Source organism: Pezoporus flaviventris, unplaced genomic scaffold, assembly GCF_033815535.1.
Source record: "Pezoporus flaviventris isolate CSIRO_AGI_PZ_B2104156 unplaced genomic scaffold, CSIRO_AGI_Pfla_v1 ptg000091l, whole genome shotgun sequence".
NCBI classification, from domain to species: domain Eukaryota; kingdom Metazoa; phylum Chordata; class Aves; order Psittaciformes; family Psittacidae; genus Pezoporus; species Pezoporus flaviventris.
In genome coordinates, this window is record NW_026892639.1 from 787,491 (window position 1) to 1,062,324 (window position 274,834).

General features: G+C 50.1%; 23 protein-coding genes and 6 pseudogenes across 29 annotated transcripts in view; 13 read left to right on the plus strand and 16 right to left on the minus strand.

The window, feature by feature from the left end:
• Positions 1-666: 666 nt before the first annotated feature.
• Positions 667-15,685, plus strand: SMARCD2 (SWI/SNF related, matrix associated, actin dependent regulator of chromatin, subfamily d, member 2). 2 transcript variants are annotated; one of them, XM_061475915.1, is made up of 13 exons: positions 667-814; positions 7,525-7,709; positions 10,262-10,304; positions 10,849-10,971; positions 11,086-11,205; positions 11,343-11,438; positions 12,738-12,839; positions 13,731-13,892; positions 14,126-14,223; positions 14,467-14,602; positions 14,723-14,845; positions 14,932-15,033; positions 15,137-15,685. In XM_061475915.1, exons 1-13 carry the CDS (start codon positions 788-790, stop codon positions 15,188-15,190), a joined length of 1,371 nt encoding a protein of 456 aa, XP_061331899.1. In that variant the 5' UTR covers positions 667-787; the 3' UTR covers positions 15,191-15,685. The 2 variants fall into 2 exon arrangements, with proteins under 2 accessions (XP_061331899.1, XP_061331900.1); XM_061475916.1 differs by lacking the exon at positions 667-814 and adding an exon at positions 927-1,046.
• Positions 15,686-16,233: 548 nt separating this feature from the next.
• PSMC5 (proteasome 26S subunit, ATPase 5) lies at positions 16,234-20,390 on the minus strand. Its single transcript, XM_061475917.1, has 12 exons — positions 20,298-20,390; positions 19,674-19,745; positions 19,260-19,329; positions 19,008-19,105; positions 18,600-18,656; positions 18,272-18,502; positions 18,021-18,147; positions 17,706-17,896; positions 17,517-17,615; positions 17,311-17,421; positions 17,148-17,234; positions 16,234-16,347 (listed from the first exon to the last, which is right to left on the minus strand). Exons 1-12 carry the CDS (start codon positions 20,334-20,336, stop codon positions 16,294-16,296), a joined length of 1,236 nt encoding a protein of 411 aa, XP_061331901.1. The 5' UTR covers positions 20,337-20,390; the 3' UTR covers positions 16,234-16,293.
• A 592-nt stretch (positions 20,391-20,982) lies between these two features.
• Positions 20,983-26,877, plus strand: FTSJ3 (FtsJ RNA 2'-O-methyltransferase 3). The gene is made up of 21 exons (XM_061475920.1): positions 20,983-21,133; positions 21,221-21,326; positions 21,519-21,565; positions 21,738-21,817; positions 22,006-22,105; positions 22,262-22,456; positions 22,537-22,652; positions 23,168-23,272; positions 23,432-23,532; positions 23,606-23,686; positions 23,777-23,935; positions 24,269-24,404; positions 24,514-24,719; positions 24,795-24,915; positions 24,997-25,090; positions 25,303-25,450; positions 25,559-25,635; positions 25,778-25,880; positions 25,963-26,146; positions 26,250-26,344; positions 26,586-26,877. Exons 1-21 carry the CDS (start codon positions 21,067-21,069, stop codon positions 26,773-26,775), a joined length of 2,511 nt encoding a protein of 836 aa, XP_061331904.1. The 5' UTR covers positions 20,983-21,066; the 3' UTR covers positions 26,776-26,877.
• A 3,708-nt stretch (positions 26,878-30,585) lies between these two features.
• LOC133280911 (alpha-2-macroglobulin-like) lies at positions 30,586-38,608 on the minus strand. Its single transcript, XM_061475968.1, has 17 exons — positions 38,418-38,608; positions 38,222-38,306; positions 38,015-38,129; positions 37,100-37,214; positions 35,889-35,998; positions 35,614-35,775; positions 34,777-35,004; positions 34,441-34,498; positions 34,216-34,361; positions 33,835-33,984; positions 33,067-33,291; positions 32,536-32,542; positions 32,260-32,467; positions 31,705-31,930; positions 31,508-31,634; positions 31,118-31,239; positions 30,586-30,671 (listed from the first exon to the last, which is right to left on the minus strand). The coding sequence occupies exons 1-17, from the start codon at positions 38,455-38,457 to the stop codon at positions 30,654-30,656; spliced, it is 2,142 nt and encodes a 713-aa protein (XP_061331952.1). The 5' UTR covers positions 38,458-38,608; the 3' UTR covers positions 30,586-30,653.
• Positions 38,609-39,685: 1,077 nt separating this feature from the next.
• On the minus strand, positions 39,686-41,289 carry LOC133280878 (murinoglobulin-1-like). Its single transcript, XM_061475919.1, has 4 exons — positions 41,063-41,289; positions 40,436-40,625; positions 40,017-40,179; positions 39,686-39,907 (listed from the first exon to the last, which is right to left on the minus strand). Exons 1-4 carry the CDS (start codon positions 41,173-41,175, stop codon positions 39,795-39,797), a joined length of 579 nt encoding a protein of 192 aa, XP_061331903.1. The 5' UTR covers positions 41,176-41,289; the 3' UTR covers positions 39,686-39,794.
• A 1,113-nt stretch (positions 41,290-42,402) lies between these two features.
• On the minus strand, positions 42,403-49,403 carry LOC133280902 (1-acyl-sn-glycerol-3-phosphate acyltransferase alpha-like). 2 transcript variants are annotated; one of them, XM_061475959.1, is made up of 7 exons: positions 49,315-49,403; positions 48,973-49,061; positions 44,349-44,482; positions 43,875-44,050; positions 43,682-43,777; positions 43,397-43,469; positions 42,403-43,230 (listed from the first exon to the last, which is right to left on the minus strand). In XM_061475959.1, exons 1-7 carry the CDS (start codon positions 49,360-49,362, stop codon positions 42,983-42,985), a joined length of 864 nt encoding a protein of 287 aa, XP_061331943.1. In that variant the 5' UTR covers positions 49,363-49,403; the 3' UTR covers positions 42,403-42,982. The 2 variants fall into 2 exon arrangements, with proteins under 2 accessions (XP_061331943.1, XP_061331942.1); XM_061475958.1 differs by lacking the exons at positions 48,973-49,061; positions 49,315-49,403 and adding an exon at positions 47,125-47,683.
• Positions 49,404-52,899: 3,496 nt separating this feature from the next.
• Positions 52,900-53,269, minus strand: LOC133280882 (feather beta keratin-like). Its single transcript, XM_061475921.1, has one exon. The coding sequence runs from the start codon at positions 53,267-53,269 to the stop codon at positions 52,949-52,951; it is 321 nt and encodes a 106-aa protein (XP_061331905.1). The 3' UTR covers positions 52,900-52,948.
• A 2,164-nt stretch (positions 53,270-55,433) lies between these two features.
• On the plus strand, positions 55,434-56,898 carry LOC133280883 (feather beta keratin-like). Its single transcript, XM_061475922.1, has 2 exons — positions 55,434-55,746; positions 56,436-56,898. Exons 1-2 carry the CDS (start codon positions 55,552-55,554, stop codon positions 56,775-56,777), a joined length of 537 nt encoding a protein of 178 aa, XP_061331906.1. The 5' UTR covers positions 55,434-55,551; the 3' UTR covers positions 56,778-56,898.
• Positions 56,899-60,835: 3,937 nt separating this feature from the next.
• LOC133280886 (feather beta keratin-like) lies at positions 60,836-61,971 on the minus strand (annotated as a pseudogene).
• Positions 61,972-62,157: 186 nt separating this feature from the next.
• LOC133280896 (feather beta keratin-like) lies at positions 62,158-74,351 on the plus strand. The gene is made up of 2 exons (XM_061475947.1): positions 62,158-62,265; positions 73,965-74,351. The coding sequence occupies exon 2, from the start codon at positions 73,986-73,988 to the stop codon at positions 74,304-74,306; it is 321 nt and encodes a 106-aa protein (XP_061331931.1). The 5' UTR covers positions 62,158-62,265; positions 73,965-73,985; the 3' UTR covers positions 74,307-74,351.
• LOC133280895 (feather beta keratin-like) lies at positions 62,435-63,053 on the plus strand. Its single transcript, XM_061475946.1, has one exon. The coding sequence runs from the start codon at positions 62,602-62,604 to the stop codon at positions 62,977-62,979; it is 378 nt and encodes a 125-aa protein (XP_061331930.1). The 5' UTR covers positions 62,435-62,601; the 3' UTR covers positions 62,980-63,053.
• LOC133280912 (feather beta keratin-like) lies at positions 64,521-65,904 on the minus strand (annotated as a pseudogene).
• LOC133280888 (feather beta keratin-like) lies at positions 67,113-68,052 on the plus strand. Its single transcript, XM_061475925.1, has 2 exons — positions 67,113-67,172; positions 67,669-68,052. The coding sequence occupies exon 2, from the start codon at positions 67,690-67,692 to the stop codon at positions 68,008-68,010; it is 321 nt and encodes a 106-aa protein (XP_061331909.1). The 5' UTR covers positions 67,113-67,172; positions 67,669-67,689; the 3' UTR covers positions 68,011-68,052.
• Positions 71,191-72,201, minus strand: LOC133280890 (feather beta keratin-like). The gene is made up of 2 exons (XM_061475927.1): positions 72,111-72,201; positions 71,191-71,632 (listed from the first exon to the last, which is right to left on the minus strand). Exons 1-2 carry the CDS (start codon positions 72,171-72,173, stop codon positions 71,291-71,293), a joined length of 405 nt encoding a protein of 134 aa, XP_061331911.1. The 5' UTR covers positions 72,174-72,201; the 3' UTR covers positions 71,191-71,290.
• A 2,096-nt stretch (positions 74,352-76,447) lies between the features above and the next one.
• Positions 76,448-77,751, minus strand: LOC133280913 (feather beta keratin-like; annotated as a pseudogene).
• A 151-nt stretch (positions 77,752-77,902) lies between these two features.
• On the plus strand, positions 77,903-78,670 carry LOC133280887 (feather beta keratin-like). Its single transcript, XM_061475924.1, has 2 exons — positions 77,903-77,975; positions 78,348-78,670. The coding sequence occupies exon 2, from the start codon at positions 78,350-78,352 to the stop codon at positions 78,668-78,670; it is 321 nt and encodes a 106-aa protein (XP_061331908.1). The 5' UTR covers positions 77,903-77,975; positions 78,348-78,349.
• A 3,977-nt stretch (positions 78,671-82,647) lies between these two features.
• LOC133280889 (feather beta keratin-like) lies at positions 82,648-83,078 on the minus strand. Its single transcript, XM_061475926.1, has one exon. The coding sequence runs from the start codon at positions 83,054-83,056 to the stop codon at positions 82,736-82,738; it is 321 nt and encodes a 106-aa protein (XP_061331910.1). The 5' UTR covers positions 83,057-83,078; the 3' UTR covers positions 82,648-82,735.
• A 1,140-nt stretch (positions 83,079-84,218) lies between these two features.
• LOC133280915 (uncharacterized) lies at positions 84,219-86,800 on the plus strand. Its single transcript, XM_061475970.1, is given in 4 exon segments — positions 84,219-84,326; positions 84,876-84,975; positions 84,978-85,036; positions 85,421-86,800. Coding segments are annotated over 4 exon segments (609 nt in total). The 3' UTR covers positions 85,763-86,800.
• A 1,064-nt stretch (positions 86,801-87,864) lies between these two features.
• LOC133280916 (feather beta keratin-like) lies at positions 87,865-88,881 on the minus strand. The gene is made up of 2 exons (XM_061475971.1): positions 88,699-88,881; positions 87,865-88,326 (listed from the first exon to the last, which is right to left on the minus strand). Exons 1-2 carry the CDS (start codon positions 88,879-88,881, stop codon positions 87,985-87,987), a joined length of 525 nt encoding a protein of 174 aa, XP_061331955.1. The 3' UTR covers positions 87,865-87,984.
• Positions 88,882-89,174: 293 nt separating this feature from the next.
• LOC133280884 (feather beta keratin-like) lies at positions 89,175-90,123 on the plus strand (annotated as a pseudogene).
• A 3,894-nt stretch (positions 90,124-94,017) lies between these two features.
• LOC133280917 (feather beta keratin-like) lies at positions 94,018-95,968 on the minus strand (annotated as a pseudogene).
• Positions 95,969-96,216: 248 nt separating this feature from the next.
• Positions 96,217-96,886, plus strand: LOC133280885 (feather keratin Cos1-2-like; annotated as a pseudogene).
• Positions 96,887-101,492: 4,606 nt separating this feature from the next.
• On the minus strand, positions 101,493-101,953 carry LOC133280897 (feather keratin Cos1-2-like). The gene has a single exon (XM_061475948.1). It carries the CDS (start codon positions 101,934-101,936, stop codon positions 101,616-101,618), a length of 321 nt encoding a protein of 106 aa, XP_061331932.1. The 5' UTR covers positions 101,937-101,953; the 3' UTR covers positions 101,493-101,615.
• Positions 101,954-105,146: 3,193 nt separating this feature from the next.
• LOC133280898 (feather beta keratin-like) lies at positions 105,147-105,584 on the plus strand. Its single transcript, XM_061475949.1, has one exon. The coding sequence runs from the start codon at positions 105,164-105,166 to the stop codon at positions 105,482-105,484; it is 321 nt and encodes a 106-aa protein (XP_061331933.1). The 5' UTR covers positions 105,147-105,163; the 3' UTR covers positions 105,485-105,584.
• A 3,093-nt stretch (positions 105,585-108,677) lies between these two features.
• On the plus strand, positions 108,678-116,522 carry GTSF1 (gametocyte specific factor 1). Of its 2 annotated transcripts, none has more exons than XM_061475950.1 (7): positions 108,678-108,792; positions 110,903-111,000; positions 112,939-113,065; positions 113,314-113,400; positions 113,855-113,915; positions 114,355-114,443; positions 115,928-116,522. In XM_061475950.1, coding segments are annotated over exons 1-7 (486 nt in total). In that variant the 5' UTR covers positions 108,678-108,770; the 3' UTR covers positions 115,930-116,522. The 2 variants fall into 2 exon arrangements, with proteins under 2 accessions (XP_061331934.1, XP_061331936.1); XM_061475952.1 differs by having other exon boundaries at positions 114,361-114,443.
• A 5,061-nt stretch (positions 116,523-121,583) lies between these two features.
• Positions 121,584-131,841, minus strand: GOSR2 (golgi SNAP receptor complex member 2). Of its 2 annotated transcripts, XM_061475982.1 has the most exons (6): positions 131,752-131,837; positions 130,747-130,811; positions 128,258-128,366; positions 127,086-127,218; positions 124,175-124,315; positions 121,584-122,254 (listed from the first exon to the last, which is right to left on the minus strand). In XM_061475982.1, exons 1-6 carry the CDS (start codon positions 131,778-131,780, stop codon positions 122,093-122,095), a joined length of 639 nt encoding a protein of 212 aa, XP_061331966.1. In that variant the 5' UTR covers positions 131,781-131,837; the 3' UTR covers positions 121,584-122,092. The 2 variants fall into 2 exon arrangements, with proteins under 2 accessions (XP_061331966.1, XP_061331967.1); XM_061475983.1 differs by lacking the exon at positions 124,175-124,315 and having other exon boundaries at positions 131,752-131,841.
• A 21,541-nt stretch (positions 131,842-153,382) lies between these two features.
• WNT9B (Wnt family member 9B) lies at positions 153,383-169,873 on the minus strand. The gene is made up of 4 exons (XM_061475918.1): positions 169,825-169,873; positions 162,193-162,449; positions 156,631-156,896; positions 153,383-156,088 (listed from the first exon to the last, which is right to left on the minus strand). Exons 2-4 carry the CDS (start codon positions 162,371-162,373, stop codon positions 155,612-155,614), a joined length of 924 nt encoding a protein of 307 aa, XP_061331902.1. The 5' UTR covers positions 162,374-162,449; positions 169,825-169,873; the 3' UTR covers positions 153,383-155,611.
• A 17,123-nt stretch (positions 169,874-186,996) lies between these two features.
• WNT3 (Wnt family member 3) lies at positions 186,997-217,174 on the plus strand. Of its 2 annotated transcripts, XM_061475931.1 has the most exons (4): positions 186,997-187,336; positions 207,955-208,196; positions 215,429-215,694; positions 216,285-217,174. In XM_061475931.1, the coding sequence occupies exons 1-4, from the start codon at positions 187,257-187,259 to the stop codon at positions 216,762-216,764; spliced, it is 1,068 nt and encodes a 355-aa protein (XP_061331915.1). In that variant the 5' UTR covers positions 186,997-187,256; the 3' UTR covers positions 216,765-217,174. The 2 variants fall into 2 exon arrangements, with proteins under 2 accessions (XP_061331915.1, XP_061331914.1); XM_061475930.1 differs by lacking the exon at positions 186,997-187,336 and having other exon boundaries at positions 207,831-208,196.
• Positions 217,175-220,500: 3,326 nt separating this feature from the next.
• NSF (N-ethylmaleimide sensitive factor, vesicle fusing ATPase) overlaps positions 220,501-274,834 on the minus strand; it is a 62,028-nt gene continuing 7,694 nt past the window's right edge. The window contains exons 2-21 of one of the 2 annotated variants that reach the window (XM_061475909.1): positions 271,263-271,348; positions 265,056-265,155; positions 263,077-263,116; positions 260,596-260,762; positions 259,922-260,029; positions 259,506-259,581; positions 254,728-254,883; positions 244,174-244,373; positions 242,198-242,363; positions 241,578-241,652; positions 240,214-240,401; positions 236,864-236,959; positions 236,087-236,243; positions 235,259-235,392; positions 234,031-234,097; positions 233,803-233,882; positions 225,523-225,657; positions 224,276-224,389; positions 222,605-222,660; positions 220,501-222,001 (exon numbers count right to left, since the gene is read on the minus strand). In XM_061475909.1, the coding sequence (XP_061331893.1) occupies positions 221,983-222,001; positions 222,605-222,660; positions 224,276-224,389; positions 225,523-225,657; positions 233,803-233,882; positions 234,031-234,097; positions 235,259-235,392; positions 236,087-236,243; positions 236,864-236,959; positions 240,214-240,401; positions 241,578-241,652; positions 242,198-242,363; positions 244,174-244,373; positions 254,728-254,883; positions 259,506-259,581; positions 259,922-260,029; positions 260,596-260,762; positions 263,077-263,116; positions 265,056-265,155; positions 271,263-271,348 (2,220 nt within the window). In that variant the 3' untranslated portion in view covers positions 220,501-221,982. Of the gene's footprint in view, positions 222,195-222,604; positions 222,661-224,275; positions 224,390-225,522; positions 225,658-233,802; positions 233,883-234,030; positions 234,098-235,258; positions 235,393-236,086; positions 236,244-236,863; positions 236,960-240,213; positions 240,402-241,577; positions 241,653-242,197; positions 242,364-244,173; positions 244,374-254,727; positions 254,884-259,505; positions 259,582-259,921; positions 260,030-260,595; positions 260,763-263,076; positions 263,117-265,055; positions 265,156-271,262; positions 271,349-274,834 lie in introns of both variants that reach the window. The other variant, XM_061475910.1, reaches the window with a different exon arrangement.

Here is a 274,834-nt window from a genome sequence, read left to right on the forward strand (position 1 = left end):
GGGGGAAAGGATGCAAAGGGCAAGAAACGGGACTGGGTCAGCAGCAGCCGGGGGTGGTGGAGCCGGAGCTGGGAGCGAAGGAAGGGGGAGGAAAGGAGAGGGGCTGAGCCCCTGCCCCATAGTGCAGCACGGAACCAGGCTCTCCGCCAGGTCCTGCCCCACACCAAGCTCTCCGATGGGGCCCCAGCCCCACACGGGGCTCCGCACGCAGCGGGGCCCGGCCCTGCGGCGCCCCCTGGCGGCCAGCGCAGAGAGCTCCCAAAGGAGCCTCAAGGAGCGCGGGACCTGGGTGGGCGGGGCCTCGGCGCGGGGGGGTCTGGGGCGGAGACTGAGCGCTGGTGGGCGGAGGGGCGGGGGCGTGGCCTCAGCACGGGGGTGTGGCCTCAGCATGGGGGTGTGGCCTCATCGCGGGGGGGGGTGGCCTCATCGCGGGGGGTGTGGCCTCAGCACGGGGGTGTGGCCTCAGCACGGGAGGTGTGGCCTCAGCGCGGGGGGGGGGGTGTCTCATCGCGGGGGGCGTGGCCTCACCGCGGGGGTGTGGCCTCATCGCGGGGGGCGTGGCAAGCGGGAGGCGCGCGCTGACTCGGCCCGCGGTCGCCGCCGCTGCCGTGTGACCCGCGCGGCCGGGGCCGCCCCCCCCCGTCCCGCCATGGCCGGCCGCGGCTCCTTCCCGCTCAGCCCGCTGCCCCCCGCCGCCGCCCCGCCACCCCCGGGGCCCGGCCCCGCCATCCTGCGCGGCCCCAGCCCGGTTCCTCCCGCCGCCGCCGCCGCCCCGGGGTACCGGCCCATGGGCCCGGCCGCCGCGCAGTACCAGGTGAGGCGGCCTCGGGGGAGTGTGTGGGGGGCGATGGGCGGGGGGGGGCGCGGAGCACCCTGAGGGCCCCGGCGGGGTGTGGGGGGGCGCTGGGCCGGCCTTTGGGGCCTTCCCCGCGGCTGCCGGCACAGGCCCGGCCGCGGCTCCGCAGCCATTTCCCGTAGCGCGGCCCTGCTCGGAACCTGTTTATCCGCCTGTGCAGGCAAGGCGGGGGAGCCGCTCGGTGCAGCGGGTGCGTGTCCTCAGGGAGGAGCTGAGGAGATGGGGAAGTGGTGGCTGAGGAGGGAAGGCGCCTGCCGGAGAGGGGAAAGTAAACCCGAGCGGGAGTGAAGTGGGAGGAAACCCCTCGTTTTCCATCCCCATCGTAGAATCCTGGGAGTCGGCCGGGTTGGAAAACACCTTTAAGCTCACCCAGTCCAACCGTTCCCAGCACTGCCAAGGCCACCCCTAACCCATGGCACTGAGGCCTCGTCTCCACGAGCTGTGAACTCTTGCAGGGATGGTGACTGCAGCCCTGCCCTGGGCAGCCTGTTCCAATGCCTGAGCACCCTTTGGGGAGGGAATTGTTCCTCAGCTCCATCTAAACCTGCCCTGGTGCAGCTTGAGGCCGTTTCCTCTCGTCCCATCCCTTGTTCCTTGGGAGCAGAGCCCAGCCCCTCCTGGCTCCATCCTCCTCTCAGGCACTTGTAGGCAGCGATCAGGTCCCCATCTCCTATTAGACCATCCCCTATCAGAAGCATATTCTGACCTACACTCCAGTTTCACCTCCGTCTCGCACTCATGGGTTCACTCCTGAGCACACGGCATTAGGTTTGTGGTGTACAGCAGGCTTGGAATGGAGGAGCCCGGTTGTGCAACATGTTCTTGCTGGTTGCTTCCTCCAGAGCTCCCACCTCATTCCCGTGAGTTAGAATTTAAGGAATAAATCCAGCTGGGGCAATTTCCAGCTTGTGAAGCTTGGTTAACACGGGATGAGGAAACAGCTTCCTCCCGTAGCCTTAAAACCAGGGAGAAGCCTGGTGCTGGAGACCAGAGGTGGCACAGCCAAGGCTGGTCTGAACATGAATCGACGGCATTCCATTTGTCCTGACCTTCCGTGTGTTGCAAAATCCAGCTGGGAAAACGGTGCCCGACGGAGCAGCCGGGAGCTGCTCGCTGCTGGGAGTGAACAGAACACATGCTCGCCTTTCCCCCTTCCCCGTTGCTGCCCATAACACCGCCTTGGGAGCACACAGCCAGCGGAGGGTGATGTGGCCAGCACCGTGGTGTCCGGCACTGCTATACGGGTGCAGTGGGTATGGTGGATGGGCACCACAATGAGCTGGTAGTGAGCACAGTGCTGAGGGATCCAGAGGGGCTGCCTTTTGTTTTGCAATTCCCAGGCTGGGGAAGGCAGCCCCTCCCAGGCCAGCGGCCATCCCGGCGGTACCCAGAGGACTTCGTGCTCCGTTACGCCCTGGTTTGATGAAGAAACTTCATTATTTGGGCACTAGGAGACACAAGAGGCCTCATGCACGCCAGCGAGTGCTTCGGGGCTCTTTAAGCACTGGGTCTTCCAACATATGCTCGTCCTTCTGACATCCGTGCGTGCCTGCTGCTGATTTCCTGGCGGCTCCAGCAGGGAATTCATGAGGATGGCTCTCTTTGGGAGTTCCTTCTGGGAGCCGATGTTTCCAGAGCTTCCCGGTGCTGGTGCCGTGCCTGCAATGGGAAGGAGAGGGTGTTTGTCCAGGAGAAGAGTGATCAGCAGAGTTGTTGGGCTGCTTGGTGCTGGGTCTGTGGGCAGAGCCCCCATCCTGGTCCCTGTTGCTGGCTTCACAGTTACCTTGTGCTGGTGCTTCAGTGGTGCACAGAGGTGGCAAAAGGATTTTATTGGCACTCACTGGTGGGAAGGAGCCTGGTTTCCATGGGACAGGAGCGCTGCTGTGCCAGCCCTCAGTGATCCCATCCCTGGGTAGGCAGCAGTGTGAAGGGGAGTTGTGCTTTGTGGACAGTGGAGCTGGAGAAGTTGCTGATGTGGAGCCAGCTGGAAGATGAGGTGGCCTGAACATGCTGGAGAGGGTGTAGTGATCCCGATCCACCCCGTCTGCTTGGGAGCAGGGAGAAACTGTTCCTGCTCATCGGGTGATGGGGATTGGCTTGGAGGGGACCTGGGAATAACAGCCAGGGCTGGAGCTGTACCAGAGTGATGCTGCTTGGGCCAGGTGACCCCACCCTTCCCAAGGGAGAGGGTTTCCAAGGCAGGTTTCATCATAGGCTGAGCCTCCAGTTAACTGAGTAATGATACAAAGCAGATGAACGCCGTCCTCTTGGAGCAGGAGGGAGGAAGGCAGTAACAGAGCGTTGTGGTCTCTGAAACACCCTTAGTTTCTCCTGAGGGAACGTGAATGGGTGGACAGCATCTCCAGAAGTTGCTGTTGAAGGCCCTCACTTCATCTTCCCCATTCTCAGGAGCTGTGGGAGCTGTTCCCTGGGCAGTTGGGCACTGCAGCAGCACAAAGGCAGTGGTTTATACCAGGCCCTCCTCTCTGCTCTTCCCGTCTGTGCCTCCAAGCTGCCAGTTTCTCTTTCAAGCAGGAACCCAGCACCTTTGTTCCTTGTTCCTGCATGCGTTCGTGCCTGTGTTAGGACTTGAATCCTTGTGACCTTCCCTTTCCCTGGCCTGGCAGCATCTGCAGCTCCAGACGTGAGGCAGGTTTGTCTGGACCCAACATCTCCTCTGGTGCCTGAAACGTTGCCAGCACGTGGTCTAAACCTGCTCCGTGTCTCTGCCTGTTGCTTTGTCCTTCTCCCTTTGATTTACTACTTCCTCATCTACTGCCTCCTGCAGTTCCTCCTGGCTCAGAACACAGGAGCTCTTCCGAGTGTGACAAACTGTGCCAGGGCAGTTTGGGGGCTTGCTGGGAGCAAGATGCTGCCTGCAGCGGCATCGTGAGAACAACCACCTCCCGGATGAAGATCTCCACCAGCACAAAGCCAGGCTCCTCCTGGCATTCTCCCAAGAGGGCTCTGCTCACAGATCACAAAGAGGGGGAAAGCACCCTTTTGGGGTGTGCTGGAGGGGCTCCCTTGGTCCCAAGCCATGCAAAGCCCTGGGTTGAGTGGTGGCTCCTTGAGACCAGCCTGGCAATGGAGCTCAAATCCCATTTGTTTCTCCATCTCTCCTAATGGGGTGTGCTGCCGTGCGGGGAGGGACTTGCAGGAAGAGCTGTTTTTGCCTGGCATCTCTCCAGGGCTCTGCTCCCAAAGCCCCGGGTGAGGATGCACGTGAGCTCTCGCTGTTAGTGTGTACAAAGTTGGATTGTGCCTTTCTGGCCAGAGCACAACGGGATGTGCATTGGGAAGAGCCTTTTCCCCTTGCTGGGGAGATGTGCAGGGGAGAGCTGCAGCCTTGGAAGGAAGATGGGAGCTGTGTCCCTAGTTGCTGCTTCTCTTCAAGCTCGCTCTGCATCTTCTTGCAGATCCATCCAGTGATTTATTGCTCCCCTCGTTTTTCCTTTCTGCTACCAGCCTGCAATTTCTGGGCTGCCCTTCCTCGAGAAGGGGCCTTTGGCAGGCAGGAAGGCTTCTGTCATGCCAGCAAACATCCATTGGGAAACCTTCCAGCCTCCCATTGGATTCAGCTAAAGCTGACTCTGAGCAAAGCTCCCCAAACACAAATGGCCTGTGCATTGACCTGGGATGAACCGCTAAACCACAGCCAGCCCCATCCGCTCCTTTGGCTCTGGCAGGGAGCAGAAACAAGCTGTTTTCTGTCCCATTTCCAAAGGGCTCTCTGCAGGGGAAGGCTGGATGAGATCCAGCTTGTTCCTCAGAGCTGAGCTTGCTGGGTTTGCCCTTTGTCCACCCCACCGGCGGCGGCGGTGGGGCAGGCAGGGGAGGACGAGGACCCAGAGGAATGGGACAGCAGCACAGCTCTGGGTGAAGAGGGGTGGACAGAGAGACAAAGAGTGTTAGACAGGAATGAGCTAAGGAAGGGCTCCTTGCCTTGAGCTGGTTGAATAAAATATGCTGAATTTAAGCCCTCTTGCATCCTGCTCATTTCCAGGGCTTCCCAAAGGGGATGGAGGCAGTTTTCACCCACCAGGGCTGTAATGCTGCTTTGGAGGCTGCCCCGTGCCTGGGTGGGTTGTGTCCTAGGAGGGGCTGAGGCTCCCTGGGCTGTTGAACACAAGGCAGAGGCTGGTCCTGTTTTGCTGAGAGGTTTTAATTTGCAAATCTTGAGGGAAAACTACATCCATCTGTGTGGAGGGTTCTGCATTCCCTTGTTTTCCTCGTCCAAGCAATTCAACACAGGTCCCTGGAAGGCTGAACTCACCCCCTCCAGCAGCTCAGCTGTGGCTGATGGTTCTCAGATGTTTGCGGAGGTGATGTTAAGGACTGAAGTGTGACAGATCCATTCATCCTTGTACTGCATCTCTCACTGCTGACAGAGTCGTCTTCTCTTCTTGCAGCCCCTTGTCCCTCCAAAGAGCAGATGGACACACAGGATGCCTTGCACAAGGTGCTGTCGCTGTTGTGGAGCTGGCAAAGATATCCAGCCAGCCTCCAAATCTGGGATAGATGAGGAATATGACCCGTGGAGTGGCAGAGGGAGGCAGGAGAGGCCTCAGGGCATGGTGGTGATGATGAGAGCTGCCCTGGCTGAAGAACAGGAGCTGGCCATGGCCACATCACCCTAGTCCAAGCAAGCTGCTGACAGTGTTCCCTTGTCGGTGCGTGTGTCCTTTGTCATGTAGGGAACCTCTCGGAGCTTCACGAGGTTCCCTGTGGCACCGGTCACTGTCTCTTATGGGGGCTTGAGGAGCACCCAGGGGCAGGGATTTGCTCCTGGAGGCTCTGGGGTGTTGCAGGTGACCTCTTGCACTGTGCAGCTTTCCTTGGGGCTCCGGAATGTCCGCTTGGAAATTCCACAGCTTCTCATGGCTTATCTGTTCCCCAGAAGCTCTGGTAGGTGAATCAGCCGGGCTATGGAGCACGCTGCTCCTGTAACCACACTGCAAACAGTATTTACGCAGTACCTCTGTGTTTTAGCGCTGCCAAGGGTGTGGAACTTGGTGCTGCCTCTCCTCCCAGCCCTGCCCTGAGGAGCTCTTGATAAACCCAGAGAAACTGGGTTCTGGCCTTGTGGCTTTTGGCATAAGAGGAGGTGCTGCTGGCTGCGGGCGGCTCTTGGCTGGGCTGGAGCAGTCCTGCTTGTCACGAGGAGCTGTGCGAGTGTGGCTCATCCAAAGGAGAGGAACATCTGTGAGGAGGAGCAAACACACTCCTGCCTCGTAGCAAGAGCAGGTTTGTGAGGCCAGGCTCCAGAGTTGCTGCTTCAGAGGAAAGCAGAGCCAGTACTGGGTTGTGTAATGGGCTCAGCACTTTGTGTGCGTGGTTTTGAACTGCCACGTGCAGCACTCGCCCCGTGACTCGCTGCTGCAGGACACTTCTTGATGCAGCACTTGGTATGTTTTGGGGCTCTCCAGCTTCCAGAGACACCAGTAGCTTCCGGAGACACCAGTGGCCTCCAGAGCAACTCGAGCTCTTGGGTTTGCACTCAGCAGCTTTGCAGGGAGGAGGTGAGCATGGTTTGGCTCCAGCTGCCATCAAACGAGCCCTCCTGCCACACATCTGAGCCTAAAATCTCATCTCAGTCTCCCTTCTGTCAGGTTAAAGCCATTTCCCCTTGTTCAAACCCCTTCCCCAGCTTTCTTGCTGGCCTCCTTTAGGTATCGTAGGGCTGCCTTAAGATGCTGTGGTGAGGTGGCTTCGTGAGCAGGGAGGTGCGGTGGGAGGGGAGCCGCGGGGGATGTCCTGGCGCGCTGCGGAGCCTGCGGCACAGCAATGTTGCTCTGCTGGCTCCGTGGCTCTCCCAGCCTCGTGTCTTGGCAGCAGGGAGCCGAGGATCAAAGGATCCCGGGAAGCTGTTGGCTCGGGCCGCCGGTGCAGCAGGCTGGAGCGTGTAGGGGCAGCCAATGGGTGCTGGGACTGATTGCTGGGGGTCCCGGGGGGTGTAGGCGCTGGCACTTGTGAGCCGGCAGTGTGGGTGCTGTATTGCCAAGCTGCTCTGTGCCAGGGGATGCACATGGGCTGTGAGTGCTGCCCTGGGTCGGGACCCTTTGCAGGGAGGGGTGGATGTTGTGTTGTGGCTCCTAAATGCCCTTTCCAGGTCCCTGGAGGGGGAAGGACCGGAGCTGGGGTGCTGGCAGGGGGTGAGCTCTCACCTCCATCCCTGCACTCAGGAGCTCAGCTTCCTTCCTCATTCCCAGAGCTGTTAAGAAGTGGGATTGCTCCACTCCCCTCCCAGGCATCCCTTCCAGCAGTGCTGCTCTCTGGAGGGGAACCCTCTGCACAGCACCCGATGTCCCCGGGCTTTGCAGGCAATAGTGACCCTCACGATGCTCCAGGTCCCACGTCTCCTGCTGTGGTGGTGGCTCAGGGCCATGCATGGTTTCAGAGCTGTACTTGCTGCCAGGCTGGGCTTCCCCTGTGCTCAGTGCCTTCTGCTCGTCCCATCACTCTTCCTGCAGTGGGAAGGCTGCAGCTCCAGATGTCCTTCCCACTTCCTTTCCCTGTCCCTGGCTCACACCTTGGAGCAGGATACAGCTGCAGCAGTCTCATTGGGAAGAAGCAAGAGGGCTGATGGCATCAGCTGGTCCCTTGCAAAGCTCAGCTCCCCTTGCGGGGCAGCGTTTAACACATTCCTCTCTTCTCCTCCCCCCCAGCGCCCCGGGATGCCGCCCGGCAGCAGGATGCCCATGGCAGGCCTGCAGGTGGGACCACCAGGAGCACCCCCATACGGAGCAGCCTCCCCGATGAGACCCGGCCTGCCACAGTCCATGATGGATCCCTTCAGGAAGCGCCTGCTGACCCCCCAGGCACAGCCCCCGCTGGCCACCCAGAGGAGAGGGTAAGGGGATGGCACCGGGAGCCCGGGTGTTCTATGGGGATGGGGCAGAGAACGCTCAGTTTGCTGCTTCCCTGCACTCTCATCTCTGTGCCAGTAACCAGGCAGCCTCACTACAAGCACTTGTGATTGCCAGAAGCCCCAGCACCAGCTCCTTGGGGTCTTTCCCCCTATACTCTGTTCTTGTGAGACGCCACTTGGAGCACTGTGTGCAGTTCTGGTGTCCCCAACATTAGAATGACATGGAGCTGTTGGAGCAAGTCCAGAGGAGGCCATGAGGATGAGCAGGTGCTGGAGCAGCTCCTGTATGGAGACAGGCTGAGAACATTGGGGCTGTTCAGCCTGGAGAAGAGAAGCTGCGTGGAGACCTCAGAGCAGCTTCCAGTGTGTGAAAAGGGGCTACAGGGATGCTGGGGAGGGACTCTTCATTAGGGACTGGAGCGATAGGACAAGGATTGATTGAGATGAGCTCTCAGGCCCAAGCTCTTCCCTGTGAGGGTGCTGAGGCGCTGGCACAGGGTGCCCAGAGAAGCTGTGGCTGCCCCATCCCTGGCAGTGTTCAAGGCCAGGTTGGACACAGGGGCTTGGAGCAAGCTGCTCCAGTGGAAGGGGTCCCTGCCCGTGGCAGGGGTTGGAGCTGGATGGGCTTTAAGGTCCCTTCCAACACAAACCAGGCTGGGATTCTAGGATTCCCAGGGCAGGGTCTCTTCGTCCTAACGGATACTCAGGCCCTGTTCCCTGCCCTGAGCTCAGTTGGCTCCATGATCCCTCCACAGGCTATTGCAGCCTCTGCACAGCGACTGCGCATCCCAAGCAAGCAGGGGATTAGGGACAAGGGGCAGCTCACCACGGAGCAGACGTCAGCAGCCAGATAAGGCTGCAGCTCATTCCCAAGGGCAGGCTGCATGGATCAGCCGGGCTAGCATCCTTGCTCCCAGATGGCTGTGGATCAAGGGATTAGGAATTGCCAGCTGCTGATGGGGTGGCCAAAGCCTGCAGGGCAGGAAGCATTTGTAATGCATCAGGAGGAGCTCAAAGCAGTGCCCTGGCCCCCTCTTTAGCTGGGGGGTGTGTCCATAGGGTAACCACTGTACCTTGTACATCACCACTGCCCTGCTGCTTCCCTGCTGCCAAAAGAAAGGGACTTCCCTCTGCCTGCTGGACTCTGCCCCATGCACCCTCACGCATGCAGCAGAATGGGAGGAGAGTGTTTCCCTCTGTATCCAGGCATTGAGTAGGATGGGGATGTGGAATCGGGGTGGGCTCAGGCTCACAGGGTGCTGCAGAGCATGGGGTGGGAAGAGAGAACAGGGCTCTGTGGTCCTACAGGAGAGAGCTAAACTGGCTCTGGGCAGGGCTGCAGCCATTCTGTGGCCTCTGTTTCCTTTTTACCCATGAGGATTTCAGACCCGCCATGGTTGGTTTGGTTTTAGGTGGTTTTAAGTGGGTTCCTGGAAATGGGCTTTGGTTTGTACCAAATGTGATGGCCATTTCTAGAGAGGGAATACAGGAACAGACAGGAGCATGCTGCAGCCCCAGCTTTTCCTTATACCACCTTCTCCTTGCTCCTGCCTTGCAGCACCTTTAGCAAGAGGTAGCAGCAAAGCAAACTGACCTCAGGGGATGGATTTCCTTCCCTGTGAAAGGCTTGAGACACCCAACATCTTCCCCCGGAGTCATCTTGGCTGGAGTGCAGGGACCTCCCTGGGGCAGCAGCACAAGAGGGACGTGGAGCTGTTGGAGTGAGTCCAGGGGAGGGCACGGAGATGCTGCAAGGGCTGGAGCAGCTCTGCTCTGGAGCCAGGCTGAGAGAGCTGGGCTGGGGCAGCCTGGAGAAGAGAAGGCTCCTGAAGGGGAGACCTGAGAGCAGCTCCAGTGCCTAAAGGGGCTGCAGGAAACCTGGAGAGGGGCTTGGGACAAGGGATGTAGGGACAGGCCAAGGGGAATGGCTTTAACCTGCCAGAGGGGACTGAGATGAGCTCTTAGGCAGAAGCTCTTCCCTGTGAGGGTGCTGAGGCGCTGGCACAGGGTGCCCAGAGAAGCTGTGGCTGCCCCATCCCTGGCAGTGTTCAAGGCCAGGTTGGACACAGGGGCTTGGAGCAAGCTGCTCCAGTGGAAGGGGTCCCTGCCCATGGCAGGGGTTGGAGCTGGATGAGCTTTGAGGTCCCTTCCAACCCAAACCAGATTGTGATTCTGTGATGATTCTGATACTTTCTCTTACTCATTTGCTTTCTGGCACTAGCTGAGGTTTCATGGCCTGGATGCTCTCACAGCATCTGTTTGCTCTCCTCCTGCAAGTCCAAAGTCCCTGTCACACAGAGCAGCCCCAAAAGGAGACCTCGTCTCCCCCAGGCCTGTTCACTGCTGCCAGACAGAGCCATCCAGAGCTGGCACTCCCACTGTGACTGCCCTCTCTGGAGCCTGGCCTGGATGGGGCCAAAGTGCCACCAAGCTTCTAGCGTACAAGCAGGGCTCAGCAGTGTCCCCATCACCCACCGGGCAGGCAGCAGGATGTCCTGTGAGGTGTTTTGTGCCTGTCTCTGTGCTCTTTGCAGGGTGAAGAGGAGGAAGATGGCTGACAAGGTGCTGCCACAGAGGGTGAGTGCATGGGGAAGGCACTGAGCTGCTATAGGGACCTGTGCTGCCTTCCCAGTGGAGCCAAGGTGATGAGGTCACCAGGAGGAGAAGGATCTCACTGAGCTGCCTCCTGCCCACTGGGCATTGCAGCTCAGTCCCAAACCTACCCAGAAGATGTCTTATCTCTTCCTCTGGGCTGGCAGGAGAAGGTTTGGGGTGTGCATAAGTTGGACCAGCAGGACTTTGAGCAAGCCAGGAGCAGCGATGGCTTGGGGTAGGGACCCCAGGAGCACCCTGAGCCTCTCCTGGGGGTCCCTCTTGATAATCCAGGGTGACATTACCTGCCTGTGACACTGGGCACAGGGACAGGCTCCAAAACGAGGTCTGCAGCACAGCTCTGGGATGTAGTCTTGCATTTCAGATGAGAAATCAATGCTGTCATGCTGGACCCATCACTCGGTGACTCCTTGGTGGGTCAGCCCAGCACCAGTAGCGTTGCTGGGGCTGGTGCAGGGGATGCAGCCCCATCCCAGCACGCAAGGAATTGACCATTCCTGCTTGGCAGATCCGGGAACTGGTCCCAGAATCCCAGGCCTACATGGACCTCCTCGCCTTCGAGCGCAAGCTGGACCAAACCATCGCTCGGAAGAGGATGGAGATTCAAGAGGCCATTAAGAAGCCACTGACGGTGTGTTGGCCACACTGGCTGGACGGGATGGGGGGTATGAAATAGGTGCTGCTCTGGGTTCTGGCAGCCCCCCTCTCGCTCCAAGCATCCCCCCCCCTTCTCTCTTTTTCACAGCAAAAGCGGAAGCTGAGGATTTACATCTCCAACACTTTCACCCCGGCCAAAGAAGAAGGGGAGGGTGGGGAGCGTGTGGCCTCCTGGGAGCTGCGTGTCGAGGGCAAACTGCTGGAGGATGTAAGGATATAGGCAGGGACAGACTGGTTCTGGGAGGACCATTGGTGCCCTGGGCTGGGCTGGTTTGAATGGAGGTGGGGTTTGGGTTGAAGCCCTCCCATGGCAGCGTCAGGCCAAGTCTCTGCTCCCTTTTGCAGCCAAGCAAGCAGAAGAGGAAGTTCTCCTCCTTTTTCAAGAGCCTCGTCATAGAGCTGGACAAAGAGCTGTATGGGCCAGACAACCATCTGGTGGAGGTGAGATGGAAGGCTCATGGTGCCTGGGGGTCTTGAGCAAGAAGCTTTTGGGTGCTGGGGATGGTGCTGAGCCCTCCATGGGGGAGCAGGCTCAAGTGTTCTTGCCTGCTACTGGCTGGTGGCTGGTGTGGTGGGTCCTGGCAGCAAGTGCTGCCCACTCAGCTCTTAACCCCCTTCTCCCTGCAAGTAGAAGGACAATGGGGCTGGTGCAGGGCCTGGAACACAAGTGTGATGGGGAACGGCTGAGGGACCTGGGGGGTTCAGGCTGGAGAAGAGAAGGCTCAGGGGGGACCTGATCGCTGCCTACAAGTGCCTGACAGGAGGATGGAGCCAGGAGGGGCTGGGCTCTGCTCCCAAGGAACAAGGGATGGGACAAGAGGAAACGGCCTCAAGCTGCACCAGGGCAGGTTTAGATGGAGCTGAGGAACAATTCCTGCCCCAGAGGGTGCTCAGGCATTGGAACAGGCTGCCCAGGGCAGGGCTGCAGTCACCGGCCCTGCAAGTGTTCACACAGCGTGGAGACGAGGCCTCAGTGCCATGGGCTAGGGGTGGCCTTGGCAGTGCTGGGAACGGTTGGACTTGATGAGCTTAAAGGGCTTTTCCAACTGAGTTGATTCCGTGATTCCAAGTACGGAGTCAGAGCTGAGCTGTGGGGCTGCAGCCAGGGGGTGGCTCTGGGGGGCAGCTTGGGCAGCCCCAGGTCCCTCAGGTTTGCACAAGTGGGCCCAACACAGGAGCTGATGCTGCAGGAAAGCTCATTGTGCATCCCAGAGCCAGGAGGGAAGAGGGATCTGCCCCGTTACCTGCCAGCCTGCTGCAGAGGTGGGAGGTGAAGCACTGCCTGTGGGTGGGAGCAGCCCTTTGTTGGGTGCTCCTGCCTGGAACAGGTTTTCCCTGTACCCAGATCATGCTTTTTACCCCAGGAAGTGCTTGTTTCTGTGCTGGTTTGTGAACAGCTCTGATGAGCATCCCCTGCAGTGCCCGAGGCAGGGTTGATCCTGTGTGGATTCCAGGAGCTGTTTGAGTCCCTGGCATTAAGTGTTCAGGGCTGTAACTCCCCAGTGCACCCAAACTCCCATCCAGCTCTGTGCTGGAGCACACTAAGCTGTATCATTTGGACTGGGCGGGCTCTTGGCTGAAGGCCCCTGGGGTCAGCCTGCCCGGGGTGGGCTCCAGGCTGGCTGGCCCTGCTGGAGCCCTGCACGGAGCCCAGGGCCCTGCTCTCTGCAGACAGGAGGCCTGGTTGCAGGTGCCTTGTCACGCTCCTGGAGTTTCCAGTGTCCCCTTGCTCTCTCGTAGTGGCACCGGCTGCCCACAACCCAGGAGACCGACGGCTTCCAAGTGAAGCGTCCTGGCGATGTCAATGTGAAATGCACTCTGCTGCTCATGCTGGATCACCAGGTATGGCCCTGGGGACACAGGTGCTGCTGCCTGGCCTCCCGCATGGCTCAGCTGTGTGAGGCAGCTTGAGGGGGTGGCAAGGGGGGCCTGGGCTGGGGCAGCACCTTGTATGAGGCTGTCGTGAGGCTGTGAGGGAGCACAGAGGTGTTCCAGGCATGGACCACACAGCCAGTGGTGGCACAAGGGGTGTGCAGGGCACCACAGTTAGGGGAGGGTCGCTTCCAAGCACCATGGAGAGCCCTGCAGCCTTTGTTGGTCAATGAGAAACTGAACATGACTGGGCTGTGAGTGCTTGAGCACAGAGCCTCCATGGGTCCTGGAGTGCAACCCCAGAGCATGAGCAGCAGGTCAAAGGCGGTGACCCTGCCCCTCTGCTCTGCTCTTGTGAGACTCCATTTGCAGCACTGTGTGCAGTTCTGGTGTCCTCAGCATCAGAAGGACATGGAGCTGTTGGAGCAAGTCCAGAGGAGACCACGAGCAGCTCCTGTGTGGAGCCAGGCTGAGAACATTGGGGCTGTTCAGCCTGGAGAAGAGAAACTGCAGGGAGACTTCAGGGCAGCTTCCAGAAGGATGCTGGAGATGGTCTCAATGAGGGTCTGTAGTGACAGGACAAGGGGTAACAGGTTCAAACTGAAACGGGGGATTCAGGTTAGATCTAAGGCAGAAGCTCTTCCCTATGAGGGTGCTGAGGTGCTGGCACAGGGTGCCCAGAGAAGCTGTGGCTGCCCCATCCCTGGCAGTGTTCAAGGCCAGGTTGGACACAGGGGCTTGGAGCAAGCTGCTCTAGTGGAAGGGGTCCCTGCCTGTGGCAGGGCTTGGAGCTGGGGGAGCTTTAAGGTCCTTTCCAGCCCCAGCCATTGTGTGATTCCATGCTCCTGCGTGCCCGTGCAGCCTCCGCAGTACAAACTGGACCCTCGCCTGGCTCGCCTGCTTGGGGTGCACACCCAGACCCGCGCCAGCATCATGCAGGCGCTCTGGCTCTACATCAAGCACAACAAGCTGCAGGACAGCCACGAGAAGGAGTACATCAACTGCAACCGCTACTTCCGCCAGGTCAGCCCTCGCCCTGCGGCCCCAGCTCGCTCTGCTGGGAGAACCCCCTTCCCACCCCCAGTACGGCCACAAACGGCAGCTGCTTTGGCTGGCAGCAAGCTCCAGTCTCGGTTTATACCTCATCCATCAGCTTGCCATGCACAAACCAGGGCTGGGTGAGCCTCTCCTCGTGCCTGGCCCTCTCAGAGGTGGAGGGGGGCCCTGCCAACGCAGACTCTGCTTTGTCCCTCCAGATCTTCAACTGCATCCGCATGCGCTTCTCTGAGATCCCCATGAAGCTGGCAGGGCTCCTGCAGCACCCAGATCCCATCATCATCAACCACACCATCAGGTAGGGGTGGAGAGTGTGATGAGCAGTGCTCCCCAAGGCTCTCTGGGGCGCAGAGTGGTACCTCCAGGGGGGCTGAGGTCTGCAGCCCAAAGCAGAAGTCTCCCAGAAGAAGAATGATCCAACCCCATGTGGGGGTTTGTTGGGGCAGGCACTGGGGTACTGGGGTTGTGCTGGGGGAGTCGATCCAGCCCTGCAGCAGGGTGGGGGTGATGAAGCGTCCCCCACCACCCCTTTTCCTTCCAGCGTGGACCCCAATGACCAGAAGAAGACCGCGTGCTACGACATCGATGTGGAGGTGGACGATCCCCTGAAGGCTCAGATGAGCAACTTCCTGGCTTCCACCACCAACCAGCAGGAGATCGCCTCGCTGGATGCCAAGGTGTGGGGGCTCTGGGCTGGCACTTGGAGGCCGCACTGCAGTGCTGGGGGGGCAGCGTGGTGGCAGCAATGCCCTGCTGGGGGGGGGACACAGCTGCCTCTCACCCCATCCTCTCCCTAGATCCATGAGACCATCGAGTCCATCAATCAGCTGAAGACGCAGCGCGATTTCATGCTGAGCTTCAGCAACAACCCCCAGGATTTCATCCAGGAATGGATCAAATCCCAGAGGAGGGATCTCAAGGTAAAACCCTGCGGCTGGGTAGAGCAAAGGGCTGTGGGGTGATCCTGGGCTTCACCCCGTGTTCCCCCATCCCGTGTTTTGCTCAGATCATAACGGATGTAATCGGGAACCCCGAGGAGGAGCGGCGAGCAGAGTTCTACCAGCAGCCCTGGGCGCAGGAGGCTGTGGGCAGACACATCTTTGCCAAGGTGGGCTCTGTGCTGTGCCAGAGGGGAGCTGCAAGGTTGGGATGGTGGGAGGGGAGCACGGGGCAGCCGCTGGCCCTACCTGACCCCCATCCATCTCCTGCAGGTCCAGCAGCGTCGGCAGGAACTGGAACAAGTGCTCGGGATCCGCCTCACCTAAAGGGGCCGGCAGGGGCTCGGGAGCTCCTTCTCCTCTCGCTGCTGCCTGAGCCTGATGGTACTTACTGGAATCAAACAGCACTTGCACAAACCCGACGTGCCTGGAGGGACACGGAGCCACCCCTGGGCTCCCCTCGAGAAGCTCTGGCCCCAGGCAGAGCACAGCAGAGGCTCCCCCGGTTCCCCCCCTCGAAGTCCCACTGCAGCCCTCGCGCTGCGCTAACGCTTCTCCGCATCCCTCCTGCGCTCCTCGCTCCCCTCCGCCAGCCTAAATCCCTCCTGGAGCTGCTGCCCAGCAGTGCCAAGCTGCCTGCGTGCACCAGGAGCTGCCTCCTGCTCTCCCTGAGCCCAGCTGCCAGCACGGCAGGCCCGGCCCTGCCCCTCTGCAACCAAAGTTGTGTCATTCCAAACGCCAGCCCCCCTTCTCCTGACGTTTTGCACTATTTTTGTGAGCAGGTTTTATAAAACAATAGATAAAAAAGCGTTTTGTACAGTGGGTTTGTATTTGATTAATATATTGAGTTCCTCTTCCTGCACCCATGGCCTCAATCTATGCAGTGGGGGGGGAAGCTCAGGGCTGGCTCGGCCCGAACTGCTCTTTTTTTAGACAGAACCAAGGGTTTTTTAGAGGAAGTTTTTGACAATCAATCAGTTGATTTATAGGATGAGTGACTCAGGTGGGGGCAGAGGGGGTGGCTCTGCCCCCAGCAGCCTGCAGACAGTGGGACCACCAGGGCTATGGAGGGAACTGAAGATGCTGGGGAGTGAGGGGACCAAGTGGGGTGGAGAGGACAGTGCCACCGACGTGCCTTAACTCCCCCCCAGCCCAGGCTGGAGCGGCTCTGCCTCCTCCAGGGGTGCAGGCAGAGGGGAGGTGGGTTTACACGGCTCAGGGGTGCCTGTTCTGCCTCTTGTGTAACCAGTTTTTGTCTATTTTGGATGTTTTCTAATAAAAGCAGTTAGCAGCAGCTCGTGTGGGTTTGTGCTGAGTCCCAACACCCCCCGCCCCCTCCCACCCCCCAACCCCACAGCAGGGCACAGGCCTGGCCGTAGCAGCACTTTATTAGAGGTGGTGCAGCCAAAGGAGCAGCCCTGGCCTCGCCGTTACTTCCACAGCTTCTTGATGGACATGTTCTTCTCGCTGTCCTTCTGCATCACCTGGGCACAAAGGAGACAACAGTCGGGTCCATCCCAGTATGCACCTCCCATTTGGGCGCTACTAACGCCCAAACCTGGTGCCAGCCCTGCACAGGAGCTGTCAGCTCCCTGCTGTCATCCTTTGTCACTCACATGGGGACAACCCCCTTAAATTCTAGGCTGACTTGGTTGGGTCTTAAAGCTCCTCCAGCTCCAACCCCTGCCACGGGCAGGGACCCCTTCCACTGGAGCAGCTTGCTCCAAGCCCCTGTGTCCAACCTGGCCTTGAACATTGCCAGGGATGGGGCAGCCACAGCTTCTCTGGGCACCCTGTGCCAGCGCCTCAGCACCCTCATAGGGAAGAGCTTCTGCCTAAGAGCTCATCTCAGTCCCCCCTCTGGCAGCTTAAGGCCATTCCCCTTGTGCTGCCCCTACTTCCTTTGTCCAAAGTCTTGTTTCCAGGTTTCCTGCAGCCCCTTCAGGCACTGGAGCTGCTCTCAGGTCTCTCCTTCGGGAGCCTTCTCTTGTCCAGGCTGCCCCAGCCCAGCTCTCTCAGCCTGGCTCCAGAGCAGAGCTGCTCCAGCCCTCGCAGCAGTTCCGTGGCCTCCTCTGGACTCACCCCAAGAGCTCCAAGTCCCTCTTGTGCTACTGCCCCAGAGCTGGATCAGGACTGCAGGGCAGGGGTCTTAACCCTGCTGTCTGTCCCCAGAACTGACCCCAGTCAAGTTTCTCACCTCCCAGGCCCATTTATGCCTCCCCAACAGGGAGCTGTTGCTGCAGGAAGCCCCCCACACCTCTTTTGCCTCCTCCACAGCACTTACCTTGGCAACAGCCATTTCAAAGTCTTCTTGTGTGACGTGCACCCGCCTCTCCCTCAGCGCGTACATGCCAGCCTCCGTGCACACCCCCTGCGAGGGACAGGGACGTCACCACCGGCCACTGCCCCCTCTGCCAGCCCCAGTGCCACCACGGGCCCTGGCTCACCTTCACCTCCGCACCCGATGCCCCCGGCATCAGCTCCGCGATCTTCCGCAGGTTGATGCCTCGCGTCAGGTTCATCTTCCGGGAGTGGATCTTGAGGATGTCCAGGCGGGCCTGGGGGAGAACGGCAGCAAAGCAGGGGCTGGAGCAGCAGGAATCGCTTCCAGGCAGGTTGGGGACAGGACCAGGGCCGCAGGGACCCCCCCTACCTCCTCGTTGGGAGGAGGGAACTCGATCTTCCTGTCGATGCGGCCGGGGCGCAGCAGAGCCGAGTCCAGGATGTCGATGCGGTTTGTGGCCATGATCACCTGCACGGGACAGCAACCATCACCACTGTGGCCACCACAAGACCAGCAGGACACGGCCCCGGCCCCAAGGCAAGGATGGTACCCTCTGACCTTGATGTTCTTGGTGGCCTCGAAGCCATCGAGCTGGTTGAGGAGCTCCAGCATCGTGCGCTGCACCTCGCTGTCCCCACCAGAGCCGCCCTCCAGGCGGGAAGAGCCGATGGAGTCAATCTCATCCATGAAGATGATGGAGGGAGCGTGTTCCCGGGCCATCACAAACAGCTCCCGCACCATGCGGGCACCTGCAGGATGCAGAGAGGGCTGAGCCCGGGCACACCGAGCTCCATCTGCCCCAGAGCCTGTGCGAGAGGCTGGACCTGAGGCCACCCAGCACCACGGGAGCCACCTCCCCCTGCACCCTGTTACCTTCCCCAATGAATTTCTGCACCAGCTCCGAGCCCGAGACACGGATGAAGGTGCAGTCGGTGTGGTGGGCAACAGCCCTGGCCAGCAAGGTCTTGCCTGTGCCGGGGGGTCCATAGAGCAGCACACCCTGCAATGAGCATATAGACACCTCAGCACCCCATCCATGCTGCACAGGCAGCAGGGAAGACCTCCAGAGGTGACACCAAAGAGCCCCCAGATGCTGGCCCCCACCACAGATCCCCAGCACTTGCCTTGGGCTGGGCAATCCCCAGAGCCTCAAAGAGCTCAGGGTGCTTGACTGGCAGCTCGATCACCTCCTTGATCTCCTTAATCTGCTTGTCCAAGCCCCCTATCATCTCGTAAGTAGAATCTGGAACCTTCTCCACCATCATGAGGGACACGAGCGGGTCCACTTTGTTGGGCAGGATCTTGTGCAGGGTGTAGCTGTCGTTGCGCAGGGCCACACGGCAGTTCGGGGTCACCTGAAGCAAGCAGAGGGGACCTCAGCACCCCTGGGCAGGGCCAGGGCAGGCAGCTCCAGGCTTCCCATGTCCTCTCCTACATTCCCCAAACACTCACGTCATTGATGTCGATGTTCTTGTCCACATCCACCACGAACTTCCCCTCCGGGTGCACCTGGAAAGTGACAGTTGCCACCAGGAGTTATCTCCCTATCACGTGCCCAATAGCCACAATGGGTGCCTGGAGCAGCAGGAAGGAGGCAGGGAGCTCAGCCAACACCAAACACCCTGCAGCCCCTCCTGTCCCCAGGAAGCCTATGCCAGCTGCCTCCCACCAGCAGTGTGGCCCAGGAGGATGGCCACAATGTGCTCCTCTGGAGCAAAAAGGCCTCATTTCCCATCTTTTAGCTGTTACATCCCCTCAGAGCTCCTGTTTGCGCTCACTCCAAGCCTTGGGGGATCAAAGGCAGTGTCTGTCAGACCCCACCCCACTGTGCCCCAGAGCCGGTCACCCTCAGCCCCATACCTTGACAAGCACTTTCTTCTTGTCCATGGCTCTCACCACCTCCCCCACATAGGAGCCCTGCTCCTGCAGGAGCTGCAGCTCCTCCCGCAGCAGGCGCACTGCAGAGAGGGAGACGTCAGCACCAGCCACAAGCAATTGTGCCCATCCCTGCCCATGATAGAGGGGCAGCGCTTGCCACCATGGCTGGCAACTGGGCCAGGAGCCACCAGCCCCAGAGCCCCAGTGAGGAAGACGAGGGGAGCTGAGCCATACCTTTAGCATTCAACTCGTTCCTCTGTGCTTGCAGGCGCCGCAGGTTCTGGCTCTTCTCGTTCACGATGAGCTGTTGGGAGAACAGCTTTGCTGTGCCCTCAATATCCCATGCACTGCTCACAGCAACCCAGCGCGGGCACCAACACAACGGCCTTTGTCTGAGACAGGGGCGTGCGGGGGACAGCCCATCCCAGCAGGGCACAGCTACACCCCACGGTCAAGTGGTGGGACTCATCTCATGCTCCCCCACCACCCAAAGGTTGCTGAGAGCACCTCGGGGCAGCGTTTCCTCCTCCCACCCCAGCGCAGGACACCCACAGCACAGCACAGGCTGTGGGGGCTCCCAGTGCAAGTGTAGGGATGGGGTCACACAGCCCTGGGCGGGCACCTCGTGTACCTCCAGGCCTGGCTCACCTGCAGCTCCTCGATCTTGGACAGGTAGTACTGCCGGAGCCCCGTGCCGCCCTTCCCGTCATCCATCTCCATCTGCGGGACAGCAGAGCTCAGCCCCACAGCCCTTGGCCCCAGGGCCTGGCCATTCCACCCACTTGAGCAGCTTGCTCCAAGCCCCTGTGTCCAGCCTGGCCTTGAACACTGCCAGGGATGGGGCAGCCACAGCTTCTCTGGGCACCCTGTGCCAGCGCCTCAGCACCCTCACAGGGAAGAGCTTCTGCCTTGTATCCAACCCGAATCCCCCGTTTCAGTTTAAACCTCTCACCCCTTTCTTATCACTACATCCCCACAGAAGTCTCTCTCCAGCACCCGCAGTCCCACCATTCCCACCCGCAGCTCCCCCTTCTCCCACAGCCTCCTCCCGCACCCCCAGCCCCGCTCACCCCCTGTTCCCTCAGGGAGGCTGAGGCGAGACCCGCCGAGTCATGGCTCCCGCCAGGCCCCGATCACATGCGGTGGCAGCAGAGCCCCGCGGCAGCACGGCGCGGCCCGAGCACCCCGCGACCGTCCCCGCTTCGCTCCATCCCATCCCATCCCATCCCATCCCATCCCATCCCATCCCATCCCGGCCCGGCCCGGCCGCACCTGCTCGGGCCCGTCCACCGCCATCTTCTCCGCCGGCATCGGGACCCGGCGCAGCCCCTGCCGACAACAAAGATGGCCGCCGCCCCCTTCCTTCTGAGCGCGCCAGGCGCGATAACGTCACTTCCGCTCCCCGCATGGCCGCCGCGGGGGTGAAGTGCACTCCGGTTGCGACGTTGCCGCCATTTTGGTAGGGTCAAAGCTGATTTCCCCCGCACCGAGGGGGGAGCAAGGACGGCTCCTGGCCTCCGAGCCTCCAGCGGAGGAGGGAGCCTCCGACGATACCGGTTACTGCCGCCCGGCCGCGGAAGGGGAGGGCGCGCCACACTCAACATGGTGGCCAGGGCGAGGAGGAGCGGAAGTCGGGCAGCTGGCGCGGGGCACGACGGGAAGGTTGTGAGGGCACGCGGTGGCGGCGGGACCGGGACCGGGACCGGGACCGGGACCGGGATCGGGATCGGGATCGGGATCGGGATCGGGATCGGGATCGGGATCAGGATCAGGTTCGGGACCGGGACCGGGATCGGGATCGGGTATATGTCGCGAGGTGTCTGCGCCCTGGGCTGGGGAAGGGGGCTCCGGGCTGAGGGGACCCCGGGACAGGCCTCGGAGGGCCCCGGGGAGGCACCGGGGGGACGCTGGGGTTGGGCTGTGGAGGTCCCTGGGGACACCGGCCCGGCCCGGGCCTAGCTCACCCGCTCTGATCCTGCAGGTCCCAGCCGGCAGCTGACGGAGGGTCCGGGCCCCGCGGAGGGCCCTGTGCCGGGCCACCATGGGCAAGAAGAGCAAGCTGGGCAAGAGCCGGCGGGATAGGTTCTACCACCTGGCCAAGGAGACGGGTGAGGGGTGCGGGACCGGGCTGGGGGGTCCGCGGTAACCCCGAGCCCTGCTAACCCGTGCCACCCCCCGCCTTCTCCATCCTGCAGGCTTTCGGTCCCGCTCCTCCTTCAAGCTTCTCCAGCTCAATAGGAAGTTCCAGTTCCTGCAGAAGGCCCGGGTGCTGCTGGACCTGTGCGCGGCCCCCGGCGGGTGGTGAGTGGTGTCCGGCCCCGGTTACAGCCCAGTGCTGCCCTGGGCCATTGTAACAAAGCAGCTGGTGTGTTTTCTGTTGTTGTGGCTCTGCCCTTGATACCAAAGCTGATTCCGGTCCCCCGGCAGAGCAGCTCAATGCTGGGGGCTCTGCTGCCATCCTGCTGTAGCTCTGTGCCTCTCTGTTCTCTCCAGGCTGCAGGTGGCTTCCAAATTCATGCCAGTTTCCAGCTTGATCATTGGTGAGTGTTGGGACCCAGCAGGAGCAGACTTGGGCAGGAGCCTCCACCACAGTGCTTGGATGTAGCCAAAGAAGGGGATGCTGGATTTGGGATCCTGGTGGACAGAGAGGATGGGTGGGGAAGCCAAGCTCCATTTTGAGAGGTTGCAGTCAGTGTTCACATCTTTTCCCAGGGGTGGACTTGGTCCCCATCAAGCCCATTCCCAACGTGGTGACGCTGCAGGAGGACATTACCACTGAGAAGTGCCGCCAGGTATGAACCTGTCTCCCCTGCCCTGAGCCTCACGTGCCAGTCTGGTCTGCAGTGGGAGTGGGCATCACCCTGCCTGCTCGGCTGGGGCTCCATGGGGTCGGACGGAGGCAGGGAACTGAGCTGACATGGACAGGGGGTGCTGCCTTGCAGGGGGGTTAGTGGGCCAAACACATGTCCCTGCCCCTCAGGCCCTGCGCAAGGAGCTGCAGACATGGAAGGTGGATGTGGTGCTGAACGATGGAGCACCCAACGTGGGAGCCAGCTGGGTGCATGATGCCTATTCCCAAGGTGGGGTTTGCCTGGCTCTGGTACGTTCTAGGGGCTACAAGGGTGGGCACATCCCATAGCCCAGCAAGGCAGGGTGGCAGTGGGGTGTGCAGTGGGACAGGGAGCTGGGCATCAGGGACAGTGATGACCACTGACTGCTCTTCTCCCCTGCTCCAGCCAACCTGACCCTCATGGCCCTGCGACTGGCCTGTGATTTCCTCTGCAAGGGTGGCTGGTTCATCACCAAGGTTTTCCGTTCCCGGGACTACCAGCCCCTCCTCTGGATCTTCCAGCAGTTCTTCAGCAAGGTCCAGGCCACCAAGCCCCAAGCATCCCGTAATGAGTCTGCTGAGATCTTCGTGGTGTGCCAGGGTGAGTGGCCAGGGGGCACCTGCAGCTGCTGGAATGGGGCTGGGAAAAGCCTGCTGCTAGCTCTGATTTCTCCGTCCCAGGTTATCAGGCTCCAGACAAAATCGACAGCAAGTTCTTTGACCCAAAATATGCTTTCAAGGAGGTGGAGGTTCAGACTAAGTCTGTTAGTGAGTTGGTCAGCAAGAAGAAGCCAAAGGTATGAGTAAGGCCAAAGACACAAATGGGGCTGGGGCCTGGGGCCAAAGATGCTGTAATAAGCAAAGTCGCACAGGAAGATGAAAGGTCTGGGGATGCAAAGTGGTGGAAGAGCCAGTTTGGGGGAGGTTTGCAGCCTCAGAAGGTGGTGCAGTGATGGGGAAATGGTGATACAAGTTGTGAAGGTGGGGATGGACAGTAAAACCTTCCCTGCAGTGGTTGGCCACTGGGTTTGTATCTCCATGAGGTGTCTTTAGGACACAGGACAGCAAAGACACTGTCAAGTGGCCTCAGCTGGGCATGTACCTGACACAGACCTCTATCACCTCTAACTCTGAGGTGGACTGGAAGACACTGTGGAGCTGGCAGGTTGGGGCTGGAGACTTGCCTCATCCCTTGGTCATGCAGGCATGTTTAGGTGGACACTTGCAGCAAGACATGAGTTATTTGCCATCGTTCAGCCTTTAGGGGTTATTGAAGCTGCACCTTGGCTCATAGCACTCCCTCCTCCTGTAGGCAGAAGGCTATGCAGATGGTGACATGACCCTCTACCACCGCTTCACCCTCATGGACTTCCTCAAGGCTCCCAACCCCGTAGACTTCCTCTCCAAGGCCAATGAGGTGAGGACCCAAAGTGAGGGGCACCTTGGTGGCCCCGGAGGCCTCCCGAGGAGCACAGAGCGATGCAAAGAAGGAGCCAGGTGCCCCAGCTATGGCTCTGTCTGTAGCAGCAGGAGCTGAAGCTCAGGGGGATCAGCTCTTTCCCTGTGCTCTGCCCAGATCACACTGGGGGATGGTGAGCTGGAGAATCACAGCTCCACCACGGAGGAGCTGCGGCAGTGCTGCAAGGACATCCGTGTGCTGGGAAGGAAAGAGCTCAGGTACTGGGGGTGACTGGGACAGGCTGGCTGCTGGCCCTGGTGGCTGTCTCTGACTCTCTGCCTCCCCACACAGAGCTCTGCTGAACTGGAGGACAAAGTTGCGGAGGTTTTTGGCCAAAAAGCTGAAGGAGCAGGCGAAGGAGCTGGATATCAAGTAGGGACAGCAAGGGTTGCCCCAGAGCTCCAGCGTGGTGGAATAGGTCTGCCACCAGGAGAGGTGGTCTGAGCTCCTTCCTTTTGGCAGCCTGAGCTCTGGGGAAGAGGAGGAAAGCAAAGAGGAGGAGAGGAAGGAGAAGAAGACATCGCCAGGAGCTGCAGCTGATGAGGTGGCAAAAGAGGAAGAGGAGGAGGTAGAGCTGGCGTTGGCAGAGATGAAGGCGAAGGAGCTGGCAGAGTTAAAGAGGTAAAGGGATCTCACATGAGGAGAGATGGGGGAGCACGGGAGCCTCCAGCCGTGGGCACAGAGGGTGGCAGTGTCAGACCCCGACCCTCTGCTGACAGGAGGTGGGGTCTATGGGTCTGGGGTCCTCAGGGTTGTCTGCTCTTCCAAGCAGGTGAAGCAGTTGTTCCAAGCTGGAACAGGCCCCTTATGTCCCCACTGGGGACCCCTGACAGAGGGAGATCGCAGTGGTGTGAGGGAGATCTATCACTGATGTGGCAGTGGATGTGGATTGGAGATGTGGACGGGGGTGGCAGGGGTAGGCAGAGTGTAGCCTCATTCCTTTGCTTCTTCCAGAAAGAAGAAGAAGATCCTGAAGGAACAGCGGAAGCAGCGTGAGCGTGTGGAGCTGAAGATGGACCTCCCTGGTGTCTCCATTGCTGATGATGGGGACACCAGCATGTTCTCCCTCCGCACTATCCACAGGACCCCGGTGTGTGGGGCAGGAGGAGGCCAGGCTCCCACAACTATTGGGGCTGGGACAGTGGTGGGCACGTGGCTGATGGGCTGGGACTTAACGACTTGTTTTACTTGTGTTGTAGCTGCTGAACGAGGTGACCCGGGGGGACATGGCATCAGCGGATGCCCTCCTGGAGATAGGACCTGGGGACGATGACATTTATGTCTCGGATCAAGAAGGAGAGGACGATGTGTCCCTGGCCAGCGACCTGGACCCGGAGGAGCTGGTTGAGATAGAGGCTCGGCAGCGCCGGCTGGAGCGGGAGAGGCGAGAGCAGGGTGCAAAGAGGTGAGAGCAGGAGAGACCTCCCTGGGCAGAGAATCCAGCAGTGGGGTGGTCTGATCCTGGTGCTGCTTGTAACAGGGTGAAGTTTAGGCAGAAGGACGATGAGGAGGAAGAGGAGGAACAGGAGAATCCCCTGCTGGTACCCCTGGAGGAGAAGTCGGTGCTGGAGGAACGGCAGACCAGCCTGTGGTTTGGGAAGGTGAGTTCTGCTGGGCCCACAGCAGCAGCCTCAGCCCAGCAGCTTCCCTGTGTCCCCTGACCTGCTGCTCCCCATCCCCAGGATGCCTTTGCTGGCATTGAAGATGATGCAGATGAGGAGCTGGAGCTCGGGCAGTCGCAGATGTTGGCTGAGAAACAGCGCGAGTCTCAGAAAGGTTTGTGGGGGTCACAGAGGGACAGCCCCAAAGTCCAGGCTGGGCACTGGCTCACACCATGGTTGGAGATATGGCTCTGAGCATGCCTGGAGATCTCCAGAGGTTGTTTCCAACCTGAGTCATGACACAGTTAGCGAGCTGGGTATCTGGAGGAATGATCTGCAGTGGGGTTTGTCTCAACCCTTTCTTACTCAGTGGTTCCTGTTCCCCAGACAAACCAACAAGGAAGGAGCAGAAGAAGGTGCCCCAGGAGGAAGTTCCAGCTGAGCCCCCGCCTGCAACAGACACAGGACCTGACACTGGTAAAGTGCAGGATGAGCAGAGCAGTGATGATGACAGCAGCAGCAGCGATGAGGAGAGGTGAGGCCTGGGAGAGGGATGGTCTGGGTGTTCTCCCACAGCTCCACAGTCCTGGAGAGCTGGGAGGTGAGGTGAGCACCCCAGCCCTGACCACTCTCCTCTCTGCAGGCCACCAACACCAGTGGGGAGGAAACGGGGCCGTGTTGAGCCATGTGGCTTTGAGGTGGTGCCCATCGAGAACCCATGTGAGTGCTGGGGGCTCCTGGACCCACGTGTGCCCAGTGATACTGTGCGAGTCCCTTTTTAGGGACTGGAGGCAGGGTCACACCAGGCTTTCCCAGGGCTGCTTCTAGACAGGGCACGCTTTAACCCGTCTGTATGTTGCAGTGAAAAGAGCCCGTGTCCTGGATGCAGAGGGCTTGGCCCTTGGCTCTGTCATCGCCACCTCCAAGAAGGCCAAGCGGGATTTGATTGATGATTCCTTCAACAGGTACTCGCTCTGCCAACAGGGCACAGGCAGGTGGATTGGTGAGGAGACCCCACATCCTGCTTACCTGAGTCCCTCCCGCCAGGTATTCCTTCAACGAGGATGAGGGCGAGCTGCCGGCCTGGTTCACGGAGGAGGAGCAGCAGCACCGGCGCCGGCAGATCCCGGTGGACCGGCAGACGGTCGAGGCCTATCGGCAGCGCTGGCGCGAGATCAACGCCCGCCCCATCAAGAAGGTGGCAGAGGCCAAAGCCCGCAAGAAGCGGCGGGTGAGTGGGGCTGTGGACCTGTGTGTGGCTCCGTTCCCCCCCTTCCCGGGTGCTCCATCCCTCCTCAAATCCTCCTTGTCCCCATCTCTCGCTGCCGCCACAGATGCTGAAGAAGATGGAGCAGATGAAGAAGAAAGCAGAGGCTGTGGTGAGCACAGTGGATATCTCGGAGCGGGAGAAGGTGGCCCAGCTGCGGCGGTGAGTGGTGAAGCTGAGGTCCAGATCCTGCCTGTTGTGCTGGGCTGGTTCATGATGCCTTGTCCCTGCAGCCGCCACACAGGAACAGCTCCTGGGTGTAACCCAGCAGGGTTGGCAGAGGCTGGGCTGGATCTGGGTGCACGTTGAGGGCTGGCAGAGGAAGCACAGGAGCCCCGTCTTGGGGCCAAACTGATCTAGCTGGGCCAGGGTCTCGGTCTCACCTTTTGCCATTCTCTCCTAGCATCTACAAGAAGGCTGGGCTGGCCAAGGAGAAGCGGCAGGTCACCTACCTGGTGGCTAAGAAAGGTGTGGGACCCCGCGTGCGCCGTCCTCCTGGGGTCAAGGGCCAGTTCAAGGTTGTTGACAGCCGCCTGAAGAAGGACGTGAGGGCTCAGAAGCGCAAAGAGCAGAAGAAGAAACGCCATAAATGACGTGGGACCAGCTCCATCCACAGGGAGGGACTCGGCTTGGGAGCAACCGGCTCATCCTGGCCCTCTGCCCCATCCTGGGGACAGGACTGTGACAGCCACACATTGCTATTGGTGCCTTGATGTGACATTGCCTCCTGTCCTCTGGTGGGGCAGGGAGGGTTTATTTGGCCTCAGCGCTGCAGCACTGACCCCCTTTGAGCTCTGTTGCCATTACTGACTCTTGTGGAGATGGCATCAGCATCCACACCAGCCCTCACTGTCCGCAGGGAGGTCGTGGCTCAAGGGGATAGCTCCCTGGGCCATGCTTGTCACCGAGCCCTCGGGCAGGTGCCTATCCACGGGTATGCACAGAGCAGCTCTGGTTACGGCAGAATTAAACCCTGGTCTGAGGTTGCACCAGGATGTGTCCTGCTTCCCTTCATCACATTTGACTGGCAGAGGGCCCAGCCAGCAGCGGGGCCAGACCTGCACCCACCCTGCCCCAGCCAATGCAGTCCAGGGCAGCCCCCCCATCCCTGCACCCCTCATCACTGCCACCCTCCCTGTATGGGACGCTGCAAGTTTAGGAAAGAGACCAAGAGGAAAGCTGTGCTTGAGCCAGTGTGTTCATTTAGAGCCAGGCAGGGTCTGGGGACTGTGGCTTCTCCCTGTCAGCAGTGCCTGAATCCGGTTGCAGAGGTGGTCCCTGCAGCCCTCATGGTGGCAGTGGTACCATGTTGGTGCCAGGGATGGGAAGCACGGGGTCCTGGTGGGGTGGGAGCTGCTAAAGGGGGATGTGACAAAATCCAGAGGGAGCTGCAAGCACCTCAGCCATGTTCTGCCCTCGTGGAGGGCCAGGGCTGGGGTCAGAGTGGGAGCAGAGGCCATCGCCTGTCCTGGTTCTCAGTGACTGAGGGAGCTGGGATGAGCGGAGGGTTCCAGCTGCCAGGCTTCAGGCTGTGCTGGAAGCTTCCCTACTGACCATCAACATCTTCAACAGGAGATAGGGGTGTGCTGAGAGGAGAGGGCCCCTGTCCCTCCAGCTGAGCCCCATCCCTTGGAGCTCAATGTCTCATCCCCTGTATGAGCCCAAATCCATGGGTGGGGAGCTCCATAAGGAGCACAGGAGGACTGGGGAGGGTCTGAGCCCCCTCAAAGAGGCCCAGCTCTTCTCTGCATCCCACAGCCTGGGTCCTCCCTGACCTCAGCTTCCCAAGCTCTGCCCAGCAAGACCCCATCCATTAATCCAGGGCTCCAGGCCCTCTCTCCACCTCCATCCTGACTCATGGCCCATCTTTCCCTGGCTCCAGGGACTCAGCACAGGCCACAGACCCCTTCAGGGTCAGTGGGTCCCCATCAGGGTCCCGCTGGTGGGGTGACCCTTCTGCCCTGTCAGGCTCAGCCCCTCCCTGAGCTGCAGGGTGCACTGTAGGCAGCACCCTTGCTATCGCCTGCAATGGGAAGGATGAGCTCAGGGTGAGCTGCTCCTGTTGGTGAGCCCAAGCTCATTAATGGGAATTGAAGCCCAGCCAGGCCCCCTCTGGGCCACTATGGTGGCCACCAAGGCCACGCTCCCAGCAGGGCTCACCTATCTCATAGCAGTCACACAACACCACGGTGCCTGGCTTGGGGGTTCCTCACTGGGAAGTCCTGAGGGGTGAAGGTGAAGGTGTCCTCCTCCTGTCTCAGCTGTGGAGACATCCCAAGGATGAGGTGCGACCATCCATGATGGGGAAGCATCCCCACACCCCAGCACGGGGGGTCCTGCTCCTGTCCCCGTACACAGGGGGGACACAACCACAACTCCAGGCAAGGAGAAGCGGTGACATGAGAGGTGTAGGGATGAGCTACACCACGGAACTGACCCCACTGAGGCCTTGAAGAGGTCCTGGCTGCACAGAAACCTGGGCTGGGGTGCAGGGCCAGCATCCCTGCTCTGCTTCTGGGTTCCCCTTGACTCCTCAGCTCAGCAAAGCAAAGGCTCTGCTCGCACATCAGCTGCACGTGAGGCAGCACCTACAATAAACCATCCCAGAGGCACCAGCCATGGGCAGGGACAGCCCACCGGCCTGGCCAGCAATCACAGGCATGGGATGAGCTCCCACCTCCCGCCAGCCACGGACGGATAGACAGACACAGAGAGGGCTCACAGAGCTGCAGACACCCCAGGTGCTAGATGCAGGATGAGGACAGGCAGGGTCCTCACGTCTCCACATACCAGAGGACGATGGGGATGGCCACAGCCTCCTCCTCCAGGCGCTGGAACGCTGTAGACCTGCATCTGCTCTGCAGCGAGATCTTTGCTCTCCATGCAGTGAGCAAACAAGGGCTGGCAGAGGGACCTGCAGGTGCAGCCAGGGCACTGTTTGCCCACAGCCTCCTGGGTTCAAGGCTCTGGTGGCCTTTGGAGATGGGAAGAAAGGTTCCCATAGGCTGTAGAGGTTGAAAACCAGGAGCAGGAGCCTCATACACACGGGTTTGCTGGGAAACCACAGCAGGAGGGAGCAGGAATGAATCCCCACACCGAAAGCAGGCAGCACATCCTGGGTACAGTGTGTGAGCTGCTGTCTCACAAGGGCTTGTTTCCAGGTACTTCAGATCTAGCCCAAAAGCAGCTGTTTGGGCTGGGTGCAGGGCTCAGGCTGTCTTTTTGCCCGGTTTCCTCCAACTGCATCAGCTCAGTTACGGGCACAGGTACAGAATGGTGCTGGGCTGGGAGCCGGACACCAGCCTGGGCACAGGCTCCTTATTTCCTAGTGGGAATTTAGGGAAGTTGAGGCGGCCCCATGACTGCCATACAGTGCTCTGGGCACAGCCCGCTTCCCTTTGGGGTATGGGGGGGGGGGCAGAGGCTGCAGGAAGCCATGGATGGGGTGGATCTCTTTCCCATGGGCTGTCCCCATGGATACAGCCCTGCCCTTCAGGAGCAGCCCCACACAGTCTCAGTGTGTGGAGGATGCTGGTCCCTGCCAGGCCATGGAGACAAGGTGGGAGCACGGCCCTGAGCCCATTCTGCTGCTCCAGGGTGTGGGCATGGGTCAGTGCCCCGCAGGCATCCCGGGGATGGTTCCATGTGAAGAGGAGCTCAGGGCCATCAGCGCAGGAGGCAGTGGGGGCTGTGAGCACTGAGGCCGAAGGGAGATGGAATCGGGAGCAGGGGGAGCTCTGCCTCTGCTGTGGGGATGCTGAGGGGAAACAGCACATGGAGGATGCGTCATTGGGTGCCTGAAGCAGGAGCCAGTGTCCCCCAGCCCCTCCTGACCAGGCACCACTGACCCCACGCTGTGCTGCTGCTTCTCTGCCTTGTTGCCAGCGCAATGAATGCTCCCTCTGGTTTGGTCTCAGCTCTCTATTCAGCAAAGCAAAGTGAAGGTGCAGCCCCAGTGACACATCACGGAGGCGGAGGGGAGCGTTGTGCTCCCCGCACAAAGTGTGGTTTGGGGTTGGCTTTGAGCAGGGATGGTGGAAAGAGCCTGAAGCAAGGGAGCTTCCCTGCAGGGCCGACATTTCGCTGCTCATCTTCCTCTTCGCTTATTCCCAGTTCCGTTTTTCCTCATTGTTTCAGCCTGGCAGAGCAGGGACAGGGTCAGGGCAGCCCTGAGCATCCTCTCCGTGCCCAGCCATCAGGCTCGCACTGCTGTCCCAAGGTGTTTTGCCAGCCCTGGATCAGCTCAACTGCCCTGATCCCCTCTCCAAGGGATTGCCTAAGGGAAACCACAACTTCACGGTGGGCACCAGGGCTGGGTTTTGGAGTCCTCATCTTAACCACGCTGCTTCAGGCTCCTACTGGGTCTGGTGAAGGGGATGAAGGGATGGGAGAAAGCTGCCAGCCCTCGGCTGTCAGGTGGGATAGGATGGAGTCAGGAGCAGGGGGAGAGCCACACAGCTGCAGTTTTCCTTCACATCAGTCTTGGAGGCTTTAAACGCAGGAATACAGCAGGTATGAGACTGGCGTCAGTCAGCCTGCCCTTCTCTGTCCCAGAAAGGCCTTCCTACCTCCAACAAATACCCTACCTGGAACCCGACCAGCGGCCCATCGGCTCTGATGGCCCATGAGAGCTTAGGGCCACCTGGGCTGTCCTTGGAGCAGGCACATGCACGGTGTGATGAGAACATCACACACCCAGCAGCCTCAAATGTACCAGTCTCACCCCAACAGGGAAGGCAAGGCACCATCCCACTGATGGTGGGTGACGGTCCTACTAAGCATGGATGCACTTGGTGCACCCTGCAGCACCCACAAGCTCCATTCAGCCTGGCTGAGGGATGGGGAGATGCTCTGCTCCGCTCTGCTCCATGGGTGACTGCTTTGGGTGCAGCTCTGCTCCTGGCAAGAGGGTGGCACAAGCACCTCCGTGCTCACCTGCACCATAAGAAGCTTTGTCTCGGTGTCTATGTGCCCATGGGCTGGCACCACGGGCACCTCGGTGCCGCAGAGCTCCTCAGATTGCAGGGCCCTGGCGATGACGGTGGTGTTCACCTCCCCTGTGAAGGGAGATGGGGACATGGCGGTGATACTGCCTTAGGGGCTGGCTGCAGCTCAGAGCCACCCTGGGGACATGGGGAAGGAGGAGCGTGCAATGGATGTAACGGGACCGGGAAATAGAGGGAAGAGATTGGAGAGTGGAGAAGGGAAAGGGAAAAGGGGAGAGGAAGCTTGGAGGGGGAGGAAAGGATCAGAAAAGCAGTGACAAAGAGGAGGGTTTCAAGCAGTGTCTGGGCTTTCCTACCCCATCTCCAGCCCTTTTCATACCCATGCTGGTGGCTCTCACATCCCACTGGAAGGTCCTTGTTTCATCTGCACACACACAACCACCGTTCACCTCATCCGAGCCAGCCAGCACCTCCAGCTCCACTGACTCCATCAGCACCACCTGGACCTGCCAGACCACAGCTCCCTCAGCCACCACCGGGCCCCCAACCCAGAGCCCCTTGCCTGGCCCCTCTCACCCTCAGGCAGTGATGCAGGAGGTTGAAGACAGTGGCCACGAGGGTGAAGGCTTCGTGCTGGACCACGGCGTAGGGCAGCGCCAGCTCCACGAAGAAGGGCTTGAAGGTTGTGATGGTGGTGGCAGGGGCCAGCCCCAAGCCCAGAGGGGATGTACAGAGCATCCCCACTTCCCACTCAGTGGTGATATTGGGCACCGGCACCGTCACCTCCGCAGAGCCATGGTCCCTGCAGGGAGGTGGGAGATGGATAGGTTTTACACAGTGGGTCTGATGGGCAGAGCCAGCAGAACCCCCTTCCTCTGGGTCTTGGGGACCATTGGTGGCCATCATACACGTGGAGGTGGGCAGAGGCACCATCAGTGTCTTAGGGCACCCCCTGCCTATAGGACAGACTGCCCGATCTCTCCTAGGCTCAGTGCTGAGGTCCAAGGGAAGGGGCTGAACGTGTCTCAGTGTCACTCCTGATTATGTGGACACTGAACCGGAGGTCTGGGCACTGCACCCAGCGCTGAAGCTGGTGCAGTTACCTGAGGTCTGCTGGGGCTCCTTACTCACCCCACAGGCACCAGCTCCCACAGCCACGTTTCCAGGAAACCCATCTGCATCCCCGGGTCCTTCAGGACATCTGCCAGAGGATCAGCCTCCAGCTCTGGACCTGCAAACAGGCGTGACTTGAACGTGCTGCCAGGAAGGATGGGAAGAGGCAGGATGCCTCCGGCCATTATTCTGCAGCCAGCACTGAGGCTGTTACAGATCCTCCCCACTCACTCTGGGGGTACCGATGGCTGCTCGATGGGCAGCCCAGCTCTATGTTGGTGGCAGTCTTCAAACTTGCACCCTGAAACAGAGCACATGAGAGAGAACAGCAACCACGCCGGAGCCCACAGATCCCCACATGCCTTTTCCATCCCTCTCTGACTCCAGGAACCAAAGCCCCATGGCAGAACAGAGCTCCTGAAGATCAGGACCCCCTGCCACGCTGTAACGGGAGTGCAGGAGAGGAATATTTGTGCCAGGAGAAGCTGCTGCATCAGGGAGAGCTGGGGAGGATGCGGTGAATCTGCTCTGCCTGCTCCAATCCCAAACAGCCCCAACACCTGGGTTTGCTGCCAGTGGGAGACGCGCACCCCCCAGAAAGCAGGGGAATGCCGGGACAATCTTTTCTGTTCTCTCCAAGCACAGATTTGTGATGGGAAGAGCAGAGCTTTGCCCCTTCCCTATGGAATGCTGCAGGGCCTGAGCTGGCAGATGTGTGTGTCCTGAGCTGGTCTGTGAGCACACACACTGGCTGGGCAAAGGACTGGGTGTTCCCAGCACCCTAAGGAGGAAGAGGAGTGTGAGGAAGGGCTGGAGGGCTCATACCTCAAACAGGCTATAGGAGCCTGGCTGAGCGTCAGGCTGCAGGACCTGCCAGCTCCTCGGTCGGCGGCGGCAGGTCCTCCTCTTCCCTGGCACATCATAACAGTTAATGGATGGAAGGAAGAGAATTTGGCCTCCATACCCACACCTCAGCTCCTGAGATGAAGTAAATTCTTCAAGTTCAAAAGAATAGGTGGATCCAGAAGGTATTGGAAGTGAGTTATAGACCTAAACCAAACACATGAGCTTTGGGTGAGAAAGACAGGAAATGCTCCTGGCCCAGTTCCAACCCCTTTTGCCCCTGTCACTGCCCCATAGCTTCTGCACCTCCCTGGGTGTCATAGTGATGCCACCATCTCCAGCCCTTCCACTGGGACCTGTCACTTCCCCATCTCTCTTCTCCCCAAGGGCAGCGATGCTTCCCAAGGTCCCTCTTTGTCCTCCCCTAAAATCATAGAGTCATAGAAGCTTTGGGTTGGAAAGGACCAAAGATCATCCAGTTCCAGCCCCTGCCATGGGCAGGGATGCCTCACACTGGACCGTGTCTCCCAGGGCTCTGTCCAACCTGGCCATGAGCACTGCCAGCAGTGGTTCTCTGGACAACCTGTTCCAGTGCCTCAGCACCCTCACAGAGAAGAACTTCTTGCTGTATCTAAGCTGAACTTCCCCTGTTTCAGTTTGAACCCGTCACCCCTTGTCCTATCACTATAGCCCCCATGCCCCAGCAGCAAGCTCAGGACCAGCCTAGCACCGAGGTTACTCCAGCCTCACCACGTCGGGGTTGAGCTTGCCCTTGCTGCTGGAGGACTGTCCACGTTGATCCACGCCATAGATAGCACAGAGTGACCCCGGGGCAGCCTGCACCTTCATGTGGAGCTGGGAGCCCACCACAGCCCTCTGCTCCGAGAAGGACAGGTTCACCTGGAGAGAAGGGAAGCCTTTGGGTTAGGGGAGAGGGGAGCTGGTCCCAGGCAGCTGGGCACCATCGTGGAGGACTGAGCTCAAAGCCGGGGGATGCTCTGCAGCAGCAACAGGGACAGGAGAGGAAGGAAACCCCTCCCTGAAAGAAGAGCCTGGGCCCAGCCGGTTGCAGGGGGTGAGGAAGGGCTCAGTGCCCCCATCTCCCCTCCGAGCCCAGCAGCCTCTTCTCACCTCGCTGGGGAAGCACTTGGCCACCTTGAGCTCGGTGCTGTCGGCCACCACCTCGCTGCTGGGCAGCACCACGTAGCCCAGCACCTTGGCTGCGGGCACCAGCTCGAGGCCGATGGGCAGCTCCAGGGAGAAGGAGCCGCTGAGCCCTGGACAGTGCAAAGGGAGGGGAGTGAGGAGCAGGCACGGAGCAGAGCCCTGCACAGCCCCACGTGCCCCAGGACCCACCGGCATCTGCAGGCAGCTCCTTCCTGAGCACGGTGGCGATGGTCCCCTTGGCCAGGACCTGCAGAGGAGGAGGTGGGGATAACGGAACCTGTGCTGGGTGGGGAAGCGGCACCAGGAGATGAGGGGAGGCTGCGGAGGATGCTCAGGGACAGACTATTAGACCAACATGGGATGGAAATGGTGCCCCAGCACCTGACACCTCCAGAGTCCATCCCTGAGTCCAGGAGTATCTGCCCAGGGCTGGCTGGAAACGAACTCTGCTGGAGGGGAAGATCCTCCTCCCCTGAGCCCTGCCTCTCCTGCAGCTTCCCCTCTCTCCTCAGGTTGAAGGCTCACCAGTAAGACCACATCCAGGCTCTGCTGCTTGCTCCCCATGGCCTTCTCATCAAACACGTAATCCACGCTGAGCTGCAGGGGCTGGCCGCAGGGCAGCTCCTTTTTCACCCTGTGTATCTTCAGGAAACTTGTGGTACCCACAGAGACGGCATACGCGTGGCGAGGAGCACTTTTGTAGCTGCGATGCTCCAGGTTTTCATCCTCAGAGGCTGCAGTTTTGACCTCACCCTGAAGGGTGGAAATTGGGGCTGTCAATGGCAAAGATCAGCTCAGCAGCAGAGCTCAGTAGGGGCTGAAAGCCACCCTGTGACTGCCACCCTCTTCGCTGTGACATCCCTGCAGGAGCATGCAAAGAAACACAATCCAGGTGTGCTCGGCACCCAAAAGCGTGGAGCTGCGTGCCATCATGGGGCTTGTCCAAAGGACACTCGAAGGGGATGGCAAGAGGAGGCAGGGATCTATATGCTGATGAAGCATCCCAGAACTACCTGATCTTGTGCCCAAGTGGTGAAGGTGGAAAGGATCCTGAATTTGGCAGTGAAGAATGAGAACAGTAAGGCAGAGAGAAGGAATTAGAGGGAGAACATTACAGAATACACCAATAGTGGGAGTGGAGCCTTTTCCCAGCGCAGCAGGCAGGAAGGGTGCTGAGATCTGTAGGGTTTGACTGGCAGCAAGGCATGAAACAGGGTTAATACACACATGGAGCTCTTCACCGTGGGATGCTCTGGGTGCACAAAGACCAAATGTGGTCAAGGGGAGGCTGGAAGTTTTGGTGTAAAAAACTCTGTGATCTTTACCAAAATCCGGGTGTCTGAAGGGAAATGGGTCACTTACATGCATGGAGACCCTGTCCTTCCAACCAGAGGTGTCCAGCTCGAAGGAGGCTCTCCCCGACCCATCTGTGAGCAGGGTTTTAGTTTGGATTTCTTCAGCATTAACCACCACCAGGAGCTCCTTCTCTGTTAGGGCAGAGCCGTTAAGTCCCTTCAGCAGCATCTGCACGAGGAGGAAAGGGGAGATGCTGGGTGGGATAACAGGGTTGGAGGTCTGAGGGAGTGGGATTGGGTGCAGCAGGAGCCCTGTAGGGCACAGGGACCACCCCCCATTACCGTCCCAGTGTAGGGGACCCCAGGCTTGTAGAATTCATCACTGCTTTCAAACACGATGATGATCTCTTCATCCACAATCATACAGCTCTTTCTGGCTGTGCGCTGCATCCCTGCGGAGAGGAGAAGCACTGAACACCATGCCCTTGTGATTCCCACCAGGAAAAAGGGGTCAGAGAGTCTCAAGTGTGCAGCGTCACACGTTCTGCTGTCTCTGCAAGTGGCCATAGGAAACAAAGCTCTCCTCTTGCAGGCAGTGGCTAAGGGGCAAGTTTGCACAGTGCAGAGCCACACAGACTGGGCAACATGCAAAACCAGAGTCATAGAATCATGGAATGGTTTGAGTTGGAAAGGACCTCAAGATCATCCAGTTCCAACCCCCTGCCGTGGGCAGGGATGCCTCCCATTAAACCATGTCACCCAAGGCTCTGTCCAACCTGGCCTTGAGCACCGCCAGGGATGGAGCATTTACCACCCCTCTGAGCACCCTGTGCCAGCGCCTCAGCACCCTCACAGGGAAGAGCTTCTGCCTTAGATCTAACCTGAACGTCCCCTGTTTCAGTTTGAACCCATCACCCCTTGTCCTATGACTCCAGTCCCTGATGAAGTCCCTCTCAAGCATCCTTGTAGGTCCTCAGGTGAGACAGGATCTACAGCGTGAGCAGGACCACGCTCTGTGTGCTACCCAAATACCGAGCGTTACCCGAAAGTGCCCCTCTTCATGGCTGTAAGCAAAAGAAGAGGCCCCTCGCAGCTGCATTGTGCTGCCATTAAGCTTTTTACTTGACTCTAAGGATGTGTCTAACAAACCCTAACACACAACCAATGCGACAGTTTATAACTAGATTCAAAGCCGAAAAGACCTACTAAGACCAACAGTACCCTGGTAGCTTCCCAGGCACGACTCAAGCACACCAACTAGTCTTCAGGGAGGCAGAGGAAGGTGAGGTGCATGACGGAAGGGATATGTGAGGGAGAGGATGCTGGAAGGGGAAGAACCTCCTCATCAGCCTTCAGGACCTTGGGGACTGCTCCAGCAGTCAGGAATAGAAGGAAAAATGACACCAAAGCAAGCATGGGCACAGAGGGACTGGTGGTAATGGATGGGAAGGACAGGGACCCTGGGGACACCCGAGCAGAGCAGTTGTGCCACATCCTCCAGGTGCCACCACCCCAGGACGTCACCGCGGGGCTGTCAGCATCACTGTGCTCACCAGTGCCCTCCTCCAGCAGCGACACAAAAGCGTGGAGCTGATCCTCGTAGTCCAGGCTGGTCAGGTTGAAGGAAGTGGCTGGCACCTCGGTGGAGAAGCAGCCGTTCCTCCCGGTCTGAATGAGAGAGTCACCCGTGTTGGAATCACAGAGCCACAGCATGGGTTGGGTTGGAAGGGACCTCAAATCTCATGAAGTTCCAACCCCTGCCACGGGCAGGGACCCCTTCCACTGGAGCAGCTTGCTCCAAGCCCCTGTGTCCAACCTGGCCTTGAACACTGCCAGGGATGGGGCAGCCACAGCTTCTCTGGGCACCCTGTGGAGGCCACGAGGTTGATCAGGGGCTGGAGCACCTCCTGTATGAACACAGGCTGAGAAAGTTGGGGCTGTTCAGCCTGGAGAAGAGAAGGCTGCGTGGAGACCTCAGAGCGGCTTTCCAGTATGTGAAGGGGGCCTACAGGGATGCTGGGGAGGGACTCTTCATTAGGGACTGGAGGGATAGGACAAGGGGTAACGGGTTAAAACTGAAACAGGGGAAGTTCAGGTTAGATCTAAGGCAGTTCTTCCCTGTGAGGATGCTGAGGCACCGGCACAGGGTGCCCAGAGAAGCTGTGGCTGCCCCATCCCTGGCAGTGCTCAAGGCCAGGTTGGACACAGGGGCTTGGAGCAAGCTGCTCTAGTGGAAGGTGTCCCTGCCCATGACAAGGGATTGGAACTAGAAGATCTTAAGGTCCTTTCCAACCCAAACTGCTCTATGATTCTCTAACTCTGGCTTTGAAGCAGTTTCACATGAGAGCCGGATGACCTTGTGATGCTCAAATGATGCACCCAGCCATCATCAGCCCAAGCACCCCAGAATGGGGAAAAACTGCTAGGACCAGCACCCATGTGCCTTCTCCCTCTCCTGGTGCCTTCACCTGACCCCTAAGCTCAGCACAGGTCATCGCAGGTGCGTTCAGGACAGCACCAAAGCTGTAGAACTGGCACAGGCTGGCCTCAGCTCTGCCTCGGAAGGTTTTCCCTGATGGGTACCTGTTGGGAGGGAGCAGGAAGGGGAGCAGATGGGGAAGATGTGAAGGGAGCATCACCCCAGGAGCAGGCAGCTTTGCTGCTCTCCAACTCACAGCCCACAGACGTCCAGTGGGATCTTCTCATCCTTTTCCGTCACAAAGCGGGGCAGCCGGATCAGCACTTCAAAGTTGGACTGTCCTGGGGGGGGAGAACGGGATTGTTCCCATTTCTTCCTTCCTCAGTTTCTTGCCATTCCATGAGATGGCTCCCAAAGAGCCTGCGTGGAGCCCAGCCTGCATCCGCACGCACCGGAGTCCTTCACAGTGAATTGGTGAGAGCTGCCCTCCATGCTGATGGTGTAGGTGCCCAGGGCCGGCTCTGCACCCAGCGAGAAGGACAGGTCCACGATGCCCTGCTGCAGGCTCACCTCTCGCCACTCCGCCACAGGGTTCTCGTTGGGATCCTGCACATGGGGACGTGTGGCATCAGCTCATGGAGACAAAGACAGGGCAGGTGGGGTGAGAACCTCAAGGACTCAGGTCACTCTGGGTATCCTCGAAAGAAGCAGGGGTTTTGCCCTGACATCACGCTCAGAGCATCCCTGGGGACATCACCTCTCCAAAAGGAAAATTCCCCACCCTGGGTGCTGTATTATCTGAGCTCCAGCCTGGTTACAGCAGCTGGAGCTGGCAGGGGGGTGCTCCAGCCTGGACTGGTTGCTCAGGGGATTCTCCAGTTGGGGTCAAAGTCCCTGTAGCAATAGCCATTGCCACCTTCTTTTGTGTAACCTCCCAGAGGACATCCTGTCTCGAAGGCAGGCAGAATCCTGACTCTTAGTGGGCTGGGAATCATAGAATCACACACCATGGTTTGTGTTGGAAGGGACCTTAAAGCCCATCCAGCTCCAACCCCTGCCACGGGCAGGGACCCCTTCCACTGGAGCAGCTTGCTCCAAGCCCCTGTGTCCAACCTGGCCTTGAACACTGCCAGGGATGGGGCAGCCACAGCTTCTCTGGGCACCCTGTGCCAGCGCCTCAGCACCCTCACAGGGAAGAGCTTCTGCCTTAGATCTACCCAAGCCCTTATGCCTGCTCTCTGTAACTTCTCTCAACACCCGCAGCAAGGATGCTCCTTGTCCCCAGTATCACACACATGCTGGGGGCCCATTGCTCCTCCCAAGGGAGCCGACAGGCTGCCACAGGATGGCAACTCACCCACACGACCACCAAGAGAATCTGCAAAGAGAGAAAGAAGCATTTACCATGGTCAAAGTGCAGAGTTGAGCTCGTGCCTAAACCGGGGGCTGAGCCCCAATCCTGGTTTCCTGCAGCCCCTTTAGGCACTGGAGCTGCTGTGAGGTCTCCCCTTCAGGAGCCTTCTCTTCTCCAGGCTGCCCCAGCCCAGCTCTCTCAGCCTGGCTCCAGAGCAGAGCTGCTCCAGCCCTTACAGGATCCCCATGGCCTCCTCTGGCCTCATCCAGCAGCTCCACATCCCTCTTGTGCAGCTGCCCCAGGGCTGGAACAGGACTGCAGGGGGGGGTCTCCCCAGAGCGCAGCAGAGGGGGAGAATCCCCTCTGACCATACCCCACATCCCTCCAGAGTTTTGGGGATTCCATCCCTGAATCCATCTCCTCCATACTCATGGAGACACTGAAGATTTTGCCACTGCTGCCAAGACCGATGGTCTCAGGCACATGGGGACACTACTGCCTCCAACCCCCGCCTCATGCCCCAAGCCCATCTCACCTCTCTGTTGATGGCAATGAGGTTTTGATCCAAACAGACAATTCGGATCTTCACTGGAGAGAGCAAAGGCAGGAGCAGGAGTGAGCGCTACAGCCTGGGACCCAAACCTGGGGATCCCATCCCAAGAACCTGGGAGCTCTTCCAGCTCCTCCTGCCCCTCACCAGTTTGTCCAGGCTCGTAGACATCCTTGTCTGTCTGCACCAAGGCCGTCGGGTCCAGAGCTTTCACCACGACTTTCCTCTGCTCGGAGACCTGCAGGGAGCCTCCCTGAATGGAGATGTGCAGATCCGCAACCTGGTACATCCAGGCAGAAGCAGTAGAAATCTGCCCACAGGGAAACACCAGGAATGGTTTCAAAGCCTTTATTTTGGATGCCAATGCGACACCAAACCTCACCATCACCACCCCGCTGACCCCTGAAGGCACCAGGGACCTGCTATGCATGGGAAGATGATGCTCCCAAGGTCCCCATACATGCTCCATGTCCCTCCACTCTTCAGTTGACTCTTGGCCATCCAAATGGACCCCAGTCCCCTCCCCGTTCCCCCAGCCCGGCTATGGCAGAGGGGCTGCGACTCACGTTGGGGAAGCGGGGCCAGTTCAGCTCGAGGATCTCATTGCCCTGCTCCTCCAGGGTGACGTTGGGGACTCTGAGCTGGCTTGCCAGGTGCAGGGTCACCCGCACGGGCTCATCCAGGTCCATGAGGTGGATGTGCACTTTGCCCGGGTATGGGTAGTAGAGTATGGAAGGGAAGAGCACCAGGTAGTGCCTGGAGAGGGGACACCTTGGCAGGGGAGGAGGCCACCAAATCCCAGTGCTCCCCTCTGCTCCAGACTCTCAAGGCAAAGGATGCTGGGGGTTCTCTAGCCCTGGATGCTCTCTGTAGGGCTACGCCACCCAGCCTTGCACCCATGTACCCATGGAGGCTGGCCAGAGCACAGACCAGAGCAGAGCCCACCCTGGGGGAGAGCTGTGGGGCTGATCCACAGGAGAAGGAAGGCTCTGCTCCTCCTCCAGCTTGGGTGAGAGGTGGCATCTGCACCAGCGCATCCCAGAGACACCAACCCCAGGGACAAAGTCGTGTTATGGGGACAACCACCACCCTGAACCACCCCAACCAGCCTCCACAGCCATGGCAAGCGCTGTCACACCACCGAGACCACCCGTCATCCACAGGCATGGACAGGCAGACACAAGAGGGCTTACGGCTTTGCAGATGCTCCAGCTGTGAGGTACAGGGTGCAAAGCAGCAGGCAGGGCAGGGCGGCTGCAGATCCCATCCTTGGAAGACCAATAGAACAAGGTGGTCCCAGAGGCATCGTGCTGGGTTTTATAGCTCTCCTCAAGCTTTCATCTCCCTGCTGGCAGCAAACAAAAGCCAAGCGAGGTCTGTGTCTGGGACCCAGCCATCCAACCAGGACAATGTTTAACCACCAGACCCGAGCTTTGATGGGTTCAAGGCTCTGGGCAGCCAAACGCCACCCATAGTGGTGAGAGTGCTGAGTCAGCTCGGAGCTGATGGTCTGACTGCACACAGGGAGCACAGGGAATAGCGGGTCCTTCTGGGAAGTGAGGTCTTCACATGTACGCTGCCCCTGACCGTGTCCATGGGACAGTTCTTGATCCAGCCAGTTGCTGCTCATGGGAAGCCTCTATTGTGCTGCTCGTGTTGTCTGTCTGGGTGGATGATTGCCACGGCTTTGCAGAGGTTCCTCCATAATGAGCCAGGCACTCCGAGAGCAGGAATGGTGCCAACCTGTGCCCTTGTTTGCTCAGGGTTTGCACATCTTGTTTGAAGATGGGAGGTGAAGGCTGCCCTCCCTGCAACCAGCACTGGAGACAGCCACGTGCTGCCTTTCCCCCTGCCCTACTGTCACCATAGGGTGGCTGCGACACCCTGTTGGGAAGGAGACAGCCGATGCCTAGAGCCATCCCTGGCTGCAGGGAACAGGCCAGGGCAGGTGGCAGATGATGGATGGGTCTGGTTGTGCCATGGTCTGGAGGCCATGGGGAGGTCCCTCCTGTTCATCCAGTTCCAACCCCTGCCATGGGCAGGGACACCTTCCACTAGAGCAGCTTGCTCCAAGCCCCTGTGTCCAACCTGGCCTTGAACACTGCCAGGGATGGGGCAGCCACAGCTTCTCTGGGCACCCTGTGCCAGCGCCTCAGCACCCTCACAGGGAAGAGCTTCTGCCTAAGAGCTCATCTCAGTCTCCCCTCTGGCAGGTTCAAGCCATTCCCCTTGGCCTGTCCCTACATCCCTTGTCCCAAGCCCCTCTCCAGGTTTCCTGCAGCCCCTTGAGGCACTGGAGCTGCTCTCAGGTCTCCCCTTCAGGAACCTTCTCTTCTCCAGGCTGACCCAGCTCAGCTCTCTCAGCCTGGCTCCAGAGCAGAGCTGCTCCAGCCCTCAGAGAAGCTGTGGTGTCCATAGAGATGCTCCATGTGCAGTGATGCAGACACCCCACATGGCCATAAGGAGATGGATCCCCCTCCCCACACTCCCCTCAGCACTCGAGGCGCAGGCAGGATGCAGTGCACACACAGCACCAAGTATGGACTGTTTAATCTCACACCCTTGTCTCATAGTTCAGCATCGTGACAAGGTCCCCTGGACCTGCTGCTCCTCCCCAGGCCACGCACTGTGCTCTGGACCCCTCCTCAGAGCTTGCTGCCTCGGAGCAGCATCTCCAGTTTGCAGTAGCCTCTGGAAGAAGGAACCCAGCGAGCCCGTGGGTGAACCCCACTGAGAGTCACACCATCAGGGGTGGAAAACAGTGCAGTGAAGCCCCAGCCCCGCCTGGCACATCTCTGTCCCCTTCCCAGTGTGCATGCAGGAGCAATCCAGGCAGACAGGGCTTGTTACCCAGGACCAGACACAGCACCAAGCTGGAGGGAGGCAGGCAGTGCCCTAGGGAGGGGATGCACAGTCATAGCGAGTGGGTTTAGGGGCACCTTGCACTGGTTTTGGGGTGCTGCCCTGTCCCCGTGCTGCAGTGCTCTGCTTCCCTTTGCTCCAGGCTGCTGGGGCAGTGGCAGGTCTGGTGGACACATCCACAGGGGACAAGGGGACAGCAGGCTCTGGCTGTGCCACCTCCCTCGCGGCCTCGAGGGGGTTGATCCATGTGCCTAATTGCTGGTCCCAGTTGTGTTCTCCTCGCGCTGGGGGCTGCCCGTCCCCCTGCCAGCCCCAGCCCCGGCCCCAGCGCAGTGCGGGCGCTGAGGATGCTCAGCACTCTGGTCCCCACAGCAGCTCGCAGACATCTCAGCAAAAGCATCAGCCATGGCCTGGCGGACAGTCTCGGTCAGTTTGGGGACATCCGTGGAGCTCAGGCCCTGGGTTTCCACCTTGGGGAGGATTTGGATGGTGCACGTCCCTGGATAGAGAAGGGGAAGACCAGGGGTGCTGTTAGATGAACCTGCTGGGAAGCAGGTCTCCCCACCAGCCTCAACGCTCCACAGAGGCCTCCAAGCTGCACATCCCTCATCCCTACAACAGCCCTGACCACCTTCCAGCAATGGGGCTTCTTGTCCATCACTCACCAGAGGTGAATTTCTTTTCCTTGGAGCTGAAGAAGTCCCAGTACGGGGAGAACACGATGGGGAAAATGGGAACCTGTAGGACACGGAGCATGAGGGGTGTCCATCACACAGACCCCCTCCAGCTCCTGACGTGGCCCAGGCTTCAGCAGGTCCCTGTGCCCTCACAGGGTGCCTGTCCCTGGGGACTGCAGAACCCAGAAGAGCCTCACGTCCCCCATCCCGCTGCCCCAGGGTGCACATTCCCCTGCTCCATCAAGGGCAAGCGGAGGGGAAGGCTGGCCTCACCTGAGCCTGCACAGCCAAGTGGAAAGCCCCACGCTTGAAGGGCAGCATGGATTTGTCCTGGTTCCTGGTGCCTTCAGGGAAAATCCACACTCGGAGCTGCACAGGACAGGGGCAGATGTGAGCATGGACCCAACCCAGTCACCCTGGAAACCCGCTTGCCCCATTGGTGCTTGCTCCCCCCTTGCTCCCTCACCTTTTCACGCCGCATGGTCCTGGCTGTCTGGGAGATGACATTGATGGCATCTTCCCTCTTACAGCGGTCGATGAAGATGATGCCACTGAGCCAGCAGGCCCACCCCACCGTGCCCATGTATAGGAGCTCCTTCTTGGCCACGGGCACACAGCCGTCAGGGATGACCTCCACCATGCCTGGAGGATGGATGGGAGAGGAAAGGATCTGTCCATGCCCAATGGCTCCCAGCACCAACCAGCCTTGTGGCTGCAGTGACCTGGTATCATCCTCCATTGGCCCAACCCTCTTCTGTAGCACACCCATAGCCCTGAGCTCCTGTCCCACCACCTCTTCTGGTTTATGCCTACCACACTGCTCTGTACAAACCCTGGTCCTGGCCTCTCTGGGACCCCAGAGGGTGAGCCTGGTCCACACCTGCAGCACCCCAAAAGCTGCCTATACAAGTGCTGAGCCCCCAGTCTCCCTTGCACGTACCCATGAGGTCAAGGGCAGCTTGGTGGTTGGAAACGATCACGTAGGGCTCCTCGGTGTTCAGGTGCTCCAAGCCCCACACCTGCATCTTGATGCCATACAAGTGTTTGAGGGGCAGGATCGCAGCACGCAGGAGCCTAGGGCAGAGGAACACACTGGGAGCAGATCACACAGAGTGGAGCTGTGATGCTTTCCCACCCAGGGAGCAAAGCCCAAGATGGGCCAGGCTAGATGTGGTCTGAATGAGCATAGACTGTGTCAGTCTGTACTCAGTCTTTGCTTTTCTAAGCACATTTATAGCCTGCGTAGCTCAGAGCTAACCTTGTAACATGGTTTAGTGTGAGGTGTCCCTGCCCACGGCAGGGGGGTTGGAACTGGATGATCTTAAGGTCCTTTCCAAACCGAACTATTCTATGATTCTATAACCACCCCCAAGGAGAGACCAGCTGCTGTCTGTAGTAGAAAGTCTGCATTGGAGCTGCTGATAAGGAAGAGCAGCCAACACAAGGGAGAAGAACAGACTTCCTGATGCCCAGGGATGATAGGAAAGCAAAAGGGAAGGGAAGGGAAGGGAAGGGAAGGGAAGGGAAGGGAAGGGAAGGGAAGGGAAGGGAAGGGAAGGGAAGGGAAGGGAAGGGAAGGGAAGGGAAGGGAAGGGAAGGGAAGGGAAGGGATGCCTGCAGCCAAGGTGCAAACCATCACATCCCAGTGAGGACCACAGTCTTTGCCCAGGTAAGTTTCACCCTGAGGCTCACCCAGTGTACAGCTGGAAACCCAGACACCAGCACTGCAGACACATAGAGCCAGAGGAGCTGGATAGCAACCAAGGGGGGCTGAGCTGTAGCTGGATGAGGTCTGGATAGGACAAGAGGAAACGGCCTCAAGCTGCACCAGGGCAGGTTTAGATGGAGCTGAGGAACAATTCCTGCCCCAGAGGGTGCTCAGGCATTGGAACAGGCTGCCCAGGGCAGGGCTGCAGTCACCGGCCCTGCGAGTGTTCGCACCCCGTGGAGACGAGGCCTCAGCGCCATGGGGCAGTGGTGGCCTTGGCAGTGCTGGAGAAAGACTGGACTTAATGATCTTCAAGGTGTTTTCCAGCCTGGTTGATTCCATGGCTGTATGAAGGTGGACATGCAGAGGAACAGTCTAGATGGTTTTACAGGGATATGGATGTCTCCGTGGACTGTCCCAGCAGAGCAGCCAAAGGGCAGCACCGTGGGCACCAAGCTTTGTGCTGCAGGTGGAGGGGGAAGAAAGCAGGGAAGGGGAAACCAACTCTGCTTCATTCTGCAGAGGAAATCATAGAGAACAGCTTCACTGGACCTGCAGCATCGGGAAGAGATGGACCTCCCATCTGTGCAGATGGAAGGAGGAACAAGGAAGAGCAGTGTCCCCATCCAGAGAGGGATGGACCGGATGGCAGAGCTGATGAAGGGTGACACTCACACATATGAGGGTAACGAAAGGAACGGAAGGAGGATGAAGCAACAGGGATTGCGGCACCCACAGTGGAGATAAAGAGCTGGCACGCTTTTGGCATCGAAATGGGGCACTCTCCAACTCATGGCAAGAAGAGCATTCATGCCAAGAGCCACACAGCTGGCAGTGACTGCTCCCGGGGAACCCACAGGAGCAGGAACTCAGCACCAGGGAGGGATGAGAAGAAGCTTAGGAGGGGAGAGTAGAGGTAGGCACATAGGAAGAAGGAGACATGATGTTTAGAGGGTCCATTGTATCAGCAGAACACCTATTCCTTGGGAGATGCAGGCTCAGAGACCTGTGTCTGCAGAGAAGCAAAACACTTCTGGCAATGCCCCAAAGCCAGGAGTAATGACAGGAACGTGCTCCAAGCCGGAGGCCTTGGCATTTGGAGCCTGAGGAGGAGATGAAGCTGGGTGTGATGCTCCCATGGAGGATGGCTGTAAGGTGTTGGTGGGACAAGATAAGGCAGCGTGAGTCACACTGAGTCACCCAGGGATTTCCAGTGAGCCGGAAGCGTTTGCGCCAGAGCTCGGAGCACCTCTGGATGCAACAGCGTGTGCACAGCATTCCTGCATCAAACTTCTGTTGAGGGTCCGGAATCCATTGGCACCAGCACACAATGGCTTGAGCCCAGCGATGCCACAAGCTTGGGCATCTTTCACCCTGACATAATGGCATCCCTCCTGGTACCCTTATCATGCCCAGGAATCCAGTGTCAAGATTGCAACACCCTTGAAAGCAATCGGACCTTCCCCTCGTGTTGCACAGCGATGTTATCTGGGCTGCCACCACCCTGGAGCAGAGCTGGGACAGGACTGTGCCATGCCCCACAGCTGATGGCACCCAGACATCCCCAAATCTCTCTGCCAAAGCACAGTTCCTGGGGTTCCTGCTGGCAGGGAGATGGTGATGGGGGTGCATTTCCATCCTGCTAATGATGGTACCTCCAACCTTGGACAACCCGGCCCCCCCTGTAATCCACTCAACTGATGACCCCAGTGTAGTGATGCCCAAGAACAGTCTCTTTTATGCTATGTCATCCTCCAGGTACCATTAATCCTGACCCAGCTGGCCACCTCCATCATGGTTTATCCCTCCCTTGGGATGGCCAGCAACAATTCACCACACCAGAAGATGCAGATGCACACTTCATTGCCACCTGGAGCACAGCCCTTGATGTGGCCCCAGGACTCAATCAGGATGGCTGTGGCAGGAGACAGCATGTGTCCACAAACCCACCCGAGCTCCTCCACCCAGCCACCTCTACAACAGACACACATCCCCGTGCCATACTCACTTCATGTTCTCCACAGAGCGTCCCCGAAGAGCTGCAAAGGGGGACAGGAGGGTGGCCATGGCAGTGATCCAGCAGTTGAAGAAGGCCACCTTGCAGAAGTAGTGGAAGGTGGCATTGTACCGGTAGAGCAGCAGGGCTGCCAAGGGCAGGAGGAGCAGCAGCCCATGGAGCAGGACCACCTCCATCACGCTGCCCCAGCAGGAGGATGCTGAGGAGCTCAGCCCAGGAGCAGGGCGAATGGCACAGGGGATGCCGAGGAGCATGAATGGTGGATGAATCAGATCTATCAGCAGAGCAGCATGTGGGCGTTTGGGGCTGGTCCAGGGCAAGGTGCTGCGTGTATCTCACCCTGAGCAGAGGCTTGAGGATGGACTGGCTTAGATGAGAGGCAGGCAACCCCACCAAGGGTGGAGAGTGGTGGTGAGTCAATGCCGGGGACCCTGGGTCACCTGAGGAGTCACTGCTGGGAAATGCCTTCCTGGGCTGTTAAAAGGCATTGCAGAGGTGCTGGAGCAGGTCCAGAGAAAGGCAATGGAGCTGGTGCAGGGCCTGGAGCAGAAGAGTGATGGGGAAGGGATGAGGGACCTGGGGGGTTCAGGCTGGAGAAGAGAAGGCTCAGGGGGGACCTGATCGCTGCCTACAAGTGCCTGACAGGAGGATGGAGCCAGGAGGGGCTGGGCTCTGCTCCCAAGGAACAAGGGATGGGACAAGAGGAACCGGCCTCAAGCTGCACCAGGGCAGGTTTAGATGGAGCTGAGGAACAATTCCTGCCCCAGAGGGTGCTCAGGCATTGGAACAGGCTGCCCAGGGCAGGGCTGCAGGCACCGGCCCTGCAAGTGTTCACACAGCGTGGAGACGAGGCCTCAGTGCCATGGGGCAGTGGTGGCCTGGGCAGTGCTGGGAATGGTTGGACTGGGTGAGCTTAAAGGGCTTTTCCAACCAAGCTGATTTTCATGATGCTATGACTTGATGCAATCAGATCTGTTGCCCACAAACATGCCCATGCTTTGGGCAGCTCTCCCAGCCACAGGGAACCCATCCCTGGTAAAGGAGGATCGCAGCTCATAGGGACAGCAGGAGCTGGTTCTGGTCCATGCCCATCACCCCAAGGCTTGTCACAGATCCCTGTTGGCATCATGGCTAATCCCCAATCATTGGATTATTGTTAGACATCCTCCTGCTGCTCCCTGCCCGGCTCTGCAGCAGGCACGTGGTGCCAGCACTCTCCATCTCTCTGCTCCCCCCAGGCTGGGCTGCAGGTCTAAGGTCTAAGCAATGCCACAGGGGTCTAAGCAATGCCACAGGGGTCTAAGCAATGCCACAGGGGTCTAAGCAATGCCACAGGGGTCTGAGCCCTGTCACCCCCTGCTCCTAAACTGGGCTGAAGGAGACGCTAGAGGCTGCCCCAGTTGGCAGCCAAGGGCTGCATTGCGTTACGTGTTTACAGAGGTGTAATAAGCCTGAGCAGGCTGTAATCAGCCTCTCCTCTGCTCTGCTGCTCTCGCGCTGGGCATGCAGGATCCAGGCCAATGCTGGGTTGAGCTGCAGAAGCTCTGGGTCTTGCTTTTGTGATCACAGAGCTAACTCTGGCCTGCTCTCAGCCATCAGCAGCATCTCCCAGCCAGGCTCTTCCATGTCCCAGCCCTGCCAGGATGTGCTTATGCTGTTGCCCCAACCCATCAGTTTGCCTCTGAGCAGGAACCTGTGAGCAGAGTGCTCCATTCATGCATCCCCATCACAACCCCACCTTGGCTCTGGGGCAAACAGTGCCATTATACCTCACTGGAGAGAAGCATCACATCCCCTGGGTCAAACCCAGCAGCCCTGCCCTCATCTGACACAACCTACCTCCAGCAAAACCACTGTGCATCACTCCTGCTCCATTCCACCCCGTGCTTGTGGCTGCCTTTCCCATCCTCAGCCTCTCCCTGCCCCTGCTGATGAGGGTACAAGAAGGTGCCTTTGTGCTCCTGGCTGTGTGATGCTTCCCCTGCTGAGGGGTGCCCCAGCTCATCCAGTGTGACCCAGAGAGGGTTCCAGGGGTTACTTCCACCACGGCTGTTGCAATTCCCATTGCTTCATCCTCCCATTCCTCTCATTATTCTCATATTCAAGCCAAGATTGGGCCATATCTTCAGCCTACCCTTCCTGTCCACCCCATTCCCAGGTGACTCCTCTCCTCCTCCATACCTCTCTGTCCATACAGATGTGGAAACCTCTGTGCACCTCCTTTCCCATCAAACCCAGTTTTGCTTTTGGACGGCCTCCTTCCCTTCTGCTCCTGCCCAGGCAGTCTCAGCCTGCAGATGCACTTTCATGCTGCAGCCCAACGCTGCCCTGTGCGCTCCATGTTTGGGAGCTTCTCCTCCAGCTTCAGCATGAGCCAGGCTGGGTTTGCTGCAGGGGGATCTGCATATGCCAGAGCACAGCTTAGCCCTGGACTCAGGGAGGATGAACCCTGCTTTCCATTGGGACACCAGGAGAGAGACAGGAAAGCCCTGACACGGGATGGGAGCAGAAGGAAGGGATTTAAGCTTAGGCACCAGCTTTCTGCATGTTCGGAATCCCATGTGAAGCCCTGAAGTCTCCTCCTAGGAGCTCTCCTGTTAAGGCAAAGCCTTCTGGCAACTGGCCTGTAATCCCACTGGGGTCAGAGCTCCCGTCACCCCTAAATCAGGTTGGGGAAACGGCAGAGACAGCTTCCAGCACCCCAACTGCATCTGTCCCCTTCTTCCTGGTGAGCAGCAGAGACACTGAACCCCGGGGACCTCCGGGGTCACCCCTTTTCAGGCTGCAGCCCCTACGCGGAGTACTTATGGGTCCCGGTGTAAGATCCTGGGGCCGTGCAGCCCGGGGAGAAGCCGCTCTCGAGAGCCACAGCCGGGATCAAACGGGAAGGGATGGGAGGGAAGGGAGGGAAGGAAGGGAAGGAAGGAAGGGAGGGAAGGGAGGGAAGGAAGGGAAGGAAGGAAGGGAGAGGAGAGAGGCGCCCCCGGGGACGGCGGCTGCTGGGATGAGCGGGCGGGCGATAGGACCTGGGGCTGCCCCGGCTGGCTGTGAAATTAGGGGGCGGGGCGATGGTGGTGACGTTGCAGCTATAAAACGAGGGGAGGGAGGAGAAAAGGAAGGGGAGGGCCCAGAGGGGCGGGGCGATGTCCACATAAGGAGTGGGCGAGGGGCGGGGCGATGTCCATACAAGGGGCTCTGCTCCTGGGGCCGCGGCGCGATCGCTCGGGCCGCTCCCTCGGTCCCTTCCCGGGCGCTTTGGGGTCCCAGCGGCTCCGCAGAGCCGGACCGGCCCCGGTCGGTGCCGCGGTACCGGAACGAGCCCCGCGTTCCCGGCCGTGGCTGCCGGGGTGGCGCCGAGCCCCGCGGGGCTGGACACCGGCGCCGGGGCCCTCCGGGAGCGTGGGGCTCCGCTCGAACCCTGCGAGCAGCGCCCGAGGTCTGAGCGTGGGCTGGAACTGGGCTCGGAGCTGAGCCTTGGAGACTGGAAACCGGCTCCTGGGGCTGTTTCGGGTTCAGAAGCAGAGACCGAGTCCTGCGGTTTCAGGGCTCGAAACTGGGGTCCCTAAAGCCAGATTTGTGGCTCATAAATGGAGACCAACCCCCCTGTGCTGGAGTCTGGAACTCGGCTCATGGGGTCAGTTTGGGCTGCTCAAAATCCAGGTTCAGAGCTGAGAAACAAAGTCCCATGTGTGAAAGTCCTGACAGGAGGTGACCTCCTGGGCTGATGTTGGGGCTCAGAAGCACAGACCAAGTCCTGCCTTTGGCTGCCCAGCACCAGGAGCCAAGTCCTGCACTTTGGGGTCTCAAAACCACGCTCCCTTGGCCAGTTCTGGGACTCACAGAGACCAAGTCCTCAGTCTGTCGGGTTTGACACTAGACTCACTGGCCGGCTTTAGGGCTAACACAAAACACTCTGTTTGGGGGCTCAAAACAAGGCTCCTATGGCCACATTTAGGTCTCAGAAATAGAGATGAACTGCTGTGATTTGTGAGCCGGGTTTGGGGCTGAGAAACAGTGACTGATTGCTGTTTGTGGAGTGTGAATCCGGGGTCACTCAGCCAGTTTTAGGGCTCACAAAATCCCCAACACTAAGTGCTGTGTTTGGAGCACTCCAAACCAGGCTCATTTGGCCAGATTTGGGGCTCATAAATGGCAACAAGGTCCTGCATTTTGGGGCACAAAATGAGACTAAATGCTGTGTTTTTAGGGGGCTGAGAAATGAGCTCGTGGGGCTGCTGTTAGGGCTGAGAAACAGAGATTAAATGCTACGTTTTGGAGCCTGGGATCAAAGGGCTCAAAAACTGAGACCAAGCGCTGCATTTCGGGTGCTTGGCACCAGGCTCCCTCAGCCAGTTTGGGGGCTCCCAAGAAAAGCCCCATGCTGCATTTGGGGGGGCTTGGAACAGAGACCAGGCGCCCTGTGTGTGTGCTGGGAGCCAGGCTCATGCAAGAGCTGCACTTCAGTGCCCAGAGCAGGGTCTGGGTCCTGCCGGGTGGAGCCTGACCCAGAGACCGGCCCCGTGCTCCGGGGGCTCACACCCGCATCATGCGGGAGGCCGGGACCGACGGTGCCTGCCGGAGCAGCCGCAGCCCCCCGGAACCCCCGGCCCCGTTGCAGACCCGGCCCCGGCAGCAGCTCCGCGGCGCCGGGGAGGAGGAGGAGGAGGAGGCGGCGAGGCCGAGGCCCAGCTCCGCTGCGGTGCCCGCACAAAGCCTCGGGAAGCGGCAGGTACCGGCAGTGACCCAATCCCGGCCGCCGCTCACTGGTGCGGGCTCTGCGCATCCCCAGCCCCGATACAGCCCCGGAACGCGGGGCCGGCGGAAGCGGCTGCGTTTGACCGCGTCTGTAGGTGTGGAATGGGGAATTGGCTGGTTACTAAATGCTGCTGGGATGTTGAGCCCATCCTGAGCACCCGCGCTAGGAAGGAAGTCTGCAGGGATGCGTCCTCTTGTGGTAGGAATCTCCTTCTCATGGACCACATCCCGCATCTGCCTGATGGTGTTTTACTACGTTGAGCTATCCACTAATGGAGATTTCCTCTCTCCAGGACAGGGCCACACTCGCTATAGGCTAAACAGGGCTGTTTTAACTTGGTCTCACTGCAGGGTTCAAAGGGATGAAAGAAATTGGTAAAAGTTCCTCCAGTCTTGGGTCAAAAGGGTTTTGATCTCTGCAGAGGATTTCTTTCTACAGCAACTGAAGGAGGATTTCTTCCCAGATAGAGAACTTATGCAGAATAAAAGGGATCCTGGAATGCAGGCTCCATGGGAAATGGCCACCCAACCCAAAAGACGCAGAGTATTTCATGTCATGGGAAGGTGCAGAGACCAAGTTATCCTGCTGCATTAAAGAAACACAGTGGTGCTCTCTGTGTACTTTGCTCTCCCTCGGCATCTTGGCAGAGCATCTTGGCAGAAAGGATGGCACAGAATTACAGCCAGTGATGTAGCAGAACTTTAATGAGTCAAATGAGGAAAACAGAACGGTCTCAGTGGAAGCCCGAGTGCAGGGAGCACCAGGGGCAGAAAGGAGTCTGTGCCCCATGGCTGTGGTGGGTCCCACCAGGTGCCCATCTGCTCCCCAAAGGGGGAGCAGGGCCAGCAGGTCCTCCCTAGGCTGCCTTTGAGGGGCTCCCAGCCCAGGTGAGCACAAGAGAACAAGGACAGAGGAGGGAAAGGAGAGAGTGGCAGACGTGAAAAGCAGCATGGGCTGGGGTTGCTCAGCTGCAATGGAAGCAACAACCCAAGGCCCCGTCCCAGTGCGGTGACATCTTCTGTGTCCCTGGGCCCTTCCCCAGGGCCATCGCCAGCAGCTTTAGCAGGGGAAGGACCTCCTGCCACAGTAGCGGCCGCCCAAGCCGGAGAGGCCCAAGCCGGAGATGCCAAAGCCCCCGGAGTTGATGGGCACTCCCTCGGAGCTGAGGATGCTGCCAACGGCAGCGGAGGTGGAGGAGCCCACGGCGGTGTTCTGAGGGAAGGAGCTGAGGATGGGGCCGGGCAGGGTCACCACCACGGGGGAGGGCTGGATGAAGACATTGGAGTCCTGGCACTGCCTGACACAGGGCTCATTGCAGCTGTTGGCCAGCGGGGTCGGGCCGCAGGGCTGGCAGGGCACACACGGGTTGTAGCAGGACATGTCTGGAGGTAGAGCTTCACCTGGAGACAGGGCAGGGGCAAGCAGAGCAGGGACATGGGTCAGGAGCAGACTCTCACCCCACAACATGACAGACCCTTTCCCTTAGCCCAAAAGATGTCCACCAAGAGCATTCAAGCTCAGGGAGATCCTCAGCCCCACAGCACAGGAGACACCTCACCCAAGCTCCAACATCTGTTCATGCTGCACATTCTTCACCCTTCCCTCTCCCATGGAAAGCAGCCTCAAGATGCCATAGGACAAGGAGACAGGTCTGTGCTGAGATGACCCAGATGAGGGAGAGAAGGAAGAAATAAGCAAGAGGACAAGAGCTTCAGACTCACCTTGTTCTCAAGGAGATGGAGGCGAGAGCAGTGGATGAGAGAGTGAGGAGAAGTTCCTGCTTTTATACTGCTCCTGCACAGCCCCAGGCCCACAGTCACTGCACACGGGCAGTAATTTTCCGGCAGACTCACCTCCAAAGCAAAACACCCACCTGATGGCACCAGTTGGGGTTTGGTTTCTGCCATTTAATTTCCTCATTTCTGGCATGACCACCAGGCCATGGAGGATCCTTTCAAGTGCTATAATGAGAGGCCAACGCATTCCCAGACAGCAACATGTCAGCAGAGGCAGAAGATATGCCCCCGAGTGCTGGTGGGTTCTGTGCAGATGGAGAACATGGATGTGGGGAAGTCTGGTGATGTTGTGTACAACCTGCTCTCCAGGGAGGGGATGTTCCCACTAAGAGCCATGGGCACCCAAACCCCTGATTCCTCACCAAATGGTGTGGAGTTGGGCCCCTTCTCACTACTGTAGGGGTGTGTTTGTCCCTGGTGCAGTGTTTCATTCCTCCCACTTCCCTCGCATCACCATGGACTTTGGCTGCTCTCTTGGGACCCTGTCTAGCAGGAGACACTCTACCAGAAGATGCTGATGTCCTGTGAGTCCCCCAAGCTGCGGCAAGGTCATGCTGAAGGCAATGGCCACTGGGAGTTGTATTTCCTGGGTTATGGATGGAGCTGCCCTGGCCGCAGGGGAATTGAGCCCTGTGTGGACATGGGCTGCACTCCTGGCTTGTCCTCACACCAAAGGCTGACACACGCCAGGCCAAAATTAGAGTGTGACTCGCCACGGGCAGGGAGAGTCTGTCCCAGGAACCTTGCCAATGGAAGGCATTCTCCTGCCCTCCTGGAATGCGTCCCAGCTGCCTCCAGGGCTGCAGGGCAGGGAAGCGCATCGCTCCTTGATGTGCTTTGAGAGCTGGTTTCATACTCAGAGGTGTTCTGAGCACTCCTCCTCCTTGAGCATCCCCAGGCATGTGGCACTGGGGGATTCTGCAGCCCTCATTGCTTGGGCAGTTGGAAGAGATTTTCTTGCCTCCCCCGTGGTGCTGGGTTGTGTTCCACACTGAGGAGGCCTTTGGGGCATGGGATGGGAGGAGGAACGGAGCCCTAATGGCCGGAGAAGACGTATCGCCCCAGACTGAGGGATGAGTCCCAGACACTGGGGAGATGTTTTCTGCAACCCTTTCTTTCCCTCTGTGGAGTGTACAGGACTTTGCATGAAGGAGTTAAACACTATCGGCCCCAGTCTGGGCCCCTGCAGGGCACCAGTAGTCAGTGGCAACTAGAAGGGGCTTTGTGCCACTCATCACAACCCTTGGAGAGCAGCAGACGTGCCAGATTTCAATCCCCTGCCCTGCCCTCTTCCCCAGCTTGTATTACATCGGTTGGTCTGCAATGACTGTTACAGCATCAAAAACCTTGGTTAGATGAGATTAAGAACATTTGCTTATCCCTTGACAGTAAATCCATCCACTAAAGACCAAGGGCAAGGACCCTTGGAGTACCTTTACCTTTCCTGTATCCCCTGTCCTCAATGGATCTGCTCCATTCGGCCTTTTCCCAAGGCTCCCTTTTGCTACTGAAGTGCCTGAAAGAAGACCTCGTTGCTGGTTCAATGCCAGGTGGGGTTTGGGCTCTGAAACCTCACACTCAGGTTTCCTAAACCTGCACATTCAGAAAATCGAGCAGATGCTCTCCACAAGGCAAAGGGCATCAACAGGAAGACAGTTGAAACCTCTTCTTGCAAAGGGAGTAGGAAATTCCATTTCGCTGTCCTAAGCCAGAATCCCTTTGCTGCACGGAAACTCCACACTCACCACTTGAGGGCACTTCACCCTACAAAACAAGGTGTTCCCTGCGATATCCTCTGGAATGTCATGGCAGCACATGAAAGCAGAGCACATCCCAAAGGAGGCATGTGAGCAATGAGGAAATGAAATGGCAGCACTGATGGAAACCAAACCCCAAACAGTCCCATCAGGTGGGTGTTTTGCTTTGGAGGTGAGTCTGCTGCAAAATTACTGCCCGTGTGCAGTGACTGTGGGCCTGGGGCTGTGCAGGAGCAGTATAAAAGCAGGAACTTCTCCTCACTCTCTCATCCACTGCTCTCGCCTCCATCTCCTTGAGAACAAGGTGAGTATGAAACCCTTTCTCCTTCTTGTATTCCTCCAGGGTATCTCAGCTCATACCTGCCCCTATGACCCCCCGCTTGCTCTTGGAACTGCTTGATATGGGAGATGGAACAGGGCAGCAAGTGTGTCATGCAGATAGGCTGGGGCTTGGTTATGTATTCCCGGACCTATGGGCTTGGAAGGACTCCCTGGGCTTGGTTGCTTATGGCAGGATCTTTTGGGCTGAGGGGAAGGAGAAGTCCATGGGTGTCCAAACAATGCCTCCAGCTCTTGTACCTGCCCTGTACATGTCTCTGTCATGGTGGTGTGAGAGTCTGCTCCTAACCCATGTCCCTGCTCTGCCTGCCCTGTCTCCAGGTGAAGCTCTTGCATCCAGACATGTCCTGCTACAACCTCAGCTCATTCCTGCTCCTATGACCCCCAATTGGTCTTGGAACTTCTGGACAGGGAAAGTGAATGGGGCAGCAAGTGTGTCATGAAGATAGGCTGGGGCTTGGTTATGTGTTTGGGCTTGGAAGGAGTCTCTGGGCTTGGTTGCTCTTGTCAGGGTCTTTTGGGCTGACGGGAAGAAGTCCATGGATCTCTATACAACACCTCCAGCTCTTGTACCTGCCTTGTCTCTGTCATGGTAAAGTAAGAGTCTGCTCCTGACCCATGTCCCTGCTCTGCTTTCCCCTGTCCTGTCTCCAGGTGAAGCTCTCTCATCCAGACATGTCCTGCTACAACCCGTGCGTGCCCTGCCAGCCCTGCGGCCCGACCCCGCTGGCCAACAGCTGCAATGAGCCCTGTGTCAGGCAGTGCCAGGACTCCAATGTCTTCATCCAGCCCTCGCCAGTGGTGGTGACCCTGCCCGGCCCCATCCTCAGCTCCTTCCCACAGAACACCGCCGTGGGCTCCTCCACCTCTGCTGCCGTTGGCAGCATCCTCAGCTCCGAGGGAGTGCCCATCAACTCCGGGGGCTTTGGCATCTCCGGCTTGGGCCTCTCCGGCTTGGGTGGCCGCTACTGCGGCAGGAGGTCCTTCCCCTGCTAAAGCTGCTGGCGACGGCCCTGGGGAAGGGCCCAGGGACCCAGAAGATGGCACCGCACTGGGGATGCCGACTCCTCTCTGCCTTCGGTGCTCCCTGCACCAGGAGCTCCACTCACAGTGTCCTTGTTTCCCTGTTTTGACTCATTAAAGTTCTGCTGCATCCCAGCCTGTGACTTTGTGTCATCCTTTTTTATGCAGATGCCAAGATCCCAAGAAAAGCATTTCCTGTGCAATTTTGACCTTGCTTGATTTCATGGCAAATACACCTTGCAGAAGAATCAGAATTCTTTGGCCTTTCTCAATCACTTCCTTTGTTTTGGTGATGGGGTAACCAAACTGCAACTACACTGAGAGGAGGGAGAGGCATTGTCTTCAGAATTTCAGACAGGAAGATGCTCTCTTAACCACAGGTGTATCCAAATCCAGGCAGTACATTGCTGCCAAGCTGTTAGAATACAGCAGTAATTCATTCTGGACCACCTTTTCAGATGGCGCTTGTACACAGGGCATTCTCCGGTCCTTAGGAGACCTCCTTGTCATCAGATGACTGCCGCAGAAAAAATAACTCAGTCAGGGATCAGTGTGATCAGATATTGCAAAGCCTTAGCTCCTTATATACTATCCCTTACATGCATTTACAGGGATTTGGCATATTATGATTGGATACATGTCTTGAAGACCCTTAGCGACTAACATGCAATTGGTTAAGCACAGGTGTGAGAACTTGACCTCGAAAGCTTGCCAAGAGTCCCCAGTTCTCATAACTCAGTGAATTCCAGCTTCTTTCTATCTTGCTTGCTTAAGCTTCCTGGGGCCTCTCATGGCCTTGCTGTATCTTTCAGGATTATTCAGAGTTCATGTACCAAATATGCATTCTCCTGGGAGAACCCTGTGTCCACAGATGACTTCCATCACAACTAATCCTCTCAGGTACTTTATACCTCTCTAAGCCTTGGTTCACCTTCCTTGCTGGATCACAAGATCTTGAACAGATATCTTGCCCTCATACTTGACAGCACACACCTCCAGGCACTGCAATTCACAGCTTCTTTTCCAAGTCCACTGTCAATTCCTGGGTGATCAGCTGTTGAGGGATCCCAGCTGTTTGGCTTCCTTACCTACCAGTTCCTGACTGTTGGCCCCACTCCCCAGACATCAGAGTTGCCATGCAGTAACCTGCTCACCAGGCTGGTGGCTGTAATGTTTCCCTGTATTGAAGCTCTCTTGAGGTCAAGGACTGGGTGCATCCAAATCCAGCTTGGATGGGGCTTGGAGCAACCTGGTCTAGTGGAAGGTGTCCCTGTCCGTGGCAGGGTGTTGGAACTGGATGAGCTTCTTCCCCAAGCCTTTCTATGATTCAACTCTGTACTTTCTGTCACTTCAGTTACTTGTCTCACTTCATCCTGCCACTCCTTTGCTGAAGGGCTGCCTTTCTCATCACACACTTCTCTCCTCACTTCTTTACTAATCAATGAGAAGGACCCATTCACTTCATTGTCCACTATTTCTTTTTCATTACCAGAACAATCACTGCAGATAGTGTTTGGGTTCCTGTCCCAGCCATGCTGTCCTCACCTGTGGTTTGGGTCTCTGCCTCAGCTACCATATCTCCGTCTGGAGACCAGTAACAAGTGGTGTCCCTCAGGGATAGGGGTTGGGACCAGTCTTGTTCAACATCTTTGTTGGTGACATGGACAGTGGGATTGAGCGCGCCCTCAGGAAGTTTGCCGATAACACCAAGCTGTGCAGTTCAGTTGATACCCTGGAGGGAAGGAATGCCATCCAGAGGGACCTCGACACACTTGTGAGGCAGGCTGATGCCAACCTCATGAGGTTTAACCATGCCAAGTGCAAGGTCCTACACCTGGGTGGGAGCAATCCCAGGCACAGCTACAGGTTGGGCAAAGAAGAGATTCAGAGCAGCCCAAGGAGGAGGACTTGGGGGTGTTGGTTGATGAGAAAATGAACATGAGCCGGCTTCAGTGTGCGCTTGCAGCCCAGGAAGCAACCGTATCGTGGGCTGCATCAAAAGCAGCGTGACCAGCAGGTTGAAGGAGGTGATCCTGCCCCTCTGCTCTGCTCTTGTGAGACCTCACCTGGAGCATTGTGTGCAGTTCTGGTGTCCTCAGCATAAAAAGGGCATGGAACTGTTGGAACAAATCCAGAGAAGGCCACGAGGATGATCAGGGGTTGGAGCAGCTCCTGTATGAAGACAGGCTGAGGAAGTTGGGGCTGTTCAGCCTGGAGAAGAGAAGGCTGCGTGGAGACCTCAGAGCAGCTTCCAGTATCTGAAGGGGGCCTATAGGGATGCTGGGGAGGGACTCTTCCTTAGGGACTGTAGGACAAGGGTTAACAAGTTAAAACTGAAACAGGGGAAGTTTAGATTGGATATAAGGAAGAAATCCTTTCCTGTTAGGGTGGTGAGGCACTGGAATGGGTTGCCCAGGGAGGTTGTGAATGCTCCATCCGTGGCAGTGTTCAAGGCCAGTTTGGACAAAGCCTTGGGTGGTATGGTTTAGCGTGAGGTGTCCCTGCCCATGGCATGGGGGTTTGGAACTGAATAATCTTAAGGTCCTTTCCATCCCTAACTATTCTATAATTCTATATAGTTTGGGTCCCTGCTCAATCTTGACATCTTCAGTGGTCATTCAGGTCCCTGTTTTAATCATGGCCCTCTGATGTTGTGGCTCATTAAACAGAGGTCAAGTACAAGCAAGGCCAATACAGTGCTAAAAGCAGCTGATTTTCAAGCAACAGCCACCCAGGGACTGGTCACCTCAAGGCACATTTCTCTGTCACCACACCCAGAAGTTGCCACCTCTTAAGCCAGCATGACAGCAGTTTCCACAAACCCACATTAAGCCAAGAGTTCATTAGTATTTGTAAAAACCTCACAGAAGAGTGAACAAGGACCTTGGGAACCTGCACAACAGAATGAGCCACATCAGTTTTGGATGGGGAGCTGTATTCCCTCATATTCTCCACTAGACAGCTCAATAGCACAGTTGGAGCATCAGTGCCAGGGCAATTACTGATTGATTCAGAAGACAAAAACCTTAATAAGGACGTGAAGCCCAAGCAGGAGATACAGAGGAGGAGGAAGCAGGGACAGGCCACTTTGGATGTTGTCAGAGTACCCAGAAATGCGATGGGGAAAACCAAGGCCCATTTGGGATTCTATCTAGCAGGGGATATTAAGAACAACAGGAAGGGCTTCTTCAAACAGATCAATAATAAGAGGAAAATGTGGGAACACTCCAGACTGGAGCAGGGACCCTGATGACAGAAGACACAAAGAAGGCAGAGATACTGAATGCTGCCTTTTCTTCAGTCTTCAACGTCAAAGCGAACCCGCAGGAATCCCTGAGCCAGAAGACCAGAGAGAAGGTCTGGACAAAGGAAGTCTTTCCCTTGGTTTAGGAGGCTTGGTTAGAGAGAAGGAGATTGGACCAGATGACCTCTGGTGGTTCTTTCCAGCCTCAACCATTCTGTGAATGACCCAATGCCCAAACCTCCTCCTTCCTCTTACCATTTATTGCTCACCATGATGTCATATGGTATGGAAAATGCCTTTGATCAGTCTGGCACATCAGTCCTTCCTTTGTCCCCTCCCAACCTCTTGCCCACCCCCGCCTACAATCATTTTGGAGACGCAGTCAGAGAGACAGCATTGGTGCTGTGCAAGCTCTGCCCAGCAAAACCCAAAACATTTATGTGTTACCAGCACCATTCCAGGTACAGCTACAAAGAATCAGTGGGAGGGCTAATAGGGGGCCAACTCCATCCAGGTAAATCCTGCACAATGCTATTACAAATCACTACAGAATTATCCCCTCCCAAAACCACCCCTGAGCATCAGTTCTCCCCCTGAGCATTTTGGGAGAGCATCTGTATGAAAAAGGATGAGAGAGAGGCATGGGTTGGGATGCAGCAGAACTTTAATGAGTCAAAACAGGGAAACAAGGACACAGTGAGTGGAGATCTTGGTTCAGGGAGCACCAAGTTGGCAGGTGCCATCTTCTGTGTCCCTGGGCCCTTCCCCAGGGCCATCGCCAGCAGCTTTAGCAGGGGAAGGACCTCCTGCCACAGTAGCGGCCACTCAAGCCGGAGAGGCCCAAGCCGGAGATGCCAAAGCCCCCGGAGTTGATGGGCACTCCCTCGGAGCTGAGGATGCTGCCAATGGCAGCGGAGGTGGAAGAGCCCACGGCGGTGTTCTGTGGGAAGGAGCTGAGGATGGGGCCGGGCAGGGTCACCACCACTGGCGAGGGCTGGATGACGACATTGGAGTCCTGGCACTGCCTGACACAGGGCTCATTGCAGCTGTTGGCCAGCGGGGTCGGGCCGCAGGGCTGGCAGGGCGCACACGGGCTGTAGCAGGACATGTCTGGATGACAGAGCTTCACCTGTAGACAGGGCAGGGGCAAGCAGAGCAGGGACATGGGTTAGAAGCAGACTCTCACCCCAAGACAAGCCAAGGTTGAAACAAGACCTGGAGATGTTGTAGGGACATCCACGGAATTCAGCTTCCCCTCAGACAAAACATGCTCCATCAAGAACAGTGATGTACAGGGAGCTCCCAGTGTAGCCATCGCTCACTTCAGCCAGCCCCAGCCCATCTGCATGATACACCTTCTGCTCCCTTCCCTCTCTCATTAGTAGCAGCCCCTTGACCCAGCATAGGACAAAAGGCAAGCGTATGCTGAGAAAAGCTGAAGAGGAAAAGGAGGCAGAAGAAAAGAAAAGGCTTCAGACTCACCTTGTTTTCAAGGAGATGAAGGCAAGGGCAGTGGATGAGAGAGTGAGGAGAAGTTCCTGCTTTTATACTGCTCCTGCACCGCCCCAGGCCCACAGTCACTGCACACAGGCACTAATTTTCCAGCAGACTCACCTCCAAAGCAAAACATACGCCTAATGGCACAGGTTGGGGTTTGGTTTCCATCAACGCACCCATTTCAATTCCTCATTTCTGAAATGACCATTATGTCACAGAAGATCCTTTCAAGTATCAAGATGAGAGGCCCAAATATTTCCTGTCAGGAACACATCAATAGCAGCAGAAGATATACTCCAAGTGGTGGAGGTGTTTGTGGAGGTAAGAGGCATGCGTCTGGAGAGATCTGATGAGGCTGTTTTCAACCCTCTGGAGAGGAACGTGCTGTGCCGCCAATGCAGTCCTCTCCTGCCTGTGTCCACTTGTTTGGCCGCTTTCCCCCCTTGTGACAATATCTGGGGTCCCAAGCAAGACCATCTGCAGGCACATCAGTAGCACAGGCGTGGCAGAGAAACACATCAGAAATGAGGAAATCAGATGGAAAACAGCCCCCGTCCTGTGCCATTAGGTGAGTGTTTTGCTTTGGAGGTGAGTCTGCTGGAAAATTACTGCCCGTGTGCAGTGACTGTGGGTCAGGGGCGGTGCAGGAGCAGTATAAAAGGGGGAACTTCTCCTCACTCTCTCATCCACTGCTCTCGCCACCATCTCCTTGAGAACAAGGTGAGTATGAAACTCTTTCTCATTCTCATTGTCTTACTGTTTCTCCTCATCCTCCTTTGAGATTTCTCAGCATAAACCTGCTCCTTCATCCTACACTGGAGTTGAAGCAGCTTGTCACAGGACAGGAAAAATGGTAGTAGTTTTGGCATGGAGTTAGGCTGGGTCTTGGCTGAGCAATGGTCTGGGTGGTGACCTTCTGGCTTTGGTTGCTCTTGGCAGGGCTCTTTTGCACTGAAGGGAAGCTGAAGGCAGTGGGACTCCTTACGCAGCCACAAGCTCATGACTCCATCTTATTGCTTGGCTGCTTTGTGGTGGGCTTCAGGCTGCTCCTAACCCATGTCACTGCTCTGCCTGCCCCTGCCCTATCTCCAGGTGAAGCTCTGCCATCCAGACATGTCCTGCTACAACCCGTGTGTGCCCTGCCAGCCCTGCGGCCCGACCCCGCTGGCCAACAGCTGCAATGAGCCCTGTGTCAGGCAGTGCCAGGACTCCAATGTCGTCATCCAGCCCTCCCCCGTGGTGGTGACCCTGCCCGGCCCCATCCTCAGCTCCTTCCCTCAGAACACCGCCGTGGGCTCCTCCACCTCCGCTGCCGTTGGCAGCATCCTCAGCTCCGAGGGAGTGCCCATCAACTCCGGGGGCTTTGGCCTCTCCAGCTTGGGCCTCTCCGGCTTGGGCGGCCGCTACTGCGGCAGGAGGTGCCTCCCCTGCTAAAGCTGCTGGCGACGGCCCTGGGGAAGGGCCCAGGGACCCAGAAGTTGGCATCGCACTGGGGATGCCGACTGCTTTCTGCCTTTGGACTCCCTGCACCAGGAGCTCCACTCACTGTGTCCTTGTTTCCCTGTTTTGACTCATTAAAGTTCTGCTGCATCCCAACCCATGCCTCTCTCTCATCATTTCCCCTGCAGATGCTCTCCCAAGGTGCCCAAGGATAGAGTTGTTTCTCTGTGTGATTCTGGGATGGGGTTTTTGGGATGAGTGTGTAGTGGTTGTTAATACAATTGTTGTGAATGGAAAGACTCAGGGCAGTCTTTCCAAAGTGTCCGTTCTTTGGAGCATGGCTGCGCATCCTCTGCTCGTGTGAGGTGCCCGGTGTTGCCTTTGCACCACTTGAGTTTTCTCTTTTTTTCCCCTTCCGCTCATAGACTGTCACTCCGGCCCACAGGCAGAGAACATCCTCCTTGCCCTGCTCCTTCCCTGCCTGTGCCCAGCGTTTCCTGGGGATGCTTCTGGAGAGCGGGAGCAGGTGAGGAAGAGGCAGCGTGTGCAGGCCTAGTGTCTCAAGGGTCTGTCCAGGAGCTCTCACCAGCAGTGCGGTGACCAGAGGCAAAGGCTGCAGAGGCTTTTGGCTGAGAAAGGGGAGCAGCTGAACTGCTGCAGGAGAGAACTGGGTAAGATCCCACATGTCCACCCAGATCCCTGCATGGCCGCAACCAGCCCTAGCTGTCCGCACATGCTTCCACCCTGACAAGCAGCAGCCTAAGGCAGGGCCAGTTTTTCTGGTAGCACCATCAAAACTGTTTCTGCACAAAAAGGACTGTCATCGGCATCATGGCCAATACCAATAGGACTCATCCCACTCTGCTCAGCACTCACCAGCTGGGCTCTAAAACACTGCTCTAACACAAGAAAGATCTAATGGGAGAAAGACCTTGACCAAATGGCATGAGTTCAGCAGAGGGTGTCCAAGTTGGTAAGGACCTGGAGCACGTGTTTAGGAGGAGTGGCTGAGGGCGTGGGCTTTGCAGATTGTGAGGAGAAGGCTTTGGTGGGAGACCTAAGAGCAGCTTAGGTGTAGCCATGGTGAGGTCCCCCAGAGCACAGATCCAGGCTCAACAGTGCTCACTGTGGCAGAGTGTGGTTGGAGAACTGGAGACATCGGGCTCACTGTGAGAGATGAGAGGTTTGGACTCGATCGGCAGCAACTGGTTTTCACCAGGAAGAGAGTCAAGGAGTGGAAAAGGTTGCCTGGGGAGGTAGTGCAGTAACAGGGCTTGGATGCTCATGTCTGATTGATCTTGGAGCAAGGGGTTGGGCCCTATGACCTCTGGAGGTACTTTCTAATTGAGTACGCTGTGATCCCATCATGCCAGGATGGCCTTTGTGCCTCTGCCCTCTGGCAGGGATAGGGCTGGCAATGAGGAGGAAGGACTCAGCTGCTTGGCCAAGGACTCAAAATCTCAATGCTGCGAAAGGGCAAGTTCTCCTGTGCTTTCTGGGGAAGGTGTTGATGCTGCCCTGTCAATAACCATTCATCCTTTCTTCTCCTGACTGCCTTCTTCACAACGCTGAGCTTCCCAAGGAAAAGGAAGAGGTGTATGCACCCAGCTGATGGTAGTGACTGGGTCATTCAGTCATTCAGTCCTGCTATACACCACATTGGCAGAGAAGTTCAGAAACAAGAGAGTCACAGAATTCATGACTGAGAAAACTCAGTGCAAACCCATGTTGACAATAACTGCGCAATAATATCCAACACCCAGTCCCAGAACCCTTTGTGCAACATCTCTCTCCCTGGGCATCTTGGGAGAGCATCTGCAGGGGAAAGGACAAGACAAAGGCATGGACTGGGCTGCTACAGAGATTTAATGAGGCAAAATAGGGGAGCGAGGTCAATCAGAGTAGAGGTCACAGAGCAGGGAGCATCACGGTCAGAAAGGAGTCTGTGACCGCCAGTGGAGTGCCATCTTCTGTGTCCCTGGGCCCTTCCCCAGGGCCGTCGCCAGCAGCTTTAGCAGGGGAGGCACCTACTGCCACAGTAGCGGCCGCCCAAGCCGGAGAGGCCCAAGCTGGAGAGGCCAAAGCCCCCGGAGTTGATGGGCACTCCCTCGGAGCTGAGGATGCTGCCAACGGCAGCGGAGGTGGAGGAGCCCACGGCGGTGTTCTGTGGGAAGGAGCTGAGGATGGGGCCAGGTAGGGTCACCACCACTGGCGAGGGCTGGATGAAGACATTGGAGTCCTGGCACTGCCTGACACAGGGCTCATTGCAGCTGTTGGCCAGCGGGGTCGGGCCGCAGGGCTGGCAGGGCACACACGGGTTGTAGCAGGACATGTCTGGATGAGAGAGCTTCACCTGGAGACAGGGCAGGGGCAAGCAGAGCAGGGACATGGGTTAGGAGCAGACTCTCACTCCACGAGCAAGGATGAAAGGCTTGCTCCATAGACAAGAGCTGGAGGCCGTGCAGAGAGGCGCTTGGACTTTTCCTTTCTCTGAGAAGACCCCTGCCTATATTGACTAAGCCCAGGAAGGTCCACACGAACTCTGTAGCCCTGGGGACACCAAATGCAAGCCCCAAGCCCTGTCCATGTCATAGACAAGTCCAGGTCCATGTCACACTTTCCGCCCTCTTCCCTTCACTGTAGGAAGAAGTTCCAAGTCCCAGCACAAGATAAAGAGGCAGGTATGTCCTCAGAAATGTCAGTGGAGGTGAAGGATGAGAAAGAGCTTCACACTCACCTTGTCCTCAAGGAGATGGAAGCGAGAGCAGTGGATGAGAGAGCGTGGAGAATTTCCCCTTTTATACTGCTCCTGTGCCGCCCCAGGCCCACAGTCACTGCACACGGGCAGTAATTTTCCAGCAGATTCACCTCCAAAGCAAAACGCCCACCTAATGGCACCTGTTGAGGTTTGGTTTCCATGAACAATACATGTCCTCGTTTGCGACACACCCACCAGCTTATGGAAGATCCTTTCAAGTACCAGGATGAGAAGCCTAAGAATTTCCTGTGCAGGAACACATCACTACGGGCAGAAGACAATTCCCAAGGGGATCCCCATGGATTTGGGTTCTTCCTCATTACCTGTGGGGTGTGTTGGGGCTCAGGACAAGGTCTTGCTTTTCGCACACTCCTCCCTGCAAATTGGCTGGGGCTTTGCACCCTGGCCAGCCAGAGACACAGGGTTCTGGCCAAGTTTCCAAAGCTCCTGCAGCCCCTGAGCTATGGGAGCTGTAGCAGGAAAGTCCTGCTGAGGGCGATGGCCATGAGGTCATCCTGGAGCCCTGGACTTGGGTGATGCCCTGTGCTCAGAGCTCATTTTCACAGGGCAGGGATGGAACTGCCCTGGCCGCAGGGGAATTGAGCCCTGTGTGGACATGGGCTGCACTCCTGGCTTGTCCTCACACCAAAGGCTGACACACGCCAGGCCAGAATTAGAGTGTGACTCGCCACGGGCAGGGAGAGTCTATCCCAGGAACCTTGCCGATGGAAGGCATTCTCCTGCCCTCCTGGAATGCGTCCCAGCTGCCTCCAGGGCTGCAGGGCAGGGAAGCGCATCGCTCCTTGATGTGCTTTGAGAGCTGGTTTCATACTCAGAGGTGTTCTGAGCACTCCTCCTCCTTGAGCATCTTCAGGCATGTGGCACTGGGGGATTCTGCAGCCCTCATTGCTTGGGCAGTTGGAAGAGATTTTCTTGCCTCCCCAGTGGTGCTGGGTTGTGTTCCACCCTGAGGAGGCCTTTGGGGCGTGGGATGGGAGGAAGGACAGAGCCCTAATGGCCGGAGAAGACGTATCACCTCAGATTGAGGGATGAGTCCCAGACACAGGGGAGATGCTTTCTGCAACCCTTTCTTTCCCTCCATGTTATGTTGTGGAGCTCATCCTCAGGAAGAGAAGCCTTTGGGTATTCTGCTGACATGTGCAGTGTGGGGAAGAGCTGAGCTTCTTCCTGCAAAGGAAGTTGCCAGCAGCCATGCTTCACTGCCCCAAGCCAACATCGCATGTGCCTGTTTGGGACTATTCAAATACCTGGGGCTTCTCTTCTGCTCCCTGGTGTGATTCTCCCTGGGATAGCCTTGGGCTCCTCATCCCGGGACATGAAAGGAGCTGCATGGCAAGTTCATCACATCAGGAATGAGGAAATGAAATGGCAGCATTGATGGAAACCAAACCCCAACCTGTGCCATCAGGTGGGTGTTTTGCTTTGGAGGTGAGTTTGTTGGAAAATTAGTGCCTTTGTGCAGTGACTGTGGGCCTGGGGCTGTGCAGGAGCTGTATAAAAGCAGGAACTTCTCCTCACTCCCTCATCCACTGCTCTCGCCTCCACCTCCCTGAAGACAAGGTGAGTATGAAGCCCTTTCTCTACCCCTTTCTGCTTCTCTCCTCCTTTGAGATTTCTCAGCACTTTACTGCCCCTTTGACCCATGAGCGCCTTGGCTTTTCTTGTCATGGGGAATAGGGAGGAAGATTTTCCATGGCTGGATCTTGGCTGAGGAGACTTCTGAGCTCTGGGGTTATTCTTGGTCTATCTTGGCAGGGATCTTCTGAGGGAAAGGAGAAGCTTAAATGCCTCCTTGTACAGTCTCCAGCTCTTGTCTACCGAGCATGCCTTTCATTCTTCCTGGTGTGGTGAAAGGCTGCTCCTGACCCATGTCCCTGCTCTGCTTTCCCCTGTCCTGTCTCCAGGTGAAGCTCTCGCATCCAGACATGTCCTGCTACAACCCATGCGTGCCCTGCCAGCCCTGCGGCCCGACCCCGCTGGCCAACAGCTGCAATGAGCCCTGTGTCAGGCAGTGCCAGGACTCCAATGTCTTCATCCAGCCCTCGCCAGTGGTGGTGACCCTGCCCGGCCCCATCCTCAGCTCCTTCCCACAGAACACCGCCGTGGGCTCCTCCACCTCCGCTGCCGTTGGCAGCATCCTCAGCTCCGAGGGAGTGCCCATCAACTCCGGGGGCTTTGGCCTCTCCGGCTTGGGCCTCTCCGGCTTGGGCGGCCGCTACTGTGGCAGGAGGTCCTTCCCCTGCTAAAGCTGCTGGCGATGGCCCTGGGGAAGGGCTCAGGAACCTGGAAGATGGCATCGCACTGGGGAAGGAGCCTTTGGTTGCTGCTTCCAGAGCAGCTGAGCAACCCCAGCACCTCTTGAAAAAGGACGGGGCTTGGCCGGTCTCTCGCACAGCACAGCCCACACCGGCCTCTGCTATTGTCTGTAGTGGGGCCTCCATTCCCATTTTTCTATTTTGACTCATTAAATTTCTTCTGCATCCCAACCCATGCCTTTGCCTCATCCTTTTCACTGGAGATACTCCCTCAAATGCCATGTGTCTCAGGGGTGGTTCTGGGATGGGGTTTTGGAGATACTTGTGCTCTGACAGGTAACACAGGCTTGCTTCTGATATTTGTTACACATTGGGTGAACCTCTGCTTTCTAAACTTCTCGACCTATCTTAGTCTGGGCAGAATGACCAGATGCTCTTCAGTGAACATTGCTACTCCAGTAATGACTTTTGGTCTCCCACTAAAGCATTCTCTTCTCCACGCTCAGCAAAATCTGTACTGTCCTCCTATCATGGCCAGCCATGTTCACCAACCTCCACACCTTCCTAGCTACTCACTACCTCACTTCCTGCCCTGAGTCTCTTCCTGGCTCCCGCTCTCCAGAAACATTCCCAGGAAGCCTAGGGCATAACAAGGAAGGAGCAGGGCAAATGGGATATTCTCTGCCTGTGAGCCTGTGTGGCAGTCTATGAGAGGAAGGGGAAAAACGAGAAAACCCAAGTGTCACAAAGGCAGCGCCCAGCACCTTGCACCAGCAGAGGATGCCCAGGCATGCTCCAAAGAATGACCTCTTTGGAAAGACTGCCCACAAATTTATTGCTGAGCATGATGTTATACAGCATGGCATAGTCCTTTGGTCAGTTCAAGTCAGGTCTCCCAGCAGTGTCCCATCCAGCTATTTGCACACCACTTCCACCCACCATGCACCAATATCCAAAGCTTAGGCTTGTTATCTGCAATGTTTTAACCACACGTTTGAAGCTCAGCACTAAAATGATCAAAACACAACCTCTGACATAAGATATTTTTGTTTGGATGTGAGTCTGAGAATTACTGCCTGCTGCAAGTGAAATTGTTCTGAGGGCACTTTGGCTGCAAAGAGTTATTGTGAATAGCTCAAGGTCCAAGTGGAAACAAGTGACAAGAGGTTTCCTTCAGCGGTCCGTACTGAGAGCAATACTATTTCATCTCTTCGTCAGTGACACAGGTAGTGGTGTTGAGTGCACCCTCAGAGAGCTGCTCCAGGACACCAAGCTGAGGGGCAACTGACATGCATAAAGGAGGAATGGTGTTCAGAGGAACCCTGACAAGCTTGAGGAATGATCTCATGTGAAACTCAGGATATTCAACAAGATCAAGGGCAAGGCCCTGCACCTGCACTTGGGCAATACTAATACAGACTGGAAGATGAAAGCTTGAGGACTAAAGGACACTGGAGGTTGATAAACAAGGCAGAAGCCAGCAGTATGTGCTGGCAGCTCAGAAAGCCAAGCACATCCTGGGCTGCATCAAAAGAAGCATGGCCAGCACACTGGGGGAGTGATTCTCTGCTTCTAGTTCTCACTCATTAGAGGAACACTGAGGCCAGTCGGTGTCCCCAGTAGAGACAAGACATAGACCTGTTAGAGTAGGTCCAGAGAAGAGCTACAAAATTTATCAGATGCCTTCAGCTCCTTCAGATGAGGAAAGACTGAGGGAGTTGGGTGTTTTCATCGTGGAGAAGTCCATGTGGAGATGTTATTGCAGCCTTTCAACATATAGAGGGAACTTAGAAGTCCAAAGTAGAGTTCTGACTGTCCTAACAGGACAAGGAGAAACACTTTTAAACTGAAATAGGGGTCGTGAAGGTTAGACATAAGGAAGAAATTTATTATGTTGATGAAGGTGAGACACTGGAAAAGATTGCCTGGAGAAAGATGGGATGCTCCATCACTGAAGTGTTGAACATCAGGTTTGACAGAACTTTGAGTAACATGGTGCAGTGACAGATGTACCTGCCCATAGTATGGAGTTTGATGTCTATGATCTTTAAAGGTCTCTTCCAACCAAAATCATTCTATGGTTCTATAATTATATGACTCTACAATAGGGTCCCTCACTGAAACATTTCTTTCTCTTTGAGAAAGCTGTGGTAAGGACAAGTTTCTCCTGGCCTCGCCTGGGAAACAACTGCTGTGTCTTGTCAGTACCACATTCACTCCACAATACCTACCTGAAAATGTTGAAGTTACTGAAGAACAGGAAATGTGTGCACAGCTGAGTGGATTGAAGGTTCTGACCAATGTGGGGTAATTGTATCCCAGCCCCAAAAGGCAGACTTTTTTAAGAAAGTAGAGGGTCATTTGATGGATGACATACTCACTGCCAGCCTGCTCTGACAGTCACTGCAAAACTATCCTCAACAACACCCTCCCAGGACCAGCCCTGAGCAACATCTCTTCCGTGGACATCTTGGGAGAGCATCTGCAAGGGAAAGGATGAGACAAAAAGCGCAAGCTGGGATGCAGCAGAACTTTAATGAGTCAAAACAGGGAAAAGAAGTTGACCCAAGTGGACACCTCAGTGCAGGCAGCAGCTTTAGCAGGGGAGACAACTCCTGCCGCAGTAGCGGCGGCCCAAGCTGGAGAGGCCCAAGTGACTGTCAGACTCAGGGCAGGAAGTGAGGTAGTGAGTAGCTAGGAAGGTGTGGAGGTTGGTGAACATGGCTGGCCATGATAGGAGGACAGTACAGATTTTGCTGAGCGTGGAGAAGAGAATGCTTTAGTGGGAGACCAAAAGTCATTACTGGAGTAGCAATGTTCACTGAAGAGCATCTGGTCATTCTGCCCAGACTAAGATAGGTCGAGAAGTTTAGAAAGCAGAGGTTCACCCAATGTGTAACAAATATCAGAAGCAAGCCTGTGTTACCTGTCAGAGCACAAGTATCTCCAAAACCCCATCCCAGAACCACACCTGAGACACATGGCATTTGGGGGACTATCTCCAGTGAAAAGGATGAGGCAAAGGCATGGGTTGGGATGCAGAAGAAATTTAATCAGTCAAAATAGAAAAATGGGAACGGAGGCCCCACTACAGACAATAGAAGAGGCCGGTGTGGGCTGTGCTGTGCGACAGACCGGCCAAGCCCCGTCGTTTTTCAAGAGGTGCTGGGGTTGCTCAGCTGCTCTGGAAGCAGCAACCAAAGGCTCCTTCCCCAGTGCGGTGCCATCTTCCAGGTTCCTGAGCCCTTCCCCAGGGCCATCGCCAGCAGCTTTAGCAGGGGAAGGACCTCCTGCCGCAGTAGCGGCCGCCCAAGCTGGAGAGGCCCAAGCCGGAGAGGCCAAAGCCCCCGGAGTTGATGGGCACTCCCTCGGAGCTGAGGATGCTGCCAACGGCAGCGGAGGTGGAGGAGCCCACGGCGGTGTTCTGAGGGAAGGAGCTGAGGATGGGGCCGGGCAGGGTCACAACCACAGGGGAGGGCTGGATGAAGACATTGGAGTCCTGGCACTGCCTGACACAGGGCTCATTGCAGCTGTTGGCCAGCGGGGTCGGGCCGCAGGGCTGGCAGGGCACGCACGGGTTGTAGCAGGACATGTCTGGATGCGAGAGCTTCACCTGGGAAATAGAGCAGGAGCAAGTAGAGCAGGGCCAAGTGTCAGGAGCAGCCTTTCACCACACCAGGAAGAATGAAAGGCATGCTCGGTAGACAAGAGCTGGAGACTGTACAAGGAGGCATTTAAGCTTCTCCTTTCCCTCAGAAGATCCCTGCCAAGATAGACCAAGAACAACCCCAGAGCTCAGAAGTCTCCTCAGCCAAGATCCAGCCATGGAAAATCTTCCTCCCTATTCCCCATGACAAGAAAAGCCAAGGCGCTCATGGGTCAAAGGGGCAGTAAAGTGCTGAGAAATCTCAAAGGAGGAGGAGAAGCAGAAAGGGGTAGAGAAAGGGCTTCATACTCACCTTGTCTTCAGGGAGGTGGAGGCGAGAGCAGTGGATGAGGGAGTGAGGAGAAGTTCCTGCTTTTATACAGCTCCTGCACAGCCCCAGGCCCACAGTCACTGCACAAAGGCACTAATTTTCCAACAAACTCACCTCCAAAGCAAAACACCCACCTGATGGCACAGGTTGGGGTTTGGTTTCCATCAATGCTGCCATTTCATTTCCTCATTCCTGATGTGATGAACTTGCCATGCAGCTCCTTTCATGTCCCGGGATGAGGAGCCCAAGGCTATCCCAGGGAGAATCACACCAGGGAGCAGAAGAGAAGCCCCAGGTATTTGAATAGTCCCAAACAGGCACATGCGATGTTGGCTTGGGGCAGTGAAGCATGGCTGCTGGCAACTTCCTTTGCAGGAAGAAGCTCAGCTCTTCCCCACACTGCACATGTCAGCAGAATACCCAAAGGCTTCTCTTCCTGAGGATGCGCTCCACAACATAACATGGAGGGAAAGAAAGGGTTGCAGAAAACATCTCCCCTTTGTTTGGGACTCATCCCTCAATCTGGGGCGATACGTCTGCTCCGGCCATTAGGGCTCTGTCCTTCCTCCTATCCCACGCCCCAAAGGCCTCCTCAGGGTGGAACACAACCCAGCACCACTGGGGAGGCAAGAAAATCTCTTCCAACTGCCCAAGCAATGAGGGCTGCAGAATCCCCCAGTGCCACATGCCTGGGGATGCTCAAGGAGGAGGAGTGCTCAGAACACCTCTGAGTATGAAACCAGCTCTCAAAGCACATCAAGGAGCGATGCGCTTCCCTGCCCTGCAGCCCTGGAGGCAGCTGGGACGCATTCCAGGAGGGCAGGAGAATGCCTTCCATCGGCAAGGTTCCTGGGATAGACTCTTCCTACCCGTAGTGAGTCACACTCTAATTCTGGCCTGGCGTGTGTCAGCCTTTGGTGTGAGGACAAGCCAGGAGTGCAGCCCATGTCCACACAGGGCTCAATTCCCCTGCGGCCAGGGCAGTTCCATCCCTGCCCTGTGAAAATGAGCTCTGAGCACAGGGCATCACCCAAGTCCAGGGCTCCAGGATGACCTCATGGCCATCGCCCTCAGCAGGACTTTCCTGCTACAGCTCCCATAGCTCAGGGGCTGCAGGAGCTTTGGAAACTTGGCCAGAACCCTGTGTCTCTGGCTGGCCAGGGTGCAAAGCCCCAGCCAATTTGCAGGGAGGAGTGTGCGAAAAGCAAGACCTTGTCCTGAGCCCCAACACACCTCACAGGTAATGAGGAAGAACCCAAATCCATGGGGATCCCCTTGGGAATTGTCTTCTGCCCGTAGTGATGTGTTCCTGCACAGGAAATTCTTAGGCTTCTCATCCTGGTACTTGAAAGGATCTTCCATAAGCTGGTGGGTGTGTCGCAAATGAGGACATGTATTGTTGATGGAAACCAAACCTCAACAGGTGCCATTAGGTGGGCGTTTTTCTTTGGAGGTGAATCTGCTGGAAAATTACTGCCCGTGTGCAGTGACTGTGGGCCTGGGGCGGCACAGGAGCAGTATAAAAGGGGAAATTCTCCACGCTCTCTCATCCACTGCTCTCGCTTCCATCTCCTTGAGGACAAGGTGAGTGTGAAGCTCTTTCTCATCCTTCTCCTCCACTGACATTTCTGAGGACATACCTGCCTCTTTGTCTTGTGCTGGGTCTTGGAAGTTCTTCCTACAGTGAAGGGAAGAGGGCGGAAAGTGTGACATGGACCTGGACTTGTCTATGACATGGACAGGGCTTGGGGCTTGCATTTGGTGTCCCCAGGGCTACAGAGTTCGTGTGGACCTTCCTGGGCTTAGTCAATATAGGCAGGGGTCTTCTCAGAGAAAGGAAAAGTCCAAGCGCCTCTCTGCACAGCCTCCAGCTCTTGTCTATGGAGCATGCCTTTCATCCTTGGTCGTGGAGTGAGAGTCTGCTCCTAACCCATGTCCCTGCTCTGCTTGCCCCTGCCCTGTCTCCAGGTGAAGCTCTCGCATCCAGACATGTCCTGCTACAGCCCGTGCGTGCCCTGCCAGCCCTGCGGCCCGACCCCGCTGGCCAACAGCTGCAATGAGCCCTGTGTCAGGCAGTGCCAGGACTCCAATGTCTTCATCCAGCCCTCCCCCGTGGTGGTGACCCTGCCCGGCCCCATCCTCAGCTCCTTCCCGCAGAACACCGCCGTGGGCTCCTCCACCTCCGCTGCCGTTGGCAGCATCCTCAGCTCCGAGGGAGTGCCCATCAACTCCGGGGGCTTTGGCCTCTCCAGCTTGGGCCTCTCCGGCTTGGGCGGCCGCTACGGTGGCAGTAGGTGCCTCCCCTGCTAAAGCTGCTGGCGACGGCCCTGGGGAAGGGCCCAGGGACACAGAAGATGGCACTCCACTGGCGGTCACAGACTCCTTTCTGACCGTGATGCTCCGTGCTCTGTGACCTCTACTCTGATTGACCTCGCTCCCCTATTTTGCCTCATTAAATCTCTGTAGCAGCCCAGTCCATGCCTTTGTCTTGTCCTTTCCCCTGCAGATGCTCTCCCAAGATGCCCAGGGAGAGAGATGTTGCACAAAGGGTTCTGGGACTGGGTGTTGGATATTATTGCGCAGTTATTGTCAACATGGGTTTGCACTGAGTTTTCTCAGTCATGAATTCTGTGACTCTCTTGTTTCTGAACTTCTCTGCCAATGTGGTGTATAGCAGGACTGAATGACTGAATGACCCAGTCACTACCATCAGCTGGGTGCATACACCTCTTCCTTTTCCTTGGGAAGCTCAGCGTTGTGAAGAAGGCAGTCAGGAGAAGAAAGGATGAACGTTTATTGACAGGGCAGCATCAACACCTTCCCCAGAAAGCACAGGAGAACTTGCCCTTTCGCAGCATTGAGATTTTGAGTTGCAGGGCGGGAGAACACCAGCCAGAAAATCAAACCGTAACAACAGTAAAGGAACATACTGCCACAGCGTCCGTGGGAAACCACTGTCTCTACAGCTGGGCTCCACAGGTCTTGTGGGCTCTGATCCGGTGCAGAGATGTTGTGGCAATCTGCTTTTTCTTTACGCAGAGGATTCAGGAGAGTTCCTGCACACTGCCTGTCTCCTTGGCCAAGCAGCTGAGTCCTTCCTCCTCATTGCCAGCCCTATCCCTGCCAGAGGGCAGAGGCACAAAGGCCATCCTGGCATGATGGGATCACAGCGTACTCAAGTTAGAAAGTACCTCCAGAGGTCATAGGGCCCAACCCCTTGCTCCAAGATCAATCAGACATGAGCATCCAAGCCCTGTTACTGCACTACCTCCCCAGGCAACCTTTTCCACTCCTTGACTCTCTTCCTGGTGAAAACCAGTTGCTGCCGATCGAGTCCAAACCTCTCATCTCTCACAGTGAGCCCGATGTCTCCAGTTCTCCAACCACACTCTGCCACAGTGAGCATGATTGAGCCTGGATCTGTGCTCTGGGGGACCTCACCATGGCTACACCTAAGCTGCTCTTAGGTCTCCCACCAAAGCCTTCTCCTCACAATCTGCAAAGCCCACGCCCTCAGCCACTCCTCCTAAACACGTGCTCCAGGTCCTTACCAACTTGGACACCCTCTGCTGAACTCATGCCATTTGGTCAAGGTCTTTCTCCCATTAGATCTTTCTTGTGTTAGAGCAGTGTTTTAGAGCCCAGCTGGTGAGTGCTGAGCAGAGTGGGATGAGTCCTATTGGTATTGGCCATGATGCCGATGACAGTCCTTTTTGTGCAGAAACAGTTTTGATGGTGCTACCAGAAAAACTGGCCCTGCCTTAGGCTGCTGCTTGTCAGGGTGGAAGCATGTGCGGACAGCTAGGGCTGGTTGCGGCCATGCAGGGATCTGGGTGGACATGTGGGATCTTACCCAGTTCTCTCCTGCAGCAGTTCAGCTGCTCCCCTTTCTCAGTCAAAAGCCTCTGCAGCCTTTGCCTCTGGTCACCGCACTGCTGGTGAGAGCTCCTGGACAGACCCTTGAGACACTAGGCCTGCACACGCTGCCTCTTCCTCACATGCTCCCGCTCTCCAGAAACATCCCCAGGAAACGCTGGGCACAGGCAGGGAAGGAGCAGGGCAAGGAGGATGTTCTCTGCCTGTGGGCCGGAGTGACAGTCTATGAGCGGAAGGGGAAAAAAAGAGAAAACTCAAGTGGTGCAAAGGCAACACCGGGCACCTCACACGAGCACAGGATGCGCAGCCATGCTCCAAAGAACGGACACTTTGGAAAGACTGCCCTGAGTCTTTCCATTCACAACAATTGTATTAACAACCACTACACACTCATCCCAAAAACCCCATCCCAGAATCACACAGAGAAACAACTCTATCCTTGGGCACCTTGGGAGAGCATCTGCAGGGGAAATGATGAGAGAGAGGCATGGGTTGGGATGCAGCAGAACTTTAATGAGTCAAAACAGGGAAACAAGGACACAGTGAGTGGAGCTCCTGGTGCAGGGAGTCCAAAGGCAGAAAGCAGTCGGCATCCCCAGTGCGATGCCAACTTCTGGGTCCCTGGGCCCTTCCCCAGGGCCGTCGCCAGCAGCTTTAGCAGGGGAGGCACCTCCTGCCGCAGTAGCGGCCGCCCAAGCCGGAGAGGCCCAAGCCGGAGAGGCCAAAGCCCCCGGAGTTGATGGGCACTCCCTCGGAGCTGAGGATGCTGCCAACGGCAGCGGAGGTGGAGGAGCCCACGACGGTGTTCTGTGGGAAGGAGCTGAGGATGGGGCCGGGCAGGGTCACCACCACTGGCGAGGGCTGGATGACGACATTGGAGTCCTGGCACTGCCTGACACAGGGCTCATTGCAGCTGTTGGCCAGCGGGGTCGGGCCGCAGGGCTGGCAGGGCACACACGGGTTGTAGCAGGACATGTCTGGATGGCAGAGCTTCACCTGGAGATAGGGCAGGGGCAGGCAGAGCAGTGACATGGGTTAGAAGCAGCCTGAAGCCCACCACAAAGCAGCCAAGCAATAAGATGGAGTCATGAGCTTGTGGCTGCGTAAGGAGTCCCACTGCCTTCCGCTTCCCTTCAGTGCAAAAGAGCCCTGCCAAGAGCAACCAAAGCCAGAAGGTCACCACCCAGACCATTGCTCAGCCAAGACCCAGCCTAACTCCATGCCAAAACTACTACCATTTTTCCTGTCCTGTGACAAGCTGCTTCAACTCCAGTGTAGGATGAAGGAGCAGGTTTATGCTGAGAAATCTCAAAGGAGGATGAGGAGAAACAGGAAGACAATAAGAATGAGAAAGAGTTTCATACTCACCTTGTTCTCAAGGAGATGGTGGCGAGAGCAGTGGATGAGAGAGTGAGGAGAAGTTCCCCCTTTTATACTGCTCCTGCACCGCCCCTGGCCCACAGTCACTGCACACGGGCAGTAATTTTCCAGCAGACTCACCTCCAAAGCAAAACACTCACCTAATGGCACAGGACGGGGGTTGTTTTCCATCTGATTTCCTCATTTCTGATGCGTTTCTCTGCCACGCCTGTGCTACTGATGTGCCTGCAGATGGTCTTGCTTGGGACCCCAGATATTGTCACAAGAGGGGAAAGCGGCCAAACAAGTGGACACAGGCAGGAGAAGACTGCATTGGCGGCACAGCACGTTCCTCTCCAGAGGGTTGAAAACAGCCTCATCAGATCTCTCCAGACCTATGCCGCTTACCTCCACACACACCTCCACCACTTGGAGTATATCTTCTGCTACTATTGATGTGCTCCTGACAGGAAATATTTGGGCCTCTCATCTTGATACTTGAAAGGATCTTCTGTGACATAATGGTCATTTCAGAAATGAGGAATTGAAATGGCTGCGTTGATGGAAACCAAACCCCAACCTGTGCCATTAGGCGTATGTTTTGCTTTGGAGGCGAGTCTGCTGGAAAATTAGTGCCTGTGTGCAGTGACTGTGGGCCTGGGGCGGTGCAGGAGCAGTATAAAAGCAGGAACTTCTCCTCACTCTCTCATCCACTGCCCTTGCCTTCATCTCCTTGAAAACAAGGTGAGTCTGAAGCCTTTTCTTTTCTTCTGCCTCCTTTTCCTCTTCAGCTTTTCTCAGCATACGCTTGCCTTTTGTCCTATGCTGGGTCAAGGGGCTGCTACTAATGAGAGAGGGAAGGGAGCAGAAGGTGTATCATGCAGATGGGCTGGGGCTGGCTGAAGTGAGCGATGGCTACACTGGGAGCTCCCTGTACTTCACTGTTCTTGATGGAGCATGTTTTGTCTGAGGGGAAGCTGAATTCCGTGGATGTCCCTACAACATCTCCAGCTCTTGTTTCAACCTTGGCTTGTCTTGGGGTGAGAGTCTGCTTCTAACCCATGTCCCTGCTCTGCTTGCCCCTGCCCTGTCTACAGGTGAAGCTCTGCCATCCAGACATGTCCTGCTACAGCCCGTGTGTGCCCTGCCAGCCCTGCGGCCCAACCCCGCTGGCCAACAGCTGCAATGAGCCCTGTGTCAGGCAGTGCCAGGACTCCAATGTCGTCATCCAGCCCTCCCCCGTGGTGGTGACCCTGCCCGGCCCCATCCTCAGCTCCTTCCCACAGAACACCGCCGTGGGCTCTTCCACCTCCGCTGCCGTTGGCAGCATCCTCAGCTCCGAGGGAGTGCCCATCAACTCCGGGGGCTTTGGCATCTCCGGCTTGGGCCTCTCCGGCTTGAGTGGCCGCTACTGTGGCAGGAGGTCCTTCCCCTGCTAAAGCTGCTGGCGATGGCCCTGGGGAAGGGCCCAGGGACACAGAAGATGGCACCTGCCAACTTGGTGCTCCCTGCACCAAGATCTCCACTCACTGTGTCCTTGTTTCCCTGTTTTGACTCATTAAAGTTCTGCTGCATCCCAACCCATGCCTCTCTCTCATCCTTTTTCATACAGATGCTCTCCCAAAATGCTCAGGGAGAGAACTGATGCTCAGGGGTGGTTTTGGGAGGGGATAATTCTGTAGTGATTTGTAATAGCATTGTGCAGGATTTACCTGGATGGAGTTGGCCCCCTATTAGCCCTCCCACTGATTCTTTGTAGCTGTACCTGGAATGGTGCTGGTAACACATAAATGTTTTGGGTTTTGCTGGGCAGAGCTTGCACAGCACCAATGCTGTCTCTCTGACTGCGTCTCCAAAATGATTGTAGGCGGGGGTGGGCAAGAGGTTGGGAGGGGACAAAGGAAGGACTGATGTGCCAGACTGATCAAAGGCATTTTCCATACCATATGACATCATGGTGAGCAATAAATGGTAAGAGGAAGGAGGAGGTTTGGGCATTGGGTCATTCACAGAATGGTTGAGGCTGGAAAGAACCACCAGAGGTCATCTGGTCCAATCTCCTTCTCTCTAACCAAGCCTCCTAAACCAAGGGAAAGACTTCCTTTGTCCAGACCTTCTCTCTGGTCTTCTGGCTCAGGGATTCCTGCGGGTTCGCTTTGACGTTGAAGACTGAAGAAAAGGCAGCATTCAGTATCTCTGCCTTCTTTGTGTCTTCTGTCATCAGGGTCCCTGCTCCAGTCTGGAGTGTTCCCACATTTTCCTCTTATTATTGATCTGTTTGAAGAAGCCCTTCCTGTTGTTCTTAATATCCCCTGCTAGATAGAATCCCAAATGGGCCTTGGTTTTCCCCATCGCATTTCTGGGTACTCTGACAACATCCAAAGTGGCCTGTCCCTGCTTCCTCCTCCTCTGTATCTCCTGCTTGGGCTTCACGTCCTTATTAAGGTTTTTGTCTTCTGAATCAATCAGTAATTGCCCTGGCACTGATGCTCCAACTGTGCTATTGAGCTGTCTAGTGGAGAATATGAGGGAATACAGCTCCCTCTCCCCATCTAAAACTGATGTGGCTCATTCTGTTGTGCAGGTTCCCAAGGTCCTTGTTCACTCTTCTGTGAGGTTTTTACAAATACTAATGAACTCTTGGCTTAATGTAGGTTTGTGGAAACTGCTGTCATGCTGGCTTAAGAGGTGACAACTTCTGGGTGCGGTGACAGAGAAATGTGCCTTGAGGGGACCAGTCCCTGGGTGGCTGTTGCTTGAAAATCAGCTGCTTTTAGCACTGTATTGGCCTTGCTTGTACTTGACCTCTGTTTAATGAGCCACAACATCAGAGGGCCATGATTAAAACAGGGACCTGAATGACCACTGAAGATGTCAAGATTGAGCAGGGACCCAAACTATATAGAATTATAGAATAGTTAGGGATGGAAAGGACCTTAAGATTATTCAGTTCCAAACCCCCATGCCATGGGCAGGGACACCTCACGCTAAACCATACCACCCAAGGCTTTGTCCAACCTGGCCTTGAATACTGCCACGGATGGAGCATTCACAACCTCCCTGGGCAACCCATTCCAGTGCCTCACCACCCTAACAGGAAAGGATTTCTTCCTTATATCCAATCTAAACTTCCCCTGTTTCAGTTTTAACTTGTTAACCCTTGTCCTACAGTCCCTAAGGAAGAGTCCCTCCCCAGCATCCCTATAGGCCCCCTTCAGATACTGGAAGCTGCTCTGAGGTCTCCACGCAGCCTTCTCTTCTCCAGGCTGAACAGCCCCAACTTCCTCAGCCTGTCTTCATACAGGAGCTGCTCCAGCCCCTGATCATCCTCGTGGCCTCCTCTGGACTTGTTCCAACAGTTCCATGCCCTTTTTATGCTGAGGACACCAGAACTGCACACAATGCTCCAGGTGAGGCCTCACGAGAGCAGAGCAGAGGGGCAGGATCACCTCCTTCGCCCTGCTGGTCACGCTTCTTTTGATGCAGCCCACGATATGTTTGCTTTCTGGACTGCAAGCACACACTGAAGCCGGCTCATGTTCATTTTCTCATCAACCAACACCCCCAAGTCCTCCTCCGCAGGGCTGCTCTGAATCTCTTCTCGGCCCAACCTGTAGCTGTGCCTGGGATTGCTCCCACCCAGGTGTAGGACCTTGCACTTGGCATGGTTAAACCTCATGAGGTTGGCATCAGCCCACCTCACAAGCATGTTGAGGTCCCTCTGGATGGCATTCCTTCCCTCCAGGGTATCAACTGAACTGCACAGCTTGGTGTTATCGGCAAACTTCCTGAGGGCGCGCTCAATCCCACTGTCCATGTCACCAACAAAGATGTTGAACAAGACTGGTCCCAACCCCTATCCCTGAGGGACACCACTTGTTACTGGTCTCCAGACAGAGATATGGTAGCTGAGGCATAGACCCAAACCACAGGTGAGGACAGCATGGCTGGGACAGGAACCCAAACACTATCTGCAGTGATTGTTCTGGTAATGAAAAAGAAATAGTGGACAATGAAGTGAATGGGTCCTTCTCATTGATTAGTAAAGAAGTGAGGAGGGAAGTGTGCGATGAGAAAGGCAGCCCTTCAGCAAAGGAGTGGCAGGATGAAGTGAGACAAGTAACTGAAGTGACAGAAAGTACAGAGTTGAATCATAGAAAGGCTTGGGGAAGAAGCTCACCCAGTTCCAACACCCTGCCACGGACAGGGACACCTTCCACTAGACCAGGTTGCTCCAAGCCCCATCCAAGCTGGATTTGGTTGCACCCAGTCCTTGACCTCAAGAGAGCTTCAATACAGGGAAACATTACAGCCACCAGCCTGGTGAGCAGGTTACTGCATGGCAACTCTGATGTCTGGGGAGTGGGGCCAACAGTCAGGAACTGGTAGGTAAGGAAGCCAAACAGCTGGGATCCCTCAACAGCTGATCACCCAGGAAGTGACAGTGGACTTGGAAAAGAAGCTGTGAATTGCAGTGCCTGGAGGTGTGTGCTTGACAAGTATGAGGGCAAGATATCTGTTCAAGATCTTGTGATCGAGCAAGGAAGGTGAACCAAGGCTTAGAGAGGTATAAAGTACCTGAGAGGATTAGTTGTGATGGAAGTCATCTGTGGACACAGGGTTCTCCAGGAGAATGCATATTTGGTACATGAACTCTGAATAATCCTGAAAGATACAGCAAGGCCATGAGAGGCCCCAGGAAGCTTAAGCAAGCAAGATAAAAAGAAGCTGGAATTCACTGAGTTATGAGAACTGGGGACTCTTGGCAAGCTTTCGAGGTCAAGTTCTCACACCTGTGCTTAACCAATTGCATGTTAGTCGCTAAGGGTCTTCAAGACATGTATCCAATCATAATATGCCAAATCCCTGTAAATGCATGTAAGGGATAGTATATAAGGAGCTAAGGCTTTGCAATATCTGATCACACTGATCCCTGACTGAGTTATTTTTTCTGCGGCAGTCATCTGATGACAAGGAGGTCTCCTAAGGACCGGAGAATGCCCTGTGTACAAGCGCCATCTGAAAAGGTGGTCCAGAATGAATTACTGCTGTATTCTAACAGCTTGGCAGCAATGTACTGCCTGGATTTGGATACACCTGTGGTGAAGAGAGCATCTTCCTGTCTGAAATTCTGAAGACAATGCCTCTCCCTCCTCTCAGTGTAGTTGCAGTTTGGTTACCCCATCACCAAAACAAAGGAAGTGATTGAGAAAGGCCAAAGAATTCTGATTCTTCTGCAAGGTGTATTTGCCATGAAATCAAGCAAGGTCAAAATTGCACAGGAAATGCTTTTCTTGGGATCTTGGCATCTGCATAAAAAAGGATGACACAAAGTCACAGGCTGGGATGCAGCAGAACTTTAATGAGTCAAAACAGGGAAACAAGGACACTGTGAGTGGAGCTCCTGGTGCAGGGAGCACCGAAGGCAGAAAGCAGTCGGCATCCCCAGTGCGGTGCCATCTTCTGGGTCCCTGGGCCCTTCCCCAGGGCCGTCACCAGCAGCTTTAGCAGGGGAAGGACCTCCTGCCGCAGTAGCGGCCGCCCAAGCCGGAGAGGCCCAAGCTGGAGATGCCAAAGCCCCCGGAGTTGATGGGCACTCCCTCGGAGCTGAGGATGCTGCCAACGGCAGCAGAGGTGGAGGAGCCCACGGCGGTGTTCTGTGGGAAGGAGCTGAGGATGGGGCCGGGCAGGGTCACCACCACTGGCGAGGGCTGGATGAAGACATTGGAGTCCTGGCACTGCCTGACACAGGGCTCATTGCAGCTGTTGGCCAGCGGGGTCGGGCCGCAGGGCTGGCAGGGCACGCACGGGTTGTAGCAGGACATGTCTGGATGAGAGAGCTTCACCTGGAGACAGGACAGGGGAAAGCAGAGCAGGGACATGGGTCAGGAGCAGACTCTTACTTTACCATGACAGAGACAAGGCAGGTACAAGAGCTGGAGGTGTTGTATAGAGATCCATGGACTTCTTCCCGTCAGCCCAAAAGACCCTGACAAGAGCAACCAAGCCCAGAGAGTCCTTCCAAGCCCATAGGCCAGGAAACCATAACCAAGCCCCAGCCTATCTGCATGACACACTTGCTGCCCCATTCACTTTCCCTGTCCAGAAGTTCCAAGACCAATTGGGGCTCATAGGAGCAGGAATGAGCTGAGGTACCCTGGAGGAATGCAAGAAGGAGAAGGAGAAATGGTTTCATACTCACCTTGTTCTCAAGGAGATGGAAGCGAGAGCAGTGGATGAGAGAGTGAGGAGAAGTTCCTGCTTTTATACAGCTCCTGCACAGCCCCAGGCCCACAGTCACTGCACAAAGGCACTAATTTTCCAGCAGATTCACCTCCAAAGCAAAACACCCATCTGATGGCACAGATTGGGGTTTGGTTTCCATCAATGCTGCCATTTCATTTCCTCATTCCTGATGTGCTTAACCTGCCATGCAGCTCCTTTCATGTCACAGGATGAGAAGCCCAAGGCTGTCCCAGGTAGAATCATGCCAGTGGGGCAGAAGAGGAGGCCCAAGTATTCAAGGAGCCCCATACAGGCACTTGGAATGTTGGCTTGGGGCAGTGAAGCATGGCTGCTGGCAACTTCCTTTGCAGGAAGAAGCTCAGCTCTTCCCCACACTGCACATGTCAGCAGAATACCCAAAGGCTTCTCTTCCTGAGGATGAGCTCCACAACATAACATGGAGGGAAAGAAAGGGTTGCAGAAAACATCTCCCCTTTGTTTGGGACTCATCCCTCAATCTGGGGCGATACGTCTGCTCCGGCCATTAGGGCTCTGTCCTTCCTCCTATCCCACGCCCCAAAGGCCTCCTCAGGGTGGAACACAACCCAGCACCACTGGGGAGGCAAGAAAATCTCTTCCAACTGCCCAAGCAATGAGGGCTGCAGAATCCCCCAGTGCCACATGCCTGGGGATGCTCAAGGAGGAGGAGTGCTCAGAACACCTCTGAGTATGAAACCAGCTCTCAAAGCACATCAAGGAGCGATGCGCTTCCCTGCCCTGCAGCCCTGGAGGCAGCTGGGACGCATTCCAGGAGGGCAGGAGAATGCCTTCCATCGGCAAGGTTCCTGGGATAGACTCTTCCTACCCGTAGTGAGTCACACTCTAATTCTGGCCTGGCGTGTGTCAGCCTTTGGTGTGAGGACAAGCCAGGAGTGCAGCCCATGTCCACACAGGGCTCAATTCCCCTGCGGCCAGGGCAGTTCCATCCCTGCCCTGTGAAAATGAGCTCTGAGCACAGGGCATCACCCAAGTCCAGGGCTCCAGGATGACCTCATGGCCATCGCCCTCAGCAGGACTTTCCTGCTACAGCTCCCATAGCTCAGGGGCTGCAGGAGCTTTGGAAACTTGGCCAGAACCCTGTGTCTCTGGCTGGCCAGGGTGCAAAGCCCCAGCCAATTTGCAGGGAGGAGTGTGCGAAAAGCAAGACCTTGTCCTGAGCCCCAACACACCTCACAGGTAATGAGGAAGAACCCAAATCCATGGGGATCCCCTTGGGAATTGTCTTCTGCCCGTAGTGATGTGTTCCTGCACAGGAAATTCTTAGGCTTCTCATCCTGGTACTTGAAAGGATCTTCCATAAGCTGGTGGGTGTGTCGCAAACGAGGACATGTATTGTTGATGGAAACCAAACCTCAACAGGTGCCATTAGGTGGGCGTTTTGCTTTGGAGGTGAATCTCCTGGAAAATTACAGCCCGTGTGCAGTGACTGTGGGCCTGGGGCGGCACAGGAGCAGTATAAAAGGGGAAATTCTCCACGCTCTCTCATCCACTGCTCTCGCTTCCATCTCCTTGAGGACAAGGTGAGTGTGAAGCTCTTTCTCATCCTTCTCCTCCACTGACATTTCTGAGGACATACCTGCCTCTTTGTCTTGTGCTGGGACTTGGAACTTCTTCCTACAGTGAAGGGAAGAGGGCGGAAAGTGTGACATGGACCTGGACTTGTCTATGACATGGACAGGGCTTGGGGCTTGCATTTGGTGTCCCCAGGGCTACAGAGTTCGTGTGGACCTTCCTGGGCTTAGTCAATATAGGCAGGGGTCTTCTCAGAGAAAGGAAAAGTCCAAGCGCCTCTCTGCACAGCCTCCAGCTCTTGTCTATGGAGCAAGCCTTTCATCCTTGCTCGTGGAGTGAGAGTCTGCTCCTAACCCATGTCCCTGCTCTGCTTGCCCCTGCCCTGTCTCCAGGTGAAGCTCTCTCATCCAGACATGTCCTGCTACAGCCCGTGCGTGCCCTGCCAGCCCTGCGGCCCGACCCCGCTGGCCAACAGCTGCAATGAGCCCTGTGTCAGGCAGTGCCAGGACTCCAATGTCTTCATCCAGCCCTCCCCCGTGGTGGTGACCCTGCCCGGCCCCATCCTCAGCTCCTTCCCACAGAACACCGCCGTGGGCTCCTCCACCTCCGCTGCCGTTGGCAGCATCCTCAGCTCCGAGGGAGTGCCCATCAACTCCGGGGGCTTTGGCCTCTCCGGCTTGGGCCTCTCCGGCTTGGGCGGCCGCTACGGTGGCAGTAGGTGCCTCCCCTGCTAAAGCTGCTGGCGACGGCCCTGGGGAAGGGCCCAGGGACACAGAAGATGGCACTCCACTGGCGGTCACAGACTCCTTTCTGACCGTGATGCTCCCTGCTCTGTGACCTCTACTCTGATTGACCTCGCTCCCCTATTTTGCCTCATTAAATCTCTGTAGCAGCCCAGTCCATGCCTTTGTCTTGTCCTTTCCCCTGCAGATGCTCTCCCAAGATGCCCAGGGAGAGAGATGTTGCACAAAGGGTTCTGGGACTGGGTGTTGGATATTATTGCGCAGTTATTGTCAACATGGGTTTGCACTGAGTTTTCTCAGTCATGAATTCTGTGACTCTCTTGTTTCTGAACTTCTCTGCCAATGTGGTGTATAGCAGGACTGAATGACTGAATGACCCAGTCACTACCATCAGCTGGGTGCATACACCTCTTCCTTTTCCTTGGGAAGCTCAGCGTTGTGAAGAAGGCAGTCAGGAGAAGAAAGGATGAATTGTTATTGACAGGGCAGCATCAACACCTTCCCCAGAAAGCACAGGAGAACTTGCCCTTTCGCAGCATTGAGATTTTGAGTTGCAGGGCGGGAGAACACCAGCCAGAAAATCAAACCGTAACAACAGTAAAGGAACATACTGCCACAGCGTCCGTGGGAAACCACTGTCTCTACAGCTGGGCTCCACAGGTCTTGTGGGCTCTGATCCGGTGCAGAGATGTTGTGGCAATCTGCTTTTTCTTTACGCAGAGGATTCAGGAGAGTTCCTGCACACTGCCTGTCTCCTTGGCCAAGTAGCTGAGTCCTTCCTCCTCATTGCCAGCCCTATCCCTGCCAGAGGGCAGAGGCACAAAGGCCATCCTGGCATGATGGGATCACAGCGTACTCAAGTTAGAAAGTACCTCCAGAGGTCATAGGGCCCAACCCCTTGCTCCAAGATCAATCAGACATGAGCATCCAAGCCCTGTTACTGCACTACCTCCCCAGGCAACCTTTTCCACTCCTTGACTCTCTTCCTGGTGAAAACCAGTTGCTGCCGATCGAGTCCAAACCTCTCATCTCTCACAGTGAGCCCGATGTCTCCAGTTCACCAACCACACTCTGCCACAGTGAGCATGATTGAGCCTGGATCTGTGCTCTGGGGGACCTCACCATGGCTACACCTAAGCTGCTCTTAGGTCTCCCACCAAAGCCTTCTCCTCACAATCTGCAAAGCCCACGCCCTCAGCCACTCCTCCTAAACACGTGCTCCAGGTCCTTACCAACTTGGACACCCTCTGCTGAACTCATGCCATTTGGTCAAGGTCTTTCTCCCATTAGATCTTTCTTGTGTTAGAGCAGTGTTTTAGAGCCCAGCTGGTGAGTGCTGAGCAGAGTGGGATGAGTCCTATTGGTATTGGCCATGATGCCGATGACAGTCCTTTTTGTGCAGAAACAGTTTTGATGGTGCTACCAGAAAAACTGGCCCTGCCTTAGGCTGCTGCTTGTCAGGGTGGAAGCATGTGCGGACAGCTAGGGCTGGTTGCGGCCATGCAGGGATCTGGGTGGACATGTGGGATCTTAACCCAGTTCTCTCCTGCAGCAGTTCAGCTGCTCCCCTTTCTCAGCCAAAAGCCTCTGCAGCCTTTGCCTCTGGTCACCGCACTACTGGTGAGAGCTCCTGGACAGACCCTTGAGACACTAGGCCTGCACACGCTGCCTCTTCCTCACATACTCCCGCTCTCCAGAAGCATCCCCAGGAAACGCTGGGCACAGGCAGGGAAGGAGCAGGGCAAGGAGGATGTTCTCTGCCTGTGGGCCGGAGTGACAGTCTATGAGCGGAAGGGGAAAAAAAGAGAAAACTCAAGTGGTGCAAAGGCAACACCGGGCACCTCACACGAGCACAGGATGCGCAGCCATGCTCCAAAGAACGGACACTTTGGAAAGACTGCCCTGAGTCTTTCCATTCACAACAATTGTGTTAACAACCACTACACACTCATCCCAAAAACCCCACCCCAGATTCACACAGAGAAACAACTCTATCCTTGGGCACCTTGGGAGAGCATCTGCAGGGGAAATGATGAGAGAGAGGCATGGGTTGGGATGCAGCAGAACTTTAATGAGTCAAAACAGGGAAACAAGGACACAGTGAGTGGAGCTCCTGGTGCAGGGAGCCCCAAAGGCAGAAAGGAGTCAGCATCCCCAGTGCGATGCCAACTTCTGGGTCCCTGGGCCCTTCCCCAGGGCCATCGCCAGCAGCTTTAGCAGGGGAAGGACCTCCTGCCACAGTAGCGGCCGCCCAAGCCGGAGAGGCCCAAGCCAGAGAGGCCAAAGCCCCCGGAGTTGATGGGCACTCCCTCGGAGCTGAGGATGCTGCCAACGGCAGCGGAGGTGGAGGAGCCCACGGCGGTGTTCTGCGGGAAGGAGGTGAGGATGGGGCCGGGCAGGGTCACCACCACGGGGGAGGGCTGGATGACGACATTGGAGTCCTGGCACTGCCTGACACAGGGCTCATTGCAGCTGTTGGCCAGCGGGGTCGGGCCGCAGGGCTGGCAGGGCACGCACGGGCTGTAGCAGGACATGTCTGGATGAGAGAGCTTCACCTGCAGACAGGGCAGGGGCAAGCAGAGCAGGGACATGGGTTAGGAGCAGCCTGAAGCCCACCACAAAGCAGCCAAGCAATAAGATGGAGTCATGAGCTTGTGGCTGCGTAAGGAGTCCCACTGCCTTCCACTTCCCTTCAGTGCAAAAGAGCCCTGCCAAGACCAACCAAAGCCAGAAGGTCACCACCCAGACCATTGCTCAGCCAAGACCCAGCCTAACTCCATGCCAAAACTACTACCATTTTTCCTGTCCTGTGACAAGCTGCTTCAACTCCAGTGTAGGATGAAGGAGCAGGTTTATGCTGAGAAATCTCAAAGGAGGATGAGGAGAAACAGGAAGACAATGAGAATGAGAAAGAGTTTCATACTCACCTTGTTCTCAAGGAGATGGTGGCGAGAGCAGTGGATGAGAGAGTGAGGAGAAGTTCCCCCTTTTATACTGCTCCTGCACCGCCCCTGGCCCACAGTCACTGCACACGGGAAGTAATTTTCCAGCAGACTCACCTCCAAAGCAAAACACTCACCTAATGGCACAGGACGGGGGCTGTTTTCCATCTGATTTCCTCATTTCTGATGCGTTTCTCTGCCACGCCTGTGCTACTGATGTGCCTGCAGATGGTATTGGTGGGGACCCCAGATATTGTCACAAGAGGGGAAAGCGGCCAAACAAGTGGACACAGGCAGGAGAAGACTGCATTGGCGGCACAGCACGTTCCTCTCCAGAGGGTTGAAAACAGCCTCATCAGATCTCTCCAGACGCATGCTTCTTACCTCCACACACACCTCCACCACTTGGGGTATATCTTCTGCTGCTATTGATGTGCTCCTGACAGGAAATATTTGGGCCTCTCATCTTGATACTTGAAAGGATCTTCTGTGACATAATGGTCATTTCAGAAATGAGGAATTGAAATGGCTGCGTTGATGGAAACCAAACCCCAACCTGTGCCATTAGGGGTATGTTTTGCTTTGGAGGTGAGTCTGCTGGAAAATTAGTGCCTGTGTGCAGTGACTGTGGGCCTGGGGCGGTGCAGGAGCAGTATAAAAGCAGGAACTTCTCCTCACTCTCTCATCCACTGCCCTTGCCTTCATCTCCTTGAAAACAAGGTGAGTCTGAAACCTTTTCTTCTGCCTCCTTTTCCTCTTCCGCTTCTCTCAGCATACGCTTGCCTTTTGTTCTATGCTGGGTCAAGGGCCTGCTACTAATGAGAGAGGGAAGGGAGCAGAAGGTGTATCATGCAGATGGGCTGGGGCTGGCTGAAGTGAGCGATGGCTACACTGGGAGCTCCCTGTACTTCACTGTTCTTGATGGAGCATTTTTTGTCTGAGGGGAAGCTGAATTCCGTGGATCTCCCTACAACATCTCCAGCTCTTGTTTCAACCTTGGCTTGTCTTGGGGTGAGAGACTGCTTCTAACCCATGTCACTGCTCTGCCTGCCCCTGCCCTATCTCCAGGTGAAGCTCTGCCATCCAGATATGTCCTGCTACACCCCTTGCGTGCCCTGCCAGCCCTGCGGCCCGACCCCGCTGGCCAACAGCTGCAATGAGCCCTGTGTCAGGCAGTGCCAGGACTCCAATGTCGTCATCCAGCCCTCCCCGGTGGTGGTGACCCTGCCTGGCCCCATCCTCAGCTCCTTCCCACAGAACACCGCCGTGGGCTCCTCCACCTCCGCTGCCGTTGGCAGCATCCTCAGCTCCGAGGGAGTGCCCATCAACTCCGGGGGCTTTGGCATCTCCGGCTTGGGCCTCTCCGGCTTGGGCGGCCGCTACTGTGGCAGGAGGTCCTTCCCCTGCTAAAGCTGCTGGCGATGGCCCTGGGGAAGGGCCCAGGGACACAGAAGATGGCACCTGCCAACTTGGTGCTCCCTGCACCAAGATCTCCACTCACTGGTTCCTTGTTTCCCTGTTTTGACTCATTAAAGTTCTGCTGCATCCCAACCCATGTCTCTCTCTCATCCTTTTTCATACAGATGCCCTCCCAAAATGCTCAGGGAGAGAACTGATGCTCAGGGATGGTTTTGGGAGGGGATAATTCTGTAGTGATTTGTAATAGCGTAGGGCAGGATTTACTTGTATGGAGTTGGCCCCCTATTGGCCCTCCCACTGGTTCTTTGTAGCTGTACCTGGAATGGTGCTGGTAACGCATAAATGTTTTGGGTTTTGCTGGGCAGAGCCTGTCAGCACCAATGCTGTCTCTCTGACTGCGTCTCCAAAATGATTGTAGGCGGGGGTGGGCAAGAGGTTGGGAGGGGAGAAAGGAAGGACTGATGTGCCAGACTGATCAAAGGCATTTTCCATACCATATGACATCATGGTGAGCAATAAATGGTAAGAGGAAGGAGGAGGTTTGGGCATTGGGTCATTCACAGAATGTTTGAGGCTGGAAAGAACCACCAGAGGTCATCTGGTCCAATCTCCTTCTCTCTAACCAAGCCTCCTAAACCAAGGGAAAGACTTCCTTTGTCCAGACCTTCTCTCTGGTCTTCTGGCTCAGGGATTCCTGCGGGTTCGCTTTGACGTTGAAGACTGAAGAAAAGGCAGCATTCAGTATCTCTGCCTTCTTTGTGTCTTCTGTCATCAGGGTCCCTGCTCCAGTCTGGAGTGTTCCCACATTTTCCTCTTATTATTGATCTGTTTGAAGAAGCCCTTCCTGTTGTTCTTAATATCCCCTGCTAGATAGAATCCCAAATGGGCCTTGGCTTTCCCCATCGCATTTCTGGGTACTCTGACAACATCCAAAGTGGCCTGTCCCTGCTTCCTCCTCCTCTGTATCTTCCGCTTGGGCTTCACGTCCTTATTAAGGTTTTTGCCTTCTGAAGCAATCAGTAATTGCCCTGGCACTGATGCTCCAACTGTGCTATTGAGCTGTCTAGTGGAGAATATGAGGGAATACAGCTCCCTCTCCCCATCTAAAACTGATGTGGCTCATTCTGTTGTGCAGGTTCCCAAGGTCCTTGTTCACTCTTCTGTGAGGTTTTTACAAATACTAATGAACTCTTGGCTTAATGTGGGTTTGTGGAAACTGCTGTCATGCTGGTTTAAGAGGTGGCAACTTCTGGGTGTGGTGACAGAGAAATGTGCCTTGAGGGGACCAGTCCCTGGGTGGCTGTTGCTTGAAAATCAGCTGCTTTTAGCACTGTATTGGCCTTGCTTGTACTTGACCTCTGTTTAATGAGCCACAACATCAGAGGGCCATGATTAAAACAGGGACCTGAATAACCACTGAAGATGTCAAGATTGAGCAGGGACCCAAACTATATAGAATTATAGAATAGTTAGGGATGGAAAGGACCTTAAGATTATTCAGTTCCAAACCCCCCTGCCATGGGCAGGGACACCTCACACTAAACCATACCACCCAAGGCTTTGTCCAACCTGGCCTTGAATACTGCCACGGATGGAGCATTCACAACCTCCCTGGGCAACCAATTCCAGTGCCTCACCACCCTAACAGGAAAGGATTTCTTCCTTATATCCAATCTAAACTTCCCCTGTTTCAGTTTTAACTTGTTAACCCTTGTCCTACAGTCCCTAAGGAAGAGTCCCTCCCCAGCATCCCTATAGGCCCCCTTCAGATACTGGAAGCTGCTCTGAGGTCTCCACGCAGCCTTCTCTTCTCCAGGCTGAACAGCCTTAACTTCCTCAGCCTGTCTTCATATGGGAGCTGCTCCAGCCCCTGAGCATCCTCGTGGCCTCCTCTGGACTTGTTCCAACAGTTCCATGCCCTTTTTCTGCTGAGGACACCAGAACTGCACACAATGCTCCAGGTGAGGTCTCACAAGAGCAGAGTAGAGGTGCAGGATCACCTCCTTCGCCCTGCTGGTCACGCTGCTTTTGATGCAGCCCACGATACGGTTGCTTTCTGGACTGCAAGCGCACACTGAAGCCGCCTCATGTTCATTTTCTCATCAACCAACACCCCCAAGTCCTCCTCCGCAGGGCTGCTCTGAATCTCTTCTTTGCCCAACCTGTAGCTGTGCCTGGGATTGCTCCCACCCAGGTGTAGGACCTTGCACTTGGCATGGTTAAACCTCATGAGGTTGGCATCAGCCCACCTCACAAGTGTGTCGAGGTCCCTCTGGATGGCATTCCTTCCCTCCAGGGTATCAACTGAACTGCACAGCTTGGTGTTATCGGCAAACTTCCTGAGGGAGCGCTCAATCCCACTGTCCATGTCACCATAAAGATGTTGAACAAGACTGGTCCCAACCCCTATCCCTGAGGGACACCACTGGTCTCCTGCCGGAGATATGGTAGCTGAGGCAGAGACCCAAACCACAGGGGAGGACAGCATGGCTGGGACAGGAACCCAAACACTATCTGCAGTGATTGTTCTGGTAATGAAAAAGAAATAGTGGACAATGAAGTGAATGGGTCCTTCTCATTGATCAGTAAAGAAGTGAGGAGGGAAGTGTGTGATGAGAAAGGCAGCCCTTCAGCAAAGGAGTGGCAGGATGAAGTGAGACAAGTAACTGAAGTGACAGAAAGTACAGAGTTGAATCATAGAAAGGCTTGGGGAAGAAGCTCACCCAGTTCCAACACCCTGCCACAGACAGGGACACCTTCCACTAGACCAGGTTGCTCCAAGCCCCATCCAAGCTGGATTTGGATGCACCCAGTCCTTGACCTCAAGAGAGCTTCAATACAGGGAAACATTACAGCCACCAGCCTGGTGAGCAGGTTACTGCATGGCAACTCTGATGTCTGGGGAGTGGGGCCCACAGTCAGGAACTGGTAGGTAAGGAAGCCAAACAGCTGGGATCCCTCAACAGCTGATCACCCAGGAATTGACAGTGGACTTGGAAAAGAAGCTGTGAATTGCAGTGCCTGGAGGTGTGTGCTGTCAAGTATGAGGGCAAGATATCTGTTCAAGATCTTGTGATCCAGCAAGGAAGGTGAACCAAGGCTTAGAGAGGTATAAAGTACCTGAGAGGATTAGTTGTGATGGAAGTCATCTGTGGACACAGGGTTCTCCCAGGAGAATGCATATTTGGTACATGAACTCTGAATAATCCTGAAAGATACAGCAAGGCCATGAGAGGCCCCAGGAAGCTTAAGCAAGCAAGATAAAAAGAAGCTGGAATTCACTGAGTTATGAGAACTGGGGACTCTTGGCAAGCTTTCGAGGTCAAGTTCTCACACCTGTGCTTAACCAATTGCATGTTAGTTGCTAAGGGTCTTCAAGACATGTATCCAATCATAATATGCCAAGTCCCTGTAAATGCATGTAAGGGATAGTATATAAGGAGCTAAGGCTTTGCAATATCTGATCACACTGATCCCTGACTGAGTTATTTTTTCTGCGGCAGTCATCTGATGACAAGGAGGTCTCCTAAGGACCGGAGAATGCCCTGTGTACAAGCGCCATCTGAAAAGGTGGTCCAGAATGAACTACTGCTGTATTCTAACAGCTTGGCAGCAATGTACTGCCTGGATTTGGATACACCTGTGGTGAAGAGAGCATCTTCCTGTCTGAAATTCTGAAGACAATGCCTCTCCCTCCTCTCAGTGTAGTTGCAGTTTGGTTACCCCATCACCAAAACAAAGGAAGTGATTGAGAAAGGCCAAAGAATTCTGATTCTTCTGCAAGGTGTATTTGCCATGAAATCAAGCAAGGTCAAAATTGCACAGGAAATGCTTTTCTTGGGATCTTGGCATCTGCATAAAAAAGGATGACACAAAGTCACAGGCTGGGATGCAGCAGAACTTTAATGAGTCAAAACAGGGAAACAAGGACACTGTGAGTGGAGCTCCTGGTGCAGGGAGCACCGAAGGCAGAGAGGAGTCGGCATCCCCAGTGCGGTGCCATCTTCTGGGTCCCTGGGCCCTTCCCCAGGGCCGTCGCCAGCAGCTTTAGCAGGGGAAAGACCTCCTGCCACAGTAGCGGCCGCCCAAGCCGGAGAGGCCCAAGCCGGAGAGGCCAAAGCCCCCGGAGTTGATGGGCACTCCCTCGGAGCTGAGGATGCTGCCAACGGCAGCGGAGGTGGAGGAGCCCACGGCGGTGTTCTGTGGGAAGGAGCTGAGGATGGGGCCGGGCAGGGTCACCACCACGGGGGAGGGCTGGATGACGACATTGGAGTCCTGGCACTGCCTGACACAGGGCTCATTGCAGCTGTTGGCCAGCGGGGTCGGGCCGCAGGGCTGGCAGGGCACACACGGGTTGTAGCAGGACATGTCTGGATGGCAGAGCTTCACCTGGAGATAGGGCAGGGGAAAGCAGAGCAGGGACTTGGGTTAGGAGCAGCCTGAAGCCCACCACAAAGGAGCTAAGCAACAAGATGGAGTCATGAGCTTGTGGCTGCGTAAGGAGTCCCACTGCCTTCCGCTTCCCTTCAGTGCAAAAGAGCCCTGCCAAGAACAACTAAAGCCAGCAAGGTCACCACCCAGACCATTGCTCAGCCAAGACCCAGCCTAACTCCATGCCAAAACTACTACCATTTTTCCTGTCCTGTGACAAGCTGCTTCAACTCCAGTGTAGGATGAAGGAGCAGGTTTATGCTGAGAAATCTCAAAGGAGGATGAGGAGAAACAGGAAGATAATGAGAATGAGTTTCATACTCACCTTGTTCTCAAGGAGATGGTGGCGAGAGCAGTGGATGAGAGAGTGAGGAGAAGTTCCCCCTTTTATACTGCTCCTGCACCGCCCCTGGCCCACAGTCACTGCACACGGGCAGTAATTTTCCAGCAGACTCACCTCCAAAGCAAAACACTCACCTAATGGCACAGGATGGGGGCTGTTTTCCATCTGATTTCCTCATTTCTGATGTGTTGCTCTGCCATGCCGGTGCTACTGATGTGCCTGCAGATGCCCTTGGTTGGGACCCTGTCCTGGGTTCAGCAGTAGCAGTCATTTTTCTCCTTCTTTGCAGTTGGTGCAGCGCTGTGTTTTGACTTTCAACTTGGGAACAGAGCTGATATCAATGATGTTTTGGTTTGGCCAAGGACTTTGTGAGCCTCATGCTCTGCCAGGAAGGAGGGGAAGCCGGGAGGAAGAAGAGACAGGACACCTGACCCAAGCTAGTCAAATTGGTATTCCATATAACAGCACATCATGCCCAGGATGTAACATGGAGTTACCCAAAAGGGCTAAGACAGCAGGGTTGGAGGAGGTATTGGTCAGAGCTTGGTCAGGGTGGGGGGGGGCGAGTTATCAGTCGGCTGGTGGTGAGGTGTTGTATTCTCTTCCCTTGTTACTTCCTTTATCATGATTATTATTGGTGGCAGCAGTAGTGATTTGTGTTATACCTTAGTTACTAACATGTTATCTCAACCTGTGGATCTTGAATTCGTTTGATTCTCCTCTCCATCCCTCTGGGAGTAGGGGGAGGGAGGGGGGGGGGGGGGGGTGAGTGAGTGAACAAGTTGACTGACTGGGTTTAAACCACGACAGACCCCTGATATTGTCACAAGAGGGGAAAGAGGCCAAACAAATGGACACAGGCAGGGGAAGACTGCATTGGCGGCACAGCACGTTCCTCTCCAGAGGTTGAAAACAGCCTCATCAGATCTCTCCAGACCTATGCCGCTTGCCTCCACACACACCTCCACCACTTGGAGTATATCTTCTGCTACTATTGATGTGCTCCTGACAGGAAATATTTGGGCCTCTCATCTTGATACTTGAAAGGATCTTCTGTGACATAATGGTCATTTCAGAAATGAGGAATTGAAATGGCTGCGTTGATGGAAACCAAACCCCAACCTGTGCCATTAGGGGTATGTTTTGCTTTGGAGGTGAGTCTGCTGGAAAATTAGTGCCTGTGTGCAGTGACTGTGGGCCTGGGGCGGTGCAGGAGCAGTATAAAAGCAGGAACTTCTCCTCACTCTCTCATCCACTGCCCTTGCCTTCATCTCCTTGAAAACAAGGTGAGTCTGAAACCTTTTCTTTTCTTCTGCCTCCTTTTCCTCTTCAGCTTTTCTCAGCATACGCTTGCCTTTTGTCCTATGCTGGGTCAAGGGGCCGGTAATAATGAGAGAGGGAAGGGAGCAGAAGGTGTATCATGCAGATAGGCTGGGGCTGGCTGAAGTGAGCGATGGGTACAGTGGGAGCTCCCTGTACTTCACTGTTCTTGATGGAGCATTTTTTGTCTGAGGGGAATCTGAAATCCATGGATCTCCCTACAACATCTCCAGCTCTTGTTTCAACCTTGGCTTGTCTTGGGGTGAGAGTCTGCTCCTAACCCATGTCCCTGCTCTGCTTGCCCCTGCCCTGTCTCCAGGTGAAGCTCTGCCATCCAGACATGTCCTGCTACAGCCCGTGCGTGCCCTGCCAGCCCTGCGGCCCAACCCCGCTGGCCAACAGCTGCAATGAGCCCTGTGTCAGGCAGTGCCAGGACTCCATCGTTGCCATCCAGCCCTCCCCGTGGTGGTGACCCTGCCCGGCCCCATCCTCAGCTCCTTCCCTCAGAACACCGCCGTGGGCTCCTCCACCTCCGCTGCCGTTGGCAGCATCCTCAGCTCCGAGGGAGTGCCCATCAACTCCGGGGGCTTTGGCATCTCCGGCTTGGGCCTCTCCGGCTTGAGTGGCCGCTACTGTGGCAGAAGGTGCCCCCCCTGCTAAAACTGCTGGCGATGGCCCTGGGGAATGGCCCAGAGACCCAGAAGTTGGCACCACACTGGGGATGCCGACCCCTTTCTGCCTTTGGTGCTCCCTGCACCAAGATCTCCACTCACTGTGTCCTTGTTTCCCTGTTTTGACTCATTAAAGTTCTGCTGCATCCCAACCGATGCCTCTCTCTCATCCTTTTTCATACAGATGCTCTCCCAAAATGCTCAGGGAGAGAACTGCTTCCCAGTTTTTCTTGGGGTATGGATCCCCGTTTTTCTTGGGATGGAGTTGGGGCCCCGCCGCCCTGATGGAGTGGCCCCTATTAGCCCTTTCCTCCCACTGGTTCTTTGTAGTTGTACCTGGAATGGTGCTGGTAACACATAAATGTTTTGGGTTTTGCTGGGCAGAGCTTGCACAGCAGCAATGCTGTCTCTCTGACTGCGTCTCCAAAATGATTGTAGGCGGGGGTGGGCAAGAGGTTGGGAGGGGGACAAAGGAAGGACTGATGTGCCAGACTGATCAAAGGCATTTTCCATACCATATGACATCATGGTGAGCAATAAATGGTAAGAGGAAGGAGGAGGTTTGGGCATTGGGTCTTTCACAGAATGGTTGAGGCTGGAAAGAACCACCAGAGGTCATCTGGTCCAATCTCCTTCTCTCTAACCAAGCCTCCTAAACCAAGGGAAAGACTTCCTTTGTCCAGACCTTCTCTCTGGTCTTCTGGCTCAGGGATTCCTGCGGGTTCGCTTTGACGTTGAAGACTGAAGAAAAGGCAGAATTCAGTATCTCTCTTTTTTGTGTCTTCTGTCATCAGGGTCCCTGCTCCAGTCTGGAGTGTTCCCACATTTTCCTCTTATTATTGATCTGTTTGAAGAAGCCCTTCCTGTTGTTCTTAATATCCCCTGCTAGATAGAATCCCAAATGGGCCTTGGCTTTCCCCATCGCATTTCTGGGTACTCTGACAACATCCAAAGTGGCCTGTCCCTGCTTCCTCCTCCTCTGTATCTCCCGCTTGGGCTTCACTTCCTTATTAAGGTTTTTGCCTTCTGAAGCAATCAGTAATTGCCCTGGTACTGATGCTCCAACTGTGCTATTGAGCTGTCTAGTGGAGAATATGAGGGAATACAGCTCCCCATCTAAAACTGATGTGGCTCATTCTGTTGTGCAGGTTCCCAAGGTCCTTGTTCACTCTTCTGTGAGGTTTTCACAAATACTAATGAACTGTTGGCTTAATGTAGGTTTGTGGAAACTGCTGTCATGCTGGTTTAAGAGGTGACAACTTCTGGGTGTGGTGACAGAGAAATGTGCCTTGAGGTGACCAGTCCCTGGGTGGCTGCTGTTTGAAAATCAGCTGCTTTTAGCACTGTATTGGCCTTGCTTGTACTTGGCCTCTGTTTAATGAGCCACAACATCAGAGGGCCATGATTAAAACAGGGACCTAAATGCCCTGGAGATGTCAAGATTCAGCAGGGACCCCAACTACATCTAAGATCATGTTAGATGAGGCAGAGACCCCAACCACAGGTGAGGACACCATGGCTGGGACAGGAACCCAAACACTATCTGCAGTGATTGTTCTGGTAATGAAAAAGAAATAGTGGACAATGAAGTGAATGGGTCCTTCTCTTTGATTAGTAAAGAAGTGAGGAGAGAAGTGTGTGATGAGAAAGGCAGCCCTTTGCAAAGGAGTGGCAGGATGAAGTGAGACAATAACTAACGTGACAGAAAGTACAGAGTTGAATCATAGAAAGGCTTGGGGAAGAAGCTCATCCAGTTTCAACTCCCTGCCATGGGCAGGGACACCTTCCACTAGACCAGGTTGCTCCAAGACCCATCCAAGCAGGCAGTCCCTGACCTCAAGAGGACTTCAGGATGTGGAAACATTACAGCCACCAGCCTGGTGAGCAGGTTACTGCATGGCAACTCTGATGTCTGGGGAGTGGGGCCCACAGTCAGGAACTGGTAGGTAAGGAAACCAAAGGGCTGGGATCCCTCAACAGCTGATCACCCAGGAATTGACAGTGGACTTGGAAAAGAAGCTGTGAATTGCAGTGCCTGGAGGTGTGTGCTGTCAAGTATGAGGGCAAGATATCTGTTCAAGATCTTGTGATCCAGCAAGGAAGGTGAACCAAGGCTTAGAGAGGTATAAAGTACCTGAGAGGATTAGTTGTGATGGAAGTCACCTGATGACAAGGAGGTCTTGTCCAGAATCATAGAATTATAGAATCCTTAGGGTTGGAAAGGACCTTAAGATCATCTAGTTCCAACCCCTCTGCCATGGGCAGGGATACCTTATGCTAAATCATATCACCCAAGGCCTTGTCCACCCTGGCCTTGAACACTGCCAGGGATGCAGCATTCACAACCTCCCTGGGCAACCTATTCCAGTGCCTCACCACCCTAACAGGAAAGAATTTGCTCCTTATATCCAACCTAAACTTCCCCTGTTTAAGTTTTAACCCATTACCCTTTGTCCTGTCACTACAGTCTCTAATGAAGAGTCCCTCTCCAGCATCCCTATAGGCCCCCGTCAGATAAGGGAAGGCTGCTATGAGGTCTCCACGCAGCTTCTCTTCTCCAGGCTGAACAGCCCCAACTTCCTCAGCCTGTCTTCATACAGGAGGTGCTCCAGTCCCCTGATCATCCTCGTGGCTCTTCTCTGGACTTGTTCCAACAGTTCCATGCCCTTTTTATGTTGAGGACACCAGAACTGCACACAATGCTCCAGGTGAGGTCTCACAAGTGCAGAGTAAAGGGGCAGCATCACCTCCTTTGACCTGCTGGTCACGCTCCTTTTGATGCAGCCCAGGATATGGTTGGCTTTCTGGGCTGCAAGCGCACACTGCTGGCTCATGTTCATTTTATCATCAACCAACACCCCCAAGTTCTTCTCTGCAGGGCTGCTCTGAATCTCTTCTCTGCCCAACCTGTAGCTGTGCCTGGGATTGCTCCCACCCAGGTGTAGGACCTTGCATTTGGCATGGTTAAACTCCATGAGGTTGGCATCAGCCCACCTCACAAGTGTGTCGAGGTCCCTCTGGATGGCGTTCCTTCCCTCCAGCGTATCAACCAAACCACACAGCTTGGTGTCATCGGCAAAATTGCTGAGGGCGCACTCAATCCCACTGTCCATGTCAGCGACAATGATGTTAAACAAGACCGGTCCGAACACCGATCCCTGAGGGACACCACTCATTACCCATCTCCAGCCGGACACTGAGCCATTGACCACAACTCTTTTGTGCGGCCATCCAGCCAGTTCTTTATCCACCTAGTGGTCCATCCATCAAATTGATGTCACTCCAAATTAGAGACAAGGATGTTGTGTGCGACAGTGTCGAACGCTTTGCACAAGTCCAGGTAGATGACATCAACTGCTCTACCCCTGTCCATCAGTTCTGTAGCCCCATCATAGAAAGCCAACAAATTGGTCAGGCAGGATTTCCCCTTAGTGAAGCCATGCTGGCTGTCACCAAGCACCTTGTTGTTTTTCATGTGCCTTAGCATGCCTGCCAGGAGAATCTGCTCCAAGATGTTGCCAGGCACAGAGGTGAGACTGACTGGTCTGTAATTACCTGGGTCATCCATTTTCCCTTTCTTGAAAATGGGAATTTCCCTTTTTCCAGTCATCGGGAACTTCACCTGACTGCCATGATTTCTCAAATATGATGGCCAGCGGCTTCGCAACTTCATTCGCCAGCTCCTTCAGGACCCGCGGATGGATCTCATCAGGACCCATGGACTTGTGCACGTTCAGATTTTTAAGATGGTCTCGAACCAGCTCCTCTCCTACAGTGGGCACAGGGTCTTCATTCTCACAGTCCCTGCATCTGCCTTCCAAGACTTGGGTGGTTTGGTCAGAGCCTTTGCCAGTGAAGACCGAGGCAAAGAAGTCATTCAGAACCTCAGCCTTCTCCAAATCCCGTGTAGCCAGTTCTCCTGAGAGCTTCCTGAGGGGGCCTACATTCTCCCTAGTCTGGTTTTTATTTGTTATGTACCTGTAGAATCCCTTCCTGTTATCTATAATACCTCTAGCTAAGTTTAATTCTAACTGAGCCTTAGCTTTCCTAACCTGGTCCCTGGCTTCTCGGACAACATCCCTGTACTATTCCCATGCCACCTGTCCTTGCTTCCACTTATTATAAGCCTCTTTTTTCAATTGAATTTTCCTCAGGAGCTCCTTATCCATCCAAGGAGGACTCCTGGCCCTCCTGCTTCACTTCCTTCGGGTTGGGATGCAACACGCCTGAGCTTGCAGCAGAATGAAACAGTGCTGTATTCTAACAGCTTGGCAGCAATGTATTGCCTGGATTTGGATACACCTGTGGTGAAGAGAGCATCTTCCTGTCTGAAATTCTGAAGACAATGCCTCTCCCTCCTCTCAGTGTAGTTGCAGTTTGGTTACCCTATCACGCGGGGCAAAACAAAAGAAGTGATCGAGAAAGGCCAAAGAATAATTCTGATTCTTCTGCAAGGTGTATTTGCCATGAAATCAAGCAAGGTCAAAATTGCACAGGAAATGCGTTTCTTGGGATCTTGGCATCTGCATAAAAAAGGATGACACAAAGTCACAGGCTGGGATGCAGCAGAACTTTAATGAGTCAAAACAGGGAAACAAGGACACTGTGAGTGGAGCTCCTGGTGCAGGGAGCACCGAAGGCAGAGAGGAGTCGGCATCCCCAGTGCGGTGCCATCTTCTGGGTCCCTGTGCCCTTCCCCAGGGCCATTGCCAGCAGCTTTAGCAGGGGAGGCACCTCCTGCCGCAGTAGCGGCCACCCAAGCCGGAGAGGCCCAAGCTGGAGAGGCCAAAGCCCCCGGAGTTGATGGGCACTCCCTCGGAGCTGAGGATGCTGCCAACGGCAGCAGAGGTGGAGGAGCCCACGACGGTGTTCTGCGGGAAGGAGGTGAGGATGGGGCCGGGCAGGGTCACCACCACAGGGGAGGGCTGGATAGCAACAATGGAGTCCTGGCACTGCCTGACACAGGGCTCATTGCAGCTGTTGGCCAGCGGGGTCGGGCCGCAGGGCTGGCAGGGCACACACGGGTTGTAGCAGGACATGTCTGGATGGCAGAGCTTCACCTGGAGACAGGGCAATGACACGGGTTAGAAGCAGTCTCTCACACCACTGTGAGGGATCCCAGGCATGATGCTGGTTTGGAGCATTAATGGTGTTCATAGGAGGAAAGAAAGGAAGATAAAGAGCTTCAGACTCACCTGATCCTTTAGGATAGAGAGGTGAGAGAAGTGGATGTCCAACTGGGTATTTGCACTGGCTTTTATAGTGCTCCAGCTTTGCCCCAGGCATGTAGTCATGCTCTATACAGGCAGTAATTTTCCAGCAGTCTCTAATTGAAGACATTCAAGCCAAGGATCATCCAAGCCCAGGACCTTTTGCTGTCCAGAGTTCAGTTCTTTCATACTGTGATTTATTCCATGGCCATTTGCCTTTGAGAGTTCTTTCAAGTTCTGAGATGAGAAACCCTAAGATTTTCAGGTCAGGAATGCATCATTATGGGCTGAAGACCTGACCCATTTTCTGGATATAGACACAGTGGAGTTGTTCATCACCCTGTTCAAAATAAGGGGTCTGGCATTTCTCAATGATCACTGGTGAGTGGGCTCCACTGCTCGTTTTGAACCTCCTCCTCCTGATGATCTTGCTTTGATGACAAATCTGCCATCTGTTTTGCCGTTTCCACTCTCTGTCCAATTTCTTGGTGTCTCCAATCAATGCCTTCAGCATATTAGGGTTATTTCTCTGTGCAGTCTATGTACAAACAACATCTGTGTAACTTCAGTTATACGTATGCACGCTTGTATGTCTTCTCATTTTTCTGTATTCATTTTTGTATCAAAAGAATTGGCTTTCCCTAAAACCTGTGTATATATGCATTTTTAAGTGTGCACAAGCACAGAGGTGTGCATGAGCACATGCCTGTGTCTCCCTGTGTATGTGTCTTCTTCATGAGGAGATGTCCTGGTCATGCCGGGGGCACTCTTTGTTCTTCTGTACATGCACACCACAGAGCAATAGGTTCCACAGGCCAAAAGGAGGCAAGTGGCAGCTGAAGAGCAATGGCATGGACCTGGTGGAGATCTGGCCTGGGTGCTAGTACTGAGACCCTGTCTCCTGAGCATTCCTTTTCATACCCTCACTCTGCTACTGCAGATCTCAGAGCCTCACAAGGACAGTTTCACACCAACTTGGAAACACAATTTAAATAAGTGTACCAACATTCAAAGTGTCTTAGCATGACTGTCAGTCACCACTCCCTGCTTCTCCAGGTCAGGATACATCTTATCCTCTCAGTGTTAAGGAGTTCAAAGCAACAGGGTTAGCTTTCTGTACAGGGAAAAAAGCCAGAAAATCCTCCACACTTCATGAAAGCCACTCCTGAGTGAACCTGTTTCTTTTGCAGTATTAACAGTGTTTGAGAAGGGACACAGGCTCCTCATGTTCAAGTCAAAGCCATGGCCACCGCTGCAGCTAATTGACCTGACACTGCGTTGGGCAGAGACATTGAGTCACTACCAAACATAAGGACAGATGACCTGGTGTCCCTATGCTTTAGAGGAAGGACAGTTGGTCCAGGCTGCAAAGGGAGAGGCAAACAGCTGACAACTCATTTGGTCTTCAATCACACAGAGCTTCTGTGTCCCACACTGAAGTCCTATTCTGCCAGGAACTGCCTGGAAGGGAAGGATTGTCTGATTCATCACCACACTCTCCAAACACTGCTGCTACCCCTATGAGGAGTGTCAGGATGAGAACTCCCTCAGAGACTGTTGTCAGTGAAAGAAAAGGCACTGCAGAAGAGGGGAAATGTTCTCTCTATTGAAAACTGCTTTGCAAGAAACTTTGCATTTCACTTTGGGCTGTTCCTCTCTTAACTTGCTTCCTCTCTTGCAGCCAGGCTTTTCGACCTCTCTAATCACTGTACAGTGGTTCTTCCTAATAGCAATGGAGTGTGCAAAAGCAGAGACAAATTCTCTGCCTGCAACTGCATCCTCTCTTATCCTATCCCATCCTCCATGGCCCCTCAATACCACTAGCGACATTACTGCACACACCTTGACACAGCTAAGAAGCACTGGCTCTGGGATGCGGAGAGGATCAAAGAGGCAGGTTCTCACTCTGCTGATTCTATTTCCAAGACATTTTAGCCAGTACCCGAGTTACGGAAGTGGGAATTCTGTGACTTCTGGGTGCTACAGCCACCTAGATGCGCAGGCTGGCTTGCACACCTAGAGGAGAGAAGGCCAAGAAAGGGGAAAAATTTCTCCTCAAACTAAGCAACATAAGGAGAAAGAGGGCTGAAACCAGAAGCATGGCCCACCAGCCTGAGGAGTGAGCTGTCAGTCTGAACTGACTGTCAGAGTGAGCTGGGGTAGAGGGATAGAGAACGACAGAGCAAGTCCTTCTGCACGGGAACCTATGTGTAGACAACTGGGGACTGCAACACTTGGAGTACCTGTCACCCTTCCTGAAAAAAGAGTTACAAGAGAGCCCACCAAGGAACCCCAAGCTGGGGTCCCCTGGCTGCATGGGACATCTTCAGCACTTGAGTGCTGTCCCCAGCACTGCTGCATTCCTGCCCTGGAAGTGCTTGACCCTCTCATTCCAGCATTTGGTAGGAGCGTCTCTGGCACAAAGGGCATGCCAGAAATGAGGAAATAAAGAGGAGTCAAAGAAGGAAACCAAATTACAAGCTGTGTGATTAGGAAGAATACTTTCCATTAAAGATGAGTCTGTTGGAAAATTACTGCCTGCGCAGAGGCAGCCTCAGGGCCAGGGCGGTGCAAGAGCAGTATAAAAGTAACCCCAAAGCCTTGTTCTCTCATCCACTTCTCTTGCTCTCCTCTCCTTGGGACCCAGGTGAGTCTACAGCCCTTTCTGCTTCTCATCCTTCCACAGGCTGAGGCCTCAGACCAACATACACATCAGCAAATGCCTGCTCCATCATGCCACAGCAGGACTTGGAGGTCATTGCCATAGAAGAAAGACGGAGGAAGAAGGTCTAGCACAGAGAAGTCTGGGTCTTGGCTGATGTGCATTCTGAGCTATGGGCTAGGTGGGACCCCTCTGGGCTTGGCCACTCTTGATGGGGCACTTTTGGGCTGAGGGGAAGTTGAAGTCCATGGGTGTACCTACAAAACCTCCAGCTCTTCTCTCAAAATTGGCTTGCCTTGAATTCCTTGTGGTGGTGTGAGAGACTGCTCCTGACCCATGTCCCTGCTCTGTTTCCCCCTGCTCTATTTCCCAGGTGAAGCTCTTGCATCCAGACATGTCCTGCTACAGCCCGTGTGTGCCCTGCCAGCCCTGTGGCCCGACCCCGCTGGCCAACAGCTGCAATGAGCCCTGTGTCAGGCAGTGCCAGGACTCCATTGTTGCCATCCAGCCCTCCCCCGTGGTGGTGACCCTGCCTGGCCCCATCCTCACCTCCTTCCCACAGAACACCGTTGTGGGCTCCTCCACCTCCGCTGCCGTTGGCAGCATCCTCAGCTCCGAGGGAGTGCCCATCAACTCCGGGGGCTTTGGCCTCTCCGGCTTGGGCCTCTCCGGCTTGGGTGGCCGCTACTGCGGCAGGAGGTGCCTCCCCTGCTAAAGCTGCTGGTGATGGCCCTGGGGAAGGGCCCAGGGACCCAGAAGATGGGACCTCACTGGGGACAGGGCCTTGGGTTGTTGCTTCCAGAGCAGCTGAGCAACCCCAGCACCACTTGCACAAGGACGGGGCCAGCCTTGTGCTCTCACACAGCATGGCCCATGCTGCTTTTTCCCTCTGCCACTCTTTCTCCCCACAGCCATGGGGGGCAGACTCCTCTCTGCCCCTGATGCTCCCTGCACCAGGATCTCCACTCACAGTGTCCTTGTTTCCCATTTTTGCCTCATTAAAGATCTGCTGCATCCCAACCCAGGCCTCTCTGTCATCCTTTGCCCTACAGACCATCTCCCAAGATGCCCAGTGAGATAGATGTTCTCAGGGCTGGCTCTGGGAAGGAGTTTTTGGGGATGGTTGTGCTATAGTTGTTAACAGAATGACTGTTACCTGCCACTGCATGGTCCTTCCCTCTGTTGACACTCCAGACACCCACAGTAGGAAGTGTGAGTGTTTCTTCAAGGTTATTAGTTGGTGTGGGGGGAGCACATGGAGAGCCTTCACCCTCCCCAAAGGAAGGGAGGGTTGGACACTCTGCAGTGGGCCCTCTTCAGGCACTGTCACTTGCAGGTGAGAGAAGCATCCATGACTCCTCCAGAGTCCCTGGCCATCAGGCCTAGCTTTGTTGAGCCTTTGCCCAAAAATGGCCTCTTGGGCTTGGCGCAAATGCTGCAGAAGGGGTGTGTGGCAACTCCAAAGCTTGGTTGAGGAGCCTGGGCTGTGGAAGGCCTTGGGAGGGCAACAACCCAACAGGGACTTGAGAAGTGGATGTTGCTTTACTGGGTGGGGAGCAAAGGCTCAGGTAGAAAATGCTCCCAGAGAATAGCAGGAGTAAGAATGAGGTGATTCAGCTCACAATGCACGTCAGCATCCTACTGCCATCTCTGCTGTGGATTTCCTGAGGAAAGTCTCTGGAGAGAGGCAGGCAGTTGTGGGCAATCGTTCTTTAAGAGGAGTTCTCTAAAGCAGTGCTGTCACTATTAGGAAAGACTGCACAGAAGGTTGCAGCTGAGGAAGGGGGCTGCTGAACTGCTTCAGGACATTCCTGAGCATGATGCAAGAACCTCCCAGAGCCCTAATCAGCAGCAGAGACACTGGCAGCTTTCTCTACACACATCTGCGAGCCCTTTGCTAGCAAAAGCTCAAATGCAAGTCAGGAAAATTAGTTCTGCTGGAGAACAACAATATAAACGTATTCTCCACTGGGGAGATCATCCCATTGGAAGATGAGCTTGCTGTTGGGCAGGTGCTAATCAGTCTAAAGAGGGAACAGACACACATGGCTCAGCTTCCTTGCCAAAGAAGATGGCCATGGTCATGATGCCTTTTGAATTCACAACATGTAGCCCTGAATTTGGCACAGTCTTTACCACCATGGTTGGAGAGCAGTACACAGTATTCAGCACTTCAAACACTGCTGACAGACTGTCAGCAAGTGAGGAGCTGCTTTCCTTCTGCTTGATTTTGCTTCAAGAAAAACGAGGTGAAGATCATATGTGGAAACAAGAAAGCAGAAGGCAAGGCAAGATGCACTGCTGCTCAGGGTGAGCTCTGCAGAAGCCATGTGTCATGTGCCCCATGCCCTGTCACCATTGCCCACCCTTGTATCAGCAATGTCCACTTTACATCCTGCAGCCCAACAGACAGCTCAGGACGGGCATCTAAGACACATGTCAATCACTCCCTGGCTGGGGAACACTCTGGAAATGGGGATGAAAAGGGTCATTCCTGTGTATAAACCCTTGGGTTTACATAATGATCAGAGCTGGGTTATGATCTGCATTAGTGCACATGAGAAATACTCCACTACAAGATCATGCATGCAGGGAGACATCTCAGTCCTTTGACAGATTTAGCCCATCTCAGGCTCCTGGAAACAATTCAAGGTTCTACATAGTTTTGCATATAGAAGGACATGCAGAGGCAAGCCTCTGTCTGTGGCTGAGAATGTCTGTCACTAATATCTCCACTCAAGCCTTTACTGCTCCCCTGGTGTCCTGTTACGACTCTATAAACATACTACCACTTGTATCTGAAGATGATTCTCCTGCTGTTACTACCAGAGAACATAGGTAATGTCTTCAGTTACCTCCTGAAATGAAACCAGGCAGGGCAGGATCTCCTGCCAGCAAACCATGCACTTGCCAGCCTGTAGTGGAGACCTCAGAGCAGCTTCCAGTGTCTGAAGGGGGATACCAGGATGCTGGAAAGGGACTCTTCATCAGGGCTTGTAGTGATAGGACAAGGGCTGATGGGTTCAAACTGAAACAGGGGAAGTTCAGTTAGATACAAGGAAGAAGTTCTGTACCCTGAGGGTGCTGAGGCGCTGGCACAGGGTGCCCAGAGAAGCTGTGGCTGCCCCATCCCTGGCAGTGTTCAAGGCCAGGTTGGACACAGGGGCTTGGAGCAAGCTGCTCCAGTGGAAGGGGTCCCTGCCCGTGGCAGGGGTTGGAACTGGGTGAGCTTTAAGGTCATTTTCAACCCAAACCATTCCATGCTCTGACTCCAAACTGAAGGGACGTGCACCGTGGTTTGCAGATCCAGATCCCTACATCACCAACCTTCTGCTTCAAAACAAAACCATTTCTGCATTCACTGAACATGTATTTTTTGGCTGCAAAATGAGGCAATCGTGAGGCAGAAGCTTTTAAAGCCGGCAATGTGGGGAGAGGAAGCAGCAGGGATCTCTGCTTTCAATTGACAGAAAAACCTCTGTTTTTTATCACCTGCACCGCCTGTGCCTGTGAGTAGGGTATAAAAACGCGGCCTTCATTTAAAGCTGTCTCTTTGCTTAGAGCCTTTGAGGCACGAGACCTCTGCGAGCAGAAACCATTGCTCCAAAGCAATAGCGCTCAGCGGGTTTGCAGGAGGCACGGCTCCACCCTGCCCTCGGCCACCTTCCAGCTCACCCTCAGCGACACGGACACATTGCCCCTACCCTGGGACGCAGTTTCGAGGTTTCGGGCCCTATTTGGGGCGCCGGTGGCGAGGTTGGGTCGGGAGGAGCCGCCCGTCCCCTCACGGCCCGGCCCGCCGCGGCCCGGGTAAGATGGCGCCGGACACAGACGCAACCCACGGCGTTGCCATGGCAACCGCTGTACGGCGGGAGGGGCCCCGCGCCGTTGCTAGGAAACATGCGCGCAGGCGCGAAGGCGGCGCAAGGCGCGAGGCCGCGGTGCCTGAGGCGCGGCGCCGGCCGGTGTCGTGTGCTCCGCGCTCTCTGCATCGCTTCCCCATGGAGCTGGAGGATGACTTCGGTGAGGCTCGGGATGGGATCTTGCAGGGGGAAAGGGAAGGAGAAGGAAGAGGAAAGAAGGGGAAGGTGGCGGCCGTTCACTGTGTGCAGGCCCCAGCCCAGCCCGGCCCGGCCCGGCCCGGCCCTATGCGAGTAGCTCAGGGTTTGTCGCTGGGCTTTGTGTGGAGCCAAGTGGGTTGTTGATTATTTTAACTAGGGCAATCTTATATGTGGTTACCACTCTGGTAACCATATAATATTGGTGCTCCGTGCTTCAGGTGTGGACTTCAGGAAGTATCTGGACAAAGTGACTTAATTTCGTTAAAGCGTTGCTCCCGCCTGTACTGTGGTCTCTGCTGACTCCAGACACGTTTTTAGGATTGCTGTGGATTTGGGTGTGCAGGCAGTAGGGTTAGGGACAGGTATCTCCTTCGAGCATGGCGTTGCTGTGGTGCTGGAGAGGCTCTGCTCCTTACAGCAGAGATACAATGTTAATTGTATCTCTTTACCTGATCAGGCCAGCTCCTGTGCTTGTTTTTGTGTCTGTTGTTTTACGTAATATGGTGAGAGCTTTCCTTTTCCTCTTGTCTCTATCTCCTTCCCTTTCCTGGTAGTGCACTTGGTCTGATTTGTGTTGAGCTGCTTCAAGACAGAAACCACTTCTGATTGCTCTTCCAGGGACAGTGGAATCAGTACAAAGCTTGTCAGTCCTTCTGAGTGAAGACTTTAGCTTTCAGCTGTTCTCAATGATCTAAAGTGACTAATAGAGGTGAGAGGTGCTCACAGGTAGCAGAGCTGGCTGCAGCAGCACTGCACAGCTGAGATGGAAAGAAGGATTGGGTCTGTCCCTTCCTTTGTACTGGCTCAGGCTCACAACTTTATCTTGTGGCTCATAACAGAAAGTCTGCTTATTATGACTGGTGAAACTGCATCTTCCTTGTCCATGGGAGAAGGGTTGGAACTAGATGACTTTTAAGGTCTCTTCCAACACAAACCATTCTGTGATCTTAACCAGTTGTCAGCCTGTAGGCTGATACAGCTCCCTGACCTGGCTGTTGAGACAACTGAGCACCAATGCATGTGTAAGAGAAGGGAATGTGATGGCAGGGAAGAGGCTAAACAGCAGCAGGCCATACTTGGGTCTATTTAAGACACCAGGTGCGCAAATCCTAAGCGTGCTAAAAGCACTGCAAAAAGAGTGTCAGAGTGGCAGGTCTGTTTCCCTGGTGTGTGACCCTCAAGCAGACCCACAGGCAGCACAAGACACCTGCGTTTCCTTCTGGTTGCCCCTCTTCCTCACTAAGAACATGGAAATGTGTTCTTTCCATAGATATATTCATACTTATATTTTAATATAAGTATTCAAGGCCAGGTTGGACAGGGCTTGGAGCAACCTGGTCTAGTGGAAGGTGCCCCTGTGCATGACAGGGGGTTGGAACTCAATGAACTTTAAGGTCTCAAATCATTCTAGGCTTCTGTGAATACATTTTATCTAAAGATAGATAAAAATCTGTATCATGTATGCCTGCACTCAGGCTGCTTCACTGTTCAGTGTCTGTGTTCTTAGGTATTTTAGCTGCTTTAGTAGCATTTCAGCTCCTAAATAATTGCCTGATTTCTAAAAAAGTTCCTTTACAAAGCCCGTGCTCCACATGAGGCACACTGCTTCCTTGGAAATGAAACAAAATTTCCGGGTGTTCTTCATCCAGCAAAACTAGCTGTTGATCCAGAAAGAGTTGTTTCAGGCTGACGGTGCTCCTGGAGGGCATGTCGTCATTCTACTGATTTTCCTCTAAGATAGCTGGAAGAGTAGTGCTGTTTTCATTCACTTTGAGTAAGTGTGGTTACCTGCCTAATATGGTAACTTAGAGGGTTGTTATGCTCAGTGCTCAGTGACAGACTGTTCTCTGTCTGTTTTGACTAACATCCCAGTCACAGAAACTTCAAAATGAATTTGGTTATGCAAAACAGGTGCCTGCCTTAATGAATGATTTCAAACTGAGAACAACCGGTTTAACTCCTTAAGATCACAGCCCTGAGGTGATGGTATGTTTTTTTCCCCACTTCGCTGTGTTAGTGACCCCAAATCTTTTCTTCCTAACCATTTTTTTTTCCCTCTTCCATTCTACTAGATGTTTTGGATCCAGAGAGATTAATACAATGTCCATATAATAAACATCATCGAATCAGAGCCTGTCGGTTTCCCTATCACCTGGTAAAGTGTAGGAAGGTAAGCTGGACTGCCAGACCTATAATTCTGTGCCTGTGAATATGACGTGCATGTTCTTTATTCTTATTGCATTTTCTTGCTGGCTGCTGTAAGTTTCTGACAAATAGCCTTGTTTAGCCTTTATTTCATAACTTTATTATTTGATTAGTAATAGCTTCAAGCACGTGTTAATTTACCCATGACCAGTGTGGCTTTTGTTGAAAGGAGGTAGAGATTCTTCATGGTCGGGTCAAGGAGGAAACTCTACTCTCTTCCAGCAGCTCACATGGAGGTCAGATACGTTTTTCCTCTTTAAGTTGAAGAGAGAACTCAGTCTGAGTTATGTGACCTGCTTCTGGCTCATCAGAGTGGAAGTGTTGTGATGTTGAAATTCACTCTTGAAGTGCTGGAAATGCAGCTGCAAACAGGGTTAGGATTTTTTTTTTTGGTCTTGCTAGTAACTATTTAAGTGCATCTGTCAGAAACTGTACTTCCTGACCTTAGCACATACGGGAGAGGGCTTTTCCCCTCCCCATCTTTTAGCCAGAATTTAAATACAAATCATTTAATAGGAAGCATTCCTTCCTCTCTTCTCCTTTGTTGTCCTCATGGTTTATTTACTTTAAACCTGCAAGTGCTGGCATCTGACTGAGCCTGAGGTTTTGCTGATACCTTTTAAAACCCAATTGTTCCTCTTTAGGTTTACCAGTGTAACCTTGACAATGTATTTTTAAAATAGTATAACAGTGCTGTGTCATGCAGTTAAGGTATAGTTGTTGGGGACGTGTCCTGGTATCGATACTTATAAACAATTCATTTTTGTGAAACTAGAGCCTTAAAAAATGTTAACTAACTAGTGAAAGCAGGGGACAGAACTAAGTGGCAAGTACCTCCATCATTCCAACTTTAAAGAGGGCTGAAATTTTCCTTGTTGACCCCTGAAGATTTTGGCAGAAATGTGCATGTGAGTTAGGTGAATGGTGTTGGCAAGGGAACTTTGAACCACGTTGGGTTTGTCCTTGTGTTGCATAACTGCTGAGCAGACAGTTTTGGCAAGCTTACCTAGTTAGGAGGACAAGGTGAGATAGTGGTCACCAGTCAGACAGAGTTGGTGTCTAAGTAATTAGCAGAAGAAGGGCTCAGGGATTATTATCTCATCCATCTGAAGATGCTACTGTTTTCTTTGTAGTGGCAAGCGTCTGGGTGGAGATTGCCTTCTTACTTGGTAGTTGGTTGAATTTCCTTTGCATGCTCCATGCATAAAATCTAATTAGATGTTCCCAACTGCCTCAGCTTCCCATTGCTTGTGCAGAATGTAGCCATTCCACACAAACGGGGACACTCCAAGCAGAGCAGGTTGAATCCTTTCAGCTTGAACTGCATTAGCATTGAAAAGCTTCTGCTGCGTGGCAAGAATAGCTTGCTGAAGCTAATTGAAGCAAATGATGGGCACATGAAGACACGGCAACCCTGGCTGTATAGGCTGGGTAATGACAGACACCTTGGATGTGCCTGCAGCTTGTGCTGCAGTCACGTATCGGTGGTAGTGAGGAGACACTGCCTGGAGCAGCATCAGTACAAGGCACTTCTGCCTCTTCATCTACCTTGGGTGAAAGCCTGTTCCCTGACCAGCAGAGCATCTCTCCCCTACTGTTATTAAAATAGTTTCATCTGTGCTTTAAACTGTGCAGACATATTGCCAGCATTGCAGCAAACTGTAGGAAGTTTAGCTGAGGGTATGTTTCATTTCAGTCAACGCAATGGTGGCTCAGTTTCTCAGTGAATTCTTTTAAAGAACAGTCATGTTAGTTCCCCCTTCCTTGTTTAGTCTTTATTTTTTTATATCTTTTTAAAGCAACATCACAAATATCCTTGAGGGTGGGTTTTTTTTCTGTGGATTAGCAAGAGATAAATGAACTTGAGAGATATGGCACATGATTTTGGTTTTCCCTTGTCTAGAGCTACCCTAAAGTTGCAAAGGAATTGGCCACGTGCCCCTTCAACGCTCGCCATCTAGTTCCTCGAGCTGACCTCAGCGGTCATATAACGAAGTGCAGTGACAGAGGGTTCATTGAGCAAGATGTAGGTAAGAGAACCGCTCGAGCTTAGAGAAGTTTGGTCATCCTGGGGACATAAAAGTCTCCTGCTTGTAAGGACAGCGCATAGGATGACCAAAAAGTGGAAGTCAGATTATTGTCTATAGTTTTGTGTGGCATAGCAGCTTTGGGAAAACTTAGTCTAAAGCCAGGAGATGTTTTACAACTTGATCCAAAGCATTTAATGCCTCTAAAGCAGGACTGACTGCTAGTCACTGAGTTTTCTCCCTTCCTGAAGTGAATCAGTCCTCTGACTTCAAGAGAGAACAGATGAATGCTGTGAGCACGTGGCAGGCACCTCCATGTGATGAAGACTGGGAAGCAGGTGAGGAACTTCCCCATCTGCCGCACCTCTGCCTTCTCCTTGGTCCTGTCCTTCAGCTCTACTTGTGGCAGTGTGAAACTAGAGATGCTGTTCACTTGGGTCTCGCTTTTAGGACACCTTGCTTATGCTCATTCCTAAAAGCATGCACCTCTTCACCCAGCAGGCTTTTCTTGGTGTAGAGAACTATTCAACATACCTGCCATAACTGGCATGGAGGTATATTTCCAAACCTCTGCTCCTTCTCACGTAAGGTTTGGTATCTTATGTGCAGTGATGATAATGGAAACTTGAGAACTTTTATGTTCCTCAGTTAAATGACAGTGAAGCAGACACATTCATCATTAGATCAACCTTTACTCCCTCTTGAACATGTAGAAATATGACAGATATTCCTGATCTGATGGTGGTTGCTGGAGTTTTAGTTCTGAGCCATGACATCTGTTCCCTTTTGCAGAATTGCTGGAGCAGTCAGAGTCTCCTTTTATTTGGGGCATGTGCAACTCTGGCATAAACAGGTAGGGAATATGAGTTTGATTCCTTACAATAATGTTTTCTATAGAGAGATATTGCAACCTGCCCCCAATCCAGCTTTGATGATATGACTTGGGCTGACTTTGCTAGTATTTGTCTAAGCCACTGTGCAGCAACAGTAATGCACTTGGCAGCTCTGCAGGTCTGTTTGAGCTCAGCCATGATCTGTCTCTCCTTTCATAAAGGGTGACAACAGTTCTACCTGATTTCACTTGTTGCCCTTCTTGGAAAACTTCCTAGTGTTCACAGCATGTGTGTGTGTATATATATATATATATATATGTATATAAAAAATATATTCTTCTAAGCACCACCACCTCCAAGTGACAAAGTACCATCCCCTTATGTCCCTGCTCTTCTCAGTGCTGTTGTAAAATGCATAAATTTGATCACCTGTCAGGAGAAGTAACTGTAGTGTTTCAGTTCCAGGACCACCTTTGAGCAAAAGAATTGCTTGCCTTCAAGAGTACGTGCCCCTGAGTCCTTCCCATATACTGTATCATGGAAAGGCTGTAAGTATTATCCATGTTTTGGCACTGTTAATTCTGTAGATGGTGACAGTTGCTGTAATCTCTGGCTGCAGTAGTGCTCTATGGCCACTGCTGCATGGGCAGGAGGGGTAGTATATAACACTTGCCTTCTTGAGAGCAAATTCTGAGAGAATCTGGTGTGTCGTGGTTTGAGCCCAGCCAGTAACTCAGAGCAGGGTAAAACAAAGACTGCTTAAACCAGGGCTACTTGAGGGGAGGGTGGAAGTGGGAAGGAGCTTCCCCTGTTTTAGTGTCTGATACTGAAGTCACAGATGGTTATTTGCTATTAACTACAAAGCAGAAGCTTAAAGATGCTTTGGGGAATGGCTGTCTTGTTTCCTACTTGGAGCAGCTAACTAAACCTGGTACCTGGGGGGCTTTGCAGGCATGGCTTCTGCACAAGTCAGTGACTCCAGTTGCCATAGTGTCAGGCTGAATCTGCCAAACCAAACTGGAATGTCACTTGTGGATAACTGTCCTTGGTTACCAGATCTTCCTCCAAGCATTTGTTTTGTAAGTTACCCTCATCTTCATTTGGTGACTGTTACTGAGTAGATGGACGATAAATTTACCCATCACCAGTTCAGAGCCCTTCCCTCCTCTGACTGCAGTGAGTAGTTAACAGTAGTTAACTGTGAAGTTGTTCCAGTGATTTGGAAAAGGCAGAACTCTTGTGAAGTGGTGATGGATTTCAGGGGGTAGGAGTTTAAGTAGAGGAGGTAGGGTCTGATTAAGTTCCTAATCAAAGAAGTGACAGTGGGAAACAGAACAGTACAGGGGGATTGCACGTACCCCTAAAATCTTGCCCCTTAGCTTTAAAACAAGTGTGTGTTTGAAAAGAGGCTCTTTCAGAGTTGTGTTTTGTGCTAATTGTAAAAGAGAGGCTGGAATTATGCTGGGCCAAAGGGGAGAGAGGAAATGCCCTGCAAAAGTGGCAGGTATGTGTGAATTCAGGCCTTGGCACAGCAGGAACTATTGGAGTCCTATGTTAGTGGAAGTCATGAACCACACAACAGAGTGATTTGCAGGAATTTCTACCCTGCACCATAAGCATGTCTTGCATCTGCAAAGCAACGCTCCCTGCTGCTGTTCTCAGGAGAGTATGGTGCCGAGCGTGGTTTCTGTGGGACTTCTACTGGACATATCTGAGAACATTTGGTTGTTTGATGGGGAGGTGCAGAAAGCTTTCTCTGCAGGAGGCTTTCTAATGTCATAACAACTGTAGTCATTTGAGGGCCTGTTGCAACCTGGAGAGCATATAGTTCTGAGAGTTTCTTCAGCTTGCAAGGAGGCTGAGACTTCCTACTGTGTAATGTTAAATTAAAATGATCTGCATCTGCCAAAGCTGGAAGAGTTTTTTCCCTGGGCATGCACTTTTTGCTTGTTATTTTGTTGGCATTTGAGTTTGTCCACATAGGGTGTGGGAAGTGCGTAGTTTGGGTTTTAAACTACATTGTCATTTACAGAGACTTCTGCCTTCGTTGAAAACATCCTGATCACGCCTTTGAAGCTTCAAGCCTTGACGTTGTCACATGAGTGAGCCCGTGGTGCTTCAGGTCATATGTTAATGGGGAATCCTCTGTGACTTCTTTACAATATGAGTAATACCAAGCAGGGGAAGTTTAAAGAGTACACCTAAGTGCTCATCTAGTTTCCATTAGAGTTTTTAAGTTTTCTAACACATAAAACATGTTTGAGGTTCTAACATAACCGGTCTCTGTTGGGGAGGGTGGAGGCAGGAATAGTTTAAGTCACTCAGAATACATATTTGGGTCTGTGTAAATGTTTGGCTTAAGCAGTGTATTTCTAAAAGCAGATGCAAAGTTAAAAACAGGATCTAAATATACAAAGAATTAAGAAACCACATCTGGTATTTGTCAAGAAAGAAATGCTTTTCACATTTTGAAAAGTATGTTCCTCAAAGTACTAGATTTTTCCCATTTGTATTCCTATCAGTGTAACACAATACATGTGGAATAGAATGTACAAAATCAGGCTTATTTTAAAGTTCAGTTCTGTTAAGGTTCTTGTTGGTAATTTAGAATAAAAAAGTTATGAATACTCTTGGACTCATTCTAAAATTCACCTGCAGTGATTTGTTAGACTCCTGTTGAATAAGGAAATGCCTCCACAGTAAACCCTCCACTCAGCCTTTATTTGATTTTCCTTTTGCCACTTCAAATGAAAGTGGTGGCAGATGTCAGCTTCTGGATTGGCTGCAGTAGCTTATTTGCAGGATTTGTGGGCTGGAGTGTTGTAATTTTAGATAGATGCCATAATTGGGCCCCATTATCCTAATCTCATTTAATTGCCAGTTGGTGAAAGGCTTAGTGCAGTAACTGCCTGCTTTTGGTTGGGACTGCCCTGCAGAGGAGGTGCAGAGAAGGGCTTGGAAGGTCATGCTTGTGACTGCACAACATCCCCTGGCCATAGTAACTGGGGGGTAGGGACCACAAGAAGTGGGTCTGTCTTGTAAGGTGGGTGCGACCAACACGTGATAGAGCTCTGAGATCTGAAATCCCATATCCTCAGTCTCCTCAAGCATGTCCTGCATGCGCTGCTGCCTTTGAAGAGCAGGAAACCTATCATTTTACTGTTCCCTGCAGTTACCTGGGAGGGTTGGGGAAAGTGATTAACAGGCTGCAAGGGTGTAAAACACAGAGATGACCCTCCTCCAGTATTATGACTAGGTAAAACCCCAATATTATGTGTCATTGGGCTGTCAGCTCCTTCTGATTGTTTTGTATTCACCACAGGACAAGGAATATTTTCAGCAGTATGCCAAACAGCAGCTACTCCAAGGTAGCAGAGTGAGGACTTTCATGTGACTACCACTATGGTCACAGCCACAATATTCCTGTGTTAAACTCCCAGTCTCTAGTGATGGGTAGGCTGGTCGGTGCTGGAACCTTTACCCCCTAGAGGCTAGATGTGGCCCTTGCCAGGAGAAGTTGATGGGATATAGGCAAATACCAGCCCCTTCTGGTCTGCCAGGGAGGGGTTTGGAGCGTGTACTTACTTCAACCTCAGTTTCTTGGAAGCTCAGCAGTGCCTGTGCTTGCTGTGAGCACTCCGATGGGTGCATCCTGCCTGCTGGGCCATTTCTGCCTTGTCTGGGCTACCAGCGTTGTGGGAACAGGACTGGTCCGACTAGAAATGCCTATGGATACCTGGGATAGAAATGGTTGTCAGCAGTTGTCACTTGTGACTCAGAGGAGAGGCACTTTTTCCCTTTAGGCACAGATTCCTGGACACACCGGAATTCCTTGTTGTTGCTCCTGGTGCCCTCTTAGGTTTGTTCAGACTACTGGGTAACCAAATCCTAAATGTGCTAAAAGCCTGTGCAGAAAAAAGGGGCAGAGCAGAAAGGATGGAAGAAGCCAGGTCTTTCTCCATGATGTGTACTCCACAGGCAGCACAGGGCACCCATGTCTTCCTCTGGCTGCCACTCTAAGAATATGGAAATGTGGGCTTTCCATAGAAATATTTATATTTTAATATAAATTATATATACATTATATATTATGTATAATATATATAGAATACATTCAAATATATTATAAATAACATTTTAATGTGTTGAAAGTCAGGTTGGACAGGGCTTTGGAGGAACCTGCTCTAGTAGAAAGTGTCCCTGCCTGTGGCAGAGGGTTGGAACTGGATGAGCTTTGACATTCCTTCCAACACAAACCATTCAGTGATTCCATTCTAAAATTCTTATACTTACACAGTATTACTGTGAAGACATGACACCATCACTTTTGCATTATGTCACAGCTCAAAAAGAGGTATTTTTCTTCTACTGTTGAGACATTTGATATTGTTACTACAGTCACGGGTAGTGTTATTACTGGTTTTGCCTCATGCTACAGGAGATGTTGCTTTTTGCATTCTTTGCTGGATGTTTTGTCATTTAATAAGTGGTTTGTAGCTGTGGGGAACTTGAATGACTGCAACGCAAAACATAAATTGCAAGGGAAAGATGATCTTTCGCACCTTCCATACTAAAAGATGCAAACTGGGCTACTCCACATGAACCCTCTCCCTGCTGGTGCCTTCTCCTCTGCAGAGGCCCCTCTTCTCTCTGTCCATTCTCAGTGAACTGGGAAGAAAATCCACCCTGCATTTCCCATCTCCATTCTCCTCATGGCACATTTTCTCCCTCCATATGCAGGACATTCCTGGTTTATGCCTCCCTGCATGTTTCCATTTGGCTCCATGCTCCCCCTCCTCATGGTAGCGGAAACAGCCACCTCTCCCTTTGGTGGAGACTTCAGTTCCTTCAGGTGGAGCATCTTCCACTACTCACCTTCCTGGGCAGGCAAACAGTGGGAGAGATCACAGGAGGAAGGATTGGGTCACTCAGCTGCCTCCTCTTGTGTCCCCACTGGCTGGAGGCTTTCATTCCTTTTGCTGCCAATGCGTTTATACAAGCCCTTCTTATCCCTCACTAGTTTCAATGCTGGCTGAGCTTTGTCCTTCATTATCCATTCCTCCAAGGGGAACTGAGCCCATTCCCACTTCCTGTAAAACTTCCTCTTCACATCTGAGCTCAGGCAGGGGTTCCTCATTTGGCCAAGCCAGCTTGTGCCTACCTGTCTCAATACTGAGAATACCGGAATGTGTCCAGCTTGGTGAGGAACCTGAGCACATTCCATGTTAGCCAAGGTAAAAACCTCCATTTGGTTGAAAAAAGATCATCTTTATTCCCATCACATGAATCACATCATGTCCCACCCTTGCCCCTTCATGTATAAAATACTGGTAAAAAGGCTTTTTTTTTCCAGAGGCAAGTTAATTTCCAATATCCTCTCATGAGAACAGTTCATCCAACAGCTGGGATACTTGGCCATGCCACACGAGTTCAGAAACAAAACAACTCTGTTGAGGGAAATGTGGTCTTTAGGGCGAAAGAAAACTACAGAGAGCCACAGCAGCAACATCTGTAAAGATACGAGGGTTTCAGCTCTGTCTCATTTCATGTTAGGAGGAATCCTGAGCCTGCCTGTGCTCCTGCTGTACTGACAGAAGCACAGATGCCCTTGTACATCGTTTTGGACTTGACATGTAGTACAGATCTGTTGAAGTCATCAAATCCAGTTACCCAGCCAGTTCCTTCAAGCCCCACACTGCACCTCTAGACAGTGAATAGCAATGACACTGCTTACAAAGGAGAAATCAGCCTACACAAGTACACGGAGACCCTAAAAGGGCAAAATAAACAGAAACATAGTAAAATGCCAACATAGTTTCAAAACCAGGAAACAAAAAATCCAGTTCCAATTATTTTATGGCTCCTACTACAAGCCAAATATAGGAAACAAATTGGCTGAAGTCCCACCTTGGTAGAAGACAAATCCTCCTATGCCAGGTCACAACTACAAGAACTTGACACACCATCAGAGGACCATGAAGTTGTAAACTCAAGGTGGAATTGGACCAGTTTATGGGAACAAAAAGTATTTGTCAGGGATCCCTTAGAAGGTGCCCAACTGATCTCAGAGAAGAGGATCTCTCAAGTGCACAGTATCTGAGTCTGTGAGATTTCAGATTTAAAATAAATGTAAGGTTGATTTAGATACAGGATTTAGATTAAAGATACAGCAAGACAGATGATTTATCACTGCAGATTTCCTCTCCTTTTAATTCTCTCGTCCTTCAAACAACTGTACTTGATCTGCTAACGTGTCTCCTTGGGAAGGCCTGGTGGACTGAGGAGCACAGAGCACACTGAGAAGCAGAAAATGGACAACCAGAAGGCATGCTGCACACTGGATATGTAACAAGCATCAAGGCTTTCTTCTGCTGAACCATTTGAGAGGATTATCTAGGCACTGACAGCAGCCTGGCCTTCACTTCTGTATCTGCTTGAGCCAGCCAGTGCTCTGAGCCCTGGCTCTTCTCCTGCCCTGTGTTCCAAGTATGAAGCTGACTGGCATGTAACAGCAGATCAAACTGGGTTCTCTCATCTGGGCATAAAGCTGTACCACAGCACATAGGCCAGGCAAGCTATAAAAAAGCTGCATAAACAGCTAAACCCTGCTTCACTTGCCCATATTAACCCAAATTCACTTTGTACAGTTATTAATACCATTTCTCCAGACTGCATAATAAAAGCAAAGCTCATTGCATCAGAGACAGAATGTAGAACTTGTATCTGTTACCAAGTAAGAGACTCACAACCATTCCAGGCAGAAAAAAAAACCAAGGAATTGCCATCATTATGCCACATCATCTGAATATGACCTTTCTGTGTTGGACATCTGGAAATGCACCAGATTTGTACACACATCAGAATGGGAATGTATCTGAAGGCTGATTGAAATGGATGATGCCCAAAATCTCAGGAAAGCCGTTCCAATGGAGCCCCCCCCCAGTCCACAGGGAAAGTGCCATATTTAAACAATGAGGCGTTTCAAAGCTGGCTGTCCTCACCTCTGTGAGATGATGTGTATGGCAGTCTTTCACAGTAATTCTGCAGGTACAAAGGGTAACACAGAGAACACCCTTCACCAAGTGTGAGAGATGTTTTTAGCATCCCAAGGCACGTAACTTCAGGAAACTCTTTTGACACAGCTCATTTTAAGTGAATGGTCTGTTGCCCTGATCCCACTGTTACTCTGAACAGCACAGAGAGCCCATTCCAGCTCTATGAACATAAAAATCAGAAACCTCAATTTGAGCACAGTGAGGACTTGCCTGCTTCACAGACTCAAAAAATACCATCCACAGAGCACAAAACCCCAACCAACAGAAAGTGAATACAACTCACCAAAACATGACGTGCACTAGCATTAAAAATGTCTTAGAGGTTATATTTGGTACTAGGCACAGTGGGATGACACAGGCTTGATGTGCATCTAGCTGAAAGCAGGCAGTACAGCATTCAGCTTCCACTGGGAAGCTGCAGGGCATAAAAAGGTACCAAAACATACTTGGTATGGAGAAGCATTTCAGCCTAAAACAGCAATACTTGGTATGGAGAAGCATTTCAGCCTAAAACAGCAATACTTGTGCTGGTTAATACTGTATGTATAAACAAAAAAGTTAGCTGAGGTTATAACCGTGCTTTAAAACCCTTCCCCACAAATCCATCTCCCTGCAAGCAAAATGGTGAGTCTGCAGATGGGAATCCTTTACTTCCCATCTTTCTGCACACTGGCTCCCCAGGAGTGTGCTACAATTGGTGCAAGTTCTCCTCAGGGGCATTCTTTCATGGCAAAATACAGTGATCAGGATCCCTTCTAGCTAGTACAGGAAAGGCTCATTACATCTTATGCTCTGCCTTTGAATCCTCTTATCCCTACCTATCCCTATCCAAAGGACACTCCTACCTTGCAATACAGCTGGGTAAAGTTTTCACTGCTGCTTCCTACTTAACAGACTCTTAAACTTGCAGACAATGAGGTGAGAGCAGGAGGGGATGGGGTAATTTTTTATAGGACCATTCTCAACTACAGTGTTCCCAGAGAAATTTGTTTCCCTGTGTGCTTCCCGCACGAGTGTGATTTGTGAACACTGGAGTTCACAGGAGGGGCTTATCCAAAGCAGCACTCAAAGGAAAGTACACTTTGGAGGACAGTCCATCTTGCTCCAAAAGACCATTGCCTCTGATAATACAGTTCAGTAGCTCATGTCAGATACTGCACGACGAGAAACATAATGACACAAGTCAGAATCATTCCCCCAATCATGAAGTATTTATCTTGGAAGGCTCGCTTCTCAATCAGCCGCATCACTGTGTTGGATAAGCCCAACATGTTGGCCACATCCAGGATCTTCTTATGAGTACCCTAAGAATAAAAAGACAGCAAAGAGAAACAATTAACCTCATGGTCCAACACTTCTTATTCCACACAGCCCAAGAGTATTTCATCATGCGTGGCAAGTGATGAATTCTGATCAGTGGAACTTGCTCTTAGCCAGCAGTTCCTACAATCTAAGACCAGGACCCTGGAAATAGCTGAATGGTGAGACAGATTAATTCACACACACAAGTAGGAACGTGGTTAAAGATACACAACAATCTGTCCAGATGGAGACATCATGAAGAGTGTCTCAGAGAACGTGCACTCCCTACAGAGGCATTAAGAATTTTCCTGGTCCTTTTCCAGACACAGTCCAATAACAGCTTGAAGTTTCTTCATCAGACAACCTTTCTTGTACAACTTCCCTCCTGCTGAAGCACAGTTCATACCAACAGGAGGTTGAAAAGTGGGTCTAGAAACTCGTAAGGCTAATGGTAGAGTGCAATGAAAAGGCATATAAAAGTGTAGTTAATGTGATTTCAAGAAATCTTTCCAGAGAAAAGCACTGAACAAAGGGTGCAGACAGGCCCACACCTCAGTTCTGTTTCACTGCTGAAGCAGTTGGTATTATTCAGAATGGGATGCCACCAGTTTCCACATCGTGAGCAGTAAGCACATGACAGGCAAACAGGACAGGAGGCAGCAAACACCCTTGTCATACCATGGTAATGATAATGGACCTAGTGTCTCAGAATGCCTTCTGGGACCAAGTCTTTAACAGCACACCCTGCTTCAGAAAGCCTTAAGATTAGTTGTGTCTTCTCTGAGCAGGGACAATAGCACAGATTCCCATCACAGCACTCTACTACCTTTAAATAAACCTCTGCCTTCTGTTCTCCCAGTCCACTGAATCTGTGCTTGCAGGAGACTAAAAAGGTGAAATTTGGCAATGGCTTTCAGTATAAACCTGCCTTAAGATCAGAAAAGCTCTTTGTGGACAGAATCCAACTATATTGGACATACATGCACAAACAGTTTCTCAATCCATAAAATACACAAACTTGCAGTACCAAGTGAGATAACCAGTTTCTTCTGTGGAAGGTCCTTTGCTGAAATCAGGTTATGTCTTTGTTAGTTAGACATAATCACTTTTTTCACCTCATTTCATACCCCTCACATCAAACCCTGGATACTCTGCTTTCAAGTTCAGCACTTCTGTCTCTGCAGCAATGTTTCCATGCTAGTTCACAACGAAAGAAAAACTCGCTTGGAGAACAGAAACCAAACAGGAAGCTTTAAAACCAAAGCAAACAATAGGAAAGTGAAGACTTTTCAAGTCTTGGAGTCAGTGGAACTGTACAGCCAGAACAGTTAAAGTCTTACAATAAGTTAGGAATACTTGGTTCATGCACACTTATATCCAATACCCAAGAAGTTACATGGAATAACAAGCTTCCAAATTAACCCATTGATCTTTGTGAGCTGTCTCCAGGCTGACTGCTTCTGCCAGATTTGTAAATGAGCAACAAAGTCTTTGGTACGTAAAAACAGCTAAACTAAGGGGAAAAGGAGTAAGAACAGCTATTTCCTCATCTGTGAGTGAGAAGATAAATACCTCTGAAAACATAAGGACCTGATGCTTCTGAAAGAACAGAATTCACAGCATCCCATTCTTTAACACAAACAAAAAGCAAAAGGGAACAGAACATAACGTTAATCACTCCAGATAGTAAGTACCATGCAGGTGAAGATTGTTAGGCCATCCAGCCCCCAAAAGAGCTTAAAGATGTTCCTGCTAGGATTATAAAATGTAAAGATTTCAGGTTTAGTTTAAATGGAGTTTTAGCCTTCAAGCATTCTCAGCTTGAAGCAGTGTAATGGAAGAAAGTCATGTATTTGTTTTACTTAAGTCATCACAAACACAGGAAAATGTGGGGTCTTTTTGGTAAAACAGGATGCCCCCACCTTTAATGTCACTCTCTGGTCCCTCAGGCCCTGAAGGATGTTGGTCCCACTGCCAATAAGATCATCCATGCCACGATGGGCATTCTGGAGGGATTCATTAAACTGTAATGTTTCGTCGATCGGTATGGTGGTGTCAGAGTCCTGTGGGGGAAATGCAGGGTCTTGGTTACCTTGCCTGCTCACACACACAGTCCACACATAGTTAGATCCACAAAAAGAACATGCAGAGACAACTGTGGCAAGAAAACCTTGACAGGACTTGAAGGATTATGTTTTAAACAGGTTTTCATACAGATACTAAATACATTTATATTTGAGTAGAAAAAGGTAAGAGGAGCCTATGGGAGGCAAGCCAAAAGGCAAAGTTGATCAGATGTGTTCAACTGCAATTAGTTTTCAAAGGCTAAAAAGTCAGATTAAAAGTGGAGAATTTCTTATAGACTGATCTGGGGTAGGAAAGGGTATTACAAGAGAGAACATCAGAAGTAGCAGAAGGTGTTTAACGTGGAGTCATGTGATCCCTGCAAGTGAGAGATTTTGATTTAGTATCACATTTCTAAGTGACAAAAGGCCTGCAGAACACTCTAAGTTTACATCATGGTGCATACTTCTGAGGAGGGCAAAAAGACATTGACCTTGCTCCCTGAAGGTCTGATTTGCTCAGCAGCCAAGGCCTAGGCTTAAAAAAAACCCAGAAACCATTAAAAAGTAACATTTTTTCCAGAAAAGATGCATTAGCTCAAATACGCATCTGGAAATGGAAATAACTGGATAAAACTGTAATCTGGATTGCACAAGAGAATGGAGGATGTGATCGCTTTTGTCTTTCAAAGGCCTCCAGTTTAATCTTCTCTGGACACCTTTCCATCCAGAGAATCAAGATGACAGCTCATCACTCCCACCCTGCTTTATGAACAGGAATCATGATATTGGTAAGAGGTAAGCATGGAACCACTGGCATACCTGCTCCCATGTACTCAGTACAAGAGCTACCAACATGCAGAATTCATATTTAGGCAAAAGATGGTTTATACCCTACATCTGACTGCTGGCTGGAGGTTACAAACACATAACATCATCAAACTTGCTCTGAGGAGACTCTGGTGATTATTATAGATGTTAATCCACTGTCAGATGTTGTACAGCCTCAAGGGGTGTGCTGCTGACTGTAAAAGAGTGAATAAAGGACAAGAGTTGTTAGCAGCCACAGGGTCAAAGTCAGTGGATGAAGGACCTGTGTCAGCACACACGTCTCTGATCAAATGTCAATGAAGCACTGAGGTTGAAACAAGTGTCTTGTCTTACATGAGCCTGCAGAGCAGGAGCACTTGGATTTGCAGCTGAGCAGCTGTTATTTCAGGTATGTATAAGACTTCAGATGAGCAAAGATTCGATTTCCTAAATGAGGAGCTTGTAGGGTTTCATCATACACCCCAAGGCAGCAAGAAAACTACCAAAGATTTGACCCTCCTCACAGGGAGACTCGATGGCATCACCTCTTTCATTTGCTGTTAGAGGTTTTCTCCAGAATGGTATGAGGGAAGACCTTTACATAAAGACTGTATTTCTCTTTGAATTAAGCAAATTGTTCAGAACACTGCTACAGCTTTCCAGAGATGTTCTGCATGTTACAGTGACTTACTCAGGATGCTTACACGCTCAGCTGTCATTTCTATTTAATAGGGTAGTGTATAAATAGAATATGTGTGAACTTGTAACCACAACAGATAGGCCAATAGCTGACAAATCAATCATCAGTTTCCTATTAAAGGGTCATTCTACTTTAAAAGTCACAATTCTATTACGAGTTGAAAGAAATACAAAATAATAATGGTTTGGGGTTTTTTCCTTTCATCTTGAGACACCTTTCAACATCTAAAGGAGAAAAAAAAAAAAAAAACAATTTGCCATTTATTTTGTATTTGCAGAGCTACTGCTCTTCAAAACTGTTCCACTTACATGTGTTTTATTTCTGGACAATTTTTTCCTGTAGGAAAATGTCTCCATATTTGCAGAGAAACAACACAGGGTTTTAAAACCAGATCAGGTTTCAGTGTTCCTTTCAAATCTTGTTTATAACTTCAAAATAGCCAACCTAAAGCTCAGGCTCATCTTTATGTCAGGCTTTGAGAAGTGCACTGAACCTCCCAAATCTCAAGAACATAAGACTGCTCTCCCTGATTCTTCCTTGCCCTAACAACACAGATAAGGAATGATAACATAATGACAACACAGATAAGGAATGATGGGTTATATGCAATTAACAAGAAAGAAAAAAGAAAGAAAAGAAAAGAAACCCACAAAAAACAAACCAAAGACTAGCTTTTGAGTCACAGCGAAATGAAAGCTGAAAGCAAACCTACACTATTTAAGCAAAGGAATTTGCACTGGGGAACTTCCCAATGGAGGAACTAAGAATTAACAAGAACAGGTGGAAACACATCCCTGTTATTAGAAACTTTTAAATCATTTACAGATAAAAAGCAAGGGTTTGGTTTTTTTCCAGCTGTGTGATTTGGACAAATTAAAGCTTGCTGACATCTACTGACAGCAGGGTGTATAACAGACAGTTTACAGATGTCAGGATTTGACAAAGGCATTGGCCACAAATCCAAATCAAAAGTGTAAGTACATTTGGTACCTAACTCATTTTCCCCTTTGCAACTACCAGATAAAGTCAGGCACTGGATAAAACAGGAGCAGCAGCTTCTGGAGTCTTTACTACTGCCTCTGAATGGCTCAGGTGTCCCTCATGAGAGCTGTACTTTTTCAGCACATATTGTTATTCTTTTCTATCTTTATTCCACTTACATCTCACAGCAGCATAAGAGTCACCCCTATGTCTTGCCCAAAACTCCTCTGAAAGCCTAGAGCTTCTAGAACCCAGAGAGCTAAAGCAAAGACTATTTACATTCGTAGTGAATGTACGTGCAAGCAACTCCTCTCGCTGTCGCTCCTGCTGCTCCCGGATGTAACGGCGATGCTGGAAGTTCCTCAGAGCTGTCTGCAGGTGCTGAACATCATACTTGAGCTGGTCAACTCGGCTAGAAAAGATCAACAGCAGCGAGACATGCCCAGCAATAAAAATACCATTTTTTTCCAGTGTTCTTAATAGGAATAACGGAGCATTATAAATTAACAGTGACAAATAATAAAGAATAATGGGTTCTACTTATCTAATAGGTAAAAGTCATTCAAGCTTAGGCCTGTATTCCAGGCTTAGATCTTCTGTGCCTCATTTTTCTACTGAACAGGTGATTATTTAACTGGGGGCTAAATGACACACTTGGACATCCTATCTCTTCAGGAGTTATATATATATATATATTCCTCATTTAACACAGATCTGGAAAGACAGCAGGATTTGTAGGGTTTCTATTTCATGACCCCCTTTCCATAAAAGATGAAGCTTTCAGGTTTCATTAATTAGCTTCAAAGTCAGCAGGCAATACAGGAGACCTCTCCATTAGGCTAAAACAAATGACATCCAGAACTCTGTGGTCTCTACTTAAATTTTTGATTATATAAAGAAAGCCTAGATGATTATTTCAGATACTGACCTCTATAATACAGCTGACGTGAAATCCTCCCCTAGTATCAACAAAGACGTATTAGGACCAAACATTAATAGCAGAGTCACAGAATAAAGTAGAACTGAAGGTCCTGAGCTCTTTGGTTCAACCTCCTGCTCAAACCAGTGCTCACTTTAGAAACCTCCTTATTTTAGTCACCAATGGGTAGGAAAGTGGTCCAGAGAAAACTATACCAACTGAAGTAATTCTACTCCTTACCTCCACAAATGCCATTAAAAGCAAATGCCATATAAAGAAGAAATTTAAGCATCCAAGTGATACGTTCTGATCATCTCAGAACAGAGCCATGAATCCAGCTCCATCACCAGTTTATGGTTAAACACAGGAAAGCGATTTTGCCCTCTGTACCTCAACTTTGCTAGCATAGAGCACAGAAATAAGCTACACAAAGTACAAAGTTTTCACTCGAATGAAAAGGCAAAGGGCTTCAATGAATGTAATTAAAATAATACCAAAGACTACACTATCATAGCAAAGGTGGTGAACTTACAGTTTAGCATTCTGTCGCTTATTGGGAGGTTCTTTGCTGGACAGGATTTCCAGACGTTCCAAGTTGCTGAAGATATTGTCTATTCTGGCCTGAATTTCATTTTCTACCACTGCAAGGGAATAAAAAAGCACTCAAACCAGGGTTTAAAACCTGACAGATGCAAATCCTTACTGGATAGGAAAAAATCATCAGTAACCAAGAACTCCAGATACCATGAGAAGCCACTTCTTTACCACGATAATTTGAGACTCTTGCCTTTCCCTCCACCTTCTCCAAGGAAGGAGCTAGGAAACCCCCTGCTCTTTCAAGGTATCCGAGCCTCTTTCCCTGTCAGCTCCATGTATTAGAATTTAAAGGTCCCACATTCTGCCCTTCATCCTCTCCCTGTTCCCTTGGATTGAATCGCTCACAGGAGCCAATAGCCAAAATGATTCTCACAACAATGGCAGTTTAATGGCAAACGGCTAACAGAGTGTTAATACACATCATCCATACCTACAGCAGGGGAGATTGACAGAGCATGGGAAGGATTTAGGAACTGGTAGACTAGACAAAGAGCTCAGAAAGACCTGGCCAAAGCCCTTTCAAGGGAGAAAACAAGGCCACCATAATTGCCTCTGTAATCATCTATATTGCAATTGCTTCTGTTAACCTGTGTAGAAATAGCAAAGGGGCAATAGTACACAGTGCAAACTCACGTACTTTAATGAGGTGGGAAATGGATACAAGTGGGGCAAGAGTCATATGCTTTCAGTTACACTGCACAGCAAAACTCAGTACAAGCCACAACCCCCTTCTTACTTGACAACTGCATTTAACCATGTCCCAATCCAGCATTTCACAACCCAAGAGAATTGCACAGAAGGGCAAAAGACAGGAGCGCTATTAATCACCTGCCAGGTGGGTCTGAAGGTGAGTTGTAGGGCTGCAGGTACACACCCTCCAGAGCACGTCCAGGCTATCATGAGGACATAGGCACTGTCACGCCTGTGCAGCCACAGGGAGAGTCCTGCAGGCTCAGACCTGCTGTAAATCACCACCAAATCCTACAGGCACCATTTGTTCTTATTGCATTTAGACTCGAGGTACTCAGAAAAGCATTATTAATTAACTGCCAGCTACTCCACAGTACCACAGGACTCCCCAGAGAATCCCATTCAGCAGAACCCAGAAAAGCAAAGAGCACCTACAATCCCTTTTCTTTGCCCTTTGATCTCACACCAACAGTAACTAGCTTACATATATAGACACAAATCAATCGAAGTGTCCCAATTCATCTCTCCATCATTCAGTACAGCTAAAGTTAACAGAAAAGCAATCAGGTGAGCAGAGAGACTATGACAGCTTTCGTTAGTCCAAACACTTGTATTGTTATCTTGGTCATCTCATGCATTTCTGAGCAAGAAGGGGTTGTTCACCCACAGCTGGAAAAGGAAAGCTGTAACAGAAAGTTTGATTTCCTGGCTTCTATTCCTGCTCTCCAGCCAAAAGATAATCCCTTTTCCTATAAATTCTGAAATGCTAATATCTAGAGCACATATCCATCCTTAAATATATATCTAGAGAAACAGTATGTTCATTTATTGTCTGTATAAAATGGTACACAATCCTAGCAGTGTCCTTCCCCTGCAGAACTTCCTGATGAGGCCCATTAGCAATTACTCATACAGAAACTGGAGTTTCAAACACAGGTCCAAAATACACTTGCCAAAGTCCTGCCAGAAAATATCACAGTGTTTTATTACAGTCATTTTATTAGCACAGGCTTATAGTCCAAATTCACTGAAGCAATTTCAAACCTACTTGTTCTATGTATTTCTCATCAGCAGATGGAATTACAGGTTCTGATTCTGATGGAAAAACAATCATCCTGCTTAAATTCCTGCACTCCAAATCATGGCATCTTCCCCAGAAACTGGACCAAGCAGCTTTTGGGAAAGACTGCCAATTAGTGGATGCTTGAGGAATAGTAAAATGACAAAACAGATACACAATCACATTTCTCAGCATTCTGAGCTTCTACCAAACTGAATGTGCAGTTATGTCCACATCCATGTGCTCATTAAACCTCCATAACTGCATCACTGCAGGGTTTTATAACCTGTTTATGTTGAAGGCCTCCACAGCAGACCCTGACAATGAGTTTCAACATCTAACAGCACCAAAAAGTCCCTGGCATTCCCATCTCAAGGCACTGCAGAAGCAGCCATAGTAAGCACTACCTGCCAATGAAGGACTTGGAACAGGAAGATGATCTGAAGTAAAGTCTTGCTCTGTCTTTTCTGCTCTGCCCTTCACATAAAACATCACCTTATTGAAGTGAAACAGCAAAGTCATTCTAATGCATTTCCAGCTGCTGATGTGTCTCACCTGCTGACCGCAACGACTGGAAAGCCCAATTTGTACATCCCATGATAAAGTGCACAGGTTAATGATGCAAGCTAAATCAAACCAGTACTGGAATGGGACTTGTCTCACCAACTACTTACAGTGCACTGACTCTTTGTCTGAAGTCTCCAGGCGCCCCATGTAAGACTGGACCTCATGGACTTGCCTTTCAAAAGACAAGGAGTAAATGAACAGAAGTCAGTTGAGAGCTATGAAATCAAATCGTTTGTCAAAGCCTCAATATTCAGCTTCTTTTACTTGAAAGTACTTTTTTCAAACAGAAAAGGAATGAGCTACATTCAGTGCATCACTGAGCATAAAAACCCCAACCCCATTCTTCAGGATAGAGAAAGCTGTGTTCTCAATGTGCACCTACAAAATAAGCTTAAAACCAAAAACAGAGGTGAAAAGGCTTCACGTTCCCACCCCATTTGTAGCTCCCTTTCTGTATTTATAACCTGAACTGGGCCTCCCACACCTGGCACGCTAAAAGCCATTATTTCAACCCAATCCGCAACAACCGCAAAGTCAAGAGTTGAGGCTCGCAGCAGGACCGGTGAGTGCTGAGCCCAGCAGAGGGAAGATCTGACCCCGCTCCTCCCTCCCCAGATCACCTTTGTCTGTGACACGGCGTGGATTTTACCGGCACGGGGTCACACGTTTCCCAGAGTGGTTTAATTTGTGTCCATCAGACATCGCCAACCCCTGCTGCCATAAGAATCCTACTAAATCAGCATGCCCTAACGTATGGATAGCTGATAACACTTGTTTCTAGGGAATCACAGCGGGCTGGGTTGGAAGGGACCTTAAAGCTCCTCCAGCTCCAACCCCTTCCACTGGAGCAGCTTGCTCCAAGCCCCTGTGTCCAACCTGGCCTTGAGCACTGCCAGGGATGGGGCAGCCACAGCTTCTCTGGGCACCCTGTGCCAGCGCCTCAGCACCCTCACAGGGAAGAGCTTGGGCCTGAGAGCTCACCAAGAGCCGCAGCGAGCGCCCCGGGCCGCAGGCCCCGCACCCGCCCCGCACCCCGTCCCCTTCCCCACAGCCCCGATGCTCGGCGCTGCGGGCGGGCCGGGCCGGGCCGCGCTGCCCGCGGGCTCACGCACTTGTTGGTGTGCTGGTACAGCCCCTCCATGCCGCCGGGAGCCCCCCGCTCCCCGCCTCCGCTCCGCCGCTGCCCACGTCGCCGCCGTCCGCTTCCGGCCCCGCCGCCTCTTCCGCTTCCTCTTTCCCAGCTCCCTGCAAGGCGCCTGCGCCGCCGCCGGGGGGCGCTGCAGAACCGCGGTGGCGCCGCCGCCCGCCTGCGGGAGCGGGGTGGGGAGCGCCGGGGGCCGCGGGCGGGGCCGCACGGGTCCGGGTCCGGGTCCGGGTTCGGGTCCGGGTTCGGGTTCGGGTCCGGGTCCGGGTCCGGGTCCCTGCTCCAGGAACCACCGGGGGACCCCGGGTGACCCCTGCGGGCAGCCCCCACACCCGTGTCCGCACCCCCTGAGCGCCCCCGCACCGCGCCCAGGCTCCGGGTGCCGGGGGGATCGTCCCGGTGGGGGTGTGAAGTGCACCCAAACAGAGAAGCTGTGGCTGCCCCATCCCTGGCAGTGCTCAAGGCCAGGTTGGACACAGGGGCTTGGAGCAAGCTGCTCCAGTGGAAGGGGTCCCTGTCCATAGCAGGGGTTGGAGCTGGATGGGCTTTGAGGTCCTTTCCAACACAAACCAGGCTGGGATGCTATGAGAAAGAGCACTTTGAGAGGTGGGGGAGCTTAAGGCAGACAGTTCGTGTCACGCTGTTCATCATCTGATGCCTTGAGATGGGAACAGTCTCCAAAGTGTTTTCTTCTGCTGCTGCTCATTTACAGTTAAGGTTGTGTCAGTTAAGCATACAGGCTGATCACGTAAGAGCAAGTCACTGAGCATCACACACATGTAAACGAGTGAAACAAATACGTATCTTTAATCAGTGAGAGAGTCTTGTTCTCATGTTGGTTGATGAGAAACTGAACATGAGCCAGCTTCAGTGTGCGCTTGCAGCCCAGAAAGCCAACCATATCCTGGGCTGCATCAAAAGGAGCGTGACCAGTAGGTCGAAGGAGGTGATCCTGCCCCTCTGCTCTGCTCTTGTGAGACCTCACCTGGAGCATTGTGTGCAGTTGTGGGGTCCTCAGCATAAAAAGGGCATGGAACTGTTGGAACAAGTCCAGAGGAGGCCACGAGGATGAGCAGGGGCTGGAGCAGCTCCTGTATGGAGCCAGGCTGAGGAAGTTGGGGCTGTTCAGCCTGGAGAAGAGAAGCTGCGTGGAGACCTCAGAGCAGCTTCCAGTGTGTGAAGGGGGCCTATAGGGATGCTGGGGAGGGACTCTTCATTAGGGACTGGAGTGACAGGACAAGGGGTAACGGGTTAAAACTGAAACAGGGGAAGTTTAGATTGGATATAAGGAAGAAATTCTTTACCATAAGGGTGCTGAGGCACTGGAATGGGTTGCCCAGGGAGGTTGTGAATGCTCCATCCCTGGCAGTGTTCAAGGCCAGGTTGGACAGAGCCTTGGGTGCCATGGTTTAGTGTGAGGTGTCCCTGCCTGTGGCAGGGGGGTTGGAACTGGATGATCTTAAGGTCCTTTCCAACCCGAACTATTCTCTGTTCTATGATTCTATGTACCCATCCTTTGATGGATTACACTTCACCTGCCCTGCCCTGCCATGCAGCAAGCCAGGCCTCCGGCGAAAGATCATCCTCTGATGTCTAATAACTCAAGCCACAGAAATCACATCAGCCTAAGAATAAACAGCGCATCAGTAAGAAGCATTGCGTCACTTAGCAGCAGGGACAAATCCATTCACTCCTTGTTCTTTGCTCTCCCTTATCTGAGCCATTAGACCCCATTTTCAAACACTTTCTGGAAACAGAGATGTTGAATGAAAATAGATGCCAGGATTTCTCTCCTGGCCAAGGCTTGAGGAAGTATCACAACAAGTTTGATGAAGCAGCAAGCACTGAGATACAAGAATGGATTCTGTTCCTTTGTAAAGACATTGGGGTTTGCCAGAAACAAGAGGAGCGGCTGTTGCTGTTAGACTTCAGGTCCTTCCAGGAGGAGTCCTTCAGCAAATTGGCTCATTTAGACACAACAGCCAGGAGCATGGAGGGGAAAAGAAAGGGTTTTGTTCAAGGAAAGCCTCTGTATTGTAAACAGGATAAAAGGGGATGGAGAGAGTCACTTATCAATGTCTGATGTGTCCCCAGGTCATTCCTGTGTAGCACCTACTGGAGAAAAGGATTTCACGTTCACCGCTCGCTTAGAAAGCCCAAGCCAACGGTGGGGATTTTCTCTATCAAACAATCTACAGACACCCTGTGCGTTCAAACCCCCATGGGTGCATTCCCCATCGCTCTCCTCTGGCTTGTAGTTTAAAGCCTTGCAGCGCCAAAGGGAAAGCTGGGTCCTTGTAGGGTCTCCTTTGTTCTGCCTACACCTCCCTGCTTTCCCCTCACAGCCATGGGACTTTGTTCTCCCTCTTTAAAAACAGACCCTGATGCTCTCTTTAAAACCAGACCCTAATAATGGGTCTCTCCCTATTTCCCTAAGCATGATCCCAACAGGTACAGAAACTCTTTCCCCCTCCTCCCTCCCTCCCTCCTTTATTTCGGGCACACAAAGTATTCCCAGCTCTTTGCATGCTTTCTTGGTTCTAATAACTCTGGCTTTAAAAACAAAGGAGTGCCGAACCCGAGGGCATGCCGCAGAGGCAAGACATTTAGATGGATGCTTGATGGAGACTCCTCACTTAGTCCAGCTGCAGGCCATGGCGCTGCGTGTCCCAGCTCTGACAGACTGCCTTTACACAAGCCAGACCTCACAGCACGCCTCTGAGGCTGTGGAAGTGGAGGCAAAGGGAAGGGGAGACATGACAAGAATGTTGAAGCCTCATCGATCACATATTTTGGGCTGCTGGGTGAGGTGCTGGACCAGGTCTTCCTGGGCAGGAAGCTTTTTAAAGACACATTGCACCCTCCTGCTCGCCTTCCCCAGTGTAGAGCATTTCTGCACTGCTATCATGGTTTGGTCAGTTTTGAGACTGATCTCTGGTCAGGAGAGTCACAGATGCTTGGAGCATCATTCCCTTCTTAATAAATGAGGCAGGTGAAGGGATACAGCGAGGGTGGGGAAGGTCAGGCTGATGGAAAAAGAAGTCTGGCAACACTTCACTAACCCCTCCCTCTAGGAAAATGATAGGAATAGGAATAGAAAAGAAACAGAAATCAGCCAAGGAGGAGATGCACTGCAGCATCCCCCAGCCTTAGGGAGCTTTGGGGCACAAATGGCTGGAGGTTTGGAGCATAGCCTGGGCATATTTGCATCATGCTTTTCTTATTCCCTGGGTGACAGCTGCAGATGACTGCTGGAGGTGCAATACTGACCTCAATGGGGTTTTGTTGCATGCAGTACACTGGGTGTGTTTGGTACCTCCATGCCTCCACTGCAGTATAATGTGTTATATTATCATAACAATGATTAAATCTGACTCAGTTCTCCATGCAGGACTGAGTTCCTGATGCCTTTGCCCTGCAAATCATGTCTCAGTTTGACCTTATCAATGACATTCAGAAGCCAGGAACAGAACAGCCTCCTCCAACAAAGCCAAGGATGCAGAAGGGGCAAGAAGTGACTTTGCCTTCCTCTGTCGATGAACAGATGAAATTACACTACCCCTGGTACAATGTACCACCTTGCTTCCAGCATCAGGACACCTTGTTAGGAGCTTTCTACTGAGATGGCATTCCCCTTTAATCCCACATCCCATTTCAATCTCTGCCTCAAAAGCTCTAGCTTTGGAAATCTGAATTTATCTGCTTGGCAGCCCTCTGATACATGAATGAATCAGTAGATGAATTCAGATTCATTTAGCCCTAAAGTGTATGCATAATTTAACACTTACAGAGGCAAATCTTAAAATATCTGGGCAAACCCATGTGCTATTATCCTGGCTTTCCCAGGGTCACTTCCCTGACAGTCTCTCTGCAAGGTGTCGGGTTCAGAATTCCATCAGAATCAGACAAAATCATCCTCAGCTTTGGGCAGTCGGAGGCGTCGCTCTTTGGTGTGCTCCTCGCTTCCACTGAACGAACACCCATTTGCCTGGTCGAGTTTTGGCAAGCCAGCGCAGATGAGGACGTCATGAGTTTCATAGGTCAATCCTGAGGTGCTTTTCCAAGTCACATCCTGACGTCAACCTGCCTCACGCTCACATTTTGACAATATGGGGGACCTTAAAACACAAAAAAAAACCAACAAACCCCCCAAAACGGGTAAAAATCACTGTAATCCGTGTTTCATCAACTGATTAATCCAGGCATAAAGAGATGGACGTGCTGGGCTTCTCACACGCTGGACTGCCCGCTCCAGGGGCTGGCTGTGCTGCTTGTTAAAACAGCCTGACACAAAGAGGCCCCAGGAGCTGCATGCATCCACAGGATAGATGTCTTCTTCTGTCAATCCAGCTGGAGACCCCCAAGAGGGAAAACTGGATTGTCCGTATGGGTGAGGGGAGGAATGTCATAGAGGAATGCTTCTAAAACCTTCTCCAGTAATCGGAGCAAAACCTTGCCAAGTCTTTTGCCATTAACAGAGGCCTGAATGCAGACTGAAAAGGTGCAGTTTGCCATTCAGGCCAGCCTGGTGCCGAAAACCAGGGCAGCCAGCTTGCTTGGGCATTGCTCAAAATGAATGTAATTACAACAATGTGGTGCTTTCAGGCCATTTTCCATTCCCCATTTCCATTTTTTTGGGGGGGCAGGGGGGGTCAATTGCCCATCGCCATTTCTATCACCATCACCAGGCAGTGATGCAGGCAGCTGGAGCTGCAGATGTCCCGTTGGAAGTCAGGTCATCCCATTGGTGTGGTGGCATTTACCCACTTGCCAGGATGTCTGCAGGAGAGGGAAGGTGCCCCAGCAGGAGCTGTTGGACTGCTTATCCCATCACTGTGTTGGAGATCCTATCTCCAGTGATTAGCTGGGTCCTGCTGTACTGCTCTGTTCACTATCCCGAGCTTGCTGTCAATTTGCTGCTTCTATTTTACATTCAAAGAAGAGCTTGTTTTCCCTAAAGCTTATCTGCTTCTTTAGACCAGGCTGGATGGTCTCATTGCAAAACAATCTACCTCCAGCAGCCAGCCTTGTGCCTCTGTGTCACGATTCAGTCTTCCAGGTTCAGATGCATTTGGCCATTGGTGCACTGGCAGCAGGGTTTTGTTTGCCCCAGTACAAAATTACATCATCCAGTCCCCCCTGTTTTAATGAAATGGGTTCACTTTATCGCTCCTTCAAGTTTCCAGGCACTGTTCTGGTGACCAAAGCATCATTAGATGCAGCGGCTGGGGCTATGAGGGGTGGCACAAGAGCTCCAGGACTTGTTGCACTCAAGTGGTTTTGGATTGCCCACGTTGGGAGGAATCCGCAATCACTTGAGTCCCTGCTAAACCGATGTCTCATGAGTCTAGCCAGGGTGCTCACCTCCCTAGTAGCTCATTATCCTTGTGGATCTGAATTTCCAAAGATGCAGTTTTAACTGGGTGAATCATAAAAGTATCTAATATTATAAAATTATATACTATAATTATAGAATACCATAAATCTGTGTTGATAACAGGCACTCACAGCTTATCTCTACCTGTCCCATCAGATCTTTCTGCATCACTTCCCTGCAGCCTCCAAACCAGGTGAGTTCTTTGTTCACAGCAAGTGATGCAAAATCACCCATACTGATGGCAAAAGGCTTTCCATCTGCCAAGACTCTTCTCCCCGGTGTCCATACCACAAGCTGCTTGGGAGAATCACTTTTTCATCCCCAAACCTGCTTCACTTTTCTGCTACAGCAGTTGTAAAACAGCCTACCTCACCTTGGGGCCCCACACTGCCCATTGACAAGGTTCACTGAGGGTGAGCAGGACACCACCATGGCAATACAACTGACTTGGCATCAGGAGGTCACATTTGGCTGCAGAACTACTATGTCTTCCCTCAAGATGGTCATGAGTATAGCCAGTTACAGCATGACTTCTTCTCTCCATCACCCTCTTGGGAAGTGGGGACGCTCTTCTTGTCACACTGCCCCAGAGGGGGAAGATGCTTTCTGGAGCTAGAATGTGGTCAGCAGCATCCTTACCTGGGTGACACAGTCACCTTCTGCCACTCAGTGAGGTCTCAGCCCTGTGGGTGCTATTGTATGTAAGAGTTGGAGGGAGAAACAGGGCAAGAACAAGGGCGAGAGAAATCCTTTGAGAGTGGAAGCCAGGACCATGAGCTCTGCAAGCAGCTGGAGACCCGTGGTGGCCTTAAGAGACTGAGGGGCTCAGCGCAGGCCTCCAGCTTTTCTTCAGCTCCTTCATGTCCCCAGTGAAAGAGGGGATGGGGTTAGTTTTGAACCACTGGTTAAGGTCTGTCTGTACTGGGTGGGAATAACTCAGCAAAAGGAGGGAGATGGTAACTGCACAAGTTGGCCACAACATGGGAACACAGAGCACATTTCTGCAGCGTGGGAGCCTATTCCTGCCAGTGTCCGTGTATGGTCCTGTATAGCAACACTTCACCTGCTTTTATCCTTATACTACCCACAGATATCAAAGTGCTGTCGGTTTCTTTGTGGGAGAATTTGAGGAAGAAGAAGACCCAGGTTGTCTAATGGTTGACTTCAGCAAAGACCAGAGCACGGCTCCTTTTCCGTGCATCTCTGACCGCTGGTCCCCACTGGTATCATCCCCTCTCAGTGTACCTGCAGCCCTGAACTGGGTTGTTTTGCCCACTTGCAGGCTGGGGAGAAGCAGCACTGCAGCTCCTCCCAGAGACCTCAAGGAGCGGCAGTGCCTCGGGGCACTCAGTAAATGAATAGAAACACGGAGTCAGAACTGATTAGGGAGCTCAGGTTTTGGCTCGGACTCTCTAGAGCCTCCAAGGCATTGCAGAGGCTCAGAACCTCATTACTTCTATAAAGTGAATTCAGTAATTAGCTCAGGTCAAAAGTTTACAGCTTGGAGTCTGCAGTTGGGGAAATGGTTCCTCCTGGGGTTAGAAACCAAACTGCAGATGCAAAACAAAGACCAACCTGGCATCAAGGCAAAACGCTCAGTCAGAGATGCTTCTGATGGGACTGCCTTGCTGTGCAGCCTTAGTGGGCAGTGAGTATTGCAATGATGCCCCCTCAGAAGGAAACACATCGTGCTGAGGAAGTAGACAAGACATTGCCATAAGTACTTGTGAAGGGAGGAATTGCCTCACTGGTGGGTCCTGCTCTAGCGAAGCCAAAATCCTGCCGTGACCAGAAGAAGGTTGTTCAAATGAGGGTGCAAGTGTCTGCTCCAGGCTGTATTCCCTCCCCTGTTGCCTCCAAACAGTCTAGCTACAAAGCAGCCGAGACCTAAAGCAGTAATTCATCCCAGGGGATAGTGTTGCCACCAGTTTAAACAGCTGACCTCTACTGCAATGTTTCTATGCCCCCATTTCAAAGATAACCCAAAGCAGCAATTTTACGTCCTCGATTCGCCCTGATTCAGTAGCGGAAATGATTTTATTTTCCAGTTTCGTGTAATATCCCCCAGTGATATGTTATGAGACAGCAGAGCCCAGTATCATTTGCTGCTTCATCATTTTAGTTGTGGTTTTAACTATTTAGCTGGCTCACGGACAATTAATTTACCTTATAATGATCAGACCTCTGGGTCTCTCCCACTCTGAGAGGCCTCTGCAGTTGTGCTGCATCCCGTGGGATGCAGAGTGCTGCTGAGCTCTGATGTGGCGCTGCTTTTCCATTCAAACCTTTACCTGGGATTATTCACCCTCGCATCCTGCCCGTTTCAAGACCACAGTGCAGAGCCTGTGCTACGCTGCCCAGCGTTGCACCCTGCCTCTTTTCCCGTTGCCTGACTATGCCAGAGAGAAAGTGGGACATGAAGGAGGGGAGGGAGGGGCTGAAGGATTAAACAGGACAGACCAGAAAGCCTCGAATTTTTCCCCTAATACTCAGCCATTTAATGACTAGTTTGATGATAAGCATGAAATTAAATAGACAAAGAAAATTCTCTCATGTCTAAGTCCTCAGTGGGTAATTAGGCTTTGATGGGATATTCTGAGATACTTTCTACTTGTTTGGTGAGTGGGATTTAATGCTGTGGCTGTCTTGGTTGTCCCTGCAGTTGAACTCTGCTGATCTCTCCTGGCCAGACCTTGGAGAGATGCTAGTGCTGGCTGATGCCTCCTTATTCAAGGTGCAAGTCCTTTGGAAGAACCTTCCTCCCTAGGGAAAAGCTTTCTGTTCCTCTGTTTCCATTGCCCGTCTTTGTCCTCTTTTAAACTCTTATACTTCACTTCATCTGGCACAATACTAACATAAACCTGAAGAATTTGGTGTGCAAGTCTTCTCCCCTTATAATGGTCAAACTAGTAGGAGCAGTGTGAGGAGCAGTCACTCAGCAGCTTTGAAACTCACATGCATTGTTTCTGTACCTATTCATTGACGTAAGTTCTTTATTTTAAGTCAAAAAGTTTATGGAAGCCAGGAAAAAATGAACCAACTCCAAGACTCAGACCCAAACCCATTCCTCAAGGGTCTGGGGAATATCTAGATAAGAAAATCACTGCACACCAGATAGAGTGTTTATTCGTGCTACCCTGGTACCTCCCATAATTTGCCATAATTTGAGCACTGGGAAATGCTGGGAAATAGCTGTTTTCTCACATGTAAGCACTCCTAAAGGTACATTACACTCTATTTTCAGGCAAATGCCAGCTCATTATGCCAACACTTAAAACCAGAATCACCAAATGCAAGCTAGCTCCAAGGCAGAAGCCATGAAATCCCACGTGATGCAAGTCTGCTGCAAAGTAAGGCACGTGAATGATGCCACAAGTATCAACAAAACCTTGAGGTAGGAAAGAGATGCTTAAATGAGGAAGAACTAGAAAACAAGAAAGGGAAAGACTTAAAACATCGTCTTTGTGAAGCAAAAGTAGACGCAGGATTTAAACCAATGCAAAGCTGAGTGCAGAGCACATGAATGAGGAGAGATGAATCTGTGGCTGCTGGCTTTTCCACAGGAAACTTTGGACTTGGAGAAAGGGAGGAGGATTGCTTGGCTCTGGCGCACAGCATCGACAGCCAAGTGTCATCTGAGGGCCTGGAAGCTTTGTTAAAGCCACTGTCCCTAAACCAGCCCATATTGAGGTTTGGAAGTGAAGTTCTCATAATTCCATTTCAAATGTTCCCAAAATGAGAATCCTGTTTAACCCCACTGAAAACTGAGGCTGCCAGCTTGCCCTGAGACTGCAGTTTTCACTTTGATCACAATACATGATGGGAAAAATTCCAAATCCTTGAAAACGCCCTGGGAAGGAAAGAAATCCATTTCCTCCTAAGCTCTGATCCCAAAGATGTTTTGCTGTTTATTTTCGCAGGGAGAAGACCAGCAAACTTGACAGTGCCCATAAGGAATGTCCAGCTGCCAGCAGGCTGTTCACAGCTTTCAGCCTCCCGGGGGAGTGATGGGAGGTGGGGAGGGAGAATCCACCTCAGGAATGCTGCTGGGGTGTTTAGGAAGGCTGAGCTGTGTTTGACAGTGTAATAGACCCCCGGAGAAGCACCGAGTCTTATGCATAGCCCGCAGCTATTGAAGAACTCAAAGCTCAAACATCCACACCGAAAGGTTAGCTTTTAATGGATGGTAAATGTTTGGAGAGACCTTTGACCAGCTTTAATACGGCAGCTGACCGGTCAGAAAGTCCCTAATGAATGACCCCGCATTAGGCTCTGCTGCTCACTTTAGTGAACAATCACTGTCAAACCTCGCTGCTTAACCCCCAGCGAGCTCTGCTGCCTGTCAAGTGGTAACTGAGCAGGTAGCGAGGGGGTTAGACCTGGATTTGGATGGCACTTGTTGTGTAAAACCATCAAAGCAGTCCAGAGCGTCACTGCTGAGTTGGAGAAGATGCAAAAATAACTTTGGATGCCTCCAAAAATGTTTGGGTTTTTTTTTTCCCTGATTTTTCAAAAGACTCAGCTCTATTTCAGCCCTGGGCATTGTCAGTAGCTTTATCTGCTCTAGCAAGGATAGGATAGCCACGAAGTGTCTAGGACTTGGATCGTGTCTTGGTCTTCCTGAGGAAGCTGTGAATGAAGACATTTTGCTTTCCATGTTCTTAGCATATCCCACTGGGCACAAATTCCTCCCAGAATCTCACACTTGAGGATGTTCAGCATAGACACATGTGAAGATTTCCTGAAAATATTCACAATATTCCCTGCAGAAATTTACAGAAGGATTTGTTGGGTTTGGGGTTTGTTTTTCTTTCAAACTTCTGGAGCCCCCAAGTAAAATATTACTCAGAGTAGCTGTATTTCAGTGCTTTCTTCACTGCTCTTCCATTTCAGACATTTCGGTTCTTCCCTCTTTAAAGATTTAAGAGACTTTCAGCTTACCAAAAATCATTCCAATAACCTGGGGCAAAGCCATTGCTAGAAAATGAGTGTTCATTCTTACTGCCGTGCACTGTCTAGATGGAGCAATGATGTCTCCATTTATTATGCTCGTGGCTGGTCTGACTTAAGGACTGAGAGGACAGCGGTGTCCATGGCTTTCTGTCCAGTATCTTCTACTAGGAGTATTTTCTTCCAGTGTCTTCTACTAGGAATTTCAGGATATTCTGCAGAAAGGGATGTGTTCATGGCTCATTAGGGATAAGTGAGTAGGAAAGAATACATCATATTCCATAACGATGTATCATGAATGTCCAAGGTGGAAAGAAACACTTAAGGCCCTGAGCTCCATGTGGAGGGTGTGTGATGCATGGAGACAACTGACTTGGGTTGGAAGAGAGTAAGAAAGGACTGATGAAGAGGCCTACAGACAAGCTGAGAGGGGTCCCACAAAACACTACTTCTGTTTGCATACTGATGGTGTATCTGACATGAAATATGCTGGCACAGAGTTAACCAATCAGCCCTATTGGAACAAATCTAAGCTGGCACAAAAAGTTTATTCCAGATCAACACATTGAGTCATGAGGCTGTCGTGTGGCAAAGCTGGAGCGCTCAAAGCCCTCAAGTTAGATTTAGCATATCACTCAACGGCAGCTTTAAATCACAGCTTCCCCATGTACAGCACACAAACTAACGTCAAAGGACCCTCTTAGGAGCTTCCCCTCCTGTTCTTTCCGTCTTATTTTTCAATTTGAAGATGCACATTGTAGGCTAATTTTACCTCCCTTCTCCCAGTTTCTTCCATTTGACTGATGCCTTCAGATACTCTTCCAGTGTCATTGAATATGCAAATACCACTTTGTTTTCTTGCCTTGGGACAACGAAGTCTTTGAAATGTAGATGCGGAATCTTCAATTTGTCTTGCTGTCTAAGAACCTACTTTCTCTTTAACTCTTAATTTTTATACAATTCAGTAGGACTTCTCTGTCTTTCACTTTCATTGCCAGCTTGCTATTCACTCTTACTTAGACCAAGTGGAATAATTTGCATCTGATCCCTGCTTTTGTTTGCTGAACTACATCACAGATTCTGTATTTTTAAATTCCATTCACATTCAATGCCTCAGCAACAAGACAGCTATTCCATAGAATCACAGAATCCCAGCGTGGTTTGGGTTGGAAGGGACCTTAAAGCTCCTCCAGCTCCAGCCCCTGCCACAGGCAGGGACCCCTTCCACTAGAGCAGGTTACTCCAAGCCCCTGTGTCCAACCTGGCCTTGAACACTGCCAGGGATGGGGCAGCCACAGCTTCTCTGGGCACCCTGTACCAGCGCCTCAGCACCCTCACAGGGAAGAGCTTCTGCCTAAGAGCTCATCTCAGTCTCCCCTCTGGCAGGTTAAAGCCATTCCCCTTGGCCTGTCCCTACAGGCCCTTGTCATGATTAGCTGCCCCATGCTATCCTGCTTTGTAGGTAATCCAGTCCTCACTAATGCTGTACTCCAGGTTGTGCGTGACCGGATACCTGGAATTGTGCATTGCACAGTTTGGTTGCCACTGCTTGAAGCCCTCTCATGAGCCTTACCAGAAGTTTACAAAAGGACCCAAGAGCAGATTTCCAGCACAAGTCAGGACTGGGGAAACAAAGGCTACAACAGGAAGCAGAAAACAAAATCTCACATGTGGGAAGTGCTTAAAATTAAAATACAACACCATTATTTTCTACGACCATTTTAGGGAATGTTCTTTCGAGGCCCTGTTAGTTTTTTATATCTTAATTTCATGATGGGTTTGTTCATTGTTGTTCCAAGTCCTCCAGAATTTAGGAATGCTTGGAACAGATTTCTTGAAAGAGAAGGAAACGCTCTCTAGTTCACGGTGAAATTACAAAACCTCTTAAATATACTTCCAAGAATAGAAACGGCCTTGTTAAAAGAATGAACTGCCAGAGCAGTGAAGGGTGAAATGCAATAGGAAACTGACTTGATAAAAGGATAATTCCAGTAAATGAATAACAATTCCCTTGTATCACACAAAATACATAATGCTCAGTTTGTAAGAACAGTGACTGCAAGCCGTGTTCTTCCGGCAATGGTGAAGCTGGGTGGGAGCCTGTGGAGAAGAAGCTTTACAACCAGTCTAGCTGAAGAGCATGAAGCCCCATGGTCAAAGGCAAGCCCAGATGATCAGCACAACTGAAAAATGCTTTGATTAATGGCATTAATGCCATTGAAAATGTTACCCACAAGCAGCAAGAGGAGCACGGAGGTGATTGTCCAGGGCTTGAGACTGCACGGAATGGGATTCATCTCCATTGTGGAGCTGGACACTGAGACATCAAGTACAAACCAGTCACCTTGGGCTCTGCTCATTCTTAGTGAAGAAAAAAGGCTCAGTGCAATTCATCTGGCCCTTAGCATCAGTCGTTTAAGGGCTTGATTCTGGTCGTAAGGGAGCACAGAGTAACTAGTTGAGGTTGGGACATTGAGTTATTAGCAGAGGAAGCTCTGACAGCCCTCACCATGTCAAGATGCCTTAGGAAGGATCGGTGACGAGTGTTGAAAATGAGTGTCCTCGAAGCGAAGAGTTTTAATGCTTCCCAGGAGGAATGGGGAGTCCCACCTTTGCCTCATGGCTGTAACTCTGGCTTAGCACGTTACTCTGCATTAGTAAGAGTCCTCTGCTTATCTCTGGTGATTCACACAATGATGGCTGTGAATCTGAGGGGCTGCAGGATGGCACAGCTCCAGAGAGCATCGCTATGTGCCGCACATACCATTTTCCTGCCTCCAGAGATTTACAGTCATCCTCAAGAGTCACAGCTACTGGGGACATCTCATAGGCACTCAAGCAGATATGAACGCAGTCCCATGACCACAGGAGCCAGAAAAGACATGTTAACACTAGATATTAACACACGTCCCTGCAAAGGACGAAGGTGTGTGAACTGCCTGCCTAAGTCATCTCCAAGGCTGACACTTATATATGCAGATCTATGGGATGAGCCCCTGTGCCACTATAAGCACACCTCAAATAGAAGGTGCTTTCCTAATCTCATGAAAATATTCTTATTTCAGTAGGGATGGGAGTTGCACTCTACTGATTTTAGAGGTTGGAAGCATTAGGAATGGCAAGGCAAGGCAATTGTCTGGTCTTCCTGCCTTAGAAGAGGTGTCAAGGTCTTCCAGTATCTTCCAGTATCTGAAGGGAGCCTATAAGGTGGCTCAGAAGGACTCTTCATTAGGGACTGTAGTGATAGGACAAGGGGTAAGGGGTTAAAACTGAAACAGCAGAAGTTTAGACTGGATATAAGGAAGAAGTTCTTTACTGTGAAGGTGGTGAGGCACTGGAATGGGTTGCCCAGGGCAATAGATGTGAATGCTCCATCCCTGATGGTGTTCAAGGCCAGGTTGGACGGAGCCTTGGGTGAGGTGTCCCTGCCCATGGCAGGGGGTTTGGAACTGGATGATCTTAAGGTCCTTTCCAACCCGAACCATTCTATGATTCTATGATTCCAGTAAATCTCCATGGCATGATGCTGGCAAGTGACAGACACTCCTGAGAACAGCCAACACTCAGGCCACCCTGTGGTTGCACTTACGCTGAAAGGGGTGAGTGAGGAAGAGGACGCTCTGTCCTGCGGGCTCTCTGAAGACGTGTGGTTCTCTTTCAGCATGGCCAACCTCTTTGAAACTCTTCTTCTAGCTGCTATGTTGGTGGCAGAAACAGCTGGAGCCCTTCTGAGGTCAGATAGTGGAATTTTAGCTAGAGGCAGTTTTTTGTCTCAACAGAGATGCCGCCGGTTTGTTCGGCTGAAAGATCTAAAGTAGGGGCCGCTGCAGCAAAAATCCACTTGCTTGGGCCAAGCACTGCCCACCCACCCTGGAATTACTCCAACACACTCACTAGACCCCCCACCTCTTGTTTAATCTTTAATGCACCTCCAATTGCCCTAGGCTGGACACCGCAGCCTGGCAGGTGAGATAGGAGTGATGATTAGCTCCCTGACCCTGCGTGCTGTGTTGGGCATTGGGAAATGTGTGTCTAACGGCTGACCCTCCATCGATCCCGACTGTGTCCTCCAGGCAGAAGGAATCATTAGCAGCAGCTTACGATGGAGGGGCATGCAATGCCTCGTTCTGCTGGCTGTAGGCACATGAAAAAGCCACAGGCACAGCAGACCTGTCCTACCTGTTCTTGCTCCCCTGACCCTCAGTTTGGCTATTCTTAGATCACAGAATCATAGAAAGTTAGGGTTGGAAAGGACCTTAAGATCATCCAGTTCCAACCCCCTTGCCATGGGCAGGGACACCTCACACTAAACCATCTCACCCAAGGCTTCGTCCAACCTGGCCTTGAACACTGGCCAGGGATGGAGCATTCACAACCTCCCTGGGCAACCCATTCCAGTGCCTCACCACCCTGAGATACCTAATGTAATAATGAGTGGGGGAGGGATGAACAAGTGTACCCTGTCCATAGCTCCTTTGGTGCTTGCCTTGGTCTTTTTCTTCCTGTGATACCCGTCCTGTGCCATAAAAAAAACAGCTCTTCACTAACAAGACAACTTTCCTATCTACAGCCTGTCTACAACCCCTGGTGTCTTCCCAGGCACTACCACAAAACCCCAGAAATTCAAGTTGCAAAGCTGGAGACAACTGCATTTCACTGCACCCACCTCCAACAGCTATGCTCAATTTTGATGAAAGACACTACTAGAATGGAAATGCAGACAGGAAGGGAAAAGGATTGGGAGATCTGGCCCCTACCATAGAGGAACTTGTCCAAAGCTGGAGCAACCCAAGATCTAAGGTCAAGCATCCTCATATACGACAGAAAGGTGGCGTTGCCGACAACAGTGGTGGAACTCAGACCAGAAAAGGCAATAGACAATAGCAAAAGAAACAGAATTTAAGGACAACACATGAAATAAGGGAACTTCTCTCTGACTAATGAATAAAAGGAGCATTTGGGGACAATGAAAACCTAACTGTGGAAGAAGAAAGCAGAAAGAAAATCAAGAGATAAGGGAGCTTAGAAGATAGCTGGATAGCTCCTCCTGTATCTGATTGTCTCTTCCAAACATGAATCCAGTAAGTCCTAAGGAATCGTTTAGAAACTTCTGCAGGTATATGTCACAGCACATTCCTTTTCCATCATCATCTGCACTTTGAGCAAAGCTCTTCTCTTGTATATCTCTTCTGACAGAATACGAAACCACAAGTATTTTAAGCTGAGACAAAGAAAGTAGAGGGCTGTAATCCAAACTGACAGCAGCATTAATAATCAGTGAAGAAGAGGCTGTGCAGAGCAGATTGTTCAGAGATCTAAGAGATGGCATCGTGTTGGAAGGGGGCTCCCAGGTAGTTCTGGGCACTGTGGATGGGTTGCAGAGCCTCTGGCCTAGAGGAAAACACATCAGTCCCCTCATTGCACCAGCCACTAGGAAGAAAATTAACTCTCTCCCAGCGCAACGGAGGACATTTTCCAATAGAAATCTTTTCGGTCACTGGAGGCCTAGTATCAGCCTGGGCATCTTTATAATGTGCTGCCCAAATAGACTAGTTGAGGGCATGGGGGAGCTGCCCACAGTCGCAGACACATCAACAACAGAGCTAGGAAGATGATGCTGGAGTCATGCATCAGAAGATGGCCATGCTGCTCTGTTCCCCTTAGAACCTTTCTTGGATGCTGGGGGCAAGGGAAGCCTAATACGACACGCTGCTGTCTTGCAGAAATCTCATTTGACCTTGGGCTATGAGCCCCAGACTAAGGCTCCTGTTCAGACCTGACCCAGCTCTTTCTACAGCCCGAGCTGGGGGAAACGTGAGACGGAATGCTGGCAGCTCTGGCTCCTGATGTGTGTCACCCTCCCCCTTCAGCAATTCCCCCATCATTCCCAAAGCCAGGGTAGGAGAGGAGCCCTCCATCCTCCACAGCACCTGCATGGCTGTGGCTCCCAGAGCCTCTGGGCACACAGGGTAAGCAGAGAGCGGCTCAGTGGGAGGGGGGAAACACGTTTAAGGAGATTTTAGGTTTTTGATATAAGTAGGTGGCTTCAGGTGACCTCGGGGGGGTTGGTGTGGTGTGGATAGCAGGGAGGGCATCGTTCTTCCCCTCTGCCAAGTCAGCAACACAACAATCACAACCTGGATCAGTGCAAGATCTCTGGCTTACATGGTGCTGGGCTTGTCAGGCAAACAGGCAAGCATCTGCTGGCCAACATGGTTGGGAAAGGGTTTCCCACTTCATCTACACTTGTCTCCTGGCTTCTGCTCTCCCTGCGGGTCACTTGTGCTCAAGCTGGGTGATGCTGCAGGTCTTAGTCATGTTCTTAGAATCACAGAGCGGTTTGTGTTGGAAAAGACCTTAAAGCCCATCCAGCTCCAACCCCTGCCACGGGCAGGGACCCCTTCCACTAGAGCAGCTTGCTCCAAGCCCCTGGGTCCAACCTGGCCTTGAACACTGCCAGGGATGGGGCAGCCACAGCTTCTCTGGGCACCCTGTGCCAGTGCCTCAGCACCCTCACAGGGAAGAGCTTGTTGCTGCTCTTTTTCCCTTTCCTCCATTACTAGACCTGCATATGTCAGGAAGGGGTGAAATGATCAACCACCAGAAGAAATTACCCCAGAATTAAAAGAGAGGAAAATCAAAACGACCCCTGATTTTGGGCTGTAACTGGGATACACTCAAGGGAACAAGGACCTGTTGGCATCTCCCAGTTCTTACAGACCAGGTGACTTTCTGATGGGAATTGGAGTGATTGTATGAGAACTCCCACTCACACCCTGTTGACAGCTCTTCTCAGGACAAACACTAGTCCCAAAAGCTGGGACTATGCCCTACAGGTGGGTATGAACCACAGCTGTAGCCACACAGGGAGCTGGAGGACCAACAACTGTGCTCCCTTTCCACATATAATGTACTTTACCAGCATGGTTGTGCAGCCTCTTTGGCTGGATTTGGCCCTGCTTACCCTGCTAACCCCAGCCATGCCCCCATGCTCCCAAGGTATTTTTGCACTGGAGCTTGCCTGGGGCAGTGCAATGCCATGAATAACTTTCCTCCTAAAAATGAGAGGGGATGGAGAAATGGAAGAGCCACGTAGGGTTTGGCAAGAGCAGCACGGAGGGAAGGAGAAAGAATCTGGGTTGTATCAAGGATGGGAGAGGGAAAAGCAAGTGAATCAAAAGCGAAGTGAGGTAAGGGACATTGGAGGAAAGCCAGCACATTGGGTAAGGCAGCAGGCAAGAAGGTGGTGTCGAAGCAACTAGAAAGTATGGATTTGTACCTATAACAGGATCAGGCAAGCTTAAATTCACAGCAGAGCCCTTCCAAGGGCCAGCAGGTGACTCAGAAGGTCACTGATTTAATAAGTAGGACCTGAATCCAGGAAGACCTCCTTCTGGGGTTGTTTCAGCAGCCCTAAGTCTAATCTTAGTCAGCTTCTTCATCCTGCCCGTACACGGAGTTGGGTCATCAGCCTGATAACTGATAACTCGACACTGGTAAGCGTGAGAGAGGAGACCCGCAGAACTCCCAGGAGCAAACACCTGGAGCAGTGTTATAGCTGGGATCTGGTGAGGTGTTTTGGGGAGTGGGGGGGAGAGGAGGATGCAACAAAGCTGTTGAGCAGGGTTTTGCACAGACTCTACAATTGCTCTACATAAGCAGGGGTCTATTAAGGTGCGAAGCAGCTGAAATGTGAGAACACGCATGCCTCTACAGATGATACTGCACCTGGCACTAAAGCAAATGTCTTATAGTTCAACGCATGATCTGACATCTAAATATCAATTCCCAGCTGCCTGCAATGATACAGGAAAGCAGCTGGCAGCAGATAGAGCAAAGGTGACAAAATCTAAGTGCCCTGTTGTTCATTCTGTTAAAATCATCCCTGTAGGTACTATATCTTGGTTCTGCAAGGCTGCTAAAACAGAGCTAGCAGCCGAGCAGTTTTAACATGCCTTTTGTAAGGGACCTTTCCCATGTAGTCTTGGGACTTATTTCTGCATCCAAAATGTTTTCCCACCAGATACTGACAATATCATCAACATCTGATAGATCCAAGGCATCAATGGTGGCGGACCTCCTATTCCACTAACCAGGAGAAGAAGAATCTCCAAAATGCTCTGGGAATCATTTGTGACACTGGGTTAAACAACAGCAGAGAAATGTAAGTTCAGGGGGAAAATACACACCTTGATTGGAAATGAGGAGTATCAGTAAGTACAGACAACTATGGGATATCTCAATACACAAACAAAAGGGATACAAAAGTTTCCTAAATTTCTATTTTGATGGGCAGTTTCTACCTGCTATAGTTGCCAAAATATCTTAGCTGTAGACATTAATATTTAAAATGTACTGTTTAACATGGGATGCCAATAGGAATGGGTAGCTTTGCTTGGAGCTGACAGAGATGATACCATCCAACACTGCCAACTCAGGTTCCTAATCAAAGCCTTGGGGCAATGTGCTGGAAGTAAGAGTCATGCAGGTCTTGTTCAACATCTTCATCACTGACATGGACAGTGGGATTGAGCACGCCCTCAGCAAGTCTGCTGATGACACCGAGCTGTGTGGTTCAGTTGATACCCTGGAGGGAAGGAATGCCATCCAGAGGGACCTCGACACACTTGTGAGGTGGGCTGATGTCAACCTCATGAAGTTTAACCATGCCAAGTGCAAGGTCCTACACCTGGGTGGGAGCAATCCCAGGCACAGCTACAGGCTGGGTGTCCCTGCCCATAGCAGAGGGTTGGAACTGGATATCTTAAGGTCCTTTCCAACCCTGACTATTCTATGATTCTATGAGATTTGGCTCCCTTAGTGTCACATCTCCTTAACACAGACATACCTGAGCTCAACCCCTATTGCTGAGTGGGCAAAAACGGACATTTCTCCTTGTCTTCTGGAGAGGGTGCAGGTAAGGCAGAACTAGAGGACTAATGTCAATGTGGCAATGGAGGAGTGGAGTTATTCCAAGCTATTTCCAGGGGGTGTTCCTTGAAAGGCAGAAATTACATTCTTAGAAGACAACTTTTTATGTATTTATTGACTGACAAGAACACCAGCAGTGCAGACACTAGTGCAATACTGGACAACACAGCCAGCTACACAGATACACGTTATAATCAAGAGGATTATATAAAAATGAGGAGAACATACAAGCAGGACTGTAATGCAACTTAAACCCCATAGCACCATTTTCTCTCTAGAGGGTATATAAAAATATATAAATAACATCCATATTTCTTGTCACAAAAGTTGTACATCTTGAGGTAGACAAATGTTTTGTTTCCCTTAAAGCCCAGCCTTATTTTGATTTCAAGTGACATATTCTGTTGTCACAAACCATCTTTCCAGTCTTACACAAGGTGTCGAAGTGGGGTTTGTTACTCTGCTCATTAGCGTTTCTTGGCTTCCATGGCCATACCTGTTGATCTAATAAAACACTCCTGACACCAGCATTGCACTGCCCTTCCATCACAGCAAATAAGTGCTGTGTGGATCCCTGCTTACACCACAAGGAATACTGGTGTAGAACCATTTCACCCAGCAGTCTTCAGATATGTGATTCCTTCCCAAGCAGGTTCAGCTCTTTATTTGGGGATGATGGGGCCCCTCCATACCAGCACTTCATACACTTCTCTAAAGCTTTCCTGATGGATTGCTATTTCCCTCTTGCAATAAGCATCCTGGAGCCACTGCTACCAAGCCCAGCACCACAACACACCAGGAGAGGCAATAAAAAGTAGCCTAGGAAGTACACACAAGGCCAGGGGCTAACCCGTGTCTGCAGAGTAGCCTTGGTGTGGATAGTGAGGGTCCCAGCCAGTTTAGGAGTATTAGAGCTATCACTGTTCTCAGATAACTTGGATCTTAGGTACGTCATAGGACTGGTTTCATTCTGAATCAGAAAACTATACAGGAAAGCATATGCAGCTCAGATTTTTACCATTGTTGGGCACATTGAGATACATTTGCACTTGGGAAAGGATTCTTTTATAGCCAGGGCAGAAGCTTTCACCTTTGCTGCTGGAAAGATTCCCATGTAAAGGCTTAAGTGGGATCCCTTTATATCTCCAGCCTCTCATTCCAGTAACTTCTTTGCACCAAGAGGCAGCACATCTACTGGATTTGTAAGTATGCAGCTCACACACAGACCAAATGGAGGTCCAGGTCCTCACATCCCATATTTCCAGGAGGTGGCAGAAGAGCTTTGCTCAAGAGGATGCTTGGTCTTGATTCCTCAAGGAAACATTAACTAGAGGTGATCCCTTCACATTTCACAGACACCAGTGGTAAGGGACCTGGGGACGCTGCCTCAAAGTCCATATGACATGGGCTACACACAAAATAACCCAAGATCGTTTTCAAGTGCTGCAAAGCAGTACCTAATCCTGCTTTAAATGTGCCTTCTTTGCCTGAAAGAGGGCCAAAGGATCAGTTTAGTCCAAATTAACCACAGTGGAAGGGCTTCATTGAGCTGCCTAAATAAAGATGTCTGGTCCCCTTGCCACAAACCTGTCCTTCAGTTCCCACTGGCATCACTGTTTCAGCTGCAAAAGACACAACCAAAGCTGCAAGTTCCACTAGTGTGACCATATTCCTCACTGCCTAAATAATCATCTCACCATCCTTCTGGTCTTGGTTTTGAGTCTGTTGTACAAAACATGCCTCTGACATGCATTTACCTACTGCTCTAAACACTGCAGCATTTGGAGCCAGATAAAGGGTATTATTAGAATAATACTTCTTGCCATGTGGATTGGAGAACTAGCCTACAGATTTGAAATGCTTTTCCTAGGAAATGAAAGCTGTTAGCAACATATATTTCCTTCCATGCTCAGTGCAGGACCAGGTCATTGGAGAAGACTAAAAGACTTCCCTGACGTGCCTGTTCTTGTGTGCTTTTCTCCTCTGCTTTTTACAGGACTAGTGCAGAAGAGTGAGTCTGAGCAAGCCAAAAAGCTTCACTTTGAAATGTGAGACCATCAAGAGAAATTTCCACCATCTAGGAGCATTCATTGTAGTTGCCCTCAGATTGTAACATCTGGGTGTGGAGAACGGGTTGTGCATGCCCAGGAATTACTGGCCAGTGGACTACTGACGCATGCAGCTTTGAGAAAAGCAAGAGGACAAAGAGGTGTCTCCTCCACTGGAGGATCCACCGTGCTTCCCCCCTCCTTCCACTGAGTCCCAGTCCCTCATTAAAAGAGAATGCCCTGTGCGATGGCATGGGATTCCCAGATATCCCTCCCATGGTGTGCTATTTCCATCCTCTCTGATGGAACAAGGCAGTAGCCGTATGGCTTGGGATCAAAAGCGTAGAGCAGAGCTAGTTCCTTTGTCACGTCACCAATGATGCCAATTTTAACTTACTTGGATGCTTTTTCATTGAGTGCTCAACATTGAGACTCATGGGAAGATTTCAACTCTAAAAGGATTAAAGCCAACATGTAAATAATGGTCTGTTCAATATTAAGTTCTTAGGTATTTAGGAGGTAGAACAAAAATCAGGCCAATTAGCCCTATTTGCAGTACTATGCCTGTCATAAGCACTTTAATCCAGTTCAAGTTAACTTGAGCCAGAAACGGGATAAAAAGGAATAAGCCCATTAAAAGACCTGTAGGTAGCCAAAGGGAAGGTCGTAGTGGCCTCTAAAGAGCCAGTTAATGGCTAGATCTGCTCTGAGACAGTTCTTCTCCATCCTTTTATGAAGCAGAAATCAAAAATAGTTGTAAAAAAAACCCAAAAGGACAACAAGGTGAAGACAAAGAGAGTATAAGTTCACACTCCTCACTGCAATGTCATTGTCCAAAGCACAGTAAATGAATGGAGATCCACACTCAAGAGCTGGAGTCGAGATCTGACCTCTCGTTAGGAGAACTTGATCACCTTGAAAACTTGTCCAATTCAGCCTATGGATGAGTCCATCTAAGCAACCCACACCAGCATCTTCATCCATGACATTGCCAATGAATTTTGGTCTGAGTTTAAGGATCTAAGTATTCTTTCCAGCACCAGCCCATCTCCACACAGGCATCCTGCTCGCTGGTTTATAGCCATTACCAGCATCAAGTAAATACAGCAGCTTTCTTATCTCAGAGGCACTCCAGAGCTATTCACAATAAAAGCACTCTGACTGCTGCTATAGGATTAACCAGGACAAGCTCTGGAGCAGGCAAATACATTGCCAAGCACTGTAATAGAGTTCAACACCCAGTTTGTGCTGCACAAATCTGTGTGTACCTGGTGGCTGGGCAGTGAATGCCATTCACAAGACACAGCCAAAAGAAACAAAACAGGTTGCTTATGTTTTGTTCAGTTGAAAGTGAACTAGGTAAATACAGCCCAAAGCCAGGGCATCACATCTGTGTAATGGACTGTGTTCTTTTCCCCCAGGTCACCTTCTCTCCTGCCAGGTGCCTGCGTTATCTCGATATATCTAACTCCCCTGTGCAGAGATTCTCACTCGTGACTTGCAATTTATAAGCTGTCCCAGTTCCTGTGGTTCCTTATTCCCTTTCAGAAATGTTCCCCGTCATTAGCACAGGGCAGAACTGTGGGATGGGATGCACCTTGAGCACCAGGCAGAGTGGTACCCACGAGACAAAAAGGTGATGAGACCAAAAGTTTTGGCTGGGACAAGCCAAGGGAGGGAGGGGGAAAGATGCAGAATTGGCACCGTCACCCTGGATCCACCACCATAAATAACTCCCTGCGGGGCAGCATGCGTCAGAGGGGTCACTTCCCAGACCTCGTCTGAGTTCCTGCAGTACATACACTGTAACAGAGGCAATTCCAGGTCTCCTGTGTACAGCAAGATTAAAACGTGGTTAACACGCACTTGGAGTCTCACATCCAAACTTCGACCTGGGAGATGATGGACATGAGCTCCGTTTGTTTGTAAACTGGCATTTCTGAGGCATAATTCTTGCATCGAGATGAGATTACTCAACAGCAAGTCTTTGAGTTCAAAGCAGAAAGGGTTCAACCAGCAGCCAGAGAACAGCACTGCAGATCTCTGCTGCCAGAGTCATTTTGCCTTGGTGCAGGAACGCAGCTGGCTCTGCTACATCAGGATCCAGTCTCTGGTTAGTTCCTTCCGTGGCCCCTTAATTCAAGCTCTCAGAATTTCAGTTTCACCACCCCAATGCATTTACATAAGCACAAGTTAGAGATGGAGGAGGGGATGTTCCTGCAGACCAGAGTACAAGTTTTAGCTCAAGAGAGGTATTTTTGACTGCGTCAGTGTTTCTGCTGTCCCCACGTTACCCCCACTCTCTGACCCTGCTTCCTGATCTGATAGCTCACAAAACCTCTGGTTTTCACCCCTCATACAGGAGTCCTCCCCAGACTGGAGGATCTCAACATTGAGATAACAGGAGCACTGGACATTTTTGGTGCTTGCCTTTGCCCTCACCCCACAGCAGAGAATCACATCTCTCCCTCCCTACTGCTTCCTTGTGCTCTAGGACTTGCCTTGACCCTCTAGCACTGTCTTTACTGCTTGCAGCTGTAGACAACCTCTTCCTGCATGCACTGCTGGCATTCAACATAGCAACACCACTGCACTTGACAGTGGCAAGAGAAGGTAACCAGCCGGCTCTGGGTGTTATAGCCTCGTCCACAGCACATGCTGTCACAGTTGCCTTCCCGAGAGCAGGTCCTCCCAGCAGTTCCCAAGGAGTATTTGCTGGGACGACAGAAACTAGGGGAATCTTCCACATACACCAGGTCAGTAGAGCGGGGTGAAGCAGGGTGCTTGGGCGAATGGCTGTGTCTCTGGGGGCCAGCCAGCTCCGAGTGTCCCACAGCATCGTTGGTGGTGCTGAAGACCTTGACGGCATCATCGTAGCGCAGCTTCAGCAGTCGCCCAATCTCATGGAAAGGAGAAAGCTGCTTCCAGCATGTCCGGACAGCACATGAGCCAGAGACACCGTGGCACTTGCATGTGGTTTTGAGACCATTTTTCACAGCCTGATGAGGAATGGAAAGGGTAGTCATTATCTGCCAGGACCATAAGCCTAGTTCTGGGTAGAGGCAACACCTCCGATTGCAGACAGACTGGAAGTACCTCAGTTTTATTGGTATTATTCAGTATTTATTATTATTCCCATTTTATGGAGGAAAAACTAAACTCAGACCTGGTCTCAAGAGTGTCAACTTCACCATCTCCGAAGCTTTAGCTCTTCCCAAAACTCCCTATGTCCATGAATTAACTCAGCCATTGAGTTTTACAGCTGTTACCGTGCTGTGCATTGCTGTCACTCAGCCCCTGATACCACTAGAGGAGACAGGATGCTACTCTACCACTCAACATGCAACTCCTCACCCCAGAGTACAGAAGTCTTTCCAGGAAGCTCTCAGTGTTGAAAGGTCCATGACACAGAGGTAGACAGGTCTGATTTGTGAGTAGGGGCCATGAATAGCCCTCTCACAAACAGCCTTAGCTGATGATGGCTTAGAAGACTTGCACCGAGTCCTAACTTCATTCTAGCCCTGCTAGTGCGGCTCCTCACCTTGATGCCGACGTTGGTGTTGTGGATGTCCACCTTGGCCCGCAGGTCTTTGCCAATCCTCTTCTGCCCCAAGAACTTCTTCAGGAACTTGGTGCTGTATTTGAGGTTGTCTCCACAGACTCCCCATTGCCAGGCCTTGCGATTCTCCAGGTCTGGGGAGTCATCGCAGGTGCAGCGCTCCATGCGCCCAGCACTGCACGCTCTGGCCAAGGAGTGGGTGAGAGCAGCAGAGGATACGGCGTAGAGGAAGGCAGTCTCCTTAAAACCTGCACAGGAGAAGCATTAGGAGAAGGTAGGAGCAGAAAAGGCAAAATAAAGTGTTCATCCACCCCAGCGGCCCTCCTTAGTCCATGAGCTAAAATCAAGCACAAGACTTAGAAACACAAAGGGACAAAACTCTTCCGTTAACTGCACACCATGCCTAGCAGAGAAACTGAACATCATGTTTGAAGTAGCTGATGTAGCCTCACCTGGTGGCTGTGACTGATTCAGTATGATGACAGGAGACCACTCATGAATGAAGGGATGGGTGGCAACAGCCACATAGTCTTGGGAGAACATTCAACTGCAAAAAGCAGCAGTCATGAAACTCCATTTGTCCTCATGCTCACCACAGAGCTGATAGGTGGGAAGACAGACACTGAAACCATGCTGGGGCTTAAAATCAGGAAATATTTAGAAGATACTGAAAAATATGTTAAAAATCTGACCTGTTATTTAAAATATTTGTAATTGAGACTGTGCTAGCACAGTAACATTTTGTATGGAAAAAGCACTTGTAGTTTGACTGGAAAGGTTCCATGTTGAAGGATATCATGGGCAAGAAGGACAACTCTCCTGCATGTATGTTGCAGGGAAGAAAACACATTGAAGCAAAAGAACATTCCACATTGGAAAATTCCACATGGGAAACCACAGAGATCTGATCTAGTCTTGAGTTAGCCCTCTGAGCAGAGGTTGGAAGGCACGTCTAGAATTCATCCAGTCCAACATCAAATCTTTCCATCATTCTGTTCCCTCAAAGAATTCCCATCCAGCTGTAATAATAGATGAGACCACTGACTGCTGAGATCTGAGTGAGGTCACCATAAATCTGAGCAGAGAACAGGACAAAGAGTTCTGATAGCTATCAGTAAGAAGAATGAAAAATTGACTAATCATGAACACGATGGAGAGGCTGCATTAGGAACTTCAAAATAGACTTCACAGGAGCTCTTTGGAATTGCAGAGTTTTAGAGGAAAGATCTAGCAACAGTATGGATGTGGATGAGAGTCAAGAAAAGGTGGCGGTCAAGGAGATCAATATAACTGCTTCCTGCCTCACCATTTTAGTTGCTGTGTCACTGGGGCAAGTAACTTGCAACTAAGCTCTCTGGCTGATGATTCCCTATAAGATCTCCTGGGGTACTGGAGGAATAATGAAAAAATGTCACTAAATCATACCAAAAGAGAGGAGAGCATTTTGGAAACTCTTTCCCATACCATATAAAGCTAGCAGTACCAGTCAGCTCCACATACCCTGCTAAATCTGACTTTGTGGAATACCACACTGCTTCTGCTATTTCTGAGCAGTGATGGTTTGGTTTCTCCTGTGGCACTCCATGTAATTGCTGGTCAGGTTTCAACCCACTTGAAATCAGAGACCACTGCTTGTGGTCAGGCCACTGCAGACAGCAGTAACTGAAGATAACAAGCATACTTCCAAATCGTCTCCTTCTTCTCCTCCCACCAAACCTCCTTTTATGGCAAAGGGTCAATGTCACCAGGCTGCCAAATGCTTGTCTGAAAAGTCTAAGATGATTCCTTCTACTTTTTCATAAGGGATTGGTCACCATTTAATTGTTTAATTCACAAGCCACATGAGTAAAGGAAACACTGAACGGTCCTTGTGGGGTAACAGTGAGCAGCAGAGCAGCTATTGAAGCTGGATTTTTAGTGGGACGTAGCACAAATGAGCAGCAATCAGCTTCAACAAGCATGGTTTGAGAGGATCTAAATAGAGGTTTCTCCATGAGTCCTGCGTATCTATCCACCCACTATGTCAGTGGAGATCTTGCCACCACAGCCAGTGGAGCCTGGAGTGGATTCCCAGGCTCTCAGGGTCTGTTTTAGGGATGAGTCACTCTCCTGACCCCATTGACTGTGTTGATAGTGACCAAATGAAATCCTAAACACTCAGTGCAAGGGGAGAGCATCCAAATGCAGATGACTTTCCTGGGCACTTTGGTCACAAACGTCCATCAGAGTTGAATTTCAAGATGCTGAAGCAAACCAGCTCCCTCTGGTAGGACCTTGCACATGTCCAACTCTTCCCCTGAGCTCTCTGGAATTATTTCTTAGCTCAGCTGCCTATAAATACAGAAGGATGTTTGCTGCAATGGCAAGACACTGTTCTGTGGTGTGGTGTGATCTAGACCACAAGGAAAACTAGAATAGAAGGAGCTTAGCCATATGGTGGTTCTGCCAAAGGAAGATGCTCAAGGGCAAAGATTTTACAATGCTACACTAAAGACTGTGTGAGCATTTCAGACCAAGTGGAAGAGACATCTCTGGGGAAGAAAAAAAAGAAGAAAAAAAAGAAGAGAAATAGGAACAAAAATCCAAACCCAACCAAGCAAAACAGGGGAGCCCAGAGGCCTTCTCAAGGTCTTTGGTACCACCTCCTGCTCAAAGCAGGGCTAACTCCAATGCCAAAGTTGCTCAGGGCTGTGTCCAGCTGAGTTCTCAAAATCTCCACGATTGGAAGCTCTCCATCTCTGTGTCAGTGACCCTGCTTTGTACCACTCCTAGATTCTTCATCACATCAAAGAAATCACTGCTTGAAGGTCAAAGAATAACCAACGTGAAGGGAAGAAATGGATTAATGCATGGAAAGATTGCTCATCTCTCCAGAAAGACTTTTTCTGAGTGGCTGGATTTGAGCTGTCTTTATTATAGGTATTTATTTCCCCCAAATGTCCATGTTGTTTGAGATGAAATACTTCTTACCTGACTCTAACAGCAATCGACTGCCTTTCTGATACACCTTGGAAACAAAAATTCACCATTTCTTTTTATAAAGACACCAGCCACCATTGTGCAACAAGATGAAATGTGTCTCCAGAATACATTTAAATCTAACTATTTCCATGGATTTTTAAAGCAGTGGAGAAGGAGCACGGGGCAATTTTGCATGAATCAGTGAAGAGTAATACCCTTCGGTCACAGAAGGATTGTAGGTTATGGAAAAGGACTTTCCAATTGTATCTAGAGGAGTGTCAGTATAAAACAAGAAATGTGAAAATAACAAAGCTGGCATTTCAAAACCCAGAAAGTCTGGCTTTTTTTCTTTGTTTCTTACTAGAAAGATTTAAATAGGAGAAAAAAAGATGGTGGCATCTCTAGAAGCAGGAAAAGCATTTGTGATCCGAATCAGATATGCTAGTGCTTCAGCTGTGACTGTAAGTTAAGTTTTCACCTACTACAAAAATGAACCATCTCACTGAGCATGATTTTTTTCCCCTCTTGCCCTCATAGAACCAAAGACACTTAAAAAGTGTGTGGTTTTCCTCACGCTTTCTCCAACACCATGGCAATATAGCATGATTTAATCATTTTTAAAAGTCCCCATCACTCTTTGTGTGAAAGGAGCATAGCCCATTGTCCGACCAACAATTTTCAAGGCAGCAGCAAGACAGCAGTAGGAATACGTGAGGACCAGATCAAAAGTGTTAGCTGAAAGCGTTCATGTTCTTTGTGAAACCAGCCTGTTTGCAAGGTAATGGAAAACGAGAGCTAATAATTGCTTCCAGCCAACTGCCCTCTCATATAGGAAATGCACACAGCATACTTTTCTGTATTAAATCATCATTTGATCCTTAAGATTGTGTAATAAAAGTTTTCAAACCCTTCTCCTCATCTGCCAAAACAGGTTTTAAATTACAGGTGATATTTTATTTTTGTCAGTCAGGAGTCCCTGGAAATGTTAAGGCATGCCACCAGGAGATAATGAAATGTTTTCCAGCTATTTGAAGATGAGGATTATTCAATTGTCATTTTCAAGTTCTTTGAGGTTGATGAAGGTACAGATGTCAGAAAGACACTCAACATGATCGCAAACTGCTTCTTCCACAGTGCACTAAAAAAGCCACAATAGAGCCCTGCAATGAGGTAAATTTGATGTTGTATGTGCTGGTTTACTAAAATATAAATGTAGAATTTAAGAAAATCTGATAATTTTAAATGGAAATGTTAAAAAGTTGCGATCCCACTGCTAATTAAAATTAACGTTTTCATTTCATCAAAGTTAATAGTGGCTTATTCAGCCCCTTTTTGAAAAACCTAAGCTGCTAAACATTATCAAAGGTCTGAAACTCCATTAGTACTGAAGACTGTAACAGTAAATGCTACTAAGCATTAATGAAGAGCAGAAACGGTAAGAGGCAGCCAGGCGCTGCTTGGCTGCAGACAGGTTTAACAAAGTGCATCTGCATGCTCTGGGAGCTTGTATCAGGAAATTTCGGGGTCTGTCTTCATTCCATTTTTCTCAAGTTCTCGCAATTTGAAGGATTTATTATGCTCCCTCCTACCTCAAATAGAGAATTTATAGGACATTTTCATCCTCTAAAGCATTTGGTGAAGAGAAGCCAGTGTATTTTCTGCCCAGTCTGGCTGAACTGCACAAACTCCAAATCAGTGTGAAAGAGTCTTAGGAGATATTTGTCAACATGCACTGAAATGCCTCAATGCTGATAAACAGCTTTTTCTAACAGAAAATTAGCATTAAATTCTGTATCTGAGAACAGCAAAGATTTACACACAGTGATATCCTAAGAGCTAAAAAGAGTCTTCTCTTAAAATGACCCTTGACGTAAAGCATGAACCCTTATTTTTTCAGTTTCATCCACATTTGACAACCCAGGAAGATGGCAAGTCTAGGAAACTCTACCCTCGGAACAAAATCCACAAGCCAAGGCTGTGAATTTCCTTTTACTTTTCAATCTGTGATAAACTGTGCAGGAAAGATGAGGAGACCTATTTTGTTACCAAAGGGCCCAAACTGTACAGCTGCCATTCTTAGGAAAAACAGATGCTCTGCACTCCCTGGTTTCTGCCCCACTTTGCTTAATTTGAGATCATAGGATCCCAGCCTCCTTTGGGTTGGAGGGACCTCAAAGCTCCTCCAGCTCCAACCCCTGCCACGGGCAGGGACCCCTTCCCCTGGAGCAGCTTGCTCCAAGCCCCTGTATCCAACCTGGCCTTGAACACTGCCAGGGATGGGGCAGCCACAGCTTCTCTGGGCACCCTGTGCCAGCGCCTCAGCACCCTCACAGGGAAGAGCTTCTGCCTAAGAGCTCATCTCAGTCTCCCCTCTGGCAGGTTCAAGCCATTCCCCTTGACCTGTCCCTACAGGCCCTTGTCCCAAGCCTCTCTCCAGGTTTCCTGCAGCCCCTTGAGGCACTGGAGCTGCTCTGAGGTCTCCCCTTAAGGAGCCTTCTCTTCTCCAGGCTCAGCAATATGTATATTCCAGGGGCTACAGAACCAAGTGGGATTTTATACTGCAAACAAAAGACTACCTTGTACCTCGCTTCAGCAGGCTGGTCCGTCCCTCCAGGCTGCAGTTCCAGCGCTCACTGCGGAACTGGTACTGGCACTCCATGACTCCGAGCCGGATGGCATCCCGCAAGGTCTCTGCCAAGCCAGGCTCCCTCCGGCACAGCCTCTTCTGCTTGCGGGACAGCTTCAGCAAGTCACACTGCTTCATGTGCACCTTCCCCTGGGCAGCGTTTGTGGAGGGTCCCAGGGATGGGAAGTGGGTCAGAGCTTCTTTCCCGGTCAAGCTGAAAGGAAGCAGAAAAGGCAGTGAGTGATGGAGGACGGCAATCCTAGAAGGAAAAAGGTGATGGGAGGGAAGGACATTCAGAAAGCTGATGTTCAGGGTTCTTTTTACCAGAAGATTAACCAATACAGATTGACTAGATCTACTATCCCGTCTCCACCACACACCAAGCCAAAGATTAACACTGTGGGGAGAAAGAGAAAATGCACTTGTGTTGTCACCAGCAACCTCTGGTGGGAAGTTTCCTTGACTCCATGAAGAGGACACGTTCACACCCTGCAGCTTTGCTCCCTTCTCAGTACATTCACTGTCTCATACAGAGATTTGGTTTATTCAGTAGTGCTACACCTCTGTGCTAACTCCTTAAAGCATGAACCACGTCCTTCCAGGGTTTGGTGGGCACCGGTACCATGCTACTAGACACAGCTACAGAAGACTTCAGTAGGGACTGTAGTGATAGGACAAGGGGTAATGGGTTCAAACTTAAACAGGGGAAGTTTAGGTTAGATATAAGGAAGAAGTTACTCTGAGAGTGCTGAGGCACTGGAATGGGTTGCCCAGGGAGGTTGTGAATGCTCCATCCCTGGTGGTGTTCAAGGCCAGGTTGGACAGAGCCTTGGGTGCCATGGTTTAGTGTGAGGTGTCCCTGTCCTTTCCAACCCGAACTGTTCTATGATTCTAAGACCAAGAAGGAGACATGATCAATGACCACCTTTCTAGGGAAAACACATCTTTTGCTGGAAAACATTTTAGTACTGAAGAAAATAAAGGAAAGCTCAACTAAAAATGTGTTTCCAAATGCCACAGCAAAGCACGTGTATGTATTTATATGTAATTCAGCTGAAAAATGTCACAAACTTGAGACAAATGGTTTCACTCTTCACAGCAAGAGTGAAGAGTCCGTCCCTTGCAAAATTTATCTCCCTTAATATCTTTGGGCTGCTTGAAAACACAGAGAAATTAATTTACTCTGATGCAAACAACCTGGGAACAGTCCTGCATTTGCACAAACTGATCAGGAGTGCCTCTCCTTATTACCAAACAGGTAAGAATTGGAGAGTGCCTCAACCCCCACCCAGAAAATAAACAGAGAAATGGAAACATCCTAAAAAATCTACTTTTGGACACATCTCACCCCCAATATGAGCATTTTCAGACTACGCCTTCCCTCCTCCAAGCCCTGCTGTTTTCTTTGCAAGTCCACAAGCACTTCAATGTGGACAAACGGATGAGCCAGTTCCTTCTTGTTCCTCTCTCTCAGTCAGGCAAACTGGGCTATGCTGCTCCTCAAAGTGACTGTGGGAGTCAGAGCAGGAAGGGTGGATATGGAGGGATGCAAGCAGGAGCAATCTCTGAAGCACATCCACAAAGACACCTGGCTGTGGCATCCCCACCAGCGGTGCAGCGACTCCCCATCACTTTCAGTGCTTGAGCAAACCCAGCCAGCTGGAGATGGACATGAGGTAGCAAGCTGGTACGATGCCAAACAAGCAGTTCCCAAAGGCAGTGTAGGAAGTGAGATTCCTCACCTCTGCACCATTATCGGGCTCCTTGTAAAAGCATGGCTCTTTCATGGTGCAAGCAATTTTAGTCCTCCACATACTTGATATTTTAAACATCTATTTCCGAGTTAGATGTCTAGATCTCTCTGTAGTCCGTCCAGTCTACCCAGGCATGGGGATTATAGCACAATTCAGCTGATCTAACCTCACAACACTTCTGCCTTCACTCTCGCAGTAGCCTACAACCCCCAGATGCACTCACACCTCCATAATTAGGAACAAGTTCCTACAGAGATCGGGATTCATTCCATCAGATCAGCGCACAGACACTGCTCTCAAAACCAGTGGCTCAGGTAACTTTCAATTTAGGTCAGGAGGCAGAGAAATAAAAGGAGTTGCCCAAGTTTGCTTAAACAGGGGAAGTTTGGATTGGACATAAGGAGGAAGTTCCTTACTGTGAGGGTGCTGAGGCACTGGAATAGGTTGCCCAGGGAAGTTGTGAATGCTCCATCCCTGACAGTGTTCAAGGCCAGGTTGTATCGAGCCTTGGGTGACATGGCTTAGGGTGAGGTGTTCCTGCCCATGGCAGGGGGGTTGGAACTGGATGATTTTAAGGTCCTTTCCAACCCAAACTATTCAATGATTGTAAGGTCCAGTGGCAAAGCTGGGAGCAGAAGCCACTCTCAAAGTCCCAACAAGCACAGCTAAGATTACCCATAAAAGCAAACCCTTGCAAACTCTGACTGTAACTGTGTTTTGTTATGGTAAAACTACCATGGGATCAGATCAGCATCACAGTATGAGAACATTCTTACGAGATTAAATAGAAAATATGCAGATATTTGCAGTTAGGCAAACTGCGCATTGATTTTAGATGATTTAGGGTTTATTATCTACAGATCGTATGGCAAAAAAAAGAAAATAAACTCTTTGAATTAATGCACACCTGCTAGCAATCTGAAAGAACAATAAGGATCTCCAACTTTTATTTCTCCCTCCTTTTCTGCCTAAGCACTTTGCTAAATTCATCTATTTCCTTTAATCTCCTTCCAGCCACATTCCAGCTGCTTAAGAAACTTTTAATGAGAGCCTGTTCCTGTGCAATGCCCAGTGTCCTCTGGATCTGAAAGATCTTAAAAATCCCTAAAAATATGCCTTTTCTACCTCTCCCAAGTCAGGAGAAAAATCAAAGGGAGCCACAACAGTCCTCCATATCTGATTTCATGGGCCTTTCATGTTCCACAGAAATATCTACACCCCACAGATAACTGCAACAAGCATTCAGGAGAGGTGAAAGAGAATATGGGACAATGACAGATCAAATCAAGGCCACTGCAGTGCACAATAGGTCCTCGGCTCTACTTTCTCCCTGGCAACTCAGTGGAATAGAGTTTTAATCCTTTCAGAAGCAACATTATTTCATCCTCAATATTCATCCCTGGACAAATGGATGGCCAGCAGCAGTGTTGTAGTGCCTTGACTGTAGGGAATGATCTTCCATGCTTTGTACCACCTGCTGTCTGCAGAGAAGGTGGAAGAAATCCCCAAAGAAGCATCTTGGGATAAACTATTGCTCTCAAAGGTGTTTTACCTTTCTCCATCAGAGTTGTCATTCCAGACCCTCTTTATACCTGCGACCCTCCAAGTTTGCTGTCAAGCTTTCTGCTCCTCACAAAGAAAAAAGGCTTGAATTAAAATCTCAGGTGAGGTTTACGTGAGGTTACGAGTTGGAATCCTTTGCAAGGAGCTTTTCTGCTTGCTGTGAACCCTTTTTGGGAACAGCAGCAGATGATGTATCCAGATATAGCCTCCTTTTAAAAAACCAATTCTCCTTAAACTCCACAGGGAACAGCATATAAAATTCTTCCATTGGAAGAGATGGCTGGTTCGGGACGAGAGGTATGGCACGAGGATTTAGCTGGGAACTATTGCAATCAGTGCGTATGCACCCGTTCACTCTAACTGCACTGGGTTCTTCACCCATACCTGCTCTGTGCCCCCACAGACTGGACATCCTTGGTTTATATCCTTCCCCCTCTTGCCTCAGTCACTGAACCATCTCCATGTAGCTCCTGATTTCAGGGCAGTGCCTTGCCTGCTGCTGCACAGCCAGAGCAGGACAGCAGTCTGGTTGATCATTCCATGGGAGATCTAACTCAGTCTAACTCTGGGGCTGGCCACGCTCCTAACATGAAACACTCCACATTCAATGGGACGATTTTATAGGAAGCCTGATACCCTGACACAGTGACTAAAGAGGATCTGGGAATGGAAGATAAGCAAAAAGCATCTGTGAAAAGCCTTTACCTATTCAATGCATCTGTAGCCACACATTGGCTCTGCTGTGACAATCACTACAGACTCTGTCTTTTCAAGTCTCATCTGAAAGCTGCCTTCCTTCTCCATTTCTGCTCTCTTTCTGTTAATACACTCTTTAAACATCCCAGCATTGCGTGTCTCTGAGAATGCAAAGGAAGATGCTGTAACAAACCCTCCTGATATACTGTACTTGGAGGAAGGATTATTCAGCCTGGAAGTAATACAAGTACTTGTTTTATCAGAAACACCTTCAGAAATCTTTCCAGGGTCAGAACTGGACAGCAGAGACCCTGTTGGTAGCAGGTTCATCAGGGACATGCTTCAATAACAGCTACCAAAGCAAACATAGGAATGTAGGTAACTGGGCTAACGATGAAACCCAAAGCTTACTCAACATCTCTAGAAGGATACAGGGGTATCCCTCTAGGGGATACAGGGGGTGGACAGAAGGATGCAAGGATATCCTTCTATCTTGTATACCAGGGGCATACAGGTGAGGACAGCATTTTTGAAGGTACCCTTATTTACATTAAGATGTCATTTAACATATTAAGCTCTTTTCAGAACTAAGCTTCAATAGACCTGCAAACCATGTGTTGTTTTTACTCTCTAAGGGCCCCTTCCATCATGAAATGAGCAACAGTTGTGTCACTGAATTTCACGGAGCAGAACTAGCTCCAGAGGACACAGGTAGGCTGAATTAAGAGGAGCTGTGAAGGCAGACAGCACATGGAAGCCTGGTGCCTCTGTACCTACCACAGGTACTCAATGACGAGTTACAAAGGAAGGCTCCAGCAGACCTGGCTGCCTACATTGCACAGGCCAGACTGGGCCATGAATGAGACATGTTGCAGCCTGCTCCATGGAGGTCTCTCCAGGAGAAGGCTTTAACCAAGTCTGTGACTCCCGCCCATCCAACAACATCCCACCTGAGCTGGGTCTCTTCTGTATTCTGCCCTAACTCTGGGAAGAGATCCTCTTACACCCTCTGAGGAGCTCTTTGCCCTCCAGCACAACCTAAACTACTTTCCACTTCGTGAAACCCAGCCCCTAAGAAGGCAACAGGAGGCTGAGAGCTTTCAGTGAGGTGTAGAGAGATTCCCACCCAAGGATCCTGAAAGCAAAAGCACTGCTAGGATGAGGAGGGAATACCTTAGAGGGGCTGCAGCATGGGGGAGACTGAAGCAAAGGTGGAAACAAAGCAAGCACGAAGGAAGTCAAGAGGGGTACACTGCCTGTGTACCAGGGAGACAGCCACCCCTGGGGTCCTGCATCTAACGAGCCAGGCAAGCCCAACACCACCTGAACAACAGCCGGACCACACTTCATGCAAAGCTTATTTTCTCCCCCTCTCCTGTAGGCTCCAATGTACCCCTCTGTGGAGCCAGCATTGGCAGTTCAAGGTCTGCTCAAGCATAGCCAGTGCACTGACATCAGATAGCTAACAACCCCAGGTGATGGGAATGTGCTCTTCCAAGGTCTGCCCACAGCTGCCACCAGTGTAAGGCTGTGTTAAGTATGGCAAGGCTTAATTCTGTATATTTATAGATCATCTTCATCCTTGCTCGGCCCTTGGACCGTTTCTGCTGGACTACCCTGGGCTCTCCTTGCCTTACCTTGGTCCTGATGGAATCGAACTTGGCATTTTCACTACTTTCAAACAGCAGTATCTCACCTTTGCCAAAGCCACTGTATGCAACAGAAAGGGCTCAGGTCCTCTCTTTGCAGATTGGCACCCAAAAGCCTCCTGCACCTTTTATTAGATCTTCAGAGGTTTCCTCAGTTAAGTGTTTGGAAAGCAAAGATCTGGCTCCTGTGCATAAGTCTCTCCTATTCGGCAGAACTTAGAGGTGAACTGCTGCACCAGGGCCTAAGGTCCCCTCTAATTCAGTAGTAATTTAGATGCGAGATACTTCCAAACTAAGCTGTATCAGGCATTCACATCAGGACTTCTGGATACTGGAGTTCCTCTATGTCTATGGGCTCAAAGTAAGCACCCATGGATCACATTATTCATCACCACCAAGCACCCAATGAGTTCTTAGACTTCGGTTTCCTTGTGATTTTTCAGTGGAGAGGTGAGAATACGCAGGGCAGCCCTGTGACAAACCCCTCAAGGAAAACACCTTTCAGAAGTGGAACTGCAGCCTCAGATCCTGAGCTAGGCACCATCAAGAGGCAGCACAGCCAGATTTCATGCCCAGGAAGCAGCTCCTATCAAACACATCCTTGTCACAAGATGAAGAATCAGTCAGGTTGCTTTAAGAGCTTGAGCAATAGTCAGGGACCACTTTGTGTTAGTTATCTGAGAGGAGGGCACAGAGACATTCACTTCCACTAACTACAACCCTGCGCACGTGTCCCTGTAGCTGGAAAGCCAAACACTCACCACAAGCCAGCTCCTTTGTAGAGCATGTGTACATACACACCATGAATGACCAAGAAAGGTAGGGTCCTCCCCTGGCAGCAGGTGCTTAGATACGAGTTAGGCTAAACAATACAATTAATTAACTTAAAATCCATCTGGTTTAAGGAAGCTTTGCAGCAGAAATGAAATACCAATCATTGCCCTATGTAAGCCTACAGATACTTGCCAGCAAATGTAAGAGGTGTCTGGCACCTGATGGGAGGATCAGTAGGGAGGGACCAAGACCCTTCAGATCTGTCTTGGGTGTTACCATCACTCACAGCAGTGTCTGAATGCATGGGTATTTGCAGCTCCCCTACACTCCCTGGGAGATGAGCACTAACAGCCCTACTTAGCACAAGAGAGTCTGAAAAACCTCCCTGAGAAGCAGCTGACTGAGAAAACAAACCAAAACCCGTCTCCACGGGAAGTTCTGCATTGACCCAACCTATTAAAACCCCACCTTTGCCTTTAACCCAAACAACCTGAAATGTGAGGGGAGGACACGCACCCAGGAGCGGTCGTGCCCAGGTTTATCCTGCACCCTATCCAGGCTGAAGCATCAGTTCTGCCTCCCTGCGCCCCAGCGCACCCTCTGGCCCTGGGCTGGCTTTGAGCCCCGCAGCACCCACATGTCACCCAGACCTCTCTGCTGAGCCCGGCCTCCCTCCTCCCACCTTCTTCCCTCCAGGGAAGCAGCCTGGAGCGGGGTGTCACAGCCTGCAACCAGCCGGGGCTAATTCGCATCCTGAACAGAAACGGAGCGCGCTTCAAGCAAGCAAGTTTTGATCCCGGTTGCTCCCAGCATCTTCCAGCCCGTCCCTGCGTTCCGCTGCCCACACGTTGGCCTTTCCTTGTCCCGTTTCTCCGCGGCGCTCACACCCAGCACCCTTTCTCCCAGCCCTTTCAAACTCCACAGCTCCCCGCCGGACCCCGCTCACAGGCACCCGCGCAAGGGCGCAGCAGCCGCGGAGCAGCACAGCATCCCCCGACCCTCCGCGCTCCCTCCCCATCCCTGCACTGTCCCGCGGACCCTCCGCGTTCCCCCCCCCCCCATCCCTGCACTGTCCCGCGGACCCTCCGCGCTCTCTCCCCGGGTCCCTGCGCGGAGGCGGCGCCAGGGGCCGATCCCCGCGGGCGGTGCTGACCCGAAGTAGGCGGCGGTGGGTGGCGGAAGGAGGAGGATGATGCTGATGATGAGGATGCGGCCGAAGGCGCAGGGCATGGTGCCGGGCGGTGCCGTTCCGCAGCTCACTGCGCGGCCGCCCGGCGCCGCGGCTCTTTAAGCGGGAGGCGGGGCGGCCCCCTCCTCCCGTCCCGTCTCGTCCCACAGCCGCCGGGCACCCCCGGGGCTCCCTGAGGACCCGCTGGCCCCCAGAGCCCTCAGGGTCTCCGTGCTGGGTCGCGCCCCACCAGGTCCCTCCATCCTTGCGGGGCGCGGGGGACAAGCATTGGCAGTCCCCGTGGCAGCTTCGGGATGCTCGACGGTGCCATATGGAACAGTATATAGGGAATATCCTGCTGCCAAAGTTTACTGCCGCCTTTGACAGCTGCGGGCACCCGGTTATACAGCTAAACCGGTGGGTTAAGGAAAAAACTAAGGAGGCACCTGCGGTGCCTGGGCACCCAGCACACACCTGACCTATTTCTGCTTCTGCCTAGGCTCACTGCTCTAATGTTCATGGACATACCAGGGAGATCCCATGCACAGAGCATGCTCTCACAGACATATATAACCAAACATGCATTGCACAAGCAGACATCTCATAGAAAAGTCGGTGGGAAGGACCCTCTGGAGGTCTCTAGACCATCCTCCTGTCCCTAGGCAGTTGCTGTCAAACCTAGACAAGGATGGTTGTGTCTTTGTCCTATAAGACCTCCAAGGATGCAGATGTCCACACCTTTCTGGGCATTTGTCTTACGGATGCACGACCCTGCAGGGTAGGCACTATTTAATGCCGAGCCTGATCCTCTCAAATGCAATTACGCACTTTCACAGAGGAACTCGGCAACAAATAACCAGAACCCAGTGTCCATTGAGACAAATGTTAGGGAGGTTTAATCCCCGTGTTCTGAAAACACTCCCATAAAATCAGAGGACTATGGAGACACGTACGTGGTAGGGCTCCAGATAGGCAGGTAGCCAATGAAGCCAATCCGCCCAAGCAGTAAGTGAGAACGGCAGTTTTGCTGAGCTGGTGGTGCACTGCTGCCTTTCACACCCTCCTTCATAAGGTTTGCCTTGCAAACAGTGTAGAGGTGTGTGCAAGGTTGTGAAACGCAGCACTTCCCAGTCACACTTAGGGAACTCCAACTGGACCTGTAAGGGCTCCCATCCCTGCAGCTGCATCCTCAAATGTCTCATGATGGGGAGGGAACACTGAGACCTGTTCTCTGTTACCGACACCAGTGTTGGTCTCCAGGGTGTGCTTGGGCTGCTGCTTCTTATTTGCCTACACATGGCACTTTCCCAGGGTAGGGCATCTCTATAACCTGCCTGGATGGTGGAGCTGAGCTGTCCCACCTCCTGCCTGCACAACCCTGCTACAAGGGCATTAAGCCTTCAGCACAGGGGACAACAGGAGCGGTCGTCTTGACCCCAGACCTCTCTTCCTTCTTGGCTTATTGGGGAGCCACTGTAGCAGGGCCTTTTCCCTGGTGTCTGAAGCAGAGAGGAAGGTGTCAGGAGAGATGCTGACCAAGACAAGTTGGTTGTAGAGGTGGGCATGAAACAAGCCATGAAGCAGGGATATGGGTGCCTTAGCGCATGGGTCAAGTAATGCTTCGTGCTGACAGCAAGAGTGGGAAATGCTTTGCCAGAGGCAGGGCTGAGGCTCGGATCTGTTGAGGACCTTGAAGGAGCAGAGCTTAATACATCAGTGAAAGGGAAAGTAGTTGAAAATAGGAGAGCAGCAAGGGCACTTGAGACCTGTATGGTGAGAAGAGTGTTTAACAGCTCTGCTTGTTCCACTGCACAGTGCAAGGCCCAGGATTAGGCTTCGCCATGGAGTTCATAAGCCAATGAAACCCATAAAAAACTGGAAAAAGAAGAATTGTTTTCTGTCCTGGCATGTTGCGTTACCCCAGTTCCTGGTAGGGATGCTTCAGGACTTGACGTTGTAGGTCTCGCTCTAGTTACATTCATTTATTTCAGAGCTGATTTGATCTGTGCTGTTTTGAAAACACTTTTAGGGGCATTTGCCACAATGGCCGTATTTCTGCTCAACCAAATAGTTTTCTGGGTCAACTGCTTTTTGCTCTGTTCACTCTCCTATAGCCATTTGGGCAAGTATCTACATTATTTCACACCCATAGTTTACATAGTCTTTATCTATGGCATTTCAAGGAGCTTTTCACTGAATTGCACCCAACTTTATTTGATTCACAAGAAAAAGACATATATTGTAAGATTTTGGAGGAAAGATATTTTAAGGGATTCAAGAGAACCAAAGAACTCCTCTCTCACAGCAGTGTCAGTGGGCTTACCTGGACCGCACCAAACATCCTAACTCCAGTCCAGTTCAGTGTGCCTGGACTGCTCAAGTAGTGAGTGATCCCTGCCTGTGGTTAGGAATCACAGCCATGGGCAGCTTGGCAACTGCCCGAGTAAGAATTGCATTCATCCCTTTGACAGAGCCCAGAACTTCTACCTGAAGAGCTGTAGCCCTCCTTTAGTAATGCCATCATTCACCACCTTTGGTTATCTTCATCACATTTCCCTGCTCTGATTCTCCTTCATTGTCAACGAGGAGAGCAGAATAGCACCTATACCAGATATGTTTCCTGTCTTGATCTCTTGCAGTGATTCCTGATGTCCTGCTCTCCACTGTGACCGTGCAGATTTGAGATGATATTTTTGTAGAAGGCTGTACTCAATTAAATGCTTATTGTCTATTGGAAACTCATTGTCCATAAAGAGAAAGTGGGAAATTAGCTCAGATATAGACAGTTACGCTGTAGACATCCTCCTATCATGAGACAGATCTCTCCTCCCATGCCCCATTGGGTTGCAATATCCAGGGAAAATAGTGGTTTTCCCATCAGCTTTAGGGTAAGGAGTAAATAAATCCTCAGCTCACCACAGGTAATATTCTGGAGCACCGACTGCTTCTGATCTTAACCCAAGCATTGCTTTACTAACACTCAGCTGGTCCCTTATGGAAGATTTATGTTCTTCCTTAGCTTATGCCAGCAGGAATGGCAAGAAACAGCAACTGTTGTCTATAAGCAGTGTGATTTCATGGAACTTTAAGCTGAGATCCAGTCCTCCTCCCATCTCAGGTAGGAGTACAACAGAACTAGGAAAGGGTTGGAGAATTACAGCAATACTGATTGAAGACAGAGAAGGGCATCTGTAGAAGGAGCTACTGAGTGAGCTGGGGTACTTCACTTTGGAAAAGAGACCACTGATGGGGATACAATAGGGATCTTCCAGACCAAGTGGCTGATAGAGGGTGGACAAGAACTTACAGCTATTGGGGCATTAAACCAAGCCAGCTGGTGGCTTTAAAAATAACAAAACCAACCCCAAAATGCCCTGGATGGCACTCTTCACACAGCCAAGATGCTCTCACCGGGAGCTGTGGGACTGCAGGATACACCCTGTCGCAGCAGCCAGATGTTTGCATGCAATTTAAGGAGAAATCAAGTAGATTTATGGGAGAAGAAAAACCCCTCAGTGTTACTAAACCCATCAACACCACCTTGGGCTGGGGAAGTCCCTAAGCTGCAGATTCTTGGTGTCTGGGACGTTTTTCAGGAGGAGAGCCTCTACGTGCACATTCTGTTCTTGTGCTTTGCCCAAGGAATCTGCCTTTGCACAGCATCGCTGCTGGGCATGAGCCAAACTGGAAAATCTAAACAGAAAAATGGGAAAATTGGGAAGTGGATCAAAAGAAAACTCAAATTACAGAGATGGCAGAAATGAAAGCAAGGGACATATCAAAGCATCAGAAATATGCAAAACTGGGAAGAAAAAAGGCAGAAAGGAACCTGATGAAACTCCTTTGGAAATGTTCGCTGCTCCCTGATGGGATCCAAGTAGCTGGTGATGGCTCCCTAGCATAGTCTTACCTGGAGAGACAATAGGATCAAGGTCTAGTAGCTGGGTCCACAATCGCCTCTAGCGGTAGGTAGCAGCTACATCTACCCTCTTGCACAATGGACAGAAGCTTGGCCAGAGCAGGGTGACACTGCTGAGGAATCCAGTGGCCTGTGGGCCCTCATGTGAGATGGGTAGAGGTAAAAGTGAGAAACATCAGCAGGAGTCTCTAGAGGACCTGAAGGACATCTTGCAGTCTTGAACTACAAGACATCAGGGCCTGCCTGTCACCACAACAGCTTTGTGAGGGGTGCTTTGAACTGCAGTGTGAGCACAGCCACCTTCACCATGCTATGGTGGATTTTCCAACCTAGACCCCAGTCTGGACCTGATATAAACTGAAATCCTGGATTTCCACTTCCTTTGCTAGTAAAAGGCCCCAGCACTCTAAGTCTGTGCAGCAGTCCAAGAAAAGGAGATGGAATGATCAGATGTTCTTCAGGCCCGGGTTGAAGTGAGCCTTCTTGACGTTACTCATCCAGATAAAATGGTGTGTTGGGCCACCCAGGAAGGCTGGTGAGACTGAAGTCCAGTGATGAAGCATTCAGAGTCAAAATGAAGGGCCAGCACAGCCTGCACAGCAGGAGGACAATGGGTGATGGTTTTAAACTTAAAGAGGGGAGATTCAGACTAGGTATAAAGAAGACACCTTTACAATGAGGGTGATGGAGCACTGGCACAGGTTGTCCATAGAGGTGGTAGATGCTCCATCCCTGCAAGGTCAGGTTGGATGTGGATCTGAGCAATCTGATCTAGTTGAAGATGTCCCTGCTCATTGCAAGGGGGTTGGACTATGTGACTATGTTTAAAGGGAACCTTTAAAGTTCCCTTCCAACCCAAATGATTCTATGATTGTTCAAGGTAAGAGACAAGAGCAGGGTCAAAGTAGTTCCTGTACCCTGGAGGACCCAGTGGAGCTCACCCATCCCTGGTCACACCAACCCAGTCAGTCTTGCTAAGGTCCTAGGAAAAGGCCAACAGCTCAGAGGGGCCTCCAAAGAGGTGTCTTGGATGGATGGAAAGAATATGATCAGAATTCATATTCAAGCAGTCTACGAAGAGTTGCTGGGCTCTAACAGGGGAATCTGAGGATGCCAACAAGACAAACTGAATCAGTCGAACAGCTTGGTGCTGCCCGAAGAGGAATCACTCTCCCCTTCTTTCTTGTCCCCTCTCTGCTCCCAGCAGCAGACCTGAGCACCCTTTTACACAAGCTCTTTTTTGACATACTCTGCATAATCAATGAGCTGAATCAGTCCATGGAGAGCTCTGTGGGCACCAAGCTGGTTCCAGATCGTCTCAGACCCACATGTGGCCTGGTAGGCAAACTCTTCAGCCACAGCATGAACTAGGTGTTAGACCCCTGCTCGGACTGAGCCCTGCACTGTCAGCATCTCAGCTTGGGTGAGCTGAACCTTACCCAAAGTGCCTTGAGTTCAACTCCAAAATCTCCAGTTTGGTCCGTTGCCCAGTTACCCTGGTGTGCCTGCAGCTCCTGGTGCTGCAATGGGACAAGCTGATCATCCTGCAGGTATGAAAAACCAGTTATTTCCAAAGACCTTAACACACAAACCATCAGTCAGGTGCATTCTGATAGATGAGTCAGGTTTAGGACAACCAAATTCTGCTCCTTACCCATCCTCAGCCGGTGGGACCACATTTCAAGTCCTAGATCATATTTGTACCCATGTAGCTTAACAGATGCTTTCAGGAGTTGTGTTTTGAATCCTCTGGGTTTGCTTTAAACCACAGCTTCCTGGCCAGATTGTGTGGGATAGGAGCTAAGTGCACAGAGCTTCCTTTTGCTGCGCACTCCAGAAACTGCTCAGTGAAACAACCAAGGAAGACAAAGAGCAACGCACAGGAGCAAGAAAACCATGAAGAGGGAAGAAAGAGCAAATGTAGCTGCTGGACCTGAGGGTTCTGAGAGCTGGAATGAATTATTGGCAGCCTCAAATCAATCATCTGCTATTTCTTAGGCACATAAATTAAAGTGGGGTAGAGCCTGGGAGACTTGGAGGCTAAACACTGTGCTGAGATGAATAGGGAAAACAGAACAAAGTTCAGCCTGGAGAAGAGAAGCTGCATGGAGACCTCAGAGCAGCTTCCAGTATCTGAAGGGGGGCTATAGGGATGCTGGGGAGGGACTCTTCATTAGGGACTGTAGTGACAGGACAAGGGGTAACGGGTTAAAACTGAAACAGGGGAAGTTTAGATTGGATCTAAGGAGGAAATTCTTTCCTGTGAGGGTGCTGAGGCACTGGAATGGGTTGCCCAGGGAGGTTGTGAATGCTCCATCCCTGGCAGTGTTCAAGGCCAGGTTGGACAGAGCCTTGGGTGCCATGGTTTAGTGTGAGGTGTCCCTGCCCATGGCTGGGGGGTTGGAACTGGATGATCTTAAGGTCCTTTCCAACCCTAACTATTCTATGGTTCAAAATTTGGGTAGGAAGTGTTGAGGTAATGCACAGCCCAGGGAAGAAGAGGGTTGAAAACATTACTATTTAAGCTACAGCTTAACAAGAAAACAACCCTTTACCCAGATTTGGTAAACTGGGCTCTGCTCTGGGATTTCCATTGCCTTCCCTTTGCAGGTGGAAAAACCTGGCAGCATGAACAAGAGTGGTTCTGACTGTCCGAGGGGGGCATCTCTCCCTCCAAGGATGTAAAGGTTAAATTTGCAACCTAACTATTTAAAACCGGACTCAATGAAGAGCAAGCCTGAGTCCTGCTCTAATCCTAGAGAGCAGCGAGCTGCCAGGGCTGGGTTTTCTCCCTGCGTCCCATCCCTCGCCCTGCTGCCGCCTCATTGCCAGCAGGTGGTACTGTGCCCCCAAGGATCGCGCAAGGAGCAAGGCTTTTCCAGGAGCAGTCTTGTTCCAAACAATTGGCAAAGGTGTTCGCTGTGTTTCTCTGCCCTACCTGCTCACCCTAGGCTCCTCTTGTAGCCTTCTTCTGCCCCAAACACTTGCCCTGTGCTCCTGAGGCATGAGGAGCGCATGGGGGTTTGCTTGCAGGGGATGCTCCTATCACTCCTCAGTGGCATTAACCACATTAGTGAGTGTTAACTTGGATTTTGCTTCCCCTCCGTCACCTGGACCACTTCCATCCCCGAGAGCTGGGGGAGATGAGATGCGAAGGGCTAGTCCTGATGTGTGGTTCTGCATCCTCTTAGCTGGGACACCAGATGGACACTGCCAGGTACTCAAGGCCTTGGGGAAGACGTTTTCAGGGGGATAATCTGCTCCCTGGGCTTTGCTGAACAGCCCAGGTTTGTCTGAATGGGACTGGGAAAGCATCACATGCAGCTGAGCGCCTCAAACTACATCACGAAAGGACGTTACCTCCTACCGCTGCATGGTCAGCCGTGGCAGGACCACTGGATGGCACTGTCCACCGCACTCCCAAGCTCTCCCGGCAAGTGACCCCCATCCTATCATGCTTATTCCCGGGGTCACAGAGCACAGGTGTGATGCAGCCGGTCTGTGGGGTCATCAGCACCTACACTGCGTTTTAGAACCGTCTTCCTTTAAAGATGGTCTTTGAGAAACTGAGAGATACCCGCTGGTTGCAAAAGTAGGAGCAGGACACAGTGCGCCGAACATTCCGGTCCTGATCCACAAAAATACAATCTCATGGTCATAGAAACAGGAATCCGCTCCAACACACAGAAAATCTACACATTCCTGTGTGCATCTTCCATCAAAAACGGGGTAACAAAAGGAAAACTGTATGAAGGTGACACTGATGTAAATAAAGGTTATTCCACACACACACACACACACACCCCAATGGCTATTTTTAAAGCAGCTCAGCTGTGATTCACCACTTAGCCCCACAAACAGTATACCTGGATAACTGAGGGGGTAATCCCAGCAGGGGAACATGTGGCTGTGGCCACACTGCAATAGAGAAATCGAAGGCAGAGGAGTCCCCAGAGAGAACCAGAGGAGCCTTCATCCCTTTATCTGCACAGGGAGCACTGTGGGGTGGGTACAGAGAGGACCGCACCAGCTGAGGGATGCTCCATATGGCCTTCTTGCCTTGCTGTGGAACAGAAGTCGATGTACAGGGATCAAAAATGAAGCTCCAGTAACTTTTCAGCTCCAGCTTCCCCTAGCAATAAGACCTCCAAGGCTGGCCCACTTGCCAAGCTGCCCGACAGGAAAGATGCTGCTCACACACTCTGATGGGTGCCGATCCTTTTATTTTCCCCTGAGTACAGAAGGCAAGAGTGTCCTCAGGCACTGCAGAGGTCCTAAGCACAGAGCCTGGAAATTGTTATCTGCTCTGCAAAGCAGGACCATGGTAGGAGCTGAGAACTGGGTGTTAGGAGGATGAGGTTCATGGGGTTGTGTTCAGGGAGCAGCAGTGGGAATGGAAGACAGAGCTAGCCAGAACAGTAAAATTTGGCAAAGGCACAGCTACAGACACTTGTCCAAGCAGTTCTCAATGGCTGGAGCTGCTCTTCATTTAATAATTAACATCCCTTCAGTAAAGGTAGGTTCCTCCTGAGCAGAGAGGTTCATCAATGGGAATGGGGTGAGCAACCAGACATCATCCAGCTTCTGGTGAGCAGGCAGGTTCCATGTCTGAACGACCTATTGTGATCCCAGGACTGTGCCCACTTTCAGGACAGCTTCCAGGGGACATGATTCTGCTTGCACCATGCATAGTGTTTAGCTGGCCAGCCACATGCTTTGCCTGCTGCATGGACCTTGGCTTTGTAACCCATCATTTGGATGGCTCCTGCGAAGGTGTTCCGGACTATTTAAGTGTTTTATGTTATTCTCATGCACAAAACCAAGACTATATCGTTAATTAACTTGTAAAGCAATAGAGCATCATCATCAACCCATAGAAGTACCGGTGGGAAGGAACCTCTGGAGGTCTCTAATCCAACCTCCTGCAGAAAGCAAGACTAATGCTGTAAAGTTTCCTATGGTTTTGTCTTCCTGAATCTCCAGAGCCTCCAAGGATGGATATTCCACAGCCTCTCCAGGTAGTGAGAGCCCTTCAAACACAGTTCTGGCTTTAAAAAGAAACCCAAGAAGCTGATGGAAACAAACTGAAGTCTGCACCACAGCCCAGCACAAGAAAGGAAATGGGCTCTGGAGTAGTGTTCTGAGGGCTGGGAGGGAGAGCAGATCCCAGCCTCGGTCACTACCCCATGTCCCCAGCCATACCTGCTCTTTCATAGCTCACCGTGACACCCTCAGCACCAAAGGTCCAAGAAGACCTGAACACCCCTGAAAAAGAGAATTGGGCTCTGTTAACCCAGCTGGCCAGGAGGTGTGAGCTGCAAGCTGAGATATCCCTGCCCATGGGATCTTTAAGGCCCCTTCCAATCCGAACTATTATCTGATCCTAAGGTATGCTTTGCTCCCAGTGCTGTTCTATGCCTGTAGAAGACTCACTTCTTTTGCTGGCACCTCTGCCTTTCACTTTGGCATTTTGTCCCTTGTGTACAACATCATAGAGGTCTGAGGAGGACTTTTTGCAGCACATCACACTGGAAGTACCAACTATCCAGCTCTAACCCCACAATGAGAAGAATCCTGAACGCTACAACACAACTTCAGGCCTTGCGTTACGCAAGTGTCACCAGAGAAATCAGGGTAAGGCAACACAGAGCTGAATTTCCCCCTTTCACTGTAATTCCTGTCATTTGCTCAGCCAGATCCCTCCCCAGTAACACCCAAAACCAAGGAGGAAAACTGTCTCCAGCTCCATTGGGAAAGATCTTGCAGGGAGGTTGGAACTGAATGATCTTCAGGTCCTTTCCAGCCCTAACTATTCTATGATGCTATCTTGAGCCTCTCTTCCTCGTGGAGGCTGTCTCAGTGCAGGCGCTGGTGTGATGACAGCCAGCATGAGCTGCTTCTCAGCTCTGAATTCCCCAAGTACGGAGGAAACGGGGCGGCACATCACGGGAGGAATAATGGGCTGAAAGAGGCAGGGGTCTGCCCCGCAGGAACGGGTCCCCAGGGCAAAGGGTGCGCGACTTGTCCTAGATTTCTTTTCCCTGGGCTCCGAATGTACAATTGCAGGGGGGGACAAGGGAGAAAATGAGCCGAAGACTCGTAACTGCAGAGGCCGGTCCCTGTGAGCAAAGGGCCACATGTCCCCTTTTATCGCCAGCCATAATTCCCTCCTTGGCTCAAAGGCGGCTGTGAAAAGAGCAGGACTGGTTCAAACTTCCTCGGGGTCTCCGTGGCAACCAGCCCCGCAGGAGCCTTTTCTTCCTTTCCCCCCTTTCCTCTTTTGTTGTTGTTGTTGTTGTGGCATTAAAACTTCCCGGATTGAATCCGCTCCAGAGCTCCTGCCTGCCTCCAGCCCAGCTGCCCTTGCCTTTTCCCATCGCTGGGCCAGCAAAACCCAGTCCAAACTCAGCTCCAGCCCAATCGGGATATTTGTCCCGCTCCCTTCTCTCCCCCCCCCCCCCCCCCAGCTCCCTCATCCCTTCCCAGTATTTCATCTTCTTACACCTCATGTAAGCCCCATGTTTTCCAACGACAACAGAATGCAAAGTCCCAGCCTGCAGCAAGAAAAGAGCTGGTTTCAGTTTTACCGGGTATTCTCCAGCCTCCGGGATATTGCTAGGCTGGAGTCCTGAGGAAGGAAGGAAGGAAGGGTGAGGAATGACTCTGCTCCCCTTGCCCTCCCTCCCTTCCCCCCATCCCTGGGATGCATTCCTCCAGATGTCAAGGTAGACAGAGCTGTCTTCAAACAAGCCCAAGACCTGGGGCACAGTTTCTTCATCTGCTCAGCTAGTGCAATTAGTCAGATTTACTGCAGCTGTGAAAGGCAGCTCAGCCTCTCCCAGGGAACAAGGCTGTCCTCAGACACACAAGGTGTAGAACTGCCCCTCTCTAGACAGCTTCAGAAACAACATCCACTTGCCTTACAGAGCCTTTTAGAGAACCATAGAATAGTTCGGGTTGGAAAGGACCTTAAGATTATCCAGTTCCAACCCCCCTGCCGTGGGCAGGGACACCTCACACTAAACCATGGCACCCGAGGCTCTGTCCAACCTGGCCTTGAACACCACCAGGGATGGAGCATTCACAACCTCCCTGGGCAACCCATTCCAGTGCCTCAGCACCCTTACGGTAAAGAACTTCCTCCTTATATCCAATCTAAACTTCCCCTGTTCAAGTTTTAACCCATTACCCCTTGTCCCACCACTACAGACCCTAATGAAGAGTCGTTCCGTGTCCCCCCCCCAGCATCCTTATAGGCCCCCTTCAGATGTGTTCCCCAGAAATCTCCAGGACTTGCTTTGACACTGCTTCCCCCGAAGCAAGGCGTTATGTCTTGTAACCACTGATCTACACACGCTCAGCCATTCTCAGCCATCCATGCTTGCTCACGTTAACCTATGAGAAGACCATAAACCTACACTTCTGCAATCAGAGCTCTACACATACTCGGCCGTCCTGGTAGTCTCTCTTCTGTATCCAGAGCTACTGCTTCAAAATCACATCATTGTGCAAGAAATCTCTCCGAGGCCTTTTGTGCTGGGCATTGGCCTGCCCAACGTGGCTCACAGAAGACTGAGCAGAACCCTAAATGCTACCTGGAAATAGTTTTCTCCCTAACAACTGATAGCTGATGGGACAAGTGTCCTACTCTACCAGACTCAGATCTACCTTCACTTGGGATGACTTGGAGGAGGGCTGACCTGGATAGATCAGAAGACTTTAAAGCACCATCACACATACTGCCCCTTCCTAAACCCATTGCTGAAGCAGTGGCCCCACATGATGCAATGTGGGCCAACATAATTCCAGGCAAGACTGTGCCGATCAAAGATGGTATTTATGTCCTTGTATTTACTGCAGTTTGAGATGGGCTTCATTGCCAGCCCTCTTTGCCCCAAGTTGTCATAGTCACTAAAAGCTCATGTGTCTTAGGGCTTCATTAGGTCACTTTTTGTCTGAACTTCTCCATGGCACGATAGAGGAAAGATCTGAAAATCCAACCAGAGCTGTGATATTGCAGCAGAAGCTGGGTTCAAACTTGTTTCTACCATCACTGGAAGACAAATAGGTGCAAGATTTCCGTACCATGAACTCAGAATAGGTTGTAAAAGAATGGAGTGAGGTAAGGCTGTTTGTAAGCCATAAGGTTATTCCTAAAACACTAAAAACAATGGCAAAAGGGTTTTGCTTAACTCTGAGCTATTACCATCATCTCAGCAGCTAAATCCCAGCTTCCCTCTGCTTCATACCTGTGTCTTCAGCAAAGGGAAGTTTCCAAAAAACTCTCAGGTAGAAACAACATCATGGTGCTCATCTGAGCATGTGAAGATCCATTTTCCTGAAGCAGCAGATGCATTTCCCCTGTGGCTAACTCACCTGCAAGCACCTCGCAGCTTTGTACATCAGCTGCAGGCAGTGCTTCAGTGGACGTAACAGGCAGGCAAACATGAAAGGCAACTCTGCGACCCCACATAAACTATGGGATTACTTGGAGGTACCATTAATGCTTTCCTGGAGTGAACATGGAGGTGAGGCACCTGACAGGAGTGAGGGATGTGCTAGGTCAGCCAATGCGATGTCAACATGCTGGAGTGCACCCCTCAGCATCACTGAGCATCACAGTATCACTCAGTATCACTGCCACTAGAGCACATCCAGAAGATGCATGGAAATATTAAAGATGTTCCTGTCCAAAGATTAGAATTGATGTAATAACCATTGAGGTTCTTCTTTAAATCACTCTGGTCAGGTGTTAATACAGGATTGCTGTTTCCAGGTAATGACTCCCTTGGGGTGCCCAGCTGACATGAACAGAGATATGAAGAAGAAACAGCAAAGGACAGTCTGTTAGAGCCAGAGGGAACATAGGATCTAGGAGAGAGCAGATTTGGCCAAGAAAACTGAGGAACAGGTAAGTGTAGGGATGTTAAGTTACCAATCACAGGTTAGCAGCAAACAGTGCTCAGAACACAGAATTCCAGTAGCTGAGGATGGAAGGGACTCAGTCAGCTCATCCATGCTTTGAAAGGATTTCTTTTTACGGACTTTTTAGTAATTACTTACTTTAGGAGTGATGGAGAGAACCATCAAAGAAGTAATTTGCTGTGTTAGCTCCACTTTGCATACTAAGACCAAAATCAAGGTCTTCAAAACAACTCATTTGCTTCTAAAACTTGAAACCGCTTAAAAGATCATGGTCCTGAGGGACCCACCTTCTCAGTTTCTGTTTCTGGCTATGTCCAGGAGTGCCCAGATGTGCACTTCAACATGTGGCACCCAGCTAAGCCACCCTCAGCCACTGAACTAGAGCCGACCGACAAATGAAGCATGCTGATGCCATCCCTCAGTGCTGCACCATGGATCACAGGTCTTGTACGTTCCTTGCCTTCTGCAACACACCAAATCAGGCATCTGAACCGCCTCTGTCAGGTCATCCCAGCTCACCCAGCTCTTGCCCTTCCCTGTGCCTTTTGAGTCATCCTCTTCCTCTCACACTGACCATGGGATAATTCCACCTAGGGCAGCTGATCAGCACCAGGAAGGGTTGAGCTCCCGGTGTCTCACTCGTCAGTGTCTTGGTCTGCTGAAACACGTGCTGAGAACAAACCCAGGAGACTCCATGGTCCGTCACCTTGCCCAGGCACGTGGTTTCTTCTTGCTGGTCCATTCTGTTAGAGAAAAGAAGAAAAGCTAAAAGAAGGAGAAGCTGCAAAAGTCAGGGCACTGAAGGGAGGGAGAGGCATGTTTTCCATGTGATTGCAATGCTCCTTTCATGGAATGCTGTTAGAATAAACCCAAGGATCCTTTTAGATGCCTTGGCACCTACAGTGGTTGGGTTTGCAGTACCCCGATGTTAGCCCTATACAGAAGGACCTTTGTAGTGACATTGTAAAGGCAACATGGCATTTCTTGAGCAGCCAAACCTCCCGATTCTTCCACTTTTTCATTTCTGGACACACTGAAATTGGTCACCACGAGTCAATATTGCCAAAGCAGAGAGGCCGATAGAATTGCAAAGACTCTCAGTCAATAAAACTGTCAGTCAGCAGCACAAGGAGGTATCTATAAGTGAAAATTTGAAATTGTACTCTTTTGGATAACTCTCATTTGCTTTTAGAAATTACATTTAAAATTAATGTTTGCTGTAGAACTTATAAATATTTGTCCAGGGCAGCATGAAATATCCCCAGGATAATTTTAGTGTGTAAGCATCAGATTTTCATTTCACAGCAGAGAAGACTGAGAGTGAGTCTGTTCATTTCACAGACAACATAGTCTTCTGCCCTGTGAGACAGGCCATACTCCTTGGTGAGATGTGCCTGCCTTTCCAAGGGCCTGGGGATCCAGGCTGGTACAACCAAAGGCACTACTGAAACCTGCCATTGCTCTATATCAGTCATTCCAGTGGGAGAAACTTGGAGGCAGGAATCACGTGTGAACAGGGTTGGGGCAGTGAGGACCTTCTACTCGCACGATCTCACAGGATCTCCAAGCCAAAGCAACTGCAGACGTGCTTGAAACACAGTTCCCAAAGGGGAACATGAGTTCCTCCTGATGCTGGGACAGTCCATGATCAGAGCAGACAAAGGTAGCAATGGATGGAACAAATTTAAAGATATGAGAGGACAAAGGACCTGAAAAACTTCATCAGAAATCTGTCAGAGTTTAGAGTGTTGGGATCAAATCTTTAACATCTTTGAAAACCTGTCTGTGGCCTCACCAAGGTGATGTTGGGCAGTTACTGGGGTGTGGATGGGTGCTTTAGCATCTGTACTGCTTTTGCAATGCAGCCTTTCCCAGCACAACACTGAGATCTCTGCCCAACACACACCAGCAAAGTCTCTGGGATTTGGGTCTTAGGTCACTTTTGCCCACTTGGTTCTCAGGAAATGAAGCATTTTGTTGCTAGTTATTGGCTTGATTTATCAATCCTAGCATCAAGCAGCACAATATAAGAGCACCAGGTATTGCTCCCCAATGTCTGATGGACAGGAACATCTCAGCCACCCAGACCTTGGGGATGGTCTCCAACAAATCATTCAATTCAGATTTCAAAAGCTGTCCCCAGTTGGATTTCTGCAGTGGTCAGGATTTTTAAGCCTCTTCCATGGGATGTCAGTCGTCTGTACCATCACCTGAGATATCTCACTTCAGCCTCTCCTTTTGCTGCTTCTTTAATAGTTTGCCGTTTTAACGACCGAATCTTGCTCTGTACGTTTAAATCTTCTTAAGGTTGTGTGGCTCCAAAACATCCCCCAATAGAGGTACAAACCTGTATAAGAATTTCAGGTCTGCTTTTGCTATTTAGACTTACAGGCTGCTTAGTGGCAATTTGGGTACTCCATGGCTTACTTTAACCAGTAAGTTAAAAGTGCCCGTGACCATTCCCTGGCACTGGAACCAGAGAGACTGGGACACAGGACCACCTTCATCCATCCTGCTAAACTCATTTAACCCCCAGAAGAGATAGGTCACATCTTAAGGGGCTGTTTGGAATAGTTCCTGTTCCACACTCATCCTAAATTGTGACTCAAATCTCTTCAAGGCTTTGCAGGTTGGCAACATCAGGCCCATGCCAGGCTCCATGTTTCATAGCTAAAACCACACACAATATAGTTCAGGATCTGGGGAAGATTCTCAGGCAATGTTTAATTTAGTGGATCTTATTAAATCCATTCATCTCCAATTCTCATTTGAAAATCATTGCATTCTTAAACCCAAGTGATTGCATTCAATAAAACGTAGCTGGAGGCCAGGTGAGAGATTTGCCAGGATAGACTACACCCAATATACCCTTTGGGATCTGAAGTCACATGAGAGGAACAAGCCATATTTAACATCTGTAATGGGTCATAAGCAGCTGGAAAACCCATCAGATTAAGCCTGGAGAAGCTTGGCCTTGTAGTCCTTGCAGCAGATTCAGGGTCTGATGAAGAGGTAAAGGGCAGAGCGGATGTCTGGTGGATGTCCTATCTTGGATGTATGATGGCCAGGAAACAAATTACCACTTATGAGAGCAGCTCTCCACTAATTCAGTGTGCAAATACATTAAAATCCATAAGAACTGGGAATCAAAAAAGACATGAGGCAGGCGCACCCTGGTGATTAAATAGCATCAAGGAGTTCATTTATACCCAGAGCCTTAATATCAGGAGCTATATTGGGCTGCCCAAGATAGGACCTTGGACTTCTGTTATAGCCATTCCTCCGTAATAAATTTCTTTGTTGGCTACTCCTAAAGCTCCTAATCTCCATCTTACAAACTGGGCAGCTCCACTTCAGGCAATGCAGCTGTGATTGCTGAGGATGCTTTAGGAGCAAAAGCAACTTCCTTGACTTCTCCCATTTCTTTGTCCCATTCTGTTGAGTGATCCCCTTGATCCGCTACTCTGACATACCAGCTCCTGTAAAAACAGCGTCTCTATGCCATAACAAGGATTTTCAAGGACAATCTCTGTTGGGTCTACCTGCAACACACAACCTCTTTAGAAAGGTGATACTGCTCGTGATTTTAATTACACAGGTGGGGTTTGGATCATGCTTTCATCTTTCTGCATCCAGAGATGTACTTCACAAGAAATTCATCAACGGGACATCTTCCCATCTGCCTGCTCCACTCTTGCCATGCATTGGCACTTCTTATCGATAGAAATCCAGGCTGCCACTGCTTCCCCCTCCATCCATCCCACCCGCACACTTAGATAAACCTGAGCGGTGCACATTTCATTTACATTTACGACCAGATTTGATCACATCAATGCTTTCAGGGGGTTATTCTGCCTCTTCAGTGCTCCCATTAGCTCTGCCTCCTGCAAGGGTTAATGTTCACCTCCCTTTCCATCTAAAGAACAAGTTGTCTATCTCACCCCCACCGTGAGATTAAGTGCAATCGCAGTCACCCTTCGTCCTTACCTTGCAAAGCCTTGGCACGCCAAACCACAAGCAAAGTCGGTGCATCCTGGGTTTCTAAGTGAAATTAAAAGCAAAAAAAATAGGGTTTCAAAGTGAAATTAAAACCAGAAACTAAAAAAAAAAAAAAAATTATAAAAGAGCAACAATAAAAACCCAAAACAACCCAACCCAACACCCAAAATCTCAGTGCCCCAGAAAAGTCTCTTGCAAAGAGGGTTTGTCTGTGGAAGCGAGGAACAAAGTTGTGGGGTGGAGGGGGAGGAGAGCGTGATTGACAGCCCTGAGCTGAGACTCATCCCTTACCTTGGGCCATGCGGTCTGATTGGCTGCCTGCTGACATCCCCAAGCCCTGCACTTTTTAATAGACGCTTTTGGATGATCTACAGGGAAAAGGCTTGGAGAGGTGTGTTTCTGACAAGGCAGAAAGTCACCCGCACTACCAGGGACTTGCTTTAACTCTTGTGTTTTGAATTGATTTCTATTGGGTTTGTTTTTTTTTCCTGGGAGGAGGGGGATTCTTCATTTTCACACTTCATGTTTTTCTGAAAACTTCGCTGAGATTCACCCCTTGCACCAGCCTGGACTAATGGATTACCACCTGCTTGGACTAATTTTGTCTTTTCTCTTCAATGGCACAAAGGTCTTAGCCGGTTACCCAATTTGGTGGTAAGATTTCTTCCCTCCCCCCCCTCCCCTTCCCCTCTTTGATTAATGAATTAATGAATTATTAGCTATGGGATCTGTGTGGATGCGTGTTCCTTCCTTCCCACCCTTTGCCCTGCTGAGCTGGCCACAACTGCATGTTTGATTCTAAGCATAATTTCTTCCAATTTGGTAAAGAATGGAAAGTTTGGGGGTTATTTTGAAAGGGCAAGGTTTAGCTTTCCCTTTGCACAAATGGAGTCTTCCCCACCACTCTTTAATTTCTCCATTTTCGTCCCTGTAGCCATAGACATTTGTTTCGGATGTAAAAGGATGCGGTTTTATTTTCTCGTGCAATAGGAATTTTGGCTGTCGTATGACTGCGTAGCAGGGATTTTCTTAATTCCCTTAAATTGCGATCAATCCTTAAAAAAATACCCCATTAATTCTATATTCTTTTTGGCTGCTACAGTTTTTGGACTTCTTTTTCTTCTTTTGTTGTATTCTGTCATGTGAATTTAGTCCGGCAAATAAGCTGAGAACGCAAATGGCACCTGAAGAAAATATTCCTTAGTAAAATTCCTCCAAGATGGATTTTGTTCCTTTGAATGATGGAATTGTCACTTCGCTCCTTGCACCAACAATAAAAATCATCTTTAAAACAATTGGCTCTATCTTATAATGGGCTTGATAAGTAACCTGAGTTAGTTATTTTGCAAATAAAGATGACACTCGATGCATAAATATATGAACAAAATGTAATCGGAACAAAAAAAATCCAGAATCAAATATTTCAGGTCATTGAAACACAGCAGACAGCGAGTTGCATAACAGAAGATTTCAGTTAATTTCTCTCTTTCTCGTGTGGGATTTCTCATTGGAATATATCTCATTAAGTTTCTGTATGTGCCAGGTAGGGGCTGTAGCCTAATGATCTATTATGGCAAAGAGGGAGATGCTGGAATTAGGGAACTAAGATTCTTGGGCTGTTTTCACCTTTCCAGAAAAGTCTTTTCTATTATCACTGGATTATCACCGAATTAGATCCTTTCAGTGCCAACATGGAGATGGCAAGAAGTAGGTGGGAGTGAACTTGGGAATGGACTGCCATGTCTGGGAATATTTAGAAAGCAAAAAGGGAAAAGCTGATTTTTTTTCTTAATAATCTACTTATTACCGTGGATTTTGAGCATGAAAATGTGCATTTCCAGTAGGGAAAGACTGGGAATACAATGAGAAGTCCAAGCTCAGGAAGCATTTAAAAGCTACGCAGGTTCATGAAATGGCTAAATCACAGCAGGTTTTCCTGAAGAATTAAATGATTTCCTCGCTCTGAGTGTGGCTGCCTAACTTCAGGACCTAAGCCTGGGGCAGGGGAGCCTACTGAAACAGAGGCAGCATCACTTTGATTCCTTCCATTCCTTTTCCCCTTCATCTGGGGACCGGCATGGCTGAACAGGGGCGCGCGGTGGGTTGTAGACCAGGTCAAAATTGCATGGCTGGATCTAAAGGCAAGAATCTGCATGGGGCAATGATACCTTGCTGTGACATCAGCTCTCCCAGGGTCTCACCAGCTCCTGCCCTGCCTCAGGCTTTGATATAAAACAGGATTTAACGCCTGAATCAAGGAGGGGTTTGACTCATAGGGTGAGGAACCGAAATCTTCTTGATGAAAAGATTTGGGTTTTTCCCCATGAAGCAAAAACATCCCCATGAACAAAATGTCTCTCCCTGTTTTGAGGAGAAGATGCTGCAGGCAGGTGGCTGCCCCAGGTCCTGGCCTTCTCCAAAATCCCTCCAAGTTCAGCCCAAATGAACAATACAGAGGACATGTAAGACAGAAAGACCGGGGGCACGGCAAGCAGTATCTATGGGAAAGGAGGGAGTCGAACAAGCTGTCTGCAGAATTCCATTCAATAGATCTGCATCGTGCATGGGTTTCGGAGATTCTGGCAATATCAAAGTGCCAGAGAGTCTCTGCAGCACTGAAAAGATGTGTCGAGATGCCCCACTAGGGTTGAGGGCCTTTCATAGGGTTTTAGAAGGGCTTTGAAAGCTGAGGGAGCTGAAGAGCAGAAATATCTGGGCCAGGGCTCCCCGACTGCTCAGGCAGAGACAATGCTTCCCATAGCACACAGAATTAAATATCTCCTTCAGTCCTACTGTAAGCTTTGAATTACAGCTCTGTGGGTCCGGGGTCTTACGTGCACTGTGCTCTAGCATGATAAACACTCTTTCAGAAAGCATCCTTTTCCCGTTGCCTTGCTGATCCTCTGATCTATAGGTAGGCATGGAACTGACTTTGGGGGATGAATCCTACTTGCAGGGTTCAATATGCCCCAAAACAGGAGGAAGGAAGCAAAGACAAGGCAGAGCATCAGCCCAGTCCCCTGCACTGGGCTCCTGCACCCCTCCAGGCCAGACTGGACTAGAGCTCATCAGTGCTTCCTTATCCTCAGCTAAACCCATCTCTGCTGAATACAGGACCTTCAGGAAGACTGCTCTTCTTGCAGGACCCAAGACTGCTGACAGATAGTGCTTGGTCCTGCTGGTGCAACCTTCCTGGGTATTTTTCTATTGTATAGGAAATATTTTGGCAGCAAAATCAAAACAGCTCATTCCTGCTTTGGGACAACTGGGAAAAACTTCAGAGATGAGGAAGCATCTGAATGTGCACAAGGAAAAGAGAATGAAGTGAGAATGAAGCCTCATCACCTTGTAAATGGGTTTAGGGGCAGCTGAAATAATCCAGCTGCTCCATAGTGCAGTCAGACAATGCCAGGAAGCACGACACCAGTGACAGTATGGTGGAAGGGATAAAAGCACAAAGATGGTGCTGCTGAGGCTTTGCTCTGAGTTGTGTTTTTATTGAGGAGCCATGGAAGGATGCTGCACATCTGGTTGTGTTATCTAGAGCACAACCCAACAGCAGCCCTCCAGCTTGACACTGTCATGAGGCCATTGGCCTCAGTGGTGAAACATTACGTGCAAGGCAGCGAGGCTTTTGGCACAGGGAGGAGGGTGGCATGAAAAGGGAAGAACTTTGTGGTGCGAATACAGATGTGCAGTGTCCAGGCTGGTGCCAGCAGGAAGGTGGAGCCACTGGGCTGCAAAGCCCATCAGTCCAGCCTGATGGATTGCTAACAACTCCCTGCCATGCTGTCCCCAACCAACTGGCGTTTCCCCGGTCAACACCTGAGCAAGGTCCAGGGGTATCATGGAGTGTAGACGTAACCTTCCGTGAGCAGGGGTGGTATTTTGCCACAGGTCCAACCCTTCTTCATGTGCTTTCATCCTATTACAGCAGTGAAAAGGAACAAATGGGGCACAGATGGGAAAAGGTCACCTAAATGCTGCCTGTGAGAGGGCTGACAAGAGGAGCTGAAGCCAACAAAAGCTTTCTCTGATCTGTGTCCAACACACTTGGTCTGGGTTGCTGCTGCTAAAAGAGAGGCAAGGAAGGAAGAGATGGAGAGATGTAGTGAGGCCATGGAGAAGGGAACTGCTGCTCTTCCTGATCCTTCAGGAATGGCATGGATGGAACCAAAGTGTGCAGGGGAGCAGTGGTTAGTATCACAACCATGGGTCATGTCAAAAGCCTTGCCAGATGCCAGCAGAAGGGATGGTAGTGACAGTAATCACACTTGCAGTCATGTTTTCAGTCCCAAGTACTCCAGTGGCAGCATGGACAACAGAACATGTCTGAGCCATTGGAGGTCCAGCATTTAGATGGACTGATGGATGGAGCCAGAGCTTTCTGGTAACGTCCTGAGAGAATTCAGATGAAAATATAGCCCATGGCCAGACCCTGACACCAGTGCAGGCTAACAGAGATACTATGGCCCAAGAAACAACTCGAAACCACTCCCAGGATGCCAATACATGGGCAGGGGCTAAAAAAGACAATGAGGGAGAAAACTCCACCCATGGACTGAGAGAAAACACCAAATGCTTCCCTCTTCCATGAGCATCGTTCAACAAGAAGTCTTGAAACCCTCCGGTGTGTCCCTCACCTGGAGAAAGGAGCCAGACTGGGAGTCATTGGTGTAAACAGGGAGTAAAAAATCAGTCCTACTCCTCTCCTGGTTCCTCAAGACAGAGTAATAACAGGTCACTGCCTATAACTGTGACCCTCATCAAGTGCATCTTCCCATCCAGCATTCAGTAGCCTCTAAGCAGATGACTTGAAAGAATGGATGGCTTTGGCTGTCATGTTATTAAATCTTATTTCTATCCCTCAGAAATCCTTTCAGGGGAAGCTGAAGGCTATGGCAGCTGGCTGCGGATCCCAGTGGCCTTGGGCCCCTAGGAAGAGGCAGATAGAAACTTATAAACATGTTCTCACTGGCCCCAGAGTTGCTTCCTCATTAAGAAAACCCTGTAAGTGAAAACCATTTGCATGCAGATGTAGTCTGAGGTGACATGTAACTTGTCTGCTTTAGCTTTCAGCATCTCACCTTGCTGGGATGAATGGGAGCCTTCATTCTCTTGGCACTCTTGGGGTTTTTTCGTTCTCTGAAGGTTCAAAACATCTATATCCTGGAGCTGTGTTTTGCTATAGGCATGTGGCCCTTAAGGCTTTATTCAAAAGGAGCAAAATAGCATCAGAACATGAGAGTGGGTTTCCTGATGCAAATCCAGCTGCTGTAGCACCAGAAAGGAGGGAAAAGACCCCTTGTATAAACTTCCTACAGCTTAAAATGCATTCAGTTCTAGGGAAAAATGACGAAGACAGTGGTGGGGTTTGTCAGGGACAGAGATGCCAGCGCTTGCCACGCAAGCCCAGAGGTGCTGCTCTGGCTCCTGGTTTGGCTCCACCAGCAGCCTGTCCTGGCACACGAACCTCCGACCTGGAAAGGCTGACACACAACCCCCCATCCTCTCCTGCTGACGCTGCTGAGGGGTGTTCACACCCGCCGGCGGCTGTAGTCTGCATGTGCCAAAGCCTGCCTGAAGGTACCCGGCAGTTGCGGTGAGGCCGGCGGTGATGAGGAGAGATGCTGGGGTGATGCGCGGCTCCCGATCAGAGCTGTCAATAAATAACGGCCACCGGCATTCCTGTGGGTTTAAAGGCTGAGGTTGGATCTAAGGCAGAAGCTCTTCCCTGTGAGGGTGCTGAGGCGCTGGCACAGGGTGCCCAGAGAAGCTGTGGCTGCCCCATCCCTGGCAGTGTTCAAGGCCAGGTTGGACACAGGGGCTTGGAGCAAGCTGCTCCAGTGGAAGGGGTCCCTGCCCGTGGCAGGGGTTGGAGCTGGGGGAGCTTTAAGGTCCCTTCCAACCCAAACCAGGCTGGGATGCTATGATTTTCCCATAGTTAGGCGTGGCCAGGGGGAATACGTGGTTATTCCATGCTGTGAAAGAGAACATTACAAGCTGGAAGTCAGATTCATGCTGCATGTACTGCACAGCACACGCGTATGGGCAGCCCCAGTCGCTGCCAGAGGAGGGCTTTTGAAGCCATACAGCCTTGTGAACCTCAGCATTGTGAACCCTCACCTCTCCTTGTGAAGCCGGGTCTTGGCAGTGTTAGCATGCTCAGGTAGCATCTCTTAGTTTTCACTGTCCCCTACCTGGCAGAGTGCAGTGTGGTGGAGTCCTGAGCTCGGTAACAGCTTCAAAAAGATCCCAGAAAACAACAGCACAGAGCAGTGAGAAATGTGTGCGTTCCCCTAAATATCAGGAAGTGTTGTTCCCTCAACACCTAACCCAGGAGTGCCCCAGCCCCAGCGATCCACTCCGTCCTGCAGTGCCAACACAATCCCGGAGGCAGATGAACACAGGGAGAAGGGCTCTGACTCACGTAAAGACTTAAAAGTGTTTCTGCCCTTAAGCCAGAAATCACAGAATCCCAGCCTGGTTTGGGCTGGAAGGGACCTTAAAGCTCATGCAGTTCTAAATCCCCTCTCACAGGCAGGGACACCTTCCACTAGAGCAGTTACCATTCTTGTAACTAAACTCAGAAGTAAATGCAAGTGGTCCCAAAGAGCTTTTAAGGGACAGTTTGATTGTGAACTGGTTGCTTCTCATTTGAAGCTTTCATTAAAAGCAACACTTGACAAAGTGAAGCACCCCATGTAAGAGCATTGGGAATTCAGGGGGCACTTCTGGCCACCCCTTACTCTTGGTTGTGGGGTGCTGGGGATGCTGGAGGCTGCCAGCCAGGGGGTTCACCCATTTCCCAGCTACACAGCAACACTCACCTTGATGGGGTCAGGTAGAAACCTCACACCCCACTGGTACAGCCGTGTGTGTGCGCAGGCAGAGAGCTGGTGACGGTGGTTACCCACAGGAACGTGAACTCACAGCTGGGCTCATCTCTGGCACACCGAGCTGTGTGCTGGGCTGCACTGGGAGGAGGATTGAGGGCAGCTGTCATTGCCTGCTTGGCATTTGGGGCACCTGCAACACTGCGTTGAGGAGTGCCCTGCATTAGCTCAAGAGGGAAGCAGAGAAACTGGAGAGAGGCCAGTGGGTGCTTCCAAGGCGGTAAAGGATTTGGGGTACATGGCTCAGCAGGAAAGCTGGTGGGACCTGGGCTTATTTAAACTGGCCAAGAGGATGCTGAGGGCAATTCAACAGCAGCCTGTGGCTTCTTGAAAGGCTCTTACAAATGTGATAGAGCCAATCTTTGTTCTGTAGTGCCAAACAATAGAAAAAGGGACAATTGCCACAAGCTGGGGACTTCCTTATTGCAGGATTGCACCCTCCTTGCTCAGGGTGGTGTGCCCTAAGCCAGGTTCTCATGGAGGTGAGGAGCTGCTGTCCTTGGACCTTTGCAGACCTCCACTGCACAAAGACCTAGCAATCAAGCAGCTCTCATCCATGTGACAGCCCAAGGCTTACAATGGCAACATACAGCCTAACACCCATGCCAAGGAGAACCTTGATGGTCACTTATCACCCCTGTTATGTCTACATGTCTTCTGTGCCTAGAAATGAGCCATTGCCACTCCAACTAGGTCACGACAGGTCTCACAGTTAATGCTTTCTTGCTGCTTCTGTCTTGGCTCTGTTGGTCTCCAGGTCCTGTAGTGCAGTCACTGCTCTAGTGGGTGTGTGAGCCAAGGAGAGCTGTACGAATGCCTCCAGCCCTCCCTCCATCCCTGCAGGCACAGCACAGACCTGGGCAGTCTGAGCCCTCGGAGGCTCTAAGATCCCTAAATCACTTCTAACTCTGAAATTACACATTCACCATGTAGCTGATGCTCTGTGGGACAGAAACCGCCGTGTGAGCAAGAGTGTGGTACCCTCCTGCAGCAGGAGAACCAAGCTGCTTCAATCAGGGGATGCGTAACGTAGAGATATCATAGCTGGCTGGGTTAGCGACGGTGCTTGTTTAGGTCAGCCTCACTGTAAACACTTTCAGCATTGTAGGACTCAGTTGCATGACTTGGGTTGAGCCATAGTGGTATCTATGGCAATTTGGCTCAACTGGAGCCTCTTTTGGAGGTTTTGCCAGGCCTGAACGAAACATCCGGGCCAGGTTTAGCAGGAGCCTTAGCAGCTATGGGTTGTTGTCTTCCCACTGACCCATGTTTGGCTGGGTTTAATATGTGACAGCATCTCAAACGGGGAGCATTCCTGAGCATTAAAACAGAAGGAATTCTGGATTCAGAGTCCAGCCATTCAGCCATGCGGACACATCCAGTGTCCCTGGTGAAAGTCAAGGCCTTTGTCTGCTCAAGAAATGCTTCTGAGTAGCTATTACCACTTTTTCAACATTATAATGCTCATACCAAAGGCTTTTTGAAGGTGGATTTGTGGCTGTTATTTGTGTTCAAATGGGTATGATATCTTGTGGACATCATGTCTTGGGAGATACAGTCAGACCTGGAAATAAAACCCCAGGAGGCTGGCATTCTTTCTCTATTTGAGCACACTCGTACTCTCAGTGTCCTAAAGGCAATGACTCTGTATGAGGCTTGTAATGGAAACTGTGCTCAACCTAAAAGCATAGCTCTGAAATGTTATTAAACTATGTCTAAATATCCTAATTTATAGCAAGAGGATTGCAGTGGGAATTCCACCCCAGAAAGGCAGGATCCTCCTACATGCAAATCACCAAAGCATGGTCTGCTGCTACCTGTCTCTAAGGTAGACCTCCACAAAGTCTATTGTAGGTCTGATGACCCGGTGTCTTCCCTCTGTTGGTAGCCAGAGCCACCTCATGACTGAAGACAGGACACCTATTTTCCACTGGCTGTTGCTGGAATGAGACAAATTTGATGTTCACCAGCTCGTGCTTATATCCATAATCTCACTCCTCAAAGGCTCTGCAATGGGAAGGAGTCATCAGGAACTTGGCTGTATAATTTACATAGGACATGGACAGACAATTATAGCTCATGTTCCTTAAATTACTCCAAGTTTAATTTTAATTCTGGTGGCAGATGCAATCTTCTTTTTGCTGACTTGATCTGAAGTTCATTTTGTCTCTACAAACTGAAGTGATTTAATATCCCTCCAGTTCGCAGGTAATATTAGAGCAATACTGGCTGTAATGGAAAGCTTCTGATATCAGGCTGTATTACTTAAGGTTGTTCAGTTGAAGTTTTCAGGATAAAGGCCGTATCTGATGAGGCATAGGCTGAGAAACACTGTGTTGGGATTAACACTTAGAGCTTTTTTCACACTGTCTGTGCATCGACTGTATATGATTTCCAGTTTTTCCTATGATAATACCTATGAAAAGAAAGCTTAGGACCAGGAGTACCTTGAGAGTCCCCACCTCTTCCAGCCCAGGAACCCTTGGTTTACCATTTACTCTGACTAGGAGTATAGCCAGGTCTCCTTAAAAACACCAAACAACCCCCAAACCAGAAGGCATTTGCAAACCACTGGGTCAGGCAATGATCCTTTACACATGTATCTCACCTCCCTTGTCTAACGCATTACCCTACCTGTTTCCAGATCACGCATGCAGCACACGAAGTAGAGAGACACGCTAGTGCTGATGCAGGTTAGTGAAGGAAACCCCCACTGGCACCTAAGAAAGAAACTGTGAGAAACCCTTGGCTGAAAGGGCTTCTATTGCACAAGCTTGAGAAGTGGAACCACAAAAACGTGAGCCCCAGGACCGTCAGGGTAGCAGCTTTCCCACCTCTGAGAGCATGAAAGGAGCGTGTTTTGATAAGGAAATCTGCTCTGATAAAAAAGCTTTCCAACTCCTTTGCTAAAGATGCGTTTCCTGATTTGCTAATTCGTCTTTTTCACCATTCTCTGAACCCGTGGGGTTTTAATTAACCTGACAAATGTAATCAGGTTCAACTGGCACCTTTCCCAGTGCTTGCATCTTGCACTTGTGAATGAGAAACACTTTTCCTGAGCCCTCCTAGCACTGCACTGCCTCAGAGATCTTCCTCCACCTTTTCAACAGATTGACCCTCCAAGTTTGGAACGGAAGGGGGTCGTGTTAGGTGATAAAAATCTCAGTTTGCTTCTTTATTCTAACCCCGTTTCTGCGTCTCACACTCACCCGGTTTTCCTGCAGTGATTTGCTAGAAATAGTGAAGAATTGTAAGTAAGATCCTTGATAAATGTCACCGGGGCTTTTCACAGCTCCAGAGGAGTCCTAACAAGTGCTACTCAAACCCCTACTCCTTGCTCCTCTCCACCCACTGGGTAGATGCAGTGCAGGTAGCTTCATCTTAGCTACTGCCTTACATTAGCGGATTGGGGTTTACGTGCAGAGCCCTATGTGGCAGAGCAGGACAATGGCCTCAGCTGAAACATCTGCAGCCCATCAGATGACTCCCATCGGCTGCATGTACAACACAGACACGTCCAGGCTTATCTGCAAGCCTCACAAAATGATTTCTTGTCTTGTAGGGCTTACCACTTCAGCCTCCAGCCCAGATCCCAGCCTGGGAATAGCACAGCTATCCCATGCCTCAGCTGGGCGATTCCCTCCTCACTGATTCGGTTTTCACCTGATCTCCTGATACTGCTGATGCTCTCAGAACAATGCTTGGTTTGGGTTTCTTCCTTGGTGCAAAAGACTTTCAATTGCCTTTTAGAATTAACTATTGCATTGTATGTGCTCTGGCCTCATTACCTTAAACTCACCTTTAACGAGTTTTCGATGAAATCCACCTGGTTTCTGTTTCACGTGGTTACACCCAGTTGTGGTTACCTGTGCATTTTCACTGTTCTTTTCAGTTTGCTCATGTTCTCCCGTAAATCTCCTGAAAATAAGACCTCAACAAATGAAAATCTCCTTTGTGGCTTCCGTGGGGCATGGCCTGTTGCTTCTGTTTGCTTGAGAAAGCTGAAAGAGCCTGGGAGCTGACATAAGACCTTACAAAAAGGGAGCCTTTGCCTCTAACTAAGGCAACAGTGGTACAATGGTCAGGATCATAGTTTTAGGGAATTAAGCTCTACCAAACTCCCCGAAGGAGTCTTAACCCATGTCTGCTGGGGCCTTGTCTGCAGTCTTCACAGCCTTATTATGAATAGTGGTCTTGTACCTTGGGGGCAACCTTTACTCAACCTTTGATCAGATAAATGAGCTTGCACAAAGGCACTACAAGGAGAATTAGGAACAGCCAGACAATAGGGAGACACTGGTGATAGCGCCGTCATCTACACAGGCTAAATAGTCTGAGGCTTGAAAACCAGCTTTTTACCCCAGAGGTCACAGATGAGGCTTCCCAGATGTTCAGGAATGATGGCATTCCATTCAGCACAGCTGTTTCCAGAGCTGAGGCAGACATGCATTGCCATGGTGGCATCTCCCCACCATACCACTAATGCTACTCCACCTACCCACACTGCAATAACTTGCTTAGCCCAGTGCAGGAGGCCTGGCTAACTACTGGAACCTGCATAGACTGGGCAAAGCCACCTTTTATCCTTGCCTTATTTCTCATGGTGTTTCCCTTGGTATTTAGTTGGTGGCTGGGTTTCAACCATGACACCTACATAACCGAGATTACTTGTGGAGGAGCTACAACAGCGGCCACGTTGACCTTTGGAGCAGCCCCAGTGCATTAGCCAGTTCAACATTATCTGCAATGCCCATGGTAGTTTATCCCCCACATCCTTCTAGAGCCCAGCACCCCACCACTCTGAATGCTGCTCCATGGAAACGGGATAGCAGAGGTGCAATTCTTCACCACCATAAACCATCCGAACTAACTCTAGATCTGGTTTACAGAAGATCCAACTCAGCTTTTCCATGCTGTATCTGACAGAAAGCACTTTAAGATCCAGTTCATTCAGCTGCAGCAGAACCGGGTGCCTTAGTCTCAGCCACACTGCCCAGAGTGGCCAGAGCCACGCTCCGTACAAGACCATAGCATCCACTCTCTCCTCTTGGGTAAAACAAGAGGACCCTCTTGGGGTACCCTCCTGCTGTTTATAGGAGCAGAATCACCCCTGGTATCTTCAGTCCTGATTTCAGGGCACAATGAAGGGCTCTCCAAAGACAGGCATCATAGATCACACGCCAGATTATGGGGCAGTGGGGTGGATGTAGCAATTCTCATCCAAGGTGTTCAACTGGAAGTTCCCATAGTATCTGAGAACTGAACAGACGCTTTTCAATGCCAAAGCTGGTGGCTCACGGTGGTGATTTCCAGACAGCTGACACTGACCACTACTGAGGTCAGCTACCACCAAAGCCTCTCAAGGCAACACCCCAAACTGGAGGCCCATGGACTGACCAACAGGGAATGACCAGTATGTCCATTGGTCTGAGTGGAGAGGTGCCTCTTCCTTCCCTTTGTGTCTGGATGGAGCGTCCCATCACTCCCATTCCCTCCCTAGCAGGAAATGCCCCTCCATCAGTGCCAGCGCTGGGGAAGGAGGTGGGAAAGGGAGGTGAATTCAAGCGGTGGGCTATTGCTCTGCTGGGAACGCCTCGCGGGCAGGACTGGCAGTGGGATGGGGCAGCAGCACCGACAGATGTGGAGGCTGTGGTCACACACTGGGCACAGGCAGATCCGCAGCCCTGCCAGCACTCAATGATTTGGAGCGAGCAGGTCTCCAAGCGAATTTCAGTGGCTCTCTTTGGAGGCAAGGGCTTGCAGTGCTGAAAGCCTTGCTGTGTTTATTGCAGTCGCAGCCTGGAAGCCTTCATTTGCATATGCAAATCATATGCAATTATGTAAATTCGGGGGAGAATATTATCACAGTCCCTGCAGAATAGATTCTCTCCCATGGCAAATCACTTGATTGTGTTTTCTAAACTGAGAGTGACATTGCTTTGACCAGGCATTACTGAACATAACATTTATATCTGACGCACAAGACAATAAAGGAGCCCAGTTCCTGGACACAAACCCTTGTCACCAACTTTATTCAGGCTGCATTCATTAGGAAGAGAAGCAGATTCCAGCTCCCAAGCCCTGCCCACCCCCATTCCCATCCTTCCAGCATTTGCTGTCAAATAAGTCAAAGCCAAACCGTGTGAGATGCCAAGACAAAGGGGGGGAAGCAGATGCCAAATCACTTTCAGGCCCATGACAGAGCCCTGAGTCACCCAAACTGGAGCAGCTCTCCCAGAATGGGCTCATCTCACAAAAGTGCTGTTGCTGCAGCAACACTAATCCACACGCCAGTGGGCAGAGGGATAATGGAAGGGATGCAACAGCAGATTCGTTTGCTCATGCTCAGACAAGGGGAAACTGGAGTAACCCAGAGGCATCTGCTTGCTCTGGTACGAAGCCCTTTGCTGTTGTGAGGACTCCTCAGGAAAAGGGCCTGTGACACTGGAGGGAACTGGCTCCAGTGCAGGTGAATGGCTCAGGTCTGACCCCGCTCTCAATCCCACAGATGGAGCAAGAGGGACCTGACCAAGTTCCCTTCGCTGCCTGGGCTGCGAGAGGGCCAAGGCTGGACCGTGCATCACACCACCTCCGATCTGAGGAGCATCCAGGTCCTGGATCCCTCCATAGCAATCGCTTGTGTCACCAGCAGGTTCAACCCTAAAGCTGACATAGGGACTGCAAAGAGAGTGGATACTGGCACAGGGCACGGGGCCAGGCTGCCCCATCAAGGGTGTGGGCAGGACACTGAGGATGAAGCACATCAAATAACTCAGGAGAGAAATCCAGGCCCAAGCTGGGAACAAGAGGCTGTATGTCCATGGGGCTGCCTGCCCTAGGGAGCCCAGAGCATAATTTTACCTTAATCCTTTCTCAGTTGTGATGCCTGGTGCTCTCCGTCCTCTTGTGAGAAAGGAAAGTCTGCTTCTCTGACAGGAGATCCAAAACCAGCATGGCTCTTCCTCACATCTCCACCAACATCAGTGATGGGCTGCTGTTCCAGCACATACAGATGCCTGGACTGCTCACACGAGAGCCAAGGCAACTCACAGCCATGCACTTCTGGCTCCGTGCTCCACCATGGTCCACATGAGCTAAGAGGAGGCAACCCAAGTCCTGACCTAAAAGACATCAATCTCCAACACAGAGCTTTTGCTGTGCAGGTCAGGTGTGCAGGGCAGGATCCATGCTGGTAGCAAACATACAGTTTTGGGAATGCCTGACAAGGATGCTGTCTCCAGGGTATATGATCTCTGGAAAGGATGGGGGACGGAGAGAAGCAAAGGGTATGCAGGAAGCCTGTGCTAGACCATTAAACTGATCCAGGTTTGGTCCAGGGACACTACACTTAGCGCTGCCGAAGGAGCTACTGCCGCAGCTCGACGTGCAGGACTGCTCTGGGTAGCAGAATTTGTGTCTGCTCTTGAGCCATAAGGACTCAAACCCCAGCTGAGGCTATGAAAGAGGTGCTCAGAAGGCAGACACTGCAGGGCATGGGGGGAGCTCGCCGGCTGCTGGGGGTGGTGGGAGCAGCTCCCAGGTTCCATTGGCATTTGCAGACCGTGGATGGGTTGCAGGCAGAGCACTTGAAAACTGTTTAAAGCTGATCCCTTCACAAAGCTCGTTTGGATCACAAAGGAACAGAGCAGTTCCAGGCCCAGAAATAATCTGCAGGGGACAGAGGAACTTTCCTCAGTGCTCTTTGAGCTCGAGGGCACTATTTCAGCATCACAGGCTACCGCACTGGGGGGGTAACCAGCGCAGCCATTTGGGGAACCCGGTATCCTTCCTCCATCCCCTGCACCAGGGGCTTGGATTCATTCGTGGGCTGCACTTCTAATGTTATTTCAATTGGCTTAAACTTGTTCCATACAGTACCCCCATGTCCTTCCGTGTGTATCACCTGATACTGAAACCTGATGGAGGAGTTAACCTTTGTTTAGAGAGGAAATAAGGAATAATGTGGATTTCCCAGCAGCCCCCCGTACACTACAGCTGGATCCAAGCTCCTCCAGTGCTGCCCAAGCATATCCACCTCCTTTTGCTGCCTCTGTCAGGGCAGCCACTATCGATAGGTGCAAAGGACTACGGCAGAAATCACAGCAGGACACAGGCCATATGGGCTCTCCCTCTTCAAAACCCAGAGGACAGGGGAAAAAAGAATTCTCCTTGCAAAGCCAGGCAGGGCTGTGCACTGCAATCACTGGATTTGATCCTTTTACCCTAAGGGTGAGGAATTCATTTGTAGTGGCTCAAATGGCTCTTTCAGACAAGCACAGGCTGCATTTGAAGACAGCGTCAGAGAACCTGCAGCAAGCGTTGTCTTTTCCTTTGAAACTTGTGTCTTTGCATTTTGCTGGTCTGAATTCCCACTCCCCAGCCATTGTCCTGCCCTCTTCTGCTGGACACAAAGTCTTAATCTTCCCCTTCTTCTCACTGTAACTAAATAATCTCTCAGAAGTCTTTCCAATAGACTAATCAAACTGTCAACATAAGCCAGTGCCTCAGCTCACTGCTATTGCTCTTTTGTCCCCTTTCCATGTTTAACAGCCTATTTACAACAAGGAGGAGGGTTAAACCACTCCACTTTCTGCAGTAACAGCTTGCAGCATCATGTGCTCTTGACTGGACAAGAGAGCACACACTTGGCCAGAACTCAATGAAGGCAACAGGGGGACAAAGCTATCCTTAATGTGTCCGGGAGAAAAGGTGTAGGCAACCCTCAGAGCCTGGGAGCTGGGTAATCCAATTTCATAAACATGGCTCTGCCCTCTTTCCCCTTGGATGTCTTATTTAACTTTGCTGAATGTCAAAGGGGATGGTTGCATTCTCATGGAGATACCATTGTAGGTGGCTACGACTCGCAAGCTTCATTAAAGCACTGTGTGGCTGCTGTTAGAGAGGTCACATCTGTGATCAGGCTTTCACGTGCCCCAGCAGTACCTGTACACTGCAGGCTTGAGGAGATGCTCCTGGACCATCAGGCATAGCAGAGAGGGTGTCCTTTGGTGAACGCTGCAAGCCAGGCACCAGCGGTCCCAGCAGAGCTGCTGCCTGTGGGTTTGCTCATGATGATGCTTTAGAGCCTGTTTCTGGCTCGTGACTCATCTTGGAGCTGGGCACTTCCTATTTCAGCTCATCCCACCTCCTGCTGTGGCACTAAGGGAAAAGAGGTATTGTCAGGGCAAGGGGAAAGTGCCACAGAAAGCTTTGGCTTTGACTGCCCAGGTGAGCACCAGGATGGTCATTCTTGAAGAACTTTATCCTTTGGCATCCTCTACGTTCATTTTCAATAGGCATTCCTGCGCTCCCCATTCCAAACTACAACTGCAGCGCCTAAGAGACAAATGCTTTAAGTGTCCTCTAGGGGATTTAGATTTCTTCAACCAAACTCAGCTCATTTCCACCTAGGGAAAAGGCACCTGATAAAGCAAAATCAGTGCAACAGTTTACCCCTCTCAGAAGAGAGCAGACCAACCGCTCCATCTCTCTTCCCTTTGCCAGCACCTTATTCTCCCTGCCAAGCACTCACCCCTATTCACTTGTGTCTGGTCGGGCATCTCTTTTGATCAAAGCCAAATCCAATGGGACTTGCTAAATTGTCAGAACCCCAACTCAGCAAAACCCAAACCAGAGTCAGTGTCAGGGGAACACTGGGGCAGGGCAGCTGAGACATTTGATTTCATTCTCTCACATTCTCTCACTGTAAAAACAGTGCAAAACAGTGGCCGGGCGGATGCGGGGATGCGGGTGATGGGTGCAGGTCCATACACGGGGGTGCAGCTCGTGTCAGGCCTACAGGAGCAAAGGAGATAAGGAAAAACAAGGTGGAATAAACCAAGACTGAATTCAGTTCATGCGGCAGAAGTCTCATCACAAACCTTCTGCCCTTGCTCAGATCCTGGAGGTGCTCTGCCCTTCTCTGCAGCCAGCCTTCAGGCAGTGAAGCCGCTGTGCATGGCATTGCCTGGGAGTTGAGGGCAGGTTCAACTGACCTAACTTGAGAAGTCCCTCCCTAACTCCCTGTGGGGTCACGGGAGCTTCCCTGCAGTGCGGTTCCGCTCCTCTGCAGTGACTCTACGTGGACTCAGGGTGCACAGGGAAGAGAGAAGCCACATCCCACTGACAGCAGTGACTTCTGGCTTTAGAGTGGGGGAAAAGACAAACAGGCTGCTCCTTCGTAGGAGGGATGCTCTGTTTTGGCAATCTTTCGAATGGTTGGAATTGCAGAATGAGAAATACATAGAGTGATGCCTCATATTCCCCAGTGTAAACACCCACAGAGCCCACCCTGAGCAGGACAACCTCCTCCTCAGCCACCTCCTTCCAACACTTACCCAGCACGCTTCCTTGAGCCTCATCCTGGCTTCTTCCTTCTCTGGCTTTCCCTTTTTGCTGTATCACTGCACCCATTAACCTCCACCTCCTTCCCATTCATGTCTCCCTGGGATTAAATGCTCAGAGCTTAGAGTAATCCATCCTCTGCCAGTCTGTCTACAGGGCAAGCTTCTTCTTGCCTTCTCTGCCATCCATCTACTCACTGGCACTTCCTTTTCCTGCTGCGGTGTCTCTGCCAGGCTCCCTACCCTCCTTCAGTGCCCAGTTAGCAACGACGTGGGACAGGACTTGTTGAGCCCCTAGGAAAGTGGCTCAGGTCCCATCTCAGGGACCTCAGAAGAAATTGGTCTCTCTGCTCCTAAAGGCTGGCCTGTGCCAGCACCCTCCCAGGGAAGAGCTTCTGCCTAAGAGCTCATCTCAGTCCCCTCTGGCAGGTTAAAGCCATTCCCCTCGTCCTGTCCCTACATCCCTTGTCCCAAGCCCCTCTCCAGGTTTCCTGCAGCCCCTTTAGGCACTGGAGCTGCTCTCAGGTCTCCCCTTCAGGAGCCTTCTCTTCTCCAGGCTGAACAAGCTCAAGATAATGGGGCTTTTCATTTGACTTAATGCAAATGTAGCCTGGGATGTGTTTCAGTAGCTACTTCAGCATCAGTGTGGATTGGAGGCTAAAATAAAACAACACCAGCACCTCCCTGTGTTCCTCAGACCCTAAGCAGCTCCTCAGCATCCCTTTGTAGCATTCATTTTTCAGCTATACCTGAGAAATCATCGGTCTCATCTCTCAAAATAAAAGCACATGCAATAAGAGCACCTCTCCCTTCATCTGGGATTACAGGCAGGGTACACGGCGTCCACCCCTCAGAGCACTCCTCAAAGGATCATTTCATTAAGTGCTTTCTCCTCGGTTCCTTCTGGAAACAGCCAACATTCCTCCACAATCGGAGCAGGGTGCCAAGTTCCCAACCCGCCGGTGCCATGTGCTCCGGAACAACACGGGTTGATCACCCTTGGTCTTTCCAAGATCCTCTCCTGGGGCACTGCCCATCTCTGGGAAGATGCTCGTGTCCTGCAGTGCTTAGAGGAGGGATTAAGCCCTCCTAAGCAGAGGTTGCTGGTAGAGGGCTGTAGGTAGGACACAGCTCGTGGATGGAGGCACCACTGGGTTGCATGAATCACAGAATCAGCTGGGTTGGAAAGCTAAGCTCATCCAGTCCAACTGCTCCCCAGCACTGGCACTGAGGGGCCAATTGTGGCCAATAAATAAGTCACCCAGGACCTAGAGGCACTGAACTACCCTGAGCTGTCCCTCTGGGAGAGCTCTCAGAAGGATGCTTAACCTAGTTCAAGGCAGCCACAGGTCTGGGAGTGATTCCCAGATGGACTTTGGCCTTTGGGAAGGTTTTAGGAAGGTTTCTAGGCCTTAAGGGAGAACCTTAACTGGGGAGAACCTGGCCCTGTGGGCTGCTGAATTTTGGGCAGATCACGGCATTCATACACACACCAGGAGGTGGTTTTCAAACACACCAGCTGGGAAAGGAAAAACAGCTTCCTCTGTTCAGGAGGCCACATCACACCGGGGTGTAAAGTCTACAGACTTTCCAGGGCAGTAACAGAGAAATACATCCCTGCGTCCAGGCTGATGGCCATGGGACTCACCCGTGCCCAAGGGATCGGCCTCTGATGCTTTGCCACGTTCATCTGTTCTTATGAAAAGAATGAATTTCCTACCTGTTTTCGTAGGATTGCAAAGTCTGGTGGGGAGTTTATGGCATTGGTGGCATCTCACAATGGGGACACAAGTGCCTATTCCACAGAGAAGCTTGAAACTCAAGACACATTCAGTAGAGATTCAACTGTGGGTGATTTATGAGCAAAGGCTTGGGATTCATTAAAGCTCCCCGGTTCCCGACTCAGCTGCGACGTTCCTTATTTGAACTCTGCCATCCTTTTGTTCTCCATATTCAGTCAAGACCTGGCATTTCTCAAGCTCCTATGTGCATATGTATTGCATGCTTTGACTTGCAACAGCTTCCCTCTTGCTTTCCTTGATCTTCAGGCAAACCCAAGAACTTGTGTCTTGCCCTGTTCACAAAGGGCTGCTGTCAGCAAATTGTAAGAATTAAAAGATATGAATATTACACCAGCTATAACCCCCCTTCACAGGTCAGAGTCAGCAACTGCAGGTACTTCTCTGCATCAAAGCTGGGGTGAATTCACGATCTCTGAGCTTAAAGTGAACGTCTGCCACTTGGTAAAGACCCCTTGAGCACTGCATCAGGCTGAGGTAGACAGCCCCAGTGCACCAAGACAAAACCAACAGGGTCTGGCTCTCCTGAGAGGCTTGTGTGGACCCCACGCCTCTGCTTGCACTGATTTTGCACAAGCCTTTAGTTACCTGTAACGCAAGCGTGTGAGGAGGCCTCTGCTAGGAAGGGGAAAAGGGCAAAACTGGTGCGAACTGGGAAGGGCTCATACAGCACTAAATGGAGAGAAGGAGCCAGCAGGAAAACTCCTGGATCCCAATGTGCGTTTCAATGCATCACCCTTTGGCCTCCCAGCGCTGCAAACCAGAGGGGGTCCCAGCTTCTACAATCGTCCCTTTAAAACAGAACATGGCCCAGAACTGGAAAATGCCAAATATGCCTAAAAAGAGCACAAAGAGAAACCTGCGGGCAGAGGAAGTTTTCCTCCAGGACAACGGGTGGCAAACGAGAGCTCAGCTGGGACCTGGCTTTCTCCTGCTGATCCCGAGTTTTCCCAGTGCGCTATGAGAGTTGCAGGGATCGAGACGGGGCATTGCCAAGGCGTTCGAGGGCCCAGGCAGGAAGGATGTTTGCCCTGTAACACGATGAAGCAGGGACCTGAGGTGCAGGGGGGAAATGGTGTGGTTCAAGGGTCTCATTTCTACCAGGTCCTTGGAGCCCTCAAGGAGCGCTGCTGGCCGCGGCTCTCGAGGTGTTGGCAGGAGGAGCTGTATTGAGTTGATGCTGAGACCAAGGGAGAAGATGACAGCGTTAAGGCTCCCCAGCACTTACAAAGAGTAATAGAATCACACAATGGTTTGGGTTGGAAAGGACCTTAAGATCAACCAGTTCCAACCCCCTGCCATGGGCAGGGACACCTCACACTAGACCACATTGCCCAAGACTCAGAGCCAAAGGAAGTCTGGTACTTCCAAACCTACGTGTTCTGTAGGCAGAGGGGAAAGAAGAAATGTCCCAGCAGCTTTTGCCTTCACTGGCAGGAACCTTCTTTTAGTTCACCCTAAAAACTCTTTTTCATGTACCTTGGACACGTATCTATCCATATATCTCTTTTCTATATACCTAATCTGGCCAAACTCTGCCACTTTCAAATACTACTAGGTCTAGTTTCTCTGGATACCATGTGTCTTCCCAACCAGGGGCCCAAAGAGAAGATGGGTTCACTGGCCATCTCTGTAGGAAGGATGAAACTGAGAGGGTGGGCACAGTGTCTCCCCTGCTGTGGCAATGAGGAGATAATTCCAACCTCTTCAAGGATGCAAGGATGTGCTCACCAGAAATTGCAGTAAGAGGATCTGCACAAGAGCATTTATTCCCACAGCTTAGTCCATCCCAGACCAAGGGGAATCACACAGAGTCAACTCAAAACTGCTGGATCCACAGCTTTTCTATGTCTAGCACTATCAGATGGGAAGAAAAGGAGCCACTGGCCTGACAGTGTCAGGACTCCCGGGGGATTTAAGGGATTAAGCAGAGAAACAGATTCCCCTGCGTTTGCCATAGGCACTCAAGCTCCTCGTGTTGTGCACTGCGCTCACACACACACACACAAACCCCTCCTTTATGTGCACATCCATCTGCTCACACTTGTACAGCCAGTGATGAACGGGAGCCTCCCAGCCCAGCGGGGCTTTTGTGCTCCTGCCCTTGAGTGTGAACGCCTGCGTTGCGAGTTGATGCTGGGGAAACGCCTCTGTCCCCTTCTGCGGGTAAAGCTGTGGGCAGCAGAGCGGTGCCAGTTGCTTTCCCAACCCTACGCTGTCCTCTGTCCCTGCAGGTCCCTTGCACTAGGTCAGCAGTACAGCTCGCTGGGGTCCCAGCCCATCCTCTGCGGCTCCATCCCCGGCCTCGTCCCCAAGCAGCTCCGCTTCTGCCGCAACTACATTGAGATCATGCCCAGTGTGGCCGAGGGGGTGAAGTTGGGCATCCAGGAATGCCAGCACCAGTTCCGGGGCCGGCGCTGGAACTGCACCACCATCGATGACAGCCTGGCCATCTTCGGGCCAGTCCTGGACAAAGGTAACCAGCAGAGCCGGGGGGCTGCGGGCAAATAGGTTTGGTTGGGGGGGGGGAGATGTCACATCTCCCTTTGGCTTTGGATGCACCAAGGATGTCCCACGGGGAGCACGTTCTGGGAAGAGTCATCCCAGCCTTCAGTTCTCCAGTTTCTTTTTCCCAGTTTTCTTTTGGGATGCTACTTCAAAAGGGGTCACAAGGGAAGGGCCCGATCCCCTCCCAGGAGCAATCAGCAGACGAAGTACAGGAAGGGGAAGGCCTTGCCCCAAACATGCACACACGTTTCAGGATCATGGGCTCCATCCTCCCTGCCCAGGGCATGCAGCGCTTCCAAACAACAGGGAAAAAGCCAAGGAAGAGCCCTTTGAAGCATTGTCTACCCCAGGCGGCCAGTGAGAAACCATGGTGGAAAACCAAGGTCCTGATAAGGCTTAGTTGGGATTTCAACCAAAATGGTCAGGGCTGGGAAGAAGAAGAGGGAGAGGAAATGTATTTTCCCTCTCCTGTCCCCAAACACTTGCTCTTGCTCCCCTTCATCGCTTCCTCTTGAAAGACCAGCTTTCTAGACCCACTGATGAGGATCTGGCACATTGGAATCTCATTGATAAGGCACAATGAAGTCCAGATTCCCAATGAGGTCACAACCTGGGCATTACCCTGGGAAACCTGAGATGCTGGTCCCCAAGACAGATGGGGACCTGCACCTCTGCCCTGCAGCCAAATCCAGCCTCATAGGAGGGTGCTGGAGGACTTTGGTGACAGATAATCTGTCCCATCTCCAGTTAGCAATATCCAAGACCTTAGGTCAAAAAGCATTCCCATGAAACTGAACCAAATGGTGGATAAAAACCTCCCCTTCTCTCCAACCCATCCCATGGATTTTGTTGACTCCACGCTGAGTTCAGACATGCCTTGGTTCCACAGCTCCGTGTATGTAACTAAAGCCATTCCCGAAGCTTCACTGGTATCTTAGAATCCCAGATTGGTTTGGGTTGGAAAGGACCTGAAGATCATCCAGTTCCAACAATGGGGGTTCCACTAGGGAATGGTGATGCCATGAACCAAGCCTCTGTAGCCCAATGGTTATTTAATGAAAGTGAATTAGTCTTTGGAAATGGGAATCTTATGCTGTGGCCTTGAGGAAACTGGAGAAACCTGGGTTGAAAGCAGGACACGAGGCTATTCCCCAACAGTCCCTGGAGCGTGCCAATCTCCTGGGGAATCTTAGAATCACAGAACCATAGAATAGTTCGGGTTGGAAAGGACCTTAAGATCATCCAGTTCCAATCCCCCTGCCATGGGCAGGGACATCTCACACTAAACCATGGCACCCAAGGCTTCATCCAACCTGGCCTTGAACACTGCCAGGGATGGAGCATTCACAACCTCCCTGGGCAACCCATTCCAGTGCCTCACCACCCTCACAGGAAAGAATTTCCTCCTTAGATCCAATCTAAACTTCCCCTGTTTCAGTTTTAACCCATTACCCCTTGTCCTGTCACTCCAGTCCCTAATGAAGAGTCCCTCCCCAGCATCCCTATAGCCCCCTTCAGATACTGGAAGCTGCTCTGAGGTCTCCACGCAGCTTCTCTTCTCCAGGCTGAACAGCCCCAACTTCCTCAGCCTGTCTTCATACAGGAGCTGCCCCAGCCCCTGATCATCCTTGTGGCCTCCTCTGGACTTGTTCCAACAGTTCCATGTCCTTTTTATGTTGAAGACACCAGAACTGCACACAATGCTCCAGGTGAGGTCTCACAATCTTCCCTACAAAGCTCCAACATTCCACACATAAACACTTGATGCCATTCTTTGTCAGCCTTGGCACAGCTTCCTGGCACAGCAGCAGCTTGTGCCAGCGGAAGGAACTCGCTGGGTTAAAGTGTGATTCCTCGCTAAGAGGAGCCTTGAGGTTCAATCCCCTCCTGGTTTGCCAGGATGTATTTTGGGGTAGCTGCTGTATCTCCTATCAAGTCACTTGTCATCGAGGCTTGCCACGCTATAGCTTGGGGCCTGATAAAAGCACGGCCTGAACTTCAGCTCTTACAAGAGCAGGAAGTTTGAATGTTCTTAAAAACTGCCATTAAAAAAAACATCATAAACACTTGAAACACATTAGAAAAGAGCTGTTACAGCATTCAGGCGCTGCAAATCTCCCACCACCATTGCTGTCAGCAAGAAAGCGCTTGAAAGTCAGGTCTGACCCGTCCTCCCCCTAATCAGCAAAGTGAACTTTGAATTCATGAAGAATATGCAAGGATTCTTTGGGCTGCAGGGACTCGAGCAGAACCTCCTGCGTGGACATGCCCCAACACCCCCCTGCTCTCCCAGCTGACACAGCCAAACATCACCCCTAGCTCTGAAACGCCTCTGACAGATGGGGAAGAATTATTGAGCACCCTCGTTATGCAGCTCTCCCCAATCAAACCCTGATGCATCGAGAGAGCAGGGCCAGGCTCTGAGCTTGCAGTGTGTGGTTATCCTGGTGTCTCACCAACCTGTAAGGAGAACGGTTAAAAACAGACAGCAGCATCTGCAGATAACGGTATATCAAAGGCCAGCCCGCTTGGCTGGGGTGCTTAGTGACATCTTTAACTGCGCTGATGTCTTCTCACTGCTGCCTTGAAAGTCGGTGGGAGGAGAGGGGATGGGGCTCATTTCATCCATGTAGTGATGATGTCTGCAATGTCAGTAGTGCCACTCTTGAACCGTAGGGACAGGTCAAGGGAATGGCTTGAACCTGCCAGAGGGGAGACTGAGATGAGCTCTTAGGCAGAAGCTCTTCCCTGTGAGGGTGCTGAGGCGCTGGCACAGGGTGCCCAGAGAAGCTGTGGCTGCCCCATCCCTGGCAGTGTTCAAGGCCAGGTTGGACACAGGGGCTTGGAGCAAGCTGCTCCAGGGGAAGGGGTCCCTGCCCGTGGCAGGGGTTGGAGCTGGATGGGCTTTAAGGTCCCTTCCAACCCAAACCAGGCTGGGATCCTATGGCTCTATACAAACACCACCTTTCCAGCCACTGCTTCCTCAGCTGAAGGAAGAGACAACGTTGGCAATGAAAAGGCTTTTGTCCTGCCCTGATAGACCTCGTTAGCAGTGATGAATCCAGGAACCAACCCTGCTCATCACTGCCAGCGGCACTGTGGATAGTGTTGCTGGACACATCTGTTGCCTTCACAGCATCACCTTCTCCCAGGCTCCTGTCCCACTTTCCTTAGGTGCAGCACCAACAGAAACCAAGAGTTCTGAGCCCATAACCTGAAACTGAGACCTGCAGTTGTTGCCAGCTGGGTTTCATATCTGGCCCTGAGCATCTGTGACTGCTATTGCTGTGCTCCCTGTTGACTTCCAGGACCCCAGAGGGGTGTAACCCCACAAACCAAGGCTCAAACCAGACAACAATCACTATTGCAGCTTGGGCTGTGCATTAGGCCAATAGGCATTAAATACTAAGCCCAAAATAGCCAGCATTTAAGCTATGATAACTACCTGGATGAAATCACCTCTAAGTATCAAAGAGCAATATTTAGGTTAATCTCATCTACTACTCCCTTAAGTAGATTGAAGCTATTACAGAAAAAACTTCAAAGGTGCCTTTTTCATTACAATAGCATAGAAAATCACTTCTAATACAGCCTAAAAAAGAAATTGAGGATAATTTCAGTTTAAAGGAGCTGCAAAAATGTTAATCAGGGTTGGGTCCATTCACGGAGAGCTTAGTCTGAGGAGCAAGGCAATGTGGGGAAAGCTTGCAGTGCTTGGGCTGCGTGGACCTGCTGCAGCCCACATGTTCAAGCCATTCTTGGTTGCTCCTTCTGGGCTCATCGTCCAGGCTTCGAGTGCTGGTGTCAGTGTGGGAGCGTAGCAGGCTCCAGTCACCAGGTCAACCCACAGTCCCACCCCATCTCCATCGTGCTTCGCTCCTCAGCTTCACCATTCCCCCTTCGCAGCCGGTTGGTTCCCCAGGGCCACGCCGATCATTTCCCTACAAGTTTTTCTTCTTCTTCTTCTTTTTTTTTTTTTTCTGCACGTTGTTTTTTCTAACCTGGGCTCTGATTAAAAAAAAACCAACCACCAAAACCCAACCCAACCCCAGGACGCGGGGTAAGATCGTGTTTTTACAAGCAAATTCCCCGAGATGATTTATACTGCAGGTGTGCAGTCTGGGACAAGGAGGGAAGAGAAACCTGCTTTTCCCTCCCCTCTCTTCTCCCTCCCTTTTCTACTTAAAATAAGGTCAGCTCTTATTAAAGGACAAGGTCTCCTCCAGCCAAGCCCTGCCCCAAAGCCGGGTGACTTCCTGCTGCTCTGGGAGGGCGAGCAGTGAGGAAGTGATAAAGGCCATGATGTTGGTTAAAGCCCCGTGCCTGGGATGGGCTGGTTGTGAGGGCAGGAGGCAGGAAGGCCCCAGAGGCATCTGGAGAGCAACTCCTGGGATGGAGGAGAGGTCTCTGAGCCGCAGGCAGGACTGGGTCTGCAGGAGGGAGCTTGGCAGGAGCAAACTCCTGCATCACCCCCCGCAACGGGGGAATGGCTCTTCCCCTGCCTCCTCGCACCACAGCTGCCCTTTGTGTGCTCTCCTTGTCCAGGAAGATGCCACTGGTGCTCCAGAAGGGTCCTCTCCTCCCCAGCCATGGTCGGGCTCAATCCTCTTGCCATTGGCACCGGCCAGGGCAGCGCCTCGCGGTGCAAAGGAGCCAGGTGCAGAGAAGGCAGCTGGGCCTGGGCTGCCTTTGGGGGTCCTTGTGTGCTCATCTAAGCCCCTGCCACGAGCTGTGAAAAGCCAGCCCCGCGCTGAGATAACCCATGGCTTTTCTCAGCCATGACACTTGCAGTCATTTGCATCTAAACAAGGGGTGTGTGGGATCAGGGGCCGTCTTGATATAAACTCAGCAGCTTAAAGGGAAAGGGGGGAGGGAAAAGGAGAAGAGGGAGAGAGAAAAATAAGCTTATAGCGATGAGAAAGAGCTAAGCTTCCTCCCCTACTGTGAGGCCGGGCGAGCGATACCATCCCCGCGCTGCAGTCGTTTCAAATCACTGCAGCATTCACACGCCCTTTAGCCATTCTGATCCGGTGGCGGGGGGCTGGGGAGCGCCATCAATAGGGATTTCCCAGCCGGGCCGGCGGGATTGGAGGGTGACGGCAGGACAGGGGGAACATTGCCCCGTTGCTACGAGGTGCTCCTGGGGAATGCCAGCGCTCTGTGCCGTGGGTACGCTGGCCCGGCGGAAACATTCTGCATTATGCTGGTAATACAGTGTGACACCGCGGGAACAATGGCAAATTGAGTGTCCCAGCAGGTAACGGGCCCGGCTGGGAGACAGTCGCAGCCGTGCACTGTCAAGGCGGCTCTAATCCTCTCTGGCCAACCCCTCCCCTGGTTCTGGGAACGCTCTTCCCGCATTTCATCTCTGGGAAACTCTCCCAGCTCCTCGCCCGGACCCGGGGCTGGATTTCAAGGCAAAGCGCTCGTGTTTGCAGCTCCGTCCTCCCCGCCCCGCACCACGCGTGGGCCACAGGGGGTGGGTTGCATCCCACCGCTGCCTGGCCACGGCAGCAGCGGCCCCAGCTCGGCCCCCATCCCGGCATCCATGCGGATGCACAGGCACACGGTGCCTCTCCATCCCATTCCCATCCTTTTCTCATCTCCCTCCCCGGGGTGGGAAGCAAAGGCACATGAGCAGGGAGGGCGGCTCGTGTTCTCCCCCTCTGCCCCCGAGCTGTCCTGGTCTGAGGCCAGAAGGGCTCGCTAGCTCCTCTAATCTGATCTGCTGTAGATCACAGGCCACCCAAATAGCCTTTATCAGGCTGAACCACTCTAGTTGAAGCAGGGATCTTCAACCCATAGGACCCAGTGGTCCCAGTATAAGCAGCTGGTGAAAGGTATGTAAGGAAAACTGCAGCAGGTAGAGGCTGGATCTCTGCTGGTGTTATCGGAGGTGGGAAGGGCAAAGAAGAGTGAATTAAAGTGAAACCCACAATATGGTTTTACGGGATTGAGCAGCCCTGGTTTAGGATCACGTTTGGCACCTGGATCCGAGCTCTCCGCGCTGCTGCAGAGATGTGCATTCCACAGCTGGCACATAGCCACGAGCTGCCCCTTCCGACCGCCTGCACAGGCTGAAATCAGCCAAGTCTGAGCTGCCTGCCTGTCGGGAGCTCTACCCCACCTCTGCAGCCCAGAGCAAGACCTGGTGCAGCAAAGACCTCCCCAGGGCACGAGGCAGGAGCAGCTGAGGGATGCATGGGGTGGCTGAGGGACAGTTCCTGGCTCCTGCTCTGGAAGCAGGAGATGGGCTCCAAGGTCATCGCTGGTCTGAGCCAGCAGAAAGCCCTGAATTCATCCCACATCCGCTGAGGGCTGTCTTGATCATTTGGTCAAGCTACACCCATGAAGCAGCTGGAAACATCTGCAGAGCACCCAGGGGCACCATCCACCACCAATGGTCCCCAGACACCTGCCTTCAGCACCCTCCTGCTCTCCTGCACATCGGGGATGGGCTTGGATTGACTCCGACATCTACCCTGGATGTAGAGACCTCAGGTCTCCATCTTCATAAGGTGGCACACAGGGTCAAAGCACTCTAGTGTCATCCACAAGGGTGCTGCACTTAAGAAGCCTGTGCCAAACCTGAGAGATGTCAACCAAAAGATGTCCTCAAGGAGAAACCTGAGGCTGAGACACTACTTTGGCTATGCTTGGGAGTGCCTCTATCTAGTGCAGCCTTCGTGAAGTCAACAGTCGAGCTCTGGTTGATTTCAAACTGAGGAGAAACAGTACCCCAAGAGGCTTTAAGAACACCCAAGCAGAGCTCTGTAGCTGAAGAGCCAGGTCACTGTGGCAGACCCGGAGTCACACTTCTACCTGCTGCTGCCTGTGCGCTTCAGGTGTCACCAGCAGCACCTGACCCACGTCTTTTAAAGAGTAATAAAATAGATTTTCACTTTTTAATGAAATCTAGATGAGATTTGGGTAAGGCCCTGGCACAGGGTGCCCAGAGAAGCTGTGGCTGCCCCATCCCTGGCAGTGCTCAAGGCCAGGTTGGACACAGGGGCTTGGAGCAAGCTGCTCCAGTGGAAGGGGTCCCTGCCTGTGGCAGGGGCTGGAGCTGAATGAGCTTTAAGGTCCCTTCCAACACAAACCAGGCTGGGACCCTGGGGTTCTGTGATGCTGAAGGAGGTTAGGAAGGAAAACACAAGTGTGACACTGACCGGTAATCCCATGGGCTCTATTCATTCCCAGCTACACGCGAGTCTGCCTTTGTCCACGCCATCGCATCGGCAGGGGTGGCCTTCGCCGTGACCCGCTCCTGCGCTGAGGGCACGTCCACCATCTGCGGCTGTGACTCCCATCACAAAGGACCTCCAGGAGACGGCTGGAAATGGGGGGGATGCAGCGAGGATGCCGACTTCGGTGTGCTGGTGTCCCGGGAATTCGCTGACGCCAGAGAGAACCGGCCGGACGCACGCTCGGCCATGAACAGGCACAACAACGAGGCCGGCAGGACGGTGAGTGCTCAACGGGTCCAGAGCTCGCAGCACGCCCCATGTGTGACTCCCCTTGGTGTAATGGGACCACAGGGTCCCATAACTCCAGGGTTATTTTCCAGGGCACGGCATTTCCACTCTCCCCAAACAGGCAGCCACGGGTTCAGGGCTAAAATGAGGGTGCTGAGGCACTGGCACAGGGTGCCCAGAGAAGCTGTGGCTGCCCCATCCCTGGCAGTGTTCAAGGCCAGGTTGGACACAGGGGCTTGGAGCAAGCTGCTCCAGCGGAAGGGGTCCCTGCCCGTGGCAGGGGCTGGAGCTGGATGGGCTTTAAGGTCCCTTCCAACCCAAACCAGGCTGGGATGCTACAATTGGACCTTGGGATTAGATTGGGTTGGACAGAGGATCAGAGCAGCTGCCCGAATCAGCTGTGCTTTTCCAGTGGGATGTTTCTTCCACCCCCCCCACCGAGCTCCCCACATTCACAACCAGCCCATGCTTTCCAGACCAAGCTCAGATCAGGCGTTTAAACCCCGGGAGCAAAGGCAGGTGATCACACCCTGGGCATCCCAACCTGCTGCTGACCACCTTGTTGTGTCTCCCCTGGACAGACCATCCTGGACCACATGCACCTCAAGTGCAAGTGCCACGGTCTCTCGGGAAGCTGCGAGGTGAAGACGTGCTGGTGGGCCCAGCCTGATTTCCGGGCTATCGGGGACTACCTGAAGGACAAATACGACAGCGCCTCCGAGATGGTGGTGGAAAAGCACCGCGAGTCTCGGGGCTGGGTCGAAACTCTGAGGGCCAAGTACGCTCTTTTCAAGCCACCGACAGAGCGGGATCTGGTCTACTATGAGAACTCCCCCAATTTCTGTGAGCCCAACCCCGAGACGGGCTCCTTTGGGACAAGGGACAGAACATGCAACGTCACCTCCCACGGCATCGACGGCTGCGACCTGCTGTGCTGCGGTCGCGGCCACAACACCAGGACTGAGAAACGGAAGGAGAAGTGTCACTGCATCTTCCACTGGTGCTGCTACGTGAGCTGCCAGGAGTGCATACGTGTCTATGATGTCCACACCTGCAAGTAAACATAGGTAGGTCTCCAGCTGATGGGAGGTTGCTCCAGAGCAGGGCCATGGGGTCCGTCAACCCTGTGAGCAGCCCCCATGTGCTGGCCTCATGCTTCAGAGGATGGCATTAACAAACCCTAATGCCCTGGGCCGGGGCAGGCACCCTCACACAGCCAGCACCAGCGCTGCAGAGGGGGCTCTCAGCATCTCACCCACACAAGGCAGCCCAAAGTAAGACCTGGTGCTGCAGATGAGCTCCGTCACTGATCCGCTGCCTTCTCGTGTGCTGTTTGGCATGACGGACTAACCGGGGAGAAGCAGGGACAGCGAAAGCTGAAGTGAGGCACAGCCACACTAGCCAGCGTGCTGCTGACACAGCATGCAAATCTTCCAGCTCTGTCCTCCTCCGGAGGTCAGGCCCACATAGATGCTAATCCAAGGAGTTCAGGTGGAAATGAGTTTTACACAGTGAGAGTTGAACAACTCAAGGCTCCCCTGCCCGCTGGCATGGCCATCCTGGTCTCAGCAGATGCGGTAAGGAGGAGGAAAGGAGCCAATTCCCCTCAGCAGGCAGGCTCCTTCCTTCCTGCTCCAAGGAGATGATGTCAGAGAAACCTGTCTGAGCCTTACAGCCAGCCTCTCCTTTCACCTCCCCTTTGCCCTTACTAATTCCCACAGCCCCAGATCATGTCCTATAATCTCCCCGAGGAGGACAGCAGGAAAGCAGAGCCCAGAGCTGATCCTCTGGCACGTGGGCAGGGTAAGAGCAGAGTGCACATCACTACTCCAACAGCCTCCTTGCCATGCAGCTGCCCAAGGGAGGCTGTGAAGGACCCAGGCAGATCCACCCAGATGACGCACCCCTTTACTAAGCATTCCCTAATATGACTTTATACCCCAGAGCAAGCTCAGAGCATCTCCCCAGGCACAGGGTGAGCTGCTACAACCAGCTCTGAACATCAGTAATGATGGGGAGACAGAAACTATGGCAAGAAAGTGCTGTCCAAGCCTTTTCCTCAGCCTTCCCCCACCAGGCAAACCGGTTCAAACCATTTCATCCAGCAAAGAGAGGTAAAGGCAGATGGAAAAGTCAACATTTACTCAACAGCACAACCCCAGGCAGGACCTTTCCTTCCCATAGCGGTTTGGGAGTTATCAGCAAATCATGAGGGGTCCTCACCAAGCGCAGATGCTACGTTACCACTAGCAGGGATTTGGGCCCCAAGAGTGGCCACACACATCCCATGACCCATCTCAGTGCAGAGGAATCAGCATTTGTCCCTCCACCTGCTCCCCAGGCCCTATCCCCCCTTCTTGACCACACGCCCCTTCATTTTGGGCTTGTTTTCATGGTATATTGACCCTAGAAATTAAAAAAATACGTATTATCTGTGTCCTGGTGGGCTCCTCTGCAGCCAATGAGGACCAATAACCATGTTCCAACACCATTTCTCAAGCATCAGTGATTTAACACAGAGATATGTCCCAACCATGAAAGCTGTGTTTTCTACTCCACTCTCTTCTTCATCCATGGGGAACAGCAGTATGCAGTACTGCACAGAGCAATAAAACGGGTGGAAGACCCCTCTCACCTGGAGTGCCAAGACCCCTCCATGGCCTTGGCACTCAAACCTGTGGCTGGAGAGAACGAGAGCACAATTCTCAGTCCACCCTCTGTAGAGCATGATGAGGAGCTCCTGGATCCACCCAGCAGGAAAAGCATCAGCTTTCTAAATTTACAGATCCCAGGAGAGCTCTAAGGCACCTCCCAGTTCAGAAATAAGCCCTCTTCCAATATGGAATCCTGTGTCTGGAAAGACTCCAAGTACCTGACTTTAAAGAAAATCCCTTCTTTGGTTGTTTGTTTTTTTTTTAATCAAGAAAAGGTATTTAATATTAAATAGAACATTTATTGCCTTGTAATGATTTTACTGTAGCCAGGTATTCTAGCACTGAATGGAAGACCTTTTTTCCATCAATTTGCTGTATCCAAAGTTTTGTATAAAGTTGTAGAGGTCGATTTTTTTTATTTTATATTCAGAAAATGTCTCTTTTTATAAGCATTATTTATTATACAATGTATATACTTGAGTTAACTAAGATTATATATTATATAAATATATATATTTGGAGAAAAATCTATTTCAACTTGCTTTTTTTTTTGTGCTACGTCATTAAAGAGAAGGTAAAAAACCAAAAACATGCACTTGCCAGCTTGTGTGGTTTGCCTCTGAAGGTCCTTTAAGTCCTGCTGAAGAACAGCTATGGGAACAGTGGTTCTTCATCTAGCCTCTTATGCACAGCCATATGAATGCAAGCCAATGATGGTAAAATATAGCAAATAGTGTTCAGCTGTAAAATCTCCTCTAAGTGTGCCTAAAACATGAGATTACTGGATTAAAACAGACTTCAGACTCCATACTCACCCCCATCAATGCTCTTTCAAGCTGTCACTGAATCACCTTTTGATGGTTTAGACCACTGAAGATCCAAGTTTTCTCCTGTTCATGAATAATTCTGTGGGGGTTTCTGCAACACCTCCCATACATTAACGATGCCATTAAGTGCACACAATTTTACACACATCTGGCCTCAAATATACCTATCCAAAGGACACAAAAATAACAAAATTGTTCTCTTTTCCTGCACTGATCCCAAATTTATACACAATTACATCTGCCTTCTGGCAGAGTGCTGCCTGAAACATGGTGCTGCTTTGTGTGTGAATGATGCCCCAGCTCCGTTTGACTGTGTCACATCGCATACAGCATTGGAAACAGACTGGTTTGTGTTGGAAGGGAGCTTAAAGCCCATTCAGTTCCAACCCCCTGCCACAGGCAGGGACACCTTCCACTAGAGCAGCTTGCTCCAAGCCCCTGTGTCCACCCTGGCCTTGAACACTGCCAGGGATGGGGCAGCCACATGCTTCTACCTGGGCCATCTCCTGCTGGGTGGCAGCAGCAATGCCTTCAAAGCTACACAAACACCACCACCGTGTCACCAACAAACCAGACAACCAAAAAGTGCAGCCTCATGGAGTGTTTTGAGCTTAACAGCACTGTGATTGCAAGCTATCTGTATGTCTGCCCACCATCCCAAGCTATTCTCCACCACACTACGCCCCAAACCCCATCCCAACACTTTGAAATACGTTTGCCTTTGGTTAACAAAGCTAACTCAGAGACAGTTACATTTCTGGAAAGTTCAGGAAAAGGCAGTAACAGGGAAAAGAAGGGGAAGAATTTGGCCATTACTGTTTAAAGCAATACAGTTCTCACCATAAAACCACTCTTGCCCAGGTAGTAGGGAAAAAGTGGTGGAAAAATGCTGCCAGGAGACATTCTCTTCTGCCACCTGCAGGAAACACTTTGGATGGAGATCTCAGAATAGGCTGGAATAGGTGGAATGCCACACCCAGCATTTTGCCCTGTTTTTTTCAACACGGCCTTCTTCAAGTGTGATACCCCTGCACACACATGCATGAATCTCTGGGGCTTCTTCATCACTGCAAGGCCCAGAAAACTCTAGGATGGGTTGGACCAGAGGTCTTCTCAGCCAATTCCTTTAAGACTACCTGTGGTCAAGCTGTCCAGGCTGGGAATATCTATTCAATCCACCCATGCTTAGGTACAAACTGAGCATCCCTCTGGCTATCAGCAGCCTGAGAATAGTTTTGCTGTCCTCAAGCCATACATGAGCATTCCATATATACACCTCTGTTCAACGAGCACCAAAGACACAGATGTCTCCTAGATCATCACAAGTTGTTGTGCTTTTTATTGAATCCACTGAATGTGCAATTAAACCAGGTATTTATTCATCAATATAGTTCTGGACAAAGACACAATAAGGTTTACATCATTTTCTCTGAAATATAAGTTAATGTGTGCTGCTGTCACTAGGACTAGCAGAGGAAAGAAAGGAACAAATAAATTCACAAGATCATACACAAAATGAAAGGGAATAATAACCACTGGGACTCGCCATGTCATCACAATACAACAGCACTGCCAAAGGAAAAGAAAGCAGAGTGGAGTGACTAAAATACTCCAGCTGCTGTAAGTGTGCACTAAGGACTACAGTACCGTCACCTTTGGGGCTGAAAGAACGTGAAGCACCCTCTTTCCCTGGGAACACCACTTTGGGTACAAGCTGCTAACCCTTAGCAGCGTGTCTGGTCAAGTTTAGGAAGCTACAATGACTAAGATCCCATAAATGGCTTTGATTTCATGCCCCACCAAATTGAGGTATGTTCCATAAACCTTATTAAACATGTGGAGCCAAAGAACCAGAGGGGAGTAGCCTCATACAGTCATCATCAACAGCATCCCATTGACGTGAGATGACTACTGGGGAAGGACCACGTAGCAAAGTTTGATACATTCCTTAATTTCAGTGCAAAATCATGGCAATACGTTATCTCGTGCATCTGCAGGGCTTAGCTTCCTCTCTGTCTCTAAGGAGGAATTGCAGCTTTGGTAGCATGGCCAGAAAATGAGATATAATGAGGCTGGCTAATACGAAAGCTGCCATCTACACTGCACTCATGAAGAGCTGTCAGGCTGGAATCAGCATCTCTGAAGCTGTCAAATTAACAACGAGCTTTGATGCCTTCAATACTGGATCTGGAAGTTTCTTCTACTCTGATCAACATACTTCCCTGCCTTTTTCCAGGCCCTAATGCCACTAGCCAGTCTCTCTCATAGGGCCACAAAATACCCAAATATAAAAGAAAGCAGGTATCAGCGTTTAGGCAATTCTGGAATTGAATTACTATGGGCACTGTTTTTAGGTAATCAGCCTGGCTCAGTGTTCAATGAGGCATAGTATGACATAACATCAGATCAGGATAGAGTCTTCACCACAGACTGTCAGGTTTTATTAGAGGTCAAGAGTTTTTCCTATAGGAGCAACTGGATGCTGGACACAAGTGAGCATTAGCTTCAAAACTTACAGGGCAATTCCCTCATGCTCAAACCAAATGAGAATGCAGCCTTGCCTGCACAGAGACAGAAGCACAGTGTTCTAGGAGACACTTCCACATGATATGAGGATATTAAAGACAAAGAATAAAGATACTGTATTGCACTAAACATGCAGATTCCACATTGGGTTCTTGGAAACAGGGGAGCATTTCAGTTTGTCCAGTATGTGCAACACAGAAGAGTAAAGAGCCCAGTGTGTATTCTCCAGGTTGGTCACTTTTCCAGCTGCTGATCTTGCACTTGGTCCACCTTCAGTCTAGGCAAGGAACTCTTGCAAAAGAAGCCAAACCCGTCAAGAAAGCATGCACATGTATGAAAGCATCAAGCACACACTGGAACCCACTCACATGGAGCCAGGATAGATACTGGTGTGTTTCCCCAGCACAGGTACTGCCCTACAGGTATTAGTCATTTTCTAGGAGATGCCACTGTCAAGACTGGGCTCAACTATTCCCTGTGATACCTACAGGGGAAAGAGTATGACATCCTTCTCTCAGACAGGAGAAACACAACAAATCAAAGTTCCAGATTTTAGACAAACAGCTGGATTTTAACTCTAGCAGAGCCTCCTCTGATTTACTTTAGCTCAAGAACGCTAAATCGTGGTCCAACATCTCATTTAAAGGCACAGGTAAATTAAGAAAAGCAGAGAACTCAGGCATGCAGGTTCTCAAAAAGTTGTCAGGACCTCCCCCCTCCCAAATCAACTGGCTTATAGCTGCACGGAGAACTGAGCTGGTATAGAGCTCTATAAACAGAGGAGAGGCCACCACTGAGATCAGCTACACTGCACTGCAGCTTCCCCTCAAGGAGATGCTTGTTTCTGAGCAGAGAAGAGGATTTTAAGCAATGCTTTAAAATAAAAGTACTTACGTTCCTTCTTCTCTCAGAAGAGCCAAGAACTTTTTCACCCGGTACTCAGGATCCATCTAAACATCAAACAAAACAGATCTCCATTAACATGATGCAATCTTACAGGAGGAAAATGAAGCCACAAAGACAGCTGGAGATGTGTGTTTGCTTTGCCCATACATTGCCCTGGCCAGAGATCAGCCTAAGTATGTCCTCATACATCCTCTGTCTTCCTTACCTCCCGTACAGCTCCAGTAGCACAGGAGAGGAGCTGCACGTGGTGGGTTAGCACATAAGGGAAAGCCGAATCCCAGCACAAGGCTTCCAGAACCAGCAGTACCAGCTTGTGGTTTGGCTCCATCCACCAGGAACATCCCCCTAAAGATCAGTCCTGCCTCTCCCCCGTGTTCTGTTTAAAAAACCCCAACAAAACAACACACAAGTTTACGTGTCTGCACAGTTTAGGGCAGCATGAAGCCCCCCCCGTCTACAGCATCATAGGTGTGCAGCCACGGGGCGATGCTGTGAACAAGGCTGGGGTGAGCATTTCCACCCACCTCCAGATTCAGAACTGCCCATGATATACATAACCTTTGCCTTCAGGTTTGAAAAGAACCAATGCTGAAGGTCAAAGCAGAAAAAGAAAACGTCCTGTGTCAGAAGAAGGAATCCATTGTCAAGACTGAGTGAAATGGACTGCAACAGAGCCAGGCAGTCCCTGAAGGCCTGCACCCTTTAAATACATTTAATACATGTGAGCAATGACTTACTGACTTGCCTGTAGGTATGGAATTAAAAGCCAAGGAAGAAGAGGAAAAAGTAATCTAGATAAATGACTTTATTCCCTGAGGTGACATCCAGTCAGAGCATATCCTTAGTGCTGTGCAAGTTTTAACAGAATTGTGAATAGTGAACGGAGGGATACATGACTTATATGCTGCTAAACTACATGCCTCTTAGCTTATGCTCAGCCTCTCCTAGGAAGATCTAAGGACAGTTCACTCAGCTGCACTAAATCCATTTGATGTGAAAAGAGAGTGTGTGTGTGAAGGGGGGAAGGACTCCGAAGGGCGCTGGGATGTCAGCGTGGAGGATTAGGGCTGCATGTTACACCCTCTCATTTTTAGCATGCATACACTGTCGAGCACAAGCTTGATGGCTGCTCGCAGGCATGGATGATGGCTGCGGGGGAGGGTTAAGAGCTACATATTTCTACCCTCTGCAATTATTTTCTTTAAAGTGCTGAAAGTGGAAAATCAAGAGAAGAGCAGCTGAACAGCCTGACAGATTTATCTTCTTCAGGGAGAGAGCGCATACACCTGCACGGGCACCTTCGCCTTGAAAAGAAAAACAGAAGGATCCTAAGTGATTGCTATCTGCAATCTTAACGTGCTGGGTGTAGAGAAGACATTCCATGAAAGGTAAGTTAATCCAATCCCACCAGTTGCCAGATACTCTTCTCTGAAGTGCAGCTCTAAACAGCCTATAGGCACTGCGGGTTTTAAAGACCTCTCCATGGACCAAGACCTGGTGCTTTCTTTGTTCAGAACATTTCTTCTCACTGTAGCTCTTTTCTCAAACCAATTCAAAGGCTCCCCACACATAGCTAAAGCAGGAGTCGGCAGAGAAGTGAGAACCTCTAAGACTGCTCCCATTTACCCCAGGTCCTTCCTGGACCAGAAACATTCTTACTTGTAATGACATTTCTATCAGCATCAGCAGCTTCTTGATACCAATCCAAACAGGCTTTCCTTTGACATTCTGTGCAATAGTGCTGCGTTCCTTGTCTTTGAAGTTACCCAGGAGCTGGGAGGGGGGAATAAAATACAATAAAACAAATAATCAACAAGAGGAGATTGTCAATAGGAATAACGCATCCTATCTGACTCAGGAAAAAAGAGAATGAGAAGCTAGAAAGCATTTTCTAGCTTGGAAAGAAAATTTGTTGCAATAATCCTAGACAAGGCAAAACACATTTTATTTGATAACAGTTCTTCTCATAACATCTCTAATCAAACAGTCAGTCTCTTTTATGATGCATTCCAGTTTTTCTCCAGATTAGACTGTAGAAGGAACACAATGGCTCAAGCTAAAGTGAGTTTTCAAAACAGCTGCTAGATCATCTGTGTCTTTCAGGCTTTGATGCTATTATCTGAAGGGGGCCTAAAAAGGGTGCTGGAGAGGGACTCTAGCGATAGGACAAAGGGTAATGGGTTTAAAGTAAACCAGGGGAAGTTCAGGTTAGATACAAGGAAGAAGCTCTTCCCTGTGAGGGTGGTGAGGTGCTGGCATAGGTTGCCCAAAGAACTGGTAAATGCTCCAGTCCTGGCCGTGTTCCAGGCCAGGTTGATCAGAGCCTTGGGCAACATGGTCTAGTGTGAGACATCCCTGCCCATGGCAGGGGGGTTGGAACTGGATGATCTTAAGGCCCTTTCCAACCCAAATCGCTCTGGGATTCTATGATTCTATTATCACTGTGACAATTCTGCAAGTTGGCATGAAAGATCTCTCTGCAGTTTATTTTAACAGCTTTCAATATTCACTACAATTTCCACTATGACATAGAATAAGAAGCCATTAAGTGCATGAATTTATACAGAACCTATAATCTCTTCAGCACCAAACACCTTCACCCAATGTTGTTCCTAGAGCCCGGCACCCTCAAGGAACGTCAATTTTAAGTGTCCCAGCTATATTCATTACCCACTTCCATGCCCTTGGAATCTTTCAATCCACTCCACAAACTTTTCCCCTAAACCTACTATTCCCTCACTCTCCCTTAATTTAGTGTATGAAAAAGTAATTCAAAGGAGCCTTAGAACTGTTAGCTTATGACATAATGTTAAGTGGAACAGTGTTCCCAAACACAGACCTACTGCAAAATTAACTCCTTTCCAACACATTTTGAGCTTGTTTGTCATCACTGAATCTTTTCTTACCTCCAAAGCCTCCATCAGCTGCTCCCCTGTTGCAATGTTGGGCACATGAATTGTGGTGCTGAAAGCATTCAGCATTTCCATTTCCTGCAGGACATCTTTGCGACTGGTGGTTCCAATGATGAGAAGCTTGCGACCCTGTGCACACAATGGAGTAAGTGTCAAGAAAGGCAAAACAAGAGAGGAACCAGCTTTGGGAAGTTTTAGCTATCTACATATGAAAAATGGGAAATGGCCATGTAAAAACACCACTTAAAATAGAACTAATAGGATTCAACCTGCCAGTAATTGAAGTCATCTAGAGAACTACTCTGCCACTGTGCAGACAGTTGCAATGGTTTTATGGGTCACATTGAAGAGCAGAGGTTCCTGTAAGTCTCCAAGAGTTCCCATTGTCAGTGTGGTTGTGTACAAGGACAGTACCACGTCTGGCAGTCTCCGAGTTCAAACCAACAGTGCACACACCAATTCCGAGCTGACCTGAGCAATAGCAGGGTTTGTAAATAACAGAGCAATGAATGGAAAACACCAACTGCCAATAACAATCAGGGTTTGGTTCGTGTTGCAAATGCTATTTCAGTGCTAGTTGTATGTCACTGTGCAGTGTTCAGACACTCATCAATGCTGGCTGGTGGCTCCATCAAAAGAGCTCTTGGGTAAAACCCCCTTTTTCAATGCAAGGGACAAGGAGGCCATGGGTTGACCAGAAGCCTGGCTTCTGGGCCCTCCTCATTTGCTGTACAGAAGTTTAGCTGATGCTCAGAGACAGAGAGTAACGTTCTAAACTTCAACTTTGTGAAACTAAACTTGGCTTGTTTCTTTAATAATGACAACCAAACCAACTAAAACCTATTCCCAGAGCAGCCAGAATTCATTGAAGTGCCTTGCATTCCTCTGACAAAGGATGAAAACTTATTTAAACTTAGTAAGTCTTTGATGAAGATTCTGCATTTTCACAGTATTTGTTTCCATTTCCCAAGTGCCATCATATTCCTCAACAGCCTGTGTTTGAACAGATCATGCTCCTGCTTTGGGTGATGGACAATGAAAAATCACCAGAACTGGTATAACAGACTCAAGTGCTCACTTCAGGTTTGGTTTTAGCCTAAAACAGCACAAGGAGGTGATGCCTAGCAGGCTGGAACCAGAACATGCCCCAGGTCATGAGCTTCATCCAAAGGCAACACTGTGCTGACCTTCCTGTGTATTCACCACTGCCTGCACCTCAGGAGGCACCACACTCAGCATCTCAGTCACCTCTTTAGAGGGGCAAATCACCAGAAACCTAGCAGACAATTTCATGGGAAGCACCCAGTTCCCAAACTGATGACAGAAATGCCAGGTTTAGCACTGCAGAGGGAGTGGGAATGCTTTATTCCTAGACAAAACTCACTTACTGGCAGCCCCCAGCAAGCTGAAAAAGGTCTGAGTGTCTAAAAATGTCTTTAGTAGCCCTGAGAAGGGCATGCACTGTCCACCTAAATACAACTGTTCCGTAGGCTGCTGCTTCCACTGTGTTCTGCATGCCCACTGCACGTTATTCGTTTCCTTTCTGATCATCAGGTCACTGTGTAGCAAGGCCAGGAAAGTCTCTCATTTTATGAGTCTGAGCTAAATCTGAACAATTCAGTAAGATCTTGCAGGTAAAGAGGAAAAACCAATGCATGCGAAGAAAGTGAAGAGCATTTGATCCTCACGCCTACAAGGAATTCAGAAAGCTCCCTCAGGTGCTCATTTTCAGCTAAAGCACTTCATAGACTAAGAAAACCCAATGATGCTCAGCAACACAAAAGCTTTCTGCCTGCATAAAGACAAACTTTCAGTGGTCTTCATCTTTGGGAGGGGGTGGTAAAACAGACTTTAACGCAGGCTTGCAAGCTGTGTGAAATGAGTTCCCCAAGAACACTTGACCCATCACCTGCTCGTGAGCCACAGAAGTCTGGTACAAACACCTCTGCTCTGAAGTTACCACCCAAGGACAAGGTTAAAAGGTGCCTTTGACTTGCCAAGATAAAGCTAGGATAACAGCACACGTGAGAGCAGAGCTGATGCGTGCTCAAAGCCTTCAGAAGGCAGAGACAGCGATTATAAGCAGATCTGATTGAGAAAATTTCATCTGGATTCTGATTCACTTCGCTTTCATAGCTGCTATTTCCTCAACACACTGTCCTCAGTGGCCTTTTGTTCAATTCAATAGTAACACTGATGTACCTGATGTTATATATGCTCTAACTCAGGAAAAAGTATAAGCCCTTTAAGAACTTCTGCTGCCTTATTCACAACATTTGAACAAGTCAGGTACATGCTGTTAGGCCCCTTCAAAGTGTTTTCTCGTTATACAGGTAAGGTGCTAGGGTACAAGGGAAGCCAAAGACTCTTGAACAGGACTGAGCCCTCCAAACCAGCCCTCCTGCAAGCACAAATCCATGCCATGCCACACCACCAAGCCTGATGTGCTTCATAAGCTATAGCAATTCTTTTAAACTGTTCATTGTTACTGTACGTAACACTCAGAATCCAGACCACCTTGGGTAAGGGGTTGGGATAATGACATTTCCCTACGAATTATGAGCACTTTAGGGGAAAAAATCCCATTCAAATGCAGCTGACAAGGCAGGATGTGTTCCCAAAATACACCTAACAGCATGTATACAGTGTCTGGCCCAGCAGCGAAGACATCCATCAAGGGAATAACAACCTACAGCCTTGAAGGATGCCACCTGAGCAACCTCCACATAGGTGAAGTCCATGCCTGATTGCAATAAAAATGCAGTCTCGTTTGGGATTTCAGCCCAGACTAAAAGGTCTCACCAGGACAGGATGTAAGCGGCACAGAAATGGAATGAGTGAGGTGAGTTTTACCTCACAACTTCAGGTGTCCACGGATGGTCTCATTCCCTTCACTTCCTCCTTCGCTAATGGAGCCCAGCTGACACAAACCTCCTCCCAGAGAAGCTGCCTACACTGCGGCCTCAGCCAGCAAACTATTTTCTAAACAGCTAGTTCAGTTGTAGAAAACCAAAGGGCTGACAGCCACATTTAGTCAGATGAATCCCAAACTTGCTGTAAATCAGGCCAGCGAACAATTACTACACACACAAAAATGACTCTCAGGGACTTGCTGCCATTTAGGAAAGCCACTGGAATGGGTCATTGTGGCTACTTCTGTGAGAACACCAGCTCCATGCTAAACCTCACCCAAAATGCAAACACTCAGGCATTTTTAGAGTGGGAAAAGAGTACAAGAGTCATTATCCTAAAGGATGAACCCAGGGTGCTCTCAGTAGGCAACCCCAGCCATTCCAAACACCATTTCAAACCCAGCAGAGTTGGAGAAATCAGAGGAAAGCACTGGGGATGGTCAGATATATGAAATGACTTCCCAAAATAGATTCATGGTGTACTGGGGGGTGAGGACACATGAATCTGTTCCAAAATAGATTCATGGTCTGTTAGTAGAGGAGATGAGGGGGAAAGCTGTTTTTCAAAAGAAATGCTAGAGAGCATGCCCTGAAATGATCAGTATCAGTTTTAAATGAACAAAAGGGTGTTTGCTTTCACCAGACAGCTCAGCTGAACTCAAGCAAGCACCACATTACGACTGGCAAAAGCTTAACAAGGCTCAAAGCAATAGGAAAAGTTAATAGAGGTCAGATCCATCAGCAGCTTTTAGCTATCTCTGTTAGGACCCACGGTCAGGACCCTGAAGGGTTGAAACCTCCTAAGAATAGATGGCTATGCTGCAAAACACTGTTTAAAACATTTTCACAGCTCCCCCTTAAAACATTCTGATTCTTTCCCTGCTTTCTTCAAAAGAAGCTGTGTGCCTAAGCTTGCTCCCTTTAAACCTGACCCACTGGAAAACCCGCTTCCTTAAAACAAGCATCATCTCTGCTGGATCAGTTACTAAAAGAGAATGAACTGTCAGGAGTCCCTTGTACTTCTCAAAGTTTCAGGCAACTCAGCAAACAAGGGGAAAACCTCCAGAGTCAGAAATGGTTTGCCCCAGGCTTTACCACAAAAGCATCAAAAGCCATCAAAAGCCAAACTGGAAAAGCTGCCCTCATCCAACTACTCCACAGTGACACCCACCACAGGACATCACTGGGTTTATTCCTGCTACTGGGAAATGTACTGCTCATAGCCCCCATTTTCAGAAATACTCACATTTTTGATCCTTAATTTCCACAGCAACCCTTGCAAAAGGAACACGCCACATATTGAGCAGGGTTCAAGCTGAACTTCCAAAAATCAGGCACGACAAGTAAGCATCAAGTAAGGAGGAACTTGGATTTTCAACATTTTACGATCATTTGGTGTCAGACTCATTACCAGGGCCATTCTGGACCCAGTTCTTCCATCAAAAGGGATAAGATACACTGAAGTCTAGACGCACCTTGTCCATTTTTAGGCAATAAAAGTGCCCCCATTGGAGCCCAAGGTCCCTCTATGCTGATGGGAAGATACCCAACAGAGGTGCATGTCTTGCCCCAGTGCCTGCTAGAAGTGGGATAATCCCAGACTTCACCTCCCTGGGGGATATCACCTGAATAAAGGATATCATCATGCAGAGAGCGCTGGGACCCAAAGATCAAATGAGAAGCAGCTTTAAACAATCATATTTTCAAGCATTATGAGATTGATTTTTCTACCCCATTATTCACTTCCTAAGGGGCACCATATTACTGCATTGACTGCTCAAGACAAACTAGAACAGGAAAGAATCACATGGACTCTGCTACAAGCAAATGGAGTCTCATCACGTCAGGGGAGTCTCAAATGTCAGCAAATCTAGCCAGCCCTAGGCAAGGGGAGCTGAAGGGAACTCAAGCTTTGCTATAACAAAGTACTGATGGATACTGAAGTGCCTCTGTCGGTTCACTCACCAGCTCTTCACTCAACTTTGGACCCTCTATCTGGTTTTGGGAAATCAACAATTCATCACCTATAACGGGACAAAACATAATACCCCAGGTCTGCAAGTACAAAAGTAACCTCACTGTTGACTGGAGTTCCAATTCACACCAAGTGCCATGGAATCAGGAATGCATCTGGGATTATATCAAACAAGGAGATTATTCCCCCTTTTCTTCCCGTCCAGTGTCCTGGAGAGGAAAGGGGTTGGGGGCCTCTGGGAGCAGTGGAAGGGCATCCACAAGAGTGGTGGAGAGCATCTTGCTAAGCCAGCCATTTCCTAACACTGCACAGATTGTACGTCCAGCTTAGCGCAGGGATGCTGCAATGGTCTTTCACCCTTTGAGCCAATTGTTAGCTTTTCACAGGAACCAGCGGGGAAGCACATGTGAAACCTCTGTGGGGCTGGTGAGTCTCTCCATGCCTTGTGTGACTCTGCATGTAGATGAAGCAGCTTCGGCTTTCGGAGCTGCTGCTGCTTAGTTCTCAGAGAAGTCCTTTTCTCCCGCTTGGCTCCCTGCTGCGACAGCCCTTTTCAGTCTTTCTATCCCCCCCCTGCCCCTCCCCAGTCTCCTCTCCTGCACAACACAGGGAAACTCGACTGAAATAAAGACCCAAGAGAACATGGTTCATTTTCTTCTCTTCAATCCATTTTAGAAAAGATTTTTAATTGGCTAAAAAAAAAAAAAAAAGATGCTAAAGGAAACGCCATGGTTCCGAGTCGTCTTGAACTGGTAGAAACAGATACCACTATTTAAGCATTGCTGAGTGGAACAAGCAAGCATGGGCTGTGAGCAGGAATTTAAAGCAAACTCAGGGATGTTTCTAGTTTCTTTAAAGTCTAACGTGTTTACCCTCAAAACTTCTGGAAGGGACAAAAGGAGCCAGGAAGCCCACAAAACAAGAAGCTTGAAGGATTTGTCCTTCCCACACCATGTTAAAATAACACAGCCTCAATAGGAAGAGGGGAGTCTGGGAGGCAGCTTTCATAAGCCAGTTCAACAGAGACATATACCTCAATGCATAATTAATAAGATTTCATCCCAGAAATGCTCCTCTTGCACACATAGCCTACAGTAATTGTAGGAAGCTGCTTGCACATTAAGTATACTCCCTGCAAGTGATGTGACAACACCGTGTGAATACATAATCTGGGCCACAGAGATGGGAGCAGCAGAGCTGTGCTGCTGAAATGTGCTTCCCACTCATTCCTTGCCTGCAGTTTCAACTGCTTCAATGTTCTTGGTTGGAAGCTTTTCAAATCAGCTCTGTATTTTGGGCCCCTCTGACTCGTGGCACAATAAAGAGCCTATCTGAGAGCAGTAACAGATACTGCCACCCCAGCATCCTGTCAATGATTTCTCTCAGCACAAGGATATGCCCGGCATGTCCCAGAACACTCCACTTTTACAAGGAATGAACCCAAACCCATGATCCTAATCCCATTGACATTCATTCCGGTTTGACCTCATGAAGCAGGTTAGTACCACTGATGCTACTCATGAACATTTAAAGCATGTATCTGCATCTCAAATTACAACAACCCCCTGAAACCAGCCATTAGTTCCAAATAAATTGCCCCCCAAGGGAACTAGTCATCTCAGAGGGAAATTGGAAGGGTGTGGATTAACTGGTGTTATTATCTCCCTTGTGGGTTTCTCACTTGAGCTGAAAAACCCCAAGAGTCTCCAAGCCCAAATTCAATCCTTTTCACTGTAAACACAGCAGAAAAGGCCTCTTCCTGCATAACACAACCTCTTATACACTGTTTTGCTTTTTTTAATGCTAAAAATCCCCATATGCCATGACTATCACAGGGAACTCTCAAGGAAAAAAAAAACACTCTGAAGAACCATATCATCAGAACAGCCAAAGTAGGTCACAGCCCAAAGGGTCCATCTAACCCAGTGTCCTGATTTCCACAGTAGCCAATAGTGGACACTTAGAAAACAAAAAACCACACACACATCATCAATCAAATGGTGACATTTCCTCAGAAAACACTCTCTCTACCCTCCAACAATTTATGGCTTAAGTCACCATAATATTGGCTGTCAACCCAAAGTCTTCCAGCCTCAAGGGCATTTCAAACATTGCAAAGTACAAATCTCCAGTAACATGCATAAACTTGGCAAGTATCTGAGAGCTTCAAGCCCTGCATCCTGTTTTCTGGGAGACTCAGATGCCAACAAAAGTGCATTTACACAGCAAAACATATTCAGAGGATGCAATGATAAACTGCAGAATTTAGTATTTTGAGTTCCTTTGACAACTGAACCAAATCATGGTCTATTTTGCCCTATTGATTTATGGTAATAAACATGTCCTGGTGCTGTGGAAATACCCAGCAATAGGTCAATGATTACGTGAGAATATGATGATCAAAACTGGTTGTACTGTTGCAAGCCTTTCTGACTCCATGTATGTGATAACAGAATCCCAGTCTTACATTAGTGACTTCACATGTCCTAAAAAGCTCAGTGGGGAAAATCTTTGTTCTCCCAGGTTGACAGTCACGAGAGGAACTTCAGGGCCTGTGGCATTAGAGTTTAGTTGAAAGTTCTGTATTTGAAAGGTCTTTTCACCAAACTCTCTAATGAAAACAATACTCACGCATACATCATTGTTTCCAGCATCTTAAAAATGACAACAAATCGAGTTCATCCAGGCTGTGCTTCTGTGCCTTTTCCTGACACCACCTTTCAAGGTTTTCCTCTTGGTATGTTATTTATTCATGCAGATACTTTCACACACGCAGCAGAATTCCAGTGAACGACAGGAAAAATGGCAAACAGGAAAAGAGAAGGGTCCCTGCCTGCCTTTTTCAGTGCAAGCTTCAGAAACGTTATCACTTGTGATGGTCTTAAATCTCATCAAGCCAGAAAGTGCAAACAGACAGGATCAGCATGAGATGCAAGATCTTAAGCTTCCCTTACCCATTGTAATTAACACCTGATAATTTCAAGTTAAGAACAAATTAAAACCTTGACACCCACAAGAAGGGAGCACGTGGTTGAGCCAGGGATTGATTTGGACTGAGCAGTTCCTCAGTTAATCAGCAAGCAGACAGCTTGCATGTTTTAAGTTTTACATGGTGAAGGTTAAACTTGTTTCCTTAGTCAGTATTCCTGGGGCTAACTGCAGAAGATTCAGCCTTAAGTAATTAGGTAATTGAAGTTGAATCCTTTGAGGTTATCCTAGAAATGTCTCGCTGAATGAGCAGCAGCAGGCTAGGATTAACTTGACTGAATCAAGAGACAATAGCACTAATACCACTGGCAGCACAGCAGCTATCAGCAAGACACAAAGCTCTCCACTGTCAAAATTATTACAGGAATAGGGCATCTCGCCCCTCAATTACTGTCTTACCTGAGGGGGGGGCTTCTTTAGCAGCACAAGAAGGGCTTGCAACACCAGATTAGAGAACCGTGGTCCAATTGGGACATAATCTGAAAGGAAAAATGCATTTTAATGCTCACTAAGCAGATGCACACTTAAGCCACGTCAATGTGTGAGCCAGTTCAAGGCTCTCAAAGGAAACGGTTCCTGATCATTCCCAGTTTGACATATTTCAGCATTTCTGTTATTTGAACTCACCCAGCAGCCTCTCAATGTCATCCACAACAACGCAGCTGAGCTGGGACTTGTACGCATCATCAAAGATCTAAAAAGCAGCAAAATGACCCATTGTTACATCTCAGCACCAAAACTACAAGAGTCATGACAGGAGCCGATGACCTGTTTGTAGCCAAACACAACAGTACGCAGAGGAATAAACAAAGAATGGAAAAGCCAAGGACCAAAAGACTAGACTCTACTACCTTCATTTAATTCAGAGCTCAGTTTTCCTTTCTTACCCCATACATAAAAAAGCTAGTTGCTCTGTGTTTCATTGTAAGAATGGACAAAATTGAGCACATTTCCTGTTTTATGGAGCTGGAACAATACTGATCATATAAAACTACACAAATCCCCGACAACTGCAATGCAATTATGAAGATTCCTACCCAAGCTGGATATTGGTTACTTTTCCTTAGAGCACACTGCAGGGAGAACAGACCTGCTCAGGTATGGATTAAACCTCCACATCACCCTTTAGAGCAGCAAACCAGTGTCCTGCAAAGTAGCACTAAGGACACCAGCGGTGCTGCAGGCCTGCCTCCAGCATCCACTGATTCAAGTGAAGTCCAAATAGCTCCTATTTGAATCTCAGTTACAAACTGGGCTTTCAGCTATCAGCACACTGCTTCTCTTAGAAACTATCCAATCCTGCAACAAACTGACCTTAGAGCAATGTTCCACTTAAATGCTTCATTCAGTGTCATTCAGCTAGAAGAGTAAGTGCTGGCTTGCTTCAGCAAATGAAATCTTCCTTCCTTCCTTCCACCTGGCTACTTGAAATGATTTAAGCTGTACAACGTATTTGCATTCCCCCAGCTTCCCAAGTTGTTAAAACTCTTAACATTGCCACCTCCAAACTGCTCTTAGTCTCATTCAGTCAGAATCTATTCTCAGTGCAACCCTAAGCCCTTCCTGCCTTCATCTTTGCAGGCAGAGCTCTAGCTCACCACAGATCAGGTGTTTTGTTCCAGTGTCAGTCATGATTACGTATCACACCCAATTTGGACAGAACCCTGAAATTCTCCAAGTCACTTAGTGTCAGTACCACAAAAACATTCACTGAGCTTCATAAATAAATATATGCACAGGAATTTAGGACCTGCAGAGAGCAGAAAACACGATCACAAGGATAATTCCTTTTTCTGTCCACCAGAGAACATAGAATTGGACTTTAATCAAGCAAAGGAGTAGGGCACATGAGTACCTTCTTCATAGCTTGGCACTTGGCAGTTTCAGAAAATCCAATCATCTTATCAGGAGAACAGATCTTGATAAAGGGAAAGCTGGATTCTTCTGCTATTTTTGCTGCTAAAGCAGTCTTCCCACTGTGGGGTGGACCTGAAATACAGGACAAACGTCATGAAAAAGCAAGGGAGAAAACAGCTTTGGTAAGGCTCAGCATGGATCTCTTCAGTGTGTTTAGACTATCATTCAGAGATCCCTGCATCCCTAAATGACCTCTTCTTCTACTTGCAGAAGGAACACACTAACTCCTAGTACAGTGCAGTCCCCCAGATGAAGGAAACGGATGCAGCTGTTTGAGAACATGCAGACTGATTTGCCACAAAACCAACACAAAAGAGGACGTCTCACATTTTGTCGGACTGGCACCAAAGCCACCATTGTGCTTGTATTTGGAGACACTTCTTGAAATATATGTATGCCTCTTCTAAATATGATTTCTGCAGGTACTGTGGCAAATAGCATGTCAATACCACGAATGCCAAGTAAATACTGACAAAGATAGCTTCTTATTTGCCTGAACTCACACCAGACCAATTCAGAGACCAAAGCCACATCTTGGTCTATACATCCAATACAATTCAGTTATGGAGAGGCAGAAAGGATTGCATACACATGGCCACCTAATTCTTTTTCTCAGTTTTTTACAGTTCTATTTTTCCTCTCACGTGTTTCTTTTATGTCCAGTTGCAGGATGTACCAGACAACCACTTGGGCAACTGATAGGAATAGTCTGCAGAATTCACTCGAGGGTTTTGGGATTGTTTTGGGCTTTTTTCCTTAAATTTACCTTCCAGAAGAACGCTGACCAAAGGAGTGCGATCACTGTTCTTAGTCTGTTGAACAAGCAGCTCCCCATCATCCAATACCCTCGTTACTGGATCACCCCACTTAATAATACCATTCATGATGTAGCTTGCATAGTCTTCCTGGTTGGTTCCAAATGCCTGCATTAAAAGAAGGAACATTTATTTAGTGAGCAATTTTGCATCACATCAGAAAAACAAGAAACACATCACCAAAGTGACCCGAACCAAGACTCTGGAAGATGCTTAAGTGAGAGAGTCAGTACTGCAAGACCCATTGGTGACACACAACATTCCAGTTCAAGGGACTGAACACTGGCGGAGACCGTGCACATGTAGAAACATATTTTTCACACACCCTCAAAACAAATTCCAATCAGTGCAAGTTGTGAGTGGGTTCTGAATGCACACCCTTTAAAGGCAATTCTCAAAAATGAGGCTTAAACCTCCCACTACAGACCACAGTGAAGTTGGTATCCATTGACTGAAGCAGCCAAAAACAGGGAGCGTACATACAGCAAGAAGAAACTCCAAACTGCTCTCTTTATTTCTTCTATCCCTTTGTATGATTCTTGCACGCAAACAAATGGTGCAAAACAGCTTTAGCAGAAAGGGGCTCCCTAATTTCATTCTGACAACACACGACACAATATGTCAGCCCATGGTGCACCACTGTCTGTCTGATCCCAGAAGGAAGTTGCTACCTCACGTCACTAACTGCACTGGGTGACTATTACAGGAGTTACTCATTGCCTACTTACTGGTTTGATGTCGTTCTCCAAGGATGCAAAGAAGTCTCCTCTTGTCACACGCAAGCTCTCTGCCTTCTCCATATCCACCTCCACTTTGTTGCTGGCCTAATAAAGGCAATAAAAGACACTGAAGTACAGCAGTACCACACACAAACCCTTATCAACTTCCATCCATGGATCCAATCCTGTAGTTGGTCTATGTCAATAAGAAAAATGCTTCTTAACAGGACATTCGTTGGACATATGCTGAACACTAGTGGAGCCATCATCATCTTCACACAGCTACACCCATATTCCAGCCTCACAAAGTCATTAAGTAGTAGCTGTTCCACTCCACTGGGTGGAAAGCTGAAGTGAAGAGTATGGCCATGACCCTGCAAAGTAGGGAACTAACCATTCCATTTAGAAGCTGTAGAAAAAACTCTTCATTATGCTTCCTGGCTGCTGGATTAGAAGGGATGAAGCCTCCTCCACTGTGTGATTTTTCTCAGAAAGACACAGTTTGGTTTAACCCAAGTCTCAATCTACCCACCCCATCTTTGGCAACTAAGCCAAAAATAAGTATTCTTCACACACATCTATTTCAGGAGGTTTGCATTCTCTATTCAAGCCATGTACTTTCCTCTCCACACAAGAAAGTTTTTAAGGGGATTGGTAAATATTAGATTTCTTTCTGCTTTGCCTTTATTTGCTTCAGTTTGACCAAAGCCATGAATCTTCCCAGGACAGTGCTATGAGTACGACTTGGAATAAATAGGCTGCAGTTAACTCAGCTCACACTGCACTCCTTTCTATATGAAAAGCATCACCTTTTTCCCCTTCTGCCATTCCCAAACCATCCAGCAACATTTAAAAGCTAAAGACTGGAAGCAAACACACAGAATAGAGACAGCACCACCGTGACCTTCTGTTGTCAACCATTTCTCAACTAAAGGTACCGACTAGGAGGTGACCCAAAGCTGCTCACACTGGAGCCAGAAGGGGGTTTTAATTCTTGAAAACAACTTGTGAGCAGCCTTTAAAGCTGAAAACTTTATTCTGATGCCTGCAGCCTTTAAAGCCAGTTGGAGATGTGTTACTGGGTACCATAGCAGATGTTCCACCATAACCAATTGCTCTAGATTCCAAAGCAAGTATGATTTTCAATGAAAGTTACATGAGTCTGTAGAACACCACCTACTTCTACCTGAGAACTGAACGGCCCTACATGATCTGACAGCTCAGAAATAGGGGATTTCAAGGGGTTTCTTGGAAGCAACCTCTACCACCTTTGCCTAAGACCAAGGTGAAGGATGAGTAAAGTAACTTTAGCCCTTACAGATATGTCTCAGAGACATCCTCTAAATGTTCCATCCCTGGCAGTGTTCAAGGCCAGGCTGGACATAATCTTGGGCAACATGGTCTAGTGTGAGGCATCCCTGCTCATGGCAGGGGGTTGGAACTGGATGATCTTAAAGGTCCTTTCCAACCCAAACTATTCTACGATTCTATGCTCTACAAGAACAAGGAGTGCACTTGAGCATGGGAAGGAAAAAAAAAGGAATAAAAATAATCACATTATGCTTGTCTTGTAGAGTAGCAAATGCAGCCTCCAGACAGCAACCTCAGGAACCCACACTGGACAGAAACACTGTGCCAAAGAAGTAACTGTAACCAAAGGATGGCTGAAATGAGAGTCCCTTCTCCCAAAAGCACCCACCATGCAGCAACACATACCAACCCAGTGGATCTTTAGTACAGGTTGATCACTAGTCTACTTTGCAGATGGAAGTGAAGGTACTTGAAACACTATTAATATATTCCTGAAGTTGTTTGTACACTTAATAAACAGGGGGGTGGGGATGGGGGTGTTTGGTGTCTTCCTCTCCTAGCTTTAAATGAGTTAGAGACACACACACATACTTTGAGAGATTATCAGCAGAGTTTAAATGATTTAGACTTGATTTTCAATTTGTGCTCTTGCTTCTGAAAACTAGGTCAGGCCTTTGATGGAGATTTGAAATTTTGCAGTACTTGTAGGAGAGAATAAAACACTTTAGTGTATTTCTGGCTTTTTAGTGGATCATCTGCCTGAAGACAGCTTCAGAACAAACAATCAGATTAGCCAAAAATACTATATCCAAGTGTTTGAAAAGAAAACCAAAGTGTGGCCACTTCCCATTTGGAACATACCCACATACGTGAAGATGTCAATCACATACCAACCTAAAGGAGGGGACTGCACTCTTACATTTATGCGTTGCCATTTTCTCTGCTTCCCCTGTCACATTCTGGTACAACAGGGAATATATCAAAAACACTTACGGTCCCCAAAGCCACACAGAATTCAAGCACTTGAAAAAAACAGCAGCTATAAGTAAAAATAATTTATTCAGGAAAATGTTTTGCCTGAGAAGGGCTGGGTTTTATTTTTGTTTTGAGACAGAACACAAGAAAATGAGAAACTGTTGGTGTTTGTGGGGTTTTGGTATAGGAAACAGTAACTTTGCAAGTATTATGGCTATACAAGAAAAACGAGCAGAAAGAACCACTTCTCTAATAGAGAATGCTCCCAAGAGACACAAACGTCTAAGTAACCAAACAATTTCTCTCACTTAAATAAAAGCATGTTGTGTTTTCCTCACATTCAGGTTTGGACAGACTTTTCAGTTAAAAATCCTAGACCAGTGCTGTGGAATTGCTGTCAAAGGCTTTTCTCTGCAGTAACCCCAGTTCTTGGCCACTAGAGCAAAGGGGCTGTGCCCTTCAGCCGCCTTCTTCACAAACTAATCATCTCATATTTCAACACCATCAAATACTGTGGTTTGCATCTGGATTAATATAACCTGACATTTCATGGTCCTTAACTGCTTTCTAGTTAAAGATACACTGACCTCAGATAATCAGCAAGCACGGGGAAGCAAGGCAATGTTCCTCTGGAGTGGAAGGAACCATGAATATTGTATGTCTCTTATGGCTGATCATCAAGTGAATACTCATTTGAAATGGAAGACAGGTTCCAGCAGAGATCTTTCCTATATGACTGGCTGTTCTCACTCCCACCTCTTGACTCCTGGGTCCAATCCGTATCACTGAGCTCAAGCCTTTACTTTCAGTTTTTATCAAAATACATTGACAATCACCTTCCATCCCCACTGAGCTATGCAAGAGCTTCTTGGAGGTCAAGTGGCTCCATGAAAGGGGCTTAGATGAAAGAGGTAATTCAGAACCACGTAAAAGCACGATGAAATGCTAGTGTCTGTATGAATTCCCTCTCCTAAGGTAGGCTGATATACCATTTGGAAGTAAACACTCAAGAAAAGATTCCAACCATAATTATTTTCTCCTTTTCTGCCCCAGTGAGAGATGACCGGACTGACCTTAATGTGTCTGTTCATAGCAGTAGACTGAGCAGCTCGAACTAACCCTTCCAGTTCAGCACCACTGAAGTTTTTAGTCTCCACTGCCAGTTCTGCAATGTCCACGTCTTCAGCCAGCAGCTGGTGCTCCCGCATCCGAACCGTGTGGATATGAAGAATCTGAAATCGACCCTTCTCATCCGGCAAGCCTGAGATTTTAAAGACAACACATGCCGATCAGCACCTCAGCACAGCAACTGCAGCAAAGCCCTTCCTGCTCCTCAACAGGCTGGCTTCCAGAGGCTCTTTCTCGACACCAGCAATTCATTCTTACAAGCAGAGTATTTGACAGTGCTTTTTGTTTGAGAACATTCAATTACACTAATTGCAGAATCACCTCCCTCGACCTGCTGGCCACGCTGCTTTGGATGCAGCCCTGGGTACAACTGGCTTTCTGAACTGTAAGTGAACAGTGCTGCTTCGTGTCCAATTTTTCAACCCCCAGTATCCCAAAATCTTTCTCCACAGGGCTGCCATCAATCTACCCATCTACGCTCCAGGCTGTCCTCATGGTGGGAATTGCCCTGCCATTGAGCCGTCGACTACAACTCTTTGGACACAGCATCCAGCCGATTCCTCATCTAAGGCTTCATCCATCAAACTCCAATTTCTCCCATTCAGGGGCAATAATGCCGTGAGGGACCTTATCAAAGGCCCTATGGATGTCAAGGTAAACTACATCTGTAGCTCATCATTTATCCACCAATGCAGTTACTCCACTGTAAAAGGCCACTAAACTAGCCAGGCACAATTTGCCCTTTGTAAAGCCATCTCTGCAGTCTCTAATCACCTCCCTGTCCTCCATGTGTTTCAGCATATCTTCCAGGAGGATGCTTTATGGTCCTGGTGGGCACTGAGGTGAGGCTAACTGGTCAGGAGTTTCTAGGAGGCACCTTACTCCTCTTTTATCAAGCAGGTGTGACATTCCCTTTTCTCCAGTCTGTGGACTTTGCCTTCCTGCTATGACCTTTCAAATACAGTGGAGAGCAGCTCAGTGACTACATCATCCTGGGATGCATCTTGTTGGGTCCAATGGTCTGATAATTTGCACCGAATACTATTTGTGCTGAGAGTATGTGAAAAGACATTTTAAAATGCCCATAGTCCCCAGCAGTGGTCAGTCCTTATCATCTCATCATTTATCCTAATGCCCTGCTTAGTTTTGCCAACTGAAGATGCAGGTACTAAACCTGTAATGTTATAGAGGGAGCTGCATGAAATTTAGCCCCTCTGCCATCCTGGTTAACTGTTCACATTATGATAAATATTTGCTTTATTATTAAGTACATGTGAGCTTATGCACTGCACTATGCCAACTTGCTTACCAATCTCCATTTTCACCTCCAGCCTCCCTGGTCTCAGCAGAGCCTCATCAATCAGGTCAGGTCTGTTGGTCATTCCTAAATTCAAAGTTAAAAACCAAAATCAGCATTATTTGAGCTTACTAAGTGGGTCTCCAACTCCTGAACACAGCCCACAGAGTTAAGAAGATACCCCAAAGAATCTCAAGTAAACAGGCAGAACATCCCCATCTTCAGAAATACAGGAAAAGTCATGCCCTGAAGTAGAGTCGATAGTAATCAAGCCTGTACTTGTGACTGTATCTGCAGGGCTCCTGGCACCAGGTCAACTAGACAACACAGCTAGAGAAGCCCCAGTCCTTCATATGCCAATACATATCATTCCTTGCAAGTTTTCTTAGACTATGAATCACTTGTTATCAAAAGCAAAAGAAGGAAGTTTTTGGAAGCAGCAATATCAGCCAATTTGAGTGATATCTCCCTTTAAATCTGCTCCTGATGCTTGGCAAATAGCAGACATTCAGTCTGGATTAGCCCAAACAGATCTAATACCACTAATGATAACTTAGTTGACCTGCAATGAGGAAAGTATCAGCAGTTTTCAACCAGAACACTGTAACAGAGAAAAGTAAGCACCATCATACCAATCACCAGGATGTTATTGAGCTGCTCTACACCATCAATTTTAGACAGCAACTGGTTTACAACAGTATCATGAACTCCAGTGCTCCCCGCCATGCTTCCTCTCTGCTTGCAGATTGCATCAATCTCATCAAAAATGATGATATGCACACCGCTGTTTGCTCCAAGCTAGTGGAGAGAAAAACATGTCAGGAATGCCACATGTCATCACTGAAAGCCATCCAAACAAAACAGTAACTTCTCAACAAGCTCAGCCCCACAGATACAGAACATTGATATCTCTAAGGGCTTTTAGTATCACGTTATGTGTGACCCCTTCCCAGAATGACATCTTGCCATCCTCCAAAATGGGATGGTAGGCTTTGCCCAAACATACGGCTTCACAGCTGACATCCAAGGAAGAGGACTAGGCTGAATGGGAAAAGCACAAGCCCAAAGCTGGAACACACAGCTCAGACACAGGGTCACAGTACTGAATATCTGGGAAAGCCATCCAAAAGGGAGATGGAGAATGAAGCACGTCTGTAGGGGCAAGCACCCAGTGTGGGAAATACTCCTGGTTGCACTGAAGTTAGTAAATACAGGCTTTGCCAGAGTAGCTTTGTTCTGAACATTTTTAAGGAGCCCATTTGTTAGGTGCCAATCAGGAACAAAACTGCTTATTTCCAGGTTCACTCAAAGGTGAGGCAGTTGCAGCTGGTAAGAGAACAGGATACTTTTTGTGACTGTATTATGAAGCTTCTTCCCTTCAAATTCCACCTCTCAAACATCTTTTGTGGCCAGTGGAGACCATATTAACGCTGAGTAAATGTGCTGTCCCTGGCAATCTGCCCCAGACACAAGTCATTACAATACCAACCTTTTCGAGACCTTTTTAATCTTGAAACTTGTCATCAAGACCATTCCCTCCAGCCATTATAAAGCCTATTTTAACAGGTGTGTTATTGCAAAGGAAAAGCAGCTCACAGCTTTCAGTTAGACTGCAATAAGCAGAGAGAAGGAGACTGTTTCCATTTGGATGGGTTACCATGCAAAGCTGACTTACTGATTAATAGATCTTCTGCAGAAGAAAATGAAGTTATTTCAAGCCACTGTCAAAACCTGCAGCCTTCTTAGGTGCAAATAAAATTAAGGGATACAATGTCCTTTGCTAATGTCTTCTGAAAAGCCCTCCCTGTATTCAGCTGTGGCTTGCCTGACATTGTACTTTCTTTATCAGAAAGATCTGTCAAGATGAAGTGATCCACAGCAGAAAAATTACTATAGCACACATGAAATAAGTATTTACACCTTTAAACTAAAGATGGGGCTTTTGACAGCTGACTGAAGTAATGGATAAGAAAAAAACAAGCTTAGGGAAAACAGAATCATCTCCACTTCCAATTTAAAAGACCTCTCTGGTTTTGAGACACTATCCCATCCATTAGCGTCCTGCTGAGGAAAAGTAACGATGTATCAGATACAGCACTTTAAGGCTTACAATATACCCATAAGGCTGTAAACCAAAAACTTGAACCGTGAAAGCTTGTTTGAAATCCAGCCTATGATATGTGCCACCTGAATTTAGTCGCAGAAAGTCCAACTAAATCATGTCTCCTCCATCAAAACAAAGAGAAAAGAAAAGAGCAAAATTAGTGCAATCCTAATTTTCAGCACTTTTTGGGCAGGTGACACCCCATAATACAAAGCACAGCATGATGGGCCCTATTGTATTACTTGAAAATAACCCTGCATGGAATTGAAGCTAACTGTCCATCCCCAGCACAGCTACCTTGTCAGGTTCCGAGATTGCTTTTCCAACAGCCAGTGTGTCCATCTGTAGAACACTAATATTCCCTGACTTGCAGGGAATAACTATAATCTAAGGAGTGACTCAGGCTTTTAATGCAAGCAGTAATTTTCTGATTATAAACCCCTTTTCCGGCCATTCTTTAGGCACATTCATCCTGACCATGCCATTTATCTATGTTTGCATTACCCTTCTTTGTTCTTCTTCTGCATCAGCAAACAGCTTGCGGATGTTGGCCTCGGACTCGCCCACATATTTATTGAGGATTTCTGGACCATTGACCACCTTTGGTTCTCTGGCATTCAGCATCTTGCCAATCTGTCTCGCCATAAGTGTTTTACCACAGCCTGGAGGTCCATACAAGAGGATGCCTTTCACATGCTTGCAGCCTAGAACAAGAGAGAACATGTTTAGAAAGCAGGCTTATGATGGAAAGAGCAGTATAGGGAAGAGGGAATTGCTGCTTACAGTAGTGCTATTACAGGGATCAGGCTGCAACGTACATTAGTCTCAACCCTACTCAGGTTCACTGCCTTTATCAGTGAAATTCAAACAGAATTGCCAAGTTGGGTCAGAATCATTCCAATGATGTGGCAAGGGCCAGGAAAAATACCTTGCAGAAGAGCACAAATGCTCTTGCATGCATTAAGCACACAAAGTTAACAGCTAAGGACTGAAAGCCTGAATTATAACTTCTGGTTAGGAATCCAAAGCAATAAAGACCACTTGGTAAACATGTGAATAACTTTTCAGTTCAACAAAACCCAACTCTAGGGATGCTGAGGGGCTGCAGACACTTCTTTTATATCACCATATGCCCTGAATACCAAGCCAAGATGTACCAGCAATTTAGGAAAGGCATACACTGCACCTGGTTGGTTTCTCTCTTCCAGAGGAAGAAGTGCCTACAAAAGAAGCCTTTCTTCACAGAAGAGCTTCAACTGAGTTCAATTTTCACATACATAAGGAAAACAAAGCATGAGACCCTCACAGTTACTCAACAGACTGGGAGCTCCCAGTGTAGACATGGATCAAAAACATTAATCTGATTCTTGAAAGAGAAAACAAGAAGTATCATCTAATAATGGCCTGTATCATCTAATAATTACCCCTGTATTGGGCTTTGATGAGTTCCCTTCAATACACCTAGTTATAATTGCAAGTTCATAGGAGAAATACTGAGAAAACAAAAAGGCTTCTAAGAATCACTAGAACCATCAGCCCCAAAAGCCTGACCTGCAACCGGGAAGACCTGAAGCATTCATGCAAATAACAGGACTTTGAACACTGTGCAGGAGCACTGGCATTTAAATTCTCTTCTCTAGGGAAACAGAGGAACCTATCTGAAGATAAAACCCCACCTGTTTTGTTTCAAGAAAATTTACCTAAACCTTAGAAATCTCGAGGTGTTAATTGTCTGAGGTAGAAAGCAAGACCTTCATCAGTAGAAACTGTTTCATGATGCAGATGACATTCACAATGCATTCATTTTACACCATATTCTTGCAGCCTTTGTTAAGGTTGCAAACCACCCAACAAGAGTCCTGCAGTGCTTAAGACACACATTAAAAGCAAAGCCCAACAAAGTAGCAGAGTGAAGGCACAGAGCTCAGCCTTAGAGGAAGCAAGTTCAGTTTCTACCATCATCAAAAGTTCAGCGAGCTTGGGCACAGGGAGTTATTTGTCACCACATAGAATGACTTCCCTTCTGGTTTCTGGCTTGTCTCAGCTATGTGGTAAGTTCACCCCACACAAGAGTCCTCACAACTACACACACCTCACAGCAACCTTTTGCCTTTAAAGTACTTTAATCCTGTATTAACTTACCAATACTCAACTGTGATTTCATTTACTCCTGAATATTACAGCAATAAAGAATTAACTTCAATCTAGACAACTGCTCAACACACAACAACTTCTATTACCCACACGCACTGCTCACTTTCTCTTTCAGGCTGTCCGTACACTGGCACGAAGATTCAGGAGAACATTGCTATGAGGAGGGCAAAGTCCCACAGAGCACTAGTGCTGCATTGAATGAGCACAGGAATAAAGCTGAAGGGTTTTTCTGGGCTTCTCTGCAGATAAAAAATTTACTACAAAAGATAAAATTCAAGAGCTTCAGCTAAGAAGAATTCCTTAGTCAACGTTCAGGCATCTACGAGTCAAGTACATAAACACCGTGGACTGTCAGTAAAGATGAATTTCGCACAGGAACGACTGAGGCGTAGATAAATTAAAAGCTCTTCCTGTCAAATCAATGTCACGAAAGGTATTGTTAACGTGTTTCGTGAGGGAACATGATCACCTCTGTAGCCAAACAGCACAAAGCAGGATTTCGACGATGAGTGATGCTTTGAAGGGAAATCCCAAGCAAACTGATGCTCAGACAGCTCTGCTGGGCTCAACCAGAGAGGCTATCAAAAGGCTACTGGCAAGTCAGGGCACATGTATGCAAACAGGCCTGGGAGCATCCAGAGAGAGGCAGGGAAATTGTGCCGTAGAGGATTAGTTTTCTCTAGTATGCTTTCAAAGAAGAAACACAAAGCACAGCCTGGTTCTACTTTTTTTTTCCCTGGTTCTCCTGCAATCCACACTCTCTCTTCTAGAAGGACGTACAACCTAGTCAGAGCCACTAGAAGCTTCTCTTTTACAGCCCCCAAAACCTGAACTTCTTGAAAAGCTCCAATATTCCCTTCCTCTACCTGAGCTAACATAGCTTTCACAAAGGGCTATGGCTGTCTCATGTCCCACATTGGGAGCATATAGAAAGTAAAAGGCAAAGCAGCAGTTCCAGAAGGAGCACCCTGGCCTTTGGACAAACTTGCTTAGAAAGCCTCTTAGGATGTTTATCCTCTTCCTATTCAAATTTGCTTACCATGAGAGAGCATCATCTCTTACCTAATAAAGGACAGAAGCTGTTGGAGGAAGAAAAAAGAAAGCAAGCTGGTCAAAGGCTGGCTTCTGCTTCAGCTGCCTGCCCAAGCCCTCAGCTGTACTCTAATGCTATTTGCTATTCACCCCTCCAGAGCACAAATACCAGCTCTGGGGCCCAGCAGGTACCCAGAGACAACTCAACAGGTACCAAATCATACCCAGATAAGCTCAGCCAATGCTGGGTATTTCACACGCAGGCTTTAGTTCCCCCACATCTGAACATCAAGGACATTACTGACCATCTGCTCCACGACTTGGTTGCCACTGAATGAGCAACACTGAGAGCTGGGTCTTAGCTGGGTGGCAGAACATTCCTGAAACCAAGGCAATTAGTTCCTCTTCCAATAAAATTGCCACTAGCCACTACAGCAGAGATTTCCCTGCAGAGCTGCATTTACCTGCCTAAGTAAGTTCTAAACACAAGCAGGACTTTGTTAAAATAGGCAGGTGATGACAAACTACAAATGTGATGTCTCAGATCACAGTGGGATCCTGGGCACCACAAAGGAATTTTGATTAAGTTTATCTCCCTTTTGCTGTTTTCACCAATGCAGCCCAAATGTCAATACTATTATGAGAATCTTCTAAACACAAATGATTAGCAGTGCAGACATCTCCAACTCCTTCAAGCTTACCTTTAGGCCTCCAAATCAAAGGTCATTCCTGTAATGTGATACTTAAGGATGAAATTTAATGACGTACCGTTAGAGGCTGTGTAAGTATGTTAACAGGAACTAAAATACACCAACATGGGAAACATTCTGCACAAAACATTAGGGAAAAAATCATAAAACCTGGTAAGAATGGGAAAGTTACTTGTGTTACCAAGAGAAGTCAAATGCTATTTTGAACCAGAACGCCACTTACCCAAAGACAAGATCAAGTTTATTTGTTCAGCTCTCACTAGTCACTTCTTTGGAGAGATCAGAAGAATGTTTTAGTGTAACAGGGGTTTTCTCCTTGGGAGTGTAATTCCCCTTTTAATTAAAATCAAAGCATTCTGGTGTGATTGTATCATTGAGATGAACCTATTGGGGAAACTGCAGGGATGTGAAGTACCGATCCTGCACACATCAGGGAGAGATGCTTATCTCTGCACATTCATCTTCAAGCAGGTTTGAGTCAGATCAGGGTTCCCAGACTTCACCTGCCACACAGGCAAAATTTCCCCCAAAATATAGCTGATTGGGATTTTCCCCTCCTCTCATCCTGTAAACCCAGAACTACTCCAGCCTCCAGTTAATCTTCCTGTTGGATTTATGTACTACTGACAAGTAGCAAGACTCAAGTAACTTGTTTGTGTTTTTAATTCAAAGCTGAGACAGGGCAAAGGCTACACCTAAACCAGAAGGGTTTATTTTAAAAGGACTCTCAATAGCCAGTTTCTTGATCTATCAAATCGTTTGTCACTGCAAAGAGAAGACAACCAAGTCAGGAATGTCTTCCTATAGCTTTCTCAGCATACTTGGTTTAGCTGTGAGAAGTTTAATGCATGCATATATAAGGAGATAATAACTAGATTTATGACAATGGCAGGACATTTATCAGTTTCTGATGGAATTTGATAAAAATGAAAATAAATCAGCTTTAGAGAAGCTCCCAACAGAATGCCTTTGGCTACACAAACAAAATCAGGACTCGCAGAAAAGGGATTCTGATAAGAGCATCTACCAAAAAAACCCATCTTTAAAAGAAGCCATCACCGTAGCAGAAGAGTAAATGCCTCTGCCTCTTAATAGAGAAGCTACAAGAACGCAGCTACTTTAAGATGAAGATTATGCAGAGCTGTTGAATGGATTGCTGAACACAGCAGCTGATGTTTACAGGCATTTCCCACCTGGATGTTAATAGCCATAAATCTCACCAGCCTTTTCTCCTTTTTGGAATAAAGCTGGATCACTTCTGTCTACTTAGAAAGTCCACACGGTGTAATTTGTAAATGCCTTATGGAACACTTACCCACAGAGCATTACAGCATAAACAAGTATCAACATAACAAGGTGACTGGGATGTCTCAAAGCCTGGTTTTCCAGCTGGACTAAAACTGTGGTTGCCAAGTGGTGATGTTGCCTGCTAACTAACACCACAACTGCAGCCAGGTGAAGTAAGAGCAAAAGTCTTCTCAGTATCTGACTACGGCCCCCAACACAGAAATTCCTTGCAGCACACTTGGTGTGAAGCCCCTTCCCTTCCTCCCAAGCCTGCCATCTGAGACCTCCACATTTCCAACTTCCTGTGTCGAAAGAGCAAACATTGTTCTTTCCTGGCCATGCACAGTTTTGAAGTCCTCTCTCTCTTATCTCTCACACCGGTCTCTTCCCAAGGCTGAAGATCTTCAAGCCAATCCACAGCTTTTCTGGTCCAACCACCATGATGACTTCCTCCAAAGTGCTTCCAGTTTTACTGCATCCTTTCTGATACAAAGGCCAAGACTGCATTCAGCAATTCAGTATGTGAACAGATTACAGATTTACACAGTGAGCCCAGCAGTCCTCCACAAAGAAAGTGCACACAGAGGTCTTTAGATACGTGGAGGAAGAGTTAAGTGACCAGATTCAGCCTCACCGGCCACAGGGAACCACGTGCTTCAGTGTGAGTAAAGCACTTCATTTTATCACCACCTCAGGAGGAAGCATTGATACACCTCTCAATTAAGAAAAGCTAACAAAAGAAAACACTAACTTCAAACTGCCCTACTCTTGTGAGACCTCACTGTGTGCAGTTCTGGTGTCCTCAACATAAAGATGACATGGAACTGTTGGAACAACATGGAACTGTTGGAACAAGTCCAGAGGAGGCCACGAGGATGATCAGGGTTTGGAGCAGCTCCTGTATGAAGACAGGCTGAGGAAGTTGGGGCTGTTCAGCCTGGAGAAGAGAAGGCTGCGTGGAGACCTCAGAGCAGCTTCCAGTGTCTGAAGGGGGCCTATAGGGATGCTGGGGGGGGACTCTTCATTAGGGACTGGAGTGACAGGACAAGGGGTAACGGGTTAAAACTTAAACAGGGGAAGTTTAGATTGGATATAAGGAGGAAATTCTTTCCTGTGAGGGTGGTGAGGCAGGGACACTGTGAATGCTCCATCCCTGGCAGTGTTCAAGGCCAGGTTGGACGGAGCCTTGGGTGACCTGGTTTAGTGTGAGGTGTCCCTGCCCATGGCAGGGGGGTTGGAACTGGATGATCTTAAGGTCCTTTCCAACCCGAACTATTCTCTGGTTCTATGAAGACTTCATGTGTTATGTGGCAGCAATTATGAAGATCACTAACAAAAGGGCAGGAATAGGAAACAGGAGCAGGAAAAGAACAAGACCCAGCCCTCAAGCATATTAGATATCTGCAGATTACCTGGACATGAACTTCACCCAAGAGCACTCAAGAGTAGGTGAAATCATCTCAAAGTCACTGAGACTTGGACAGGGTGGGGGAAACACTGGGGGGAAGAAAATGAATGTCATCCATAATGTTATAAAGGGAAAAGGAAGGGAGGCAGGGGCTTGGACTAAATCTTGAGAGATCCCTTTCAGTCTCAACTATTTATTGATTGTGTGATCTGGTCTTATCACTACCTTAATTACTGGAAAATTCTGGCACAATATCTCTTAAAGGAGGTAGAAAAAAAAACAAGGATACAAGAAACAGCCAAAAGGAATTTCTTAGATCAGCCCGAGACAACTTCCCTCTAGGAAAGGGTAGGAGGTTACACACAGAGGGGTTGGAACTAGATGATCTTCAGGTCCTTTCCAACCCTAACCATTCTATGACCCTATGAGGAAACAAAGCAATAGAGGGAGATTTAGACTTTCATAAAGATATAAATAGGTCTTATAAATCTTCATAAGCATGTAGGAAACACGTAAGCTGAATGAAAAACACAAAGTTAACGGAAAAAAACCCTACAAACTTTAAAGTACAACAAGAAAGGATCCAGCCCAAATTTACTGGTATGCAGTGCTTTTACTAATAGCCTGGAAGATGGAAGAGAATACACTTACTGCATTTGCACACTACAAAACCAAGATCTACAAATAAACTGATGGGCAGGATTAAATTCACTTAAAACCAATGTAACTTGATGCACCAGTTTCTAAATTGGGGTAGGAATAATTACATGCATGTTGCAAAACTGAAAAATCACCCTCCTGAGGGTTATAAAGAGGCATATATACTGAGGCACAGGCAAAAGCCACCAACTGAGCTGGAACTGGTGAGCACTTCAACTACTGTGCCCTGTTTTGGTCATCACGCTTCTAAGCGGTGAAGAAATGACCAAGGGAACAGAAGCAACAACGACTGGTGATCCAGAGGTTATGAGAATGGTTTAAGAATCTCAGATCTCAGCCTTGAGAATACTGAAGAGAAACACCAACAGGCAAGTACATAAAAGCCTCCTCCAAAAGCATAACAGAAATAAGCAATGCATGAACTGCTGCAAGGCTGAGAACAGGCACCTGAAAACTGCTGATGGTGAAGATGCTGGAAGCAGTGCAATAGGCCTCCTTGGGACGCTCTGCCATTCCTGTCACCCCAGTTACAGGTTAGACATGTCTGACACCCATTCTTTCATTAAAATGATCCTATTTTAAGAACAGGCTTCATGAGATCCTTTCCATTATTATTCCTCTCTTATAATATCCGAGTACTTCAAGAACATTAATGTATCCATTTATAAGGCAGCTTAAAAGACAAGCCTCCACCTCACAGGCAGAATCCAAGGAAGAAAATAATACCTGACTACCTGCTAATGTGAATGCTCATCTTGTGTTTTGTCTATACTTCATTTTTATACAGTGATCTGTACTCAAAAATACAGAGCTCTGAAACCAACTGATTCCAAGAGGTCAGAGGACATGCTACAAAGGCTATGAGGAAACAGAAATCACCTTGGAGAAGTCTGACTTAACCTACTTAGCGATGGTAACAGGAGAGGGTGGGGAATTTGGGCTCTTTCTGGTTCTGTTTCAGTCTTTTAAGAGGACTGTATCACCAAAGATTTCTATACCTGTTAATGAACTGTAACAACATGTACATCCAGAATCTGCTTTTTCAGTGGCCTTTACAACAATTAATGTGCCACAAATCAGGAAAATCACTTCCCAGCTGAAAGTGCCCTGCAAGTGTAAAGTTCCTTCCGTCAAAGTGTCACTGCTAGGGAGGCCTCAGAGGTCACTAAGACAGAAGAGCCCCTTTTGTTTCAAGACACCTTCCTCAATCCTCATCCAGATTTATTTATTTCCATTTCTGCTGGGAAAAGCGTGGGTATGGAAAAGTAAATTGCCCCTTAGGCAGCAGGGAGCTATGGCAAGGTTTAATGACCAGCTGAAGCTGAGCTAAGGCTTCTTTTCTTGGATAAACCAAAGATTGTAGCATCAGAGTAGCACTTACACCCTTGGATGATACGGTTAACTACTGTTGCTTTATATGCTCCAAACCCAGCACATTCCTTGGAAGTCAGATACACCACACACAAATTGTAAGTAATCTCTGAGGGGTCTATAGAGCCTCTATGTAGTTACGGGACAGAAATATTTATTGCATTTGGCATGGGAGTTGCAGTCTGTGAGCACTGGGCAAAACCCAGCTCTGGGTGAGCACTAGAGCACCAGATAGCAAGCAAATTCCTTCTTTTCCTTTCCCAATAAATTACACACAAAGGTGAACAGCTGTCACACTGACATTTCAGATCTGAAATATAGTTGAGAGCAAGTTATAACTAAGGCAAAGCAAATGAATGTCAGAAAGCTTTGTTTTTTCGCATTTCAGATAAGCTCTTTAGCCCTGGGGTTCATCACAGAGCTGAGAGCTCTGCTGGGAGCCTACCTTCTTACCAGAAAAATGCTGCTTTGTGGAGTATGTGTGTAAACACGCACACGTAAGGGTCTGCGTATTTATATAAATACTATGGCACACCTTTAATTCATTGCCCAGGGTAATCAAAATACAAGTGGTCCTTCAGAGAATCTTTGTCTTCCTGTATTAAGCAACACCAATTAAGAGGAGGAACCATCTGAGCAGCACACCCTGCAAAGCAGCTCCACAACCTGCAGTCAGCAAGGATTCCAACCTTCTCCAGAGGTACCTGGTAGAGATGTAGGTCCTCCATGGCAAAGGCAGGCGCTGCACATCACTCCCAAGGAGCACCCAGCTAATGATAATACCAAGGGAATGCAATCATGGTCTGACACATGACTGCTTATTGTACTGCCAGACTGCACACAGCCAGGGAAGCTGAACAGGAGAAGCTACCACCAAATCAGAGAACCACCGAACGGTTTGGGTTGGAAGTGACCTTAGAGATCACCTAATTCCAACCCTGCCACAGAAAATGAAAACAAGCTCTAATTGTCTCTAATCTACTCACATTTCCTCATCACAGCCCACTGACACTGATGAGAATTACCAAAGTGTACATCTTTTACCTTAACATATGGTCACACCTAAGAACTCTGTACTGCAGCCATGAATATACATGATAACTGCTTCAAAAGGTAAGAATATTTCAAGTCAGGGATGCTGCTCTTTCCAAAGGCCAGCTGTCAGCAGCATTTCTGAACTGGGCACAACAGAATATCTAGGTAAAAGCTTTTCTTTCCACAGCCAACACCATTTCTCTCATTTCCTCTCTCTGCATACATATTTAACAAATTTAAGTATTTGATACTGTCAAGCAGAAAGAAGTTATGACTTGCTCACAGCTGCAAAAACCCAGCGACCCAAGATCAGACCCCAGAAAGCCTTTGCTATCAGATGGATGTGAAGTGAAAAGGCAGGAGAGAATTGTGCACCAGTTGGGCTTGGCCTGCAGGGTTTCTCCCCAGGTGTTCAAATCACTAAGAAAAGACCTAATTCACTTCACAGGGAAGTTTAACATCGATTCCACAAGCACTGGAGACAGCCACACACAAACAGGACCCATCTTCTGATGAAAATCAGCTTTGTAATCAAAAGCTCAATTGCTTCATTTGTGGGGAGAGGGAAGGGGGATCAAGAAACATAAACATACACAGGAATTACACAGCTACAGGTTCCAAGTTTAAATATGAACCCACAGAGATTATATTCAGAGAACAAGGACCAGCTATAACAGCCCCAGCCACTTTATGGGACAAAATAAAGACACCTGCAGCTGCATACTGCTTACTACATATCAAAACCAACACCATTTAGGCACCTGCCAGCACATGTTTACAAAGTCATGGGACTGCCTTTCCTTCCCCCAGCCCTCCCCCTCAAAAAGTTATATTTAGAACCTGAGCTTTTATTTCACAAACCCCAAGGCATGCCACAGCTTGTGCATCCTCTCCAGCACTTCATATCTGACCAAGCATAGGTCACACAAGATGCTCTATTTCCCGGGTGAGAAGGACATAGGTTTACAATGCAACTGGACACATAATCCAGGACAACAGATATTTAATATATAGAGCAGCATCAATAAGACAGAATTTCCTTTGACCTATATAGACAGCTCAGTAGGTCAGGAATAGGAGCATTCAGTCTCGCTGCTACAAATAAATGCAGCATCCAAAAGAATTTCAGTTCCAACAGGAAAGTATTCCCTTAAACCATGTATCTCATTCATTCAGTGTTGAGTATTCATGTTGTTTCTTTGTCCCCTTCTCTAGCCAAGCAACAAGAATAAGAAACACATTCAGCAGCAAGAGGGGAAGAACAGGCATTGTCAGTCTACTAGATCCCTAAGAAACTGCTATGTTATAGCATCATAAAGCTGTTAGTTGATACCCAGTCTTTACAAACCAGAAGTAGGCTGTATCCTGTAACCCAGCCATACTTCTCTGGATTACACTCACCCATTTGCTCCACAATTTCAGGTGGAAAAACTCGAGAAGCAAAAGCTCGCCGGAAAATATCGGAGAATTCTTTGTCCAGGCCCCCAATGCCCATTTTCTCAAAGTTCCAGTCTGGGTTGATGATAGACTGGCGGTTCTCCTTGGTCTTTGATTTACCTGCAAAACCAAGAAATCAGTCCAAACCCAGAGCACAGCAGAATAAAGCAAACAGAAGTACAAACAGAAAACCAGTTCTACCAGGTCAGACCCACGTCCAGCTAACTTGAAGTCTGGTCCTAGCAGATGTTAGCCAGGAGGATGCACTATGACAAGGATGCAAGGGCAGTATACCAGAGACTCCTGCTTAGTCAGTCAACTATTTTCCCAGCCTTCCAATTGTCCACTTCAGGGCTTTTACAAGCCAGGTGTTGCTCCTCTGTATTTAAGGATCCATGGTAAGTTTCTCTGTCACAAATTCACCTAGGTGCACTTGGAACCATGTAAACTTGGAACCCAGAGTGCCTTACAGCATCTCACCATGCCTGCCACTGTCTGCATAACCAAACACCTCCTTTCATGTTTCTGAACCAGGTCCTGTTTCCCAAGTCCTGTATCTGAAAAGGCAGTAACTAATTCTAGAATGGTTTGGGTTGAAGGGACCTTAAAGCTCATCCAGTTCCAACCCCTGCCACAGGCAGGGACACCTTCCACTAGAGCAGCTTGCTCCAAGCCCCTGTGTCCAACCTGGCCTTGAACACTGCCAGAGATAGGGCAGTCACAATTTCTCTAAATAGTATCAGCCTCCACTCTCTTTCAGGCTACCTGGGATGATACCAGCTTTGTCCTGTGTCCTCCTCTGTCATGCCTTTTGCAGGCAGAGCAGTCCTCACTTGTTCTTCCTTCCCTATGCAGCAGCTGCTCCACACTTGCACACCCTTGCTCCCCTTTCAGTCTCCTCTATTTCGACTACATCCTTTGACAGACAGGAACTGCATGCACTGGGCTTATTGTATATTAAATACAAGTACAAAACTATATTCTGCTTTGTTCATGTTCTTTTATTAATCATGAGTAATAATTCTTGACAACAGGGCTCAGGCTGCTACTGAGCATGGGTCCACCATCTCCTTGAAACTATCAGACCTGGGATCTTGGCCCAAAACAGAAATCATTTTTGACCGAGGTTACGAGTGTTTTTCCTCCCACACATCCCTTTATATTTATTTATATTGAATTCCCTCTGCCATCTGATTTCTTAGTCACCAAGATCCATAAGAGCAAGCTTTGTCACCTCATTACTCACTCTCTTTTCCAGTTTATTCAATAATTATAAGGAAAAGCAAAGGCCCCAGCAGAGATTCATGCTGAACTCCACTGGCCCTGGCTATTTACTTCTACCCTTTCATCACTCATCTACTCATGCCAGGACCTTCTCTCTTACAGATCTTTGTTCAGATTCTTTTTAAAGAAACTTTGATAAAGAACTGTGCTGGAACAGCCTTGCAAAACAAGCAGCCTATGTCAACCCTTATGCCCGAGCCTTCTGATTTCCATAATGAACTCTGGTGAGACCATGAAGCAGGGCTGACCTTCTCAGTGTAGCACCTTCAGACAGGTATTCACAAGTTAAATTCTTTATTACAGTTTCTATTGATTCCTTCGGTACAGATTTCAGGCTCAAAGCTCTGTAGCTCTGTGACCACCACTTTGAAAATGGACATTATCTCCCCTAAAAAGCCAGTGGGGGCAAACTACAACTGTGCATTTTGCTGATTTGTTCCATAATCTCATCTACAAATACTTCAGGTCAAGCCAGATCATGATTTAGCATGAGTTAGTCCAGTAAGTACACTAAGCCAAAGTTTGGGTTTAGCTGCATTACACTGCTGTTAATCTCAGACTGAACACACCTGGAACCAGTATTTCAATTTCAAGTGCAGCAAATCAAACAAGAACATGCCTTTTACTAACAGCTTAGGGACAACTTTGTAGTACATATAACATACAGCACCTATACACAGCACTGTGCAGGGCAGCAGTGAGCATTCAATTCACTGATTACTGTGTATTTATTACCTCATTGCTCCACTACAGCTTTTAGATCAGACCACTGGGCCAGGGATGTTCCTCTTCCCATGGAGCTTAGCCTACACTCCCCCCTTCTGGCTGTATCTGTTCACAATGAAGTTCTTGCAGACTGAATTCAAACATCTGCCATTGGGTTTAGAACACATCATTTCATGCTAAGTAGGAGAAATAGAATTGGCTTGCTTTTAATTGTTACAATTCATTTCTACTGAAAAAAAAAGAAAAGCCCTTTATTGAAGGCAGTGCTCCATGACACTTACTTGACTTTTATCTCCTCTCTCAGAATTTAATTATTCAGAGCTTTACAATTCTCTAGAGACTAACAAAGCACATTAAGTGCCCCTGCCTCAGATCAATGAGAAGATTAAATAAAGTACCAAACTGACAGAAGTAAATCGAGGCATAAGAAACTCTTGTCTTGTCTGCAGATACCGAAATTGAATCACCAAGAAGGATTCCTATTTCCAATCTTTCAGCTCTCCCACAGGACCACTCTTCACACCTATACATGCTAGGAGGAACATCACAGGTCATTATATGACTTGGAATATCAACCAAGTAAAATATGTGGAGCTGCTGGAGTGAGTCCAGAGGAGGCCATGGAGATGCTGCAAGGGCTGGAGCAGCTCTGCTCTGGAGCCAGGCTGAGAGAGCTGGGCTGGGGCAGCCTGGAGAAGAGAAGGCTCCTGAAGGGGAGACCTGAGAGCAGCTCCAGTGCCTGAAGGGGCTGCAGGAAAGCTGGAGAGGGGCTTGGGACAAGGGATGTAGGGACAGGCCAAGGGGAATGGCTTGAACCTGCCAGAGGGGAGACTGAGATGAGCTCTTAGGCAGAAGCTCTTCCCTGTGAGGGTGCTGAGGCGCTGGCACAGGGTGCCCAGAGAAGCTGTGGCTGCCCCATCCCTGGCAGTGCTCAAGGCCAGGTTGGACACAGGGGCTTGCAGCAAGCTGCTCTAGTGGAAGGGGTCCCTGCCAGTTAATATGCTTAATTATAGTCATCTACAATGCAACCTATGGACCTCAGGGCAGCATCAAAACTCAGCCTCTGCCACAAGCTCCTGCAATGCTGGATGAGTTGAATTCTGCTTTCCTCAGTGGCTGATACCCTCATATGTTTAATTTCTAGCAACACAGTATAGTCTAGCAGAGCTGTGCTTTGAAGCTCACTACAAAAATAATGAGCATTGAAACTCAACTGAGTGCTCACTTGAGCTGGCCAGGTTCCCTGAACCCCTATTCCCAGCAACCTTCACCTACCACTTCTTAGCCGTGGAAGAGCAGCAGCAAAAGAAGTTTCTTAGCTCAAGGATTACAGAAAGAGGGAACAAAACAGGAAAGGAAAATAAGCAACATAAAAAAGAAAAAGAGTGTGATTCAGGTACAGGACTTGAATCACACCCAGAAAAGAATCCCTAAAGCCATATTACCAGCAAGGGAGGTATTTGCAACTGTAGGCTTGGTTACTAGCCTCCTTTTCAACACTGATAGGAACTGCCAGACTAACAGAGCATTTAGTCTGGCTGGGCAGCCACCAGTCCTTCAGGACAGCTACCAGGCACACACAAAGCCAACTCCAGGGAAGGGCTCCCCACTGCCCACTCTGTGGCCCACGTCCCCATCACCGAAGCTGGTGACTCTGGGAACAAACCAGATCCCTCCCTAGCCCTACACCAGCTTCTAATTGAATGTTTGGAGGACTCAGAAATTATTCCACCATTTCTTTGCTAGTGAAGTCTGAAATGGTACATGGTTTGCTTTGCTGAGGCTTTAGAAACTGTCTCTTTAGAACAAGTTCAGGTTTGTCCATAGTCCTGCTGCACGGACAGTTAAACACCCCATGAACCCACTGCACCGTGTTTTGCAGCTGCCACCAGCTTCTGAAGAGCAGCACTTTCAGAAGTGAAGAAAAGCCAAGTGCTCTTCAGAAGCTGCCCCTTGCCTTGAAGGGGACATCTCATTAGAGATGGCAATTGCAGAAGGTTTGCACTCACTCTGAAATTTGGGCTACACATCCAAACAAGTTCTTCATTTCCTGTTTCCCTGCTGGTTTAATTAAATGTAATGAGAGCAGTGTTGGCTTGTTGGTGTCCCTGAGAAACAGCATTCTCAGATGTTTAAAGAGTTAAACTATTTCAACTAGCTGCTGTCTTTTGCTGGACCTACTGGTCCATTGTGCCCTTCTAATCTAGGCCTAGGAGTGCAGGTTAACTTCGCTACACACTCAACTCAATTTGGTACTGTTGGGACCTCTTAAAGTAACACTCACCATTTCTCCTCCTATCTCTGTCTCTATTTTAGATACCCCCTGGTGATACGTGTGGAACTGCTCCAGTATGTTGGTCACTTATGGAGCTTTGTACTGGGAGGACAATGACATTTATCAAGCCCCTGTTTAGAAGCATCAGAGTCTGCTGCAGGGGTGGCGTCTCCTCAGTGCAGTGGCTTTCAAGAGAATCCTGAGCACCTACAAACTGCTTTCTAAAAGTGTGACCGGCTCCTACGGGATCAAATCCAACCATCTTCCTAACCATTCTATGATTTATGGTCTGCTAGTTCATACAGATACCTGAGAGACATTTGGAGATGCAGTTTTCAATGGATTTGGTCAACTGCTATAACTGGAAAAACAAACTTTGAGGAATACAAGTCTCTGAGGCCTGAAAAGCAGCAATTTTCAAGCAATATTTACAAGCAATATTTAGAGTGTCACTTACCAATCAGATTGAGAGAGGAGTTCTCAGCTTTTTCAAAGGCAACTTGACTGTTCCCAAGAATCAAACCAACCTCAATCTGCCAAAGGGAGGGAAACAAATAATTGATTACTAGACTCAACTTCTGATTGCTCCTTAGATACCTCCAAGCACATCTCAGAAGGCAAGAAACAGCAGCAAAGGCTCCCACTACAAAAGCCACTGGGAAGAATGTGAAATACCAACACCACCTTCTCTAAAATAACATCACTGAGAGCAGAAGCTCCTTGTCTTCTCTGAGGCAAATGGCACAGCCAGATGAAACAGATGTGCAACTTCTCCAAACGCAAGTAACCCAAATTCCTCCTGGTAGCAAGACCTGATCAGTACTTGGATCTCTGCAGTCCCCAGGGAATGAGCACGAATTCCAGTAAGCCTACCTTTTGCTTTTTGCTTGCTCCAGACTCTCCTTTGAGAATGCTGGGGTCCATAGCTTCCATGTCCTTTACCACCATGCCAAACAGTTTGTCATTAAAGCTGAACACAAGCTGTGGAAAGAAAAAACAGAAGGGGAGTTTCATTCATTCAAAAGCTAAAAAGGATTTTGACAAGAGAAAAAAACAAAGGATTTTTGAAGAGAAACAAGCCTAAAGACTAAGTTTACCACCCAATAAATTCCATATAGATTTTACCCTGTAAAGCTCTGGTGTACTGAACATGTGCTATTCATGTCCTATACTTAAGAGTAACAGACCAAAAGTAGAAGATCAAGTCAATGGGAAAAATTCAAACAAAAATTCTCTTTCCAAGGAAGATTCCAGGAGCTGCCAAGGTTATATCCAACCAGGCCACACCAGAGAGAATCCAGCTGGCTCAAGCCTTGGGAATCTTCCTCACAAAGACAGATTTCTTTAGCTCTCAGTAAAAGTCATGCTGGTTCAACTTCCTACAAAGAAACCACTCCCACAACAAACCACGTCTGCCTATGAGCTGTCCTCTGCAGCACAGAGATGGTACCCAGGCACTCTCCAGTATCTTCCATCACTGTAGCACGAAAGCATGTGCATGTTACTGAAGACCACGTCAGACTTCCAAAGCAAAGGCAACCCCCTACCTGCTGCCCTACAGAGAAGGCCTGGCTGTTGAACTGCTGGATGAATTCAGCAGCCATCTTGTCTGTGTCATAGGGGTTGGAGTCAATGTTCTTCTTCTGCAGGAAATCGATCTCAATGGTCATTGTGCCAATACACTGCTTAGTCTTGTCAAAAGTGTATAAGGAAACTGTTAAAGAAAGAAGAAACAGCACATTTCAGAACAGGACAGCCCCCTTACAATATATTAAATATACTCTTAAGTTGGGCAGTACACATTTTTCTACTCAGAATGAGTACTTAATAAAACTGATTATTTCTGACCCTTATTCCTCTTACATTCATGTTCTATTATTAGATCAAAAATACAGCGAGGTATCTCCACTGAAAATCCCTGCATTTCTTTAAAAACTCTAATAGTCTCCTTTAAAGCAGCTCGAACACCACATAAGCTTTGGGGGATGAGGACAATGAAAGCCAACTCACACGTGCTGTAGTACCACAGTATCTACAGTATCTACATCTAAGCTGTATGTACCTGTCTTTAGAAAGCTTAAAAGCAAGTGTTAAGAGTAGTCTTGTCGAAAAATCAATGACAAGAGGTCATAACTGGCTTTCTGTAACAACATACTGACCAGCTCTTCTCCAGAGGAGTGCAGTAATATAATCTATCAAGCTTCTACAGCCCAGAACAAAGCATCAGTTAACCTCTCGTCTCTGACACAGAGGAAACAACCCCTAGCCCAGAGGTGCACTTGGGCCTATCCTATTGTGCCCCAGGTTTCCTTCAGTAATGCAGAATCAACTGAACAGCCCTTGAAAGGGAGCAGAAAGCAAAGTGGCATGGAAGACATTGCCAACTGTACCTAAACCACAGAGGTGACCAGTTACATCAGTCAAAACAAGAGGCCATTTAGGGCTGTTGCTGCAGCAAAGGACAGACAGGGATGCCTCTCCAGAAGGTTAAGGCACATTATAGGAGATTTGCTTTGAGTCTAAAGTCTGATCTCATGCAGAAGTCGCAGCTAAGTGTAAGCAGTATGAAGTGAATAAGGGAAATTAATATTCCCTATCAAGCCTCTTGGCAGTAAAATGGTTCCAGAACAAACCTGCAGATGCCTGGGAAGACGTGATGTCAAAATAAGCATCCACCATGCTATGATACATGTTTCATTCAAAGTAAGAGAACAGGGAGAGCCTGTCTCTTGCTTGAATCTGGCCCCATCAACAGAACTGAAGTGACAACTAAATACGAGTAGTCCTGACATCAAGCACTGAATGCTGAGGGTGTCTGGTACAGAGGAGAGCAGTGATGCACCACTGGGGATGCAGAACAGAAAGCAACAGACAGCACCAGCCCCAAAAACCTGTAACATCCTAGAAACAGAAGGGCATGCTGAGGAGGTACCAGTGACCTCCCAGCATGGAGAATGCAGCTGAAGCAGTCAGCACCCTTCTCCAGATGCACATCTCTAACTGCGACACGGGACCTGATGAAGCTGAACCACCCCCAGGGCAAGACAACAACATCCACTCCAGGCACTCAACCTTTCCACAAAGGCAAACTAACAATATCCACTCACCTGGAAAACCTTTACCATGTTATTAGAGGCTCAAGGGGACTCAGCTTCACTGTACCACTAAGCACTGGACTCCACTTAAAACTGACATTTAAAACATAGTTTTCCCATTATTAAGGGAACGAGACAAAGAAAGAGCCCTGGTAAATCACTACTTTTATGAATACTCCTCCCTACCTGTAGAATAACTTTACAAATCCTTTACACTCAGCAGGGAGTCATATGACATTTAGTCACTGCATAACATTACTGCATTATTTTTCTGAATACATGTTCCCACACAGTTGGTAAGTTTATGGCAAGATCTGGTACAAGTACAATCACTAAAATGCTCTTAGTATTCAACTAATGGTGCTGAATACTAGTGTTTCCTTCCTCAAATAACTTCAGTACTAGACAGCACTTATCTGTAAGGCAGCTGGCACGTTACTGACCAGTAAACAAACAAGGGTGAAAAACAAGTACATTTATGGATCTCCCCCCTTCATATGTTATTCCTCAGTATAAAAAAAACAAACCAAATCAGCTAGCAAAAAGCATTGGCTTCTAAGCAAGATGTGTGAGGCAAGATTGTGTAGAAGGGCAAAGAGATCCACTCTAGACAAAGACACCAGACTAAGTTCAAGATCCACACTCATGGGCTTGCTGAACCCAAAGGAGCTGGGAAAATAGCCAAGGAGTGAGATTCCCCTACTGGCAAACGTCTGACAAAATCAGTCAAAACAGCCCTCCAGGTCTGGAAAACATGGAGAGGCAGAAAGCCTGCAGACATAAAAGCAACTCCCTTCCACTAACAAAGGCCTCATATTACCTGAAGAAAGGCTGAAGATCTGAGATGTTTCCAATTCAGTTTCGCTTCAGTATGGAAACAGAGAATTCAGCTTTTATAAAGGTAGGTCACCATCATGCTGCTGACTGACTTACCATCTATCTCTTGCCCGATGGCGAGTCCAGCCCATTTTCTCTGTCAAAACAAGACAACAACTTCACAAATCCTGACATCTGGTAGAACAAACACCCCCTCAGAGATGGCATCCTTACTCAGAAAAGCAGCTCCTCCATGAGAGCCTTAAGAAGCAGCAAAAAAGGGCAGAATGGGATCTTAAAAACAACCTCCAATTTAAGAGAAAAGTCAAAAACATGGAATCATTTCTATTAATAATTCTATTTTCTGACCTTAGGAATTTGTTCAGTTCAACCTCCTTCATATTATTGGTCACCCCTTGTCTCAAAGGCAGAAGATAACATCCTGGATAGGGCTTTTGTCATTCTGCTCATTTCCTACCAAGGCTCAGGTGCTGCTCACACAATCGGTAGTGCAAGAGGCAAGAAAGGTGTTACAGGCTCCATGATCATTTTAAAAGCTTACCTGTATACATTAGTTGCAGGAAATGGCTGTAATGTGCTTTAAGGAACGATACTACCTAAAACACTTGTTTGGAGAACTAGTAAGAATGGAACGTTCAAATCCTCTAGGTCTCTTCAGATTCCTTGTAAAAGATATGTGCAGTACAGAACTGCATGTCAGGTGGGAAATGGTTCAATAATTATGTAGTACAACAGCCTACAAGCTTTACTGTGCCAACAGTTCCGGCTTGCTAATAGCAAAATGCACAGCTCTTCATCTTTTGGGCTCTGCAGTATACAAAGTTTTTCACAGCTTTTGGTTTTTAACCCTAGGAATTAACATTATTATAGAGTAAAGGTGGTTAAGAACTTTACGTGCATAATGAATGCACAGTAAACAGACTTTTGGAGATCACAGAGCCTGTGTCTACTACACGACCACCCATGAATACATAAGGTAAGCACACATTTTGTGTAACACTGGTTCCAAGGCTTCAGGAAATACTGGAAATTAAAGCCCAGCATCGGGAATACTCAACTAAAACATTCACCTACCAGTAGCTGTAACACAACCATAGTCACTTTTTAGAGGTAACCAACCTACCTCACTCCTTAGCAGAGGAGCTCTCCTGGTTCTACAACAATGACTGGAATCTACAAAAGTCAATCCTAGACCATGAGTGCATCTACTTTAACCCTGTGATACAAACATCTTCTGCTTTTCAGTTTGGGCATCACAAATCATAGCTAGACATATGGTCAACACAACATCCTCTTCACCCACTCATCCGGACAAATCTGAGTTTGAACAACACGTCAAAAAACAGAAAGTCCTTTTGGGGCATATGCCAAGACATATGTTGAGGAAAAGAAATCTTGTGTTTGCAGCATGGACTCAGCTTCTAGACCAGTTACTAGCAGTAACTGCTAAGAAAGCACTAAATCAGTGACCATCATTGTTGTAATTTTGTGTTATGCGACTCACAGTGTGAGGCAGTTACAAGCTACAAGATTCATTTTCTATTTGGAAGTGGATAGTATTGATTATTTACTCTAACCATCATTTAACATGTGATAACTTAATTAAGAAAGGAGACAAGTTAAATCTATTTTACACATTTCACTGCACTTTTCATCTGAAAATACTAACAATGACTGAATATAGCCAAAAAACTTCCAGCAGATCCTTAAAAGAGCAATACCACAAAAGAAATCCCTTAAAGTCAGGGGAAACCAGAACAATAAAAAAATCATGAGGAATAGCAGCTATTGTTTAGGCTTTTCTTTTGGAAATAGCTTGTTTCTGGTGGGTTTTTAAAAGGTTAAATTACACCTTTTCCAGTATCTTTAGCCCACCATGCACTAAAAGTAGATCAATGTAATACAAGCAAGTTTTCATCAGTTACAGTAAAAGTCTTCTTGAACTTCTGCTGTCAGATATCAAATTTGCAGCACACATTTAGGCAGACATCTCCCTCCAATTACAAGTTATCTTCAATCCTAATCTCAAAAGAGATCCGTTCTGTAGCAAAGTGGTAAGTCAAACTATACAGTACCTGGGGCAAGCTGAATGCGATGCTGCCAGGAACAACCGAGGGGTGGGTTCTCAGTGTGAAAATGTATTTGTGGTTGGGAGAAGTCTTCACAACAACATGTCTAGAAGAGAGAACAGTATTTTACTTCACTATATTGGAAGTATATTATATATACACCATATGGTCCTTTCCAACCAAAACTATGCTATTGTTCTATACAGCCAGGAAGACTTTGCATTCATTGAGCTCTTTTGAGAGCTCAAAAGAAACCAGCCAGCTTATTTCTGGTCCTATAAAGGAGAAAACAAAAGCTTCAGGCCTATACCATGATGCAGGTCTACACAGCAGTCTTTCACAGGAGTCCATCACCCTTAGTGATATAACATGATCTCTAAGCCCAACTGCAAGACATGGTACTAATAACTACTATTTATATCCCCCCCCCCCCCAAGTAGCCCTTTACTTCAGGAACTGTCCCATACAAATGTAAGAGAATCAAGCTATAACCACAAAGACCAAGGCTGATGTATCTAAAAATCAACACTGGTTTCACATCTCATGTATCTAACACCAAAGTATCACTATCAGGTCACTCAGTAGTCTGGAATTAAACACCTATGTGTTAAACTGACAGATCTCCACGCACAGGGGAAGGAGGCAGCCAGGGATTTCATCGTGCCTTGGCAAAGCAGTGATCTGGGGATAAACTGCCTTGGAAAGGTGAGAAATACACTCTCACAGGCCAAACTCCTCCAGAAATAACAGCAGCAAAACAGTATCACAAACACTTGTATTCGTGCTGCTTTCTGGACTAACTACAAGCAAAATGGGTTTGTGGGTGCCCCATCCCTGGCAGTGTTCAAGGCCAGGCTGGACAGGGCTTGGAGCAAGCTGATCTAGTGGAAGGTGTCCCTGCCCGTGGCAGGGGTTGGAGCTGGAGGAGCTGTAAGGTCCCTTCAATCCAAATCATTCTAGGATTCTATGAACATTTTACCCCAATACAAGCAGTACTCATCAGCTGTGATTTCAACAGTAAACAGATGCAAAGCCTATTCAAGGATCTTCATATATTGTTTGAAGTTTGACTGCAGAAAAAATGGAAGGAATTTCTGTACAAAAAGTAAAATCACATGGCTGCTGAGGCTGTTCCTCCTGTTTGATAGCGACCAACAAACCTCAGACTGAGACAGCATTTGAAGACCAGGAATGCTGTTATAAAAACAGAACAATACAAACAGTCAGGAGCAGACAGAGCAGCAGCCATTGCATGTGTCTGTCTCTCACTCTCAGAATCTAAGCTGTCAGGAACAAAGATACTCAAAAGCTGCTTATAGTTATCCTCAGACTATGCCTGATAGGTGTTATCATCTGATAGGCAGACTTCTTTTTGGCATAAGAAAGCAAACCAAAAGGAAGATGGGATTTGTGGGCACTGGTGGCAAGGTTGATGGTTGAATCAGGTTTCACCTCATCTTCACATCTGCCTGCACTTTTGTCTACCCACAGGATATGTGAAGCCACCAACTCATGTGGTGTTCCTCTCTTATCCATAGTCAGAAACTAAAGGCCAGATGAACTATGCCAACAGGCAAGGCCCACGCTCCTGGCCATCCCCCCTCGTTGGCAGTGAATACATTACATACACATATGCTCCATACATTCCCATTTGCATATGCACAGCAAACCCAGCACCATCCAAAAGCAGATCACTGGCTACATCGTGTGTGCATAACAGCTTCAGCCACATGGTGGGAAGGAACATAAGGCTCTTTGAGACTAGAGGAAATGCGTGGCCTGGATAGCTAAAACCACTAGACAACACCAGCTTTAGCCCAAACAGGCAGGGAAGCTTGCAAACCTTGCCAGGAACTGCTAGCTCTTAATGGCACAGCAGGATAAGAAAGCATTTTAAACACATCAGAGCAATGCATACATCCTCTGGCAGGTGGACCAGTGATTCTTCACTCATTGTGGCCCTAAATCACCTGTTAGAGCTGCAGGGATGGGCACCCTTCCTTCTCCATCTCCTCCTGTCCTAGGCATAAATCCAGAAACCTGTTACAAGCAGTATGGTTCCCTGGAAATCTTACAGAGGCAGAGCAAGACCTTTACTGGTGCTTTGTGGTGATCAGGGAAGTACTGGGGATTGGAAGAAAGCAAGCGTCCCTCCTATCTTCAAGGAGGATGCAAGCCTAGGAAAGTAGTGGAACTACTCCTGTAAGCCAAACGTATTAAAGAACAAGAAAGTGATTGGGAGTAGTCAGCATAGATTTATGAAGGAAAACCAGGCCTGACCAGTACGATAGCTTTCTAGGAGGAAACGGTGAGCTTTAAGGATGAAGGGAGAGCTGTGGGTATTGTTTACCTCAATGTTTGCAATGCTTTTTACAATCCTCACAGATAAACTGATGAAATACAACTGGCTAAGAGGGCAGCGTGGTGGTTTCAAAACCACCTGAATCACTACGCTCAGAGGGCACCAAGCTCAGCTACAGGCACCCATAGGAGCCACAACTACTTAAACTCCCCACTAATGACCAGGATGGTGGGACAGAGCACAGATGACACACCTGCCGATTGTGCTTCCATGAAGAGGGACTTTAACAGGGTGGAGACATGGGCTCACACAAATCCCATTCAAGTTGAACACTGGAAAATGCAAAGTCCTCCGTCTGGGGAGCAGTAATCCTGGGCACCAGTACAGGCTGTAGGGCAAATGGCTGGGAAGTGGCTTTGCAGACAAAGACTTGGGATCCTGGTGGACAAGCTGAACATAAGCCAGCAACACACCCTTGCAGAAAAGATGGCCAACATCATCTCTGGCTGCATTAAGAAGAGTGTTGCCACCAAGGCAGGAAAGATGATCCTTGTTGCTCCAAGGACTGTTTCATTTTCAATTGAGTAGTAGATAAAATAGAGAAGCTGTCCAGGAAGCCAGGACTGGAATCAGATTTTCAGCACAGAGTGTATAAGCCTGATCAATACATAGGCACCTGGAAAGCAAGGTGCAGAGTATTGGTAAGCATGCCTGTAGGCAAAATACAAGTTCCAGCTATGCTACTCGAACACCTCATCAAGAAATAACACCTGATGACAAATAACATCCTATTAGAAGCAGCTCATCAGATAGTTTAAATGACCCAGGATTAAAGCTTCTTAAGACTGGGATGGATCCTGAGCAGTGCACTGAGTCTGGCTCAAAACAGAACAGTGAGTTTAACGTGCATAGATTCAGCATCTCTGCAGGAAGAAACAAACTCCACCATCGCTGGGTTTTACTTCAAAAAAGAAAAATGCAAGAAAATGAGGATACTTGGTGAAAATACTGCTGGGCTGGGGTAGCCACAAAGATTTGATATAAACTGATCTAACTATATTGGAGCATACTATTCACTGAAACCATTTCCAGCGAACCAGAAAGACAGCAGAGCCTGACAGCAGGCAAAGAGAAGCCAGGAAAGAAAAAAGGAAAAGAAATAAAACAAAAATATATCAGCTTTCTGAAAAAAAAACCTCCAGCCAAGTGAGAAAATCTCATCAAATCCTGACAGGTTCTTTAGAGAAAACTCTGCAAAAGGCACAAGAACAACCACAGTTCTTCTCCAAGCAGCAGAAGCATTTTCCAACAGGCTGTAAGCAACCTAAGTATTAAGAATGTTGAAAATAAGGCAATAGCAGGAAAAAGTGAATGCATTTTCCTACGCTGACGTTCACCAGGAAAGAGCGTGGAGAGCCCGGGGAGCAGGGACATTTCAACCTCAGGAACTGCCTCTGCTTCAAAACGAACAAAAGGAACAGTGAGTCACCAGGGCCAGATAGCTCCCAATAGCTTGAAGAGATGAAACTGCTGCTCCAATTCACGTGTAAAGCCTTGCCTGAAATTATTAGAACCAAACCATGGCTGTGATGTCAGTTCTTAAGAAGCACTTCAAACCAGACCCAGGAAACTGGTGGTAAGTTTGCTGAGCAAACCAACAATAAAACGACCCTGTGCATCCATTAGGTTTTGTATTAGTAAAGACAGAGCATAGCTTCTGTAAGGGAGAGGACAACCTCCATATCTATGCAAAGATGCCAGGAAGCAGTTGAACAATACGGGCAGATATTTCTCTCATGGATGTTTGGAAACCCATGTAAATTATTCAGCTAGGCTCCTCAGGGCTCTTCAGGTAACTAAACTGGCATGAAATAAGAGGGGTGGTCTTCCCATGTAAAAGGCAGGCATAACAGGTAAGAATAATTAATCAGTTCTCAACATTAAAAATACTGTCATTGAGATAACATGCCCTTGCCTTCCTTCACTGCCTGGGTGTTCTCAGCACTTGCTTCTCTCTCCAAAATACACCGGGAGTCCTCAAGAAATATGTCACAGGAACTTCAGATGGTGCAAGTTATCAAACACCACAGCACTACACTGATGCATTGCATACCATGAACTCACACGTCACAAAGTGATGACTCACACTTGTCCAACTCTGAGGATGCAGAAAATGAAGCATGAAAAGATCTACAATGGCATCATGGGGATAAACCACCTCGATGATCCAAGGTCAAACTCCCAGGTCTACACTGTGAGCCCCAAATGGAAGCATTACCAAAAAACATTCTGTGCAGCCAGTCATGGTTAGGATGCTACAAACCAAATCTGCTGATTGTGTGCACCTTACTGCAGCAGATCCTAGGGATGGTCCTGCTCAGTGTATCTGCAATGCAGCAGAATGACTACATCCCTCAGTAGTAGCTGAATATCGTGATGTTTCTCTGTACTCCAGGCTTACGCTTTACAAAGCAATTTATAGCATCTGCTCACAACCAAACATATGCTGCTTTCTTTATGAGCCCCAATTTCTAGAAACAGGCAGCTCTTTTAGGGAGAATCAGCACAGACTGAACCACGGCCAGCCTGCTCACCAGGCAAGCCTTGGGATGTTACTTCCTGCTTGCTTCCACGAACATGAATGAGGGCTCTTCAAGCAAAAGGAATGCAGGAGGGTGCTGCAGCTCTGGCAGCTCCAGGATGTTCAGAGTTGAGGAAATTAACATTTGTATAATGCATGAGGTACAATGTTCAGTGCAGGTATTCTTGTAAGACAATTACTTTGGAAAAAAAACTCCACCTAGTGTCATCACTTAAAGAGACCAGGCCATTACCTGTCCAAGCACATCCTTTTGCCTGCTACTGACTCTACAAGTGGTGCTCATTTAGATCTTTTAGGGGAAGTGGTTTTGTTTCTGTTTGGCCTTTTATACTCAAGTTGGGCTTGTGAATCCACAGTTAATCACTAAAAGGCTGGGACAGCTCTCCAGGGTAGCAGCACAGCAGACTGGTAGCACAAAAAGAGGCAAGCCTTTAAGCACATCTCTCCCCCCATCCCCGCAGTTCAGAACCACTAGTCTCCAACCTTAGCAGAATTCACATGGGCCAGGTATTTTATGGTAAGGGCCTAAGTGTATCATTCAGTACCTTTTTGAACTTGTTTTCTGCATTTTGTAAACCCTCCTGCAATTAGTTCATTCTGTCTACAATCCACATATTGAAACCTTTAAGAGAGGCACTGTACAGCTGCAGGGAAGCAAGGAAACTAATTTGAATTGGCTTCTTTTAATACAAAGCACTTCTGTGTGGGCTGAGCTGAAAAAATGAGGTGTTTTCTACTTCTCTCACAAAAGTAAAACCCAGAGTCAGCGTCTATCAGTCACCCCAAAACTGTAATTAAAGAATCCAAACTGTTGTGCCCACACTCTGGCTGCCTTCCCCTTTTGTTCTTGTGCATGAAAACCCTAAAAAACAAGAGTTTCTACTGACTGTTCAGCACTCCAACATGATGTGAAAGTGAGAGGATGCCCCTAGTAACACAATTAAATGATAAAAGTCTACATGAAATACTTCAAATATTCTAGCTATGTAACAGGAACAGCAGCAAAACTAAAACCAAACAAAAAAAACACATCAAGACCTGAAGCCCTTCGTTAAAATAGTGATTATAATTAGTTGAGCAGATCCAGATCCCAAGGAAGAAAAGCTTCAGAGGCAAATTTACCACTTCGCTATCTTCAGTTCTGAGAAAGAGGCATATAGAGAGCTTTGGTCTCTAAACACACAGAGGTTTTGTTAATTAACCTCCTGTATTCACCTTCCCAAAGCTGATATTTCATTCCACCCCCACCCAAAGTCTGAAAACAATTCCTTTTTGGTTCAAAGCTGAAAGAGCAACAGTGCACACTTACTGCCCAGACTGGAAGTCCTTCTCATTCACCACCACACAGTTGGTTAATGACAGTTCATCAGTGGGACACCTTGCTGCTTGCATAGACTACGAGGAAGAAAGAGAAGAAAAAGCTGTCAGATACAATTCTGGTTTCCCTTTAATAAGCCAAGCCTCAAAGCTTCTGTAAATCAACAAAACAGGTCTCATGAGCGCTGACATATCCTGAGAGCACAGTCCACTGGCAGTGACAAGCTCCTCTTCAAGGTTTCTCCAAATGTTTCTGTGTTATGGGTATTTGTACCTAAAACCTCTGCATTTTGTGAGGATGCTGTACCTTGTATTTCCTAGCATATCTATGGAAAATACTTTCAAATTACCTAGGAAAAAGAGCGTGGAATAAAGATGTTGCCTTTCTTCTTCCCTGACTTTACTCAGAAAAGTGAAACTTGAGCACATCTGCTCTGGATATTCATACTCCAAACAGCACAGTACAATGGCAGCACTGAGAGTCCAACAGGAAGATGTAGTTCTCCCCAAGCTGCTATCCAGCCCCACAGAATCTCTAGAAACCTTCTCAAAAGAAGTATCATGATGAAAATAGTATTTCCTACTCTATAGGAAAACATCACAGATCAGTAACAAACAGGAGAAAATTCAGTTCAATAGTCAGTTCCAGTCCATTACTATTCAAATAACTACTACAAACTTTATGGGGTGTTCTCCACCACTCTTTTTTTCCCCCCAGAAGCCCAAACAGCAATCCAATTGCAAGAGTATCTGCTCATTTTTTTCCCTTTCACTAGTAGTCAGGAATCAGCCACTAAAATAACTAACCACTACCACTCTTAGCCCAAGCTACTGCATCCCCACGCTGAGGCAGCACGTAGCATTATAGAAAGAACATGGCAAAGGAACCTCAGCCCATCCTACACCCCGAACCCCATTTGCTTCTACAGAAGTATTCCACAAAACAAGAATTTGGGGCTCAAAATGCCTCTAGAAGTAGAGAAAAGGATGGAAAAGGAAAGACACTTCCATTGTTAGCTATAGACTGAAAGGCTGAATTTGGAGACAAGCTGCACTTGAGCCCCAGATGTAATTTTCAGAATCAAAACACAACTACTTTCTTTCTCAGACACAAACCTGCAGACAATGCAACAGAAACTATTTGTCAGCGTTAACCTATTGCTAAAAGCAACTCAGAAGGGATTTTCTCTTATGACACCTTTAAATCCTAGCAACAAGAGAAAGAAACACACTGATCCCAACACACACATCTAGATCATTTCCCAAGAGTTAACATCCTGCTCAACCTTTCTCTGGGCCAGGACAGCAAATTCATCTCCATGTGGCCTGAATCCAGGCTGCCCTCCAGCCCAAAACCAACATTTTACATGGGGATGGAACTCTTCTAGAGTACTTGCTCTTTAGAAAAGGACTAATTCATTGTTTTTATGGAATAATGGCCTTGACATATGTGACAACAGGAAAGGATTCCATTTTCAGCCTTGAAACAGATTTATCTACCTGAAACTGAAGTGTAATAAGAGACTCAAATATTCTTGTAATTAAAAAAAATACGTCCATCAGTGGGCTTCTGAAACCTACCTCTTCATACTCCCTGTCTTTGGCCACTTCACACAAAACAAAGCATTCACTATTTTATCATTTCTCCTTCCATTTGCAAGGGGATCATTTGGGGCAGGGCATGCCCTGATAAAGCGCATTAGGTAGGATATTTCTGGAGAAAACTGAATACAGAGCTCCTGGATTAAACCTTTTTACAGCACCAGTCCTCAACTGCATTTTTAATCCTTCCAGACCGAGTGCTTCCTGCATGTAAACAGCAAGTGGCTGTTAAAATTGCCATTCTCCTTTGTTACTCCTCTCCCCATTTGGGAATGTGCAAGCTTTGCTCTATGGAAATGCATAAATATAAAGGAATGCATTTCAAATCCAGCACCAAGAGCTTCGTTTGCAAGCTCCACAAGATGACAGAAGTGTCATAAAACAGCCTTGGGTATCAGAGAAGTGAAATAACAGTATCAGCACAGACTGCACTAACCATCCCATGGCCTGGCTCATTCTCCTCCTGGGGTGCTTGGCAGAAGCCCATTTCTCCCTTGGCAATGAGCAACTGTTTAGAGCACATCTAAAGAGCACCTGTGCTGAGCTCCCAGCTCTCCAGTACAGGCCCTCCTCAGGTGCCAACATTCTGCAGAACTTTGATACATTAACAATATACAGAAGTGTTTTAAACAGCTCATGCAAGCAAAGGACTCAATGGACACAGGCTTTCATGAGCATCCGTTTGAGGAAATCTGGATGCAAGAGATGAACCTTAAACTAAAGCAGCAGACAGGAAGGAGGAACACACTGTTTTGGTGAATTGCAGGCGCTTCCTCTTACCTCTCCTCACCCCAAAGGTCATATCCCCTGCTCACAGGGATTCTTGTCTGTGGAACAACTGAGCTGTAGCAGTAAAGACACAGGCACTGGCTGCTCTGGAGTAAGGTTTTCTGGTATAAATGCAGCAGTCTAGAGCTGTAGCACAAGCCACCAGAGCCTAGAGGACTGTCGAGTGCCACTAGTAGTACTGTCAAAGGAATAATTTAAGCTCTTGCATTTTAGGTTCCAGCTTCCCTGCACCCTGTCACCTCCCTGCCGCCCAGCACTCTTACTGCATGCCATCGCACACCACACCTCAGCAAATAGAAGAAGCAAATCCTTAGGAGTATTTCTAAGGAACCTCCAAGTATATTTACACAAGCTAATTTTAAGCTAACTAGTAGGTTACTGCTAGCAACTAAGCAAGGCAACAAAAAGCTCTGCTGTAACAAAGCGGATCTTGCAGCTGAGAGCGAATGCCATCTGCTGCAGTTACACTGCTGTCAGTACTAGCTTGAAGGTGACCCACATACATCTTCACAGGTTGCAGTTATACCCAGGTCCACAACATTGGGCTTAAAGTAGCAAAAGAAGTTTTCCCTCCCTCCAGTTATTGTCCTGGTTTATGTAAGGAGAAGACTCCAAGGACAGCACAGCTCCTGGGAGGTGACCTCACACATCAGAGACAGTGCCTTTGTTCTAAAGCATCCTCAGCCAGAGGCATCCATCACTGGTCCTGTGGCATCCTCTATTAAATCCATGTCTAAGCAGAGCTCTTCTCCAATATTCCTGCTGTTTAACCAAGAACAAAATGAGACCACATGATGAACTGATAAATCTCATGCAGAAAGACAAATGTGAAGGACCTCACTTTGGATTTATGACAAAGCAGTAATGTTGCCTCTAATCCTCTGCTACTGAGCAGGAGCAAATCCAGCACCAGGAGGTTCAGTGATCATAGAACCATGGAATGGCTTGGATTGGAAGGGATCTTAAGATCACCCAGTTCCAAACCCTGCCACGGACAGGGACACCTTCCACTGGAGCAGCTTGCTCCAAGCCCCTGTGTCCAACCTGGCCTTCAACACTGCCAGGGATGGGGCAGCCACAGCTTCTCTGGGCACCCTGTGCCACCACCTCAGCACCCTCACAGGGAAGAGCTTCTTCCCTTAGATCTATCCTGAACTTCCCTTGGTTTAGTTT

Excerpts from the sequence above, each read along its gene's own strand:
- LOC133280898 (XM_061475949.1), top strand. The coding sequence starts at position 105,164 with ATGTCCTGCTACAGCCCGTGTGTGCCCTGCCAGCCCTGTGGCCCGACC.
- LOC133280889 (XM_061475926.1), bottom strand. The coding sequence starts at position 83,056 with ATGTCCTGCTACAACCCGTGCGTGCCCTGCCAGCCCTGCGGCCCGACC.
- LOC133280916 (XM_061475971.1), bottom strand. The coding sequence starts at position 88,881 with ATGGAAAACAGCCCCCGTCCTGTGCCATTAGGTGAGTGTTTTGCTTTG. Across the intron at positions 88,327-88,698 it reads ACCATCTCCTTGAGAACAAG|GTGAAGCTCTCTCATCCAGA; the intron begins GTGAGTATGAAA and ends CCCTGTCTGCAG.
- GOSR2 (XM_061475982.1), bottom strand. The coding sequence starts at position 131,780 with ATGGAGGGGCTGTACCAGCACACCAACAA. Across the intron at positions 130,812-131,751 it reads CTGTACCAGCACACCAACAA|GCAAGTCCATGAGGTCCAGT; the intron begins GTGCGTGAGCCC and ends GTCTTTTGAAAG. Across the intron at positions 124,316-127,085 it reads CACGTACATTCACTACGAAT|GACTCTGACACCACCATACC; the intron begins GTAAATAGTCTT and ends TTTCCCCCACAG.
- LOC133280883 (XM_061475922.1), top strand. The coding sequence starts at position 55,552 with ATGGCAGCACTGATGGAAACCAAACCCCAAACAGTCCCATCAGGTGGG. Across the intron at positions 55,747-56,435 it reads TCCATCTCCTTGAGAACAAG|GTGAAGCTCTCTCATCCAGA; the intron begins GTGAGTATGAAA and ends TCCTGTCTCCAG.
- LOC133280890 (XM_061475927.1), bottom strand. The coding sequence starts at position 72,173 with ATGGCAGCATTGATGGAAACCAAACCCCAACCTGTGCCATCAGGTGGG. Across the intron at positions 71,633-72,110 it reads GTGGGTGTTTTGCTTTGGAG|GTGAAGCTCTCGCATCCAGA; the intron begins GTGAGTTTGTTG and ends TCTATTTCCCAG.
- LOC133280887 (XM_061475924.1), top strand. The coding sequence starts at position 78,350 with ATGTCCTGCTACAGCCCGTGTGTGCCCTGCCAGCCCTGCGGCCCAACC.
- LOC133280896 (XM_061475947.1), top strand. The coding sequence starts at position 73,986 with ATGTCCTGCTACAGCCCGTGCGTGCCCTGCCAGCCCTGCGGCCCGACC.
- LOC133280878 (XM_061475919.1), bottom strand. The coding sequence starts at position 41,175 with ATGCCTCTGGGACCACCTTGTTCTATTGGTCTTCCAAGGATGGGATCT. Across the intron at positions 40,626-41,062 it reads GCTGGAGCATCTGCAAAGCC|GCACTACCTGGTGCTCTTCC; the intron begins GTAAGCCCTCTT and ends TCCCCTCTCCAG. Across the intron at positions 40,180-40,435 it reads ACTGGCCCCGCTTCCCCAAC|ATTTCTACTGCTTCTGCCTG; the intron begins GTGAGTCGCAGC and ends CCCTGTGGGCAG.
- SMARCD2 (XM_061475915.1), top strand. The coding sequence starts at position 788 with ATGGGCCCGGCCGCCGCGCAGTACCAG. Across the intron at positions 11,439-12,737 it reads CAGACAACCATCTGGTGGAG|TGGCACCGGCTGCCCACAAC; the intron begins GTGAGATGGAAG and ends GCTCTCTCGTAG. Across the intron at positions 14,603-14,722 it reads TCGCCTCGCTGGATGCCAAG|ATCCATGAGACCATCGAGTC; the intron begins GTGTGGGGGCTC and ends TCCTCTCCCTAG.
- WNT9B (XM_061475918.1), bottom strand. The coding sequence starts at position 162,373 with ATGAAGCAGTGTGACTTGCTGAAGCTGTCCCGCAAGCAGAAGAGGCTG. Across the intron at positions 156,897-162,192 it reads GACCAGCCTGCTGAAGCGAG|GTTTTAAGGAGACTGCCTTC; the intron begins GTACAAGGTAGT and ends TCTCCTGTGCAG. Across the intron at positions 156,089-156,630 it reads ACACCAACGTCGGCATCAAG|GCTGTGAAAAATGGTCTCAA; the intron begins GTGAGGAGCCGC and ends ATTCCTCATCAG.
- PSMC5 (XM_061475917.1), bottom strand. The coding sequence starts at position 20,336 with ATGCCGGCGGAGAAGATGGCGGTGGACGGGCCCGAGCAG. Across the intron at positions 18,657-19,007 it reads AGAAGAAAGTGCTTGTCAAG|GTGCACCCGGAGGGGAAGTT; the intron begins GTATGGGGCTGA and ends GTCACTTTCCAG. Across the intron at positions 18,148-18,271 it reads TGGGGATTGCCCAGCCCAAG|GGTGTGCTGCTCTATGGACC; the intron begins GCAAGTGCTGGG and ends TGCTCATTGCAG.
- LOC133280902 (XM_061475958.1), bottom strand. The coding sequence starts at position 47,387 with ATGCTCCTCGGCATCCCCTGTGCCATTCGCCCTGCTCCTGGGCTGAGC. Across the intron at positions 44,051-44,348 it reads AGCTGCCCTTGACCTCATGG|GCATGGTGGAGGTCATCCCT; the intron begins GTACGTGCAAGG and ends TCCATCCTCCAG. Across the intron at positions 43,470-43,681 it reads ACTTGGCTGTGCAGGCTCAG|GTTCCCATTTTCCCCATCGT; the intron begins GTGAGGCCAGCC and ends CGTGTCCTACAG.
- WNT3 (XM_061475930.1), top strand. The coding sequence starts at position 207,854 with ATGCTGGGGAAACGCCTCTGTCCCCTTCTGCGGGTAAAGCTGTGGGCA. Across the intron at positions 208,197-215,428 it reads CGGGCCAGTCCTGGACAAAG|CTACACGCGAGTCTGCCTTT; the intron begins GTAACCAGCAGA and ends ATTCATTCCCAG. Across the intron at positions 215,695-216,284 it reads ACAACGAGGCCGGCAGGACG|ACCATCCTGGACCACATGCA; the intron begins GTGAGTGCTCAA and ends TCCCCTGGACAG.
- LOC133280888 (XM_061475925.1), top strand. The coding sequence starts at position 67,690 with ATGTCCTGCTACAACCCATGCGTGCCCTGCCAGCCCTGCGGCCCGACC.
- LOC133280911 (XM_061475968.1), bottom strand. The coding sequence starts at position 38,457 with ATGGAGGGCAGCTCTCACCAATTCACTGTGAAGGACTCCG. Across the intron at positions 37,215-38,014 it reads GTGCTGAGCTTAGGGGTCAG|ACCGGGAGGAACGGCTGCTT; the intron begins GTGAAGGCACCA and ends TCTCTCATTCAG. Across the intron at positions 33,985-34,215 it reads CCAAGTGCTTCCCCAGCGAG|GTGAACCTGTCCTTCTCGGA; the intron begins GTGAGAAGAGGC and ends CCTTCTCTCCAG.
- LOC133280895 (XM_061475946.1), top strand. The coding sequence starts at position 62,602 with ATGTCACTGCTCTGCCTGCCCCTGCCCTATCTCCAGGTGAAGCTCTGC.
- FTSJ3 (XM_061475920.1), top strand. The coding sequence starts at position 21,067 with ATGGGCAAGAAGAGCAAGCTGGGCAAGAGCCGGCGGGATAGGTTCTAC. Across the intron at positions 23,273-23,431 it reads TCCTCTCCAAGGCCAATGAG|ATCACACTGGGGGATGGTGA; the intron begins GTGAGGACCCAA and ends TGCTCTGCCCAG. Across the intron at positions 25,451-25,558 it reads AGCAGCAGCGATGAGGAGAG|GCCACCAACACCAGTGGGGA; the intron begins GTGAGGCCTGGG and ends TCCTCTCTGCAG.
- GTSF1 (XM_061475950.1), top strand. The coding sequence starts at position 108,771 with ATGGAGCTGGAGGATGACTTCG. Across the intron at positions 113,066-113,313 it reads GTTCATTGAGCAAGATGTAG|TGAATCAGTCCTCTGACTTC; the intron begins GTAAGAGAACCG and ends CCCTTCCTGAAG. Across the intron at positions 113,401-113,854 it reads TGATGAAGACTGGGAAGCAG|AATTGCTGGAGCAGTCAGAG; the intron begins GTGAGGAACTTC and ends TCCCTTTTGCAG.
- LOC133280897 (XM_061475948.1), bottom strand. The coding sequence starts at position 101,936 with ATGTCCTGCTACAACCCGTGTGTGCCCTGCCAGCCCTGCGGCCCGACC.
- LOC133280882 (XM_061475921.1), bottom strand. The coding sequence starts at position 53,269 with ATGTCCTGCTACAACCCGTGTGTGCCCTGCCAGCCCTGCGGCCCGACC.